This window comes from Galleria mellonella, unplaced genomic scaffold (genome assembly GCF_026898425.1).
Source record: "Galleria mellonella isolate WM207_F2 unplaced genomic scaffold, CSIRO_AGI_GalMel_v1 utg38, whole genome shotgun sequence".
In the NCBI taxonomy this organism is placed as follows: Eukaryota; Metazoa; Arthropoda; class Insecta; order Lepidoptera; family Pyralidae; genus Galleria; species Galleria mellonella.
The window spans coordinates 6,262,809-6,498,348 of record NW_026442090.1 but is presented as its reverse complement, the minus strand read 5'-3'; the positions used below and the strand labels follow the sequence as shown (position 1 = coordinate 6,498,348).

The 235,540-nt window shown below is 31.1% G+C and overlaps 9 protein-coding genes across 16 annotated transcripts; 5 read left to right on the top strand and 4 right to left on the bottom strand.

Moving 5' to 3' along the window:
- The first annotated feature begins 6,636 nt into the window (after nt 1–6,636).
- On the top strand, nt 6,637–84,003 carry LOC113522859 (diuretic hormone 45). Of its 4 annotated transcripts, none has more exons than XM_026908701.3 (6): nt 6,637–6,867; nt 53,551–53,589; nt 70,098–70,229; nt 71,569–71,661; nt 79,625–79,811; nt 81,488–84,003. In XM_026908701.3, exons 2-6 carry the CDS (start codon nt 53,587–53,589, stop codon nt 81,526–81,528), a joined length of 456 nt encoding a protein of 151 aa, XP_026764502.2. In that variant the 5' UTR covers nt 6,637–6,867; nt 53,551–53,586; the 3' UTR covers nt 81,529–84,003. The 4 variants fall into 4 exon arrangements, with proteins under 4 accessions (XP_026764502.2, XP_031769778.2, XP_031769779.1 ...); XM_031913918.2 differs by lacking the exons at nt 79,625–79,811; nt 81,488–84,003 and adding exons at nt 75,263–75,419; nt 76,390–77,196; XM_031913919.2 differs by lacking the exons at nt 79,625–79,811; nt 81,488–84,003 and adding exons at nt 72,536–72,686; nt 73,060–73,984.
- Nucleotides 84,004–93,311: 9,308 nt separating this feature from the next.
- LOC113523009 (dynein regulatory complex protein 9) lies at nt 93,312–97,452 on the top strand. Its single transcript, XM_026908872.3, has 7 exons — nt 93,312–93,717; nt 94,241–94,322; nt 94,848–94,994; nt 95,595–95,700; nt 95,962–96,132; nt 96,538–96,669; nt 97,191–97,452. The coding sequence occupies exons 1-7, from the start codon at nt 93,657–93,659 to the stop codon at nt 97,392–97,394; spliced, it is 903 nt and encodes a 300-aa protein (XP_026764673.2). The 5' UTR covers nt 93,312–93,656; the 3' UTR covers nt 97,395–97,452.
- A 6,208-nt stretch (nt 97,453–103,660) lies between these two features.
- On the top strand, nt 103,661–104,293 carry LOC128201265 (uncharacterized). Its single transcript, XM_052897725.1, has one exon. It carries the CDS (start codon nt 103,661–103,663, stop codon nt 104,291–104,293), a length of 633 nt encoding a protein of 210 aa, XP_052753685.1.
- A 1,688-nt stretch (nt 104,294–105,981) lies between these two features.
- On the top strand, nt 105,982–149,928 carry LOC113522466 (uncharacterized). Of its 2 annotated transcripts, none has more exons than XM_052897885.1 (11): nt 105,982–106,228; nt 114,897–115,107; nt 140,687–140,868; nt 141,569–141,664; nt 142,501–142,609; nt 143,498–143,631; nt 144,512–144,758; nt 145,709–145,849; nt 146,289–146,434; nt 147,284–147,445; nt 148,364–149,928. In XM_052897885.1, coding segments are annotated over exons 2-11 (1,428 nt in total). In that variant the 5' UTR covers nt 105,982–106,228; nt 114,897–114,898; the 3' UTR covers nt 148,366–149,928. The 2 variants fall into 2 exon arrangements, with proteins under 2 accessions (XP_052753845.1, XP_052753846.1); XM_052897886.1 differs by having other exon boundaries at nt 143,498–143,640; nt 144,561–144,758.
- A 514-nt stretch (nt 149,929–150,442) lies between these two features.
- On the bottom strand, nt 150,443–192,565 carry LOC113522465 (ATP-binding cassette sub-family C member 4-like). The gene is made up of 27 exons (XM_052897887.1): nt 192,185–192,565; nt 191,158–191,242; nt 190,566–190,651; nt 186,377–186,533; nt 172,140–172,347; nt 169,805–170,027; nt 167,003–167,188; nt 165,994–166,185; nt 165,066–165,311; nt 164,287–164,458; nt 163,754–163,896; nt 163,142–163,294; nt 161,793–161,986; nt 160,930–161,124; nt 159,693–159,901; nt 158,898–159,064; nt 158,015–158,241; nt 157,238–157,388; nt 156,465–156,591; nt 155,860–155,963; nt 155,513–155,630; nt 155,185–155,424; nt 154,308–154,494; nt 153,584–153,756; nt 153,062–153,161; nt 152,439–152,579; nt 150,443–151,840 (listed from the first exon to the last, which is right to left on the bottom strand). Exons 2-27 carry the CDS (start codon nt 191,232–191,234, stop codon nt 151,796–151,798), a joined length of 4,221 nt encoding a protein of 1,406 aa, XP_052753847.1. The 5' UTR covers nt 191,235–191,242; nt 192,185–192,565; the 3' UTR covers nt 150,443–151,795.
- A 1,236-nt stretch (nt 192,566–193,801) lies between these two features.
- On the top strand, nt 193,802–197,668 carry LOC113522590 (beta-1,3-galactosyltransferase 6). The gene is made up of 3 exons (XM_026908326.3): nt 193,802–194,681; nt 196,685–196,875; nt 197,234–197,668. The coding sequence occupies exons 1-3, from the start codon at nt 193,986–193,988 to the stop codon at nt 197,514–197,516; spliced, it is 1,170 nt and encodes a 389-aa protein (XP_026764127.2). The 5' UTR covers nt 193,802–193,985; the 3' UTR covers nt 197,517–197,668.
- Nucleotides 197,669–198,347: 679 nt separating this feature from the next.
- On the bottom strand, nt 198,348–205,304 carry LOC113522654 (UDP-glucuronic acid decarboxylase 1). Its single transcript, XM_026908415.3, has 9 exons — nt 205,091–205,304; nt 203,527–203,834; nt 203,013–203,192; nt 202,588–202,693; nt 202,135–202,248; nt 201,583–201,770; nt 200,926–201,058; nt 200,114–200,250; nt 198,348–198,565 (listed from the first exon to the last, which is right to left on the bottom strand). Exons 1-9 carry the CDS (start codon nt 205,149–205,151, stop codon nt 198,449–198,451), a joined length of 1,344 nt encoding a protein of 447 aa, XP_026764216.1. The 5' UTR covers nt 205,152–205,304; the 3' UTR covers nt 198,348–198,448.
- A 3,980-nt stretch (nt 205,305–209,284) lies between these two features.
- LOC113522836 (uncharacterized) lies at nt 209,285–211,629 on the bottom strand. 2 transcript variants are annotated; one of them, XM_031913922.2, is made up of 2 exons: nt 211,317–211,629; nt 209,285–210,721 (listed from the first exon to the last, which is right to left on the bottom strand). In XM_031913922.2, exon 2 carries the CDS (start codon nt 210,687–210,689, stop codon nt 209,574–209,576), a length of 1,116 nt encoding a protein of 371 aa, XP_031769782.2. In that variant the 5' UTR covers nt 210,690–210,721; nt 211,317–211,629; the 3' UTR covers nt 209,285–209,573. The 2 variants fall into 2 exon arrangements, with proteins under 2 accessions (XP_031769782.2, XP_026764470.2); XM_026908669.3 differs by lacking the exon at nt 211,317–211,629 and adding an exon at nt 210,965–211,251.
- A 2,488-nt stretch (nt 211,630–214,117) lies between these two features.
- LOC128201295 (uncharacterized) lies at nt 214,118–217,112 on the bottom strand. 3 transcript variants are annotated; one of them, XM_052897845.1, is made up of 2 exons: nt 216,968–217,112; nt 214,118–215,447 (listed from the first exon to the last, which is right to left on the bottom strand). In XM_052897845.1, the coding sequence occupies exon 2, from the start codon at nt 215,437–215,439 to the stop codon at nt 214,225–214,227; it is 1,215 nt and encodes a 404-aa protein (XP_052753805.1). In that variant the 5' UTR covers nt 215,440–215,447; nt 216,968–217,112; the 3' UTR covers nt 214,118–214,224. The 3 variants fall into 3 exon arrangements, with proteins under 3 accessions (XP_052753805.1, XP_052753808.1, XP_052753807.1); XM_052897848.1 differs by having other exon boundaries at nt 216,964–217,044; XM_052897847.1 differs by lacking the exon at nt 216,968–217,112 and adding an exon at nt 216,590–216,936.
- Between the last annotated feature and the right edge of the window lie 18,428 nt (nt 217,113–235,540).

Below are 235,540 nucleotides of genomic sequence, written 5' to 3'. Positions count from 1 at the left end.
TATTACAATAGGATTTATGATGAACGAAATGTCAAGCTCCATTTACTGGGTCCATTTTGATACGAACAAAAACACGAAATTAAGCCCGAAATTTAGGAATTTCATTTCATGGTAGACCACCAGTTTAGGCATAGATAATTGTAATACTATCCGAGAACTAGTAGTATTATAGTAGTAAGAGGTTTTCGTCATTAATTCACTGATCATCAAAATAATAGATATTTGCTATTGTAATAATACATATATATTTCTATCCATATATTCATCCATCCAAATAAAAATACATATATTAATATACGTTTTATTTATGTCAGCTTGTCAACAAATAGAAAGTATAAGTAGTGAGCAGTTTCATCTGAATGTAGCAGCTGTAAGTACTTGTAAGACAATAACGTTGCAAGTGTAATACATTTGTATTCATATGGGAGGTAAGGTCAGCAATACAGTGTCCTTCTGCAATGGAAATATATTTTTCCATTTTATTTATATTTTGTAGAGGTTATCTATTTTGTGGTTGCAATATTAGATACTTGTACATAAGTACATACTCATGTTTTAATATTTCAATATCATCATATCAGTCGTTAATTGTCGACTGCTGAATATAAGTCTCCCTCATAAATCTTTGTCAATAGTTGCTACGTTTGGCAGGCAGGTTGGCATCTACAGTTAGGATTTGGTGATGTCTTAAGGTGATGGCGTAAGGGACGCTGCTGCCCATTCCTCTACCATTATGTTCCCTTAGTCGCCTCTTACGACACTCACGGGAAAGGAAGGGATGGCCTATTATAGAATAGGTCTAAGCACAGGCTTAGACCACAAGGCGAAGATTTGAATATATGTATTAGGTGTTAAATTCAAAACAATTTTTACTTGCAGTTCTTTGGTAAAAGTTTGTTCTATCTTTATTGCCTTATTATATTTTAAAATAATATAGCTAACTAATTTGTACAGTTGCTACTATATGTACACGTAATTTGACATCTCCTCTATGTCACCTATTTAATTGCATGTTGAACTACTGTTAGTTTCACAAATCCTTGAGAGGTCATTGCCAGCAGTAATCATCGATTTTCCTACTTGTAAAACCAATAAAAAGTAGGTGAATAGTACAGTCGTCATGATTGAGGAGTTTTTCAGTAAACGAAGCACGCGTAACCGTTATAAGTAATCGTGCTGTAGGATAAACAAGCGTATTATAAAGCAATGGGCATAGAAAAAAATAATTATTAACAGTTGGCCTTTTTTGATGTTCTTGATATTTTGATATAAATCAAAGTTAACAATAATAACAGTTTATTGTCGAAAATAGAGAAACTATACAATGTATACAAAGAAAAGAAATAGTTATTTATTTGACAATTGGTAATGCAGAGTAGTAAATATCTACTGGTATTTAATTAATACACAGTTTAGTTAATACAAAGTGTCTAGATATTTAGTTATTAAATAACAGCTATATCGCTACATTGAATGAAATGTACACACTCTATACATATGTATATACTTTTGCCCATTCTATATATATAATACAGAATTCAGAAGGAGAAAGTATTTATCTATAGGGTTTATATATAAAGCATAACATATGTGATGCAAAAATCATACCTATGATAAATAATAAATTATAATATTAGCGGCTATAGAATTAATAACAGAATAAAGATAAATAAAATTATAAATAAATACATATAAATATAAGGTAACTATAACACATATAACTAACGCAACTGTCAAGTGTATTGTAAAATCTTTTTGTTTGAGCTTTGAAGGTATGAACAGTTTGCGCTATTCTGGCAACGTTTAGTTCTAAAGTCTAGCAGTTCGTATTGTAAAAGATATGGTGTAAGAGTGGGAGTTGTGGCTGGTTATTTCAATGTAAGATGTTTTAGAAAACGTACATAGGGATCGGGGATTCGGTAATGGGCGACCTCTCTCGGAGTTAATCTGGATAATAATTTGGTATCCAGTAATACCTTAACTGGATATACCATGCAATTACTAATATTCCTATAAAAGTGTTTTAAATTAATATTAGAATTAATGTGTAACATTCTAATATTTCTGTAAATAACTCAGAGGAATATAGTAGGTATAAACTTGTATAATTAAAGTAAATAATATCGACCCATTGCTGTCTTTATGTTTATGAACATTTTCATTTGCACGAGCAGGTTATAAAGCAAAATTAGGGTTTTACGGTGTGCTTGTAGAGCTCTTAATCACCGACTCCGAAGATGCACAGAATAAACGGGAGTCAGGAATACATTTTTTTATGTCTTTAAAAGAAATTAATATTTTCGTACGCTGACTATTTTTATCTCTTTTAGACTTTAGAGTGTAAGTCCGTTTTAAAATAATCCCCCTATGTGATTTATTAGACTTATCTACAGTCAATGTATCCCTTATAGTGGAAGTAGATATAAAACTTATTAAATACAGACATGTTCAAGCTACTAAAGTTTTAAGTGAAGTCCCATAAATCACTTTAATCGCGAATTTCTCGATACCCAAGTGGCTATTACAAGTAATCGTATGGGTGAATAGAGCCCGAGTTCAGTGTAAGTTTTTAACTATAAAATTGGTATGAAGATAGTCAATTGTACACTAACATATTTATGTCCTACGAGATGGAGTACACTGCCGAAACTACAATTTTGCTAGGCGCGGCTTATCCCTTATCCTTTTGCTGTTCCGGTGGTGTTTGTCGCTATGATCCTTACTAAAGGGGGATTTTTCGAGATTTGTTACGAAAATTTTTATCCGGTTACAGTTATAAATTAAAAAATTCTCCATTGCGTAGCAGAGAATAACGCGATCAACGTGGGCGAGGCAACGGAAAAGAGCTAATACGTTCTAATTAGTTGTAAACAGATATGTGTCCAGTAATTAATAATAAGAAATACAAAGCAAAGATAGAATGTTATGTTTAAAGAAAAATATTTTGTTTTGGATTGAAATAGTTGTAATATTGTATATATTTGTATGTACCGATCTAATAAATACAGCCAGTTTAGTATAATCCGTACTATAATTATTGTTTACATAAGTAATTATTATTAAATTTATTTATATAATATTTTCATTTCATTAAATAATAAGGTCAAACAACAAGCTCTATTACTAGGTAAGTAGAATCCTAGTAGTAGAGCTTCTTGCTTGAATTTAATATATATATATATATATATATGAAGTACAAAAGTCAGTATATATATGGTATTATACTTTCAGTGGTGTAATAAATAGCAAATAAATAAATAATTTATAAATAAATATTTTTGATACATCTTGAAATAATGAACAGAAGGTCTACGTAATGAATGAAAGTACTCGTAATAGTCGTCGTCTATATACATAAATACGAGTAGCATAATGGAAATTCCAAAATATCCACGGTGCTCTTCAAGTGTTGCCATTCTTGAGTAGGTTCTTAAAAGTTATGCCGGCGTATTCAACAAACTCAAAATATAACTAGCACAGCTGTTTGGCAATAATATCGGTAGGATAGAAATATCCACGAAAACGACTTTCGTACAAAATCTTTCTCGTAAGTATCATGGAATTATATGAAATAATATCACAATTGAATCGGATAGAAAAATATTATGACTTGTAAGCTTTATCTAGTAATATGGATATTACGTGACTTACTTAAACACAAGAGACAGTTAGCTTTAAAAAGATAGAATAAGTTTCTGTAAAGGACATTATTTTTATTTTGTTCATGTAGTCCCGGCACAGAATAAGGCTATCCCTTTCTTTCCCGTGGGTGTCGTTAGAGGTGAATAAAGGAGAGTAAGGGATGGACAGCAGTGTCCCTCTTAAGACATCTCCAAAGCTTAATTGCGGTTGCGGTTGCCAATCCGTTTGCCAAGCGTAGTAAAACCTGAACTGAACATATGCCTCTCCACTATGAAGAGGCTTATATTCAGTAGTGGACAGTTAAAGCCTGATATGATGATGATGATGACTTTTTGAGTTTATCTATTACATACCAAAAATAAAATCTCACCGATTTATATATTTTTTGCACAATAGAATTTCGTACAAGTTGCTTAAAGCCATATAGCATTCTCTACTAGCTCATTATTAGGTAAGAAGAGAAAGCGTATGAAGGACAGTGATGGTGAAAAAAATGAGGCATAATTATTGTAACGTATTAAAATAATTATACATACACGTATTATACATAAGAAATACACATATAATACATAAACATTACTTTTAATATATATGGATATACTAATATATATGATATAAAATAATTTTATATAATACAGATATAAATAGGAAGAAAAAGTTAAGGAAAATTATAAAATAAATATAGAATCAATACGGAAGTAAACCTTATCGATTACAATTATAATTACTTATGAAAATCGGGTTAGAAAATGTGAAAATAATGGGGCAGATTCTAAGACGCCATTTTTCTAAAATAAAAATTTCAATTTGATATTACAGCGTAATCTTTATACTAAGGATCAATATGAACTAATTTTCTATTAGGTTTAATTATTATTATAATTTTAGTTTATGACGGTTCAAAAAATAATAATTTTGCAAAATTATCAAATGAGAAATGGCCTCTTAAAATACAGGTAGGGGAATTAAAAAAAAACCTTATTGCTTAAAAATTATATTAGTTTTTTTTATTAAGAACGAAGAACTTTTAGATCAATATATTATTTTCTTATATTAACTTATTATACTAGCAATGACATTTCGGAAAGTACTTAAAAAATAAATACAATCAAAAAGAAAGAGTTTTACGATTGAAATATAATTAAATGAAATTTGTAAAAAAAAAAAGATTTCGATTGCATTATCTTACTATACATACATTCAGTGCCTAGATACTAAATAAATATAAAATGTACTTGTAAAAGGTAAGATAAATATAAAAGAAAAAGTTACTTGCAGGTAATTGAAACCAGAGGATTCCTTATAATGAAAAATACTGACCACTTGCTAGTGTCATTTTAGATATTTTTTATTTTTGCTGGAATAAGAGAAAAGCCGAAAGCTTATAAAGTCGTGGGGAATAGCAAATATGAAACAATAATTTAATTCCGCTACTATTAGTATGCGTGTGAGTGCCAACATTTAAAGATTGTTTAGGTACTATGTATTATTAATAGTAGAATGAAATTCATTTCAAGTCTGGGAATCGGGGGGGAAGGGATTGTTAGTAATGGAGACTGAGAATCCCCTTGCTAGCAATATACCCAACCAGGTCGACGTCCTCGCGGTTTTCCCTGGAAACTATCATGGTTAATTCCTGATGAAATCATCATGATGGGCTAACTGGCCTGTTTTCATTCTCATCTATCACCCTTTACTGGTATCCATCAAAAAAAAATAAAAAAAAAAGAACTGACTTGCTCTTTCAGGGGGGAAAGGGATTGTTAGTAATGGGGTCTTTCAGCTCCATTGCTAGCAATGTATCCTATCAGGTCCACTTCCACGCGGATCCTTCTGGAAACTATCGTGATTAATTCTTGTGGAATTTTTCACGATCGGCTAACTGACCTACTTTCATCCTCAGTTATCACCTCTTACTGGTACCCCGCAAGCGTATACCAATAGCGTAGTGGTTACCATTCTATTTTCACCCATTAAAAAAAAAGTCTGGAACTCGAATGGCCAACACTAGGCTCCGAGCAGTGATCTATTTATTTGCTTGAAGGTGCCTCGTTTTGGAGATGAAACACGCAATATGAGCGTGGACTGAATAAAAGTTGGACATTGATGATTATATGGAAGGTCGTAGAACTTCTACTAATAATAAAATAATTATTTATAAAATAACACATTAACATGGAAAGGTTTTGCTGGAAGAAATCTCTTATTAGAGATAAGCTCGCCTTTGTACATTATGTTTATAATGAATTGTAATTACCAGTATGTTTTGTGTACAATAAAGAATAAAGAAAGAAATAAAAGTAGTCGATTTTTCGGTATTGGGAGTTGCGCGTACTAATGGTGGAGAAATTAAACAAAATAATTCTAATTGACTAACAAAATAACACCTAACTCAGTAAAATAATTTGGAATTTTCGTTAGCATGTATCCTAATAAGTCGACTTCTACGTGATCTTTTTTGGAAACCATCTTAGTCATTTCTGGTGAATTCGTTACGATAGGCCGATAACCTAACTTGACTTCATCCTCACTTATTATCGTTTATTCGACCCTATCAGCGTATACCAATAGGGCATGCGAGTTTACCATTCAATTGTCATCATATAAAAAAATTAATGGACTAATTATCTACTAATCTATTTAGTTTATAACATATTTGCAATCCGACCCGGCTTCGCATGGATAGATAGAATGTTCGAAAATAATATATTTATATCACTCGCTGATAATGTAGCTTTTGATAGGTAAAAGAATGAATCGGTTGAGCAGTTTTGAGTTTATCCAGTACAAACAAACAAACAATTAAATCTTTCCTCTTTATTATATTACTATATATAGTATAACAGAGACTAGATGTACATTTTAATTATTGACATATTACTATGGAAAAAATGATAACGTTTGTGGGCTAGTCATTGAGAAGAGATGACATGAATGATCGTGACGCATGCGCGCGAGGCTCTCTCACTGCAAGATATAAGCACGCGAGCCGAACTCGATGCCTCACAACTTCACGCGCCCAAACGTTCCAACAGAGGACTCGGCGACGGATAAAATCCACTAAGTACATCTTTAATATATTTTATTCGACACTCATTTCATATTATCTGCTTCAGTGAGTTGTATTTGAGTCTCCTGGTGTACAAACATTTTGATAAAAATCGCGAACTTTCTTTTCCTAAAGTTTTGAAGTTGTTGGCGCAAGCAAAACTCTGCGTGTCAAAGGTGAGCAACCAATTAATTTCTACTTTTTAACAATAGTTTTATGATAATAGAAATTTGTTCTATTTTATCGGAAATTGATATAAGTTTATACCCATTTAGTTTAATTCACAGTATAGTTTACCAATAGATAAATACTTTAAAAAGCACTACGCATTTTCTATTATGTAAAATAAGACAGAAAATAAAAATCTAATAATAGGATTTACAAATTAGTAACGATATATAAATTGTATAAGTTTTAGAATCTAAATTTCACGTATTTGTATGCTATAATAATTTTAAAACTTATTTTTTCATTTAATATGAAATATTGGTGAATTGTAAGCACAGGCAGATACAGTAGGGTAAGCACGTAAATTTTTTTTTTTTACATTTAACGTTTAGCAATTTTTCTTTATTGTCTATTACTTATTTATCAGCCTTGTCTTCCTCCATTATTTGGGCGACGTAATGTTTTCTAAATTTACTTAAACTTAAAATTTGTGATACGTGTGCACATATTTTTTTTCGCATTTTATTATCATTCATATATTCTATATTTTATTTTCCAATATTATTTGATACAATTTATATAATTTAAATTAATGAAGTATTGAGATAAAAAGAGCTCAGTCTGTTTCATGTTTGTTTGTATCGACTGTCCAGGCATCCAGTTCATTATACAAATAACGGTAGCTTTCAAATATCACTGACAAACTTTTCTCGTTATCTCTGTTTTAAAATTTTTTATTTAATCTGCTTTCTTTTAATCCGTATCTCGTTATGTTCACACAAACAGTATTTGTTCCGACACCTTTTATGTATGTATCTATATTACATACTCCAAAATATATTTAATGTCGATACTATTTTCACCTTTAAATGATAATAGTATAGATAGCTGTAATAAGTTTCTACATTTAATTTTTGAATTGAGACATAGAATTAGTTTTCCGGGAGGTAATGAAAAAGTGATTTCATTTATATTTCTCGAACGTTGGGAGCGAGTAAAATTACATTAAAACGTAATACTTTCAGTTAAATGTACTTGTTAAGATTAAAACTTTACTAACAATAATTATATTTAAATATATTTTTTACAACTTGTGGCTCCATGGTCATCCTGATCAGCATTTGTTAGATAATTATTTGTTAAGTCAATAAACGAGCTAATAAACGAGTTAATAAACGAGCCCTAATTCAGTAGGGTTGTATTGTTTTATTATAAAGTTCCTATAACCACATTCCTGTTCTAGTCTGATAATGACTAGCTCACTGAAATCATAATATAGATTAGCCGTCTCATTTATATGTGCTAAATTGCATGGATATTTTACTTACCGACGGCGAATAACTGATGAGTGATCTATAGAACGACTTATATTGTAAAAATAGTCTTTATTCTTTAACACTCTCAATCATTATGAAATGGTGCAATAAAGAGTAAAATAAATAAACTTGATAAACTCCACTTTTATTTAGAAGAAAGTAATTAAGCACCTATTTGGATGGAAGTAAGACATGGAAATGAATAAGGGTTGCTCATCATTTAAATATTAAAATCTAATTAATAAAATACTGAATTGAGTCACTTTTTAGTATTTATCTACAATAAAATAACTTTTGTATAATGGGACAAAGTAATAAGAATAATATTGTTGGCTAAAGTTTGTACGATGTAGGTAGGTATGCGACGGAACAAACGGCGGCTTCTAAGTGGGATCGAGTGGAACAATGAATGGACTTCAGAAGTGTTTGAATAATTAGTGCAGCGGAGTATTTGCGCATACATATTAGTTTATTCTCTTATTTCACCGAATAAATAATATGAATTAATCTAATAAATAAAATGAAGTAATATTAGTTGAATAAACGATTTTACAATTTTTGTGTATGTATTCAAACTTTTGCTAGAAGGAAATTTGCAAAAATAATATTTTTTGTAACATTTTGAACGTACAATTTTAGTTTTATTTACATTAATTAATTAGAACTACGTTATTATTCCATGAGCAATTCTCTTTATTTCATTTATCTACTTCAATTTTTTTATAATTATTTTCGGTGTTTGAAATCTTTAAATCCGCAAATTTATAAAGAGTTATTATATATAAATCTCAGTGTAGACTTAACCGAATTAAGACTAATTCAATATTTAAAGTATCTATTTTGATATAATACGAAAATCTAGAATGAAACAAGTAGTTGCTTATCGAAGGAGAGAACAGGAATTAAAAGATTTATTATTTAATGCATTTTTATGGAAAAAGGACCATTTAAACATTTGTTAAACGGAATAGTTTATTGAAAAAGCCTTAACCATTGTTTGTGTATCATGTATTCTTGGTTAAAATTATAATGCCTATAGTGTTATGAAGATCACAAAAGTCATTTTGATATTTTGACTTATTATCACTAATTATCAAATATCTAACGGTACGGTAGACGGACTAATTTATTAAACTGTAGAGTTGACGGATAGTCATATAAAAAGCTGGATGTTGTTCGTAAAGTCATTCGAATCACTACGAAACTCAAAGCACATTTGTAGAATAAACTTGTGATTAATTAAAATTTGAATCGATATAACATCATTTATATCAAAGCGTAGCAATGTCTGCATATCTGTAAATTAATAATAAACAATTAACTAAAATGTTAACCATGGGATATACCTATTATGCTCATTAATGGTGGCACAACTCTACTTTTTACTTGCTTTTAAAAATTACAATACTTATTTCGTCCAAGCTATGAGAATAGTCGATGATCCCAGGCTTGCAAGCGGTATCGAACCCTTAAGTCTTAGGAGAGATTTTGCCTCACTCTGCGTGTTCTACCCCTTATACAACGGATTGTGCTCAGAGGAATTATTCAATATGATGCCTACGGCCACTTTCTATCATCGTAGGGCTCGCCATCGACAGGGAGTTCACCCTCATACCTTACAGCCTAAATGGTCGCGTACAACGCGGTTTCAGAGATGTTTTCTCCCACGAACACTCAGGTTATGGAATGAGCTGCCTGCCGAGGTTTTCCCAAGACTTACAGCATGGGGTTCTTCAAAAGGGGGGTAAAGAGGTTTCTTTAGGGTCGGCAACGCGCGCGTAATACCTCTGGTATTGCAGGCGTTCATAGGCTACGGTAACCGCTTACCATCAGTATGTCATGCATACCATGTGTATGTGTACCATCAGTACCATATGCTTGTTTGCCACCTCAGAGGTATAAAAAAAAATCCAAACCAGTTTCGACGATACTCGTATGTTAGTAAGAATGTTATTACGAGATTAATGTTCTATTTCGTTATTAAAAAACTTTTAAAAAAATCATTAATAAATATGATTTTTCTAAAATACTTCGGTCAGTAAACAATTAACGCTCAAGATAAAGCTGTAAGAAATAGGTATATATTTTTATTGAATTAATTGAATTCTTATTAGAAGTAATCTTAAATAATAAATATTATATTTGACCTAAAATTCAAAATTATTTATTAATTTATAATTGAATTCATGAAATTGTTGTACTCACTTAATTTAAACTATCGTCATATAGCAGAAGAACTCGGATAGGGTAATTATTCAATAGTACTGATTTTTCGACGTACAGTCAAAGTTTCAGCAGCTGGAAATTTATAATGTTAGTTCTATATTATAGGAAAGCAATAAAAAAAATGTAAAACTAAATGTATTTATATTAGATATAACATAACTTTCAAGAAAAGAACACATTCCTTTTTAAAAGGCCGGAAGCACACCTGCAATGCCGTTGGTGTTGTGGGTGATAATGGGCGGCGGTAGTCACTTACTATCAGGTTAGCCGCATGCACGTGTGCCGCCTGTGTTGTAAAAATATATATAATTTGTAACGAAATCGCCACATACAGTACACAATGGTTTTTTTTTTGTTATCAAGTAGTAATTCATATGCTCGATTTTAGATGAATGCAATGATCAGTGGCTCAACCGTCATGCTCCTGAATGAAATCTTTTAGTAGAAATTGGCCTGTTCTAGTCACTACGATTGATTTATTTTGTTTTTTAACTCTAATTGTGTGTTATATTGTATTATTCAGATTTTTTTGTATTTGATAGATTATATTTACACTAAAGAGCAAATGTGTACAATTGTATACTTATTTGAAAACAGCAACAGCAGGCTCTTTCACTTTCTTCTCAGATGAAACTGCTTTTCGGATAAGGCAATTAGAATTATAAAAGAAACTATTCAAACGTACTTACAATTAACATTATTTGAATTATGTCTTTTTAGTTAGATAGGATAACATTCTCTGAGGATGGAGGTATGTTTTTCATCAGGAGTGGCAATGTATAGCAATACCGGTATATGGGTATTGCAATATATTTTGTGATGCCCATGATATTTTTTACTAAATAGCGCCTACCTACCTTAAGTATCTATAGGTGAATGATTTCGGGTTGTTATGCGAGCGGACCCGTATAGAGCGGGTGAGCAACCACAGTTAGGCTATGGTGATGTTTTGAAAGGAATGTTGCTGCCCATCCTCTCCTATTAAGTCCGCGCCTCTTATGAAATCCACGAGAAAGGAAGGGGTGGCCTATTTTATGACGGGACCACACAACATAATGTTTTAGGTTGGTACATTTATTGCACAAAAAATCAACAACAATTCTTAATAATGAAATATATAAATACATATAATATAATACTACGACGACTAACGATATGGCAAGTGACAACAATCTCAGAATGTTGAAGTGTGAATCGTATCGTGGGCTTATAAGTCTTAGCACTTCGTTATGTCGGTAACATCCGTGCAACTTTTTACCACAAGTTTGCGGCCATAGTGGCAAGACTCACTGCGGAGTTTATCACTTTGATACTTTTGTTTATATCTAAGTACTTACTGTCGAGCCCGAATTGGTTTGTGTAACGTACGATTAAATTTTCTTTTTTAAGGAATATTATTCATGAAAATATCATTTTTATCTAATTATATTGCTATCAGACATACTCTTAGTTTCAAGGGTGACAGGTATTTCTAATTTTAAAATGGAGGCAGCTGCAAAAGCGATGGGTAATATTCGAGATTTACCCCATTTCAGTATTGAGAGATGCAATATTATTTTAAATTATGAATTCAGTATTGATGCTAGGTTCAGCCAATGTACCTAGTTAAGTGCACATTAAACTTTCTCCTCCATTGACACCCCAAGAGTTGCCATAAGCAATAATGAGAGCATAATTAACTTTTCAAGTAATTAAACTTCAGACACTTTAGGGAGTGGTTACCTTCATTCACGTAGGAATTGTCTTTGTATTGTCTACGATATTAACACATGTTGTTCAAATTTTTATCATAATTCGTATAAAAGTGTTGAGAATTTTCACGCGTATTGAATACTTATTATCATCGTTCGATTTTTTCCGCAGTGCGTATAGCTTCATACACATTTTACATGTAACAGATTTCTGTGGAAAAAACCACAAACTCGTATTTGTGCCAGTACCATAATTTTACATTCAAAAATACTGGGAATACAGAAATGAGTTTTTCAGATTTAAAAGACCTCATTTGTATTTTTTTCATTTTTTTCCTGATCGAAAGAGAATATTGAAATGCTCTTAAAACATAGTTTAAATATGTTTGCTTATGTGATTAAGTACTAATAAATTATTCTTTTATTCGTGCTCATAAATAGGCATTGTCTATATTAGTTACCTATATAGTAATGAAGAAATTATAATAAAATTAAATATGGAATTCTGGTTATTGGAATATCTATACATACTAGGTGAAATATCTTTCTTCATTAATCATAAATCAATTACAGAGAGGAACGGCCTATTTGAATTTGACAAAAGGCCACTTACCAACAAATTAAAGATCTCTTGACGATATTTTTGGTCTCGGCTTTGGATTTTTGTTAAGTGATTTTCAATTATAACAAATAATACTAATAAAAGTTAATTATAAGAATAATAAGTAAAAACGAACTTTAAAAAACTAGATCGGATCAGATCTCAATGTTTTGTTTTGTGAAAGTTTGGGATGCGGCCAGGTTCTCTAAGTTAGGATATCTACAACTATCGTTATCCTTGTCTGATACTAAACAATAGGTAGGTATAAGACGACGTATATGAAATAATATATAAAAAGTTTCTATAAGTTTTATATGATCTTAGAATGGCAAATGAATGATGGATGTGGTAACCATCTCCTGTAGATCAAGAGGCGAAAGCTTCATGCATATCACAAAATATGTGCTTATGGTAACCTTCATGCGTTGCTATTCCTGAGGATTATGGTGTTATATTTCCGTACCCTGTAAGCAGTAACAATTAATCATAATAGTTATATATTTATATATACTTATAAGTATGTATACAATTAATTAATTATATATACAGTTAATTAATAATTGATTTAGAATACATGTTTATTTGCCATTAGTTTAATTATTTTAGTTAGATTCTCATAATTTTAGAGAAGATTTATGGAATAAACTTAATGTTTTGCGTTCCAATATTATTTTTATCTTTATAAAAATAAAATTGGAATTTATATGTACTACTTATTTTTAAATGAATAAGGTATAGATAATTTTTCAGCCATCAGCGGGATAATTGGTTCCAGATTAAATTCAGGCTATAAAGAGCACGATGCATAAACCCAGCTGCAGTGTCTCGATATATTCACATATACTCGTAAATCTGTCTTCACAACATATTGCTTCTCATATATTTTAGTAGGTATTTAAAGTTATATGTAAATAAGATTTTGTTTCACAAAAAAAAAACTGACATCAAAATCTCTATGGGACCGATCTGTAAGATATACTTACAGATAAATAGGATTTTCTAAATAAGTTTACAACTCTCTGTGTTACGAGTTAACGAATAGAAGAAAAATTTAAATTGAATCGTAATCCTCCTTCTTTTTGAAGTAAGTTGAAAATAAATATATTTATTGGAATAAAATAAATATAATATATTTAATTGAATATATTTTTTTATTTAATAATTACATTCACTACTATTACTGATTGAGATAGTCAGAAACATTGGTCTCCTGTGTTTTGCTGTTCTGGTCTATAAACACATCAATAAAAACTAATAATCGACTTGCCCATACTTTGCTGAACATATTAGAATTCACTATGACAATTGGCGAATCTATCATAAGTAATTCGGATTAATTTGGTTTGTTATTAGTGAGTTCCATCACCGAAGAATCAGTTTTCTTTTGTTGACCATATTCAAATTCACTTTATCTGTACGTATACAGAAGACGACGCCTTTAAAAAATTACACAGAATAAATTCGATTTCAAAATAAAAAATCTCCTCTTGTTACAGAATATATTAGGTAAAAAATTTCATGAATGAAAATTTCAAAAATGATTAAATAAGTTGAGTCTTCGATATTAACAGCTGGATGCCTCATGTTAGTATAGTTCTTTTAAGAAAATATTTAGTTTCGCTAGTAGAACAGTCTCTTAATAGGATACTTAACGGTTTGTATTTTATCCTGAAGAGAGACAGGTCATATTATTATTTATATTACTTCAATTGATTATATTTTGATATTGAATATTTTTCAATACTCGACAAGAGAAAAAAACTTTCCCAATTCTTGTCGAATGACAAGACTTGGAAGTTTTTTTTTTCATTCTAAGAACAATACGGATTTACCAAGTTACTTTTATACGTATTCCGTGCGGTAATCATTTAATGAACAAAAAATTAGAACCGATTACGGAGGAAATTCGTACTCAATCCCAGGAAAGTAGAATTTAATGATACCACATTCGGTTACTTCGGTGTTTTATTACCTACACAGGTTCTTTCGATGACTTGTATAAATTCTGCTTATAAATTTTTGAAATCAAAATTTATTATACCTAAAAGAATTTAATTACTAGATGTATTCTATGTAGACCTATGTATTTATTTCATAATTTAGGGATTTTGTTCCTCAATGTCTACTGTAATTTTTATGAAATTTGCATGGACTTAAAATGGGAGCAAAAGTCTTTCAATTAAAATTAATAATCAAAATCCGTTAAGAGATAAAAATGTACAATCGAATCCCTTTCTTCAGTTATGTTATTTACATTTATTTCATAATGAATGAGTATTTATATTATTATGGTCCCTAAAAAATTAATCATTTAAACAATTACTCTTATAAATAATACAAGGATATATTATAATACAACTTAAAAATTCCAAATATGCATAAAAATAGGTATATTATATTATGTGGACATTTCTACTGCGACGAGGATTTACGACCGTGTGAAAACTTCTCAAATGTTTTCAAGAGCTCTATGATAATAATATGGCAAAGAACAGTAGCGTACCATAATAACATGAGTACTTTACAGCGGTACAGAGTAGCTCTGTATTTAATTAAAAAAAAAATCATCCAGTTTTAGTGAAAAATAATAGAAATCTTCAAAAATTGTTTTTAAAATAAATATTTTAATGAAAAAAGGGAGCGAAAATATGAGTAGCTTAAATAAACAAATAAATTATCTCAGTAATTAATTATAATTATTTAGAAATATTTCGATTTGCAGATTACTGATAAAATGGGAAAAACTTTTTGACGTTTGTTTTGTTCGTAGTATGGGTCAAAATTTTGACCGCTTACCACATACTTTGTCTTTAAAATGTCAATATTATAAAAGAAACTTAAAAATATTAAAATATTAATAATATCGTGAATTACATATATAACTTCAATATTAAAGATATCATATTGCCCTGATAAGGTAAATTCTTAAATAAAAAAAATAGAGTTTACTCCCAACTTAACATAAATGAAAATAATAATCTTTAAAAGAGCAGGTGATATTTTATCGTAAACCCAAAATATTGATTAAGATCAAACCCACAATAGTTAGAGTCTATATTTAGTACTGTTCTTTCGTTATAGTTTAACCAAGCTATGGTTAAGAGTAATTACCTGGGCGCTACGTAGAGTCAAGTTTCTCTTGAAACTCTATATTGTTCAATGCTTAACGTTATCATTATCGATTGTCCATTATCAACAGAAAAAATAGAAATATATTTGGTTATTATAAGCAATGATGTCACCATTACGGTGTATAATATGTACGTATATTTTATTTTACGTCACTATGAAGTAAAACCTAAAATTTACTACTTTATACTACGAAGGTGTTAAATAAGCATAAAGCTCGTTTGATGGTAAACGGTCACTGTAGCCTATGGAGGTCTGTAACACTAGGGGTGTTATTTGCGTATTGCCGACCCTGTAGAAACCTTTATACATTACTCTCCGAAGAATCCCTTACTGCAATCTCTAGAGAAAATATCGGCGGCGAGCTCATTCCACAGTCTGAGTGTTCGTGGAAGGAGACTTCTTTGAAACTGCAATGCACGCGACTATTTAGATTTCAGCGTGTAAGGATGAATTTCCTGTCAAAGGCGAGCGATGTGATAGTAAAAGGTGGCTGTGGGCATTATTTCCCATAAATCCTCATTGGAAGTAATTATTACATATCTTTAAGTAAAATCATAAAACTTCAAATGAAAGTTGAAAGAGAAAAGTTTTATCTATAATATAATTTAATGAAATATATAAATCAAGGTAAAATTACAAATTTAACATACAGAATAAGCCTATTTATATATAAATATAAATAGGCTTATTCTGTATAGATTGCAAAAAGGAGTGGGATGTGAAGCAAAATATTGAAGACTAGTTGAACCCGCAACTTGGACCGTGAGATCGGGATGTACAGACATAGTTTATTCAAACAGACTTGTTTATAAGCTTCTTTAAATCGTTACTTTTTATGATTTGATTGCTGGGTTCGGAATATCGTATTCTCAACAGTATAATACGTTTTTGTTTATGTTTCGGTTGTGAAAAACGATAACATTAAAGCTTCTTGTAATCTTTTGGAGAAAACAATAAAGAGTATCTATCTATCTATCTAATTTCTGTCGATAGATACGTTTGCTATTTGTCTAGAGGAGAGATAAACGCTAGCTTAGATGTCTTTCTTGATTCAAATATTACAAAGTTTTAGACATTGCTTGAAGTGGTATGGATTGCTGAACCGTCTACTCGCTAAGAGGTAACAAATAAAATAATTAATTTAGCTTATACTCATATCTATGCTTATGGAATTAATTTAAAACTTTTTTCATTTCCTTCTATATGAGAAGTTCAGAAGGTAGATAGGTAATCTCACATAAATTAACGTGGAAGTAATACTGTAAAACTGTAAACATAGCTATTTGTTACATGTTTTATATGTTGTATTAATTATTGTTTAGCAGGTAGACAAATCAAAAATCAAATAATAATTTTACGACCTACAACTTTTTGTAATATTTTAATTAATATAGTATATTATATTAGCCATTAACTGTCCACTGCTGAACTTAGGCCTCTACCATAAGAGGGATTTTGCTAGTAGTTACCACGCTTAGCAGATGAGTTGGCAATCGCAGTTACGCTTTGGTGATGTTTCAAGAAGAACGCATCCTATTATAAATATAATACACGGCATAATATTAATTGATGTCTCTTAATTATTTGTTTTAATGATTTCCCTTAGACAGATCACTTTAAAACTTTTTTCATTTCCTTCTATGTCAGGAAGTTCAGATAAGATAGGTAATTCAGAATAAGTGCAGTCGTCTCTATTAACGTTTTTAATTAATTTTATTCTTTCTGCCAATCTTACTTGCCGCAGAAATAAAAACAAATTTCCAAGAAACTCGTGATATCTTGTTAAGCGATTTTTAAATGAAGCAGGTTCTCAATCCGTCTGTATTATCGTAGCTTTGTTACGCAATTACGTCGCCAATTCTAAATAGATTTTTATAATTGTTTTTGCAATCAACAAAGTTTAGTCCTCTGTTGATTCCCTATTAATTTTTTGACGATTGATGATTAATTTCATATTTATTGTTTTCATCGTTTTTCTATTCCGAACAAAATACTAATGAAAGTCACAAATTTTTCACGGTTTCTAAAAATCATGTTTATATTATCCTACCGATAGGATAATATAAATATGGCTCTAACTTTATTCTGAGGTTTTACCTGTATGAATTAAGATATAAAATATCTTATGTGATATTTCAGAATATGGTCCATTTGTGTATTAAGTTTTATTGAAATCTGTCAATGTCTTTAGGCGTGAAAGAGTAATAAATGTACAAATAAATTTTTTTTATAAACTCCCATTTATAACGTCAATAAGATTATTCAAGAAAATATAAGTACGCACTTAAACTTGTTTATTATGCTTGGCACATTTAATAAAAAATGTATTTTGTCATTTAAGAATAAAAAGCTTTTTTTTCTTTAATGAAATACGTTAATTTTATTATTCTGAAATATAATGACAATATTGTTTACGAAATATGGTCCATATAAAAAAAGCGATTATCCATAATCGGTTTTTTTACATACATACTAACTCTTTAAAAAAGCATTTCTTTTTTCAAAAGCGTTATCCTTCTGCCTTTATCAATCAGCTAATATTGCTCTTAATATGAAGAAATAAAATTAGACAGTCATAGTAGACCATGTATACAGAAAAAGCTGTACATAAAAGTAATGGCTAAAATATGTAATATAAAAAAATATAGTAAAAAAAAAAATACAAAAATATAAAAGATAAAAAAGTCCGGCTAATCATGTTGCCAGCAACAATGGGCATAATTGATTAAAAGTGGTGCTCTGTGTTAAGATGACATAAGAGTTTTAAAAATAGCCACCGTTAAGCTTGTTTTCATTCTCATGATTTACCTTTACAAGGGGCAGGTAAAAGGAAATGTGGGCTGAAAATATTCAAATCCCTTTGGAATTTAAATTTTGTCCTTATTTGTCACTAAAATATGTGGCAAAGGAGGACCAATTTGGAACTAGCATAACTGTGGTCACGAGGTTTTAGGTTCGGTATTTTTATTATATTTACAGTATTTTTTTATTTCCTTTTTTTTAGTTTAGTAAAGAGGATTTTTATATAATAAAACTGTATTTTTTTTTTTTTGTTTAATTTTTTTGCTTGCAATATAAGATGAGTAAAATATTTATCTTTACAAGTGAGTAGTATTTATTATATTTTTAGTATGGAAGAGAATCTATTTTATATGCTATAATATAGTATAGGCTACGATTATACCGATATTTATAATAATACATAAATGAATATTTTTTAATAGGCTAAATACAATATGTACGTATAGTTTTTTTTTCTTAGATTTATTACAAAATTTTATAAATATTAAAAAAAGCTACTTTAAAATGAAAACAGTGTTAAAAATATCTAAGCTACCATGTGATGTTTATATGTTTTAGAAAATTATTTATGTTCGCTTGCAAAACCAATTTCCCTTTTTGAATAAACAATATAAACAGTATAAAAAATGAGTTTTGTAGGTATATGAAGATCAATGTCATAGGTATATGTTTTCTTTTGTGTAATATTCAATGGGATTCTTATTTCTATTAAATAAAGTCACTTTCAAATACACAGACGGTTGGAATGTTTTATCGCAATATTTCTTTTGAACCCTGCTTCACGGAACCCTTAAAATGGCTTTATAAACTCAAACCGTACACAACAGATATACATGGGCTAAAAGCTCCATGATAAGAACATGCATATTGTAAGGAGGGTTCTTATAGAAAACTAGCCTTTGCCTGCAATTTCGCATGCGTGAATTTTGAAAGTAGATATCCAATTTTGGATGGTGTATCAAGTTAAAAAATACACCAGATCTTTAATTTATTTAAAAATACAACTGTGAAAGTTTCCTTTGACATCTACTATGTCCAGACATCGTCTACTTACAAATTAATTGTTTTAGTAACATGACGTTTATGTCTCCATGCAATCGAAATAGTCACATCATTTACAATTTATTGTGTTCATTTATAATTGGTATTAAAGGAATAAGTACAATGATCTATTGCATGACAAGGAAAACTCGATATAGATATTTATACCGACCCATTTAGCCAGCATTGTAATATAAGGCAATTCTTATCTTATATGGCACGATAGGTGTATAGCATAGGGATATGTCACTATGTTATTTTCTAGTTATAACAACTAATTAAGGCCTTAACAAAAAGTTGTAATATGTTGCTTATAGTATATCTATTAATTGCTTTATTTCTCAATATCTAACAACTTTACACATTAAACTAGTCTAGATCATAATTACTATCCTTAATCAATAGTCTAGATTGAAAGTGTAGTATCGATTAAAAGTTCTAAAAGATGACACAGCCGCTGAGGACCTGTGCTATTGGTGTTCTCCTGTCATTGATTTATAGCTATTTGTTCAGTTATACAATAACAATAAATCAGTTACATTGATTTATCTTTCAGGGGTTACCAACATGTAACAGAATAATAAATATTCTATTACATACAACTAAGTACAAAACCTTTTCTTAAATCTTTGATAAATACTTAAAATATATGCGGTGCGAATTAAAGGCTAAATTGTACAGAAGTTGAAATACCGTAACAAGAATTTACGAAACAATTGATCTAAAACGGGATTACGTAAAAATGTCTTGGATACTTCATTTCTAACAATAATGGACGCTGTCAGAATGGAAAGTGGGTGGTTCTGCAAAAGGCAGTTTCTCTCTTCTGTACAATACAGATACATTTTTTTAAAATGTTTTATTGTTTTACGAATTGGCACTCGTTGGTTTTTGTTCATTGTAATTTATTTGTAAGAACAGGAAAACCATACAAGAGATTTTGCTTTGTATAGGCAGGTAACTTATTGGAAACAAAAACAATTCCGGTGATTCTTAATTTAATACGTAAAACACGGTTCACTAAATTCAAAAGACTATTATTCCTAAATCGAAAAGCAACGTAAATAAGTATACATGAATATATTATACATTTTAAAGAAGAAAAAATGTCATAAAACTATATTAAAAATGTACCTAGTACATAGTTTCTAGTTTTATTTTTGTATTCCATTTTATTTCGTATTTATCCGATTTTTTTTTTTCTATACCACGAAGGTGACAAACAAGCATAAAAAGCCCGTCTAATGGTAAACGGTTACTGTAAGCCTATGGACGCCTACAACGTTAGAGGTGTCGCGTGCGTATTATTTTCAAGCGTAACTCTATGATCATAGAGCGTAACTCTATCTAAATTCTGAAACACAGGAATATTTATATACCTTGAGTATATTAGTACTTACTTAGACTTTCGTATTGTATGATAATAATAATAATGATTATAATTACGTTGATGATCATATAAGTGTGATGAGCAGTCAGAAGGAAATATTTCTGACTAGGGAACGGAAATTTGAGCACTAATATGAGTTACGTTATTAGGTATCACGTCGAGATACGACTAGTAGTAAATAACTATATTTTTACTATTAAAAGATCGCGTTATTCTGTTCTTCGAAACTGTATAATTACTTTCTTAAATATATACTTTGAATGTCATTTTTATCTCCATATAGATATAATATAGCCGTTAACTGTTCACTGCTGTACATAGGCTTTCCCAAATTGGGGAGGTTTGCCAGTAGCCAGTTGCCAGGCGGGTTGGTAATCGCAGTTTCGTTTTGGTGATGTTTCAAAAGAAACGCTTCTGTTCATCTCTCGATCATGAAGTACCTTTGTTGCCTCTTACGACACCCACTGGAAAGGAAGGGGTGACTCATTCTATGCCTGGACCACACGGCGATTCAAGTATAATAAATACAAGTTCTATTTTTCTCTAATGAGACAGCACCAGTATAAAAATTACTAGCTTGGACAGATTTTCAATAAAAAGAATGGAGATAACGAGGCTGTCAAGTTTTATATCAATTAAGGTTCATCAAATTTTCTTAAAGAATACAATATTGTGTAAGTTTTAAACGAGAAGCTGATCTAACTGATATCGAGTTCGGAGTACTTCGGAGACGGTAGAAACTCGAAGTGATATTACAATGTTTATAGTTTTTTTATGTGTATCATATATAGTCTAAATAATGGTAAGTTTTTTTTCATTTTAATGTGAGATATCTTTATATAGTGCAGTAAGAGTCATCGGCACAGAATTGTCAAAGGTGTAGCCAATCATACTTATTGTAATTATTTGTACCTATACATACGTAACTATTGCATAACATGTTTGGAGATGTTGTATCCTGTGTGGGATCCCTGCACTCGTATAGAGTACATAATATATATAACTTATTTGGTTAAAACTCTGGACATGGGAAAGTTTTTTTATATTTAATTGGATTCCATTGAAGGTAGGACTTCATAACGGTGAGCACTCTTTGAATCTGTTACCGTCTGTATTATAGCACATGGTTTCCTATGTAGTTCAGAGGAATGGTAATCCATCAGTAGTTATTTTTGTGTTGAAATTGAGTATGAATGAAGGACAAGAATGACTTTTTATCGTATATCTTTCTAAGAAAGATTTACTACGATCCTTTACTTTTGATAACTATAATAAAAAAGAGACAGCAATATCTATATATTTGGTTTATTAGTACTACTTTAAAAAGGTAAAATATTTAGCTGCCAATTCCAATTAATAATACAAGTGTAGGTCAGAAGTATAAATTTAACTAATATAGAAGAACAATAAATAGTGATTGAAAATTAGAAACCAATTTCCGCAAAGTATGTTTTTAGAAATTAATTTTACAAGAGTGCAATACATTTTGCTCTATGACAACCAATTCCAACAACATTATGCTAGACCTTATAATAGTAATTAATTAGTAACTAATTCTGAATAGTCTGTTTAAGGAAATTAATTTTACTAGAACGAAATTTAAGACCACATTACGTGAAAACTTTAAGTTAAAAGTTAAAAATTATAGCTTCACCACATACATTATTTGATATCACAACAGGCACGTGTATTTATAAATATATTGTATACATATAACTATGTTTATATTTTTCTTATATAGATCACACAGAACGCTTAGGTATTTGTGATAAATATAAGAAATTGAAGATATGTTTACTTTATACAAGGAATCACGAGATTTCCTATTTCTTTGAAATGGTTTTGTAAGCATATCAACTTCTTTGTTGCCTTATTATTTTTATGATCCCTTAAGTCGAGGAAATATTAGATCATTCGAGATAACGTATAAATCTTTTCTGTGTTTGTGGCTTTATCTTTTTATTTTTTAAACAAGTAAAATCTCCATAATTTTTATTTATATAATTTTTATAATATAATACGGGCAGGACGAACATCTTTCAATATATGTATGCCTTTAACTGTGCACTGCTGAACATAAGCTTTCCTCTTGGGGAGTTTTGCCAGTAGTTGCCACGCTTGGTAGGCGTATTGGCAACCGCAGTTAGGCTTTGGAGATGTTTTAAGAAGAACGCTGCAGTCTATCCCTTGCCTTTTCTTAGTCGCCTCTTACGACACTTACGGGAAAAGAAGGGGTGGTTTATTCTACGTCGATACCATACGGAAAAATATTTGAGTACATGAAATAAAAAATAAAAACCAAATCGAAAAAAAAAACACTGGGTTCCTGGATAAGTATTATCTATCAATGCTTAGTACCTAATTGTGACTAATCCTATTTGAAGTAAGTACCTACTGAAATTTGGAAGCGATAACAAATTTTACAGATTTATAACATAAATTTGTTATGTCGAAATAAAATAATGAATATACCTAACAATTGGTTTAAATGATAGAGTTACTTTTAAAATATAATAAAATATAAAACAGTCGGCGCATCCTTATTTACGTAATTAATATAAAAAACTATTTTTCATCTAAACAGCGTCCGAGATTAATTTTTTTCCTTCAACTCTTGAACTCTTTTAATTTACAGTTTTTACGACAGAAACCTTCTTCTTTAACAATCTCATCTCGTGGTTTTAAAACTACACTGAAGTATTATTTTCTTGTGTATAATGAATTACAGTACAAGGAAAATATCTAGGAGGATCTATTATTTTCAAATATTTAGATCGAAATAAAATTCTATGTCTATGTTAATAATCCTTTTTACGTTTCTTGGGTTGTTAATTATACTATTTGTGCTGTATTAAATTAAAAATATATTAAAAAAAATGTTTATAAGTGGTTAAAAATTTCTTTATAACTTAAAAATATTGCATTAAATTTAATAAAGTTCTATAAGAAAACAAAATGCGTCATTATTCTAGGTTTTTTCAGTGAATCTTTACAATTAAATACCAAAAATATTTAATTTTGCTTAACCTAGTATTTTCAATTAGATTATTCTTGACAATTAAATATTTTGGTCTAGTGACTATTGCGGTACGTTCGCCGGTGCCGTTGATGGCTTCGAATATGCTTGACCAAGGAGTATATAATTAAGGGAAAAGAGACCGCACTTCATACAAGCTAAGTAAAACGACTCGGTTTTACTTATTGCTTTTTTTATTATTTACAAATAAAATAAATTAAAAATATATCTATAATTTAAAAATTCTCCTTTTCTCGTTACGTTGGCCAACTTGACGTTCAAAATGGAAACGAAAAGGGTTATAATTCTATTATAGTTTGATAATGGAAACTCGAATCATGTTATAAAAGAAATATATAAATTTTATGTCAAATTGCATGTTCCGATGAAATTTTTTTTTAGAACAAATAAAACAAAAGATTCTTAAATATATTTATTATTTTATATAATATTACCTTGAAATCTCAATTTCGTAATATAATTGATAGTAAACACAAGTTTTTAACACTTCCCGTAATATCTGGTCAATTTCTGAGAATAAAAAATCAATATTAATTATACGAGTGTATAGTCGCAATTCTCACGTTAAAATAAAATGAAATATGAAATACAAAGCTAAAACTGTTGCATAAATAGTTTAGATGGTAGCCATTTGCAATACATTTGACAGTATTTTTTGTTAGTTAAGTTGGCACTATTGTGACTTCCTCATTTAACTAAACGTTGACATGATGTTTCCTGACTAAATCCATATATTAAAAGCTAGTATGGAAGTTACCTAAGACTGTGCTTGACGAAATGCGGGTATATTCAATCAAAGATTTCGAAATAGAATGTTCTTAGGTTCCAACAGACAAGGTCCATAGTCATCGCCAGAGACGTAATATCTACGTAATCACGTTTTCTATATCAGAAAGTGAATTTGAGATTTGGTACTGCAATGCTATATCGGTTCGAAGACATAGTTGTGTATTATTATATCACGTCTCCTTGGAATCTTCCAAGAAAAGTAGTCCATAAATAACTACACCCCAGTAATTTTTTAAATACTTATTGACAGTAGTAATTATTTATCACGATGTTATCAGGTTAGTTGCATACTTGTTTGCGGGAGCATAGGTATATAATAGGTATTGCAAGTATTAATATTAGAATACGTGTAGGTACACCACCCACAAGTATTATTCTGTTACTTACATAGATAATCTAAGTTATAATTGAATAGTATCAGAAGTACTTTTAGTTATATTTTACCAAACTCTTATTACGACTGTGCCAGCCGCTGATACAGTTTCTGGGGCAAATCAGTACAATTACTTTGTTCTTGTTTTTTGATAAATTTTGTTATAAACTCTGTATTATATCCAGTGTATTTAATGAAATTATTAAATTTTCTAATTTGTTTGGCCTTTTATAATTTACAAAAATCTTAAATGTTACCTACAATGACATCTACCTTGTTTCATTAACACTAACTAGAGAGAACAGGAATCTAAAACTAAAAAAAGTAAAATTTTTAATTTTCCAATGTAACTTCTATTAAATGATATTAATAACCATCTGTGCCAGTGTATTCATCTTCGTGGGATGTATTGATAGAGAGGTTTAAAAACTAGGCTATTAGATGTATTCTGTAAAATATTATTACCTATCTTATATAAGCTAAGTTCTATTACAAGCTTTGCTTTTAAAGCGACTAGTAACAATAAAAAAATCTTACTTTCACTTTCACTTTCAGTATAAGGACAAATATTATGTTTAAGAAATATTTAAAAGAATACTGTATATAATATGTAATTATTATTTATTTAAAATAACTAAACGCAATTAAAGATATTCACTTAACAGATGAGAGATTAGATTGTAAAATGTCACTCTTCTTACTTTTGAATCAAAGTACACGTTCATTTGTATACAACAATGCATAAAATTGAATTTCAAGTTTAGATAACAACAAGTTTTATATAAAACGTAAATGTTTGTGTCATAACATGAAAATTCTTAAGACAGATTTAGACTAAAAAGATAAAGAATACAAAACAAATGTAAGAACATATATTCAGGTAGGTTCAGCTTAACAAAATAACAAAACACAAAAAGTAATTCGCGAATGCATTGAATAATATTAAAATTCTTTGCAAATTAGAATTATTTTACAGTATAAAATTTTCAGTAAAAATGGGACAGTATTAGGAAAAAAAAATAGGATGCGCTCGTTAGATCTAAGTTTACCTTTGAACTGTAGGTAAAAAAAATATTAAAACGATTCTTTAATAAGCAAATGTTATGTCTATATTTATATAAACATTGATTATATTGTCTATATATGCAGATTCCTATATAAGTAGTAAGTAGTAAGAGTATTTTAATTTTAGCGTAGACAAAATTTCTTTTTAAATTATGCAAATTGTGTCAAAAATACAAGACTTGTTTGTAGCTAACAATCCTGTCTCTTATAAGTCTTTAGAGATACCTTCTTTGTATTTATTATATGTATATAAAAACTCAGCATATAATAATAATTGTTAGTATCTGTGAATCGGAATTACTCAAATATATTGTGTTAGTATCCAAAGTTGTGAACTGTAACAAAGAAAAAAATATTAATAATAAACATATCTGATCCAGTGGAATTTGTTTAATTTACATAATATAAAATCTATCAATAATTTGTTTGATTAAGGTGAAATGGGGTTTATTTTGAAGTTAAGTCATGCCACACAGCTTTGAGCATTTCCTGTGAAAACTATAATGAATAAATAACGTATAATTTCCGTGACAATTAGATTCGTAAAAGGAGCTTGGAGCAAAGTCAAATAAGTTTTCGGGACCGCTTGAGACTGCATGAGATGGGTTATGAAAATGAATGTAACGAGAGTTTTCTTTCTAATATTTAAGTTACCTGAAGATTCATAAATATCTTTACGTATTTATTATGAATTAAATTCTATATACAGATGGATCGTATTTTGAATTAACATATGAGTACTTTTTATCTTGTAAAATAAACTAATACATGCAGCCAAAACCGTGAAGTATAACTAATATGTGTAGAAAAGGATTAGAGGTTTTTGGCATTAAATGTTTTTATCTATCTCGTAAGAAATCTGATGTAGAGATGCATAATACAACACACTGTTTTTAATACTGAAACTTAAAATAAATTATTAAACAAAATCTCATAAGTGAAAATTGTATATAAACTGAATAATATAAGTTGTTGTTCAGAGAAGGCTCCATTGTATTTTATCCAAGAAATCCTTCTTATATCACCATATTGTATGTTTTTAGACATACAGTAGTATATGTTTATTAAGTATCACAACATATGTCAAATGCAGGTACGTTCGATCCATTGACATAGGGGTGACTAAGGGTCCAGTTAGAGATTTAGTTGTATTTTATACTAGCGAATTGAAATATCATAAATATGGGACACAAAAGGGAAGTTGCAATAAAGAAATCTTATTTAGTGGATTTCTAAGGTTTTAAATGTAACGTAATTTAAATAAATAACAAAATACAACTGCAAGTTTTCCACACTGTACTATTGTGTGTAGTTAGTGTTAATCTACGTGTTAATCTGTGTTAGTATTAAACAGTGTTCAGGCAAGTTAAAAGTTCACATCTAACAATGTCAACATTATCGGTTAATTTTCATAGACATTTAAAGGATATGTACCTTCGTCTAACAACATTAATATTGTATCGAAAATCCCGTGCATGATCGATCAACTATATTTTTTAATGATCTTTTCATAAAGACTTTATATACTAGTGTTTCTTTAATAAAATTTATAATTAATTGAAAAGTGGATTCATTTCTAAGGTATCTTAACATAATATGTAATGTTCATTTCTTATATAAGACCTATTATTTTTTTCTAAGTGATACGTCTAAACAGCATGATTGTATTTAATATATATAGGCAGTAATAATTTAATGTCGAAGGAGGTCACTGTATTGCAGTCTCCTGGAATAATTTGCCTTGATAATAGTGTTTACCATCATCGGAAAGTACTCTAAGCAATTCTAAGTATTTAAATTTTAATTTACGACTTTAATAAAAATTTTGTTACTTAGGGTTCGCAATTTCTTTTCCTACGCGTTTTTTCCATGTATTTATAAATAAAGCAACATATGTAACTAAAAAATTTGTCTGAAATAGGTGATTTAAATAGGTGTCTATTTATATATAAATACATGAAAAATATACACGCTTAAAATTCTCGTGAAAAAATGTTCATTAAACCCATTCTTGAATTTTTAGGTGTCGATTACATTTAAACTAACAAACTTTAGGGTAGCGAGATTTCGATCTCAGCCGACATCGAACAATATGTCTCAATTATAAATTTATGCCCATCTCTACGATATGATAGAAACTCTTCGAATTAATCCGGCGACGGTTAATTGGTTTTCCCTTTGCCAAATTAGATTCGAATATGTTTGTTGAAATATTATTAAGTTGAAGTAAGATCAAGTGAGCGTTCCTCATACTTCCTATGAGTTCGTTTAATTTTTCTTTATCGTAGACGTACTAAGAGCATTTTGCTATTATTATTTCGCTGTTTTACTACATTTGTGAATTATTTTATATATTGTTCATGAATTTTAAGTCTTCATCTATATTTTTCGTTATTTTATAATTCTAGTTCAGCTTCAATGCTTTTTCTACGTTCGTAGTTATTTTGATCTGACTATATTTTTTTCATGCGCACTTTTTATGTGGAAGACTTAAATTCTTTTTATATCATGTTATCTGGGATTCACAATCAAAGAATCTCACTACATCCTTTGATTGTACGAAGATATGTAATTAAAAATTAATTATTCAGTTATCGTTAATGTCAGAGAAGGATAGAAGATACAATATTTACGAGGTATGAAGAGGATAACTAACTAGTCTTAATAAATCTTAATTTTTATCACAATTCCGAGTTATTTAAAATTTAAATTTCGAACTTGACTGTCGTTGCATAGTTCTTCCTTCCTTATAATTTTTATAATTTTTAAGACGCGACCACTCAGACAACTAGTAAAATAATAACATAAATAATACATTAATTTCTTTCTGTTAATTAACAATAGATATAGGAATCTTATATTCTTATTATAGATTAGATTAGATAAAGACTACTTAAATATTATTATTGTAACTTTATCTCTATCACGTACATAATTCCACTATTTTTTAAAAGAATTTCTGTATTACATTATTTTTGGCGTAAGGTCGCTCGTATGTATGTACATATATAATATTTCTTTTCAGTGAACAAATTCCCAGAGTAGAACGCTTTTCTAGTGTTAAATATTGCAAACGACGGGTTAACGTGACAAATATAATGCGACATTATTTCCCTGGTGTGGGGTTTTTAGAATTTATGCAATAAATTAAAATTACGTTGCTTTGTTCCGGAATTGTCAGGGCTGATTGTAACAGATAAAAATAGCATGGAGGTTTTACGCTAACTTTTTTCTATAGTATCTACAATATTTAAAGTTTTATTGGTCGACAGGTGATTAAGTGCTATCTATCCATAAAACAGTCTTGGCGAGAGTTCTAAATATGATTTATAAACGGATGTTTAGATTTTATTCGATTATAAAGAAAATATAAAGACCTTTAAGACGTTGTCCTAGGTACTGCCTTATGTTGTCATGTGTGAAAGAGGTTCCAGGATCAAGTTTTGGTTGGTCAACAGGAAAAGAACTTTTCTACATTAGCTTGTGTCTGAGATTTCCGAACAATGAATATTATAGAGCAGCCGATCCTAAGGACTAGGCAAATTAGTAGTTTTTATATTTAGTAACAATTTAAGTTAGTCTGTGATGCAACATGCACACACTTTATATAAAAATCATCATTTATCATAATAGCAATAATTTATTATCCTCTGCTGAACATAAACCTTCTTCTTGGGGAATTTTGGTAGTAGTAGCCATGCTTGATAGCTGGGTTGGCAACTACAGTTAGGCATTGGTGATGTTTTAATAGGGACGTTGCTGCTCATCCCTAGACCTTTAAATTCGCTTAGCAGGCTCTTACGACACCCACGGGAAAGGAAGAGGGTGGCCCGTTCCATGCCGAGAGCACATGCCAAATATATAAAAATGTACATTTTGTTTAATAATAATTTGTAACCATATAGCTAAATAGCTATTTGAAATTTACATGACAAGGTCGCGCAAAATGATATAATATTTCGTAGACAAGAACGATTCAAGTTTATTATTAATAAAGTACATGTAATAGATCATAACAATTACAAGACTACATAAAGCATTGCTCGTATAACTTAATCACAGGTTGACGTCTTTAACCTGTTTGCGAAAGTACTTCATAGCGTCACCTTGCCCATTAATTTTTCTCAACGACATCCATTTAAAGTCGTGAACTTAACGGCTAAAACATCATTCTTATAAACGCTCCAAACGATCCTTGAGACTTAAGGGATCAGCTTATTCGAATCGTTTGATAAATGTGTTCAACGCCGGTGAATAGATCATTTATGATGTAATCCCGGATTCTCTTCTGATAATAGCTGTATACACTATTGTAACATAAGCCTAACTAGAAAATAAAATATGAATCGTGATTAAGCATCAGTTTTACGTATTAAAGTTCTATTTTTGGGCACGGGACATATGGATCCCGATAATCTGGGGTTGAAAAGGGTTTGATATTATTATTGTAGGAATACTTACTCAGTTTCTTACATCAGTCAAATAATATAAATACAGTCTTTATAGAGAAATAAAAGCGAGGTAGAGCGAAAACAAGTTTAAAGTCACTTTAGACTTATATTTCAAATAAGAATATTTTAAGAGTGTATATCTAACCTTATAACAAAGTATGTAAAATACAGCAATAGTCTATTATGAAAGTTGAATAAAGACTGTTAATATTTTATATCTTTTACTTGTTTTGAAACAATATAGTAGGCGTTGTTATGGGTAATACAGTTTATATGCAGGTATTGATTTCATTAAATTATTGGTTTGAATTTTAGAGTTGATGATATTTTTAGTAAAGCGTGATTGTTATTTCGACGATTTTTTGTGTGTTTATTAACTGACATTTTCACTAATATTAAATCACAACACAGAGTACATAATAGTTCCCGACAGTACACTGAAATTTATATCAACAATCATCTGGCAATCAAGTTCATTGTTACAAAATGGAAAAAATATCGTAAGTATCACGTACATAGATAATCGAATATAACATCGTGAGGATACGTCAAAGACTTAGAAATAGTACGCCGATAGACGCGGGATTGGGACAAATTGTTCATACAAGAAAAAACAAAAGAGATCGGATATAAAACGCCCCAGTCTTTATCGCGGGCTCGAGCAAGCGTGGTTCCGATATACCAAACGTCCCCCCTGATGCCCACCCTCGGCTCGTTGGCACCCAGTTACAAATCTATCAGCAGAGAACTGGGTAATTTGCTCCCGTCTCTATTGCTACGCAGAAATGGAAGACAACATATACAATTCAATGATGTATTCATATACGCAATAGCAAAGAAGATCTTTTCAAGTTTTAGCAAAGTGTTTTTACGTATCATTTAGATAATGAAACTTTATATTCGAAAATTGAAAAACGATTGTAAATATCAATATCATATATATAGTTTCAGAAAATTGAGTATATACAATGACTATACTAATGTAAAACGAATAATATAATTTATTTAACCGTTAATGTTGATATATTTGTGTTTTCATGTAGATACGTTATTTAGTACGTAAGGTGAACCGCCCCTCCATTTAGATACTATTAGCTACAATGTTATTACTGACTAAAATTCACGAAGATTATGATTTGTATATGACACAAAGTAAGTAATTTATTAACAAACCGAAAATACTCCAACTTCCTAATAACTGGCTTGTTATAAATTTATTTTATTTTTAGTAATTGATGAAAGTACAATATTCAATAATTGAAAATATATAAATATATATTTAATATGATAAAATTATGATACTAAAACTACCAAGATATAATAGCAGAAAAATATTTAAAAAAATTAAAAAGGATTTTATGATAAATAAGCTAATTAATAGTATCTGTTTAGTATTTAGTTACGTATTTACTCTATTTGTATTTTGTTTTTTAGATTATTACTATTAAATAATAATATCTGTGTATCAAAATTTATTTAAATTCGTTAAGTAGTTTTTGCATGGAAGAGTAACAAACAAACAATCATCCATCCATCTTTACAAACTTTCGCATTTATAACATTAATATGATAAGGTTCTACACTACACACATTAATCTACTGGATTACATGAAACTCGCGTTACATGCAACAAGTGTCATGGTACTGCCATATACATAATATTCGAGTATTTACAAAGTATTCTACGATTGCAAAAGTGACGTCAAACCATTCGTTGAATCTCGACAAGGTCGTAAAATTATACAAACGAGTGGATTGCGGTTCCAATACTGTTATCATCGCTGCGTCCTCATTTGATAATCCGCACTTTTACCCATCTTTTCGTAGGGGTTACAATAAAATTAGCATATAAATATTATCAGATATCATTAAAGTAAGAACGTACAACATCAAAATGTTTGTAAGAGGTGTAGTTTTGTCATAATGACCGCGAGGGTAAGCAGTAACACTACGATTATAGTTTGGCTCGTGTTAAAAATATCTAATGTCTTCGTGGAAAACAGACTAATAAAAAATAATAACCATCTAATCACAATAAAATAAATATATAAATACTTTTGTATATATAGTTTATACACTCTCAGGATTATTTATTATATATAACTCTAATCCGGATTCCACTTAAATTATCTCGTTTTAATTTATTTATAAATTAATTATATGTCGTAATTTGCATGTCGACGTGCTTTAGTCTGCAAAACGGCTCAAAAAATTTACTAGATTTCGACTAAATTTCAATTTGGGCATTAAAATTTTTTTAAACTGTTTCGAATATGGATATACTGTAGATAAGTATATCTTTTATAACGTCAACTTTATTATTGAAATAATTGGAAAAATACTCATAATTCTGAATATCATAATTAAAACATGAATAATTTTGCCGTTTAAGATACTTTTAAAGGTTTTATTTGATTTCTCCATGCAATCAACCTTAATAATCTAGTAGTGACACGAAGTTTTCATATAAAATTTATCTATATGGAAAGTGCGTTTATTTATCTTTGACTATCAATATGTAATATTTAAATATAACTAAAATTAAAATGTAATCATAAAAATAATGAAATCTACCATAGATTATATACACAGGTTTATTACGAAAAATTGTATCGTAAATTTAGTTTTGAACGCGAATGGTTGCTATTTTTTGTTCTGTGCTCTATTCTGCTGTTGTCGGCCATTAATCTAAATGGTGCATAGTCATCAGAATTTAATCAATCCTAGCGAGTGTCTGATTTATAGAACATCGAGCCGAATGTTTAACACCTGAGGGGCATTTAAATATTTTCACTCCAATTACGAATACCTATAATGATTTATTTCCTTGTTGGGCTCCTTTCATCAAGAAAACAAATTGGAATATTGATAACCAACAGAACGGTTGCTGAAAAAGGAAATTGTTGTCTATATGTACGTCACGGTATATTTTCTTAGAAACCTTACCGTAGCTTAATACCACATCCACGGGAAAGGAAAGGGTGGTCTATTCTATGCTGAAACCACACGGCAATTGAAATACTAATAAGATATTAAATTTATATTAAGTAAATGGTAAAAGATCTGGTACTAAAGTATGGAACTGACTCACGGTAGCAGTATTTTCGAACAGATATAATATTGAAACCTTCAAGAAAAGAGTATATGCCTTCTTAAAATACCAGAAACACACTTGCAATTTCTTTGATGTTGTGGGTGTTTATGGGCGACGGTAATCACTTATCACCAGGCGAGTCGCATGCGCATTTGCTCCCTGTGTTATATAAAAAATGTTTATAGATTTATAAAATAGAAAGTTTGTAACTATAGTAGCCATACAAATTACAAATGTGTACTTCCACAAATCGGGCGCGTGGCCAGAATCTTAAAATCATTAATAACATTAGTGAGAGTAATTTTATTGTTACCTCTTGGAACCGCAATGGTTCAACCAAGTATTTGGTATGTAGAAGAACATGGGTCACTACTTAACACTGCTAATCAATATGTTTATCCCGGTTATGTAGATAAAAAGTCGCAGATAAAAACCAGTTTTGCACGAATGAAGATGCTAAATGTAAATATATTGTTTTAAATATTTGTTTAATTGACCATATTTGAAAATGGTACTCATACAAAAATCGGACTTAATACAATTTGTATTCGTTACTGACCGATTTACGTTTAATATAATCAATTTACGAATACTTATTTATTTAAGTATTAAAAAGGGTTAAAACAACAACCATGCACACTCGAAATCTATTTAGAATAAGAAAAAGAAAATTTCTGATATTATAAATGTGAAAATTTTTTTGTTACTTCTTAGCGTCTTAAAGGTTTAAACAATCACTATAAAATTTTGTATACAAGTGTATCGAACGGAGAAGGACATAGGCAACTTTATATCCTGACCAGTGAAGATACTTCGGTGATGTGGACGAAATCGCGGGTAGAAGCTAGTGTTGAATACTATTTTATTTTTTAAAATAACTTCTACTTACTTACTACCTACTCGTGTGCGGATGACGCCAAGAACATGAATATCTCGGGGCGCTTTTGTTACAGTTTTTATACATGAGAATGGTAACATACGACAGATAAGCCGATCTATATCATCATTTTGATTCAGATGAGATGCTTTCCTTACTGAAACTTATGAAAATGTGTTTCCTTTTAGATAAGAATAATATGTTCAGTTATATTATAATTACGTTTAATCATCGCCAATTTGTTTTAGTCATTTTAATGCTAAAATCATTTAGTCTTATTAAGAAGTATAACTATTTCAATAACTTAGGTACGTAAGCAACGTCTGTAAAAATTGTAGGTTGTGAATAAATTAATTATAAATGAGCAAAGTAATATTTTAATCTTAATAATTGAAGTTGTGACGAGAGAAACGTTGAATAAAATTAATTTAAGTAATTCAATCGAAATAAATAAAAAAAAAAAATTATAGACATTCTGCCAGCGTGGATCGACATATTTTTTTTTAAAATTGCTTCACAATTAACGAAGATATCGCGTAACACAATTATATAACAAATACAGCTGAAGTCCTTTGTGAATAATTGGAGATATAAAATTAAATATTTTAGTGTAGACTACAGAATAATAAGTACATACGGTTTGAATACTACAGAATAATAAGTACATATGGTTTTACTGTGGTAGAGCCACGCTGTAATCCTATATGGTATTGCAGCATGAATGGGCCGGCTCGACCGAAGAACACCCTCACAGAATACCGACGCTTGGTTGCATTTTTAATCACATTCCGTATGGTGAGTGAGGGAGTCCGGTGGCCCATCCCAAACCCATCCCATACCCATCCCTTTCCTATTCCTAAAATCCTTTCCCCAACCCCGTCCCCCTATCTTACAACACGCAACCATGGCAGTGGAATTAAAAAAAAATAACATACCCCAGGGAGGTAAGTAACCATGTTGCTGGAGAATCCTCCCTCGAGCAATCGGGCTGCCCTGCGTAACCAAGGGCAAACGGAGCAATATTTCTACGGCATCCCCTTCGCTCAATGTGAGCTTCTGCAACATCAGGGGATTACATTCTAACCTAAACGCTGTCCTCACTTTCAGGGCACTTCCCTTGATAATAAGTCGAGTCTGGGGATTCTTGGCGTCGATATATCTAGCGACGTCCAGTTTTGCGGTCATCTGGAGGAAAAAGCTAAGATAGCTTCCAAAAAGTTGGGGGTGCTCAATAGGGTGAAATTGTATAAAGCTCAAGTGAGGCCACACATGGAATACTGTTCTCACCTGTGGGCAGGAGCGCCACAGTACCAACTCCTTCCGTTAGACCGCATTCAAAGTCGGGCAGCTCGAATTGTTGACGATCGGCGTCTTACTGTCCGGCTCGACCCACTGAAACTAGAGATGTTGCATCTCTGTGCGTCTTCTACCGAATTTATCATGGGGAGTGCTCTGAAGAATTGTTCGGATTGATACCTGCTGCAGATTTTCACCATCGTACAACCCGCCAACTAAAATTTCATCCCAACCATCTGGACGAGTGGCGGTCCTCCATAAACTTTCTTCCATTTTGGAATCAACTTCCAGCAGCAGTTTTCCGAACCGATGACAACATAACCTTCAAGAAAAGAGCATATTCCTTTTTAAAAGAGCATGCAATGCCGTAGGTGTTGTGGGTGACCATGGGCGGCGGTAGTCACTTACCATCAGGTGAGCCGCATGCTCGTTTGCCCCCTGTGTTGTAAAAAAAAAAAAAAAAAAAAACATAATTTGTTGGATTTTTGTTTCTGAAATAATAATAAATATTAACTCTTTATTGTCAACTCTTCAAAGAGCATGAACGATGTTATCGTTACTAGTGAATAATAAATGTGAAAGGGAGCTTGTTTATTTGTTACTTCTGCTATGAAATTTAGTATATATGTAATTAAGAAGGATATAAGCTACTTTTTATCTCAGTTAATCATGACGTTGATGAATTTAGTGATTTAGAGGCTTAACTTATCGCTCTACTGACAGTCGCAGATTCGATCCCTGAACAAAACAAACATTTGATTCAAACACATGTTTGTTTGTAATGGTTTGGGTTTTTTCAATGTATAAATATATGTAACGTGGACAATGTCGCAGGTAAAAGGTAGTGTAAGTATATTGTGAAAATTAGTACAAAACGTGACCAATTTAGGTAGTTATTTAATCCTTAACATGAGATTGCCATTGTGGTACAGTCGTTTCCTGTCACGTTGCTTGAGGGTAAACCACCACTCATGTAATACGTATCTCGCCTATGTAGGACCAAAGGATGATAAGTACCTTTGTATTATGTTATCTGTGCTCAAGATTTTCTTTTTGATAGATAAAAATTAAATAGTAACGCCGTCTGCGTTACTGGTTTATGCTGGCGGGGTACTAGAAGGGCGAGAAGAATTAAAGAGACCATGTTTTATCTACAATAAAAAAGTCAGGGGTAAAAAAAGATAAAGCTGCAATCTCTTGGAATCATCTCTTATTTATAAATAATTTTTTATAATTTTTTATAGCCTGTATACAGGCTCTAAAAGAAAATGTTTAGAACGAAGATTTTGAGCTAATAATTCATTGGTTTAGACCGATGGCTTCAGTCTTCACAACCTACGATATTATAACGATTTACAGTACACCTACTTGAAATTAGAGTATCTAAGTTCAGCAGGTTTTGGCAGAGAATAAATTAGTTATATTTAATTGAGTTAAATATTATTATGCGGAAGTTCGTATTACTTGCTACGTGATTAGAATAATTTTATTACTATAGCTTTTAATACGGTTAAAATGATTTAAATCAAGTAGCAGTAAATTGGTTTTACCATAATTTTAGATTGTTTCAGCCATAACACAGCTGTAGAAAGGTTGTAATTTTAATATACAGTATGTGTCAAATCGTTAAATGAAAAATTTGTTAACAAAATGAACACCTATTAATGACGTCAATACCGAGTTACTTTTCCACGGTAGGTACGCATCAAGAAAGTAACTCATTACGATATCCAACCAAAACTGACTCTGTGCACACATATTGGAATTTATGTTACTCTGTGACGTAACTTGCGTCTATTATAGGCGCGGGTACTAAGCACTTAAGCAATGTACTTACATGATATACAAGTTAAAAAAAAAACTGTTGTTCTTAATACCCATAGCTGTTATTTATAAAAAAGTAAAAAGAAAGTTTAGTTATTTTTACTCACAATATATTTAGATCAGTATGTCAATTTATTATACCCAGTTAATTTATAAAATAAACAAGTTATATTGATCGGGAGCTCTTTTATTTTAAAAGCACTTCATTAAAGACTGCCGCGGTAGGTAATCGTCAGAAGTTATTGAATAAATTGCCGCGGGTGATTAATTGCGTATTAATTGCCGTATCGTTTAGCACCTGCTTTGTTCATTAACCGCAAAAGTTAGGTACTATGACGTTTCTCTCCAAATTGTTAATTTATCCAAAATCTCAACTAGTCATAAATCAACTTATTTATTATTTCAGTTGATTTACAAGTATAAGCTTACATTCATACAGCAAAATGCCTAAACTGAATGGTTAAGTGACGGATTTCAAAAATTGTTTGCATAACGGAGATGAGTATTGTTAAATAAAGGGATTTCCGTATTTTTCACACTAAGGTCGCTGGTTCAGGGCTTCGAAAAGTGAGTTGTCGAGGCCTATTTTTCTTCATTTATATGTACACGTATAGAGAATAATTAAAATAATAAATTATCCATATATTCATTCCAAATAAACCAATGGTTTGCGAACATTTGTACCAATTTACAAAAATATAGTGCAGGTCGTGTTCGATGTGTTCTCCCGCGCAAAATTACACTAATTTGTGCGGCGTTCGTATCAGAGGATAGGAGTCTACATACATCCTCGTAGTTATGCACTTAAACGGACTATTGTAATATAAGTGTAATGTCTCTGTGTGTGTGTGTATGTGCGTGTGCGTGTGTGTGCGCCTATGGTAATGTAAGAGTGTAGTACTGTGAAAGTATTAAAAATGTTGCAGATAAACTAAATAGGTATACTATATTATATTTATTTAAAGTAAAATACTTAATGACACTGTAAATATAATTTAGTAGTATCCTATATGTTCGATATGGGATATGTAATGAATTTCAAATGTTTGGGAATCTGGAAATAATTAAAAAAAAATTACGAACATTTATATTTGTCTTATGTTACTAATATTTTGAAATAGACGTCATTTGTACATGAGAGATATTTAAGAAAAAAATATAATTGTTAAAAATTTTGTCCGTGCGTCTGTCTATTTGTTTGTTCTAGCATCGAATAAAAAATACTACATTAAATTGGATGTAGTTTTCACAGTTGTATTTCTGAAAGTGTAACTTACTACATACGTTGATACGGAATCTGGAACTAATCTGTTTCATTGGTTTTTTTACTTTTGAAATTCACGTGTATCAGTAGCGAGCTAAAAAGCTAGTAATCAATAAAATTAAATGAAACAGACGGCAATTATAACACATAGAAGCGGGTGGAAAGGAATTGTTAGTAATGAGATCTAACAGCCTCATTGCTAGTAATGTACCTTGACAGGTTGACCTTCACGCGGTTCCCCCCGGAGATCATTGTGGTTAATTTTTGATAAATTTATCACGATGGGCCAAGTGATCTGCTTCATTCTCACTAGTGATATTCACTTAACGTTTATATATCATATTTACTCGATGTTTACCATACGATGTATCGGATTGATTTGCTGTTTTAATAAATATTTTTTTGTATTCGATATATTGATATATTTATAAAAACATTGACAAAAATCGACTAAAAATGCTAACTTTGACTAATCAATTTAACTAATAAATCATCATCGTCTCAAACATTACCTATCCATTGCTGAACACAGGTCTCCTCAATAGACTGCCATAAGGAACGATCCTGAGCCATCTGCATCCACTAATTCCCTGCAATGCAAATTTCACTAATAATTACAATAAAAACAAAAGTAAATTTTAATATTATTTAATGAATTCAATTTTAAATAAATATCATTAACAGGTAGTGAGTGAGCAGCTAACGGAACAAAGGTGGAAATTATCTATTCTTGCGGTTGGCTATTTTGATCTGACTATAGTACCTATATGTACATATTTAAAAGAGTGAATATTAATTTCTTAAGTTCATTCTAGTCTAGATGTAATCTGTGGATTGTGTGGGTACATTAAATGATTCTACATTTACACATACGAAATCAAGGACAGCAAACTTTCTACTCTTGGCTGAAAAGAGATAATATTTAACTTGTGTAGATAGTATTCGATATTGAAAAATATCGATGTTTTTAAGCGATATATCGAATAATATCGTTGCTGGGATCCGATGTTTTATATCAAATAAAAATATCAATATATTTTTAAGTGGACTCTCTTTCCACTTTAATCCTCTCTTATCACTTCTCACTATTGCCTCGCTAGCGTATACCGATTGAACAGGCGGGGCTACCATTCCGTATTTATCCATTAAAGTTATAGAATCTACTATTAGACATAGTTATATACCTACATAGTATTTTCGTGTTTAAATATTAATTGTTATTATAAAATAATTATGTACGGGTACAAATATTAAAAAGGCCATATTAATGAATAAATTATTTTTATATCAGTAGTATTTTATACAACAATAGTGCCGTCATGCTTATTCCCTATATAGTATAATGCAAGTACATTACGAGTAATTTCTTAATAAGTTCACAAAACTAATCTTCCTAATATAACAAAATTGTAACTAAAAGATATCTCTACATAGGAGATATTTGAGAAAAATTAACATGAGGAGTCTTATGGATCACCATAGATGCCAAAACAATAATTTTTAGAAATTTTGTCTAGTTTAATATATGTTCCGGCATCATGCAAAACTACTGTACAAAATTGATTGCGGTTTTCACAGTGGTGTTCTTGAAAGTGTAACTTACTAGTGTATATTTCATTTGTTGTACAATATAGAAGTTGCGTACTTCATTGGTGTTCCTACTTCTGAAATCCATGCGTACGAATCAGCAGGCAAAAAGCTAGTATGTAATAAATAATAATGGGGCCATATTATCTGAAATTAAATTACAGACCATATCTCGGGAAGAAGCGCTTCTAACCATTACCTTGTCAATTAACATCATAAGTATGAGTTGCCGAGGCAACCAATTTGTGATAATCAAGATCTCTCACAAAATACGAACAACAATATTATGTGTCTATACCACTAATGTAAATAATACTCTTCTATATCAAAATATAATGTATTTTGTTTCGTATTTTATCTAAGTTTCATAATAATGCGTAGATATTTATTTCACTCTCTTATAGTGTAATAGTATATGGACTATATCATTAGTAATATTATTAATATTATAAATGCAAAAGTTTGTAAGAATGCGTGGATGGATGGATGTTTGTTATTCTTTCAGGATTTTAATGAAATTTTGTACACAAATAAGTTATATTTTAACTTAATATATAGGATAATTTTTGTACAGATCCACGTAGGCATTGTCGCGATATACAACTGGTGCTGATATATACTTTTTCTATGTGTTTATATATAGTATGTGTAGTTTAATTTTAGTTATAATTATGGTATCACTTTGTTTTGTGCTACGTTTCTGTTAAAGAAAAATATGCTTGCGACTATATTTAAGATTCGTGTAGTTAAAGCTAACCGTCACTATTGCCGTTGATGAACGTAATGAACGTAAAATATTTCAATCCAATGTAGCTTGTAGCACCGTCTCTCGGATTAATTTGGTTAGTTAAAGATGATTCTATTAATTAATTAATATTTATATTAATAATTTATTCTTCTCTCCTCTGCTGTTGATTTAGCTATGCAATAATGAGTCATTGTTAAACAGTGGATACCGAATGTTTAATTGACTTGATGATGAAACGAGTTATTATTGTAATTACATATTTTTATAATAAAAACCTCAATTTAGTTCACTATTAATTTAATATATGTATAAATAAAAAAATGTTTTCGCACAGTTCATTATTATATACGAATACTAATAATAGTGATACTAAATTCAGTAGAAATAAAAGCCATGAGAAACTCGTTAGGCAAGGATGTAGTAGGTGCTGCTTTAAGTAAGTACATAACGGTAAATAGATCGCAAGTAAGAGAGCCTCTTGTTACAAGTGCACATTAGCGTTAATTGGAAAAGAATAGCTGACGTTGAACCTGAAAATACATAGAAATAAGCAAGCATAATAAATACTTGTTAAACTACTGCTGTATGTTCGTGCTACGTGATAGATCTACAAATGTGCTACGGTTTTTCTCATAGCTAGCTCATTTGTAATTGTGTATCTTTCTTCCTCTCTATTTGTATCTCTATACATATTGTTGTAATGGAATGATTAGGTAATTGTTACTCAATTATGGAGAATATGATGAAAAAATTGGGTACACTGTAATTATGACGAAATATAAAAGTTACAATAAGTTTCTCTCGAGAAAAGACAAAGAATTTTGAGTATCGCTGAAAAAAGAGAACTCCACCAAAGATACATATGTATTATTACTATTATTTGTAAGTAGTTGTATGTGAATTACGTAAGTATGTGAGTATCCTATGTGAATACATTATCAGTACCTTTATTATTGTATATTAATATAGGACGACCATATTGTGCATTAGTGACTACATTGTAGTCCATTTGTGTGTCAAATGTAATTAAAATCTATGCAAATATTTAAAGCAACTGTTCGAATATTTATTAATATCTAAATATCATATCCTTTAAATATTATATGTGAAAGTTTGTGACGATATATAAATGTTTATTACTCAATTATGCCTAAACAGTATAAGAACAAATTGCAAACTTGGTACACAGAATAAATCTAGGAAATCCTCTATTTGTTTAATTTTTAACCAAATTTACAAGGATATAAGTTAATTTTAATCCTAAATATATTAAAATATTAAATAAATAATTATAATATTTCATGTGGATTTCATGTGAAATTCAGTTTACAGCTAGCTAATTGCCTTATAGAGATGATAGGATTTGTAATAGTAAATTAATAGTTGAAAATTGCAGCAAATTAAATGTTATCTATAAATTGCATTTGTTCATAATTTACAAGTATCCATACAAAGGTCAATTCATTCGAAGGCTTTGTTATATTAGCCAATATTAAACGCAGCACTTAAACTTAATCACGTCTTATTAAAATTTCAAACGACAAATCAGTCCGAGGGCCTCTTGTAACATACTGAAACAATTTATACGAGGGCTTAAAATTCGAGCTGATATTGAATTTAATTGAAGCTGAGACGAAGAATGGCCAAAGTGCTAAAGTTGACTAGCAAAATCTTTGATGTATACCTAATTAAAATTGTTGTATGACCCTCATCAGTTCATGATGTGATGATGACGTAGTATGAATGTTTTGAACAGCTTTTAATAAGGATATAGTTACAGACAAGTATGTTTTATGAACTGCTATAGACGAAGGTACATTAAGAGACAGGACTAAGGACATTAAGAGTTTTACTTATTATCATAGGTTTATTATATGCATCAAATTTGTCAATCAAGCATCAAGTTTAAACAAATATTATATTTATATGTAGAAAATAGTATTTTACACCATCAAAGTAGTAAATTTCACAATTTTTTAAATGTTTTACATAAAATTAGATAATGAAGAAATAATAATAAATAAAAATTGAACAATTGAATACCTGCGGTATCATAAAATGTAATGTGTTCCTGAAATTTTAAAATATTGTACAATAATACTTTATGTTGTTTATTTATGTATTAAGTATTAATATTTGACACCTTACAATATTTGCTAACGGACTCTCTTGTTTCCAATTGTGCATGTACTCGTATAGGAGCAGAAATGATTTTTGATGAGATAAATAAAGGTCAATATTTATCACTGAATTAATATTAGACTCTATTTATTTATTATTTAATTAAGACGTTGGTATCTTTAATATATTTATTAGAAAAAATTATTGTCCAGAGAATTATTCCGAAAAGTTCAACTTTTATCAAAAACAACTTTTTCAAAAATACAAAGAACTGATTTTTATCTCTAATAACAAGATCGTCGTCATCTTCATCGTTATAACAACACATTCTCATCCTATTTTTAGGCACAACTCATAAAATGAAGGTATTAGTTATTGGTGTGTCGATCACCTGACCAGTTTTAGGTATATAAAACACGTTTCATCAATGTTTTAACCAGGTTACATCGACCATGAACAAGAGTAATATTGTATGTAGAAACCCTTAATATAGTGTGATGTGGGACAATGAGTGGATAAAAGGATCTTCTGCCTCGGAAGTGGGGGCGTGACAGCGCTACATCAGTTTACTCATGACCACGGCCGGTATAACCGGGGGTCTACGATGAAATGAAATGTTTAGAAACTTTTTGGACTCAATTTCGTGTTTTCGTTTACACCGAAATTGGCTTAGTAAGTGGAGCTTAACATTTTGTTCGTCATAAATCCTATCAAAAAAGTCCAAAGGAATTATAATTTAACACTTATAATTAAATTGAAACGGCATGTATTATGTAATTTTTACTTTCAAATTTGTGTTCCTTTCGACCTCTAAATTTCGTAAAACATTTCATGGTCAAAACGTCGAGATAGTTCAAGTAAATTATCATAGTTTACCTGAACGATCGCGTTAACTTCCATTTATTATAAACTATAAAACATGCAGAGCGAAACTCTAAAAGTTAATATTTTTATATTGTTCCCGTTTAACTATTAAAAAATAATACTCATAAACTAGTTTTTATACTCGACTTAGTCCACGTTGAATTATGTTAATTGACCAGGATTAAAAGTCTTCTCTCGTTTTTTCTTTCTTTCGTTATTTCAAATATTATCAGTATACCAAATTTCATTAATATTGTTTAAGCGGGTAAAGCGTTAAGAGATAGGTAATCAACAAACGAAGTTATTTTCACATTTATATTACGAGTAGTAAGGATTATACGTAGGTACGTACCTAAAGATTAAAGGCAACCCTGGCTTCTGTTTGCGGCGATATTTTTATAAAATAGAAGGACAGTATTATATTATGGAGTGTGAAAAATAATTATACTAAGTCATTAGCAAAACATTGCAGACAAAGGATCGGGGATTTCAACTGAGCTGACATTGCCGTCGGATTATACGGAGGCAAATAATCAGGGCTGGGAATTCACGTGAGATACAAAGCCAGTGGCCTGTTAACACCTACAAACAGCCATACTTTTACGTCAATTTAAACTTATGTTCATTAATGTATTACTTATTTAAATCTATCTACTTTTTCTAAACCCCTCAATAGCCTATGTTCAGTAGTGGACAGTTAACGGCTGATATAGTATGGTATGGTATTTAGTTTTTTTTTCAATTTCAAAATTTGTAATATCTAAATTGATTTTTATCACATTTTTATTCAATTTGTGCTAATATTTCAAACAGAATTTTACGTGCTATGTGTAGATGTATGAAATATAAATCAGTTGCTTTGCTCTTAGGTACTATAATTTCCTATCTTAAACACCCACACTTTAGTTAGAAATATATAATATTTTTGTATATTAGTAACATATTAATGTTAGTTACAAATTTTAAATGCTACTTCACAATGGCTATTTGACGACACGAAGGCATACGCCTATCTATGTAGATACACAGTAGACCGCTTGTGTGCTTTAGAATGTGATGGAGTACAGAGCTGGGAAATATAAAAGACTTGTTTACAAAGTGATATGATAAAAAAGTGAAAAGCGACGTATGGCGAGTGGCACGTGGGCGCGTGCCGACTGCAGCATGCACTGCTATATATGTATATAAATAGGGTTATTTCTTAATACTTAATCATTTAAGTTGTTCCCTGCGGCTTTGCCCGCATCAATTATAATAAAAAGTACCCTATGAATTAAGTTAGTATATGGACCATCTTTGTACCAATTTTTAATAAAATCCGTTGAGTCCTTAAAGCATGATTGAGTAATAAATATCAAAAAAAAAAAAAAAATACCAGAGGAAGACTTTGTACAAAAGTCGTTTGCTTGGATATCTCTGTCCCATTCGTGTTTCAACCGTAAAGCAGCTGTGTGTTGCATGGCTGTGTTTCGGTTTGAAGGGTGGGATATGGCGTGAATTTACAGAGTACAGAGGAATAACACCTGAGTCATCAGGAATGGCAACGCATGGGGGGTGTCATGGGCGAAACAGTATACACTGTTATGTCCATGGTACAGTAGTACCATGTAGCAGTAGCTCATGTCTATAGGCGACGGTTACCACTTTCCATCAGGTGGGCCGTCAACTTGTTTGCCATTCTAAGTTGTATAAAAAAAATATCCAAATGTCTTTTTAATTTACATGTTTATAATATTAGTAGAGTGGTAGAATTAACTATAACTCGTGACTGCGCTTGTTAGTCCATGATAAATAACTATTATATCACCTAAAGATAATTTAATAGTTTTTTTTTATATGTCTTTCCTGTTTGTTATTAAAGGAATTTGGTACATAGAATGTTCAAGCGTATCTATATACATACAGCCAATCATTTATTACGATTAAACAATATCTAAATATGTTTATGAATTTTCACATTTATAATGTTTATGGGGTAATTCTAACTCGGTTTCTATCTGATCGTCGTATCGATTGATTAATATTAGTCGGTACATTAAATAATATCTTTAATTATTTTTTATACAAACAGCTATAAAATGAGAAATTGACTAAAATTATTGGTTCATATGTATTAGAATGTTTTTTATTTGTAGATGTTATTGATGCTTTTAGGCATTTTTCTGAATTATGATCAAACATAAAGTACTAAAACATAGTAATGAAAGTTATTTATCTGTGTAGATAATTTCATCGCTTTTTGAATAGACAGAATGAAAACTAAAAAATATATTTATATTATAAATTTCCTTTTGTTTATCTTTACCATAAAAATTTTATTTGCTCCTTCACAAAATTTATTTTTATTTACTTAGTAACAGACCTATGACGTTAATGTATACTCTACCGGATCATAAAACTTTTGTTCCAAACGTAATAGTGCTCGTAAATAGAAAGAAATAGATATTGATCCAACATGTTATATGATCCTTTTCTATATTTCATCAATATCATATATAAAAATTAATTTATTAGTTATTACAAAGATGCAATTGTACACTTCATTGATAATGAGAACTTATTTTAAATTTGCATTTAAGTAAATTACAGTATATTTCACCGACTGTGATTCTAACAAAATTAAAAAAAAAAACTTTATATCAAACGAATTAAAATGAAATAAATTATTGATTCAATTCAAATTAGACAGTATTTTTGTATGTTAGGCATTCATAAAACAGCGGCGAATTTAGAACCTATTCCCTTTAAAAGTCACTTATAAAGGAAATAAGAATATTCCTCTATCTGTATCACAACTATTCAAAGAAATGTAATACCTAAGTAAAAATCTGATTCGTTTGTCGAAACTTTACAATATTAGTAATTTGTCTAGATCTAGAAAATACAAATTTTTGAAAATAGGTATGAAATCTGTACCATTATTTATTGTATTATATATTTGTTTTTATAATATAAATTGTTATGCCCAAGGTGTGCTGTTAGTTTGTTTGCCATTCTAAGTTGTAAGAAAAAAAAAACTTTGTTAGTACTTCGAAAATAGATTTCATTAATGAGACGAAAAAATAATCTAAAGTGAAAGTCTCTTTCTTATCCGTGTAATTATTTGCTTCCAACAATGTACAGTAGCTGTGATGACGATGGACATTATATCTTCCTGAAACACTATGGTAAACTAATTCCTAGCACAAAGGAGGAATTATACACATTTGTCTATGTCCATTTTGTTAAACTAGCACGTACTAGTGTTCCAAACGCAAATGAACCTATTTCTATATTCAAATCACGTATGCCTCGCTAATAATTATCACAATAATATCAAGCAATCTATAATTAAATTACAACTGTCCCTAATTATATTTGCATTGTTGTCCACAGATTTTGTAAAATTATTGTGGAATATATAAATCAAATAAATATTTGATTTATTTGATTTAACAAATGATTTTTTTTTTACAAAGGAATAATTTGTTACTTTTGCAAAAAAAAAATAACAAAAGAATGAGATTCTTTTTCGAATAAGTTAAGACTTTTTTATTTTTCATAGATGCATTTATGGTAATTATGTTTTATAACATTTTATTTTTAATTAACAAATTATTATAGCCATATAAAATTAAGTTACTTAAATTTTTATTAGAGCAACTATGGTTTGTATTTGTAGCAATAAAATTTAATATCAGTATGGTGAAGCTACGTAACTGAATATATTTTGTCTAAAATATTACTTATTCGGTTTTTAGTATGATAAAAAGCCAATTTCCTTTCAATAAAAGTTTGTGCTCCATGAGGTAGATTGTAGTTGTAAAACTGCTTTAATATTTACATATACAATTTAACTTCGATATTTCGCTTAAAATTGAAATTGAAAGCAAATCAAAAAGCATAAACATGAAAGCAAAAATTGAAGTCAAATACCTAAACCAATTGCTAACCACTGCGGGTGCGTCATTATGTATGTTTGATATACGATTGGATATTCGAAGACTACGGTCATTTAAAAAGTTTACTTTATTATTTGATATATTCCATGTCGATAATATTTCCATTAAATATTGTATTAATATCGAAGGCATCCAATTGTGGACAGGAACAGACAGTTTGTAAAAATATATTGATCATTGTTCGATTAAAATATATTAGGTTGATAAATAGATTTGGTCACTGAAATCGTAATTTGCCGGTATGATGATGTCGGACAGGTTAATTAACTGTGAAGTGTTCCATTGGTGCCTCTACAGAGTGTTTGGCTGACGCTGGATCAATCAGCCCTCAGAAATCTAGAGCACGTATTGTTTGCTGTAATCGCTTCCAATGGTCTTTAACCTTGAAAGTTGACCAATGTTATCGTAATTAATTTTCCACAACATCTAACGCAGTAGAGCGGCATATTTTCAAATAGAGAAGGCAACGCAAAAATCAGTTGATATTACATGATGTCTTGTAGAATACATATATATACATATAGTCTATATATTTTATATCTTTGTATGTACTTATTAAACTTAGGTAGGTATACAAGTATAAATTTGATGCAATATTTTTCTGCCTCAAGAAATCGTATCGTTTTACAGACGTATTACTTACCTATACACACCGTTGAAATAAATATTATTAGTAGACGCCATTTGCCGAATTTTCTTTTATCATTCTACCAGGAAGATACTTGCAATGAATTATATTACCTCAAATGAGTTACGTAGAACAGTTTACCTTGCCAGTGAAGAAATAATTCACAAAGGAGTCTAAAGAACATCGAACAATAAGTATATATCTTCAAAACAAAGTTTTCGTTTCCAGTATGTACGTGTTACTTTAAAAATATGGCTGGTAGTGGGTACCTATTTGTATTAAATTCGTATCATATTGTCTATTGTTAGTAAAGCAATCTTCATCAGAGCGAGGGATGGGCAGCAGCGTCCCACTTACAACATCTCTAAAAGCCTAACTGCGGTTTTAAACCCGCCTGCCAAGCGTGGCAACAATTGGCTAAACTCCCCTTATGGAAAAGGCTTATGTCCAGCAGTGGACAGTTAATGGCTAAAATAATAATATTCCTCATCAATCACAGGGTTTTCTGCCTGAAAAAGCCCGTCTCTTGATAAAAAATATATATAATAATACTATTATAAGTGAGAAATATGTTTGTTACTCAATCATACTTAAACAACGACTTCGTTTGTAAAAATTCTAATCATTAAAATAACAAAAATGTCAACTTTTCAAAAAATGAATAATGCCAGCAACCATATTATTTATTATAGTATATAATTCTCAATATTACATTTTTTTTACATTCCTAAGGGTCTTTACCTACTTCTGGTATATCAACTCTATCATATGTATCATGTCATGGAAATATGTTTGCTGTCCGTAGTTAGAAACGTAATTCAGTGATTCGTCTTGTTCACAATTTTTATCAATCAAACAGTTTCGTTAGTGTTATATAAATATGATGATGGCTAATCAATGACTTTTACTACCAACGCCAGACTATATCCAACTCTCTGGCTTTGGATTTTAAGTCTATGCCAGCGATTACGTTAAATCTTAAATAAAAAATCTAAACCATCAGGAACTAAATCGCGGGCACATATAATAGATCTAACGATATGTTCAAGATAGGGAGGCGTACACAAATTGGGTCATGTCCGTCATTTCCTTTGCACGGCCAGTTTGACATGCTCACTAATATTGCATTACCTTACCCTCTTAAATGCTTTTACACGATCAGTTACGGAACTGTTTCTTACGTATTACATATACTAGACAAACCAATAATTGTAACGTTACTAAATTTGATGATTTATATATACTGTTCCTTTAATACGTCATAGATAAAAGTTTATGTAATTACTAGCGGCCCATCCCGGCTTCGCACGGGTGAACATATTTAACATTTCCCTTCACTGCTCTGCTCCTATTGATCGTAGCGTGATGAAAAGTATACTATAATCTGCCCAGGAGTATGAAGAAAATTTGTACCAAGTTTCGTTAAAATTCGTCGAGTAGTTTTTGTTTCTATAACGAACATATAGACAGACAGACAAAAATTTTACTGACTGCATTTTTGGCATTAGTATCGATAACTAATCACCCTGATAGTTATTTTGGAAATATATTTCATGTACAGAATTGACCTCTCTACAAATTTATTATAAGTATAGATAATGCCCGAATAAATAACATTGAACTAAGTATGTTCTAATTATATGTTGACCGAATTTATAATTCATTCAACTTGATTAGTATAATTTGATTCTAAGAACAATAACTAAATTGGCCAATTTATTCATTCTATTCATATTCTCAGAATTTGAATACAAAAATGAAACTGTTGTTATGAAAATCAAGGAATTGATGATCACATTTCTGAAATGAATATTGGACTAATTTCTAGAAGGCAAGACAAAGTTACCAAATTACTTACAGTACTACTCGTATTGACTATTACAGGTATCATTCAAAATAATATTTTTCTATCTATTTATAGTCGTATATAAAATTGGAAAACATATAATCATCGGGTACATTATCATAATTTACCTAAATGACCGCATTAATTCCTGTTTCTTGTAAAACATAATAGACAAAATGATTTCTGAAAATTTTCAGAATAGTAATTTTAGACAGTTAAGTAACGTAATTAAAATACATTGTCTGAAACTTAAAATTATATTAGATATTTTAAATGATAAAAGTTTCATTTATATTGTGTCGATGAGGGTGAAAATAATTTTCATTACAAATGGAATTTTAAAAATGGAGATTTTTTTGACACATGATACATATAAAAAATATAATAATTCTTTCACCCTTTCGTTGTATATTAAGTACATACTTATACATATTTTTTCTATATAATTTATAAAATCATCTTGTATAAAAAAAGATAGACTTATTCTAATTAAATTTAGCTTTAAATATTCTAATTAAAATAAATTTCATTTCCGATGATGATCATATGAAAAGTGGTTAAGTTGAATAATATAATAATAAAAGGATAATAAATGAATTAAATTATAATTAATATTAATTTATTTTATATTAATACTAACAATATTTGGCCATAACATAGCTTGACCTTTGTTTAAAAAAATAATATCTAAAAATTACGTATTTGCATTTGTAGAAGCCGGATTTTGTTTGATTGTTTTTAGAATACTTCTAATAATTATAAATCCCTATATCAAGTATATTGAAATATGAAAATAAAATTAGACATTTTAAAAGTAATTAAGTAGCATTGATGTAAAATATTTCATAATCATACAGATTTTAGAGATATTACAATTATGATATTTTACTTAACAATATGCATCATAGTAAATAGCAATAACATCGATTACATGTATAATTTTCTCGTCATACACCTACTTATGAAATGGTTTGATTACGTCTCTATAGACGCCTACAACACCAGGATTGTCACGTGATTGTTGCAAGGGGAACACACCTGCTTTACTTGGCAGGCTTCTTTCATTTCCCAGATAAAAATTAATGGGTTTGCTCAATTTCTAAGTGGCCAACTCGATAAAAATATTATTTCTCTTTTATTTTACGTCAATTTTTATATGAAAAGGTTAACTTGAAGGGTAAATGTAGATATATTTACCTTTTTTATATGAAAAGGTTAACGTGAAGGGTAAATGTATATTACATTATACCTATACTTATATTAAAAAAAGAAATTATTTTATTGTTTGTTTTTCGTTTACTTCATCTAAACAATAAATTGAGAAAGAGATAATATAGGTAAGTAGTAAGTTAGCTAGTAGATAATTATATAAATATAGAGACTGAATATTTATCGGATTACAGTGAAATGCGGGTAGAACTTGAAAGCACCGCTAACAGTTCGTTTTCTAAATCGTACTGCGATTCTATTCATAATAAGTAGTATTATTATATTATCCACAATATGCTATAGACTTATATATATATATATATATATATATATATATATATATATATATATATATATATATATATATATATATATATATATATATATATATATAAATTTAGGATGTATACGAAATTTTGGATACGATATAAAAGTAGAACATATGTTTAATATAATTTTTTATTTAAATTTGAATGCACAGTGTAATTGTATGTACATTTGGTGAATTTAATATTGATGGTGTTCTTTACCAGTCAACCATTGGGTAAACAAAAAATAGGAAGGCAGTGCATTCAATAAAAAAACTACTTCAATTGTGGCATAACTACTTTTATTTAAAAATTAAACTACTTAAACGATTGTGATAAAATTTCTATGGAACCAATCTGTAAGTATATCCTTTCAAACAAAGAAAGAATTTTCCAAAAGGGTTTACAACTGACGTAATTATGACAATCATAAAAAAGGTTACAACCGAATTGTGAAACTCCTTCGTATGAAAGTCGGTTGAAAATTAAAGAAACATAAAATAATATTTAAATTATTTATAAATAAATATATATCCAACTTTGTATTGAATATGATAAAATGTTTCATTTATTGCTTACATTGAGAGAAAATTTTGAATTATGTAACTCAATATTGGGTTCAACGCAATCACATATGCTTACGTGAGTTGTTCTACTCTCACCTACAGAACTCTTTTACTTTAAAAAACCTTCGAATTTTCTTTAATATGCATTAAAGAAAATTTGATGTCTTCAATGCGTTTATGAATTTAACTAAGACATCACACGTATATTGTGTACAATTTAAGCCGGTATAATTTGTAGGTAAACAAGGCGTGTTATATTTATATTCAAGCTCAAAGTTTGTCAACTATGAACGTTAAATGAATATTATGTTACATTATTATAATAATATAATACTTGGTTGGAAGAGCTCAAAGTAACAAGGACGTGTTTTATCTTATTTCTATTATGTTTTGTATTTATAACCATTTCCTTCTATATTTAGATTTACATTTACATATTTTTTTATGTAAATCTATCTAATAGATATTTCAATGGTTAAGAAATTGTATTCTGTATTGTTCCTATTTTGTTGATATACGAATACACATGTATTGTATAGGTAATTATAATTATTTACATTTTATTATAATGATATATAGTAACGAAATGCTCTTTTTGTTTCAGATATCAGTCTTTCCTTCCTTTCATTAAACATCGAACATGGTAAGTTATTTCTATTTAATATAAATGCGAACAATATTATTTTATCAATATTATATATAGATAAAATATATTTTAATTGTTACTTTTGCAATAAGGGTCGGTCAATATATTTAAAACTATTCAAATTTCGAATCGATAACATCAATCTATAATTTAAGCATCAATCATTGTTGAATTTGTAGAGGTAATAAGTAGCACAATGATATAAGATTGACATGTAAGTAACTGACGGATTAATGAGTTTTGGTATAGTATTGTAACGAAATGTAGAATATGCTTACTGTAATCATAGATGGAGTATTCGCAGAAATTTTATTGATAGTTACGGTGAATGGAACATAATACTTTGCTAAACATTGGAATCCAATATGAAATGAAGAGAACTAACCCTAATTTTGGACTTAATATCATTAGAAATATATCAATCAAACGTATCAATAATGTCAATCAAAACACCCAAAATTTTATTTTCAAAACCAGATTACAACTTATAACCATCTGAAATATTTTTGGTTAGGCGCTATAAACCACCAAACTACGGCGCTCATGTTAATGCCTATGTGTTTTTTCTATTAATACAAGTATTATCTATAGTATAATATTGCATTACCATATTAACTTAGATTATATTTAATAAATATAAAATATAAATATTTAATATAATATTTTATATATACAATCATCTGTAGATATATACATAATACCAAAAATATTGATTATAATTGGTTAATGAAGGTTTTATCTTTTATTGTATTGTTTAAAGTTATTTACAATTCCATTGGCTTTGTACGTGTTAACAATAGGGACTGTTATTTTATCTTTATTCTCATTGTTTCACTGATTACAAACGAAAAAAAGGTACATACATAAATACATTTATTAAACTGTGTTGTACTGTACTATATCTACAAATACCTAATAACAAAAATTTATGAAGGGAAATCATTGTAATAAATTACCTCAAAATATATTAGTACCCAGAGGAGTATATCTAAAACTTCTATATTAACGTTGATTATGAAATGGAATAGACTAGTTGTGTTGTACTTTCTTGACAAATACCTACTACAGTTTGAGATGAAACTGAAATGGAATACAACTAATGTTTCACGTATCCATAGACTATCATATCATAAACATAACTACCTACCGTCAGATAGTATAAAATTTTTAAAATGTTAAAAAACTTTTTTTTTAATTAAATTTCTTGAAAGTATTTTATAGACATACTAAATGAGTAAATGAATAAACTTGCTTATTTATTATTATAAAAAAATATAGTTACTAAAATATTAACGAACAGTTCAGAGATCGAATGTTCAATCGGTAGAAGGATAATTATTGAAGGATCATATTATATTAATGAACGTTTTAAAGTCGAACACTGAAGAACGTTGAATAGATGGTAGGCGATATAGTTCATATTCGTAATAGTATCTACCTTCCGTAAACAAATCACTCGAAACTCTATTACAAAAAGTAATATTATTGTCTGATGATATTATTTAGGAATAAATAAAATATACCTGAAGTACAATCTGTCAATTTATTACCGGGAAGTATGTACGATTATTATGTTTTATATTCGATATTGTTTTCAGTATATTTACCGTCAAGTTCATATAGATATTTGTTTATCTTTGTTGAGGTATTAAAAAGTCACATAATTTAAAAGTTCGTTGTCTTAAGTACTCATTTTCTGAAAAGAACAATATGTACTTCGATATTATGATTTTTGTTGCCATATAAAAGATCTGTATTTAATTTCTTTGTAACTTATTTCATTTGAAGTTCAAAGTCAAAGTTTCAAGAATTCTTATGCTTATTATTATTTTAAGTCAAAAAGGGAGTTTGCAACAAAGCAAGCATATTAGCAAGCTAATTCATTGTTGAAAAAGGTAAAATAAGGTATCTGGTTACTAAGAGTAGTAGGGGAGTGAAGTAAGTGTGGAAAGGAAAAAAAATTAGATACTATGAAAGTATTAGGCAATTTATATGCGCATGGATTCCAACGCGGATAGTTACGACTAGGATTAACTTCTCGTTACCCCTAAACAATTTAAAAAAATATATAGAGTACAATTATAGAAATATAGGTATTTCTATAATTCTAATCTCTATTCCGTGTTAATCAGTACATGAAGTAGGATACTTTGTGTTAAGTTGGGATATAACCTATCCGAGTTTCAAATTTCATTCAGTAGTTTTTGCGTGAAAGAATAACAAATAACCATCAATTTTTACAAACCTTCCCATTTATAAAATTACTAGCTTTTACCTGTGACTGTCCGTGAGACCGGGATATATCTACTGATCAGAATGAAATGTTGCCTATATATAGGGCTGCCATCACCTAAATTGTCGACACCGGATAAACATGGCCAAAATCCCGGACATTTCGGCGAAATATAGTTTTTGCCCCGGACACTTCTGCAAAAATATTTTTTGTAACAAAAATTATTGTTATTGGTTATTGTGGATGAATTTGTAACTAAGATTCATTTCAATTGATCGCTTACCTATAAAAAATTTGATTTCTCCTGACAACAAAAGTGTTCGGGTTATATCCGGACATTTTTCAAAAACCCCTGCCGAACAGTCCCTGGACGCCCTTCAAACTAGGACAAATATGGCTGAAATGTATACGTACAAAACAATGTACAATCTTTCTGTTCGTATATCATAGTTGCAATTCACAAACATAGTTGACTGTAGGAGCAACTTGCATGAGAGATACGTGATGAGGTGCGGAAAAGCCCGGCGGCGCACTTCCGGCAGCTGCGATGTCAATATTTGCCTGTCCTGGAACACTTGTTGCATTCGATATTTCCCGCTCTTTATCTGAAACATGACTATTTAAAAATGGAAATTTTTAATGCTTTTGTTGGATAATAATACAGTAGCTATCGAATGACTATTTTTTATGTCAATAACGTAGTAGTAGTGTTTGAATTTACTATTTTTTTACTTGTGTTCTTTTGAATGTTAAAGAATGTGAAGGATGTTACTGTATATGCCTAATATTTCTTCTCTATATTCTCTGAATATAAAAAGTATGGCTCATAGGCCTCAAGTCAAGAGTGATATATAGATAAGTTTAGCATAGTAAAGTTTAAACATCTGCCTTATTATTTCTTTTTAAATTTCTTTTTTATATTATTCATACTACGACTACTTATAACAAATTATATAAACATAATATATTTCTCTTATACCAAAAATATATAAAATGGAAAGTATTATAAAGATATCTTTGTTTAGTAAACCAAACATAAAATGGTCGGCTGCAAATATATATATATAAATTTTGTACAGCTGCTATGTATAAAGGATACATACGTATGTATGTTTATAAAAATGTAAAAATAAAGAGTTTACATACTAGGAGACAATAAACTACAACCTAATATAAGCTAAAAATAAATAAACGAATAAAAGAAATATACACCAAATATTTATAGATCAGTAGTAAATAATTCTTAATCGATAATGAGTATGAATGATTAATAGCCGTTCGTATATATGAACTATATTTATATCTAAAATGGGTCTCGAATGGTCACAGAGGCTTACTCTAGTGAGTTATCAAAGAAATTTATTACGTCCCTTGGGCTAATCTGACTACATATCCGTACAATGTTTACGATTTATCATTGACAAGGCCTGTTGTATTATATATTCCTTAATCTAAGGCTTAACATTTACGGCCAGGATTAGTAAATATTTTCATAGTATTATATTTATTTGCATTTTTTGTTGTTATTATAAATAGAAGTTGAGCGTTGACTAAATTATTCATTAGGCTTATTTTCAGGTGCCACGTGTAGGGAAAATGTGTTTCTCTATATTTTTTAATAAAACTAATTGACTAAACCAAATGAGGTTTCGTATTTTTTTTTAGATTTCAATTACTGTTATTTGTCTGTAACTTTTTTTTTTTACAATTCAGTTCAGTAATTTAACTGGTATAACAAAAAAAGACGTAGACACTTTTGCCACAGAATATCTGCTATCGTTTTATAGTTTGTTCTTTATTAATGCCAATGTGTTAGAATTATATAGATCTATTTGTTTTTTTTTTTTTTTATATTTGATTGGGAAAATAATATGACAGTATTAGTCATAGTAAATATTGTGCTATAACTTTTGTCCGCGACTACATCCGCGTAGCCGTGATATGTTAAGTAACCAGGACAAACATTTGCTTATGCCCGTCTACATCCCCAATACTCCGCGTACTTACTTATACCAAATTTCATGACCATTAGTTTAGCTGTTAAGGTGTCAAGACCATTAAATAAACTCACTTTATTATTTATTATATTAGTATGAATTTATATGAAGTAATAAATTATACTAATTCCGTTCTGTCATCCTATGGATACGACATACCGGCAGCAGCCTGTTACACTACCGCTTAAACATTAATTATAGCTTAAATCCTGGTTTATATTTGGATAACTATTTCATCGTCTTCCTGCCCTTACCTCTGTTGAATTTCTATATTAATCTACGTCATATGATGTATGGCTTTACATCAATCAAAATCTAGAGAGTAGCTATATAGACAAAAGATTTGCACACAATAATATAGTAGATAATAACGCTAACTCCTGCATGCCACAAGACGTATTCGTAGGTAGAGAATAGAATGATTGATCTAAAATTCTCTATAGATTGCGCTTATTGTGTTTTAAAGATATTCAAGAAATGTTTACTTAGGACAGTATAATTTAGGAACAATGTATTTAAAAATATATCTACTTCGTATGTAATCGAAACACGGAAATTTATTAAATATGAACATATTGTCTTGTTACTTGCTACTATTAATGTCGACATATAAATATATAAATCAAAAGTTGTATTTTATCTCTAACTTTAACTTTTTTTATTTAAAAACACATTGATGCCGAATTATACCTGGATAGCAACAGTCCGAAAAGTCTGATGACTTGTATGCCAGCTTTATGGCTATACAGAAAACAATGGACGTCGGACACCCTAGCTCATCGTCGGTTAGCTTCGAAGCATTCAGTTTAACTAGTGAGCATGTAGATTGCTCTACTGACGTACTTGTAGTCTATTGTTCCGTATAGCTAGATAACGTTGGCGTCTTCTTGGGCTTTGCATCATCTACGATTGTAATATAAATGGAACAATAGCCTCATAATAAAAATATTTTTTGCTTTATTCATTAAGTAGCTGAAGATCACTGTTCACAATAGTGAGCAGAACTCCATTCATAATATGAGCTACACATTATATCATATTATTATATTTAACGAAAATATTAAGATTCTTAATCATACATGTGTATGTATGTCTAAGTATATGCATAGATGTAGGTATATATTTATGTATATGTATATGTGTATCTGTACGATTAAATATAATGTAATTAATTTTATCTGTTTAAAAATTGTCACAATATTGTATACTGCTCTATCCGCTGACATTGGTGCTCCTTTCCACTTTGGGTTTGCTGGAAGAAAACTCTATTAGAGTTAAGCTCGCCTTTGTACATTTGATTACCTCTGTCATATTCTTATAACTGGTGTGTACAATAAAGAATTAAATAAATAAATACATTAAATATAGTACTTTTCTCGTCTTTATCGACTTAAAATCAGTTTGGCAATTTATACTTATGTAAAAAATACAATCATTTTTTCACAGTTCTACGCTTACGTATATAAGTAAGTGTATTCTGCAATTGTCATCACCTCAATCGCATAGAAGTGTTCTATGTAATTTGGTCTATCTGTTTATCAAATTTCAACTAACATTCATCCATTTAAATATATCTTAATAATTAATAAAGTTTTACGTACGTAATATTAATGATGTATCAATCATTATTAAATTTCAAGCTCTATCAGTCTAGAGAACATATAATATTGATAGTTTCTTTAATATGTTTGATTAACAAACATTCAAACATCTTTACAAACTTTCACATTTATAATAGATTTATAAAATTCATTATTGATTCATTTAACAGTATCATCATCAAGTTACATCATCAGTATCTTACAGTCTTCAGAATATACAATGGCGACTATTTCCTAGTTATTTCCTACTATTGTTAGAAAACAGAAGGACTGAGATTTTTATTCATATTTTTTACTTGTCTAGAAAATGGGACTGGATTTAAGATATGGAAGCCTTAAGCAAAAAGATGTTTCAGGAACGATAATATCTTGAGGGATGAGGTTTGCTCCGCTCTCAGTAAAATTACCTGTGTTATTTGTGGCTGTGAAAAACTATGGCTTACATCTACCGAGTACCTAAACGGATTAAGTAGGTACATAAGAGATCATTTTGGTTGATATTTTGTCGTAATAACGACCTTTACATTGGTAATTTATTACAGCTCTACATTGAAATGATGTAAAAATAAAACAATGTAATAATATTTACGGTTATTTCTGATTTCACTAATCAAAAAATCAGAATCATTTATTTATATACGACATTTTTGGTTACTTACGCATTTTTTTATGTAAAAAGTCTACTTTGTTTCTATGTTTTTTCCTTAATATTAATAAACAATGATAATTATACTATTTGACTGTAATATTTTTGAATACATGATATGGTACTTAAAAAAATCAAACAAAACTTCGGATGTGAAGTAAAATAAATATTATCAAATGTAGAATAATTTAGTGTAAAAAGTGAAAAACACGAGCAGACTACCGTTTTACAATTTTCTAATACGGATAGGAATGTTTTGTTTGTTTACGTATTCGCTTTGACCGCAATACAATCTGCAACCACAGTCGGAAACATCTAATCTTGTTATCGTATGCAACGCGTGATACATCGCTGTGTATGTCAACTTTAAAACTTTACAAAAATATGTTTTTCTCATTTTAAAATATAAGTAAAAAATATTTTATACATTTCTAACCCTCTGTGATGATTTATTTTGAGGAAGCTGTTTAGGATTTTTTAATGTAAATCAGATACCAAATGTAACTTATGGTAAGTATATAATATAAAATACAATTTCTGCATTAGTGGACAAAATAAAATAAAAAAACAAACACATTTTTGTATGATAACGTCAAAGCCGACTGTAGTGCGTCATGACATTAATGTTAGAAAAAAGCAAATATAAATCGACCACGAAGAAAAATATACAGGTATACATATGATTATTGATTATTTGAAACCAATTATGGTATTGTATGGTTGAATGGTAGTACAATCTACAAATTAACGTCATCTTATAAATAATACAAGGCAAAATACCTCTCATTTCATTCAAATTAATTCTAGATACCAATTTTGGCGTAATTAATTATAAAGTACCAAATGTTAAAATTATTACACCAATAAGTAATTGAAAAATTTAACACGGCACTCGTCACGAATATTTTGTTGAATTAATTAAATTTATACGTCATTGAATTTATTACCAATTAATATTATTCTGTTTTATATTTGTGAAGTCGGCAATGCTTATGCTTATAAAATTACACAAATTCCTGGGATAATGTGATGTTGTTGTCTGGTAGGATTATTTTAAATGCAGTTAAGAGTAAGATATAAAATATATTAAATGCATAACGAAATGCGTTTGCTCACAAATTCTTAACACGATTCACAATAATTTTCATTATAACATATTTTATGCTGAAAATAGATTTACAACTAGGTTTTAATTAAGCAAAATCGGCACGAAATTGTTTCAAAGACAACAATTTCAAATTGTCATTGTCGTGATTTATTTCTAATTTTAAATCTTCTTTAATTAAATAAACCGTAATATAAATCAAATCTATAAATATATCCAGTTACCTCAATAATTTCTGTGTTATTGATATTGCTTTCCTATTTTTATAATTTTTATGAACCTTAGTAATATATTTTCTGTAATTCCATGTCAACTCATATTTAACACCTGACTTTTTTCCCAATTAGTCTACAATATTTTACTTACATGAAAATGGTGAAAAATAACGAAATTAAATTAAAAATCCTCACTTAATTAGGCATTCTTCACATTGATGAGGGCAAATGGACCAGTGGGCTAAACACAGCAAAAGTTGTTTGAGAATTGGGGTCCTTTGTATACAGAGCACTTCAGTGTGTACTCTTGTTTATTCTGTGGCTTCAGTGTAGGACCTCGTCCAAATCAAGAGGAACACAGTGTAAGGGTCATTTGTGTAAATACGAGTAAATACCATTTGTTACAATTACTCTGACGTTCCGAATAGTACTTATACAAAAATATTCGATAATTGTATTACCTGCAATTGGTCCTCATGGAGCTTTAATTCTCGTTTTTAATCATTAGGTAGCCATGACTTATAAAGTGTCGGTTCTTGAAGGGTACCAGGAGTGACACAGTAACCTCCATTTTTTATTTTATTTTAATGTTCGTTACTCATTTTTTTGTCACTATCTATAGATTGTCAGCTTATTTTCTAACTCTATAGTAGCGCAAAAATCCAATAGAATAAAAATATCGATATTGCAAATTAAAGAAATTCCATGGCACACGCGTTATGAAAATTATTTTAATAAAGTCGTGGGTTACGACAATTAATGGTAACAAAAACCCATGTGTAATATAAATTTAAATTTGGTACATAAGTTAATTGAGTTTTTAAATTGAGGTAAAAAGTGAACATAACTAGATTGATACAGATATAATGATTACAGTGTTAAGCAGTAAATTTAAAATGTAATAAAATTTTCAAATATAATTATTGTATTAAATCTACATTATTTTAAAAATATGTGAAAGTCAGTAAATACATATGTGTCATAATTTTTAAAATTGTTAGATACTTTTAGTTTAAGATGAAACTTTGCTTTCCTTTGCATGTTTTTGGCGTCTGTATAACGTATAATTTTCTGAGTAAATGTTGAACATGATATCTACAGCTACTTTTATGACTTGCCATATATAGTATAAATAAAAGTTGATTTAAATATTTTAAACACAGACACAAATATTCCGGATTAACATATAACATATTTTTTATTCCAACGCACGTTAAAATGGGTATATAAAAGTTAAAACGAAATCAAGAAGATCAAGAAACAAAATAAATTCATAATTTTGACCCACTGTTTTAAGTGCTCATAGTTAATGATAACCACTTTCCACAAGGTGGACTTCGTTTACCAACCCCAAAAAAAAAATGAAATGCCAAACCTACACATTGTTAGTCGATTATTATATTGAACAGGTTTCTTTTTTTTTTTTTTATTTAGAATGGTAAACAAGCTTTATATGGAAAGTTGTATAGACATGAGCAGTACCATGGACATAACAGAGTATACTGTTTCGCCCATGATACCCCCATGCGTTGCCATTCCCGAGGACTCAGGTGTTATTCCTTTGTACCCTGTAAATTCACGCCATGTCGCATCCTCCAAACCGAAACACAGCCATGCAAACACAACTGTTTCACGGTTGAAACACGAATGGGACAGAGGTACCCAAGCAATCGACTTTTGTACAAAGTCTCCCTCTGGTAAATTATTTATAATTGTACTTGTTTATAGAACTTTATTATTTTTTTTTTCCTTTGTTTCAGGAGACTCAATTAGTCTCTTAAAAAAAAGAAAAATGAAAAATTGCAAAGGATTTAAGTTTTGTTATAAGACATTGTGTTATTCTAAACAGACTGAGGTTTTTTTATAAAGGTCAGTGAAATGTGTGTTGAGATGAGTATCGTAATCCCGCAAAAGACAAATATCTGACGTACATCGTAAAATCCGACAAGCCACTTCTCGCGTCTGTAGGATAAATATCTAAACGAAAACTCTCCAGTCTGGAACTTATAATATTTTATACTATTACAAAATGAGCAAATGATTGTTTTTATAATTAACATATACGTATATAGATTATAGAGAAATATATGAATAACATAATAAACAAATATAAACATCTTAATCGCTTTAATTATTATGTACGCTCTGAACAAATATACTAAAAAAACATTTAAATAAGGTGTTGTGCCCGAACTGTCTTAGAATACTAAATGAATTCATATTAAATGAAAATTATAAAAAATATAAAAATTTTACATGCAGAATTTCTCTATATCTATATATATTATAAGAAATAAACATGGCGAAGTGAGACAGTACTTATTAACTCACTGACATGTGAAGATTTGGTATAATTCACTCACCTTGAAATAATCCTCGTTGTTCTTTCGTCATGCCGGCGAAATTTTTTTGTTTTATATCAAGATAATAATAACCTATATTCTGATTATTTTAGAGTATTTATATATTTAACTTCCATAATTTTACTGTATTAAAGTATCACGGTTCATTAAATAGCGTTGTAAACTATTATTTTATATTCCTTTGAATTATCTGGCTGATAACACGAAATCTCAGTATATGTATTGAGATAGCAAATTATATTTGATGAAACTGTGACTGTTTAAGACAGTTCTACTTAATAAATTAACTAAGAATTCAAATCATAAGACACTTTTCTGTGCTATTAATATATTTCCAAATAAAAGAATGTTCTTCATGTTATGCTAAAATCTATTAAGTAACATCATACTCGTGCAACTATATAGGTATATTTTAAAAATAGATATTATATCAAGATATAATTGAAGCAACTTCATAAAATAGATTTAGGTAGCTTGTCTACTCTCTGTATACCTATCTTGAGTTAGTAAATATGTTTGTTAATCATGTTAAAATGGCTAATGGATATGAATGTAAATAGAACATAGAGAAACTATATCTTACAGACATACATATCTGTCACGCCTGTCTCCCATTATGGCAGGCAGAAACAATGGAATGGCAAATGCTTCGATTCAAACAAACCTCTATTTAGTCCACATTCATCAATCTTTTCATACAGGCGACGGTTACCACATTTAATTTGGCCGTATAAACTTGTATATCTTAAATTAATATATAGGATACTTGTTAGCCTAATTCACACAGACAAAATTGCAATATACCACTATTATTAAATAGGTATAAAAATCTGTATAGGTACATCATGTTGAAAATATTCATATGTGCATCCCTCATTCATATCGAACAAGATAATTAAGATAAAATAACAAGTGCCTGTACAATCCGGAAGTATCTTGTTCAGATAGCAGAAAGAATATTCCTGTAATTTATCCATTAGAATAAGAGCGTTATTAATTTTATATTTATCTTTCAATTAACCAAACTCAATAAAAATGTACACCTATATTAAAATTTATATATGTAATATGAAAGAGTTTTCATTTCTTGTATACGACCAACGAATATTGAATCCACGAACTGCTTATAGAAATTTTTCAAACACATATTTGAGAAAAATACTAATCAAACTCTTTCAAGCGAACGTGCTTCTTTGAACACGTATTGCTCCATAACTTCCAAGTAGGTATATTTATGTATGTACTAATTTTTATCAGTGACTTCGTTTGTGTAACCGGGATAATATAGTAATTGACCAAAATAAAAAGTAGCCTGAGTCTTTCTGCACCCAATATCGTTTGGTTGAACTATTAAGACATATTTTTACGTTTCTAAATTATAGTAAGAATTTATATTATACTAGCTATGCTGCGACTTCGGCCGAGATTGTATCGTAATATAAAATTTTCTTCAAGAAAAGAACTATTAAGTGTAAAAAGAATTTTATGTATCAAAATGGTAGTTATAGAGACAAGCACGTTCAAAAAACAAACTCTGTCTCTATATTATATTAGTACACATATATATTGATATAGTATATCAAATCAAAATAAATTTTGAGTAGGCCATCTGCTGTAGTTTCAAAAGTATATTGTTATATGTTGAATAGAAATTATAAGATTCTCCGCTACAGATATACTTTCATGATGTTCACCTATATATTATATATATGTTGAAGCTACAGTGGGGATAAATGCTTCTTTAAATTTATATCTCAATGAGTCACGACTTCCCATAACAGTAAATAGCACGAATGGCACGTTTTTGTAATATAAAAATACTTTAGATATCGGCTACATAACGCCATAATGAAGCTCCGTACCACATTGCTCCGTACCACATTATACATCCATGTTTGTACAGTTGGCAGAATCATTGTTTTAAAAATTGTTGTTCCTTTGTTTGACTTTATTGATTACTTGTTTATTTGTTATGGATAAACTCAAAAATTACTTAACCGATTTAAAAAATTCTTTCACTTATAGAAAGTTACATGATCAGCGTGTAACATAGGATATATATTATTTTCGAAAATTTTATTTACCCATACGAATATTACTATTATAAAATGTTACTCAATTCGATTAAATTTTATTTATATTTTATTGGTTATATAATATTTAAACAATTATCAGACAGGACAAATTTATTTAAAGTTTAGATATTTTATGTATTAACTGAATTGAAATAAACAAAAAAGGTTTAAATTTATTACATAGCTTACATGTATCCAAGCCTAAATTAATATCTAGTGAAATGGAATATAAGGTTTTCTATAACTAGATTAATATATAAATATTCTATTCGGGGAGTAATAATTCATAAAAAAAAAATGTTGCTATAATTCTTTGAAATTTTTGTGCTACCACCCGATCAGTACCGCGTCTATTTCCTCTTAAATTACGTGTAGTTACTTATTTAAGAATTTTAGCTTTTTAGCAATAATAGTACGATATCATTAAAATATATTCATCATTATTCATCATCATTAAAATAGATCATCCCTTATTAAAATACATATACCGATTAAAAAAAATAGTTGTCAAAATTAGTGAGAATTAGAGGGAATACCGCGTAGTGTAAATGTAGAATAAAATACAGACGAAATAAAAACCTTCATCTTTTGGAAGTTGGTTAAAAATGTAATATTGTACAAAAAGTAAAATTATATCGAATTTTGTACATTATGTTATTGCCTTATTTCACTTATTATTAAATGGTAAAAGTATAATAGATGTTAAAAGTCAAACTGTGTACGTGGTAATGTTACGTACGTGAACCGTCGAGCATGATCAGAATGGATAAATCTGTTGAATATTTATGAGATTACTTTCAAAAATGCATACTATATGAGGCTATATCCCTAATAGCAAAAGTCAAAGGCTCAATCAATTGCGATCCGGACCCCGGGAGATATTCTGAATAGGTGGTATAATCTACACCTATTACTTATTATTTATTACTATTATATTATTATTATTATATACTTATTTAGTTTAATTCTGTTGTACAATAAGTCTTACTACTCTACTACAATTGGATCTACTCAATTTTTTATTTTGATTATCGTTTATGTTGAAATTATCACGATCATCTAGAATGGATGTGTAGATATGATATGTAATCATCATCATTATATCAGACTTTAACTGTCCACTGCTGAACATAAGCCGCCCCTTTTGCCAGTAGTTGCCATTGTTGGCAACTGCAGTTAGGCTTTGGAGATATAAAACATCTCTTTGTTGTTGCAAAACGTCCAAAACGTTGCTGCCCATCCCCATTCGCCCTCCTTATGACACGGACAATGATATGTAATACCTTGGTTAAAATATACTACTACGGTTTTAATACCCTTATACCGTACATTTCAGAAAGTTAAGGAGCCACGTTACCCTGTTAGTTTATTGTCCTATCCTTATAATAGAAATAGTCACGATACAACTGCTTTGCGACGACGTTATGTACGAGATAAGGTTTTGTAAAACCTTCCATTTTTAAATTTTGAATTATATCGATTTGAAAGTTACAGTGCTACAAATAGATAATTATAAGTATGTAGTAAGACAAACAAGTGGGAGTTTTGACAACCAGTTTGGATAAATAAAAATTGCGATTTGTTATTGTTATTTATCAATTTTAATTGTATTTGTTTGTTATTTGGTGTTGTAATTGTTCTAACGATCGTCATTAAATTTGATATAATTTTAGCATGAAAACATTGGCTTCTTTTTGTTCAGTTCAATGAACATAACCTAATCTCGTGGACGAAGCTGCAGATAAAAAGTAGTAAAAATAAAAAAAAAAAATATGTATATTTCTATTTCATATTAAATCTCCGTCCCAGTTTCTTTCTACGTCTGCGTCAGAGATTTCCTTAAAACCTTGTGTAAGATTAATACATTCGGCTCGCTACAATAAAACAGGAAGAGAGAATGTCATTAAATCTTCTTTGATTCTTTCAAATGCAATCACGCATTAACAGGGTAGGAACCATGTTCCGTGAATTAAATACAGTTAAAAATATACCTTGTCATTTGCTATTTCAATCCTGGTGTACTTAAATAAGATAATAAGAATTGGCATATCTATCAACGACTTGTAAATACTCCATTGCCTACTGAATCGGAGTTTACTTACTGTCCTATAATAGTATGTACCTCGGATGATAGTATATATAATATTTGAGATGAAAACAAATTGTTGTATTAAATAGGAACAACTGAATGCAAGCTCTTTCTAACGTTTTAGAAATTAGGAACCGTTATATTAATAAATAATACATGATTTCTTTTATTTAATTTGATATGCAATAGCTTCTTTAATACAACGTCATATTAGTGTTAATATGAAGAAGCATTTCAGAAATACTCAATGCCTATGTATATACTAATGTTTAGTATCTATTCGTAGAAAAAAATTGGATGCAAAACTTTACAATTAAAAAACTTTTTTATGATATGACTAATTTAATAGTAAGTTTGCTTTTTTGTTTGTTTCTTTCCTCTCTCGTAAAATTTCCAACAGGCAACTTTTTCTAAAAATCCTAGTTACTCGGACGAAGTCGCAGGTAATAACTAGTAAAATATAAAGAAAACTTACAATGTTGTGTTTAGACTTTTTTTTATATCACGAAGGTAGCAAACAAGCATATAGACCGTCTGATGGTAAACGGTTACTGTAGCCTATGGACGCCTGCAACACTAGACTAATATACATTGTGGCCCTGCTCTAGTTTAATTTGTCAAAGATTGCGAAATTTCGTACACAGTAGTAATCGATATCAATTGCACGCGATTGGTGCGTGCACACGTATTTTATTTTTAACTTAGATACGATCATCTTAGATAAAAACAAATTAATGTCATAAGCATTCCCAAAAAATAAAAGCAAAGATTACAAAAAATTAAACATCCAATGATAATATTCACTTTTATACAAATAAATGTAGTTTTTTTTTTTTTAAGTTGTAATAAGCATGGGAATTATATATACAAAGTTAGATTATTACTATGTGTCCGTGGTATATTTGTAATGACTAGTATTAATTGACCACAATATGAGATTACGCTCTACACAAAAATAAGAAACTTCAGTCGTAACAGTAGAGGTAGAGTTTAGTACTATTCTACCAATTGAAATCAGAATTATAAAAACGGATTGGAATGGAATAGGAGTAGATATTAAGTAATTCATACATATATCATATTAAGTAATTCATACATATGTCATACAGAAAGAAAATTAAAACAATATATATTTAAGACAAGTTATAAAACAAGTTATAATTATATAAGAGGTTTTGAAAAAATAGATAGCACACCGTTTTGTCCATCTATCTCTGGACCTGGAATTAATGTAAATTAATATTTAATCATTTTATTTTTAGAACCTGAATGTCTTTGAAATTTTGCACCAAGATTAAAACGTGGGCATCCGCTTATCTTTTTAAAGTAATCCTTGAAAACACGGGTATAGAACGAGATATAATAAGATTCACAAGTCCCAGTGTTTCCGTTGAAAACCAATATAAATGAATTAAAGTATTTTTTTTTGCATTATTTTGAAGCATAGTTTGAATATTAATATAAAATTAAAAAAAACAGTAAAAACGTTGAAAAAAAATCTTTAGAAACCTTGATAAGCATGAAGGGGCTCGCTTCATGAAGTGACATGCGGTGTCGGGGAAATCAGATCAATTCACGAAAGAAATCTCAAATAGAATTAGTTTGTTTAGATACACGATTATTTCTCCAGAATAGTTAACAACATAATCTAACTTAAAAAAGACAATTAAGATTATATCTATCATCATCATATATGATGATGATGATGATGATAGACTATAGATGATAGATTGATATACCAGCCGTTAACTGTTACACTATTATATATAAATATATGCCTCCGCTATAAGGGGGAGATTTGCCAGTAGTTACATTTTAGTGATGTTTTAAGAGAGACGGTGCTGTCTATCCTTCTAAACTTAAGTTCCCTAAGTCGCCTCTTACGATGTATTCTGTATCGAGACCACACAGCCATATCAAGGTTTATAATCTTGTATAATTCTATAAAGTAATTAGTGTCCTTTTTGTAATTTAGACCGAATTTCAAATAAGAATGTACAATAAAGCTTACGCAGTACAAAATACTCTGTATAATATAGTCTAAACCATTTTATAATAACATTGTAAAAGACATAATGATCAAATTGTTCCATAACAACTGTCGCTTGATCATAATTTTAAGTTCATTTTACCTACTATGCGACCAAATACGGGAATACTTTAACTACTTGATGTTTGCAGATGTGGTGGGCACTATGGTGCGCGGTTGTGGTGGCTGGTGGCGTTAGCGCTGCGGCGGCGCCCGCGCCCGACTCCCTCTCTCCACTCACACCTCTCGACTTGGTACAAATCGACCCTCCTGCTCCTGATGATGTAAGTTTGTATATTTAGTCAATTTAAATTGAATAATTGCGTTCACCTATGAGTCGTAGTGTAGGCGTATTACTTTAGTGGATCGAATTATTTTAGTGGAACCACTTCTATTCAACCCTAGAATCTCGTGGGAGTTAACTAAGGAAACATAGCACGTTGCAGTGAGAAAGACCTCGAAATAACTTTTACTAGTATGGTAAACGTTTAGCTAGTATGGTAACAGTAGACTAGAATACTTCTCTTATTCTCGTACCTATGCTTAGCAGTGAGATCTTAGTACGTTGTTAAGAAAGAAAGGAAATTTTCTTAGACTATTGTTTGTTTACTATTACTAAGATTATTTTTCACAAAATTTTCCAAAAGAGTCAAATTGAATATACCTATTTGTAAAAAAGGTTTTGTAAACATTTTCAAGCTTCTAACTCAATAAAAACTTATGGCCCTTCTTAAACATACTACTCTCGCAATTTCTTTGTTGTGCTGTGCAAGTATATTAGTATTCTAAAAGTGTTGTCATATCGCTATAACATTTGTGACCCTATGAACAGCAGCACCCGGTCGTCTGTAGCAGTTCCCTTTTATAAATGAAACCCAAATATACAATATATATAATGTATTCCTTGTACAAATTAATAATGCCGAATGGCATGAAAATTACTTTTAAACTTTGCTTTTACAGAATAGAGACAAATGTTTTATGTGACATATTATTTGTTTTTATTATGCAAATAAAAATAAAATTGAAGGCAAATAAAAATCAGAATCAAAGTCGAAAGGATAAATTTGATAGTTTCGAGGTATGTGTATATTGTCTTTGATTTACATAGGTAAAACCAGTGTGCGTGAGCCGCAAGGCAAGTGTGTAGTTTGGTGAGGTATTCTTGGTTGAATATGTGTGTTTTGTTCACTAGCTGGAAAATTGTACGAATCCGCTTCAGAGAATGTGCAAAGGAAAATGTTTTTACTTTTTTATAAGATACTATTCAATCGTATGATTGGTCCCGTAACATTTGCACAGTTGTCGCCATGACTGCCTACTTATACTTTAAGACAATTTTAAACGCATTTTCGTTGTCATCAAAATATATTTGTTGTTGATGGTTGTTGACAGTCAAATTTTGAATTTACCCTTACATATACAAATGTTTGTTTCTTCTTACTAATTTTATTTTTATTAAGTATTCGAATATATTTTTTTATAACAAGACAGGTTAGTCTGGTGGAAGACTTGATTAATAAGTGTACAGTTGCAATATATTAATAGTTATCAATGATAAATCATTAAGTATATTTAATAATATGATGAAAATAGTACTTGATATAAAAACGTCTGTTATAGGAAGGTGTCAGCTATGCCATGCCTGCGGTGGGGGGCCGGTACGCTGGTGCACCCTGGCTTTACTTGCTTACTGAGATGCCCCACGAGTCACAGGTATCGATACAATAAGTTTCATTATTTTATATATAATACGCTATGTATTCATTTCGTGTTGAAAATTATTTGTCAAACTGTATTACATATATCCTGTAGATTTATAACTGATTACTCGGTATAAAAAATAGGTATAATATGTGATATTATCAAAATCATGGTTTGTTTGCAACTCTCATCAATGATGAAAAGTTTCAGCATTTCCTACTACAAACTATATTCAATTATACAGCAAAGTTTTTTTGTCATAGATAATATTATTTATATTAATACAAGTATCTTTTGTAGATATAAATCTACAACAAATACGAGAATGTAGATAACTACATTCTCGTACTTGTTTACAATATCATGCAAATTATTAAGTTGTTTGAATATGACTGCTCTATATGAAATGCTCGTTACAAGTAATTGCACTGTGGCCACATTCTCCTTAATCAAAGCAGTGCTAATTAAATTTTTCAATTCTCAATTACCTAAATTATTTCATTTCTAAATATATTCGTCGCTTGGTTATTTTAGCAAATCCAGTAACTGGAATTCGACTTTATAAACTCCTTCTTATTTACTTGTTCAACATTTTCTCAGACCTTTTTATGAAGGTTAGGACTTGGTTTGTAATTAGTTGAACAAATTACAATGTCAACAAGAGACGGGTCGGCTCCCACGAGATTTGAAGATGCCAGATTTTTTTTCAAAGTGTAAAAAATGCAAGGAATTTTAGAAATTATAAAAAAAAAAAAACAACAAAGGTATTTAGATAAAAAAAAAATTGGATAATTACAGTAATAACATTATTAGATTTACATAAATTTGCCCAATTATCTTTTTGAACTGTTTAGTAAGGCTATACATTAAAAAGATTTACATGAAGGTGGCAAGTAACAACGTGAGGTTGACACGTCAACGTCGGGATTTCTCTGTAAACCCGCCAGTTGATGTTCTGCAACGGGGCGTGTACAACAGTCTCGTGGAACGACTCGTTCAAAACAACAGGAATTTTCTCAACCGCGTTGGAAAACGAGGTGAGACACTGGATAAAAATTAACCGTTTTAAATTGTTCAATCATTTACTGATCGATTGTTAAATCAATAATGTTTTGTAATAAGTAAGTCTGATATATAAAAATAGATCTGAATGTTTTGAATTGAATAAGTAGCAGTATAGAGATATTGATGTTGATAACATATGTTCGACATACATATGCATGAATGATTAATCAGGTTTCCGTTAAATATGCTGTACAATGTGTAGCGAATGCTGCCAAGTAGATGAGATGTAAATAAAGTGCGTAATAGAATGTTAAATAGCTAAATCATGCATGAAGCCCTCTATGTTAGTTTTGTACAACTCTTGCTCAATATAACAATTATTAATTCTTTTTTTGTATTTTGTAGCATCGATGGAGTAGTCACAACTGAAGAAAGAAGATAAAACGTAAAGGGCAACTAGTCATATTATTAATACTACGTAATTTACGTAACTGTTAGTATGTAGACACTGAGATTTTTTTAAATATATCTAAATGGCTGCGTATATTGTGCATAGTGTAATTTATATTATATACTGTTTAATGTTTCAATTTAAATATAGCTCTGTTCGAGTGTTGTCTTTAATATTAATTATCAAGTATAGTAACAATTTATCTATAATGGGGGAAAACTTAGGACAAGTACTTTTTAATTTTCTTTGAGGCCTGATATTTGTTAAAATAAAGAAAAGTAAAACCAAGTAAAATTCAAAATTTAATACATGCCTACGTGTATCTTGAATAGTTTAACCAACAATCTACATAGACACTTGGGTAAAACTTGATTTGGCATGAACTACATTGGTATTTATTGCTAATCTATTTGCTTTTTTGTAACATTGTATACAGAAAGAAATGCATCATGTTATATATCTTTATCTTTATCTAGCCTTTATTTTTATTTGACGCTATTAGAAATATTTACGTAGAATTAAAATATATCTTAACTCAATCAGTCTATGTTTGAGTTAAATTTGAAAATAATTAAAGAAAGTAAATATAATTTATTTTATCGTGCATTGTTTTATTGGACTTTGTAAATTTATTAGCAGAAAGAAACAAGTTGTTAGGGCAATTAAAAAAAACAAACCACTACAATCAAGTCAAAAAGCTGAATGAATTTTATTATATAATTAAATATATATATATATATATATATATATATATATATATCTTAACAAAACAAATTATTAAGTATCTCTTAAAAATATTGCCGTCTTAATATTTTCAAAATAAACAACCTCAGATTCAATTCTACACCAGAAGTTTATATGCCAAGTACCGAATTTTTAATGCAAATAATAATCATAAGGTGATTAAAAGTGAAAAACTATTTTTATTCTTATTTATGTAATGTGCTTAAGCATTCTAATAGAGTATGTTTTTAAATAAATGTATTTTTTGTTATAAAATATTGTCTTTTTTTTTATAACCTTGTAATGTACGTTTAAAATATTGATTGTTTGACACCTCCCAAAACTGTCACAGGTGTTGCTGTAGGGTTGAATAATAAATAGGCGTTACGGATGGTGTCTCTTAAAAAGGCATTTTAAATACTTTTTGTTCCAGATACCTTATAAGTATTTGGTGTAATGATGTAACAAACCCTTAGCATCTAAATAGATAAAGTATTTTAAATAAGTATTTAGTTTTATATTAAAGATTTATTTGCTTTTAAGTATTCTAAGTCGAAGTACTAAATTTCCATAATACTGATAATACTGCTGAAATGAAAAAAGTAATAAAGAATTATATGAGTGAAAAAAGCAATAAATTAATGCGAAAAATTTTTTGGAACTGATAGGTAATTTTGTTAATTAGGAACGTTTAATTTAATACACGGCACACGCTTTCCCTTTGCTTTAATTACCAGGTCTCTGTGTATTAATTAATTAGTTTTAATATAATTTTTCTGGAGTAAAATATGACAGATAAATTTTAATTTTATCTGAAGATTTGCAATGATTTACATATTATTTTTTCTTTATGAAGGTTTAGATACCGACTATATACTATATCTATTAATATGTACCAAGTATAGTAACAATTTATTAATGATTATCTATGCCTACGTGTATCAAAACATAAAAAAATACCTATCCAAGTGCATAGTTAATAGATATGGCTCTATTAAATACTTTAAATATCTAAATTCTATCATTCTAGTAACTAATATGAGTAATAAGCTCATAAACTTAAATATATTTTTTTACTTTTAAGTTTTTGATTCACTTGAGTTTAAACAACTAAACGGATTGATATGAAATTATTTACACAATTTAACTAGTTTATAAGATCCTGAATATTATTTCTATTCTGGTATACGTATTTCTCTGAGATAACGTACAATTAAATAATTTTCACAACGCATTGCAGGTGGTGCAAGATATATATAAATCTGTTTTATATACATACAATTGTATAATTTAATAGTGTAGTATATTTATTTATTTATTTATATACATACATCTCTTTCACACCTATTATATTTATTTATATACTTACAATATAACACACTAAAGAGAATAAGAAACAGTTGCTAATCTATGGCGCATGATGGTGAAATGAAGGTTGGCAGCCAGCGAGTGAAGCGCCGTATGCCATCACTGTCCATCGATCTGCCGATGTCGGTGCTCCGGCAAAAGTTGAACCTCGAAAAGGAGAGGAAGGTTCAGGCCCTGAGAGCTGCAGTTAATAGAAATTTCTTGAATGACATTGGCAAGCGAGGTGGGTATTTTTTGATTTAGATAATTATCTTATGTTTGGATAATCTGAATAGAGTTCGCGGCAGTTCTATAAAATTATACATATCCTATTTTCTTTTTCATATATTAAATTTGCGTTTGACCACAATTTTACCTAATATTAAGTGACGATTGTATATTACATGCAAATTCAAATACTTATTTACTCTATCCCTGAAAGACCCCGTATTAAAAGAATTCAAAAACACTACGACGGTGGAAGTCATAGATGATTAATGTCTAATAATAATAATAGGAATCAATGAAAAGACAAATATTGAAAAGACGTGGTTACGAATTAATTTCAGATTTATGTTTTTTCTTTGGTTTTAAATACCATAGAGTTGCTCTTTTATATACGTACCACGGCGTTGGAATATTCTAATTTGTTCTTATTATAGAAAAGGCGATTATTATTATGAAGCAAATTTTGTTTATTTTACATATATAATTGATAATAATAAGTAATTAATTGAAAATAGAATATAGTATTCAGATAATATAGTATTCAGGTTGGGTAAATACATAGAGAAAAGTCATTTTAACTTATTAAAAAAAATATATAGCTTATCCAACCATTATAAATAAAGCATAACCTTTCATAATTTATTTTTATAGTACATCATTTTGTATATTGTAAATATTTTCCTCCTTTAATTCACATTAATGACTACTTTTTTATTCATCAAATTTTAAAAATGTTTAATAACAGACAACGGGATAGCTTAGGTAATTAATTATACTTTCGAAAGTAACCCCTTAAAATTAGAGTATCCTGTAATTTCTACAAATTAATTAGTTTCAAAAAGACATTGTAATTCGATTAGATAATATTCTATTCTTTTTTTCTTTTTATAGTTCCAATTTCATTTAGATACTTCAATTTATTGGAGTGTTCAGACATTGAAATAACATTTAATTATTAGTAATAACATTTTCGTTTCTTATTACAGGCTGGAAGTGGTCTCCTTCGATGGAAGCGGGTAATCTTTAAGCATGTCACCTCAGTAGATTGTTCCAGAATTTCTGTGCTCGCAAGATGATGACGCAATAACAAAAATATATGTTATTACTCTTTGAGTGAAATTCATGTAATTACTTAAATACAATAAACAATACATATAAAGTACTTAAATATTATTAATGAATTGTAGATAGTTATTTATAGTAAATATAGGACTATTTTAATAATGTGATCTATGATACAGATGCACCAAAATTTTCTGTAAAGAATGTTTTATCACGTTTTTGAAAGAAGTTTGTTTACTTAGTTAAATTATTGAATTTTTAGGAAAAAATATTGGTTTTGTAAAATATTGGTCAGGGTTAGATGTAAGTATTCATATTTATTAAAAATATAAATCGTATTTTAAAGAATATTAGAGTTATTTGACATGAAATTAGGTAGATAAGTGATATGCCAAAATATTCCAAAATGTGTAAACCGGATTCAATATCATATCGTTTATTCTTATTGTCGTCACATGTAAACTATTGTAATAATTTTGATTGTAATAAGTTTTTAAGTAAAATTAGAGAACAAAAGTAGGAATAATATTTTCTTCTTTTATTTTATCTGTTTTATTTTATTCGAAGATACGAGCTAGATAATTATAAAGTTTCATCCATAATTATTGTTGAAATATTTATGGTAACAATTGAATATTATGTATAGTATCATAATTGGTGTTCTGTAACTTAGATCATAATTAGAATAAAATAGTACAAAAGAGAAAACGCAATAAAAATGGTCTAAAGTATTTGCAGTTTTATTCATATTATTTATTTAACGTAGTATAAATCCGAAAAATATATTCTATAGTGTATTGAAAAAAGTACATGAGCGATCTAAGTTTGTTCATATTTTTTCCTACCTCGTTAAATATGTCTATACAGTTTTCTAAGATAATACTTACGTAAATCAGGGGGAAATTTACAATGACAATGTGTTCAAAAAGTTTTAAATATGGATGTGAATGGTTGTCAGTAGAAGACTCTTTTTAGATAGGACGGATGAATTGTGTGAAAGATAATTTGACTAGAATGGGAAGGAGTATAGAGAAGACTGTAAATATAGATGAAAGAAAGAAAAAAATATAAAGCCTTAGCCGAAGCCAAGTGACATGGGTTAGATTTCAAATTTCTTTTTTGTATAGGTACACAGATCAAAATTGTTTGAAATTGATAAGAACGCGGTACATTTATTTGCTAATTAACAAAACACTCTTCCATTCTCATTTTAAAATACTTAGGAATAACAGAATGCTATATTTGCTATTGTCTAGATGCACACATTTATTGAAATGCTTGAAATGGGAAGCATGCAATCTCAAGTACGGCTGTTCGTAGATAATACTGGGTGTAATGTAAGACTTGATATACAGCATTATATGGAATTTCATACGAGTATATGAAACACTGAGGAAAGTCAAAGCTTATATTAGCGTAATGTCACGTTATTTCTCGTCTTTTTAATCAACGATATATATTGTGTAATAAATGATTTTATTTTTAAATAAGAATAAACTTCCATATATATTATAAACAAATCTTAACGTCTCAAATTTTACATAGTTTGTACTTTTATGAGAAAATTGTAACTTATTTGTAATTAGTTATATTTTCTATTTAAAAATTGTTCGTACCTAAAAAGACGCACAATATTTAATTGATTATAATAATAAAAAGATTAAGAAATTTACTATGAGACGAACTAAATTGAAGATTCGAAAGTAGAAGTACAATATTATGGTTTGCATACTAACTTGGTATTTTGTTTTTATAACTTTTAAGAGAAAAAGTACCTACTTCACATCGCACAATTAATTAGCTATATCAATTTCAAAAAATTTAATTAGCTAGGTATATTCACAGAATATGAATAAATCAAATAAATCGATTATACGTTTGAATAATGGACGATGTCTATATATTTACAAGTTATATTTTTTTAATTAAACTTACTAATAGTCTCTTACAACTTTGTTCACATGATTGAGACATTTTAATTGACCAAATTAAAAAGTCTTTCTCCGTTCAAAATATAAAAACTATAGGCACGTGTTTACATCATTTCACGATTGTTCGTTGAGTCGGTAAACAAACCAAGTGGTAATAAATAAATTATTATTTATCTATTAACTGAATGAATATAATATATAAATATAATGAATGAATTTTTACATTTGTAGTATTGATTAGGACTAGCTGTATCCCGCGAATTCGCCCTGGTTAATCTTAATTTTAACTTAACGTAATTTTTCTCATTTTTTTTATCATAAGTATATATTATATATAGGATATAAACCATATATACACCAAATTTTATTTAAATCCGTACAGAAAGTTTTACGTACTTTTCGTTCAATATTTTCACAATTATAATAGCAAAAAAATTAAATTGGTTACTATTTAGTGAGTTATTTGAGTGATGCTTCCATTACTTAGCTACTATTATTTTTCAATCATGAACATCCTAGTATGAATAGAACAACACGATTAACAGATAGTTCTTTCTGAGAAGTTAAGACGTACCTATATGATATTTATTCTATTATTATTTATTTGTTAAATTCATTGGCATTTACAATAAGTCATTTTATTTGTTATTTTCCTTTATTAAACTACCACGAACTGTTTTTATTTTGATATGTAGTATGTAAATTTTAACGGTTTTCTGTTACAATATTTAGGACTTCGTGCAAAATTTATTCATAATGAAATTTATGATAAACATATAAATAGATATATTTAACACTTTCGTACGCGAATCGTAACGTAGGTGTAATCGTACAGAATGCACGTAGTGCGAGAGAGACGTCACTGTATATTGTAATACATGCATTCTGTATAATTACGCCTACGTCCACGCCACAATACAATCCGTGTGCGAGGGAGCTACTAATTATTCATTTCTGTCTTACGACCATCCGTCTACCGACTCTACAATTGTATGATTTAATTATTTTAATACAATAATATGTTTTATTATTAACGTTCTACATAAAAGATTTTAATTCCTTCAAAATTATAATCTTATATACCATTTTATGTTAATAATTCTATTAATGTCACTATTAGGGAGATATATTGTAAAATATGTTTATGTTTTGTATTTACGAGTATTAGTCTAATTTAATTGATTTTATAATAATTTGAGATTTAAAGTGTCAGTTGGGGTTGACGCAGAGGCTGAGCGAGCTGAGTGAAGGTCACGCGCGGGCGAAGCGCAAGATGCCGTCGCTTTCAATCAACAATCCAATGGAGGTGCTACGGCAGCGGTTGCTGTTGGAGGTGGCCCGCAAACAAATGCGTGAAGCGAATCAAAGGCAAGCCGTCGCGAACCGACTTTTCCTGCAAAACGTCGGTAAACGAGGTAAACCATATTTCAGTTCTTGTATAAATGTTAGGTTTAGAAAGTGCAATATGGCTGTAAGATTAATGGATATGAAGGCATAAGATCTTAGTCTTCAAGGATGGAATAGAGATCATTTAACAGTGGCATTGGAAAATATGGAATCTTCAAGCAGTGTACTTTGTTATATTCATAGTACAACTTATATTCATATTATTATTACCAAATTCCATCAGGTGAGCCGTCAACACATATATTATTATTAATAGTATTAAAAATAAGTACATAAAATTTAACATAATTATCCCTTATTGCATGTTTACGATTGTAATTCAGTAACGAGTACTATAGACCTAGAAAGTACTTATTTGTATTATTTGTATTCATATGAGAATAATATTTAATATTTATTGTAAAATATATTAAATATTATTTAGTTTTATTGTCAAACTATATAAAAATTTGCCAACTAATTGCACTATGATACGGAGTACTCTTCTCACGAGTTCATTGGAACTGCATGAATGAGATTTACTCAGCTGAAACAGATTACAGAAGGCTAAGATTTTGAACTTTGTTGGAATGTAAAATGTTTAATCTAATCTCAACCTATTTAAGAATTCAAAATGCAAGGTATTTAAAAAAAAAACTAAGATATGAATAGAGTCGTAACCTCAATTTTATTAAAATATTTATAATTTTATTAGAAACTAACTGCCTACCCCGGCTTCGCAAAAGAGAAATAATCAACGATTTTTCATAAATTTTCCTCCATTTCATTGTCCTGATAATTTCTAAATAGAATACAAAAAATGCACCAAATAGCTGTAGTCGTTCTGTAGTGATGCGCTTATACATGTATATGATACATTTGGCAATTTAATTTTCTTAATATAGTATATAACCTAAGTTTTAAATAATTATCTATTTAATAATTAAGTACTTATACCAAAGAAGATATCATCATAAAGTTGCTGTATTATTTCCATATCTTTATATACAAACGTGCAAAAGTCAAAGGTAACTATATAAACTACTAATGTTGAAATGTTGAATTGTTCAAAGACTTCTAAAACAAAGTTCTGTATAGTGGCATTGTTAAATCCTGTTATTGAATTTCAAAGATTGTAGGTACTGTGGCTGCGGTTTGATTGTCCACCTAATAGTTTATCGTTCATTCCATGCGACTGAAAACAGTTCCCGACGGATTTACTCATATTACAACCTGCTTTATTGTAGCACTATGATCATTTGGTAATTGCAAGTCTTCGCAAAATAAATAATATGAAATACTCTGTATGTTTTGCAAAAAGTTAACAAAAATTATAATTAATAAAAATTAATCTTTTGGTCACAACTCTGAGTAAAAAACGATGTCTCTGATACCTTTATTATTACGAGTACATCCGTGCTAGTCTCTCTATATTACAATGGAAGAAAATTTGTCCCTCGATGCAAGCATTTTAAAATGTGTTAAAAAAAGACACTATGCACACGGCAACAGCTACGATTTTTGTGACAGTCGAACAGAAAACTATTTCATTATTTTAAGTATTTGAAATCACAAATAGTCAGATTATTTGTGATTCCAAGTACACAAAAAATATTTAGTGAGTATCATACTTACGAACGACAATTTAGAATTAGTACATTTGAATTGTTAATTATTTTTGTCTTTTTCGTAATGTTTCGCATAGGATTCTGGGCGAAATCCGCATCATCTCGCTACGACAACTAGAGCCATTGGCCACTGACCTTTCCGTCGCCGCAAGCTGTTGACACTACCTGGCTGGAGCAAGATGCTGCGTCAACTGAACACACACTAACTACATCTAAACGCTATCTCGTCGAAACTGCACTATGCAAAACCACGTAGAGTTTTAAAGTAATAGCAATACGTAGTTTAATACAGAATTTTCAATGTGTTTGTCCGTTAAATGTGGCCAGTAATATATAATAATTTATTGGATAACGTATTATACGTTTTTATTAGGTTTCTTTACTCTAAATAAAAAAAAAATATCTAAATTCAAAACTTAAAAAACCTTTGGGATAATATAATATATGAAAACATGATAATTCAATAACTACCTATATATAAATAAGACAATACGTGATATTTTGGTATATTATATCCTAGAATTAAATCAAATAAACGGTCTTTTGATATTTTTATTTTTTATATTTCTCTTAAAACAGAAGTAATATCTATTTTTAACTATAATCTTATTTAATTTTATAATAAAATATGATTACAAGCAGTAATACTTATATACCTGATTTTATTGCCAATCTTTCAGTTACAAAAAAATTTAAATTAACAAAATTAAAAAAAATTCAGGCTTTTAAATCTCCTTAATATTATAAACATGAAAAATGTCTGAATATTTATTGACGAGTTATAAATCGTTTATTCTTATCGAAATCCTTGGCGCTCAATTATTTTTACCTACCTTGTACCGATTGACTCATTTATAATATAAGAAAAATACCTATTAACTTTTAATATTCAATTTATAAATTATTATTATTAATTAAAATCTATAATATAAAAATAGATAGTTACTTTCTTCCCCTAGAATATGAAAAATATATAGGTATATTTACGCAGAAGGCAATTTTGTATGAAAATCCATTAGGTATTGGTCATGTTATATTTTACATATTTGAATTCCTATAAAAGCAATTTCATTCCAGAAAGAAAATACATAGACATCAAAAAGTACGTGTACTTAATATTTCTATATTACGCCAGTTTATTTATAATTTGTTGATATACCTATTTAACGAATTATAAATAAACCTATTCAAAATATTTACAAAAAAAAGTGCAAATAACATAGCAGAAACTTTTCATGATATTTAAATAGTCTACTAACCATTAAATCATAATAAGTAACTCTACAATATTTTTTATATAAATACTTATATATAAAAAGTATTATACTTACCTATTTAAATAGTTGCAACAATTTAATATATACAATGAAGTAAGTAAACGAAATATGTTATAAATTCCATGTAGGTGTAATATAAAGCGCTATACTTATCACTCGTAAAAAATATGATTATGCACTCGTGTGATTTGAAGTTTTCAACCTAATCTTTTCATAAAAATATACATTTTAAATAAATATCGTAATTCTATATACTTAGCCTATCCATTTATTGCCATAAAATCATCTCAATAGAAGAACCTATTCGATTCTTACTAAATACTGATTGAAAGACGCTATATTAATATTAAGTTCAAACGATTGATAAACACAACATATGGTATTTTTTAATGTGGGAGGAGTTTGCTTTTAATAAATAGCTTTTATAACATTACAGCAAATATACACATTTATATCACATTTTTAATATAAATTGTGGTATTTGCGTCCTCTATTTCTCTCCCTGTATGTTTGTACGCATGACTTTACTATGAAACCTGGCAGAATACCAGTGTTGTTACTATAGTATACTGCAACAATTTATGCTGAGGCCACTTTGGCCTTTGTTTTGCAACATTTTTAAACATCTGTATCATTTTTGTTTTTACAGAAATATAGTCAAAAAATTTTATCTTTATTTATTATCAATGTATACAGTATGGTTTATAGAATTTACAACTTACAATTAGTGCTGTCAATCATATTTATATATTATTTTGATAAAGGCTTTGTCAAGTTGATTGTCTTTGCTTAACACGTGTGGTTTATAATATAACAAACTGTAGATAACATTAGTTGATAATATTGTGGCGTATGTTATCCAGCTCAACATCGCCCACAAAAGTTGTCGTGACGCCTTGTTGGTAGTGAAAACAGCCTTGCTCTTCTATGTCACTATCTCTCCTAACATGTTTTCATTAGTATTTTTCTACTCCTGTTATTGTTATTAAGTGTTATTTTAAACTCAAATTTTCATTTGTGAAATTTTCTGTACAATGATTTTTTTGTGCCAAAAATAAAATATTACTATTTGTATATGCGATGTTTAAGTTGACTAGCTGACTGTTTTAATGAACATTTACTTAATAACTTTAGATATAAGCACTGCAGATGTACCTATGCTAATAATAGTTGTTTAGTTTCTACATAAACTTTATGTACAGTGTAGCTGTTATACATTTATAATAATAAATATTTTTATGTTCAAAATTGATCTCTACTAGCGTATAAATCGTAGAAAAGTGTAATAGATGCATACAATATTAAATTACGTTCAATAAAAACGTTAAATTATTCATATGTCTTTCATATGTTGTAGTTACCTCCTACGTAATAGAGCAATCCTCTTACAAATAAATATAATATCTGCAGAGGGCTTTGAAATCTAAATACCTAATATTAATTTAACCGAATAGGTATGAAGTTTTAGCTTATAAACGAGATTCCGCGAGTTACTTAAGTGATAAATAGTTGTACACAACTATGTAATATGTCTTTGATATGGTGAGTTTAAGCGCAGAGGCGGCATAAACAGGAATCCATAATTAAATTTCTAGTCAAGAAGGAATTACTGCATTTTGTTGGAAATTTGGCTAACCAATTACTTGGGCTATTCCAATGGCAAGTACGTTATATTTATTACATTAATGAAAAGGTTCTAAATAAATAGGTCAATCAACTTTAATCTCAGCACGAACTTCTTTGACGTAATTAATGAGTTTTTCAGGATTCCGCGTCAAATTGCAAAACCAAACATAATGGCCATAGTATACGTGATGGAAAATAGGTAGAAAGTACTTGTTTTTTATTTTAGAATTTTTTACTTAAAGGAAACATTACTTTTTTTATTAAATATGTAAATCTCCATCTAATGATTTTAAGATATTTAAAAGATACTTCTCGATATATCAATGGCCTATTGAAGAAGTACTTATATTTATATACGCAAGGTAGATTTAATAGTTTTCCTTTATACGATACGATATTTACCTACCAATAATTGTCCATATTTGATCATTATATTGACTTCCGATATCATCAGTAGGTATTTTATGGCACCAATACGGGAATGGAATGAGTACAAAGGCAAATCATAATATGTTTTCTCTTTGTGTTAGTTCGATTTCCGGTTGAAGGAAAGGACTTTTAAAAATATTTGAATACAACTTTATGAATAAATATTCCATTGCTTCTACCGCGAAGCAATTGTGTTCGCATAGCTGTGTTTCAATTTGACGGGTGGGATATGGCATTGAATTTACAGGGTACAGAGGCATACCACCTTAATTTTCAGGAATGGCAACGCATGGAGGGCATCATGGGCGAAACAGTATACCTTGTTATTCATGTTAATAGGCGACGCTTACCACTTTCCATCAAGGGAGCCGTCGGCTTGTTTGCCATTCTAAGTTGCATAAAAATCACACAATCTATTTTACTTTATAGCATAGATAATTAATTATAGATAATTAAATGTAACTAATTACTGGTACAGGCAGAACTGTAATAATTAAGATAAAAGTACTGACCATTGTCTTTACTAAAGCATAATTAAACATTCAAAAGGAAAACAAAAAAGTAAAAAAAGAACATAGACAAAATAAAAAATAGATCAAAACAGATTTCAATACATACAGTACTCACCTATAAAAGGAAGCATTTTATTTGTTCATATTTTATTATTATTTTATGTTATCTACCTACTACATTTTATATTTTTATAGTGTAGGCGCGGAATAGATAGGTAGGTACAGTAGGTATGACGTACATGTAGTAAAAAAAATATTAGTTGCTCGTGGTATGTTTGGAAATTAAATAAAAAGATACCAGATTTTTTTCCTACTCAAACAAGCTGTGTTTGCGATTTCGTCTCTGTAATTAGCTATATAAAAAATAACGAGATTAAAAAGTATCTACGTGGTACCTATCTATCAAAATGGTCCCGGCATAAAATAGAACACCCTTTCCTTTCGCATGGGTGGCGTAAGAGGCGACTAAGGGAACTCTTGGGAAGTGGTCGAAAGATGGGTCCCTCTTAAAATATCTCAAAAGCCTAAGTGCGGTTGCCGACCTGCTTGCCAAGCATGGCATCTATTGGTAAAACCCCCTTTATGGGGAAGGCTTATATTCAGCAGTGGACAGTTAACGGTTAAAATGAACCATCCAGATATCGACAGTATCGACTATCTTTGTTTTTCTTTTTTTTTATACTATATACATTTTTAATTTCATAACAATTAATTGAGTTTATCAAAGCATCAAGAAGTATCTAACAAACAAACTCGTTTTTACATTTATGTATTTATATGTATTGAATTTAGAGTAAATAGGTAAGTTTATATATTATATGTTAATAAGTAAATACGAATAAATAGAATATAGTATGTGTTAAGTTAGAATTAGAGTTAAGATAGTACAACCTATCTGTGTACCAAATTTCATTCAAAACCATTCAGTAGTTTATGCATGAAAGATTAATAAACATCCATTCATTCATTCATTTATCCTTACAAACTTTCACATTTATAATATTAATATAATATAGCCTTATATCTTTTATATTTTTACGTGGTATCTATACCAAAAAGCTAATTAAAATCATACCATTGTAATAATGGATTAAAATATTTAGAACATAAATATAAAAATTGATTTAGGTATCAATGACTTGGTGTATTTCAAAGTTGCATGGTATGACAAATATTCAGAATATTATAGGGTGACGTGTCTCTACGACACCTCGTGATCGTCGTTGTAGAAGGCTCGAGGGTTCACGGGCGATAATTAGGGGTGATTTAATTTAAACCGTAGCCTCGAGAACCACGTGATTACATTACGAAAGAGCTACACTTTACCTCGAACCAGTTTTTTTTTTACAACGAACAACCAAAATAGACAAAATTTGATTCGGCCTAGAAAATTTTCATCAAATAACTCCGAATATTCGTTTCCTTTGTAAACTTTTTACGTTTTCGTGATACCACGGAATTCTATGCTCAATCTCTATAAGATAAAATGTTTTCTTGGTATTTCCAGACTTAAAGTATTTTTACTTTCATTAAAGTTTTTTACAATTCACCGTTGTACTAATTTACATTAACACTGTTCATCTGATAATTTTTAGCAAGCAAAAGATTAGCTTAGTAAAATTTCTCTTTACAAATTGTTATGCAAAAATCTGTTGCATAAGAAAGAATAATAGATATACCTATTAGGTATGTGTTTTAGTACTTTTCTATGTTCTATGTTAACTCAAGGATTAAATTATCGCTACCAAATTTCATAAAAAAATAGTCCAGTACATTTTTAGTGACCAGTGACAAATAAAATTGTCAAAAATCCCCATTTAATTACTTAATATTAAAAAAAAAACCTATTCCACGTGAATAATATGTCATATATCCACAAAAGTCTTAAGGAAACCACCTAGTAAAAATAAACTGTGCAATGTTCGCTTTTATTATTGTTTACCATTTTACTGAAGTATGAGTCTTCTACCCTTGAAGAAGATCTTAATACATTAAATTTGTCAAGTCAACCAACACAAACCTTTGTAAATGTATGAGCCTTATGTATCTATAGATTCCTGTAACGCGATTGGGATCATAATCCACGTATCGAGAGGTTCTTCTTCTCTTCTACACTGTCTTACATGGTCCATCCATAAGTCTATGGATTCTAAACTTTGCGCATATAATATCACAAAATGGAACTCTCGCTCTTGCTCTTTCTCTATTGCTTCGTGGGTAATATCAAAAGATGTTTTGCAAATTTCCAGACTTGCAGCTGGTTAAGGCTCCGGATAGTGGAGTGTATATATTGGCGTTTAGTATCTCTACACATTCTGTTGCTGATGTTATGTAATTTTTTATACGATTCAAAGTTGGCCTGTGACCTCTCTTTCTTGTAACGAGCTTTCTTAGCTTTATCCCGTTTAGTATCATACATAATCACTAGCAGCATATACTGATAATTTAAGAAGGTATGTATGACTAAATACCACTAATAACTTTTGAAGTCACTAACAGAGAAGCTCTGCAAGAATTCCTAAAGTAAATAAGAAAAACATCTTCAGTTATTGTCATACCTATGAACAGTATTCATCTATTTTTAGATACACGAAAGAAACAGATCCAGACTTATTAGTAGGTAAGGTATGTAAGTAATAAGTTTGGATCCTTGGTGCTTCGTGTAGCATAAACGACTTGGTGAATTTTCACAAATGAAGTGTTGTTACATTCGCTTTAACTGTGGGAGTGATATAGACTATATGATGATTATACAAAAGAAATATAGCGGCCATCAACGATTTTTGCAGTTGGAGTTTCCGCTCACGTTCATTTGATTGATATGATCTTTCATATCTATGCTATAGGCTATTGAATTCTTATTTGGTAGTTTCCACAATGTGCTTTGTTTACTTAAATGAGATCACGGATTCAATTCAATTTCAGAGCGATTAAAAAATAATAAGTAACTTGATGAACGGTCTGTACAGATGAATGTAGATAACATTGTCTGATATAAATTATAGAGGCATATTAGTTTGTAAATCCAAATTCTGAAATTGTTAAACTAATTATATCAATAGTCTACTACTATAATTACAAGATGGAAATGAAATGAAATGCTATAGTGAATAACAATAAGTGAAGACATATTTAGATTGGTTGGCCTATCGCAGCATCGTGACGAATTCATCAGGAATTAATCTCGATGGTTTACAGGAGGAAGAACATGGAGGTGGATTTAATACAGTATTTTACTAATAATAAGACTATTAGTTCCCATTATTAACAATATGTATCTTCTGCCACCATTATGTAGTTTCAAGTTATTTCCAACTAATCAAAATAAATAAACGATTTTTAATACAAAAAGCTGATAATATCAAACATTAAGGATTAATAAAATTTTGCCAAAGAGCATTTAATAGTTACAATGATAACTGTAATTGATGTTAAGTGATCATTACATACGTTATGTACTAAAGCTCGGGGAAATTAATCAAATTTGAATCCATCGAATTCAAAGTAAATACGTACTATGATTTTGATCTTTGAATATAATGTTAGCCACACACGTTACGATTAATCGCTACAATCGTACTAAGTATACAGTTCAAATATTTATTTCTTACAATTTTCAGAAGCCTTATCTTAGCCCAACAATGTAACTTATACAATTTTTATAGCTTTGTAGAAAAAAGAAAAAAAATAATTACTGCTTTACAATTTGTAACAATTAATCTTTTAATGTTACATGGTTGGTTATAATAATATGTCAAATAACATGAAATTTATTCTGTATCGCCTCTTGAAACGATTAATAAATGAATACTTACCTGCCATCAATATAGAAAACAAATAAAAAAACATAGGAATCTAGTACACACACACTCGCTAGATCAGGTGTTACGTAGATGTCATTAAGAAAGACACAAAATATGAGCTTGCACCCAACACTGGTCTGAAGAACCGAAGGAATTTGGGAAAATCCTGTTGAACACAACATGCAAGCTGACTGGATACAGTCTGAAACTGCAAATAACAACTCATCTATACAAGAAATGACATTTGAGTACATTCCAATGACCACATTTAAAAAAGTACTAAGTAACCTACATAACTGCAAATATTTTTTATTTTTGTTAATATTTTTGTTCAGCGTTGATTTATTGAGAATGTCATCAAGCTCTGTAAACGATTTTCTTGATGTCCAAAAGAATAAATAAATGTAAAACAATACAAGACTAATCATAATATGCGTGCCTACTTATTTGTATGTACTTGCTTACTTAGAATAATAAAATTCTAATTATAATTGAAAAATTATATGTAGGTCTATAAAAGACATTAGGCAAGTAGAGACATCGTATTTTAGGTTTACTAAAATAATAACAATCAAAATTGCATTACTAATAATATCTTTTCGAGTCAAAAATGTCACATAAATTGTACTTATTGTATTAATAAATTATACAGGTACAGCTCTTTTCCGACGTAATAATTTATTGTATACAGATTATACAAAAATGTCATAAGTGCAAGCGTTACCTACATATTGATTTTGAAATTTATCCATATATTCATGGCTGGCTATTCATTAGAGACACGAATGTTTAAACAAGATTGTTATACCGCATTATTACTCTCAATTAAGATCGCAATAATAATAATAATACACAACTAAAATTATATAACATAAACAAGTTGTTATATTTAATGTTTATTGTAGGGTTAAAATTCAATAAGGTTCAAAGAGAATATACAAGTGTATCAATACATTTTGACTCTTAATTCTGAAGCAAATTTCTTGTTAATTTCCGGAACAGCGTGCAAGTGAAACAGTAATGGATTCCTTATATATGATTGAAAGGTAATGTCGAGGAAAATTGATTATTATCATCAGGGGTATTAAATAATTCCGGATAAACGCTCATGGACAGATCTAAGGTATAATGTTGTAACCTTGTTGTAACATACTAAAGGGCTGTGATAAAAAAAGTGTAATGAAACTTCATGTTATGATAAATAGATTCGATATGGGTGTTATTCTGGCTCTATTCCTTTGTAATTAGTTACGTGTACTTATGACATTTGTGTATAATCTGTATACATTAAATTATTACGTCGGAAAAGAGCTGTACCTGTATAACTTATTAATGCAATTATGATTGCTATAAGAAAATAAAATGAATAAGAAAAATATATAAATAATTATACCGTGTTCCACAAAAAACCCGACTTGAGTTGTGACAAAATTAGTTATTTTGATTTAAAAACAAAACTACTAAATTGATTTTCATAAAATCTCTGTGGAATTAATCTGTAAGTATATCCTTTCAGATTAAAAAAGAATTTTAAAGTCGGTTTATATGAGATAACACGTAAAAAAGAAATACAACCAACTTGAGAACCTCCTTCTTTTTGAAGTGATAAATAGGTATTAAAATATGACCCATAATTTTTATGAATATTTGTTTATACCACAGAGGTAACAAACAAGCTTACAGCCCGTCCGATGGTAACTTTAGCTTACGGACGTCTGCAATATTAGAAGTGTTACGTGCAGGTTGCTGATCCTGAAGAAACCTGATAATATTCAACTATCAATTTCATATTCATTCTGTATATATAAAGTACTTATTTTGATTGTACTCGTTATTACTTCCAACGTCTGTATTTGTTCTGATATTTTCTCTTATCCTTTGCGAATTCGTCAATATTATGTAAACATTGATCAAACACATTGTGCGTCGCTATGATATCAATCTCACAAGGTTATCACAGTAATTCTATTAGAATTTTATTAAACCAAAATTAAAGTATTTAATTGTGTTAGTAAAACACGTTTGTAGTATAGTGCTACACATTCGAAACTTCTAGAATATTTTATTATAATAGTTATACTAAAAGAGCTCGATGCCAATGTAATAAATGCATGTAAGTTCCTTTAATTTCATTAATTAAACCTTGTCTATTATTAAAAGTTTTATAAATTAAATATTTTGTCTTCTTCTTATATAAAGATAATTTCAGAATTGATCTTAAATAGGTATTAGGATACTAGTAGACACTAGATACCTAAAAACAGACAGCTTGGATACTAATAGAAACTAGATATTTACAAACAGACTTCTAGATATACTACTTATATAGTACATCAATAAATGTATTCCAATAAATTATTTGCCAACTTTTTGTTTCTTTGCATTCCTTAGAATTCGTTAAAGAAAAATGTATTAAATCTATTTATTTCAATTCTGCTATCCATTCGTAATTAAAATCAATGGGTATCTAAAATGATATAAAATATACAGAAGGTAATACCAAAAAGATACGCAATATTAAAATCGCCGTGTATTTTTTAAATATTTTTTTAATTAATTCGCGTAACAGTTGTCCTATTTTGTAGAAATAAATTACCTTTTTATTATAGGTACGTTTTTATATAATATCTAAGGAATTTCCATCGTAAAATATAATGCTTATAGCGTTTATGTTTTGTGAAGCTTATCAGCATTTCGTAATGGAGCTTACTACATTATTGGTCTTTTGTTAAGTTTGAATAATTTTAATATTGACAAATTAGTGGTTGCTTTCTCGGCTAAATGCTTTTTTATATCAAGATTAAAAATAAAAAAAAGAAAAGAAAAAAATAAATATGTTTTTTATACAACATGAACATATTCATATTATTGTGTATCTGAGCATATTAAAGGTACGTTTACGACTGTAAGCAAGTGCCTACGCAGGCAAGAAATAATATTTATAAAACAAATTTATAAATATAACAGACATTCAATTAAGATAATCCGCGAATAAAATAAAATAAAATTGAATATTTATTTTATAAAAACTGTTTCAATAATTTCATTGAGGCCGCTTTTTTTATTATTACTTGCTCTGCCTAACAGACTAATGCTTACTATAATAATAGTATTTGACACCTATTATAATATTACTTATATATAGTATTTTTTTGGTTTTCACCTTCTCGACTTATGTCGGCTTAAAAACATACCCCGTCCTGTAACCCACAGGAAAAAAGGTACGTATGTATACTTATATATAGAATACTATAATAATAAACAATTATAAAAGTTACGCAACAATATAATTGTATGCAATAATTATTTATAATATGTATGTATATTGAACTCAAAAAACGATAAATTTGTCAAGTTAAAAAGTAAAATAGTAGTACTTTAAGTTTGTTGGTTATTAAACAAAATTTCACACGAAATACTAGATGGCGCTAGAATTGAGATTTGTAGTTTTTGTTAATTTTGCAGTTAGATAAGCTTTGGTATTAATACTCTTAAAACAAAGATTGACATATTTTTAGAGTGGCATACTTCACCGTGCTACCTGGGTTAAAATTAACCACCTCTTTTTTCAACGCGCTGAAACTAAATGAAAAATACATACCTTAAACTGAAATTTGTACATTCAGTAGTTTTTTTTAATGGATGATAATGGAATGGTAACCCCACCTGCGCTATCGGTATACACCGGCGGGGCACCAGTGCAGGATGATAGGTGAGGATGAAGAAGGTCAGTTAGCCCATTGTGACGAATTCAAAAAAATGTTCACGATGGTTTCCAGGGGAAACCACGTGGAGGTCGACCTAATAAGGCCTATTGCTAGCAATGGGGCTGTCAAACTCCATTGCTAACAATCATTTTCCCCTCTACATTCAGTAGTTGTTGCTAGGTTCTTAGTCCTCCGGCATAGAATGGGCCAGCTCTTCCTTTCCTGTGGATGCTTGAAGAAGTAACTTAATGGTCGAGGGATGGGCAGCAGCGTCCCTTTTAAAACATCACCAAAAGCCAAACTATGGTTGCTAATCCGCTTGCAAGAAATGTTAACTACTGGCAAAATCCCCGCCAATGGTAAACTGCCATAAGGAATGGTCGTGTTCCTTTTGACAGTTTATGGGGGAGGTCTATGTTCAGCAGTGGACAAATAATGGCTGATATGATGACGACAATGATGATGATGATATATTCCTAAGAAAATAATAGAATAAATGCTTTGTACTAACTTTGTTCTGCAGTTCTGATTTGAATAATAGTTTCGAATACCTGCACTATAAAAACTATAAAATAGCAACTATACATTGAAATTTTATGTTTTTATAGAGTATAGACAATACAATGAGCTGTATTTTAATCTTTACAATTGATTATCAAATTACTATACACATAGACACAGTACATACCTAGTTACTTTAGAAACATCTTTTTTATAAGAAAACGTCAAACCATTATAATTAATATTAAATAGGTAATACCTAAGTAATATAAAAACAATAACTGTTATTTTTTTTTATTTTATTTTAAACAATTTTGGTATCTTATGTGTAAGTATAATGCCCAACTGTTTTTCTGCTTTAAGGATACTTATCTAAGTATAACAATAAAATATGGATGCTCTGCTATTTACATTAACATTAGAAGTGGTCCTTTTGCAAATTCGTATTCTCGGTAAGTAGTATATAGTACTTATATAGTAGGTATCTTATAATAAAACTAAAACTGAACCACGAAGGTGGCAAATAAGTATACATACAACATGCTTTATGTAAAACTATTTAGATGAATTTTGATGAGATTTAGTGTGATAATTAGTTAGTACCTGTATTACATGCATTTTACTGAAATAGATATTCTCGTTAATGAGAAAATAAGAAAAAGCGTATCATGGACGCCGTGGCGAGCACAGCTAGTTAACTTCAGTGAGTTTTGTTAAATTCTAATGGTTTGAACTATATTACTATTTATTAATAATGTTAAAAGTTCATAAATTATATTATTTACAATTTCGTTAAATTTATATTTTACTTTTATAATCAATTTCCAATAATTATTTAAAGAATAGTCCCGCTCAAGTAGCTGTATGATTTTTAAAATTACATTTTATTAGCAGAATTTCATTTTTCATGGCAGTAATTTTTAACCGCTTCCGCCATCTGGTGACAGATTGAGTAAGATGCGTTTATTATTACAGAGGGCACCACAGAATTACAAGCAGACAAGAAATGTAAAAGCAGAAACGAAAAAGCTCAATGTGATAAGTTCACTAGAGACCGGTTAGTATCGTTAAATTGATAAAGATGGCGTACAGTGAAAGAAATTCTAGCAATAACAAAATACGAGGGATAAAAAGTTAATAATTTTAAGAGTGCGTAGAGCGAAGATTTCATTCCATGATTTTCACATCAAGATTTCAGTACCATGGACATAACAGAGTATACTGTTTCGCCCATGATACCCCTTTGCGTTGCCATTCCTGAGAACTCAGGTGTTATTCCTGTATACCCTGTAAATTCACGCCATATCCCATCCTTCAAACCGAAACACAGCCATACAAACACAACTGCTTCACGGTAGAAATACGAATGGGATGGAGGTACCCAAGCAATCGACTTTTGTACAAAGTTTCCCTCTGTTAGATAGCCTACAATCTGCTTCAAGAAATAAGCTATCAAATAATGCAAAAAGTATTTTTCAAATCCAACTGGTATCTGGTTCAAACAAACCTTTCCGCTTTTTATTTGAATATACTTTTAATCGAAGAAAATGTCGCTATAAAGAGGTATTACTTTATAAACTAGACAAATGGTGAAGGATGTAATACGAAGAACCCTGATTGAGATTGTGGAGACAGGACAATGGTACACCCTGGAGCAAGCTACGAAAGTCCTTCAAAGTCGCTTCTCTTCCGCGATTACTATGCGTCTAAAGCACGAGCAGCTGGAAATGTATGTATCTACTATCTACAGATGAAATAGAAAACATTAATGTCCTTTTATTTCATTTTCCTTTAAGTGTTCCTTTGGTTCTACTAAAAAATTTTAAGGTTGAAAAACGGCATGTCTTGAGCACCCGTAGACATACTTGATAGCTGGACGCACCCTATTAGTATGAGAAGCTCATAATTATTGTAGTATTTTCAACCTATGTTACGTTGAATGAATCATTCAGTTCCATTTTAACTCTAACACTAGAAAATTTACTTAAAAGGATACTAATGATTTCAATTTCACTATATTATATATAATATATTAAATTATGGAAAATTTTAATTTGCCATAAATATATTTATCTATGAAAAACTGAACTATAAAAGAATTATAGAAAATTCTTCTTCTGCTGAATTTATATTATATTGTTCGAGTCGTCTGAGGTTATTATCTGAATTTTATAATTAGAATTTAATAAACCTTAAAATTATTAATTTTAGGTTATATTATGATCATTTTCTGTATAATATTTGATAGAAATCTAAAATGGTCATATTCAGTAAATACCTGTCAAGCAATCAATACAATTTTAATTAAGTTTTTGATTATTTATTACAGGACACTTAAAGGCATTGTTAAAGAGCTAATAACCAAACGAAATCAATGGATTCTCGAAACACATAATGCCGATAAAAAGATTGCTCTTCTTCGAGACAAGATGAAAGTAAGTAGATACAAAGATGTATAGTTCCTATTTGCATTGAGGTCCATATTATTTTTGCCTATTACCATAGTAAAAGTAACAGTACTAATGTACTGATTGTATTTTGAACGTTTGGTAACTATGCGAATCAATGATACGAGAATATCGACAACTATAAAAATTTATAAATATATTTTTGAAAAGAATGCTACTACTGAACCATTCGGGATACGTATTCAACAACTTTCCATTATGTAGGATATCTCACAACTTCATTTTCAGGACGATTACCAAAACGCTAAGGCACGTCTTTGTTACGCCGAGAAGTGGGTAATAGCACGCGCGGAATCATTGGAATTGCAGCTTAATGTTCCACGCCCACCTTTACCCAGAGCTGATTATGAGCAGAGAGTACATGACGAATTGGTTCGGGCTTACGAATTACAGATTAAGGTTAATATTAAAAACTATAAATCTATATAATGCAATATTTATAGTATAGGCATATGAAGAATAAGAAGCAAGATTATTTATTATCGTGATATAGGTCTCTTATGAAGATAAAATAAAATTTTAACAGCATCCACCAGTTACTAATTTCTACTTTATTTCTAATATTTGTGCGTTTCCATAAGCGTTTGACGTCGCACCTTATTTTTAGATGCAGTATCTTTTATGCAAATGTAAATTGATTAAATACCTATAAAAAGGATAAATAAAAAATAAATGGGTACGGTACGTAGTACTAAGTCTATAGTATAGTGGTATAAACATTGTATAGAAATAGTATTGGTAGTGATTCTATGAATATAGTAGTGAAGAAACGTAAGTAAAATCTGCATTCTAATATTTCCACAGGAGCGTGAAGACTTATTGGTGTACTGGAAAGAACGTTATACAAGAGATATTGCTGATATATGTGACAGAGTATCGAAAAAATGCGAACAGCTTCGCATAGCTATTGCGCGACACGAAGAGCTACAGAATTTGGTAAAATTGTTAATTTTATGGAGCACATTTAATTTTGCACTTATACCATAAATAAACTATCATTAATACTAAATTTGCAATCAGATGAAAGCATTCTCTGTTGGCGAAAGGAATTACATATATGTAATTAGCATAGCTAATAGAGCTAAGCATTTTGAAATTTGAAATACCTTATTACTCATTTATTGTCTAATCAGTCTTATCGCAGAAGAGAAGATACTACATAGTTTACGTGGGGTATTATTATGTAAGGGCTTCATTTGTGTAATAGTATATAGCGTTGTTTTCTATTTATAATGAAAAATGTAAAACAAATACGAACTTGAGATATTAAGAGACATGACGAAATTATGATGAGGTTATTTTAGTCGTTTGGTAATTATGGAACCTAAAAATAAAATAACTTAGGAATATAATCTTCATTATGTAAAAAACGAAGACAGCTTGTTATAGTAGATGTATATTGTTATGTAGTTAGTAGATGTATGATGGTGATATTTAATCTATTTTGTATTTACCAGTACAATTTGCACGAAGGAGAAATGCGCGGATGGCTAACATTCAAGCGGGAGCGCGCTGCGCGCATTGCTCTCCAAGAACGATTGAACACGGCTGCCAAACGCATTCAGTCTTGGTGGCGTGGGATCATGGTTCGTCGCGCACTTGGCCAGTTCAGATATCTACGCAGCGCGAAAAAATCACCCAGTAAAGGCAAAAAGAAATAATAGTAATATAAAGAGAGATACGATTTTGGATCGGAGCCCTAACATTTTAAATAAAATTTTCATGCCGGTATGTACCCCAAAGGCTGAAAGATATATATATATATATATATATATATATATATATATATGTCTCTCGCCGATTGATAAAAGTTTCTGCGATTAAAAGACTGGATTATACTCGTATTCAGCTTAGTTATACAGTTAGCCTCCTGGACACTTCATTGGTTGATAGTGACCTCAAACTCAAAGAATTATTATTCTTTGAGTTTGATATATTAATAAAAAAAGCAATTTTTTTAAATATTTTTGAGAATTTAAAAAAATCACCTTCAGACCAATCCGATGGAATTCTCTGCTATCCTGGCTGACTAGTACTAACTAGTAGATCTTTTAACTTCTTGACGAAAATGCTTGAAGAAAAAAACCCATCGGATTAAGCAATTAGAGGACAAATTTTTTAACCTATTATTTGCCTACGTTGTCAAGAATTACAAATATACCTAATCATTTTTGCATATGGATCTTTACCAACTGCTTGTCTTTCACTGCCATATTGCAGACGCATTGTATTGTACTTGTCAGTAATATACATATATTAACAAAACTGATAAATGTAAAAATATTTCACTACTATATTTTGAACAATATATTTAAGTAAAAACGCTATGTCTATTTTATTGCTTAACCATTAAACTTAATTTCTTTGGAGTTATTGTACTTAGCTAAAATTATAAATCGTCATAGCCATGATGGATCAAAAAACCTGACTCTGATGAGCCTGATAACATCTTCATCGATATATCATCCACTAGTCCTGTATTAGATACAGCAGATTGTCTGACAGACTGGTCGGGTCGAATATCCGTTTATATACATTGTTATTAAGTTCTATTTAAACAGACCATAATAATGAGGGCTAGGAACTCCAATGGGAGGAAAAGAGATTGTTAGTAATGGGAATTAGCAACCTAATAAGGTTGTTAGTATTAACTACCTGAGGGAGACTTTGTACAAAGTCGATTGCTTGAGTACAGAGGTCCCATTCGTGTTTCAACCGTAAAGCAGCTGTATTTGCATGGCTGTGTTTCGGTTTGAAGGGTGGGATATGGCGTGAATTTACTGGGTACCGAGGAATAACACCTGTTTCCTCAGGAATGGCAACGCATGAGGGGTATCATGGGCGATACAGTATACTCTGTTATGTCCATGGTACTGCTTATGTCTATAGATGACGGTTATCACTTTCCATCAGGTGGGCCGTCAGCTTGTTTGACATTCTAAGTTGTATAAAAAAAAAAAAACTAGCAACATATCCTATCAGATCGCCCTCTCGCGTTTCCTACTGGAAACCATCGTGATTTATTTAGTGGTGAATTTGTCGCGATGGGCTAACTGACCTACTTCATCTTCACTTATCAGCCCTCACTGGTACCCCACCAGTATATACCGATAGCGCAGGTTTCTTCAATTTCGCTATGATGGTTAGTTTTCTTCGGAGGTCAACTTCGCTATCTATTATTAATATTTATTATATTCATTAATATTTTTTTATATAACAATTCTTACAAGAAAAACTATCACTATTCGGAACTATTACAAGACTATTACTATAAACATTATAAAACTGTTACTATTAAACATTTGGAAAACTATTTGCATTAAACTATTCCTATCAGGATATTATAAAATTATTAAAAATATTATAAACTATTTACATTCTATTCAGTAGGAGCGGCGATCCGGAACACTATATAATATGAGTCTACCTCCGTGCGGTGGTGCCCTAGATCTTTTTTTTTTATCCAACTTAGAATGGCAAACAAGCTGACGGCCCACTTCATGGAAACTGGTAACCGTCGCCTATAGACATGAGCAGTACCATGGACATAACAGAGTATACTGTTTCGCCCATGATATCCCCCATGTGTTGCCATTCCTGAGAACTCAGGTGTTATTTCTCTGTACCCACTAAATTCATCACACATCGTGATTAAAATTTACTATTATAATAACATTCTGTTACCCGATTTACAGGGTCGCCAACACGCACGTGAAACCCCTAATATAGTGTTACAGGCGTTTATAGGCTATGATGACCGTTAACCATCAGACGAGCTGTATGATTGTTATCCACCTTTGTGATTAAAAAAAAAATCTGTGCTAAGGATAAGAATGTACAATATCAATTTTAATTGTACAATACTCTGTGAAAAGGTACTATTTTTTAGATAGATGAAAATATAATGGTTCCGTTTGCGCTAACAGTATACGCTGGCGAGAGATCATTAAATAATAATATGATATAAGAAATTAACATATCTTAACAAATTTGATAAGAATTAATCATAGTAGATTCCAGGGCAATCGCGTGGAGGTCAACTTGACTAACAATCCCTTCATACCCGTAAAAGGTACTTGATCATTATCCATCACATACCTTTTTTATTTATTCAATAACTATTATTCGCTGATAAAGTATTTTCCTATCGGTGAGAACTTTTTTAAAATCGGTTAAATAATTTTTGAGTTCATCCATTACAAATAAACATCAATGTTTTGGTATAGATAGGTTAAGGATATTTTTTTATAGAAAAACATGGAATCGCAACCCAGCCTGCGCTATCGGTGGGTATACGTTAGTGGAACTAGTGAGGGATGATAGGTGAGAATTAAGGCAGTTCAGTTGGTTCATTATGACGAATTCAGCAAGAATGAACCACAATTGTTTCTGGGGAACCACGTGGAAGTCAACCTGATAGGGTATATTTAGGGTAATTTTCCATTTTATTAATGCGTAAACACGTTTTTTATTTAATAAATAATACGTCAAAATACATTTTATGAGTAAATATATAGATATTGATAAATAAAAACTAATCAACTAATTTAAAATAGCTGACAAAAAGTTGACCCCTTTTTTGAGGCTTGAGGATCTATCTATATAATCTAAAATTACGAGCAATGGGGCTTTTTTATTGTTTCAGCCGTTAACTGTCCACTGCTGAACATAAGCCTTCATCATAAGAAGAGTTTTGCTAGTAGTTGTCACATTTGGCAGGCGAGTTGGCAAACGCAGTTAGGCTTTTAGAGATGTTTTAAGAGGGATGCTGCTGCCTATCCCTCGCCCTCCTTTAGTCGACTCTCACGACACCCATGGGAAAGAAAGGGGTAGCCTATTCTATGCCGGGATCACACGGCAAAATTTTTCATAAACTTTCACATTTATTATATTAAAAGGGTATTTGATGACAATATAGTTTATTTTACATTTGATTAACAAAATAAAGAAAAGCAGTCAGGAAAACGTAATACCATTATATCGCTATGTTGTTTTCGCAACACAGATTTTTTTAATGGGTGATAATGAAATGGTAACTCCGTCTGCGCTATCGGAATACGCTGGCGGAGCACCAGTGTGATAGATGAGGATGAGAGCAGGTCAGTTAGCTCATGGTGAAAAATCCCACGAGAAGTAATCGCGTGGAGGTCTGTTGAAGTAGGTTTTATGTGTTATGTTAGTCTATGGAGCTCACGCGTTGCTAGGTTACCTTTTACTGTTTACTCTCAATCTAAAGTTAAATAAAATATAATATACTATATAGTTTTTCCCCCTTATTTTAATTTCATCAGGTTATGGGCCAGCAAACCTAAAATAGTAAAATAATGCAGGCTCCAACTATAAGTAAGTTAATCGGCCAATCCAATTATGGATCGTGGGCATTCGCAATGCAAATGTTTTTGATTGACTTAGATTTGTGGGAGTGCGTTAATAATGAAGATTTTATACCGGATAATGCAGAGAAAAGCAAGTTGGATGGTAAAGCAAGGTCAAAAATTTGTTTAATGATAGCTGAATATCTATATCCACTTGTGAATAATGCTAAAACGGCAAGGGAGACCTGGCTTGCTTTGAAGAAGGCATACGCTGATAGTGGTTTATTACGACGCCTCACGCTATTAAAGAAACTTTTCAATATGAAGTTGAATGACTTTTCGGGAATAGAGGCATACGTCAACGAAGTGCAAGCAACCCAACAGGCGCTACAATCTATAAACCAGAAACTTGATGATGAATTCGTCGCTATAATTATGCTAGCAGGGTTACCAGAATCATATAATGGACTGGTGATGGCACTAGAGCATTCTGCTAGTTCTATAACTACGGAAGCGGTTATTTCTGCTCTTTTTATAGAAGGACAGCGGCAGCAGTCGAAGTCATCGGGCGACAATTTGGAGAACTCAGTGCTAGTGTCTAATAATAGTACAAGTTCTAATAATTATAGTAGTAATCAACCTCGTAAAAAACAAATTATCTGTCATTTTTGTAAGAAAAAAGGTCATTTTAAATGGCAATGTAAAAAATTTATCAACAAATGTAACGTAGATAGTAACAAAGTAGGTTTAGTTACTGATATTGTTATGGGTAATAATGAGATATCCTTATTTTCAGCTAACAAATCTAGTAATATGTGGGTTGTCGATTCTGGTGCTACATCTCACATGACCTCAATTAAATCTCTCCTTGACCAACCGAAACATATTTCGAAGGTTATAACAACTGCTGATGATCATAAAATAATTTCCGAAAGTCAAGGAAAGATCAAGGTAAAATTGAATCATGAAAATCGTAACACTAAGGTAGATTTTGAAAACGTTTTATGCGTACCCAACCTCGTTACTAATATATTGTCGGTAAGTAAAATGACAGAGAATAATTATACGGTAGTATTTGACAAAAATTACTGCACGTTTTATGATAATAATAGTGTTTCCATATCAGGAGTTCCTTTGATTCAAGCGAGTTTAAAGAAGGGGTTATATATTCTAGGACCTGAGCAAATAAAGACACGTAAGGATTGTGATATTTCAACATCATTTACGGCTGCAGCTAGCAATTTTGTTAGTTTTGGTGAAGCTGATATAAATGATAATAATTTAGTATTGTGGCATAGGAGGTTAGGCCACCTGTCATATCCTCAAATGAAAATGCAACAAAAGATGGTAACGGGCTTATCTCTAAAGGGAAAACCATCAAAGCATTTTTGTGTAGCTTGTTATCAAGGAAAGGGACAGAGAAAGAAGTTTAATAAAAGGAAACATAAGCGTGCACGTGATATTTTAGAATTAGTACATACTGATTTAATCGGTCCTCTTGATCCATCCTGGGGAGGAGCGAAATATTGTCTAGTTCTAGTAGATGATTTTAGTAGAAAGGTATTCGGGTATCTGTTATCGTCTAAGACTGAAGTATTTTCTAAATTTTGTTCATTTGTTGCTTTTGTCGAGAATCAGACTGGTAAGAAAATAAAGCGACTTCGTAGCGACAATGGTACAGAATATACAAATAAAGAATTTCAAAATTATTTAGAACGTCGCGGTATTAAACACGAGAGAACTGTACCTCACACACCAGAACAGAACGGTGTAGCGGAACGAACCAATAGGACGATAGTTGAAAAGGCTAGGTGCATGTTACATGATAATAATCTTGATCAGAGATTTTGGGGTGAAGCTTTGAATTGTGCTATATACTTAAAGAACAGATCACCTACTATGGCTCTTTCAAATAAAGTTCCTGAAGAAGTTTGGACAGGTAAGAAAGTAGATCTCTCTCATCTTAGAGTATTTGGATCATCTGCACAAGTCCTTATAAAAGATGGTAGTAGAAAGAAGATGGATTCAAAGACAGTAGAGATGACAATGATTGGATACAGTGATATGGGTTATAAATTCGTAAACTTGGCTAACCCAAAGCGATTTATAGTTGCTCGTGATGCGATTTTTAATGAAAAGATAACAGAGAGTTATATAGATCGAGAAAATAATAATCCTTTTAAATTTGGTCCAATAACATCAGATGTAGTGGCGGTTCCATGTGAAAGTAAAAGACTTCGAAATCTTGAGAATATAAATGTGCCTATTGATATTACGAAGGTCACACAACAACTACACACAGAATCTGTACGCCAAGATGTTTCAAGCACAACAGACGTGGATGAAGTATTTCATGATTCTATTTGTACTGAACCAGGTGAAATTATGGTTGACTCTACAGAATCAGCTGAAAGAGGTATAAATGATCGAAATGGTATACAAGAGCTAGTGACTCAAGAAAGAAGGTATCCATTAAGAGATAGACGTTTGATTAGAGATCCAGATATGGTCTATAACTTTTATATGTCTGACGGTGCTGACCCTGTGTCTGTAAGTTGGAAAAAGGGGAAACCAACGAGATTCCCAACTATCAAGAAATTATAGGTTCTTTAATGTATCTGTCATGTGCTACAAGACCAGATATTAGTTTTGCGGTGAGCTACTTAAGTAAATTTTGTTCTTGTGCTGCATCATCACACATGTCTGCCGTAAAGAGACTATTAAAGTATCTTAAGGGTACCATAGATGCGAGGCTCACTTTCAAGAAAAGCAAAAGCGAGTTAGTTGCCTATGCAGATGCTGACTGGGGTGCTAATGCTGATGGACATTCGTTTACTGGCTACACGTTAATTTATGCAGGTGGGACAATTTCATGGCAGGCTTGTAAACAACGGTGTGTAGCACTAAGTACTGCAGAGGCTGAATACATTGCGATCTGTGAAGCAGCTAAAGACGTTATGTTTGTTAAAGGTCTATATGGAGAGTTAACTGGTCATGTAGGATGTGTAACTATTTTTAGTGACAGTCAAAGTGCCAGATCATTGACATATTCCCCGGTAATTGGTAAACGGTCTAAACACATAAATATTAAGTTTCATTATGTTAGAGAGTTAGCCGAAGGTAAGGACATTAAAGTTGAATATTGCGATACAGGCTCTATGCCTGCTGATGTTCTGACTAAATCCCTTGGTGCTATTAAACACAGTTATTGTGTGCAACGCATGGGACTCCAGTGGGGGTGTTGAAGTAGGTTTTATGTGTTATGTTAGTCTATGGAGCTCACGCGTTGCTAGGTTACCTTTTACTGTTTACTCTCAATCTAAAGTTAAATAAAATATAATATACTATATAGATTTCTCCCTTTATTTTAATTTCATCAAGGTCGACCAGATTAGTAACATTGCTAGCAATGGGGCTGTTGGACCCCATCGCTAACAATTCCTTTCCCTCGTACTACAGATTACTGTCTAACCTGAATTTAAAAAATTCCCGCCTAAATTCCTGCCATATAAATAATATTGCCATAATAGAAACAAGGAACTACTAATTAATAAAAAAAAATCTTTCATTTCTAATTTGCTTACAATAATCAGTAAACATGGATGTACATTATATTATAATAAAATTAAGTAAAAAGGTAAGTAAATTTTTTTGCAGAGGCATGATATCATTATGGTCGAAACATCCAATCAGTTAATCGATTTTACATTACTACTATTATATTATATATTAACAGACTATGATAAACTTAATTATTTTGTTAATACTTTAATTAATTTCTTTTGAAATGAACTATAGATATAATTAATAAATATAAATTTCAGATTTAATATCTTACAGTTATTAAAATAGTTTGCTGCATTATATTTAATTTCAAATCAAATATTATCATAGCAAATAATATAAGATTGACAAAACGATAGATTACTCTTCCATGTAAAAGTTTACAATAGTAAACTTACCGCAAGCTTAAAAAGTGTATAAACTTATTGTCAAAATTTTTGTCTCTTATAGTGGATAATAGATGTAATAAAAATTGTTGCGTCCAAGTATCTACCTTTATCATGTCTTTTTCGTTTCATATTAGTAGCACTCTACTGCTAGCAATATACTTAGTCCTTCCTGAAAACTATAGCAGTTAATTTCTGACCTATTATCCCCCTTTGGTATTTCGCTAGCAACAAACATAATCCAATCATGTAGCTAGGGGAAGGGAATATTAGTAACAGGGATTAGTAGCTAATAATATACTCTGTCGACCTTCTCGCGAATTCGATTGTGTTTAATTACTAGCGAAATAACAATGACCTAGCCTGCTTTTTTATTCTAATTTATCGTCGTTCACTGGTACTCTGCTAGTGCATATTGTTAGCTGTGAGCCATATTCTTAATCTGTGATTTATAGCATAGACTAATGTGTATTGGTTATGATAGATTAATTTATTAAATCTCTCTTTGTTTCCTGCTTTGTAACATGATCAGCAGGAGGTGAGAGGTCGTTAGTAATGAGATTTAACAGGTTCATTGCTAACAAGTCGATCTCCACGCGGTTCCCCCTGGAAATCATCGTGACAAATTTTGCCAACTGACCTGCTTCATCCTCACCTATCATCCTTCATTAGTGCCGTGCCAGTGTATACTGATAGCGCAAGTGGGGTTACCGTTCCATTATCATCCTTAAAAAAAATGGTCAGCGCAATAAAACTTATCGCAAATTACCGGGTTTAGTTCAGATTATCCCATAAAATATCTGCTAAACGTTCATATGCCATAACATCCATTGAAAAACATAGTCCATGCAAGGGTGTAACACATTTTCATTCATTAAAATCCTACCGTCCACATGGTAAAAATAAAATAACGATCTGGCAACATTAACCGGGTTGCCCGCTGGTTTCGTCATTCATTTACAGTTCATTCATTCTTACTATCTCTAATCTGACATTTAATGTCAGTTGCACGCGGTGCTTTGCTTTGAGAATATGTGTATTTACGAAGAATTTGTTTTAAAAAAAGTGAGCATCGATATAGTTAATATTTTTAAAACGTTATGTTAAATAAAAAGACTTAGGAATACTTCTATAAGTGCCGTGCAATGATTTAGAACAATACTAATTAACAATAGGAAAATTTGTTGAGTTACACTTCTCAGAACTTAGGATTTATCATTTCTAGATTTGGTGAGTAATAATATTTTCTTTATGTTAGGTACCTAAAAGTTTTTAAATCTGTTTTCATTGTTTTACCTTTATTAAAAATATAAAAATAATAAATATCAGCATTGTTAATTATGTAAAATGAACATCGAATGGTCGCTTTATTGCATGGTACTATTTCATATAATAATCGTTGTGCCGCAATAGTGTTATTGAAACTTTCTCTTAAATTTTTAAAAGATAACCTGACATGCTTAAGATTTCTGTATTTTGTAATTTATTTACGTACTTTTAAGTGAATACAAGAAGATTGTTTTTTCCTGCCGGCTTGTATTTTATGCGATATTTAAATCAATTCTAAAGTGTTTTTAATTTTAATCGATAGTGTGTTATGCTGCTGCTATGTTCTCATACAAATTTTATTAATATTAAAGTAGGTATTGTTGTGTAGAGACAATTTTAAATTAATAATTTAATTCAATATCCTTCAAGTACAAATTACAAATAATTTATATTCAGTACAAATAAATTGAGAAATTTTCCATATCTGCATACATATTTAGTTTTAAAATTGTTACTAACTAATAACTAATAGTAAATTGTGTAGACCAACTAGTCTGCGATATTTTTTATTTTTTGCTTATTATCTTTATCTATAACTAGTATATTATAAATCAATTGGGATAAAAAGTAGTCAATGCTCTTTTCTATCACAATTTTAATCTTGATGTGTGTAAAATTTTTTGAAGATTGATTGAGCTTTAAAAGCACTAAGAGATAACAAACAAACTCATTTGCACATATATATTATTAGTGAAGATATAGAATATAATTTGTACTTTTTGTTGTATTATCCCTACTTACTCTTTTTTAATTAAAATTATTATTTTTGTTAAAATAAGTTTATATATTATCATTCCTGTTTCTAGTAGCAATAAAGTTACTATAAATATTTATATACTTGTTTTAAAGTAATAAATAACATAATTAAATAATATCAAATTTTTAATTAATTACAATGTTAGTAATCATGAGACACTTGAATTGATTCTTCCTTATTATTGACAAAAAACTTAATTAACTCATAATGTTATACCTGTTATTAAATACATTATTTCAGTAGGGAAGTAATATATTATACTAATGAAACACTGAAATGTGTCTAGAGTTTGTCTGTCACAACTGTATAAAATACTAGTAGATTTTAATTGAAACTATCTCCTTTGTTATCTTTATGGTATTTATTTCTTAATGTACTTGTTACACTGTTTTTTTTAAAGAAAAATATTTTATTTAACATTTAGATAGATATTAGTTCAACAATGTGTAAATTCCTATCTGGATACTTATCTTTGTGTGTTAGTATTTGATCATACTACATTATTTATTATATATATATATATATATATATATATATATATATATATATTATCTTTTTATATATAGTATCTTTTTCTAATTCTTCCTCATTTCCCATTTTTGTCTTTATATATTTTTGTACTTTTTATATTTATTTATTTATTTAACACTTTATTACACCAACATAACAGGATTTGTTTAACAATTTTCAATACATATAGTGTAGTACAAAAGGCGGACTTATTGCTAAGCAATCTCTTCCAGACAACCTTTTGGTAGAAGGAATTAAAGCATAAATAGATAGGTGGCGCGTTAAAAAAAATAGATGTGTAAAAAATAATATCTGTGACAGCATAGTCATATACATGTAGTTGTTTGGACGAAAATAAGTAACAACTAGCTTGATTATATTATTGATTTTTATATAATGAGAGAATGACAGCAGAAATGAATGTGTGAAGTAAACGTCGCTGTCATGTCTGTATGTCCAGTGCGAAAGATAGAAAGAGGTGAAATATCTATGTACAATTAAATTAACCTACTTGATGGAAAAGAAAGTAATGATGTTGACAAGTGGCTATGAGATAAATATTAACAATATTTATTTACAGACGCCACATACACATACATCCAAATATATACATACACATACATATATAAATATATATACATACATACACATATACATACATATATATTTATACCTTTTTTAAGTCATCCAAATAAGTTTTAGACTAGATATTGTTTTTGATTATAATAACTCTTTAATTTTCTAATTTTTGTAGAGCCACAGTTTCTTTTTGGTTAAGGCAAAAATGAAAACCCATATTTAATTGTCAATTACTAATAATGGCTAGTTTGAATGATGATTGAATATTTGATATTTATTTAATTGGAGTAATAATGTAGTTTATAAAATGTGTTCTGAGTATCAGAATTCAATGATGTTTGTTCTCAATACTAACAACATAACCAAAATAAATATTTATGTTGTGTACGTGTGTTTTATAATGTGACATTTTATTAATGCATGCACACAAATACTAGGAAATCAACAAAACAGATCTCAAGTATTATATACTTAATCAGGCCGAGGCTGTTTATTCAATAGGAAAAGTCATCGACTTTTCCGTGTAAACACCGCCGTGGTTTACAGCGGTGCCGCACGCAGTAATTAGTGCGTTAATCGCAATAGCTGAGTGCACAGTCGATGTTGATGCAACTGCGGTTCCGAGAAGTCGATCAGAGGCCGAGGAGCGGCAAATTACCACGAGATACGAGTATGCCGTACGGCGGTAATTGCAAAAATCTCTGGTCGATGCGCCGGCCTGTAGTACCTTGTATTACAACTACCATCGCGCACGCTACAACTATATAAAAGCAAATACATTTGTAATAATAGCTTTGTACGGGGTTATATCAAGACAAAGGTTTCTTTGATTGCAGAAGACTCGAATTTAAATGTACAAAAATAATTCAGAAAATGTGTATTACACTCATATTATAAAAGGACACATTTTTGTAATAACCAGGCCTATTATCCTCAGTAGGTAAAGGTAATCAAAATAGTTATTATTATCTGAAGATACTTAGAGTGGAAGTTATGATTTGTATAAGGATTAAGCCGGGCATTACCTGATTCATACATTCCGTGTTTATCTACTCTAAATGTAATTATATTCTTAGTTTTTGTAGTATACCTACCTAATTTTAAATGCTGATTTGGACACGTAATTCCTTAATCTAGATATGTCTTATAGGTGAATGAATGTGAAGAAGTCAACTGTCGTATGATCTCATTGGCGGAAAAATGTTTTAACTACCGATTTATGATATTTGTCTTTTGTTTATTTAATGGCGCTCAAGACAGCACATTAGCTAAATAATTTTCATCGAAATCCATTTGGGCTGTTAGGATAACTAAAAAAAACAGAATGTACCGTAACATAAGGTACCTAAGTACCTATTATATTGATGTTATACAATTAGATTGCACTTCGAGGTTAATAAAAAAAGGTTTCAAGAGCCTTCGTACCTACCTCATAATTCTAAATTCTAATATGATTTGCATGAAATCAATTTAAGTAAAGTATGTCTATTTAACATGGTACGCCCTTTCGGCTTTTGACTGTGTTGTATGACCAGACCAATGAATACAGACGTGGTGGTCTGTTTGTGTTTGTGAGGAAATGTCTTTAGTGTCAGTCCAGCCGAGGAGTATTATATTCCTTGGTTAAAACCTTGTAAATATTTTTACTCACACATTTTTAATTCTTTGGATTTTGGAGGGGCGTGCATTGTTATATTATCGTAGAAAATCTATATCTGTATTATTTGTATACAAAGCCTTAGACCTTATGTTACCGTTATGGACGAGCTGCACTATGCCAACGGTGAAAGAAAACTCGTCGCGCGTCGATCGTTCTTCTATTGGTCATCGTTGATTGCTCAGGATGCGTCGAACATAAAATGATTTCCAGATATTAATAATTCCTGAAAGTTGGTGTCGCTTACCGTTTTTCATTAATACATAGACCAATATAAAGGTTATAACAATTTACGTTTATACTAAATATAGGTACAAACGATAAATCCATACAATTACGTAAAATGTACATGAACTGTGATTGGAAAACCGATGCAAGTCACATGATCGATAGAGAAAATTCAAAACTTTTAGAAGACTATCTTAGGTATAATAGTGCATTAATTATTCATATATTGTATACAATTTACAAATATACATTGACTGTTTGATGGTTTCATTAATTCATTTGTTCAATATCTAATAGATACGAATATAAGTCGATAGTATATCTATCTATGATGTTTTTACTATTTCATAGATAGTTGACTGATGGCTTGCTCCATATCCTCTATTCATATTGAGTATGAATAGAATATATGAGTGTGATGTGAAGATATGTAGTGAGATTTTAAAATAAATGTAATAAAGGCGAAGATTTCGGAATTATACAAACTACACAGTTTGCATAAAAAATATTTACTTTTTGACTTTTCTTATATTAAAAATTCTATTTAATAAGGTTACGTTTAAGCTCAAAATATATCAGATTCAAAATAACAAATGGTGCTCAAAATGTTCATATTTCATAATATCAAAGCGTTATTTATAAATCAATAATAATAAAACTTTCTTGATAGTAAAAATAATTTTAAAATAAATTTCATGATTTCATTAATATTTTTGTGTACTTTATAGCTTTCAAACAGGCTGTATTAATTGGTCAGATAAACAAAATGTGTCAACATTTTAGATGTTTTTTTTGTATACGTACTGATGTGAACCATGTTATTATTCTATTTTGAATTGAAATATACACCAACTGAAATTATTATTTATACACAACGTGTTTGATGAGCGTTTTAGAGTTTATACTATGCCTTAAGTTTCTTTTATCCGTATATTATTATGTATAATTTTTAGGTTTCATCGTTGTAAAATTAGGAATATTGTCCCCCAAAGAAGAGCTTGTATGTGGAAAAAGGGATTGTAAGTAATGTGATATACTAACAGCCCCATTACTAGCAATATATCTTATCAGATCAACCTCAGTGCGGTTCTCTGTGGAAACCATACCATCGTGTTTAATTATTGTTGAACTCGTCACAATGGGCCAATGATCTGCTTCGTCCTCACCTATCATCTTCGTTGCTCTGCCAATGTAAAACCGATAGCGCAGGCGGGGTCACCAATTCATTTTCACCTACCAAAAAAAAAGAACTTTATATATTATATTTATAATATTGTATGCAGGTCCATATTTAAAGTCATAAAATACAAATGATTCCCAGAATTATATATCCATCCCTTTTCTTTATTCATTGACAATTCAAGGACCGATGAGAAATGAGAAAGAGATACATATAATATAGGTGCTATAGTAATTACTTTTCCAAGAACCTAGGGCCCGGTCATTTGCAAACGGCATATTCACGGAATTGGTAATTGGTTTCGTCGTTTTGTTCGATATTTAGGTCAAATCCTTATTACAATATTATGTATTTATACTTGTTCTTATAATAAAAAATTTGGTGCTAACGATGTTGGTATTTTCTTGTGTGTCTATACGTGCGTGTGTGTTTGTATTCATTTTGTAAAAATGTTATCAAAAAATATGTTTCATGTATAATTATATAATATATAAAAAATGCAATTTCAGCCTTTTTTAAACATACTTTGTTATTACGACTATAAATTCATAATTTACAAGAAAAATAATAAATAGTAGTTACAATATGTTTATTGGGCGTTTTTATGAATAAAACCTTGTTATCTAGGCGGGTTAGGTAGCTGCCTAACTATATAATGACAAAATGCTGAAATCGTGTCTCGACTTAACCGCGTGTTGCTGATAGTTCAAACAATGGTGCTGACTACAAAAATACAATACACTAGCAAGTACAGCCACGTGTAAGATTTAAAATTTTAATACTTTCCCAAAATGATACCGCTAAAGCATAATTTACTTTACAAAAATAGCGACATTGAAATTAGTTTTGGCAATATTTCATTAATAGTTTTACGAATAATCCTGTTAGGATTTCATAAACCATGCTTTAATTTCACAAAACCATAATATTTAGGAGGTCGGTCCGTTTACCTAAATATGACATAAAATTAGTGTGCAAAATTGGTTTAATGTTGAAGGGATCCTGATCTTAGTTGTACTGCAGATTTCACGGCATTAATGTTACATTCTGAGGTTTCCTTGAGTTGACGATGCCCAGTGCCAACGTGTTGACGAAAAATAACTGGATTACCAACCTTTAAGGTACTCAAAATGTTCCTAGTCAAATATTGACAACGAAAAAACAACGAAGACTTTTCTTAAATTTTGTGACTCCATTTCGATCTTTACGACCCCCTTGGATCACGGCTCCAGGCGACGGCACCTCCATACCTCCTCCCTCCCTGAATTTAGTCCTGGTTTCCGGATAGATCGCGTAAAGACCATCTATCAAGATATTGAATTGTCATTTATTATTAGACTATTTATTATTCCATTAATAATTACATTGAGAATTACAAATATCTTTACATATTTTTGCGAGCGACTGTACCTACTATGACACGACCATAGACACGACGAGCCTTACTGAGAACTGCAATAGTTGTAGGTACCCATTATCATAATCCTTGGACTTTCTAGACAATTGTTTCTACCTGCTTCACAGCTACTATAATACTTTTATCTATTGTAAAATTAAGTCTCTTTAATAACTTTGACAAGGCATGTCGTGTTTATACAAAAGACTCAAATAATAAAATAGTATGAAGCAATATCCTGAGAAAATGTTAATGAGTAATGCCATAAATGAGAACTAAGAATTTCTTAGAACAAAGAGAGTCACAGTAAAACCTACACTATACTCGTACATACATATACAGACAAATAACTGTATTATGAGTAATGAATGAACCACAACAAAATACTTTCGATTCGTTTTCAAATGGATTAAACCAGTATCATTTATATGATGAATATAATATATTACTGTAAGCACTGATAACATCAAAAATAAGTACTTAGCGTTGTGTATAATCCCGCTTGCACTCTGATTACGCTAGTGCGACATCAGTGAGGGATGAAAGCAGTATAGTTAGGTAATCCTAACGAATTCAACTACTCGTAGAATTAATCGCGGTTGTTTTTAGAGGGAACTGCGTGAAGGTCGTAATGGACCTATTTGACCCCATTATTAACAATACCTTTCCCCCTTGTAAATACTGATTAGGAATAGAAAGTTCTCTAAAGTAATATCTAAAGATTTTTACTCTGTGTATGGGTTGTCCAACTTTGACTCCTATCGACTTTCGTCATCCGTCGCCCAAACCGTCTTGGTCTCAGATATACAAGTATATTAAAAAATATCTCTGTTGTTGGTAGTTAATAGAATCTTCGTTTTATCTACTTTCGCTTAATTTCCGATTCAGTGCTATATTGGTATATAGCTATTTATCTGTTGTAAATATTTCCGTCGGCTATACTCACCTTTTATTATCACGTTTTATAATTCGGGGCTGTCCGACTTGGTAGCGATATTTTATAAATATTATCTATTAGGTATATTAATTGTATAGTACCACGTTTATATAGGTAAACAAATTATTTAAATATATTCAACTTTATTACCACGATCGGTGTTTTGTTTCAGAAGATAAATAACCCTTTAATACATCGCTCTTTGTGCCCAGGGATTTAAAGACATGAAAATACAAAATAATAAACTTTGTCTAGTTCATGATCAAGGAAAATTTGCTAAACTTTAAACGATTGTATCGTCCAATAGATCGTCAAGTTCCAATAAATCATAAAAAAATTATCTACGAGTATTGATACATCTCTATAATTTATTGACGTGATTTTTAACTTACAATAGGAATAAATAGAGTAAATTCCATCTAAGAGTGTTATGTATGTACGAATGTACAGAATAATATAGATAAACTATTCTCAGAAAATTCATAACGCACACCTACCTATTTACCTATATGAGTCAGTATCTATGACAGTAAAGTAGACTACAATAATTTTTGACATTTTTCTATGGTTTTTTATATGGTAAAATAGAGTGGTAATATTCTTCATCTTAAATTATTTTAGTAGAAATGAGTGCTATGTTGATCCCATAATAACCTACTGAAATCAATAGTCACTTTATGTTGCTACTGTTTATTGTATATTGTAATGGAGAAAAATACTACGTGCTGCAAAGCGAAATGTTATAAAAAAATTCCATGTTCTAAATTTATATATTTTTGTACCGATTTTAATGTCTCTTGTCCCAGGTTATCAATTCGGTTGTATATTTTTATGTTTATTCCCGTCATTTATAGACCAATTTGGACTTCTTTAGTTTAGTCTTAAATCAAAATAACTGGGTTTGCTAAAGTCGGCGGGTTTTTTTTTGTGAAACATATCGTCCATCGGTATAATATCACTATTAAACTCCGTGTTTTTTTTTTTTGGCGGAGTAAAATATATTTGTACATTGTAACTAGGCTACCCGTGAATGTTGTAAAAAGCGAGTAAGGGAACTTAACGTCCCTTAGTCGCTAAGGTATGGGCAGCAACATCCCTCTTAAAACATCCCCAAGGCCTAACTGCGGTTGACAACTCGCCTGCCAAGCATGACAACTACTGGCAAAACTCCCCAAGGAGGACGCTTATGTTTAGTAGTGAACAATTAAGGGCTGACATGGTATGGTATCTATATCTTGGCTGCGACTGCCCTTTATAATACAAGTAGGTATATAAAAATATAATTTAGTGAGTATACATATATCTAATAGTAATATTTTTTCCAGATATGAACATGTGGAGGTTCCTGACCCTTACTTTGATGGCAAGCGTCGCAGAAGTCCTGGGGACTGCAGGTCAATACTGTTCGGTGAATACCTTTACAAGTAACACCGCTGGGATGCAGTTTACCAAAGAGCCTGTCCCCACTGAATTTGGTTTCGAAGACAAGTTCAAGAGCATACATTGCTGCGTCAAGGGATACAGAAGTATCGAATGGTGAGTTTTACAATAAGTCCAAGTATATACAACTTATATGTAAAAATAAATTCAAATTAATCAAAATAAATTTTCTAAAAATTTAGATATATTGGATGCCCGTTATGTAACAGCTATGTTTTATATTTTGTATGATATTTTTTTTTATGTAAATTAGAATGGCAAACAAGCTGACGACCTACCTTATAGAAAGTGATAACCTATACGCATGAACAGTACCATGGACATAACAGAGTTACTGTGTGGCGTATGATGAGACCCTTCAGTCATTGCCATTCTTGAGAACTAAGGTATTATCACTCTATATCCTGCAATTTCTTTGCCACATCCAACCCTTGAAACCGAAATACAGCAGCCATGCAAACAAAATTGTTGTAATTTCTAATTCTTCCCCTTTGCCAAAAAATTAAACAAATTTTACATCACTCCTAACCGTTGGTGGGTTTATTTTGCATATCTCTACTAGTTAATTGTATTTTGTAAATAATAGTTATAATAATTTTATTGGCGCCAAAAGACATACAACATATTATGTATGTTACATACATTAGTTACCAAGACTTCACATTAGGATTCCCTGTGTCGTGATGTCAAGGACAAACAGTCATTGTTATAATTGGAAATAATAATATTGTTAAAAAAAATTAACTTCATGTTTATTTAAATGACAAAGAGTCTTATTCTCTTCAAAACACTGCAAATCCCCCTTTAGATTGTCTTCAAAAATGCATAAGTTAGGCAAAACATACCATCTTAATTGCTTTCTTATTTATACTTGATTTGGCATTTGAATTTTCGAAAGCAAATTCAAAATTCAGTAGGAAATGCAGTAGCTTTTTTACTTAGAATAAAATTGTCGATTCTTGTCCCATTAGTAATTATGATGATTTTTTGTAATGATTAATATCTATATCAACGTATGGAATACTTTTATCACAGATAAGTGTCATTCCCATGAGAAAAAAATATTTATAAATGAAAAAGACATATTCTTTAAGAATAAAAAGAACCCTTTTAACTCCGACTTGTGTGAGAATCCATTGAATAAAGTCGTGTATGAAATAAATTACCTTCGTTAAATGATCTCCATTTTAGTAAACGTCAATTAAAGTAGAATAATACCGTAGTGTTTTTATTTTATTATTGCCAAGTCCAATATCGCGACCCAATATAGTACACCGCAATGTCCTAAGCAGAAAAAAGCTCAAAAGAACATCAGACAGGTGGTGTGAATAAGCACTAAGACAAAAATTCTCAGAAACCTCGTCCATTGTGTGCGCAAATACATAATAATGTACTCGTATAAGTACATAATATTCTACGTGACAATGCCCTCCTCTGCTCGTTATATTTACCACTTGGCAGTTAATAATTTAAATGTTTGCGTAGAATAAATTTTTGTTACCCAATCTAATGTACGCGACTCATAATTTTTTTAACGGCTAAGTGTTAGAGGTTCTCATGAGCGACGGTAGTCAGTTACTATCAGGTGAACCGCATGCTCAATTGTTCCCTGTGTTACAAAAAAAACCCCACAGCGAGCTTAAATTACATACCTAAGTTCGCGTGCAGTTTAATCGAATCGGATGTACCCAATTAAAGGACAAGTAATGGTAAAGGATAAAACTACATTGAAAAACAGTGTATACATGTGAACGTGAAAAACGCACAGTACAAACATAACTGGCTACCTATAATGGATAATTAATTAACTCCTAATTAGACGGCTCGTTTGTCTTGCACCAGTGCATTATAAAAGACCACGGATGACCCCAAAAAACTAACCGATAATCGAGTAATACTTTGCTCATTTGTCTTATTTAAAATTCCTGCCCGTGTAATAGCGTAATGAAGATGATTATTTACGTTTTAATAATCATCATAGTTAATGGTTATTATAGCCAGATGCAGTAAATTTCAAACTGTTAACAGAGCGACATATGACCCTTTATATTTTTTATTTATTATTTTAGTTTCTAGCATCCTCGTTACTACTGATGTAAGTAGTGTTGTTTTTTTATTATTTAATTTAGTTTGAATCCTACTTATATGATGAGTAAATTACTGTATTGATATTACTGTCTTTACGGATTTATATAAATTAAGTTTTTTTAGGATAATATACTTGTATATATTATTAAATCGACGTAGGGTGAATGAGGCGTTTTAATATTTATGTAGATTTAATTCTCTATCAAAATAAAATAAAGATTGATAATACTTATCTATCGACCTATTGCATTACTTTTTATAGTTAACTCTACATAAAGTACCAGAGATTAATTGCATAATAATCTTTATATTCGACTCTATGTAGAGAACTAGAGACCTTTAATCTGTAAAGATGTCATTTAGTGTCAAGAATTTTTAGGACAACATTTCTGTACAGGAAAGTCTCTAACGTGAAAGATGGTTTTACGTGCCGTTTGATATTATATATAAAGCTTGTAGTGTGACAATTATTTTAAAAGTCAAACATTAATTCTAAATATTTTTAATGTTTCCTTAGATTCTGGGCTAATTAGCAAACAGATTTGTTTTCAACGATAATGTTACTTACATTGTCCTACAGAACATTGAACATGAGAGGTTCTCCTAGGGGTAGAAATAGGTAGTGATCAAAAGAGAAACTTGAACCGTGAATGAAGGTCACAACTGTTTATCATCTTATTCAAGTATAAAATAAAATATTGCATAAGTACCTACCTATTATTTAATTTTCGTAAACAGGTATTTCATCAACTATGAGCTAAAATGGCTATAAACAGTCTATATTTAACTCAACCTCTGTAGATAGATATAGTTACTTTATTAAATAATTATTGTTTTAATTCAAATACATACGTATCTATCATCTACACTCTACAAGTATTTTAAGAACCTATTTAAATACTTTTTAATTAAATTAATTAAGCAACATTTAGTTAAGTATAAGTTATTGACTTTTGTTTTTATTTCATCTTGTCCTTATGGGCATCGGGTACATCAACTTACAAAGGTTTTGTAAGTATAATGTGCATCAATATACGTGGCATGATTGCACCTGGTGCGAAAACAAGTACGATTCTCAGAATTGGTGATTGCCAGTCGTTACCCCTTCTCCCTCCGCGTCTCCCCACCAGCCTCGCCTCACTCGCCTCACATCTCTCCAATGTAGCCTGACATTCTATCTGTAAAAAATATTATTATCCACAGCAATGCCATGCCACTCGATAATCGAATATTGAGCCAAGTAACTAACTAAATACCTATTTCTTTTATTTGTAAATGTGCAATGCTAGTAGATTTAGTCCAAAAACAATTATGCGTGTTTTATTGTTTTGTTCTAATTTTGCAATAAAAATTGTGATGGAACTACAAATTCGCAATTTTCGGATTTTTCCCTTTAATTCTGTAATACGAGTACAAGATTGTTTCTTACCAAATTTCATGATTTTACGTCAACGGGAAGTACTCTATAAATTTTGATTCCTTTTGATAGCGTTAACTTATAAGATAGATAGATTTCTTATTATAGATTCTTTATTGTTTCCTCCAAAAGATTACACTAGTAAACTTATCATAAATATAAACAATTACAAGAAATAATCACAATGAGAATACAATGGGCGACCTTATCGCTAAAAGTGATCTCTTCCAGGCAACCTTTGGATGGAGAGGAGTATAAGTTTGATTTTTACACAGTATTAAAGAATTGCAGACTTTTTTCCGAGGGGAAATGCTTCATGCAGACCCACATACCTCGGGGGAGATATGTGGGTACTGCCGGACTCTTACCGGCTAAAACCCCCTGGTGTTCCTCGTCCACCTATTGCCGGAGCCGTGGGGAACCCGCTTGAAGTCGTTCGAGACAGAATTCGAGAAAGAATTGTAGACCTGAGTGTTTGATATTAATTTTAACTTAATACTTCCGCGCATTCCTGAAAAAAAGTCTTGACAGAAGGATAACAAACTGATCTTATAAGCATTACGTTTTTCTTTTTGAGACCCTAAAAATACAAAATTACAAATTTGTATTATATTTTATCTAGTTAGTAAATAAATACTTAATTTATATATTTAAGTACCTATTTCTTTAAAAGCTAGCCAACATTTGAATTAAATTATTTTAATTAACACGACCTAATATGAAACAAGTCATGACTTGTCGGCTCGGCTTATCAGCGGTTGCAAAACTTTTAAAGCAACCATAAGTTACTAAAAAGTATATACGTCGATACTTTGTAATGTATAGATAGAATATACATCCACTCGATATTTAATATCAATTTAATTCAATATCAATTAAGTCAATATTAAATTTATCAATTTTTAGAATAAAATTCGTGTAAAAACATGCTCATGCGATTCATTTAATTCACGGAACTCTTGGGTTCCCAATACTTTGGGAATTGTTGATTTTGATAATATAACTTTGTCATATTAATTGCTATACATGTAGTCTATCCATAGATTAAATTAGTGTTGTATTGATGTCGCTGTTGGAAGTGGCTAAATTCACTTGCGTGACTCACAGCGTTTGTGATATATGAAACTGTATACCGGCCCCATGAATTATGTCATTATCCATTTAGTTCTTAATATTATTAATAGAGCAAGAGTACAGAAGATTGAACAAGTGTTATCTATCTACATATCCCGTAAAACAAATAGCTACATAATGTATTGATTATTCATTAGGTATTCAACGTGGACTAAAAAATAATAAACTGCCACACAAACACATAAATTTCTCGATGTCATCAACATCGGTGTTTAAAACTACACACCAATATTTAAGCAAATTATATTGACCCATCCAAGAATGAAGTCACATAACCACATTTATTATATATAAGAAGCAACATGTTTTTACAAAATCCGCGAACCTGTAAGTTATACAAATTTTAGAATATAAATTTTGCTAATATTCCTATGAAACGGTTTTCCGGAAACTCCAATGGGAAAATTTAACGGATGAAATGTTGCCTGTAAAAAATACTTTCGTTTTCGGTTTATATTTACTCTGTTACCCAAATATAGTAGTTTGCATCCGCGTAAATTAGTTTAAAAAATAGCTAATGTTGATGGATCTATTTATATTGAGATATCTCTAATCTACTCTCCTAGTAAATTCATCTTAATTGATTGTATGCAATAAAATAATTATTAATATTATTAATTGTAAATATTTTTTCTCAAAACCTGTACGAACAGACGAAGGAACGACAAAGTATATTCAAACTAAGTGGGTGTGAGCTATAGTTATTAACATTATAATAAATATAATATGTGAAAATTTATAGTTTTCAATCGAAAAATTATATTTATCAAAGCATTCACGCTTGAAATCATCAAGTCATTGTAAATGAGAATTCATGATTAAATTTCATGCAATTGTACTATTACAAACATACATATTGATAACCAATCAAAAGAAAAAAATAATCATACAGTTTGAAGATTCTCGGAATTCCCTGTGTTTTGGAAAAAAATATTACCGCGTTTATTATCAAGATATATTTATTAGTATTTAATCTAAAAATTTCAATGATAATTCTTACACCACCATGTGTTAAATTAATTTTTTTATACCATGAAAGTTGTAAACAATGTATAATAGAATTTTATTCTGAAAAAGTTTCATAACCAGTTCATTTTATGGTTTTAGTTACTATAATTTTAAATTCGAGTAACGTATTATATATATTTGAATCTGAATTATTTTATAATACATCATACACAATCTTCAACGCGAGCTTATAATGCTGTTACTTGGCAGTCGCTAACGTCAATTCACCATAATAATGAAACGACCACGCACATGATTGTTATTTACCGGAGACAATTCTTGGAAACTGGAAAATTGTTTCCTGATTTTCCTACGTTCTAACGACATGATCATAATATAAGTAAACATTTAGATCAGTACTAAATACTGCTACTGTTTGCTACTGCTAATCTTATTGGAAGTCAAGTAATATATTTTTTATAGTAACCGTCATATGGTAATCTAGGTCTACAAAGACTTATTGTAAAAGTGAAAGGTATTTTATCTACGAAGATGAAATATTGATTTTCTCTATACAAATATATTTATTTGCCTGAGTCAAATTTTATTATTAAAAATATTTTAAACATTTATTATTGAATAAACATTAATAAAAGACAACTCATTGATATAATTTTGCATTTGAATTATTGTCTCTTTTTAATTGTCCTTAAATTGTTATAACATTATCATTCATCTATTCAGCGCGGAGCTGCGCTATCTGTCAGTGAAACGATCAGTCAGAGCTAGAGTGGGCAGCACACGGGCCGGCAATAAATTCGCCGCCACCGGCGGTGCACACGCCGGAACGGGTTGTTGCTCCGCCTGGGAATTTTATTTTATTACCCCACTTTTACTTTTACGCTATACCGCTTCCCATGGTTCGACACTAACTTGCATTTATTTCCTTCTATAGCAATCCGCTTTTTTAAAGAACTGTATACACACATATGCGAAAATATCTTCGTTCTGTTTGTCTTTTCAACTGGATGTTTCCAGGTAAATTCGAAATTAGTATTTCTTCTTATTGCTTATAATATAAAGAATGTTTAATTTCATGATATCGTTGTTGTCAATCTTCTGTCAATTCGTACTATCGTTATGACTTGATAAGGATTATTAGAATAGATGCCTTTGCCGATGATTTCCTGGTATCTGATGATTAGGTTCTCGAGAAATTTCGCATATGTAGGTAGGTTACTTTTTTTATTTCAAGTACCGCTGCTTCATATAGTTTTATTTGATTGACAAAAGGACTTGATACCGGTAGTGTTGTGTGTATAGAGGTATACATGGACGATGACGACCGGTATCTGCGCTGCAAAGGTATTGCACGTCAGTGGCCGCGAACCTGTATTGTAGCGTTTCCCGGAAGGTCCTTTGTTACGAGCCGCTGCCTCCCCGCACAGTACGTCGCCTCCGCACAGACCCCTTCGCCCCTCTTCACCGCTTGCTCCAAGTATTTTGCTGTGGGAACGATCTCTCCGGTCGGTTTCTGGGGTGTCCTCGATTGTCGTCGGGTCACTAGCCAAGTAGTCGGTCCAATGCAGTTTTTGCTGCTGCTCTTGTAAATGTAATTTACGGTACCACAATAATTAAACATTTATTAATTATTACTGGATAACAAGTTATATCAATTTAAATATACATTAAACCACAAAGTCATTTAGTTATTAATTTTAATTTACATTTAAGTCTCTGAATCACGAAGGTTCCTTGATTTTAATATGAGTATTAAACATTTTTATATACATTTAATCGGTGTTTATTTTTATATTTACACAACAACTTATATGGTATTATATCTTAACAAAATATATGGTAGAGACCAACATCCGGTTTTAAATCCGCCAAATATATAATCACACTGTGCATTAAACATTAAAATAATAAATAAATAAAATAAACTTGAAGAAATCTCCACTCGCGTCTCAATAGTTCTCGTTCATGGATATTAATATGGATACCTTATCCAAAAATCTTGTATCAGCAAATGCTGAGGTTACATTTGAAAAAGTGTTTATCTGTCTACTTAATATTTGGATAGAAAAATTACCTACTAATACCTAATGTGTAATGATCTGTTGTATCTATTATTTGTTAACATTACGGTTCTTTATATATTAATACAATAACGGTGTCCTTTAGATAACCAATACCTTTAATGAAGTGGTCATTTACAAAACAACCATAGATATCCCACTGAGATATATAAAAAAAACCGACAGCATGTCCTGACACGTTCAAATGATTATATTCGTTGAGTCGGTCATTAGAACCCGGTCTCAAAGCTCCTTTGTCCAGGTATACGATTCACCTTGTTTTACAAATTCGTTTATTGCCTTATCAAGTTACAAGCAGTAAAATTATGCTTTGATATTTCATTTTAAGGTCAGGTATTTTTAAACTGCTAAAGATCATTAGGTAGGTACCAAAAGTTTGTGAATGTCTACTGGTTCTTGAGCACTTAGGAGGTCGCATGCGCGGGCGCACGGCAGCGCAGCATTTCTTTCACAATGGTCCGTTTTATTTATCTACCGTATTGATCTTCACTGTTCACTATTCTTTTTTTCCCCTCAATCCAAGTAGGATACAATTCTTTTGTAAACATTTTTTTGTTCACATATTTCATTGTAGCTGTTATGTGGGACAAGAAGGTGTTCCGCGTGAATAGGACTCTCAATTATAATGTATTGTCCCAACAACAGTCCCTACGGTCGAATGTTGTTTCTATAAATTTTGTCACGCTTTATTACTCGCTACTTGACTATGTTGACACTCTCAATTTTAATATAGTTTTATATTTATTGGGAGTCTTAATATATGGCGTTCGATCAAAAGAGTCTAAAGAGCAAAATTAGTTGTTATGATATATATATATATATATATATATATATATATATATATATATATATATATATATATATATATATATATATATATATATATATATATATATATATATATATATATATATATATATATATATAATATGTTAGATACTAAAGTTAGACGGTATATAAATATTTGTGTTTTTTACTATTTTTTTTTTTACCTTCGAATATTTTTTATGATAAGGGGAAATATAATAATTTCTGAATCATAAAATCAAAAACTGTCGATTGTAGAGTATTTCCTTGCATTCATTAAATCTCCTTTTTTGAGGCTTGTGTAATATGACACCAGGTTCATTCATGGGTTCATCGTGCTTGACAGCACAAAGCGGAGGAAGGTGTGTTCACATTCCGCGACGATGTGTATGCAACCTTGATACCTATCTACCTGACTTTATAAAGCAGATCTGGAACATAAAGATACAATATTAAATCACAAGTCTACATAGGTAAGTAATCAATTATGAAAATGAATGTATAAACTTAAATATTTTTCACATTAGTGAAATTGGCTATTTTTGAAGCTTTATTTTCTCGGAACAAACAGTCGACTGTCGCGCCAGTCTTAGGTTTGCCTTGTGTGAGTGGATGTGACCATGGTATTGGATAACTTTGTGTCGTTGGAAAGTTGGTAAACGGTTATAATTTCAAACGGAAATGTCAGTTTGTCGAGATCGGATGCTTGCCGCTCGTTGACCACCACCCGTTCACACGCCGATACTTCGACATTACGAATACGTACATTTCTCCACAAATAAACAATGTTTACTTGACATGGTTCGCTGAGTGTGCTCGGTTTTCTGTTTTTCTAATCATAGAAGTTAGAACCGCGACTTAATACGTTTCCTGCTCTTGCTTTAATCGGTTTCTAAAGTACTTGTAAATTTTATTGTTATATTATTTTCTTTTAAGGCTAAGTTTCGCATTATTAAAGCAAGTTTACTCATTAAATAAAATGAGTGACGAGCATTTTTAAAATGCTTAGCTTTTTTTGACCATACGAGTAAGATTTAGATAAACGAAATTAGATTTGACAAAAAAATTTAATGATTAATTTTTATAATTACTTATAAATTTTTCAGACAAAATAGTTATATAGCTACTTTTCCTTAACCTTTACCTATAACCTGGAGCGTTTAGTTCAATGTCATTAAGTTTCCCATTAAAGTTGCGGATATTGAACCGGCGTATTTTCAATACGAACGAACGTCGCATATTGATTTGTCTTGTCGTGAATATTAAGATAATGTGTGGAATGTCCTTTTTGCTAGTCACACGCACGCGAAATGTACCTATTGTATGAAAAGTGCGATCGTGCCTGACTGCTCAGGCGTTGTCTGCGTCAAAATACTAATTCAGTAACGTGGCATAATTCATGCAACAATAGAGATATTGCACGGGCGTCGATTCGTATGGGTTTCGAGAAATGCGTCCCGAGAGCTCGTTATGTCGTCGGAGCACGTCCGGCATATGGCTTCATCGTGAAAATTAACATTCGGGCAGCATCACAAACCAACGTGCCGAGCTGCGCGCGCGCCTCTAGCCCTCTGCCCGTCTCCCTCCCGCCCACCTAACGCAAATATTGAATTGTTCCGAGTCTGAGACCTCCGCTGAGGTGTCGCATTCTCAGTATAGTATAGGTAAATATTGATTTTTAGGGGTCACTAGATCCACAAATCACTCTTTTGTAACTCAGTGATGAACGTTATATGATGCAATTTAGTGTAGAATGAAATCGGCAACTAGTGACTGTTATTGAGACCGCAATTTTGTATTGTTTTTGTATTACATTTATTTCTAAATTAACGTGTGACTCTTCGATATTGAATTCTTTATCCAAATTTGTATATGTACATATACATACAGGGTTTTAACTGATATTTATAACACAATTTTAATTAATATAAAATTGCCCAATTGATATTTGATAATCCTTAAAAATAACATAGATTTGCAACGATTTCGAAACTGTTAAATTGTCTTTTTATTACTTAGAATTTGTAAACAGAGTACATATCGTAATCAGCTCGCTTATGCAATTTTGTAAAATCCCTTCTGCAAATTATCTATATTAAGTTGCAAGCATTAGTCAAAAATACAATATGGTGTCCAAAAATTTATTAAGAATTTTATATAAGAATTATATTATTTTTTATCGAACTCAATGGAAATATATTATATATTCCCATTGAGTTTGTTGAGAGTTGAGATTGGATGTTATATTGACATCCAATCGAGTAGAATTTATATTACAGGGGCATGGGAGCAACCATAAGACTATTGAAAAATTATCAAAATCGCTTCACAATTCCCGAAGATATCGCGAATTCTTAAAATAAATAATTTCACATTTTGTGGTACGCAAAAAAAATAACAAAATTTAAATTGCAACAAGGTGAGACTAATACATAAATAAACTATATATTTATATCGATTGGAAGAATAGAATTATAAAGTAAATTCAGAAATGATCAATGATTTATTGATTGACATCAATATAGTAACACGTACAAGTTCGTGACTATTTGTATTTAACCTACACAATGAAATAATGGTGAATTGACATTCTTATCCTCTTGAGTTGTTTAAAAATTTCAATTGAACGCGAATATCTTCTTTTTTGTAACAAAGCGTTATTTTAAACTTTCAGTATCTTGCAACTTAAGAAAACATAATCAAATGTACCTATAGAGGCCATGTGATGACGGTCACTATGCCAAGTTAATATATTCACTCACATAACTGTATTTTGTTGTATTACACAATATTGATCCTTATTCTCAAATTCATAAGGTATTACAATTGTAAGCTATTACCGAGGTGGAGCGAATCATTAATTTTGTAGTTAAAAACATAGCAAGTTAATTTATAGTGACCGTCAGATGCTTTCTGACTCACTGTATCGCTTGACGTCATTCTGAGGTCCGGTTTATTTGGTTTCTAAAGACCTATATTTGATAGATTTGCAATTTTGAAAAAAAAATACCAATCAACCTATATTTAATTAATATTATATCTATAGGTAAAACAGTTTTATCTTGATCTGGATAAGTATTATATCTATCATTAGTCATCACATAAAATTTTAATTATCTAACTACATTATAAAAGTTCGACTATTTTTACTTGAATTACAGATAAACAATATCGTAGATTAATACGTAGGATACTTTTTAATTATTTTCGCTACCGAATTTTTACAAAAAAACCTCAAAATGTGCAGGCAATTCCAATAGAGTAAGAAAATGCAAAGAATAAAAAGTGGTAATATTACTGCAGAAATGTACACAGGTACCATAGTCTTTAGACGAAATGTTTAATTCCTATTTAATGTGTAAGATTTTAGTAATAATATTAAATAAATATAACAGATAAGCTTATACTTGTTCTGTTATACACTTGCAACTGAACTTAATAACTATATTTATAAATAAATATTAATAGGTATTTTAAGCGATAATGCCTATTCATTTCATATGTATCAGCACATAGAAGCCAAATAGTAGCTGTGGTGTAATATGACTAAAACAATTATGACGTAAATGATCAACAGTCATTTTCCCTAAAGATTTATTTCGTGGTTTATTTTTTGGTTTAGTGTCTATTTCTACTTGATATTGACAAAAAAAATGTTAACAAGACATTTCTCAAGATTACAACACTGTACCCGACTCGTAATTGACGTAAACGGGTCGTTAAATTCACTTGTGCTAGTCTCGGCAAGGACTTTAATTGATGCCAAGTTATTTCAATAATTACAGTGTCATGTTGGTAATTTACATAAGCTTTTTGCTGGAGTTATCATTGTTCATTATAATAAGTGTCTGCAGAACGCGAGCCGGTCCTGTCGTACGCGGGAATTAACCTTAGTGCGGTTGCACATTCTAAAACGTTCTTGCTTAAACTAGATGTTACTTGAATATTTTGTCTGAAAAATAAGTTATTATTGTTAAATATCTTATATTTGCAATATTAATTTTAGTGAAAAACAACCGTTTTCACTTACAATATATAAAAAAACATATGATTTTGTGTAGATATACTGCACAAAACTTATAATAAAGCTCTCCAAGTAATAATACATAATGTGTTTGATGAAAACTCGGTGTTAGATTTTCACAGTTTATAAACATGGAATTCAGAAATTCTATATAAAATTTTATCTGCACATTATCTATCAATGAAACACGTTTAAATCTTTTATATCCGGATAACATTCGTACTTTTGTAGTCAATTTAAAAAGAGATAAACACGAAGTGAAATTTGATATATCCGCATTGATATAGTACATACAATAATATTGAATACAATATACTTATATAAATATATAAGAGTCCATAGTATGAGAAATATTCTTATAAGAGATTAGATGTGCAGCCGGCCTAATTCAAGGCTGCCGTTACGTTGCTCAATGAAGCATGCAAACTTACGAAGGATTACTTACCCGTGCCCTTTATATTTAATATGCAAATATACATAATTTGTTCCTCTTTTAATACAAATGCTTAAAATATACTGATATCTAGAACATAACACGGTATATAAATAATCATGAGATGAGAAACCTAGCTGGCGCAGGTAGCGAAATGTTATATTACATTTCAAAACTTCGATTAAACTTTCATTTCGGTGATATTTTTGTATGTGAGGTAGAAAAATATTCATAATAAAATTAATTTTGCTTTAATATAATATATAAAATCTGCGTGAAATTTTATATTTAATTTAATATTTTATTTATTTTGCATTTTTTAATCTTTATTCATTTATTTCACGACGACCGTTTAGGATATTAAACAATTTTTCAGTAATTTTTAGGATGATGCAATAACTAATATTTTATTTAATTGAATATTTTGTTTTTAAATGTAATTTAAAAATATATATTTATATTGTAGGCACCGTTACGTCCTTCGAAAGTAAATTATTTAGAATGTCAGTGAAGCATTTGCACTTTAAGAACCATCAGACACTGAAGCAGTAATTCTGCTTATTTAACTGTAAATAATGCATAAGTAAGGAGCATTCTGGGCGGGAATAGCGCATATGTTATTAGTAGGTACCATTTGCTACCGAGAAACCTAATTGCACGAGTGAGTCTGCCGATACATTGGCCGATTAGCGGGAAGATGATTGCGTGCTGCGCGCCACAGAGATCCGCCGGCTTCGCGGTCCCCCACTGCTCGCTCGTCCGGTGCTTCTAGTCACGCACACTGGTTTTCTATCTACAACATCCAGGCACATCGCGCTAATCATCTCCAGCCATCCCAGTATCAATTACATAATACAAATCGATCACTGTAAAAGAAATTGTAATGAGAGTCGAGTTATCGCACGTGCATCTCGCAACAGCCGAGCGCCGTGAATTATAATGCTGACGTCGTGGACCGACCGTCCGTCCATCTATCTACAGTGGTGGCCAACATGAGTTACACGGAACCCACATTATGTTTAAACAAGTTAAATTGTCGCATTACTACTCGATTTACTTTCTTTAATAGCATATTACCTTGACTTTATATATGTTTTATTCTACTTAACGGATATCCGTGTAATGGATAGGTATGTCGGGATTCCCAGTAAAATGTAGGTTTTATATAAAACTTAATAGATTTTTAATTAGCTTATAATAGTTGGCGATAGATAAGTTAAAATTGGAATAATAATGAACTTTTGTAATGACTTTGTTAATACTACAAGTATTAACAAAAAGTGTAAGAAACTAAACTCGATAATAATGTATGCAACTATTATATTTCTGCATTAAACTTACTTGCTTATAATCTATAAATAACAAAAGGTAAAGTTTCTCCTCTACAATACAAATACAGTGACAGTTACGTAACCCTGATATAAGGACCATACTGCGCATGGTTTTTGGTAAATACTGATTATGAGTAAATTATCACAGCTTTGTGTTGTCAAGTTCATCTACTTAGTCGTTGTTTGTTGTTCCAATGATCTTTATCTGAGTTACGGGAAGAGGAGCGCCATCGCACTTCGCGCTATCCAAATCGATCATTTCACGCACCGGCCGTGCATAATGAAACAGTCATTTCCGGCCGTTTCGCGGAATCGAATATTTAATATTTCGCACAATCGAGTGGTCGATGCCGACACGCACGGCATATACTGCAACTATAGGTGAAGACAACACTTCTTTAATATTCGTCGCGTGACTCCAGACAATAATAAATTCTTGTGCACTTGCAGTTTCACGTAGTGCCAAGAAACCGCGAGCAGCTACCGAATGTTAAATCGACATTGTTCGATCATATACTCGTACATATCTTTGATCTTTAAGGGTGCGGTTTCGTTTAAATGGGGTATCTATATATAAAGAACGTGATACGCAACCATAATTATATAATATTGTAATACTGTAATATATAAATAGAACAGTTTAAAAACAAAACTAACTTTTGTTATACATAACGTATACCAAAAGTTAGTTTTTTATACCAATTTTATTTAGAAAGTATAGTAATGTACCAATATAATTAATTAAATTAGATTGTTTAATGCAGAAATAGAAAAATCTGTTTGTTGAATGCCTAAAGCGTTGTCATTACTACGCATATAAACATATTTTCATATTAATACAGATATTTCAAATTCCTTATAAGTATCAATTTATCTTTATATTTATCATTATTTATAATTATTAAATTAAAATATAACTTTCAAATTTAAACAGTGACTTATACAGAAGCTCTGCAGAAATAAGTAGATAGGAAGTTGTAAATTTTAGATTGGTATCAATAAATTATTTGTAGAGTTCCTGTTTCCGTTTGGTGATAGGAACAATAGCTTCAATTTAAATACAAAGCTTTATGCATATTACGTGTCAATACCGGTGGCAGTGGGGCCAGTGTGTGTTGTTCATCCACGCCAGTCCCGAAATAGCCACAATGTTCAAAATGAGCTCATTATGTAGTCCTGACACATCTTTAATAATTATTCTCGCACACCGCGTATGCATATTTATTATCTTTGCAATCTTTCCTATTTATATAATAAACATTCTAAAACTAGCTGTTTACTTGACTTTGTCTAGCTGATATTGTATCTCCCGTTCTGTTAGAATTTCTAAGTACCTACAGTATATAAGAAATCTATAAAATTTCAAGAATCTAAGCCGAGTTTGGTTGGCTACGGTTTAGTATAGTTATTTTATTAACTGTAACTATATATTGATAAATTAGCGTCATTCAAAGGGGACAAATCCCATATTTCTATATACATACAATAATAATGTCTAGGTGATCTAGAACTATTTATTTAATTATGGTTATGGCTTTACAAGCGACTAATACCTTTGAGCACATCATCTAGAAGTAATCCTGAACTGACTACAAGATTAATCGGCAGATTGTTATCCAGTAAACACATTTTGAATTCTATATTATATTAACTGCAGTTCTAAAATAAATCTGTTTAACCATTAATGGGTATTGAGAATACAATCGCGGTAGAATCGTTTCGTACTTTTGTTATATTCCATATAATTAGTAATCGTCTACCTGAATCAAGTTGTACAAATATTATAGTGACACTAGCTAGCAAGCAACATTTTCCCAGACGGGAGTCGGCAGCGCGCAACATTCCTTGACCATACGCAGCCGCTTAGCTGTTCCGGGACCTAATGCTAGGACCACATTCCCTGGACCCAAGAACGCAAATACAAACTGTCCTCTTCCTCTTCGTTTTTTCTAAGTTGCCATAACGAAAGTCATGCATACTTGTTCCTGGTACGGAACATTACATTAAATCTATGTATCGCGAAATGTTTCATATAATGTCTTATAATTTAATGGTCATTTTATATTTTCATTGATAGATAATATTTAAAAATATATTGAGATCTTTTAATCTTCAATTCTTTTTATATCTGATATGGAAAAAATTTACAGACAGAAAATTCCTTAAAATCTTAAGTTTCTAGGAATTTTCAGTCCCATTCCATTGTTATATATATATATATATATATATATATATATATATATATATATATATATATATATATATATATATATATATATATATATTATATATATATATATATATATATATATATATATATATATATATATATATATATATATATTTTAACTTAGAATGGCAAACAAGCTGACGGCCCACCTGATGGAAAGTGGTAACCGTCGCCTATAGACATGAGCAGCACCATGAACATAACAGAGCACACCGTTTCGCTCATGATACCCCCCTGCGTTGCCATTCCTGAGGACTCAGGTGTTATTCCTCTGTACCCTGTAAATTCACGCTATATCCCACCCTTCAAACCGAAACACAGCTATGCAAACACAACTGCTTCACGGTTGAAACACGAATGGGACAGAGGTACCCATGCAATCGACTTTTGTACAAAGTCTCCCTCTGGTATAATATATTTTATATATTTGTACAGTAATGATTAAATCAATAATTCTTATCATCGCTACTTCAATAATTAAGACAAACGAAATATGTTGATTTAGACCTAAATCTTTATTTAGTTAAGAGACAATTTTTTTTAGGTATATTATACAAAAAAAAAATATTCCGTTTGTTAATTTACATTAAAGAGAACAACAGCTTGTTAATTTTTCTATACGAGCATTTCTTAGAATTATGTAAATAAAATGATTGAAAACGTTCGTTATTAATTTTTATACATTATCCTGTTCGCAAAGCCAGACGGCGGTTAACATTCTGGGAAGACTGTAACTCGGTTACTAATGGCGCAGTCTAAATACAAAGAAGATTGATCGGTCCAAGTCTGAAAATCCGGGACGAGGTAAATGTAATATATTTAACCCTGATGGTGAAGAGGACTCGCAAATTATTATATTATGTCGGTTTAGCCCAGGAATGTATGGACTGACGAGAGCACTATTTTGAATTATGATGTATTTTATCATATAATATATATCACGTTTTTGTTCGTTTGTGGATTTCAAAATTAGTTTGCAATGTCGCGGTAAAAAATAATAAGTATATTTTTATTTCATGAAATATCACGTCTCTGAGTCGTCAATCAGCAGAATACTGAAACCAACGACAACGATGCACTAATAAATCAAGTCTGTTTACCTTATTGGCTTTTAAGAACAGAAAGGACACAGACAGCCAACTAATGTATTATAAAATATGTATAAAAAATTAAATGGTATAAAAAATAGATTTACGTAAGAAATTTAGTCCAATAATAAGATGAATAATACATTTATTTATTATTTTATGCATAATATGTATAATATATAAATACAATCTCAATACAGGTTAACTTCTCAAGACAAGCTGTCGCCAGTTATACCGTTCGGTTGTTCAGTTGCTTAGCGATCTCGTTTTTGCGACACACCCGGTAGTTCGCCGTTTTTCTAAACGCTCCATTGAACATTTCAACGATTCCCATTTCATCCCCAACATAACTGTACGCGATTACTACACTTGTCCAGGAAATGCTATTGACGTATCTCTATTATTAACAAGAATCATTTATACCTACCGGCGGTTACAGCGGTTACACTGCACTACATGTAAATAATTAACCCATGCATGTAACGGTCAATGCACTTGTAACGAACTTCATATATCCTTATACCGACTCTTTTTATCTTAAAAGGGCCAACGATAATAATACGTGGATTGATTATAAATTTTAGCAGAAATAACGATAAATCAAAAATTTATCGAATGGCTTGTTGCACAAAACCAGATAGTGTGCGTGCGCGCGAACGTCCAATCGTTGCAGTATTATTATTGCGCACCGTTAACGGAGATGTGTAAACCTACTTTCAATATAATTATCTTTGTTAAATAAATGCATTTAACTGTATATTACATTCCAGATAAGTAATATGGATTTTTTTAATTTTATCTAATATTGTTAATTAATTGAAGATAAGGTACCTTTTATTTAATATAATGTACAAATAATTTTAACGTGGATTGTGCACTCTACTAGAATAAAAATGCTTTCTATAAAGTTGTTATGTACTTTTGTAACAACGTGCAGCACACCTGCAATGCCGCTGATGTTGTAGGTGATCATGGGCGGCGGTAGTCACTTATCATCAGGTGAGCCGCATGCTCGTTTGCCCCCTGTGTTGTAAAAAAAAAACAACTTTATAGAATTATTTATGTGACGGAAATTTTTACTTCATTCAAATGCAATGACTGTTTATTGGTACTTTATTTATAAACATTATAAAATAGTTAACGGTATTGATATCAATAAATATTTTTATTAAATAAAATTGACTACAAGTCTTAATTTTAAAATCTTTCATTCTCTAACTTCATGGCTGTGTTTCGGTTTGAAGGGTGGGGATATGGCGTGAATTTACAGGGTACAGAGGAATAATACCTGAGTCCTCAGGAATGGCAACGCATGGGGGTATCATGGGCGAAACAGTATACTTTGTTATGCCCATGGCATTGCTCATGTCTATAGGTGACTGTTACCACTTACCATCAGATAGCTGTCAGCTTGTTTGCCATTCTAAGTTGTATAAAAAAAAATATAGCCAATTTTTCTTAGCATCCAGATTAAAACTAACTATTGTTTAATATAACGTTTCCAATGCGGTGAAAAAATATGACGGATGATTTGAACACATCGGACCTAAATACGACTCCATGACATCGTTTAATATAAAATCAATTAAGAAACAATAAAAGCATATGATTAATATCCGTGAACGTAAGTATCTAATATAGAGTAGGTAAGGTACTACTTTCATTATAATATAAGTATATAGAGTTAGTTATAAATAACATATCAACCCAAAATCCAATTATAGTATTAATTAGTAGTATTCAACTTTAGTATTAAATTAACGAATATCCCTAATGAATCCCATGTATGCTAAATCAGTCTGCTGACCGAGCGGATTGTAGGAAAATTCAGATATTAATTGGTAAAATATATCCTTTACAATTAATTAAATAATATTCAGTAATTTTAAACTGATACAAAAATGATTACAATGTAATCCAGTTTTTTGTCTGTATCGTTGTTATTACAGTCAAGCGACCGGTTCTTTTTCAATCCACTGGGTAAAACCACGTATATACATTTTCCTACAGGCGTTATTTGTAAACTGCAATTGTAACAATGTTACTTTTTCAATTCCCACAACTAACGTGTAGTTATTATTATTGTCATCGGTGCGTGACTGGCAAACGTGTGATTACTGAGTATCGTAGGGGCGACGTCGTTATGTCGGTGATTGTGTGCAGTACGCGACAACTATACCACAACTAGATCCCGACTATCCTATCCCATCCGCAGCCAGTGTTGCCAGCAGCTATTATGGGTCTATAGCTATAAAATATGTTTAATTTAAGGAAAAGATTCTGGTTTAGTTTGTCTTGTTATAAAAGAAAATTGCTAAAATATCCTAACCTAACAACATGTATACAGTGGTAAGTGATTTACAAAGGATTATTTTACTTATGCCTGCTTGAGTAGATTAAGATAAAAAGTATGTTATTGTACAAAGTTTCATTGAAATTAATCCAAATGTATTAATATAAATTATAACGTACTAAAGTAAACAAAACAAAGTCAATAATTATTTGACGGCAATGTCCAATTAAACGAGTAAAGACTGTAGACACAAGTCAAATACAAAAAAGAAATATATTTATGAATTTGTAAGTTGTAAAATTAAGATTAAGGCTACTGAAAAAGAGTGAATACTGAAATGACTACAAATAAAAATGAATGGCAGATAGAAAGATAATAAAGGTTGACTGGGAGAAAATGCTTTATAGTATTAAGTCCGCCTTTTGTACCAGACATTTTTTTTATAATATGGTCAATAAAAATAAATAACTATATTCCAAAAGATATAGAATAAGAGCAGGAAGATGATGATTAGGCTACAAAGTGGGCAACACTGCCCGCTTGCGTTTTAAAGATGGTTGTAATGTAATTACTGTAGCTTCACAGAAACTATCAGCAGACGAACGGTTGGTGGTGTCGTGCGGTCGGTTGCTTCTCTACCCTCAATTTGATAGCCAGTCTGCAGCCGCCCTAGGCTATAGGTACTGATTTTTTTGAAGAATGTTAACTATAATTAAATTACATACTCTTTCTCTGTCTACAATTTTTTATCGCAAATTAAATACCTATAGGTAAGGCCCACAGTGACAGATCAAGTAAGCAATCGTCAGATCTGCGTCTTAGGCGAATCCTCTTTCTAAGTTGTACGTGAACCTAAGTGTGTTAGCTATTTTAAAGTTAATTTTTCCTTCTCTCTTATATCGTAGAGTCCTAAACAATACCTTTTTATTAGCACCATCACCAATCGTAGTAGAGAAGTTTGAGTTACATTGACATAGGTAAGTTAACGAAATTAGCTTCGATTGTTTTATGTCAATTCGCCAATTGAAATGTAAGAGGGTCGTTTCTTTACCAGTACAACGTATTATAATATACTGATAATGTTATTTATATAATGTTGATAAGCTTAAATGTGATAAGGTAATAAAAACTTTAAAGCTTTTAAATATTCAGTTTGTCAAACCAAGTGAACTTTACATATTGACGTAATTGTTTACATATTGCAAAAAGTCGGACTAAAGAACAACAATTATAATTACGACTTATCATTCTAGCGTAGCGTACAAGGTTTAAATTAAAACTTGGTGACATCATGACATGACGCTTACGGATTTTCCAAATTTTCTGTACAGAGTACGTAGGTATTTCAATTTACACGCTGTGTCTATCGGTCCATCCTTTTTTTATGTATCATTAAATACATGCATAACAACATTACATTACGATTCATATTTTACAAACTACCATTATTAGCCATTAAATTAATCTATCAATAGACATCGTACATTATAAATTCAAAATATATTAGTTGAAATTGTTCACTTTTATGGCATTTTCTATTTTAGGTATGGTTAAATACTGATTAAAATTAAAGAAAATGTCTCTCATGTAACTATTAAAATGTGAATAATAATATGTGTGTAACTTATTAAAATTGTACTATCGGCCACCGCATCCGTTTCTCTGTTTACCTAAGGCTTAATGAATTTTATTGAGTAAGATTTTCTTCAAGATTCTGATAACTTCGCGAGGATGGTTTTATTTTAGCTGTAAAAGAGATGTTTAATGTATATTAAAACAAACAGTAAAAAATTTACAACTGTTATGAATAAAATGTCGCTAAAATACGAGTATCATGGATAGTAATTATATAGATAATGGTAGTAATTAAACTGAACGCATATTTATGGTTCTGTTTCTATGCAGTGGTATTTTAGTATTTCAAATAAAATATTAGAATAAACATTGACAACCCTTGTTTTAAAATGACAGTCATCAAACACAGGAATTGTACAAACGGCTACCGCGAAATTGATGCTAGCTCTCGTAAATAATTGGTTTTCGCTGAGAACGAACATTCGTCAAAATTGACAGCATAAGTGATGTTTCGTGATCACAGACGAACAAAGAAAGTTCTCTGATCGTTATGTCGTTACAATGAAAAAATACTTGCTCAGTGAAACGCATATATTAAGTGCATGTAGGGCCTTTCTTAAAGCAGAGTTTCGTAACCATTACAACAACGTACAAAAGTAAAAATTGCAATTATTGTAAAAATGTTGCTATTTTTTTTATGATTTTTCTTGAGCAACTGTTCAAGTCGAATTAAATTTTACTCCATCAGCTATATCTTTAGAAATTATTTAACTGTAATGCGTTATGTTGTTTTTAAAATAATTTTGTAGTTTATATTTCTATAATCTACATATCTACAAGCGACCACAAAAGCAATCAGCACGAAGCCTTCATGGTTCATTATTTAAAATTTGAGAAACAGCTATAAAGGAAAAAGAAAAGAAATTTTTTTAATGTATATGTTACTAGATTTTACCTGCGATTTCGTCCGCTTGCCCAGAATATGTTCTTTCACGGGGATTAAAGCAGAGCGAGTAACCTATGCCCCTCTCCATATTATACAATACATCGTTAACAAAATTTGGTAAAGCCGTGAAGTCACTGGTAGCAAACCGACTTTTTTCACATTTATAATATTAGTAAGGAAGTAAGGTTACAATTGTGTTATAATTTTTCCGTAAAAAAATAATAACAATATATGTACTAATAAATAAAATAATAAACTAAATTAATAATAACTATATACATATATACATTGTACATGTATCTTTTTTTTTATCTTTTTTCACTTTGCATTTGTCTTTTACTGTTTGTGTGCTGGAAGTAATGGAAATAAATTATCCATCTATCTATCTATATATGTATATAGTTATCATTAATTAAACAAATTATCTACATATATACGTTTCTGGAAATATTTTTTAATTACGAAAATAGAATTTGTCGTAAGTGTATTTAATTGATTATCTTAGTATAGGAATGCGTTTTTGGAGACTGGAATCGGTTGTAGGGTAACGATTTGTGGTTAACTCCCAGGAGTGCAAATTGTGCGCGGTCAAAGACCGGTTCGTGTTATTTAGGAAATATTCGCAGTCCGCAGGGCTGCAGACCGAACAGGGGAGACGGCGGATGACCTCATCGGGTTTTTTGTTTCAGACCTTCCTTCACTGTTATCTCGTATAGACGAAGGATTTAATTATAAATGTGACAATATTTAATGTCACTTATTATTATTATTACATATTGATTCGAAGTTCTTAATCTTAAAATGAGTATAAATACTAAGATTAAAGGGTTTTTTTTTTATTTAATGTAGATAAATGTGCTTTTATAGCAATTCTGTTTCATATTATTATCCATCGATTTGTTACAATTTTATTATATATCATAACTATGCGAGTACTATTAATACTGTGACGGATTGAAATTTTGACAGTTTTATTTAATTAAAAGGTTCTTTTATAAACACTTCTACCTATATTAGACTATATTAAAAATGCTTATGCATCTTTCTGTATATATTATAGTCACGTCTATTTAATATAAGTATTATTTATACCATTATCCTCTTTTTGATCTTAAGTGCAAATGGTGTTATTTTCATTATAACACCAATTTGGTATTGGTAATGGTAATATCGAAATTATGAACACATGTTCATTCATCGCTGCACTGCTACAACAATCGCGAACGTAATCAAGCACACTGAAAAACCTAGTTATGCTTTGTAAAATTGGTTTTTTGTAGCCCAATAAGGCGGAGGTATCGCGAACTAATAACGGCTATATAAATTCCTGTCGAACAGTTCGACGGCTCGCTTGTTATAGACAAACAGGATAATTAAGCGGTCCCTAGGGGCGGTTGTTTTGTTACGAATACCTGTGTATCATCATGACAATAATTGCCCACAGTTGCATACGTGTCATGTTCCGACGGCATTCTTCAACTGCGTTTGTATGATGTATGTACTTTTGTTCTCTTTAAAACTTGGCTACACAACGGTGCTCTTGTTTCTGATAGTTATCTGTAGGTAATCATTAAAATAATTAAGTACATTTGCCACAATTAATTTAATTATACGAATAAGAAATGGCATGAATTTACTGCAATTATTTTTTTAATTTAAGTTATTATAGGTGAGTCTGAAGAGAATCGTATTGTCTTTATCTTCATGCTTCTAAGTATCAGTAAACAGCCATAGTTTTATTAATAACATAATCGCGATATAGTATCATTATAAACGTGTATTTTTGAACCATCTCTTTACCTATATAGCACGATAAAAGCCAACCATATCTTTGTGCTAGAGTATAAACATGTTATTTGTATGACATAGCAAATTAATTTGAAATCCAACGTACAGATATTTATGAAACTGGGTCACTTTCTTCAAGGACTGTGAGTCTAAATATGAGAATAATTTCTTACACATAAACGAACTTCGACCTCTTTTAGGCAGATTAACAATTATTCGATATCATAAATTAAGATTTCAAATAGATAGGTTTATATACATAAAGTGTAACCCACTTTGTGTACACAAACAACCGAAGATGATAATTTCATAATTAAATCACAATTACTGTACGCTGCGTGAGTCAGTTGTAAAAATGTTAAAATTAGACGTTCTCCCAGGGGCATTGAGCACGAATAGGGTTATAAAATGCTCTAACTTTATTGGGTGCATTCTGTGCTTTATATGAATCTCAATTTATAGAAACAATTCATCATTTTAGTATTGTTATAATGTGGTGAAAGATATATCTAAATTAATTAGTCCTTTGTGGTTTACCGTCTCATAAATGACAATGTTCCACATTGTAATGAATTTATTGATGAGAATGTAAACGTGATCTACATCATTACTTAATATTGTTTTGTTTAATAAATACTTATGTCTTTAGCACTATTTAGTATGTGTATACACAGTTGTAGATACTTTTTAGAAGTAAGACCACGTAATCGCAGGCGTGAGCAACTGAGCACCACCTCCCATACACTCATATTACCTACGCCCAAGCGGGCACGGCCAATGGATGTTGCAAGACGTCACTTCTAGGAAGCATACCCATCGTGGCCTTGCGATGAAACATCGCTCAAATGTTTGTTTTCCTTTCAAACGATTCAAAAACGGCTCCCGCAAATTTTTACTGTTCACTGGAATCGTTAGGATCGCGACGTTTTGTTTGCGCAGAGCTGATTCGCTAACGATTCACAGCTGGCACGCTTAAATCGAATCGAGGATTTACGTTGAGATTAGCTACGAGTATAGTACGCAGGCGTATTAAATGATTGGCAAACGGTGATCGAGTTGTGGAATCATGATTTGACCGTTCAATAATAGCGAATGTAATCTGGTATTTCGTGGAAACGTAATTGTCATCGGCAGCTGCATTACGCCACCCCGTCACCGCCGCTGTGACACTCCATTAGCTGTTACTGCGAATTATTCCCTACACATAGACACGGATCTTGACAGTTGTTTTTGTCAGAATCACAATATTGTATGTTCTTGTATATGATGGGAATATGAAAACGGTGGTTTTTATAGCGACGAGAAAATAATACCCTTAATTAAAAAAGACACCTATTAACGTGACTACTGATACAAATACTTAAATATTATATTTGTTTGTATAAACAAAAATATATGTAATATTGCAAATATTGCAATACGGTGTATATTACCTACCAGTTATATAAAGGTTTTTGAATCTCTTTCACAGGTTCAAAAACGGCGTGCCGTATCCCTGGTCTGCCGGAGTGTCAAACCTGATCCTGTACCCAGAAGCAGCCAACCAGACACTGTACACGGGAAGCGCTACCCGTTCAGATTCCGGGAACTATACTTGTCGGATCAGCAATGAAACCCACAGCGATGTTCATACAATCACTCTTGATATCCTCGGTAAGTGACTATGTAAAATTGCATTTACGTGCTTAAGACGCAAGACACAATAAAGGGCGCGAATTTCACAATCTATTTTTTTTTTCTTATATTATCAAAAGTATATTTGGCTGATAATAAATTTCTTTGTTGACATTTATCATTTTGTGTTAAACAGTACTATAATAGTAAGTAATAAGTAGAGTGGGGCCAATTTTATCGGTAAAAACCATACTTAAACATAGTGTTGTTTTTTTTTTAATTAAATTTACAAATAAGATTGTGTTTTAAAAAAAAAAGCCGACTTCAATTGCGGCAAAACTAGTCATTTTAATTTAATAACTATTAAACCGATTTTGTTAAAATTTCTATGTAACCAATTTGTAAGTTTATCTATTCAAATAAAAAAATGTCCTTATCGGTATAGTTATGAATTAACAAACATAAAAAAAAATCGAATTGAGAACCTCCTTCTTTTTGAAGTCGGCTGAAGATTTAATAATAATATTATTTATTTGCCATATATTTGTTGGCAGTATTCGTTCAATCATTATAACGCAATTAGTTCGTAATAAACAAAAGATCCGTAATATAATGACAAAGACTGTTTCTAGTCATTGAATCTTTTAATTTAACAATCTATTAGCTAACCAGTGCTAAGTTATATATTGTTTAAAGTATTGATATCCAATTAATTTGATAAAGTATAAATTTTTTATAGATAAACCTATCGACCGCCCTCGAAGGATGTTCATCTCCAAAGATCAGTGGGTAGACGAGGGTGACGAGCTACGGTTGTTCTGCGAGGCGCTCGTAGGTGAGCAAACTGAATGTTTATTTATTTTTACATTATTTATGAAATACAAAAACAGCGATATTAATGTCGGCTTTATTCATGTTTCGTTTCTAGTGTAGTTACTATATCCCCGAATTAAAGTCGGGGATGCCAGACAAGTTCTTAACTCAAAGTTATTCAACAATAGTGTTATTACATGTTACAAAATACTTTGCAATAATGTTGCATTCTAAAAAATAGATCGCCTCTATTATGTTTAATGAATAACTCTTCGGGACAGGACTGTCATCTATTTTGTATAATGCATGCGATAATTAAGAAGCCTAAGCGAATTTTTGACACAAGAAGTGAAATATTTCTATCTTCATTAGTCGCAATGTATGAGAAATGTAGCACATGTAAAATGTAATATGATTTATCTACTATACTGATTAAATGATTATCAATAAATCAAAGTAGGTATCTTTGGTGATCATTCGGAAATATGTAAAATCGTATATTTTAATTTGAACGCATATTTTTTATTTAACTTATAATGGTATTTAAGCTTACGGTCTACCTGATGTTGAATATAACCGTCGCTTGTAGACATGAACACTTACAATGCATTGTGACAACCATGGTACTCCTTGTACATTGCCATTTATAAGTACTATTGCGTTATAAGTTCGTACCCTATAATTTTAAACCGAAACACAACCAATATAAATATAGACGTTGCCACTCCTTACGGAATAAGAAACTTGACTATGTAATATTATGATGTTCGACATAAGGCTACTTCTTAGAAGCTAATATACGTATATACATAGAATAATATATTTCTAATACATGAATACTTGGCGTCATATTTCTAGGAAAATCGTATTTAGCCGACGCCCTTAGCGACCTCCGATGGCGAAAAATATGGCCGAACGGCACGGAGGGTGATTTGTTGCCTACGCAAAACGAAACCAGGACGCACCGGTGAGGATAAATATCTTAATAATGTATTTCTTGCTATTTAAATATGTTTTAGAACCAATAGCATCTAAACAGTCGCATCCGGCTAAAATTCCGGTAACTCTTTATAGAATTCAATAACATGTTTGCATTTAACACGTTAATTGTTGTTTGACTAATGTGAGAATAAATTAAAAATAAGATAAGGCAGTCAAAGGTTCAAAGCTGCTTAATTTAAGATTTATTTTAAAAAAAATAGTGTACATTATTAAGTAATGCAAAAAATACCTAAATCTTAAACGAAAGTTAGTCTTTGTAATCGGAAAATTTTCATTGAAAACATTTAGTTATTGTATAAGCTGAACCTATATTATTTATGGCTAACTATGAACTAAAAATATATTTCTATTTGTAACTGTTGTTGACTTCATTAAAATAATTACGTACCTACCCCGTCTATATATGTCTATACGTATAGTATATATGTAAATTAATAATGCTATTATTTTAATTATACTACATCGGTTCATAATCATTTGCATAATAATTATCGGTTGATACAGATTTCCATAAAGCGATAATAATAAACAATTATACAATAAGTAATCATTTGTTGTATTTACGTAATATATTGATCAGAAAACACCAAGTGTTTCAGTTATACGTGTAAAGTGTTTCGCTAAGATTCAATTGAATGTAATGTAAATATAAACAAACAAATTGATATGACCATAAGGCAATCTGCTAATGTCCAATGTTCATAATAATGAAAAATCTATTAATTTATTGGAACATTTATACGTGGTAATTCAACTTAATGAGTTCATAGTTTATTAAGTGTTTCTGTGATAATTTCAATCAAATTTGGTTACCTTTTCATTATGTTTTTTTGAACAACTATGTATGTTGCAGCGACGACGTGACCGACATTCGCGGCTCGTTCATGCACGTGGCGCGCGTCACCCCGCTCGACTTCGGCGCGTATGCGTGCGTAGTGCACAGCAACGGCGCCGTCGTCACCAGCAACGTCACCGTCCACCGCAGAGGTAATATTAGTATATTTTGAAATTTATATTTTTTAATATATAAAGAGAGAACTCATCATATGATTTCTCCGTGTAATTTTACACAAATTTTCAACAACTGAACTGTAAGAGTACGTACTAAATGCTTATTTCTTATCTTCTTATAATCGAGTCTATTTGAACTTTATAAATTATAAACTTTTATACTAAGCGTATACTTTTATTTGTAGTAGAATGTATATATTCATAAATATATTTTCTTGTTCACTTTCTTGCGAGGGATGGGCAGCAACATTCTTTTTAAACATCTCTTAAGTCTGACTGCGGTTGCCAATCCGTCTGCCAAGCGTGGCAATTACGGGCAGAACTCTCGAGAGGGATTCTTATGTTCAGCAGTGGACGATTAAAGGCTGATATGATAATGATGATGATATTTCCTTGTATCGCTTTGTCAAACGACTTGCATTTGATGAACATATCATAATATTGGTATCACACTCTTATATTATTTTATATTATCACCAGAGGGAGACTTTGTACAAAAGTCGATTGATTGGTTACCTCTGTCCCATTCGTGTTTCAACCGTGAAGCAGCTGTGTTTACATGGCTGTGTTTCGTTTTGAAGGGTGGGATATGGTGTGAATTTACAGGGTACAGAGGAATAACACCCGAGTTCTCAGGAATGGCAACGCATGGGGGGTATCATGGGCGAAACAGTATACTCTGTTATGTCCATGGCACTGCTCATATCTATAGGCGACGGTTACCACTTTCCATCAGGTGGGCCGTCAGCGTGTTTGCCATTCTAAGTTGTATAAAAAAATAAATAGACGAGTGTGCACAAGGTTTTAACGATTCTAATTAATAGTACGCGCCAGTAATAGTGGATGTTATTCGCAGGCGAAGAGGAGCCGGGCGTGCAGGTGCAGGCGACGCCGGGCTCGGAGAGCTCGAGTCCCGTGGGCGGGCGGCGGCGGCGGCGGCGGCGGCGGCGCGGTGCCGTGGCGCGCGCTGGTGCTGTGCGCGGCGTGCGGCGCGCTGGCGCTGCTGTCGGTGGCGGCGCTGCACCGCCGCTGCACGCCGCGCCTGCTGCTCGCGCTGCAGCAGCTGCGCGCGCGCACCGCCGGGCCCGCGCGCCGCGCCAGAGGTCACCACCTACCCATAACTTTTCTGTTATAGTAAATGGAGACTAGAAGCCTCATTGTTAGTAGGGAGGGGATTACTAGTAATGCAGACTGCCAGTTTTTTTTTATATACAACTTAGAATGGCAAACAAGCTGACGGCCCACCTGATGGAAAATGGTAACCGTCGCCTATAGACATGAGTAGTGCCATGAACATAATAGATATACCGTTTCGCCCATGATACCGCCCATGCGTTGCCATTCCTGAGGACTCGGGTGTTATTCCTCTGTACCCAGTAAATTCACGCCATATCCCACCCTTCAAACCGAAACACAGTCATGCAAACACAACTGCTTCACGGTAGAAACACGAATGGGACAGAAGTACCCAAGCAATCGACTTTTGTACAAAGTCTCCCTCTGGAAAAGTTCTATTGTTAGTTCCAATGTAATACCCTGTCAGCTCGACCTCCAGGTGCTCCCCCTTGGAAACCATCGTGTTGAATTCTAGGTGTATTTATTTATCACGATGGCCTAACTGACCTGCCTTTTCATTCGCACTTATCGTCCCTAACTGGTGTCTCGTCAGTGTATACAGTTAGCGCAAGCGGGATAATATTTCCATTATCATCTATTTGTCCATTAAAAAAAACGAGTAGCCTCATTGCTAGCATTATGCCCTCTCAATTCGACCTTCGCGTGATTCTCCCTCGAAACTATTGTGGTTATTCTTGATAAATTCTTGTCTATGAATAAATTGACCTACTTTTATTTCCACAAAGTAAGAGCCAGTAACCCGACACCGTATCTGAATATTACATGACAATTCGGGACGCACTGCTCTGTTAGACGTGTACATTGAATGACTAGTGACTCTTTCACTTGTAATTTAGTCTTATAATTAAAATTGATTATATTTTAATACGATATTTGTGAACAATAAATAAATTTGCCCCCTTGTTTTGTCCTATAGTGCTCGAGAAGGATTTCGACGTGGTGGTGTGCTGGACGCCTGTGGACGAGGAGGTGGTGCGCGGCGCGCTGCTGCCCACGCTCACTCTCAAGTACAAGTACCGCGTCCACGAGTTGCAATTGTCTACCATGCCCGACAACTGTGAGTAAAGCACTTATCGAATCTATATCGTTTACGTTCGATGTAACATTAACAAATGTAAAGAGAATAAATCGGAAACAATAAGAAAAGATTTTAACATGCATCTGCAACAAACACACACACACACACACACACACACCTAATAGTTATAATCGAACGATTACCAAAACAAAAACCATGATGTGAAATCAGTGTTGCCAAACTAAAAATTGCGAAACATTTTAAATATTGTTAAAAGCTGAGTTATATATGTGATATATGTGATTCATCATTGTATTTTAAAATTGGAACGACTTGGATATATACCTAAAACAACAAAACCGCCTCTAGCGCCACTGTAAAAAAGTGACAGAGCTAGAATGATTGACCACGAGTTTACTTCATTACTCATTTTCAATAACAAATGTGGAGTAAGTATAAACGTGATTTGTATGAATAGGGTACAACGAGATGTCGCCGGAGCTGGCGCGGTGCCGGTCGCTGCTTGCGGTAGTGTCCCCGTCGCAGTATACCGCGCAGCAATTGCTGGAAGCGCTGAGACAGCTGCGTGCGCTACCGCTCTCGCCCGTCGTCGTACTACTGCAGGTGAACATACAACTACATTTTCTACAATTATCTTACAAATATAATAAAATTGCAACAGGACGATATTTGAAAAGAAATTTATGGAAGAAGTTTTTATAGGAGAAATAGAAGCTAAAACAATATTTTTTAGAATTTTTGTCTGTTTTGATCCGGCATTATGCAAAAACCACTTCACCAGGATGTAGTTTTCAAAATAATGTTCCTACATGTCTTCTAAGTTAAATTCTAGAATATGTTTTATTTTGATATGCCATCTAGAATTGGTCTGTTTCATTGGTTTTTATAGGTCAATCAGCTAGTTAATAATATTTTTCCTATTGAATTTAGACAGAGAATTATTCTTTACTGTTTATTTTTTTAGGTAAACTTAAAAAAAAAATTCTTTCATTGCTCGATCATATTTTTTAATATAGTTAAGTAATTCAAGTAGTTATTTTTTAAACAGGATAGGATAGGATTATTATTATTAATACTTCATTCTTGGCTAATTTGCCGGTTTTCTCATACAACCCGTCCCAAAAACCTTTGGAAAAAAGAAAGCTGAGATCCCAACCCCTTATTAATATATTATTATGTAACTGTATTCATACTATTTTATTATTTTCAATTATGCTGTCTTTTTATATGTTCATTCAGGTTACCTTCACCAATTTTGCACAAATTATTTTTGCAATCAACAAATTTCACTTCCTTGTTGATCTTATACTATATTTATCATGATTATTATCGATTTTTTATACAGATTCTTTCACCGCTATGTTATTATTTTGGTTACGATTATCGATAATTATAACGGTATACGTCATAGTTTTTTTGTACCGAAATGTTAATGCATTGTTTCGGCGGCAGGACCTGCCGAAGCTGAAGCGCGAGGCGAAGGAGAGCGGCGCGCGGCTGGTGGAGGTGGTGCGCGGGCTGCGGCTGCTGGCCTGGCGCCACGTGCACGACCGCGCCTTCTGGCGGGAGCTACGCCCGCTGCTGCCGCTCCCGCCCTCGCACTACCAACACGATGTAACTACCATCCTCACATATAAATATGTCACGCCACATTATTTCGACAACATTACAATATCACGTTTACTTTTTATAAAATTTTGGGTAAACAAACTGACGATCAATGGTATGAGTAGCGCTGTGTATATTTCGAAATGCACTGTCATGCCAATAGTTCTCAGTGTTTCACTTTGTATAATCTGTTAGTCATATTTAAATTCAAATATTTTTTATTCAAATAGACTTATTGTAAATATTTTTTTTTTTTTTATAATTCTACTGCTGGGTTCGAAATATTATCTGCTGAGAACTCACAAGAAACTCAACAGTCACTCTCTTAAATCTATTAGCATTACGTGTTTATTTATAATAGCATGGTCATATATATTTTCTATTTCTATTCATATACTCACTCTTCTTGTGTAGGTTTATACTATGAGAAATGAAAATTGGGTGCCGTTTTTCGGAGGGATTGTGGATAACTAACTATCCCAAACCATGTTTGATCTTTTCTTCTGCCCTTTTATCCTACTTATTCCACGCCAAGGAAGACCTTAATGAAGCTGTCTATATAAATATATTGTATTTATATATAATTTTGTTTTACGAAAATCAAGGGTGAAAATGGATTGTTAGCAATGGAGTTTGACAGCCCCATTGCTAGCAATATACCAGTAAGGGTTAGATGAAAATCACGTGGTTCCCCATCATGATGAATTCATCGTGAACAATTCTTGTTGAATTCGTTACGATGGGCTAACTGACCTGTTTCATCCTCACCTATCATCCTTCACTGGTGCCCCGCCGGTGTATACCGATAGCGCGGGTGGGGTTACCATTCTATTATCATCCATTTAAAAAAAAATACGAAAATAATTTACTATTGTCTCGACAGAAAGGGAGAGAAATATATATATTTTTTATTATTGTTTACAGAATAAAACGAATACAACTCAAAACTCAGCAGATAGCGTCCAAAACACAGGTAGTCTAACAGCGCTCGTTTGAGAGTTAGACTATCTACTCAAACGGTTTGGGACTCTGGGACTAGCACAGCTAAGACTTAAGTGTAGGCAGCTGAGCCTGTGTAACTTTTGTATAAATAGTTAACGAGTGTTTGACACCGTGGCAACTTCGAGGGCGAGGCGCGACACGACCACTGTGCTGCTAACTTGCATCAAGACTGTGAATTAGTGCTTATATATAAAACTATCATCTTATATAAGTTAATTATAGGAAAAAACGAATTTCGAATTACAGAGTTTAAGATCTCACGTGTCTTCTGTATTACTTTCCATTGCACATTTCTCATTTCTCCATTTATATTTCATGTGCCAAAGGAAAGTAAGAATTATATCATGACATTGTATTTCTAAGATACGTCTGATGGTTGTTCAGTATTTATTATTATTATTTATCTTCTTGATATTTTGCACGACGTTTCAGCTTCGATTAGTAGTATCAACATCTTTTTTTAGTATTATTTTCATATGATTCTCGTAGTAATGTTCATTTATTTTACATCTATGGAACGTTGTGTACTAAGTTTAAGTTATTTACAATGCGTATATGTATTGTGTATAAACGCTTAAAAAGTTCGAATAAAATTAGAAACTTAAGCAAAATTCCTTTTGTAAAAGGAACTATTTATTCTTACTTTGAACAGCTGTTTCATGTATTACGCAATTGTATTTATTACTTAATCTATTTATCTTAGTATTTCGTTATATTTAATGCTATTCTAGATATTGGTCTGTTAAGGATTAGGAATGAAACATATTATGTTTCAAGGGTCTGTGATAATTATGGATGGAAATAAATAGTAGTGTATTGAAAGAGGTCCTTCCTCATTAGTCTATAAAAGGGATTATTGGAAAATTCAATAATTGTAAAATTTCTTTTTATACGTTAATATTAATATTTTTCATTATGTTCTACGACTGAAATAATTTTACGCTAGTTTACTACTCGTCAAGTTATATTAATGCTGTCACCACAACTTTTTGTGTCAGCATATAATAGGAGTCTAATATCTATAAATGAGTAAATCAAAATTACAGTATTTTAAGGTCAATTCACACCGACAGAATGGTAGCGAAGAGCTATTGTACTCGAGATACTGAGCTACTAACTGACGCGAGGGTCATCATTTATTTTATACCAATTTTTAACTGTATGTTGAAACAACTAAAGTCTATTTCCGTATGACAATGGTGACTTAATTCGTCCCTTCATCGCGCTACTCTATCGGTGTGCGCTGACTCTTGTTTAGTCTACTTACTACATTTATCAATTTATACAGTATTGGATGTAAATATTAAGAATAAAGAAAAGTATTTTGATTAAATGGTGATTAGATAATACTAAGAACCTAAGATGGTTAATATAATGTTTTGTAGTGTTATCACTTTTTACATTCCGTTATGTGTTTTTTTTTTTTTTATAAAATTAAGTTTATTGTAAAAATAATTATGAACCAAATTGAATAAAAATGGAAATTACGTCTGTTTCTTTTTAAAACCTTGTTTACACACGGGTATCATCTAAGAATATTTTTTGCCAAATTACAATTTGTATACAATAAAATTATTATTACAAATTTGTGAGAGTTTGTAAAGATGTTTGTTACTCAGTCATGCTTTTATAGCTGAACAGATTTAATTGCAATTTTACAAACTATTAGCATAATTATCGCCGTGTGGTCCCAGCATAGAATAGGCCACCTCTTCCTTTCCCGTGAGTGTCGTAAGAGGCAACTAAGGGAGAGCGAGGGATGGACAGCAGCTTCTCTCTAAAAACAGGTCTAAAAACCTAACTGCGGTTGCCTACCTGCCTGTCAAGCGTGGCAACTACTGACAAAACTCCCCTTATGGGGAAGGCTTTTGTTTAGCAGTGGACAGTTAAGGGCTGAAATAATAATAGTAAATTTGAAGAAATAAGCATGAGGGGCCCTAGATAGTGTTCCTTAGTTTCACCAGATAAAAGGTTAAAAGAATATTAAATAAAACGAAAGAGTATGTTTGACATATTTCACTGCATTTTGTTGTAATAATAATAACAAGTTTCTTAGTGATACATTATAAACAGGCACTGTATGTTCAAAACATCATTATCACATTAAAATTATTAAATTAATTATAATCACTGAATAAAATGTATTTATCAACAATTAAATCATAATTACGTACAATGGATTTAAGTAACGTATAATTCACATATACGATTTAGAATAATAAGTACACAATGATTTTACAGGCAATCATGATTTGTAAAACTATATAACTACGTAAGTACAACTAAACGCGTATAATAAAGTACAGAAATAAAATATTAAGCACCGGTATCATTTCATTGGATCATATACACACATTTGCATTCATAATGCGCAAAGAGATTTTATTTGGTATTCGAGTTCCGATGTAATCTATTCATAAAATTTGAAGTACGATTAAAAAATATATAAAAATCTCACTTGTCATTTGTCCCATCTCTATTAAGTTACAATTAAAACCTATTCTTAAAAGTAATTCGTTTTATAGTAACTAGTACAAGCTCAAAATTGTGACGTAATTAAATTTATTGAATACAGTCCGACCAGGAGTGATGAAGTTTGTCAGTGGCTGTAATGGCACCAAATGGCATGAATCATTTATGATTTTAAAAAATATATACCTGTAAGGCTAGATCCACACTAATGTGAATTATATGCTCAAGCACAATAATTCAAAATATGAAGATAATCTCTGAGACTTTCATTTATTAAATTGAACATGTGACCATTTGGAAAAAATTATAAAGAGAAATACATAATGAGAAATGTAGTGATATTGCGACTTATATTTCTAAGTGAAATTTTTCGAAAACTATATCTCCGATTATTTGTTATGTTAGATACAGTATAGTATATTTTACAGAGGTACACTAAAATAAACGTTGTGACTGTATGTACTTTGTGTTAATTTTTGACCCTAAAATAAGCTCAATGGAGCTTGAATTTAACCAATTATACAGATTTGAGCAAGAGTACAGATAGTATTTTCTTAGTGCGAGAGAAGGTTCGCTATCAATAAATAACTTTTATATTACGTAAATTAGTAGTGATATAGTTCGCGTATAAATTGAAGTATTTGCCTTGTCTATTTCTATCTTTTTTGTGCATTACCATGCAGTAAAATATAAGTAAACAAGCTAATTCCTAAAGGTGTCCACCCTGGACAGACTGTGGGTAACTTATATATGTGTAATTAATAAGCTTTGCTTATTGAGCGGCGTGTAAGTTACCACCGCCAGTTCAGAATATAAATTCATTCAATTATACTATTATCAAACATAGGAACGTGTATATTTTGATAACCTACATCTATAAGATCATTTAGAACTCTCTGCTGCTGGTGTTTGTTTCTGCTCATAAGTCTGTAATAAAAAAAAAATGTATTAGTATTAAAATAAACTATGTGATGGCTGAAGGACGGTGTTAACAGTATATTTCATCGCTTTAGAAGGTGTAAAAGGCAACTATAGGAACAAAATACAATACCACCACTACAGTAAACGATGAGCAGTACAAAAGATGATTTTTTTGTGAAGGAAAACCAATAGGCAACAGTTTCACTATAGAAACAATGATAAAGACCGAGAGCCAAATAAAAAGTTTTTACAAATGAAAACAAGATGTAACAAAATGCATAATGACGTCGCAGCTACATAAAATGAACAATAAATTTTAAAGTAATAGGTACATACAGCGCAGGTGGTCAATTAATGCAGAATAAAAATCCAATATCTACTGTCAACTAACACCACTTCAGCAATCAGTGAGACAATATTAGGCTAATATCTGTTGTGTGATTACTGATATTCGCCTAATATTACTATTAATTGAGTTATCGATTTATATATTTTTACTTCACAATAAATCAATATCTGTAAAAACAATGTTCTGGCAAATATATTCAATCTATCAATATATCGATTTATTACTATGTACAACAATAGATTCGAGTTATGTTACCTGTTGCGCTATCCTTGCGAGCGTATCGGCCATAGAACGGCCTGTCTGGTCGACCATCCCGCGTAGCACGCCGCCGGGGCGTTGCAGCAGTATGTGAGGATGGTCGAACTCCACCATTTGACCGGCGTCCATCACCAGCACCTAAAGATCATATATTTAATTATGAATAAATAAATCAATATACATAAATATAAATTAGAATATATTTTTCTATAGTGTCGCGTTGTTGTTCAATTTGTGCGTACACTGACGCGTTTTCTTTTTGTATATATTAAAGTTCTTGATGTCATCAGATTATTTCTTTCTTGGTTGCAATTTGATTCTTTTTGCGTCTTCGCTCGCGATTGTCAATCTGCCAATTTTTTATTCAAAAACACTTATATTCTATATCTACAAACCATAAATAAGTAAATTTCCATTTGTACCTATTTTTTGTTTGTCAACTACACAGCATGTAATGAAAGAGTGATGATATTCATAAAAATGAATAAAATTTCGCACTAAAATCAATACAATTGTGTGTATAAGACTCATATTTAATTGCTACTAAACTATTAGCGAGTGTGTTAGTAAACTAAAGAATTTCCTATATATTATTGAAACAAAATTAACGTAAGATTTACCTTATCAGAGTCCATAACAGTATGTAAACGATGAGCAATTGTAAGTACTGTGCATTCTGCGAATTTGTTCCTTATTGTCTTTTGTATTAATGCATCCGTTCTGTAAAAATAATATATGATGGTTAAATAACCACTGTAACGTTAATATAATCTAAATCATTATCTAGGTAGAATTGAAATTGGTGATCAGATAAAATACTGCAAAATTTAAATTTGTGCTCCGAGCAAACTTAAAGTGTTAGTTGTGACTCAAGAATAAAATGTCAAGTCTAAAATTGAAGTCATAGGATTGGAAATGTGCGCGGAAATACGAGTGCTCGTAGGCACGAGACAGAGAGCGCTTGTAGAAGGAGAAAATGTATAAATAGGAGGGTGTGGCCACAGTATTAATTGAGCGCGTTCTGTAATATTACCCAATATTAGATATATTAGAGTGATTATAGGTAAGAAATAAATTTACGTTATAGTTTTTTTTTAATGTAATAAATATCAGATAAATCATAAAGAGGACGTAATACGTACTGCGGGTCAACGTTGGCGGTGGCCTCGTCGAGCACGAGCAGCTTGTTGCGGCGCACGATGGCGCGCGCGAGGCAGACGAGCTGCCGCTGGCCGACGGAGAAGTTGCCGCCGCCCTCCGACATGCGCGAGTTCAGCCCCGCCGGCAGCTCGCGCACCGCCTCCTTCAGCTCCACCTGCCACACACCGCACACTTAGGGACTACGGAGAAGAAAGCCCGCGAAGAATTCACAATTTTCATTGTTTCCCGACGATATTTTTGTAGGCAGTATAATATATATATTCACTCGTGTCCTCCCGTTTCCGTATTATGAAATTCAGATATATATGTTCTACTAGTGTCCGCGACTTCGTCCACGTGATTAAATAAAAATATACTAAATTTCAGAATGATTTGTTACACCATGAAGACATCAAGAGGTAATAATAAATAAACTTAAATTTCTAAACTGATGAGGATTTAGTCAGAGACGATAGCACGCACGAGTGTACTTTATGTAATATATAAGTACTAAGATTTAAAGGATTAAATATAGCAAATATACTTTGAGCTAAATGCTAACGATGTCTTTGCTATTACAAATAATAGAACTGCAGATCATGCTTTAATGACAATTACTAATAACGTTGTAAATAATCACTATCTTTTAATTTTTTATTTAATTATTGTTTTTATATACAAACTCTATAATAATATATTAGACTATAATAAATATTATTTATTTACCTCTTCAAGTGCCCTCCAAAGCACCTGATCGGGGTATTCGTCGAACGGGTCGAGGTTGTGTCGCATGGTGCCCGAGAACAACACCGGCTCCTGCGGGATGATCGACACCTGGCTGCGCAGCTCGTGCAGGCCCATCGTTGACGTCTCCCGCCCGTCAATCAGGATCTCGCCCTCGATTGTTGCTAATCTGAATATAAACGGAACAAGTTTAGATATATTTAAAGGCTAAACAATACAATAATATCTGACACAATACGTATACATAGGGGGAAAGGGATAGTTGGCAATGGAATTTGACAGCCCCATTGCCAGCAATATACCCTATTAGATCGACCTCCATGTGGTTCCCCCTGGAAACCATCGTGAACAATTTTTGTTGATTTCGTCACGATGGGCTAACTGACCTGCTTCATCCGCATCTATCATTTCTCACTGGTGCCCCGCCAGCGTATACCGATAGCGTGGACGGGGTTTCCATTCCATTATCACCCATTAAAAAAATACGTATACTATCTATCTTATAGAAATATTTCTATTTTAAGTTTGGCATTTAATAAAAAATAAATAATATATTACATATAGAAAACAACTAAATCGTATTGTGCAGGGATCAAATTGCAACCAGTGAAAAGTGAAGCAGTTTGTTAAATCCCTACACCAAGCCCTTAATAATAAAAGAGAACACAAAAAGAGACAATGTACCATCATATGCCATATACTAATCTGTTATGTCCATGTATGTTTATGGTAATGCTCATGTATATAGGCGGTAATTATTTTTATCCATCAGCTAGACAGTCACCTTGTTACCCATTCCCAGGTGCATGAAAAGTATTTAAAGTAAAGAAATAATGATAATAAGTCCATAGCGAGTCACCTGAAGAGTGCATTGATGAGGGAGGATTTGCCGGCGCCGGTGCGTCCGACGATGCCCACCTTCTCCTTGGGCAGTATTTGGAGGGAGAGGTCGCGCAGGACAGGCGGCTCGCCGGGCGCGTAGTACAGGAACATGTGCCGGAACTCCAGCCGGCCCTCCTCCGGCCACGACGGCGGCGGCTTGTTCTCGCCCTGCGACTGCAGCGGCGGCTCCGACTCAATGTTCGAATACTCCTGTATTCTGTCACAGAAGAATACTCATATACAAAAAAGACTATTTCCGTTTTTTTGGAATTTGCTATTCTGGAAATAACGTACACGAATCTTACCTTTCCACACTAGTCATCTGGTTCTCGAGCTCAGTGGACTGACGCATGCCCCACTGGAACATTCCAGTGAGACCCATCGCTTGAGTTATAGCAAGCCCCACATTACCGCCATATTCATCTGATAATTAACAATGCATTACACATATATAGTAACGATTAGTTTTTGTATAAACCCAAACATTGAATAACTAATTCATTAATTTTGATATCATAAAAAAACATTTATCAGAGTCATTCAAAGATTTATAACTCTTGATGCATCCAGACATATCTCGTAGAACAATTTCATAAAGATAATGAACAAAAATATGTAGCAAATATTTCTTAATAATGAAATGAATACTTACTTTGTCCAAATACAAGAAAACTGAGTGTAACCATAGCTATATACGCTACGCACACTAAGTCCAGCCAGAAGCCAAACGCACGGGAACTTGCAATAAATAAATACCTGAAATAAAAAAAATTGTGACAGAATTCAAAATTATTCTCACTGAATTATTATTATGAAATAAATAAAATATATTTCAGGATACTGTATCTGTTTTCAACCAGCTTCTTAAATAAGGAGGTTTTTAATTTGGTTGTATTTTTTATGTTTAATAACTCCATCAGTTATAAATTGATTTGGAAAACTCTTATTTATCAGAAATTGCTCTTAAACAATTTTCATCAATACTATTTCAATAGTATAGTTTTCAAATCAAATAATTGGTTTTACCAGAATTGATTTTTTTTTGTGGAACACAATATTATTACACAAAGAATTTGAATTCATTGTGTCGATTTCTAATAATCTACTAACCTCTTTCTTATAAAAAACAGCGACTTAAAGTGACCCTAACTAGGTGGGATAATTCATTCTATCTATTCATATGTAAGTGGCTGAAGTCATTAATTGAAAAACCGAATTAAATTGCTAAAAACATGTTAACAAATAGGAATTACTCACCAAGCAGAACTGTGTAAATCTTGGTGGTTGTCAAACTCTCTGATAAGTGCTTCTTGAGCACCAAATGCACGGATAGTCGTGATCCCTTGCAGAGAAGCGTTAAGATGCGAGAACACAGGGCTGCGAGCTGTCGGTGTAAATATACGAATTAATATATATATTTTTGGTTGAAACAGTACATTTTAAAATTGTAACACCTATAAAAAATTTTCAATACCACATAATAGGTAAGTAACATACAATCTGTATCGTTAAGAACAGACTTATGAATGGCTATAAATTATCTTGGTCGTGTTATAGACATATGTATATTGAGACAAAATACTAAAGCATGCAAAGGATATCATTCTGTGACGTTTGCCATTGCCTAATATGAAGCAATTCTAGAAATATTTGCATGAAAATACAAAAGCAATATAGAGGGTGTAAATGACCCGCAAAAAAGTCTTAAATAATATTTTAATATTTGGATAAATAATTCATTCAATAAATAAATGTAGAAACAGATTAAAATATGAAAATCATATTCCAATACTTTTTATTTAATATTAATACTTAATAATTGAGTGATTGAAAAAATTTAAAACCAAAATATCCCATTTTGGTCATTCAATAACTATTAAATATCATTTTCATATTTTTATATCAATTTGCAATTAGTAAATTGCCAAATAGTAAATAAGTGTTCCCATGCTGCAAAATCATCCCAAAATGTTTTAATAGGGCAGTGTTTGCTAAAAAAAAAGCGGCATATCGCCTCAGAGATGACTCACTCACACCCTCGAGGCGCTTGATGCTGCGTGAGGAGGCCAGATAGATAATGCGCAGCCCATAGAATACGACCCCGATGGCGACGGTCGGTATCAACAAGTAGTAGTTCACCACGGCCACTACCACCACGATACCGATCAATGAGAGACCGATCTGTGAGGAGAAAAGAATTCTTTGTTGTAAAGAAGAAACGAAAAGTGGATTTTAATTGAAAGCTAGTTTTATGTAGTTTTTGATAAGAAATTTAATTTATATTTTACAGAATCAAATTTTATCACCACTATATACTTTATTATTACATAATTTACTACATACTTGTACGATTAATGGGTATATATGTAATTTACAACATCCTAACAGGATTCATGTAGAGGACAAATAATTAGTGTATTAAAATCTTTTTAAAATCATGATGCATTAATGAACAATTTTAAAAAATATATAAAAAGATTTAGTTGACTTTTTTAGAAATGTAAGCTTGCTAAGTCTTAAAATTCAAATTAGCTAAATTTCAAGTTCATAAGTTTCATAGTTTTATAGATTAGTTAGATACCAATAATAAGTAGGGATTGTAGTCAGTCCCTATTTTTTATTAGTATTTCGATCAAATGCAGTATATTATAGAGTAACTGTGACACCCATGGCACCCCTTATATGTTTCTGGTGATCTAAGGTATCATGACTCCATACCCTGTAATTTCACTACCATATTTCACCTCTCAAACTGAAATACAGCCACGCGAACCAGCAGAAATACGAGAATCAATTCTGATTCGAACCTGTAACACATCGAGGAGCGCAGACGGAAGCACCTCATCCACAGCCCCCATGTCCTTGGAGAACCTGTTCAAGATGCGGCCGGAGGGGTTCACGTGGAAGAAACGCATCGGTGCGCGCGTGATGGCCCCGAACATGTTGTTGTGGAGCCGCGTGGACGCGCGCATCGCCATCGAGAAGAACATGAATGAGCGCAGTAGTGATACCACCACTAGAGCAACCACCATGCCTGCCAGGTAATTTTACTCATATTATTAATTTAAAGCTAATCAAATATTGAAATCAACATTTATATGTTTCGCTGCAAATCTGGATTATTCTTGAAACAAGTGATCATTAAAATTTAAAGAAAAACTTATACCTATGATATCAGATATATTTCTTTTTTGAATGCCCTTTTAATGATTAATATATAAATACTGTTAAGGTAGGTACATCTACCTATTTTTTATATCGACAATATATATATATATATATATATATATATATATATATATATATATATATATATATATATATATATATATATATATATATATATATATATATAGGCCTCCCTTTTGGGACTTACAACTAGTTACTATGCTTGGCAGGCAGATTAGTAACCGCAGTTTGGCTTTGGTGACGTTTCAAGAGAGACGCCGCTGCCAATCCCTCAACCACTAAGTTCCTTTAGAGACTCTTATGACACCCTCGGGAAAGGAAAGGGTGGCCTATTCTATGCTGGAACCTATACGACTTTCTTTTACAGATTTTTCAAATACACAATATTATTTACAACTATAAGATCAAATGGTACTTTCAAAATTGTTATTATGAACAAATTCATTGTGTAAAAACCCTTATATTTAAATATAAAAAAAAATATACTGTCCGCTTACTTACCGGTATAAATATAAATGCATTCGTATCTCGTTATACCAACGGTGTCGTACACAACGTCTGATATGAGCGCATTTTCGTAGCTGTTCGCGACGTCTTCAGGCTGCGATGAGTTACTACTATTTAAGGATCGCATTGTCTCGTATGGATGAATCTCTTCCAAGTTTACCCTGCAAAGATATATCCAAATTAACTTTACCATCATCACGCATTAAAATCACTTTTCATAATGACATCATGACATAGTGCGATAACATTTTGTTACCCTGTCGCTCCATAGATAAACATTTAATTTATTTATTTAAAATTTTATTGCACTCATATTACAGAATTTGTTGAAGTATACATGTATACGATTAAACATGATATAATTAGCTATGTGTGAACACAACAAACAAAAGAACTAGCATTAAGTCTAATTCTTTTTTTGTTTGAAAATGATTACATTATTGTACACCGTTTTACCAAATGACATTGATGCTCCTTCCACTTTGGGTTTGCTGGAAGAGAACTCTTTTAGAGTTAAGCTCGCCTTTGTACATTTACTTACCTCTGCCATATTTTTATGTATAATCAGTGTGTACGATAAAGTATAAATAAATACATTATTTTATTTATATAATACTTTATTATACACACTGATTATATTATTATATAGTATTTTATTTAATACATGTTTTGATATCGTGCCAGTCCGATATCTATATTAGATTCTATCGGGTTTTTCATATTGATATTATATATCAGGCTAATACATAGATACTGTAAGTATTTATCGAGCAGAAGCTGACTACTCACCAGAAGCTGGTCCACCAGTCGGAGGCGGAGCCGAGCAGCTGCGCGAGCGTGGCCACGCAGGCCATGAGCACGACGAGCAGCGGGTGTCCGCTGGCACGCAGGTAGGCCGCGTACACGGCGCCCGACACCGCGCCCGCCGACCGCGCCTCCGCCTCCTCGCGTCCGCCTTCAGGTGGCGCCGTGCTCGTCAGGTTGTCCACGGAGCTCACCTACGCACGCCCGCCCATACATTATAGATAGATGGATAGATAGATTTTTATTACCAGCAACAATTATAACCACAATTACAAGTATAATATAAACAACAATCATCATCTTCCTACCCTTATCACAATTATTTGGGGTCGGCGTAATATGATTTTATCCATATTACAAAAAGATTTGGTTTTTAGTTTTACAACCGCCCACCTGCCTGACGTCAACCCTCTTTGGGAATGCATTTGTTGGTGGTTTCAGCCCTCTACGGTATGGTGGAAAGGATTGAGGAAAAAAGGACGTTGGAAATGTGTAAAGGAAATTGGTGAATGAGAGAAATAGGGGACTTATGTGGGAAAGGAAAGGGGGGGGGGAGGACACTGCAGTTGCGGAAAGGACTGGGACACTGCAGCGGCTCGAGAGGCCAGGGTCGCATACCCGTATGCTTTATTCTAGAATCGGACAGATTTCTAAACAAGAACACCCCAATAAAAAGAAAAAAATAAATTATTTTTGCTAGTTATAAGAGTCACCTTAGCTGTTGCTATATATGCACACCTTCAGCGAGATAAACCTATATAGTGATCATTTTCAGGCGGCCCCTCACCTGGTTACTTTTTATATTATAGATCCCTATTCCCTTTAGTGACATTGTACTATACTTATTACTGTTGTGATACATATCTACGAGATTGTAAATAATTAAATTTATTTAAAATATTTATGTATAATTATATTTATTTTAGTGAAATAAAGGGTAATGAGAAGTAGCCGTGAGACTTTGCTTCACATGATATTAACTTATGACTGAAACAAGGTTTTTTAAAAATCGAACAAGTTAGAGTCCAAGCGAGAACAATTTTATTAAAGTTTCAAAAATGTTTGGCTTTTACTGTTTTTCGCTACTTATTATAATTTCAAATTTTGTCCTATACGGATACTTGAAAAAAATTTAAACTCAGATAATTGCCAAAGTAGTCAGAGGGCCCACTATCACAACATAAAGATGATAATAATAAAAATATTAATTATGACTATGTACCGAGTGTATGCTCATCTGCCTCTTGCGGAAGCTGCCGTGTAAGGCCGCGTCGTCGGTGTCGGAGGGCGCCTGTTCAGGCGGCTTCTCCTCCTCCTCCTCGGGCCGCGCCAGCAACGACGCGAAGTCCAGCCCGGATGCGCTCAGTGTGTCGAAGTCGCCCGCCGCAGCTATTGCGCCATTTTTCAATATTATTATCTGTCATGGATGATGGGAAAGTATTTTCCGATTCATAAGTATGTATAAATATTTGGTTAGTTTCATTAACAGTTCTACAAAAACAAGTAAAAAATTTATAACTATGTATTTACCATGCATAACTTCATATAATATGAAAGAATTTTACAAAACAATTGAACTTTCAATATTGTTAGAGGATATTTTGATACGGCGTTAGACAGATATTTCCAACTAATAAGTGATAACTAACTAACAAATTAAAATTATATAAAAAAAATCGACAATATTTAAGATTGCGTACCACAAAAATTAAATCATTTGTGACAACCAGTTATTGCGATTTAAAAATTACTAAACTAATTTCGATAAATTTTCTATGGAACACAGAAAACATTTACAGATTGCTGTGAATATGCCAGTTCAGATAAAAAACAATTACATTTCGATTTACAACTGACGAAGTTATGAGGTAACAAACATAAAAAAAATACAAACGAATTGAGAATCTCCTTCTCTTTGAAGTCGGTTGAAAATTTGCAATGAATGAACTTATATGGTACGTATAATATACCATTATTATTAGATAATATGTACGCAATAATATAAATATTCAAAGTAGATTCTGAGATACTGAGTTTGGTGCACGTAGCCAATGTCCCTGATGACATGTGACGTAAAATTCACACCTGGTCCACGTCGCGGAGGAACTGCAGCTGATGCGTGACGAGGACACGCGTTGTGTTCCGCAGGTAGCCTACGACGCATGACTCGAACAGATGACGGCCCACGTGCGCGTCCACCGCCGACAGCGGGTCGTCCAGCAGGTACACGTCCGCACGCTTGTACACGGCACGCGCCAGCGAAATGCGCGCGCGCTGCCCTGTATTCAACCAGTATTCATTCTTTGACGGTTGATAATGGAATGATAGTTCGACTGCGATATCGATATACACTGGTGAGGCTAATAGATGACAGTGGAGTGAAAGTAGGCCAGTTCGCCCACCATGACCAGTTCACCAAGAATGAACCATCATAATTTTTAGAGGGGACGGCGTGGAAGTCGACTTGACTGAATATACCTTATATCGTTAGCAGTATGGCTACTAGTTCCCATTCACTGATAGTCCCTTTCTACCAACATCCTTATGAATGCTTGGAGGCATTAGGCATCTGGGAATGGCACTGGTTGAGGGGAAGGGATTGTTAGTAATGCGGATTACCAATCCTAGTTTTTTTTTTTTTTTGAGGGATGAAAATGGTAACCCCGCCTGCGCTAACGGGATATGCTGGCGGAGCACCAGTGAAGGGTGATTGATGAGAATGAAAACAGGCCAGTTAGCCCATCATGATGAATTCATCAGGAATTAACCATGATAGTTTCCAGGGAGAACCGCGAGGAGGTCGACCTGGTTGGGTATATTGCTAGCAATGGGATTCTCAGTCTCCATTACTAACAATCCCTTTCCCTCTACCAATCCTATTAGTAGCAATATACCCTGTAAGGTCAACCTTCATGTGGTGGTTCCTGAAAACCATGCAGCATTCCAGGTATATTTATCACGATGAGCTTACTAACTTGCCTTGTCATCTTCTCTTGTCGCTCTTCACTGGTGCCCCGTCAGCGTATATCGTTAACGCAGGCAGAGTTACCATTCCATTATCATCAACAAAAAAACAGCCACTAATTATTTGAGTAAAAATAAATCATTCAATTACGAGTAGGTACATATATACAGTCTGTTAGTCACATAATGACTAAAAGTTTAGTAAAAACATTGTCATTTTTTATAAACATATTTCCACAGATACCTATTTATAGACTACAGATAATATCAGGCGTATGTGGTCACCTACTCTCATTAAAAAAAAGGTTTCAGTTATTGTAAAATCGATGCGTTAATTTCCAAAATACTAGACAAAATGTGATCTATATAGCGGTATGTTCGTGAAAACGGGAAATATCGCCATAAGACCTTTGATTATTCCACTTTGGATTATAGCCGTGAACGTAATCTGTATATGAATATTAGCGAACCTCCACTGAGACTGACGCCGCGCTCGCCGACGACGGTCTTATCTCCGTGCGGCAGCAGTGAGAAGTCGCGGTCGAGCGCGCACCGCCGCACCACCATGTTGTAGCGCGGCCGGTCCATCGCTTGCCCGAACAGGATGTTCTGTCGCACGCTGCCTGCCCAAACGCAATATATGCGTAACAATATACTAATTCACCACTATATATTTTCACAAAGTCGTTATATTCAAAATTACATTCATCATCATTCATCATTTCAGACATTATCCGTCCACTGCTGGACATAAGCCTCCACCATAGACTGCCATAAAGAACAGTCCTGAGCCACCTGCATCCACTGATTCCCTGCAACTCATTTCAGGTCGTCACTCCATCTAGTGGGGGGTTGTCCAACACTACGTGTTACCCATATATGGTCGCCACTCGAGAACCTTTCTTCCCCATTGGTTGTCAGTTCTTCGAGCTATGTAACCAGCCCATTGCCACTTCAGCTTAAAATGACATTAATTGTCTCAAAATAACATTTTTAAGAGGTTATACATAGGTATCTGCGAATCCAGAATTGTTCTCATTTAGAACAAATATAAAGAAAATTAATAATAACATTTCAATTACCTGCAAAAAGCCACGGTTCTTGGCTTGCATAAGATACAGTACCACCGATGTGTAAACTGCCCGATATTAAAGGCAATTCGCGTAGTAGAACGTGGAGCAGAGACGATTTTCCTGCGCCCACTGGTCCTATTACTGCTATTAGTCTGTTTGACAATAAATTAAAATTGAGAAATACAAATAAATATACATACATAATCACAATTTTTTACAAATTTTGAATACTATCTGTGGTTTACTCCTTGATTTGAGTACAATAATGTGTAAATAAATTATTAATTTTAGGGTTTCCTGCGAGAGTAGTTGTCTCACTTGTGTTACTATGGAAATTCATCATTCTATCTCTGTCGTTCCGTAGCGTACAACATGGAATCTGTGTAAATGCATTTATGTAACTAGCCTTATTTTGAGTTTACCATATCTAAGTAAGTAATACAACTAAATATAATAATTTAACTGACAAGAAAAAACAATGTTTTATCTAATACAAACATTATCTAATAAAAAAATAAACTAAATTAGGTATATAGACTCACTTGCCAGGTTTGATGGTGAGTGAGAGGTCGGTGAGTGTGTTCTCTGGATGCGAGGCGATCCACTTGGCGGTCGCATGTTTCAGTCTGACACCCCGCGCGTCTTGGTCCACGCGCGCTGACAACTCCTGGTCGTCCTCCTCGCCGGACTCGAGGGGCGCCAAATTTACATTGCCTAATAAGAAAAAATATTAGTTTTTAAATAACCGTAAGAATGTAATTTCTTTCGTGAAAACTAAACTTGCGGACCGCTCATTCTGATTCTAAAAAGTTTAGTTTCGAAAGTTGTGATTTATCTCTGCATAAATAATTACTAATTGCAGACATGTTTGCTGCTATGGTAACCATTTACCATTAGACAAATTGTACACTTCCTTGTCACTATCTGTGTATTTTTTTTATTATTTAAAACAATATGTTGATTCTATGTTTACATTATGGTAGACACGTTAGCAGTTTGATAATTTTTAATATTTAGCAATAACATATTTGGCAAATTAAAAACAACTTCATTAATTGAATAATAATATTAAATATTTAATGAATAATTGAATTATTAAATAAATTGAAACAGTTTTTTATACCACTGAAGTGGCAAACAAGCATACGGCCCACCTGATGGCAGGCGGTTACCGTAGCCTATAAACGCCTGCAATACCAGGGGTATTACGGGCACGATGCCGACCCTGAAGAAACCTCTTTACCCTCCTTTTGAAAAACCCCATGCTGTAGTCTCTTGGGAAAACCTCGGTATAAAACACAGTATAAAATAAGATCCTTACCATTTCCTTTAGCTTCGTTAAGGTTATTTGTTTCAACGGAATCTGCGATTTCAGGTTGTTTAGATTCATCTTTTGTGATATTTAGAGGCTTCCTATCCGTCACAAGTTCGACGTTTGGCTCTTGTATTTTTTTAATGGAGGTTTGTATCTCGGCCAGCCCCGGTACTGGTTTACTAGTATCTTCGTACAACATGAAGTTCTGAAGACGTTTTATTGATATCGTAGCTTCTGCTACTTGAGCAATACCTGGATGAACAAAAAATTTTGTTATGAAATTATAGAAAATGTTTTAAAAAAAGAATGAAATTGAAAACATTTGCATCCTTTTGAGAAAGTGCTCTATTAAAAAACTAAATATTTTTTTTTAAATGAAGCAAGTGTTTAGAAATAATAATTTTGACCATTTTAATCATCACTGTTCGCCCAGCTCTCAAGTTACTATAAGCTATTCAAAATTTTATATCGCTTTCGACCCATTCCACAGAATATTCAATGTCGTCCATTCGTGAATGAATCACTTCTTAGATAAACACAGGGCCTTTTATCGTAATTTACGCAAAATATATAGCTTATTACAGTTCAATGTAATGAATGACAAGACTCATCCTCGGCAATTAGGTCGATAGCATTTCTAAGATTACAATGTTATTAAAACAAACTCGACTTCTGTCTTATTAACAAAGTGACCTAATAAATTAGCAATTAAGTTATTGACGTTTGAATTGGGACTATTCCTATCTCTAAAAACTTTCAAGCCCCATTTTATCCGCTCAGGATTGTTTAGCTACGAACTATTAAAGAACTTAAAAGCAAAATTGCAAGATTCTAAACTAAGCGGTTTCGGCTGTGCGTTGATATATGGGATTGAGTATATACTTTTAATGATTATTATTATTAGTAACTTATAATTAAAAATACACAGGCTCACCTTGAGGGAAGAAGACGGTCATAGTTTGCCGCAGAATATTGTAAAAGCTGGTGACGACGAACACCTGTTTGGCGGTGATCACGTTGTTCACCAACACATACGCTAGGATGGAACAAAACAGGCAAATCCGGGTCGTGAACATTATAAACGAGGTGAGCACACCGCGGATGTACGACGTTGAGCGAATCATGTCTGCAAGAAAAAAATGATCAAGTATTTCATGTGAAACAGAAGGTACGAGGTTTGTCAAAGTGTATAAAGTTTTTAAAAAAATTCAGGTAAATCAATTTTATCCCCTTCAAAGTACTCCCCCTGTGACATAATGCACTTGGTCAAGTCTGAGGCATGGTATCCGTGTAGTGATAAAGAATACTATGTATCACCACTCCGTTTGATTCCCAAGTGTCAAGTATTATGCTTTGTTCCTTAATCGAAAGTGATGAAAGACACAATACATCGATGAAACAGAAGGTATACTCGAAATAGACGTCTCTGCTGATATGTTCAGCAGAGACTTCTAGATCTTCCTCTTAGGGGGTTTTTCCAGTAGTTGCCACGTTGTTTTAAGAGAGACGCTACTGCGCATTGCTTACATATATGTAACAGTAGCAGTACTTAATATTTATTTGTATCGCTGATATTCCGTAAAAACAATTGCATTTAATTACACAATAACATAATAAATAATGAAGTTCCTCGTTATAATTCTCATTGTACAGCAATAATAGAAGTTAAGGTGATAAGTTTGTGTGATTCACCCTAATAAGTAACTCTATTTTACCTCTTTCTGCTATGAATCATTATTTTGTGCATGGCACAACAATTTATCCTATAAGATATTCCGTGCAATCGTGCAGTCCTGAAGGGGGAGAACGCTTCAAAAGTTCTACATAGTACATTCATATAAGTGATGCCGTTCATGTCTATATGCGATGGTTACTGTTTTATCGGGTAGATCAACATCTATGCATAAAAAAAATTAACATATATTTAAAAATATATATATAACTTAAATATCTTAAGATGACGTTTACAAACTTTCTGGCCTTAGCGACGAGGTCAGCAAAGGGCTTTTCCCATGTGTACATCTTAATAACTTGGATCCCGGAGAGGATCTCGTTCATGAGCCGCACGCGTTCATCAGTCCTCAAGGCTGTCTTCAGTCGCAGTACTGATGTACGTTTACCCAAGTAAGCTGTTCAAAAATAAATGATGATGTTTAATCAAAATGCGACATTGATAATATATTGCGATAAATGCGACACTGAAAATCAATATACCATAGGAAGAATACACATCGATCAAAAAAAAAAAAAAACAATTGTGAAAACGGTTCAAAGACTTCTCTTATTCTGCGTATTGTATACATACCCGCTTAAAAATATAGGCGAATTGATAACCTCCTTTTAATAGTCTTAAGCTACTTCCACATACCTAAAGCGCGTTCAAGCAAATAATGAACTAATTTCTAACAAGACAGTAACGTTTATTATTCTATGAAGGGCTATGAATTATTTAATAAATAAGTATTGTTAAGTATGGCAATGTTAATCCTATTTTTTTTTTATTGATGCAGATACCAAACAAGTACCTACATATTCAAGGGAGAGACTATATAGAAAATCGGCTGGAGTACACCTACCTACCTATTTCTCTTACATATATTTACAATGCTAACATGCCTTCATGCTGTACTGTGGTTTATAGGACAAAATATAAAAGTGAAATTATTGAGTACTGTGCATAAAGATCTTTAAACCATAAGGATCAGACATGCGTGAGTGTTCTTTTTGTTTGTAGAAGTCCACTGTAGTGACAGACGATTGCTACCAGATGGACTATATAATTGCCACGTCATTATGTTATATTTAAAAAAAAAAAGTATGTTGAATTCGCATTCGTTGTTCAACGATCGGTGAGGTCAAGCAGTTATGGTACACGTGGTCCTTACTTAGATGTGTGATCATATAGAATGGCACGTATACTAAGTACTTCTGTAACGTTAAGATCACATAATAGTTGTTGAGATTATCGAGTGTCCAAGTCAACATCTACTGTCAGCTTAAAACTCTGACAATTCAATGGAAAAGTACGTTATTTAACAATAGATATCTTACGGAACTCCTTATGTTACCATACTTATTCTTCTAGGAGGAACAATACCACCTCTGTTACTATTACACACGAAGTCCAAGTCAATATTTGCTTTTGAATTAGTAAGCAATTGTGAAATCTAGTTTAGCTATCAGAACATTTGTTTTTCTAGTCATTTTATCAACGAGATACTTTGTACATTTTATAATATATATCTAATCAGTTTGAAACATCTGTGTAATAGTTACTTACGAAATAAGGTTATTATAATTAGTGGCCTGTAAGTATTTTATATATTATCCAGTGCTACCATTTACATAAAAACTAAACTGTCCTACAAATCTACATTAGCTATTATTTGTGCACGTGTGTTTAGTCGCTATCTTTTAAATTAAGAATTATGACTGTTATGAATATAACGTTGTGTTACAGTCAAATGTTTTGATCTTGTGAAATCATTAATACAAGAAGCATTAATGCATCAACAACTTATGGTAACAGATAAGGATTATTAGCATAAAAAGTAGATTATTTTACAAGTACAATATACGCAGTTTAATGCACTAGATGCTATCGCGTAGTTTATTAAACAAGTTAGTTATTATATTTATATACAAGACATGAATAAAAAATATGTCAATTGTAGGTCAACTTGTTATTATGTACGTATATTTTTCAATTTGTTGGGACATTGAATACACAAGTGCATTCACATATTTTATCAGCTCTAGGTATTGCATCACATAGTCAATACACAACAATAATATTGTTCATTTTATTAACATAAAGGTGGATAAAGAGGTTTCTTCAGAGTCGGCAACACGCGCGTAATACCTCTGGTATTGCAGGCGATCATAGGCTACGGTAACCGCTTACCATCAAATGGGCCGTATGCTTGATTGCCACCTCAGTGGTATAAAAAAAAATTACACATTATTATTACACAACATATCCTTTCCTATTCTTTTATATTTTATTGCTATTCTTACGCTGTGCTAATAACATAAATATGAAAATTTGGAAGACTGTTACTTAATTAGTATTAAATTTTAAATAATGAATGCTTTTTGTGTTCAATTAAGACGACGTTAGTAGTTGTGATTCGGTTTGAGTGTAGACAACAAGTGAATGTTTCGGTCCCGATCGAAGAGCATTTATGATTTAATTTTATAAATCTACTAGCTGACCCCGTAAACGTTGTTTTACCACTTATTGCGAAATATAAAAATCGCGATTAAAATACAGGGGTTGATCGTAAAACGATGAAAATTTTAAGTTGTATGTATTTTTCAATGCTAAATCATATTTAAATAAAAATGTCAAAAAATAAAAAAAAAAAATTTTTAGAGGTGGGTCACCCTTATCATTGAGGGGTATAAAAAATAGATGTTGGCCGATTCTCAGACCTACCGAATATGCACACAAAATTTTATGAAAATCGGTAAAGCCGTTTCGGAGGAGTTTGGTAACAAACACCGTGACACGAGAATTTTATATATTAGATATATCTTAATATTTATTATAAATATCATCGATAAACGTTTTGTAGCAGGTGTACTAAGTATATTAAAAGTTTTTAGACATAGATTTTCCTTGTCTGAAAATAGAATCATGATTACTGCTACTGCTCTTGTAACAATGTTTATTTCTACAATCAACGTTTCCACTTTCCGACACGCCGCTAACTTTTAATAGTATTAAAAAACAAACCCCATACCTTGTAAGGGTATAAACGCCAACATGAACGCGACCCCGACGACCGCTGCCCAACTGATCTCTTGCCACATAAAGTAAGTTATGATGACAGTGGCGAGCGGTCCAATCCATAGGTAATGGAGGAAAATTATCGCCACGTCAAATCTGTTCACGTCGTTAGACAAAAGGTTCACCACTTGACCCACTGTCGTCTCCCCGAGTGCCGTTTTTGATAATCTGAGTGACTGAAACAAATATAGCTTTAAGAATATATGGAAAAACATCTTTTGTTAATCATAACTTAAATTTATTAAGTATAATGAGCTAAATAATATTTAATAGACAGGTATTAATCTAATCTCATATAGGTAACTATAATCGTAATAAATAAATAGTTTATTTTTTTCTTCACAAAATGAAAAAAAAGTACATTTAAATAAATGAGACCAGTTTTGTGTGAGACTGGCGCCTGCAGTAGGTCTTAAAAAGTTTGGTTACAAGTCACTACTAATAAAGAGACTTTGAGGACTAACAGCCTTATTGCTAGCAATATACCTAGTCAAATCGAGCTCCACGCGGTTCCATCTGGAAACCATCGAGATTAAATTTTTATGTATTCGTCAAGATGTGCCGACTAACCTGCTTTCATCTTTACTTTCATTACTCACTAGTGCCTTGCCAGCTTATATCAATAGCCCAAGTAAAGTTACCGCCTCATTATGATTTATTAAAAAATTAAATAAATAAAGAGAATTTTCTAAAGTTAACTGTTTTCAGACGGAAAAATATATACTATTATTATGATTACTTTTTTTTTATTAGATTCCTGATATTTGACTGTTTAATACTTCTTTTTGTGTGGGTGATATGAGAGAATAGAGGGATTCACATACATATATAATACACATACATATATGGAACAGCATTAATCTCGGATTCAGGGGGAAAAGGATTGTTAGCAATGGAGTTTGACAGCCCCATTGCTAGCAATATACCTTATTAGGTCGACCTCCACGTGGTTCTCCCTGGAAACCATCGTGAACAATTCTTGTTGAATTCGTCACGATGGGCTAACTGACCTACTTCATCCTCATCTATCATTCTTCCCCGCCGGTGTATACCGATAGCGCGGGTGGGGTTACTATTCTATTATCATCCATTAAAAAAAAAATCTCGGATTCATTAAGTTTACAAGTTCACAAGTACATACATTACTGTTATCGATCAAATAATTGACACGTTGATATAAATTTTCTTTTAATAAAAAAAACTGACTGATAAAAATACAACATGCAATATAGATTTTGCACAAAGCCCGCCATTCATCAGCAGTTATTGGGCTTATGATGACCTTCCTTTACGATTCATATATAGAATTCCGGATGTCAGTAAAAAACTTTATTACACAGAAATATATCTGAGAGATTTGCGTATAGGATAGATATATTATTATTTATGTTTTAGAACTGTATTTGTATGGTTAATATCTCTAGTTATAAATATGAAATCTCCGAATAGATGTTACTTTATTATAGTTTGCTGAAATCTATTTGTAAAATAGAGATACAGAAAATGTGTCAATTGTAAACAAATTTAGATATGAACATAAATTTAATTATTATATAATTCTTATACAAAAAATATAAAAAAAAGCAATTGAATGATATAAATACGGTAATTGTCATTATAATAAGAGACTATTATCTTAACATTAATAGTGTGCAGATTGAATTTGATATCAAATGTCACGATAAAATAGCTACGGAACATCTGCAACTTATCTCGTGTACAGCCAGACACATTTCGACAGTCATTTTTGTTATTAGATAAAGCAATTTCAATGAAACCTGATAAGATACTTGAGCGTAGGTATCACAAGTAGCGTCTACAATCTCTAAAGGGGTGCGTGAATTTATCTTTGCTGTGATTGCTCGTGTTCGATATGATATCTTATCTCTATGATATAACATACTTATGTCAATTATATAATAACTTCTTATAGATACGAAACATATTTAAATGTGTTTCATTCTCGTATAAATATATTGAGTTTTAACTGCAAAAAATGTTGAGGAAGCTAAAACTAATTGTAACTACTATCTAATGCATCAATCACATTCTTATCGACATCATCGTCATCATACTTCTGGTCATTTTCCATTATTTGACATAAGATAAAAATATTATTGATGAATTATTGATGAGTTCGTATATCTAACCAGAAGAGACAGGCTTTACAAAGTCTGCAATATAACCGATTCTAAATCCGTGTGCTTCTATTTTTCAATCACAAAAAAAAACCGAATTTCATTTCAGTGGTATTGTGATAAATTCTATATTTATAAAGTTGAACTCACCTTCCTGTAAATAAGTGAACAGCAAGCCACTCTGAACTTCATGCCCATGTGTAGTATGGCCATCATGTATGGGTGCACGACGAACACGTTGAGAGCAGAACACAGTACCACCCCGCCAGCGTAGAAGTATGCTTCATTCCGCTTAATGGTTTGCCCTCCTGGACTGTAGTATTCAACTAATTTACCCAGGAACACCGGCTGGGCTATCCTACAATTTGAAAGAAATGTGATAATAAGTTGCTGTGTGGTCCCAGCATAGAATGGGCCACCCATTTCTTTCCCGTGGTTATCGTAAAAGGTAACTAAGCGAACTTAATAATTGAGATATGGGCACCAACATCCATCTTAAAACATCACTAAAAGCCTAACTGCGGTTGTCAATCCGCCTGATAATCGTGGCAATTACTTTATTTTTTATTTTTATTTTATTTCAATAGGCACATTACAGAGAATTAACATCCAGTACAATAATGTTTTGTTCAAGGCAGCATATGTAAACAAGTCAAAACACAATATAATTTATACAACAAAAAAATTATTTAACTTATACACTGTTTATTATTTCTTTTATATACTGTTTATTATTTATTATTATTTAACTTATTACTGGCAAAACTCTCCAATAGGGGAGGCCTATGTTCAGCAGTGGGCAGGAAATACCTGATACGATATGATGTAAAAAGAAGAATGGATAACAAGAATCAAAATCTCTAACAAAACGCAGAAAATGACATCAATTTTACATTTTTAGTCCTTGCTACTTTCTCACCAAATTCCTCTCTTTATCACATAATAATGAATGAGTGAATGAATGAGTATACTCATCTTATAAACAAGACTATTTACAAACATAACGATTTTAATTAATTACAAGTGTCTTTTCAAGACAACCTGTTCTAATTGTTGTACAAGTAAAATAGATGATGAAAAAAATATATATTATATACATATATACACACATATATACATAATATATATACATACACATACACACACACATCATGACTTCATATATATGGAACAATCGCTCATAAGTTCACAAACAAAATTATATAATCCCATGTATATATGTCTTTTACGGAGATTTATGACAGATTAAAAATTAACAAAAAAAAAATATTTTTTATGACAATTGTTTAGTCATAAACATTAGTACAGTGAAGGAATTGTAATAATAGAAGGTGTCAATATTTAAGTATTCGTTCTTTAAGATAGTATTATGTAACAAAGAGAGGGTATGCCATGACACAATTTGTAAAGAATAATATATAATTTTTATGTATTCCTATATGTTAGACTATATGATTTTGCTGGGTAGAAGCAGAGGAATAACAATCTGACAGATTCACTAAAAGGGACACAAACACCATTACACTCCACTGGAATTTAGATATATCTAACTTGGATATGTAAGCATAATAATCGTTTGCGTTTTATCTGGATTAATCATGGGCGAAACAGTCATGATTAGTCTGTTATGTCCAAATCATCTGAATACATGTACTGAAGATATTTCTAGAGGTATCGAGCTGATGAAGATGGCAAATAAAAGAGGTGACAGCACACCACCCTGCGGTACGCCGGCCATAGTGTCACCCCACGTTAAAACATAATTTTAATTAATTACAAGTGCCGAGTGTTCGAAGTAAAAGATGATGAAAAAAATATATATTAATTTAATAAAATATTTTTAAGACTACATAGTCATAAAAAATTTTACTTCTAACTTCATATAGAGGAATCGCTCAAAGTTCACAAGAATTTTTTTACGGAGATTGATGACTAATTAAATTAACAAAAATAATATTTCATACAAATGTTTAGTCATAAACATTAGTACGAAGTAATAATAGCAATATTTAAGTATTCGTATTCGCTGACACAATTTGTAAAGAATAATATATAATTTTTATGTATTCCTATATGTTAGACTATAAAGTAACTAAAAAAAACTTGTTGCCTGAAATAATTAAATAAAAATAAAGAATTACTCATACTCTCTACAGATATATCTTAAACTGAGTAAGTACCTAATTGATATTATTTTTAAAAGCGATGAATTACGATCAAAACAATTGAACGAAGAATAATAAAACTAAAATATTTGACTCATTTCTAAAACTAATTAACTACGATGGATATAAATGAAATACATCTTGGTTTGAATATAGTCATATTTAACTGTACAGTCGTTAAACCGTAGTGTTGCCCAATAAAAATGTATGAGCGCAAACACACGTCATATGCATAATGTTTTCACCAGCGAACAATTCCAACGGTCATGTGCTGTCTGTTAGAATTAATTTTAGAAACGAATAGTTTTTAAAAGTAGGCTTTAAATGTAGCTAATAAATATTAGCTAAATATATAGGTATTCATGTACATTCAAATACAGGTACATAACTACTTATGCATTATACATGAAATGAGATTAACGTGAATAATTATTTGTTAATAATAATCAATTCTTGAATAAAAGCCGAGCTATATTTCTCACTTCTGAGTAGAATTAAGAGTGCGGACTCGCGCCTGCAAAACTTGGTCTCGGAGCTGCACCAACCGCTCGTGCAAAAGCAGATGTTGGGACTGGCTGAAGTATCCGATGAATAAACCAAGCATGCGAGGCTGCTGGATCCTGGAGAGAAGGGATTAGGGAAGGATTAGGAATCTAAGGATGGAGAGTTTAGGGCCCCTTATTGTACTTATATTAAATACGATTTTTGAACTAGCAACTGTTTTATATGCGTAAACTTGTACCTATGTACTTCAATGTTATAGTTTTGATCATAGTAAAACTTTTAGTGTGTTTCAGAATTATCAACATTCAACAACAACTATATCGTTCACTCTGCGGACTTCGTATTACACTTAAGAAGTGAAACTGCCAGACTAACCGGAGCCTGTATGTTATAAGTATATATAAATGCATACCAGGCCTCGATTTACTAGGCCATACAAATAAATGAGTAATAAACGAGTCTCTAATAGGAATGTATTAGTCGTGCCAAAGTTCAGACATTGTACTTACGTTTATGTATATATAAATCTAGTAGTACCTATAGCACTTAACTGGGGGGAAGGAATTATTAGTAATGCGGACTCCCAGTCCCATTGCTAGCAGTATATATGTCTAGTCGACCTCCATGTGGTCCCCCCTGAAAACCATCGTGCTGTATTCGAGGTGTATTCATCACGATAGGCTAACTGACCTGCCTTTTCATTCTCACCTATCATCTCATTAGTGCCCCATCAGCATTTATCGTTAGCGTAGGTGGAGTTGCCATTCTATTATCATACATTAAATAAAAAAATAAAAAAAAACTAGCACTTAACAAGTGTAATGATTGTTGTATGGTAAATAGGAGTAGATATCCTCGTATTATTGGACATTGTTTATGTACAGCTTCATTTTACTTTCGTGAGTGATAGACATAATATGTCACGATACTTACGCAGCAGAGGGGAAGAGATTGTTAGTAATGGGGAGTTTAGAGCCCATTGCTATTAACTTACCCTATCAGGTCGACTTCCACGCGATTCCCCCTGGAAACTATTGTGACTAATTTATTTTTGAATTCGTCACAATGGGCTAACTGATCTGCCTTTTCATTCTCACCTATCACCTTTCACTGGTACCCCGCCAGTGTATACTGATAGCGCAAGCTGGGTTACTATGGCATTTTCACCCATAAAAAAAATCTACAATGCATGTGTATTGGACATAGGTACGTACAATATATTTATAGAACAGTGTAGTACGCGCTAAAAACCCATAAATTTATGTTCAGCGGTTCCAATAATATATACAGTATTCAGTTACCGACAGCATCTCTTGTGAAACATTTATACTTGATTTAGACGGATAATTCACTTAATGCAAATATGTTCAAAACTCGCAATGTATATTATAGTTAGCAACTCGCGCCCACCATCTTTGGTAAGGAATGTAAGTATTCGAAGTTTTATATTTACGATATTATTATTCAATAATATTTTATGAAAACCCTTCAAGAAATTAAATAACTTTGTTAAATAATATCACAATATGTAGATTGTATGTAAGTATGTCTTATATTTAAATTGTCTAGCCTAAGTCGTATACCTACCTATTAATTAGGAACGCTATAATTAGTAATAGATGAAAACAACAATCAATGGATTCTTCATTGATATTAAATAGAAAAACCACCATAAAAGTAAGTTGAAATATGTAACCTGCCATTTATCAATTCTTGCATAATATGTCACAAATGTACGCAAACAACATACATACACATTTTAGTAGATTCTAAGAAACGTTCGATTCAAACAATAGTCGTCCGACACTGTTAACGTGAAAACTAATTTGTATCTTAAAACAACTCTTTTTGTTTATATATATATCTATATTGTATTAGTGGTCACCCAGCTTCACACAGCTGTACTACTTAGTCCAGCCATAAGTTCTATTATAAATAGTAATGTAATGGTACTAAAATTGATACCTACATATTTATTAAAGTCTCAATAAAAAATATTCTATTCGAAATAGCCACCTTTGGCTTTTATACAGGTCATAATCTGTCTGGCCACGAATTTATGGATTTACGCACTATTTACAAGGAAAATTTCATCACTACTTGCTCCAAAGATTTTTTAAGAGACTTGATGTCGCCGTGTGGATTAGAGCAGGCTATAAAACTGACAATAATTTGAAGTCTAAAGGATTGTGGTCTGGGCTAGATGAGGGCTATTCTTCAACTCTTATAAAGTCCGAAACGTTGGTTTCAAGTCAGGTTTGGGTGGTTCGTGCCTTGTGACCAGGTGCAGTGCTGCTGGAAAGTCCACGGTATATTTCAAAGAGTATATTGCTGAGAAATAACACGATCCAAGACTTGATGCACTTTAGCTAAAGTTTTCACAAAAAGGTAATTTTGTGACTCCTTGATAAGACACGCCCTACCAAACCATCACTGACGCAAGATATTAGCCACATTGTACCACGTTATATACTTGAGCAGTTTCTTTACAACTGTGAGCGTACACTTTATCATTTTGTTTATTGTAGTGTTCTTCAATCGTGAAAATTTTTTCATCGGTAAAGAGGTACCTTCACCTGTGTACATTCACCTGCGTATCGCGACAGAAGGTGTTTTGATCGATCCACTCTCTTTAATTGTAAAGATTTATTTAGGGCATGTCCTGTATATCGACGATAAGCACCGAGCTTCAGATCTTGTTTTATAATACGCGACAAAGTCCTAGCGGGAATCTTCATTTCTCGCGAGAAGATTTTTAGCTTTCTAATGGGGTTTCGACGAATTATGGCTTTAACAGCCTTTGTAGTTCTAACATCACGCGACCGCCCTGATCTCTTCTTGTCTTCGACAGAGGCAGTTTTGTTGTATCTGTTGATAGTACGATATACGAACATACGGCTGATACCAAGCTTTTGAAGTGTCTGAAATATGACTGACGGCTCCATATCTACTTTGTGCAAGGCGATCACTGCAATCCTATTTTGTTTAACACCCCATTCCATATTGTAATTTGATAATGAACACGAAAAAATATGTGAAATGGCGCGAAATCGAAAAAAGTTTTTAAAATAATAAACGTGTTCCAAATTCAAAATAATTAATATGTTGAGAAAAAGTTAAATATTTATTTAATTTTTTCTCAACATATTAATTATAAGTTTTTATGTAATAGTATTTATGGTCAGACTATAGTTAGTGTAACTAGTTTCATACTAACTTGAAATAAATAAATATGTCCTGACAATTACAAAAAAACAATTTGCCAAATAGGCGATGCCGTTCTGAAACGATGTACTTACATACCATAAATTCGACAATTTATTTTATGGAATAAATGAATGATATCCATACCTACAAATATTAGTCGTATATCCATCCGTACTTGAAAATTAAAACAAAATTGATTTTAATAAATAATTCAATTGTTGCGATATACTGCTATTATTGCATTAATAATATTGCATTAATTATATTTTAATGTTTGTCAAACACAAGGTATGCTGTGGTTGCCTATAAATGTAAGAACGGTGAGATCTGAGCTGCTAGTGTATTGTATTAAAACTTAGCTTTATTGTAGCTGTATCTTATGTTGGTAATCCTATAAATAAATAAATATTGTAATTACTGAATTATTTAATGAAATCAATTGAGATCTGTAAATATATTTTCTATGCAGATCCAGACACGTCTAATTATGTAAATGTCTTCAACGTTACCATTCTTCTCCCTTGCTAATCTATCACGACTAAAGGAGACAGACAAACTAGTCGGCTCAAGTTTACTCTATATTTGCAACGACATTAACCCAGTGTTCTTCAAAATGCTATGAAGGCCATCTTACAGAAAACCTTGACCTCACTAGCAGTCGTGCCAACTACCGGTACGCAAAGCTAATTTCGTCACAGACGAAAAATCTTTTAACATTTTTGACTAATCTTCTCCTGTATTTTTAAAGATCCTTAAATACTAACTGTACACTATAATCTTCTTCAGTTAGCAATCAAAGAATGGATCAGTGGGTACTATTTGCTAATTCATATTAGAATGTAAATGTATAAAATAAAATATCTGACTCAATAAAATAAATCATTTTTAAATTAATAAAGACGACAAAGTTGGATAACTAACCACTTGTAGTTACAAATTTATTCGAGTGAATCGTAAACCTAAATATTACCAAGTACGAGTGACTAATATATTAATTTTCGATTTAGCTAATATCATAGATAAATATTTTATTATTTTGGCATTACTATGACTCCTTTACATCATGTGAACTTCGTACGAAACGACACTACGAATAGCATTTACTGCTTTTTATACGTATATAATAAAAATATTTAACGTTGTTTGTACTAGATTTTAGAAAATATTATTTAAGAGAACTTAAGAAGAGCAATAGCAGCAAAACAAAATTTTTGGTCTAGTTTTCTGTATGATTCCTCCAATATCTCACAAAATCTAAAGCACAAAATTTGATGCTATATAAGGATAAATCTGAAGCATGTTTTTGTTAGGTTTCCTACTTTGAAACCACTCATAAGGAGTCGCAAACAAAGTTAGCTATTAATTATAACGTTTTACGATGGCATGAATTATTTTTCCACAATTGTTTTCTTTTTATTCGTAAAACTTATCGTGAACCCATCATTTCTGTCACGCCCGGGACGAGACATTCTATTATGATGTGACGTAATCGATATCGCTTTATGAATAAGTAATAGGTACTACACTAAGATCACAGTTTAGGTAGGTAACAATTTTTGGCGCATCGCCAGTATAGTAAACTAAACAGACATGCTATGTCTGTGGTACACTAAGATTTCATAAGAAATCAGCAATGCTATTCAAAGAACTGTACACGACTAAACCTATTCAATGAAGAGTTTCACAATGACATTTATAAACATGATGTTACGCCGGTAATAAAAGATCGGACATTGAAGCCTATATGAAATGAATGTACGCACAACAAATTGGTGTACATTTGAAGAGAAATGAAATATTTTATATTTGTTTATTATGGCAAACAAAAATGTATCGAGCAAAGCTCGCTTTACTGTAATTCAAGGAGTATTAAACACTCATGTATGTAATAGCAAATCGTTAGTATGGCAGAAGTATGAGAGCAGGATAGATACTATACAGATGAGAGTTTTGAGAAGTATGTGTGGTATTATATTAAAAGACAAGAGTGAAAAATAGCGTAGTCGTAATTAGAGAGAAAAGTGTGAAATGAAAGATGATGTAGTGACAAAGATCGAAAAAAGAATATTACGTTGGCTTGGCCATTTGAAGAGGATGGATGAAAGAATTACGAAAGAGCACGAATGATGTCAATAAGGGACCGTAACCGGCGAACGTGTATGAAAATATTGATGAATGTGGAAGCGAAAAGGTCTGTTTGAATCAAAGCATTTGACGTTCCATTGGCACTGCCTACCACAGTGGAAGACAGGCGTGACAGATATGTAATATTATCAATATACATACTTGCATTGCTTAGGTACTACCAATTACAATTTCGATCTGTAAAATATCGTTTTTAGCATTTTTCATGGGGATAATAATTTTTCTCGTAAAAATATAACTGTACTAAATTTCATCAAAATCTGTCTAGTAGCGTTTATATGAAGCGTGTACTGCATCATAACTAGATAAAAAAATTAATAATTGTAATGATAAACTATTTAATATGTTTACTTTAAAGCAAATCCTTATACATACATAACAGACAGACTAACATTCTTACCATGATCGATGATAAACGACCTTTGCCATGAAAGTGTATATCGACAAGCGATTGCATCGTTTTGCGACAGACTTCGTGTTAGGTAACGAAAACGTACGTCATAGGCTAGCAATTTTGTCATTGCCATGGCCATTGTATTGAACCAAACCTTCTAGGTATATCGTACTCTTTATATAACCAGTTATCATAAACATAAAGATATTCATGTCGTTCATTATTACAGATGAAAGACAATTTTTTTTTTTGCATGTATTGAAACCGTTTCTATAGATAAAATGTTTTTTCAAAAGTATACATATATACAGTATGTTAATTAACGTAACCCATTCCTTGGAACTAGTGTTAGTATTCATTAATAGGGTTTCAAAAAAATTATATTTTTTTTCCTAAAAATAAAATTTTATCGCCAAAAAAAAACAAAATAAACCTCAAAAAATGAACATGTTAAAAAAATTGGGTATTGTATACGGAAGTGTATTTGTTGTCAATTAGATACAACTTGTCAAAGAATGAAGACCAAAAAATAACGACCTTGTAAATATTTTTCACCATTTACAGCACATATATTATTGACTTTTTAAAATATTTAATATTAATAATACATGATATGACTTTATTTCATCATCATCATCTTCCTATCCTTATGCCAATTATTATTTGGGGTCGGCGTAATATGTTTTTATCCATATTACAAAAAGATTGGGCTTTTAGTTTTACGACAGCCGCATGCCTGACGTCAACCCTCTTTGGGAATTTATTTTTCATTAATTATTTATTATTAATGTTAAAACAATAAAAGTTTATCAGGTAAATCGCTTAAAATTTTTTTCTGTATTGGGAAAAGCTTAATAAATCTCATAATGACTAAACTTTAATAATTACATAATATATTTAATAATTATATATTACTTTTAATATGCTGACTGATTATGACAATCAAATTAATTAGTACTGTTTGGAAACTAATAAAGTCATGAAAGAATAAATAACTGAATGAACGAATAAAATTTATTGCTAAAATGTGGTACAATAAAGTGATATGGTAATATTACAAAAGTTAGTTTCACACATTTTGCCATTACTGACATGCAACAGTCATTACAAAGTTATGACAAAAGAAATCTTTATAATAAAATTAATTTTATATTTAGCCATATTTATTTACATTGGGAATTTATATTTATACCTAATAATATTATTAGTACAATAATTGCTATTAATAAATTAAAAATATAACAACAAAAATTAAAATAAGTCAATGCTGTAAACACGTATGATGATGAGAATCAGCTATAGATTATTTGTATACGGAAGACAAAACATACTAAGCTATTTTTTTTAATTCGTGTTATAAAAGAGTAGAAGTTAGTTTACAACTAAGAGGGAAGGAATTTTTTATTTACTAAAAAATACAACATAGGCGCTGCTTTTCAAGAGATGAATTTATACCTTTTTAAAAGCCTGGCAATACATTGGCGACTTCCTTGGTGTCATTAGTGTCTATGGGCTGCGGTAATCACTTACCATTAGATGAGCATGCTCGTTTGTCGCCCTTTTATATAAAAAAGGACAATAGGAAAGTTTATATTTTAACGTTACAAAATTATTCGTTGACTGTGTAAAGAAGAATGATGTAAGATTTTAGGATCTAAAGGGTTTATTTGCACCACACTAAACCAGAAGTTGAATTGTGTAAAATACTATACTGTTCAACAAAGGAAGTCCTTTTTACAGATTCAGAAATTAAAAAAGAATAGATTCACTAATGAATTTTCGTACAACACATAAACGAACAAAATTATATTTTAGGGGAAGGACTGAACGACCCAAAGGAAGATATTTTATACTTATTTGGTTTTGGTGCTTGCTACATTTTTTTACTTTTTATATTTCATAATATAAGTAAAGTTACTTCTTTAGTCTATATCAATCCAAATTAAAAATAGTTATCGTGTGTATTATAAAATGAAGACATCGCAAATCGCATAGACACAGTATAGTATGTTATAATTTTATTTGCAGGTCAATACTGTATGAATAAATTTATAACAATGTCAAGTGGAACCACAATACGACTAAGGGCCTCCACAGATGAAAAACTATCATATACGTAACGTCACGTATCCATCAAAATAGAACACACCGAATTGGTATTATGACGTAATTTTGTTTTAAATATATTACTACTTGTCTTCATTTTAAGACAGTGAGTGATTAAATTTTACAAATTTTTTTTTTAATAAAACGGATTGTAAAAAAATAGGGCCATCATACTTAGGTACTTAAGTAAATCAGAGTGAATAGCGTCACTTTTATGTACAAATTGTATTTCTAAACAAATCTTTTATTTAGAAATACAATTTGTACATTAAAGAGTTTTGCACATTTGTTATCCTGGAGTACACGCAAAGCACACAGGAAGTGACAAAGTCCAGTGACTAATTTATTAGATGAACGCGCCGTTATGTGAACAGAAACAATTTAGTAAAACGTTGATTACATTGACATATGTATACTGCTACTTTGTAAAAATTTTCATAATGCACTGCAAATTTATTTATTTAAATTTATTAAAATTTACAATTGGGATGTATTAAAGCGTAGAGTTATCTCTAGTGGCAATAGATTTCTCATGATACTTAATACCATATAAGTAGACATAATAATATGCTATGTCACGTAACAGCGTACCTAACGGTACGGCGCGGACCTTTGGGCCAATGTTAGATTTTAATACTGTATAAAATATAATACACACTTTTAAAACGGCCAACATATAGAGATTGGTAGGTACTCTTATCAATGCTATCATACATTTGAAGGTGTACGTGGTGAAATCGCAATCATTGAAATATTCTTGAGGTAATGTTCTATCAAGAAAATGTACCCTTTCTTACATATATATATATATATATATATATGGAAAGTTTTAGACATGAGCAGTACCATGGACATAGAATGACAAACAATGCGTTGCCATTCCTGAGCCCACCTGATGGAAAGTGGTTGAAACACGAATGGGACAGAGGTCGCCAAAGTCTCCCTCTGGTGATATATATATATATATATATATATATATATATATATATATATTATACGACTGTCCGGAAAGTGAGTGTTCTGGAATGTACCATGGACATAGTCAACAATGCTATGGTCTGACCGCCGTGTTTGTCACCCATCTGTGATACCCCGAAACCCCGTCGGCATGGAGCGCTTGCCATCGTCCTCTCGAGGCAAGAATGGCTCCGATCTCAGAACAGTTTATGGGGATGATGCTGTGAAGGAACCAACCGTCCACAAGTGTAAAAAGATTCAGAGAGGGCCGAGAAAGAGTTCGATGTTCGGGGGATTGTCCATCAAGAATCGTCCCTCCAGGCCAGACAGTTGATGGAAAATTCTACGTCGATGTGCTCAACACAGTCATTGGCAAACACAACAATGCTTCACCTCTCTTGTTGTCCGTGAAACACGACCGAACACCCCCCTGCCGGATTTGGCCCCGTGTGACTTCTTCTTGTTCCCAAAAACCAAATTGGTACTTCGGGGGCGGCATTTGGGGGACATAAATGAGATAAAAAAAGCTACGACTTTTTCAAGTAAAAGTTGGCACAAGTCATTATGTCACAGGGGGAGTACTTTGAAGGGGTAAAATTGATATATATATATATATTATATATAAAATGTAGATCCTACATGCGTGCTACAATTATAATATCTAAGTACGTAGTAAGTAATAGTAGTAGTAATAACAGAAATATTCAAATTTATAATTCAATCTAAAGCATGATCAGAGTTGCCTTGAGAGGAGTGCGTTTTTTTATGATAACGTAATGCTAACCAATAGGATTAGGCATCTACTATCGGTATACGTAGGTTTTTTAAATGGGTGATAATGGAATGGTAATCCCATCCGCGCTATCGGTATACGCTGGCCGGGCACCAGTGAAGGATAATAGGTGACGATGAAAGCAGATCAGTTAGCACATCGTGACGAATTCCACAAGAATTAACCACGATGGTTTCCAGGGGGAACCGCGTGGAGTTCAACCTGATAGGGTGTATAGGTAGCAATGGGTCAATTAGACTCCATTACTAGCAATCCCTTTCCCCCCGGAAAAGGGTGATAAATAGGCGAAGAAGAATGCAGGTCAATTAACCATCATGACCAATTTAACTAGAGCGGTCGGTGGTCCATCTTGAAGAGGAGCGTGTACGACTATGTTTGATTGATACTGTAGGACATATTCACGCCCCCAAATAAAAGAATTTTCAATAACTGGTATATCTTCTTTCTTGTGGCTGTCGTAAGAGAAGACTAAGGGAGGACGAGGGATGGGCAGCAGCGTTTTTCTTAAAATATTTCCCAAGCCAAACTGTAGTTGCCAATCCGCATGCCAAGCGAGGCGACTACTGGAAAAACCCCCCAAGAGGAGGCCTCAGTTCAGCAGTGAACAATTAAAGGCTGATATGATGATAGTAGGACTAGAAATATTTAGGTACAATATGTGTAAATTTTTAATACTAAAAATAAGTCTTAAAAGAGTCTATATTAGACTCCGATTGAATACATAAAATATATATTTACGTCTAGCGACTTAACACACCCGAGTTTATCTTTCGACGATCGCAGGTTCGTTCACCGAACAATTCACACGTTTGTATTTATGAGAATATGTGTTTGTATTGGTCTAGTTATTTTCAATAGTATTTTTTTTTTTTTTTTGTAAAACATATTTTAATGAAACGACAATCATAGTAAGTTCATAGAATTCTAGTTATACAAATATAGATTTAAGTATGTTTTTATCAGATGTTATGTACCCATAGTACAAGCTCTGCGTAGCTTGGAACTAGACAGCGCTGTGTAATATTGCATTAGGCTTTAATTACTTAATATTAACGTCTTCGTTAAAAAGATTATAATTTTAAAAACACTAGCAATGTTTCAGACATATTCATATCAATGGTTAGAAAAAACCAAGTGGCAAAGGCCTTTACTAACAGTTTTTCTGTTGTAATTACTTGCATAACAGATCTTAAATAGATATGTCAGACTCCAGAGACTTGTTATTGACGTGACGGCGGCTTTCAGAATTCCTTTTAGGTACTCGCTCATTCTTTATTCTATCATTTCGTTTTACGTCACACATCTTTTAACATTCGCATCTCAGCCGTATGTATTCATTTATGTTTATCGTCTTTACAGTTCAATATTCAAATCTATACAAACCATATACCAGCAATATTATTATTGTAAATTTTGTAGACATTTCTTATCAATTTATCGCAAACTTATAACACCCAGTTATATTCGTGATTACTAATAATATAAACTAGCTCTATTCGTTGAAAATTTCATGTATTTGATATATTTTATTGTGAGACATTTTACAATAAAAAAACTAATGTTAACACTTCACTAAATATTAAAATTAGCAGTTCTACAGTGTATGCTAAAAAATATAGAATTTTTATACCTAAATCAAAATAGAATCAGAAATAGCATAATATACACACAAATATAGATGTATTGAGAATGTCCTCCTTTTCGAAGTTTGCTTAAAAATGAATTATGTATCAGTAGTATATTATCACTACGCAGTATCTAGACTAACACGTAACTATTGGCTGCTGATTGTCACAGTAATGTCGCGGCATAATATTGTAATAACATGCTCATCCGACCGTAATAATTGTAATACAATAAAAAGAACTAGTCTATCTAATCAGTCGTCTTACAGCACAGTAGGTAGTGTGTTATAAAACGGTAAATCTGTGAATATAGATAAGGCACATTCAAATAATACATAACACTATACGATGTATATATTCCTAAATATACGATTCTTAGTAACATGTTTCAAATCTACATTATTACCAATCCCTTGTCTGTATTAAGTCTTATATCCATTTTATTTTTTTAATAAATAAGGTTATTAATCATAGAAGTAATATTCACTCACCGTATCCCACACTCCATGACCAGTAGTATGATTCCATAGACCATACATCGTGCAGCATACGCCCTCAGGATTACCCGTAACAGGCTCGGTGTCCGCTTGCTGCCAGCGCGGGCTACTTCCTCCTCCCATAGACGTGCAAACTTATCTCCTAAAGGTCCTGTTAACGAAATTATATGTGAAAATTTCTATTATTCAAAGTGCGCGTAACATATTTGGTGTTATAGGCGTTCATAGGCTACGGAAACTGTTTACCATCAGATAGGCCGTATGATTGTTTGCTACCATAGTAATATAAAAAAAAATAATCTATGTATATGAAAATAATTTACATAAAAAATAAAATAATAATATACATACAATTTCAATGGCATGATTCCATCATCACAATTACATAATGGTATATGTTATCAGCGAGTAACATGGGCAATATTTCAGTAAAAAAAAAAAAACATAGCTATCTAACGTACTTAGCACGTACAGCAGATAGCTACGTCTTTATTTTTTTAAGGGCTAGAGTGGAATACTATTAAAATATATATTGGCCGTTTCATTAAATTTATTAAACAAGACCCCCCGCGTTATATTGTAGCCTGTTGGCTATCGCATATATTTGTAAAATTCGACAGAAACAAATGGTATGGTTTCATATATCAAATTATTTATGCACTAGACTGTTATTGTGTTATAATCGTTCAATCACATTACACCTCCTCCTCTTATTAAAACATCAAAGGTTTTTCGCCCCTACTAATTCTATGTCTCTTTTATCATAATCCTAATAAAATAATTGCCTTTAAATGTCTTTTATAATAGTGACTAATATCTATCTCAATGCCAGCGATCACGTCTGCGTATTTTATGCATAATATATTAATAAATAAACCGTTTGTACAGGTCTCATTAGTACAAATATATCCTATTAATCTCCACGTTTTTCTTTCTGGAAACCATTGCGGTTCATTCCTGATAAATTAATCACGATATGACTTATCTTTTTTTATATAATACAGGAGGCAAATGAGCATGCGGCCTGATGGTAAGTGACCATCGCCGCCCAAGATCATCTGCAACACCAAAGGCGTCATAAGCGCGCTGTCTGCCTTTTAAAAACGAATATGCTCTTTTCTTGAAGGTTATGATCTAATTTCATTCTCACTTATCAACCCTCACTGGTGCTTATGCCTCGCGTCACTGCTACCCCTCTCAATAAAATCAATGCAATTGGATTACCATTCGATTTTTATCCATTAAAAAAATAGTAATAACAACGGTATCTTGAATAAAATGTGGCAGTGTCCCGAAAGCCTTCGAACTGAGTAACCATTCATCGAATGTCTCTCGGTGGACTTTGCATTTATTTACTTCATGTAAAATTCTCTCACGCAACATATCGATAACTTTAAGTATGAGTATCTAAATAGTTCAATGTGACAAAGACCAACAGTGACAAAGGTAGTGAACAAAATATAATAAGTCAACAAATCCATTATACTTTTCCGTGGGAACTCAACCATAAATACATGATAGCTTGATTGTTATATAGTAGCTATGCCACACACTTAATTGCAATGTCGCTAAACTATGTGAAACGTGATGTTACATAGTAGAGCAATATGTTTGATCTACTATGTAACATCAAGGGCGCGATATAGGAAAATCCCGTATTCATTAAAAAACCCATATCTCTCGATCGATCTTACTCATAAGGAAATTCGTAAGTGTGAGCAGAACCCTATCCCCGGGTGAAGAAATACAATATAGTGTTATTTACACTTATGTTCTGGGGATTCATAATTAATAAGAACATATTACGTAATTTACATAATTAACTATGTAAATTTCAAGATTCATTTCATTTAGAATCCACAGAAACTCGTCACAAACTGTTAGACGTCGTTAGGTAAACAATGACCGGAAAAAGAATTATTTATTTTGTCATTATCCCATCTGTATTTTTTATTGTAATTCCCTCTATATCAGTTTTTATTACGTATTTCATTATCTGAGATTTTAGTTAACCTCCGTTTCATACTGATCGAATATGTCGTTATGAAATCTTATCTGATTGCATGTCATCGATAGCGTCATAAGTTCAAAAAGTAAAGCAGTTCAAAATTCGAATACAATGATTTTCTGACAGGTTTTCATTTCTTACTATATTTATAGAATACTAGCTGCCCCGCAAACGTTGTTCTGCCGTATAAATTATTTTTTCTACAAGAAAACCACAAACACCGTGACACGAAATTTTTATATATAAGATTAATAATTACATTATTTTATTTGCGTAACGATCCAGTATCAATCAACAAACTCTCTCTACTACCAATAATTTTAGATACTTATATATGTGAACGATGATTTTTCAACATTGAAAATATTTGCATTTACAAATATATAAATTAAAATACCTAGATATATACCTATTTTTTTTTTTTGTACTGGAGTAAAATGTAATTTAAAAAATAAGCGAGTAAGACCGTACCGTCCTTTATTTGGTAGTCGGCTAGAAACAATATTTTTAAAGATGGAAACTCGTGCATGAAGGGCCACGTAACTACTTTCGTACTAATTATTGTTTGCTTTGAACTTGAAGGTTAGACATGTACCAAAATATATGATGAATGAAGGAAAAATATTTGAAGTGTAATAAGATAGCACTAGAATTAGTGTAAAGTGCTATACTAACAATATTGCTACTACTAATGTACACCACACACCTATCTGTGCTATTATCTTTATATCTTAATCTTTTTAATCATAATAATAAAATTGTAACCAGACGATATCTGTATATGAGAGAAAAATTAATATGAAGGGTCTTAATAATATCAATAAATATCAGAAAATAATTTCTAGAAATTTTGTTCGTATGTCTATCTGGCAATCTGTATGTTCCGATATGACGCTGCACCAAAGGGGATACAGTTTTCACAGATGTATACACAGACATGTTTCTGAAGAGTTAACTTAAAATCTAGTGTACTTAACGTGTACTCTTTATACGCCATCTAAAAGTTGTCCATTTAATTGTTTTTTCCTACTATTAAAATCCACGCACAGTGTCCCAGAAGTCGACGTCAAATCGGAATCGGGTAACGGGTTAAATCATAATGGTCATCAGAAAAATAAAATAAAAATACAAGTTACATATTTTAAAAATTATCGACATTTAAAAAAAAAATAGACAAAATCTGTGACGATATTTTCACCTCAGTTCGGAAGTAAATATCACTTTTTTCTCAAACAAAGATTCAAAATTAATACTTAGCCCAGTTTTGTCTGCAAGCTGGAGCAGTTAAATTTAAATTTTAGGCCAGAATTTAAAGTATTAGAAAAGACAAATGGAAAAAAAGAACATATCTGTAGTAACAGAAGCGAAAACACCGTCACAAGGTGTAGATTTTTTCGATTTATCATGTCTATAATTTTTTAAATATGTAACTTGTATTTTTATTTTATTTTTCTGTTAAATATTACGACTTAGCCCGTTATCCGATTCCGGCTTGACGTCGACTTCTGGTACACCCTGTATAAATAGGGTAGCACAATGTCAGTTCACGCTAACTTCCGAAATCATTCAATCGATTACCTATAAGAAAAAAAAAATCCTATAGGTAATCGGTTTTATCTCGATAAGTGATAAAAAATAAACCCGATTGGTTGCGGATTGAGACAAAACAACGTTATTCCCAAATTGTATGTGTGTTAAATTGGCCTTGTCAAATCTGTAATGTATGATTTCGTTAGTTGCGTTTGCCTATCATTGTGAAATATTAACCATAGAAGCATAACAAGTTATATGATCGTTTGTAAAATATTTTTAAAAATTTACTACTATGGAAACATTGTATTCTAAGATTTACAAGGCAATAATCATGACAGCAATATTATCATTCGTAACAATATTGGTGGTTGCTGGTAATAATTTTAAAACAGGTCATTAACATTTCTTAATTTTAATTTGTTATTCTAAGACCACAAACCACAAGTATATTTTATAAATAAATTTAAAATCAAAGCAACAACTACTCCTGTAAATATTTAACTTGAAGTTTTGTTAGGTATGTTTAATAAAATATACAGTATTCAACAAGTACATATGTATAGTTTTACAATCTCAATGATAACTGTCTAGTCAGTGGTAGGTAAGGTTACTATCTATTATATATTTAAAAAATAAACTCACCTGAAGAGTGTTCCTCTAGAGGCTCGTAAAGATCATGTTCTTCCATTTCTTTTTTCAGACCACTCCAAAATATTGGCAGGGTCCATCTACAAAAAAAAATGAACTCTAATTGGTCAAAATGATCTTTATACAAGGGTTTGTAAATCCAGTGCCCAGGAACATGCCTAGAACACTGTTCTCAGGACCCAATTCACATGTATTTTTTGCAATTGGTATACAATATCCATGCCAATTATGAAGCGATTTTGATAATTATTTGGAAAATCAATAGAATCTACTCCAATGTTAGTTAATTTTATTACATTTTCTAAGATGTTGCTATATTATTGCACAACAATGCAATAATATAGAAATAATATAAAAAATTAAATTTGGTTAAGTAAAAATTATTTCAATTAATATAGATTTAATTATAAATTAATATGGACTTTTCTTATTGAGAAAAACCTATTAATTGCAAAAAGATGATAAGGAGTAATTTAGAACTGGCAAAGATATACTCTCCTAATATACACATAAAAAATACATGTAATAGTCTCCTACTTTTGACAGTCACAGTGATATTTTAGAAAAGATAACCATTAAAACATACCCAAATGTCAGTGCTGATAATGGATTTGCTCTTGCTCTGGGGTGTGAGGGACGCTGCTTCTTCTTTGAAGACTCCATGTTGTAATCTAATATAAAATTATATATCAATGTTTCATATATACTAATATTATAAAAAAGAAAGATTTGATTGTTTGTAATAGATAAAGTTAAAAAATACTTAAACAAATTTTAAAAATTCTTTCAATTACAGAAAGCCACATTATTAGGAAGTTATATAGGCTATATTTTATATTTGCCAAATCTACCTTTGCAAATCTGGGTTCAATCGCTAATAATAAATATGCTCATGACTTTCATTCTTAATGGGGTTGAAGCTTAATACCCCATTAAGAATTAAAATATTAATTGACTATTCATTACAATAGGGGCAATGGAATACTTAATATGTCTACATTTGACCACATTTGAGAATATATTTAAATTAAGTAAGTAAATTAATATTATAATTATTTTGCAATCTTATTAAATCTTTAGCATGTATTAAAGTATCTATGTTGAAAACATGATTGAAAAAGAGTAAATAGTCAATTGGTTTAATTAATTAATTAATTATTGTTTGGATAATGGCATTTGATGGTTCTTCTCATATATAGTTGTCTATATTTCTAAGGATAATGATCAATTTTATAGTATAAATATAAAAATACAAATCTTGCACTGTTGATGATTATTTATGATTTGGGACTGAAAAATATAAATTAGAAGTATTATTTGAATAAAATATAATAATAAGAGGTAAATGACAACTATAATAATTTCTATCCTAATATTATGTTTCTATCCTAAAATAATGTAGATATGTAATTAATTGATACTAGTGGTAAGGTACACTTTGCCAGATCATTTAGGTATAATATATACTCGTTTACCAAGTATTACATTTTCCGAAAATGTGTATTTTTTATTTAAAAATGAATTATTGAATTAGTGGGAATGGAAAATTCGGTGAAAGGGTAACTCCATTAAAAAAAATTGATATTATTCGATTAAGTCTATTTCATACTTACAGTTTGTATCTCTTCACGTGACGGACAAAAATCTGATTTGGAATATTAACAGTATTTATACAAATGTCACAGCATTGGACGGAGTGGTCATCAAACACTACCGTAGCACTTTTGAATTACCTATCTTCGAAATTTGTATCACAGTAAAATAGACTACCTACCTATTAATAATAAAATTTTCTTTTACAACATTATTTATTGACCGCACACAACACTTGACAATTTACAGGTTCATAAAATTAGAAATAGTTCAAAAGCTTTCGGATTCCGAGATAAATGTTTTTACAAAATAACTAAAACTAAAAAAAGTTAAAAACCCGGCACGGCGACCAATAGACGGTAATTCCAAGAACCATCACCGACCACTACGATTGACTCTAAAAATTCGCGATTTTCCTGAAAATTACAGAGCTGCTAGTCACAAATTTTTATTTTTCCTCAAATATGAACTTATTTTTCTTAACAAGATATTTTTTAATAACACTGTAATTTTGTACTACTAAATAAATAACGACTAGTACGGTTGACAAAAGAAAATATTACTAATCTTAATGTAACTTCCAATATGCATATACATATTACAAAACCAAAAACTGAAATTTATATTAATTCCATTTCTCTACATGAGAATTTTTACCCACAAATGCGAAGAAAGTATTTTATCTGGCAATATTACTCGAAACATGAATCACAAATGACATTGACATTATTGAAATTGTCAGCTTGGGTTTGACCATAGATTAAGGAGAGAAAATACCTACGCCTTAATACACAATGATAGAGGAAAAGGGATTGTTAGTAATGGAGTCTAACTGAGCTATTACTAGCAATACACTCTATCAGGTCGACCTCCACGTTCCCCCTGGAAACCATCCATAGTAATTAAAAGACTAACTATAGTTATTAAATGCGAATGAATGTTTGATTAAAATCAATTTATATTGATTGAAAATGATTTGTACTTTATATTATAGTATTGAGAATGTAGTAAATTTTTCAATGTATATTTCAAAAATAAAGTACATTGATATATTTTTGTTTATTGCTGTTTAGTTTACCGCTTTAAGTTGATATTCACATACGATAATACATGAGTACCTAGTTTGTCTATGTCTATTGTGTTGTATTCACTTAAGTACAAATTCCAAAATTTTTGGTACTCACAGACATATTGTACTGTATTTATCGATTAAGGATAGTAACTACGATTCTCTCTTTTAACGACTCAATCTCTCTCTCTCTCTCTATCAAAATGATAGATTTGTTGTATTTGTAGATTGTATTTTCATAATTCTGTTTAAAATTTTCTGATCGGAAATTATGAAGAAATTAATTACTTGAAGAAATCCTGATATTTATTTGACAGTTTCGATATTTATAAAACGTATAGCGGTATATAAATACAATAAAATGCATTAATAGAAGTAACAAAACGGAGGATGGGATAAGAAAAGGAGAGGATAAAAGAAGCTAATGTTTATAAATAGGGAAGGTGGTTATTTTTTATATCGTTTGCTGTATTAAGCAAAATGTAGTGAAAATCTATTTGGAGAAAAAAATTTACATTTGGCTAAAAATCGCATATGGCAACCCTCGTTCTTGCGTTCTGTCATCTGTCATGCGCTCTTTGAATATGTGCATGTACGATATCTGTCAAATTTTTATCTTTAATAAATTAATTATCTCTATCCAAAATTCAAATTAAAAAAGTTACAATTCCAAATGCTAAAACATTTGTATTTCTCCCAAAGGGTATCCACTTATATGACTAGATAAAATTCAATAGGTATTTGTAAAGTAAATGTTAGTCCTAAACATTTGTTTACAATCTTTTAAATTGAAATGGGTAGTATCTGAAAACTTAATTAACTACAAAATGCTGATGATTTTGATGAGGAGATATAAAAGTATGATATTAGCTAGTATCTTCTTCTTCTATATCGGATGTGGTTTAACGTTAAGTTTCCTTCGTCTTGAATGTGTTGATGCCGTATCATCAGTAAACAAGGTGACCAAACCATACAGTAAATCAGAGTATGTTGTGCTTATTGTCAGCGGTCCTGACAATGAAGAAAAACGTGATGTAATCAGAGCTACCTGGGCAAAATTAGCAACAAACATATTCATTGAAAATGGGGAAAAGTTGTTTAAATGGAACCATACTTGGATTGGTCAAACTGTACAGCAAGATCTTATCAAGTTTTATTTTGCTATAGGAACAAAAGGGTTGAGTCGAAACAAATTGGATAAATTAAGAAATGAGAATAGTAGAACTCATGATTTACTTATTTTGGATCAGCTTGAAGATAGCTATAGAAATTTAGCTTTAAAAATGCTTCATGCATTGAGTTGGATTGACAAAAATGTGGAAGGGTTAAAATATTTGTTAAAATGTGATGATGATTCATTTGTAAGGATTGACCTCATTGTTAAAGATTTAGAGGCTTTTGCACCAGATATGAGTGATAGAAAATTAAGTAATTATGTTAGTTATAAAGTAAGTTTGATCACTGTTATTCAAGTTCATGATAAACATTTAAAAAATAAGGTTTATATTTATAACATTGCTTTTTTATTTTTTATTGAAGGCCCTGGTCTCATAGTTTTTGCTCATTTTATTCTTTTGTACCTATATTACCTTTTATAGGTTTTTTTTTTTAAATAATGGAATGATAACCCCACCTGTGCTAATGGTATATACTGACAGGGCACTAATGAGGGACGATAGGTGAGAATGAAGTGAGAACTGACTTGAGTTAGTTAGCTTATCATGGTGCCTTGAATTCAGCACAATGGTTTCAAAGGAGAATAATGTGGAGGTTAACCAGACAGAGCATAATGCTAGCAATGGCGCTGGTAGTCTGCATTATTAATAATCCCTTCCCCCAGATTTTTTTTTTATTAGTCATATATTGGATTTTAAATAATGGCACATGTTTTATTTTATTTTTTATACTTACTTATCATTAGATAATCATGTCAGAGGGATGGGGTTTGTTAAGAAAATGGTATCCTACCATATTGTGGTATCACTCATATTCAATGAGATTTAATTTTATATATTTATTGTATTGTTTTCAAAACCAAAGGTATTTGCAAACTTTTAGTATGACAATATTTCAGAAAGCATTTGAAAATTCAGTGGCCAGATTTATCCTCCTCAGTCAGACAGGTAAATAAGTAATGAAAACTTGTAAGATGTCATGTTATTTAGTATGTAGATATTATTTATCTGAAATCATGTTATTCACCAAAAATAAATTGAAATGTGTCTAAAAAAACATATGAGTTAATAATATTAATTGCAATAAAATCGCTGTAGACATACGCAGAGCACATAATACACATACCAGAGGGAGACTTTGTACAAAAGTAAATTGCTTGGGTACCTCTGTCCCATTCGTGTTTCAACCGTATATATACACACACATATATGTATATATGCATGGCTGTATTTCGGTATATATTAAAGTAGTATATGGCGTAATTCTCAGGGATGGCAACGCATGGGGGGTATCATGGGCGAAACAGTATACTCTGTTATGTCCATGGTACTGCTCATGTCTGTAGGCGATGGTTACCACTTTCCATCAGGTGGGCCGTCAGCTTGTTTGCCATTCTAAGTTGTAAAAAAAATATATATACACACAGTTTTATGTATATATATATATATATATATATATATATATATATATATATATATATATATATATATATATATATATATATATATATATATCAGTATGTATGTATATTATTTTAACTATATATATATTATAAGTAGTATTTGTGTTATATGTATATTTCTTATGTATTATTATGTATAATTATTTCAGTATGTTGCTATAATTATGTCATACTTTTCACTACATCTGCCCTTTATATGCTTTCTGTTTTTATCTAATAGTTAGCTGGTGGAGAATGCAATATGGTATTAAGCTCACCACTTGTACAATGTGTTATTGTGCAATAAATAATAATTAAATAAATAATTAGAACTTTTATATTGGAGTTATGATAATTGATATTGAACTCATAATTGGTGCTGTAGCAATACTTTATATACTTAATACCTACTTGAATGGGGGAGGGGATTGTTAGTAATGGAGACTAGTAGCCCTTTTACTATATATACCTTGTTAGTTTGACCATTGTAGGATCCCACATGGAAACCATCATGGTTAATTCCTGGTCAATTATGATATGAATGAATATAAATATAATATGAATGAAATAAATAGGCAATGGTGACACTATTGTTGACTGAACTGAACTCATCCTTGCTTATTATCCCTCATTGGTATTCATTCAGTTTGAATATTCATATAATTTAAAAAATAGCCACTTGACCATTATTTATAGCTTAGTTAACCAACTTAAGTGTAAACATGCTATTAGTCAAATCAGTATATGTAATACTTGTAATAGAGAATGTAAGATTTATGAAAATTTACTATAATCTAAAATAATAGTATGTACTTATTTTGTTAACTATTTTAGGATAAGCTTCCTTCATATAAAGGACTGTATTGGGGATATTTTGATGGCAGAGCAAAAGTTTATTTGAATGGCAAATGGCAGGAACGTGATTGGTTTCTTTGTGATCACTATTTACCATATGCCCTTGGTGGAGGATATGTAATATCACAGAGTATTGTAAATTATATAGCAAGGAATGTTGATGACTTGAGGTGAGATATTGATTTAATAAAGAGTATATGCAATATATATAATAGTGTATAATTTTGGCCATTTATTTGGAATTTGCATATAGTTATTTATTTATTTATTTTTAGTTAGTTACCAATTACTTCAATAGTACCTCATCTAAAACAGAAGTTTTATTAGAAATAGATAAATAGACTTGTTTATGTCCATCATAAAAAGCTAGTCATAGTTTAAAAAATTCTTTCCTACTAATTATCTAATTAATAGGTTTAAGATCAATAAAATGTTTTAAATTGTTATGTAATTATTCAAAATATGCCAAAAGCACTGTACTGCTATTATGAAATACTGTAATATTAATACATACATTAATTTTTTCAGCCATTATATATCTGAAGATGTATCAATGGGAGTTTGGACAGCGGCTCTGAAGGGTATTAACAGAGTACACGACATTAGATTTGATACTCAGTGGCAGTCACGTGGTTGTGACGAGCACATGTTAGTTAGACATAATCAGACACTGAGCGATATGTTTCTCATGTACAAATCGTTAGTACATTCCCATGGTGAAAAACTTTGTAATAATGAGTTACCACAAAGAATGTTGTATCGGTATAAATGGAATGTGCTGCCTAGTATGTGTTGTAAACAATATACATAAAAAAATTCTACAGAAATTTTATGATGAGACTCATGAACTGAAATTTAATCCAACCTATTTAATAAACTAGTCAATAGTTATATTGTGAAAATTATTATTAGGCCTATAATGTGTGCAGGTGTGAATTTGAATAGATGGCGCAAATATATATATATTTTTAATTTGTCTAATTTATTTTGGATAATTTTCAATTCCTGAGTTTCATACAATTTGTGTAGAATAATTTTAATTTAGTTTTCATATTAAATGAAGGTACTTGCGTCATCTATCTCAATGTCTGGAGTGTTTAGTACATACTGTGATTTAAATGTGTTCTAATAAAATTATTTTAATTTAAATTTTTTTTTTTACTCTTATTAAATACCAAGAATAATTATTCAAATAAGATCATTTGCTCTGTGAGTCTGAACTGCTACTTGAGCTGATTTTTGACATTTGATTTGAAAAATTATTTATAAAAGTCCAATATTGTACAGACCATACACATTTTTGTTATTTATGAAGACTTTGACTGGAAAGTCAAAGTCTAGTAGTAGTTAATAAATAACGTAGTTACAAAGAACAAACAACTATACCATAGACTTTAAATTTAGATCCAGCAAGGAAATTAATTGGTAAGTATTAAACTAACCATGATTTGGGGAACATTTATGTATAGTTGCATATATACAAATTCAAATATGCAAAGATCAATATTGGTTTAAAAGGGAACAGTGTCTGTTAACAAACTGTAATACAGTTTCATAGGTATTATAACAATGACTGCAAAAAAACAAAACTTGCATATTATGCAATAACATAAAAATAATTGTCTACATAAAACATTATGAATAACAATTATAATTTATTATTATATACAACATCACACTTCATTACAAACAGTCAATATAATATTATCACAATTATAGAGGATTCATAAAAAAAAAATATATCTATTGAGGACTTTTCACATTAACATCCATGTAAGTTTGATTGTTATAAAATGTTGTCCTGGACAACTCTTCCTTGAAATAATCTATTGTTCGTTGTAAACCGTCTTGTAGGGATACCTGCAGAATGAAAATATATGTTTTATTAATTCAGAAAAAAATATTAAAGAGTTTGAGACATATCAAATTTACAATGTATACCATTTTTATTTTCTTTATTTGATCATATTTAAGATATTAATGCGTATTTTATTGTAAATATATTATTACACTACATTTTTATTTTTTTTTTTTTATACCACTGATGGCAAACAAGCATATGGTAAGCGGTTACCGTAGCCTATTTTATTACGCGCTTTGTCGACCCTGAAGAAACCTATTTTGAAGAACCCCATGCTGTAGTCTCTCGGGAAAACCTCGGCAGGGAGCTCATTCCATAACCTGAGTGTTCGTGGGAGAAAGCATCTCTGAAACCGCGTTGTACGCGACCATTTAGGCTGTGAGGGTGAACTCCCTGCCGATGGCGAGCCGTACGATGATAGAAAGTGGCCGTAGGCATCATATTGAATAATTCCTCTGAGCACAATCCGTTGTATAAGCGGTAGAACACGCAGAGTGAGGCAAAATCTCTCCTAAGACTTAAGGGTTCGATACCGCTTGCAAGCATGGGATCATCGACAATTCTCATAGCTCGTCGTTGCACTGAGTCGAAGGGTTCAAGCTGGTATCTAGGTGCTCCCGCCCATAAGTGACAGCAATACTCCATATGGGGCCGGATTTGCGATTTGTAAAGCATTAGTCGCTGATCCGGCGTGAAGTAATGCTTCGCTCTATTGAGCACACCGAGTTTTTTGGATGCCAGCTTCACCTTATCTTCGAGGTGGCCACGGAACTGTACGTCACTAGAGATGTCGACACCAAGGATCCCAATGCTTTTAGAGATGTTAAGAGACGTGCCTTGGAACTGTGGGGCCACAGCAAATGGGGTTTTTTTAGCGGTGAACGCGCAAGCTTGTGTCTTAGAGGGGTTAAATTGGACCAAGTTTTGTCGTCCCCAATCAGAGACTCCAGTTAGTGTTCTCTCGATTTCAGACACAAGCTGTTCACGATTGTTCTCCACGATGGAACGGGAACATTGGTACGACTCGTATAAAGGGCATCCCCGGTGCTGTCATCCGCATAACAATGAATGCTACCGAAGGTTAACATATCATTACTAATGCGAAACAAGATAAACTACTTATTTATGTACATAAAATTTAAATAAATAAATAAAAATACAATCTGTTTTTCTACGTAAATTCCTTTAAATGGTTAGATTAATTGGTTAGATTGGATGAAATAGAAGTTGTTAGTCATACATAAAATTAACGATTTAACCATGTTATAAAATATATTAGGACAAATTTCAACAATTAGATGAGATCAAAGAGAAAGAGAAATGACAAAATATTTTAATTTAACAGCTAGACGCACCGTGTTAGTATGGGAGGTACAAAATATTTTTTTGTTTATTGACGCTTTGGGAAAATCATTTAGATTCACTGTTAACACTTCCTTAAAAGGCTAATATAATTTCGATTTCACCTGTATATTATTGCATATCATTTTTTAAGTTTAAGAAATGGTAAGATTGATTATTAATTGTGGTATTAAAAAACAACTTACCTTGGGAGACCAATTTAATTGAGCCTCTGCAATAGCGATATCCGGGCGTCGACGTTGCGGGTCGTCTTCTACTGCAGCGCCGGTGGATACCGTGCTACGACATCCGGGGACTAGATTCTTAATGATCATTGCAAATTCTGCAAAATATTGATGATATATTGACGTTATTGATAAGTGTAATTTGTACAATTCAAAATACGTAAACAATTAGAATGTGTTTTGTTCCTAATATTAATAGCCTACTATTGCCTATCCTGCATGTGAACAACTTTCTTATCTATTTTGCTCTAAAATACACGTTACAATATTCTTTTCTATTACTTATTAAATACTTTCAATCTAAGATTAAAATAATTTAAAACCTAGGTCATAGAAAACTTTTTCATCTTTAAAGGCATGTCTTATGTAGGATGTGAGGATGATAATTTATGGTGGTTTTTTTTTTTTAATATTTACCTCGAATACAGTTACGAGTACATACAATATTCTGTCAATTCATTAAGAGCCACAATTTTCGATCGATAATCTTTATATTGTATAATATTACTAGTTTTTTCCACCTTACTTTGTTCGCGTGGATTTCAATAATAGGAAAACCAATCAAATAGACCACATTTAAATGGCGTATCAAGAAAATATATACCATATTTTAAGCAGGTGCAGTAGTTTTTGCATGATGCTGTATGTTTAATACAGACAAAACTTCTAAAAACTTACTTTTGAATAATATCAATACTATTTTACTCAAATATCTCCCATGTATAGACATCGTCTATTTACAATTTTATTATATTAGTAAGAAAATAACTTGCCTTCTATAGTATGTTCAACAGGATTTCCAATGTTAACAGGTAAAGTGTAACTGGATGCCATTAAGGACAACAATCCGTCTACCAGATCTGACACGTAGCAGAATGATCGGGTCTGCTTCCCATTTCCATATACCTGAAATATAAAAATGTTACGATCAGTATACTTACACGTAGGAGGTTTTCCCAAGAAACTACAGCATGGGGTTCTTCAAGGGGGGGGGGGGGGGGGGGGGGGGGGGGGGGGGTAAATAGGTTTATTCATTTCACAATTTACGCGTAAAACGATATTGCAGGTGTTCATATATTTTTACCATCAGGTAAGCCGTATGTTGTTTAGTTTAGTGGTATAAAAAAAAACGTAGGGACTGAAATATGTCTTCTAATAAATAATTTATAGTTCCACAATTTACCATATAATAAGACTCCATATTTTTTTAAGTGTCACGTCATCTTGTTAATTTGTACACATTTGAATAAACATATTCTCAATTTAGACTATTTAAAATATAATATAAAAATCACAATCAGTACACGTTATAATACTTAAATGGATAATTTGCATTGTTTGTTTTGTTTGTAATGTAGTAATAAAAAACTTTAAATCTTTTTAGGAAAAAAGTACATTGGAGTTCAATAAATTTTAAAATATAATCTTACAGTTATAGTTAAATTTTGTAAAGCTTGCATAATAAAGTTGGACACTACACGACCATCGGAGACGTGCATTCTAGGCCCATATGTATTGAAGATTCTTGCTACTCTCACAGACACATTCTCTTGTTTGGCATATGAGTAAGCCAAAGTTTCAGCCACTCTTTTGCCTTCGTCATAACAAGCCCGCGGACCTGAAATAAAAGTTACTGTGAATATTTTTTTTTTAAAATATTCAAATTATTGTTCAATAGGCTTGAATTGTTATTGAAGAATTGATCTGATAGAAAACTAAATTGTGAATCTTTGAATATAACATGCATAAATATATATCATATATTAATAATAAGAATCTTAATTTATAGTAGTATTGTTGTTTCATTGGCTGTTAGAATATAATTGAGAAATATTGAAAGCATTTTAATTTATTTTACAAAAATTACAAACAATCTGAACATTGTCATACTTTGGTATAAACACACTTAATGGCTGTCTAAATTTAAATCTTAGAACACCTAAATGTTGAGTTGTGGAACCCAACTATATTATAAAACTAACCTATTGGATTAACGTGACCCCAGTAAGTCTCAGGCTGGGGGTGCACCATGGGATCCCCATATACTTCGGATGTGCTGGCAATTAAGATCTTGGCTCCAACACGCCGTGCTAGTCCTGTAATTTTTATTCAGTTTTAAGGAATTATATTGTAATTGTATTACATTTTCTTACCAAAATTAATTAAATTAGACTAAATCCTTGAATTATATTTGGCGAATTAGTTATTTAAAGTATGTTTAGTTATGCACATTAAAAGAATCAAATGGATATCTAAATAGTTTAAACTGAAATTGCTTTAATAAAACAAGAACTGTGAAATAATCTTTATTTAGTGGTAGTAATGTTTTTATCATCTAGATCTGGAAATATATTTATTGATTGCTTTTAAGCAGGTTAGCTATTACATTTCTAATCATTAATAATCATATAGAATTAATTATATAACATACATACCTAACATGTTAATGGTGCCCAGCGTGTTGGTTTTGATAGTCTTTACTGGATTTTGCATATAGTGCGGTGGACTAGCAGGACTAGCTAAGTGATATATTTCATCAGCCTGAAATGTGGAAAAAGAAATGGTAAATAAATTATTATTGACACTGTAATATATGTATATATGTATTAATGATGAGTACATATAATGAAAAATATAGTGTATCAACAGTTATATTAATATCTTTATAATTAAACTATTATCTTTACGCTATATCGCTTATGGGGATAAGCATATGGTATGGAGTATGTTTTGCTTAATTCTTTTTCATTTAACACCCAACCACAACAAATACAAAAAAAACCTTTTAGTTATAAATAAATGTCAATTTGTTTTTATTTCAATATATAAATATTTTTTTTATAATAACTAAAACATATACCTCAACATACAGTGGATTGACAATGTCATGATGAATCAACTCAAAGTTTCTGTGACCAAACCAGTGTTCAACATTGCGTTTGCGGCCAGTAAAGAAGTTGTCAACTACAATTACTTCATGACCTTGCATCATAAGAACGTCTACAAGATGAGACCCCACAAATCCAGCACCTCCTGTCACCTGAAAATGTATAAATAAATAGGAGAAAAAAATAAAAACATATTTTGCCAGTGTACATATATAGTAAAATATGAAAAGAAAATTGAAGCTAGTATACAGAAAATTTTCATATGATGATAAGTACAAACAAAGTTATAAGAATTTCTCAGTCAATAGTTGTACATATCTTATTTAATACCCTGCATTCTTTTGTTAGTTTTTCATTTGTTATAAGTACAGTATTAGCTAATTTTGTATTTCAGTCAGGTCTCCAATAAAATAAAATTCTAAATTGTCTTTGGACTTCTAACCAGTTGTGAATTATTATAATTATACATTACATAAAAAAACTAACCAATATTCTCTTTCTCTCTTTGTATCCTAAATACTTTACATCAGGATATTTCTGTGGTATTCTTCCTTCTAAAAATGCAATTTTTTTCTTCAGTTGCTCTATTTGAGCTCTGGTTTCCTGCAGTTCCTGTTTTATATTATCATCAATTGCACTGTTAGATGCCATTTTTCTTTTGTCTACATAAACATGTTCCCTCTTTGGTATTGAACTGAAATCTCGGTACACTACAGCTGGGATATCTTCAGATATTTTTTTACTGCTGTTAATAATATCAGTATCTTTTCTGCTTATAAGAAATAATAAAATTACTGTAAACAAGAAAAAATATCAAAATTACATATGTTGTTTTTTCTGGTTTACTCAACATAAAATTGCCAAATATGATTTTTATCATCTTCAAACAACAATGAATTATTAAGATATGTTCATGTAGTAATTTTAAGTCCACATAATGAAAGAGATAATATGTACTGATCATTATGCACTATTTTATTTCTTTATTTCATTTGGAGTTTAATATTATTTATATATTATTTAAATTGGTCAAGAGATTATGGAGCAGGGCCGCTACCCAACAAAGAGTAAAAATTGTAATAAAGATTGTATGCTACAAAAAAAACTGAATTCAACTGTGACAAAACTGTGTAAAAATTTATTATACAATACCCATTATAATTTACACCTATAAAAAATATTAAGATTATAGATAGATAAATAGATACTCCTTATTATTTTCTTCAAAAGATTACAATAGTAAATTTATTATAAATACAAACATTTACAAAAAATATTCACAGTGAGACAACAATGGGCAACCTTATCGCTAAATGCTATTTTTTTCCAGGAATTAAAACATGAGTATATAATTATATTTTTTTTTATACAACTTAGAATGACAAACAAGCTAACAGCCCACCTGATGGAAAGTGGTAACCATCACCTATAGATATAAATCTGATACATAGCCCTTTATCATATTGGATTCTATGATGCTTGGTAAAACGTAGATATTGTGTGATCATTTATCAGAACAGTAACAATTTAAGGATATATTTTTTACTGATGTGCTCAAAACAAAATATAATAATTGTAATAAAAATTTATGAATTATATCTATTAAGTGTACTTGACAAACACTTCTTACTACCATGTCAGGGGTTATAGTACTGTGTTTATTTATTTATTACAAGCTTTTGTCCATGACTTCGTTTGGATAATAAATAGTTTGACTATTGACTCAGACTTGAGGAGCATTATTCCTCAACATCAATAAAATAACCTTTATAAGAATACTTACTGGTCTATTTATTGATATTTAAAATCGAAGATATTTCTTACCTTTTTTTCTCATTCGTACGATTTCGTCTAAGTTATACTCATACTCATTAGTTGTTTTTTTACTTATTTTTATTAGCAATGTAGTTTTGGCATTTATTTTAATTAAAATTACTGTATAATTTTATTATATATTTCGAAAGTAATAATTATACTAAGACTATATTTTCACGCAGATTGTTACTGACAGAGAAACAAAAATTATGATAACCAAAAATAGTATACTTACTTAAAAATAAAACACATATGACAAAAATTGTCTTTCTAAATTTAAGAGGTTGCCTTATCATTTCTGAAAAATGCTTACAAGCTACAGCTCCTCACATTTCTATTATTGTGTAAATTTTCAGAAATTTCATGTTGAAATAGAATAAGTATTATAAGTTATAGGTACAATACAGAGTAAACTGCGATAAATTTATCTGTACTTGTAAGAAGTGATTTTTTAGTTATGTATGTTAATTAACAGTTGGCACTACTTTTATATTAACGAAGTAAGAAAATGAATCTATGCTATCATCTAGAAGTATCAATATAATAAAATAAATTGCATTGCATAACTGTTATTATATGCCTTTGTATGTGTTTATTAGCTTTTCCCACTTTAATTATTTCGTTGTGTTCAATATAATTAATGAAATACAAAGTCCATTTTCAAAATGGTCTATTTGGAATATTTAATGTCGTATTTTATAGTTCAGTTTCCGTGTAGAGCATAAATTTGTACAAAGCACTGAAAATTTGAAGACGAAGGTCTTTAACCGGTACGTTTCTTTATGTAATATCTGTTTAAGATTGCTATAGTCTGCCACGGTGGTACATAGCTGAGAACGGTAACATAGTATTATACAAAAACGTTAGTATTATAACTCACAGATCTGACATGAACTTTTCTATAAACATGACAACATTGCGGTTTTGTTTTGACGTTTGACATTATGTCAATTTATCACCGATTAATGTCTAAGAACAAGGATTTGCAATTGATTAATGTCATCCAACCATAGAAAAGACCGCGATATATGTATATATATCGCGGTCTTTTATATATATATATATATATATACATATATATATATATATATATATATATATATATATATATATATATATATATATGTTACGTTTATGACATCTAGTGCGGGGTCGTCCTACACTGCGTTTGCCCATACGGAGTAGTACCTGAAGAACCTGTTCTCCACCTGTTGTCGGTTCTTTAAGCTATGTGTTTTTTTTTATACAACTGAGAATGGTAAACAAGCTGATGGCTCACCTTATGGAAAGTGGTAACCGTCGTCTATAGACATGAGCAGTACCATGTTTCGCCTATGATATCCTCCATGCGTTGCCATTCCTGAGGACTCAGATGTTATTCCTCTGTGCTCTGTAAATTCACGCCATATCCCACCCTTCAAACCGAAACACAGCCATTCAAACACAACTGCTTTACGATTGAAACATGAATGGGACAGAGGACCACCCAATTGTCACTCAGTTTGCTTATTTTTCGGGCTATGTCGGTTATTTTCGTTATTTTACGGATTTCCTCGTTTTGGATTCTATTACGCAAAAAATTCCGAGCATAGCTCTCTTAAAAGCTCGTTGAGTAATTTGAAGCTTTTGTATATGGGAAGTCGAGTAGGACCATGTTTCTGTTTCATAACTTATTACTGGTAATACGCACTGATTAAAGACCTTCGTCTTAAAACTTTGAAGTATTTTGGATGAAAAGATGTGGCGTAGTTTTCCGAACGCTGCCCAGTTGAGTTAGATTCGTTGGTTGAACTCTCGGTCGAAGTTGGACTTACCTATTCGGAAGTTGTTCTAGGTATACATACTCGTTCACAACTTCCAAGCGTAGTGTTTTCAATCGTAACCGGTAAAGGAGTGACATGGACGTTAGTCATGATTTTAGTCTTGTCCATGTTCACCTTAAGACCTACCTGTTGAGAAGCACCATTGAGGCCATTAAGCATAGTATCCAAATCTTCCAGGGATTCAGCTATGATTACTATGTCATCGGCAAATCGAAGATCAGTGATGTATTCGCCATTGATGTTTATACCATATCCTTTCCAGTCCAAGAGTTTGAAACATCTTTCAATGTAGCTGTGAACAGTTTCGGGAATATGACGTCACACTGTCTTAAACCTTTCTGCACTAAGATGGGTTACGTATTCTGGGTCTGTACTCGGATATACATCGTAGTCTCGGAGCATCGTTCGGGAAATTTTTAATCTAATTACTTGGATCTTTGAAAAATTAGCACGTTTTCTTTTTATTTAAAAAAAGAATGTGTCAAATTAATTCAGCCAAACGTGAAATTAAGTGATTGAATGTTGACCTGTTTATGATATTCTATCTATAATATAATTCAATTAGGCATATGGTTGTCTGGTGCGTCATTTTTCTAAACTTATCTCTAAAATCTAAATATTAATCTGATACTACAGCGAAATCTTTATTCTGTGGACTAATATGAACTCGGTTTCTAACAGATTCACGTCAACATTTTTATAAATAAAAAAAAAAATTATAGTTCATATAACAGTAATTCGCTAAAACATTAAAGTTTAGGTTAAGAGATAAGTTTAGAGAAATGGCGCCTCAAAACCGTGGCTGTTTTTTTTTTCTATATTTAAGACTGATGTTTTTAGTGACTGATAGTAAATAATAATATAGTATCCTATATTTTTTATAAGTATACCAATTTTGTATAATTATATTGTATGTGGATCTTTTCATAACACAGTGATTTTATGATATCCAATTCTATTCAGTTCTATAATATCCAAAAATGTAATTAATTGTAAGAACAATTAATATTTAGTATTTAAAAAATATTTTCTCATAAATTAAAGTAGGTAGATTCTATACAAGTTCCGAGTATCTGCTGAAATAGCAATTAACTGTCTGGATTAGACGAAAAGAAATTTAAAATTATTTCGGTAAGAAGATGAGAATACTACTTGACTGTACTGTTAACTTATCATGCATTTTTAACTTATAAAATTATATTACTTATTTACATGTAAGTACCTACTTATGAGTAGGACATATTGGTGAAAATGGAATCTGCGCTAACGGGATACGCTAGCGGAGCACCAGTGAAGGGTAATTGATGAAAATGAAAACAGGCCAGTTAGCCCATCATGATGCATTCATCAGGAATTAACCATGACAGTTTCCAGGGGGAACCGCGAGGAGGTGGTCTGGTTGGGTATATTGCTAGCAATAGGATTCTTAGTCTCCATTACTAACAATCCCTGTCCCCCCAGTAGAACATATTGGACGTCTCGAACTACATTGTACACTGTACAAAGTCAACGAAAGAAACAAGTAAAGTGGATCATATTAAGATAGATGTTAACATTCGATTCAGGATGAGCTATGAAACCGATAAAATTGCTATTATTAGGACTCTAATAAATATTAGTACAGCTTTCAAGTTCTGCAGTGTTGCTAGATTGGACATTTTTTCCGCAATTTTGTGTAAACGCGTTTATGTGTGCGAAATTTTAGTGTAATCAAATTCTTGTAGAATTTTTCGGAGAAAAGTGAAATGGGCTTGGAGAAATTTAGATAATTTATTTGACAGTTTTGGTATTTGTATTATACTGTATATAAATACAATAAAATATATCAATGAAGGTAACAAACAGAGGATTGCAATAAGAGAGGGAGGGAAGAATCGTTCGCTTTGTGGTACATGACAAAATATAAAAATTGATACAAATTTTTTATTTGGAGAAAAAATATTAGACATTTGGGTAAAAATAAAAAATCACATCTGGCAATCTCGTAGTCATACCCAGTATCCGTCTGATTATTGTATATATTAGATTAGTAAATACCTGATGGCATTTTATTTTATAGCGAATCGAAAGCTAGATTGATTCCAGAGATGTCTTTTTTTTATTAATTTAAATTTTATTTTTTTTATTTATATTAAAATAGATAACTAGACTACTAAATATATCACATGAATTGGTATATGTTCAATAGATACAATAAATAAAAATTGACTATGTGTGCAGAAATATTAAAGTACGTAGTCGTATATGATTTAGATATCTACTTTATATTATAAGCACTTTATTCTCAATTTTGTGTATAATATAGTATATGTATAGTACTTTACACATTCCCAACGTTCCCTTCCTTTTTTCTTCAATCCTTTACTTTATACCGTAGGTGGCGGAAACCACCAACAAATGCATTCCCAAAGAGGGTTGACGTCAGGCAGGTGGCCAGTTGTAAAACTAAAAAACCAAATCTTTTTGTAATATGGATAAAATCATATAACGCCGACCCCAAATGGTTGGGATAAGGGTAGGAAGATGATGATGATGATAGTATATGTCATATATGTAAGTATATTTGTCATTTATATATATATATATATATATATATATATTTATTCGTTTATATATGTAATTTTAGTATGTATGTATATCAATAATTACTAGTACCGCATTCGAGTATTCTGACAATTCCCTATGGTTGACTGGGAGAGAATGCTTTTAGCATTAAGTCCACCATGTAAACATATTTCTACTAATGAATAAATAAATAAAAATATCTAAGTATGTAATTTATAGGAGCTTATTACATATTTAAGTATAACTTTTGACATAAGCGCTTAATTTTTTAAACTTTCAGGTACCTCCAAGTAATTAATTATCTATCTATTTACTTGTTTTAGACCTAGACTATTTTACACAAGTGCTTCGAATACGAACAGGTATATCTGGATGATCAGAGAAGAGTCCATCGATTCCGGTTGCAAGATATGTTTCTATTTCACTTTTTAAGTCTCCAATAGCATTTTCGTCACTGTTAACACTTTGAAAATTAGCAGGAAGAAAAAAATTTTCTGCCCGAAAAGTATGGGGGTGCACTTTTAATCCAACGCTATGAGCGTCCTTCACAAAAGCGGTCGCTTTACCTAGTCTATTATTAGAATCTCTTGGAATAATATAACTTTTGTCCGGACCTACTGCATATGCATATTTAGCAACTTCTTTTAATCCTTCCAATGTTGCCATATCACCATAGGTTAGACCAGTTCCAAGCTCTCGTTGATCAAATGGTTGAGTAGATTTGTTATCGAACAATTGCAGCAGTCGTAAATCTGTGATATTTTTAAGCTCTTTAAGATTATTTACTTCAAAGGATTGTATGTAAATTGGTGCATTAGATCCAATATATCCATTTTGATGAAGCGTGTCTACTACTAATTGCTCCATGGGCAAACCCAGGCGTCGGAAGTGCGTGCTATGTTTAATTTCTGGGTAAATGCCAATAACACGTTTTTGCACATGTTGAAAGTTCTTGGCTAGGTCTATAATCTCTTGGAAGGTCATCACAGAAAATGAGTTATTCATTCTGGCATTGCCTGGTCTTATAGTCGGTATGCGTTCGATTGCGCGTAAAATTTTTATTTCCGATAAATTGAAATCTTCAGTGAACCAACCGGTTAATTCAATTCCGTCAACAGTTTTCTTTCGGCGACGGTCAGCAAACTCTGGATGTTGTGAGATATCTGTGGTTAATCCCAATTCGTTGTCGTGCCGAATTATTAAATATCCGTCCTTAGTCATCACGAGATCTGGTTCGATGTAGTCTGCACCCATTGTAAGTGCAAGGGTGTATGCGCCGAGAGTGTGTTCGGGAATATAACCGCTTGCCCCACGATGTGCTATTACGAGTGGGCTGCACTCGGAAGTTCCTTTCTCAATGTCATTATCGGATAAGGTTACAGGCGTTGATGAGGAATTTACTCCAAATCCTAACAACAGTATCCCTAAGGATACCCGAAAATCCATTTTTATTGCCTGTTACCTAACAGGGATTTCACCTGTAAACCAGATAATTAGGTTGGTTGATAAGATTGAAACCTTATTGCACAAGTTATAAATTTAAATATATTAATTTAAAAATAAATTAATACTTAAAATGGTAAAATCGAAAATTAATAAGAGTTTTTGATACGTCTGCGTCTGTTTATTATATAATTATTAAAAAATGTGATCAGTCACGAAAATCACACATGTTTAATTATTTTTATAATTTGAGTAAAGCTATATAAATATAGACTCACAGTTGTTAATCTGATGATCTGAAACGTCTGTATACAACAATAGTAAATATAAGAATAATTGAGTTTTGAAGTAGTCTTAGCGACGACTCGCTTTTAACGAAACATATATGAAGACAAAATTGTTAAGACTGTATGTAGTTTTATTTGTAATTTGATGTTTACGACATACCTATCTAGTTTGAAATAATATATATTTTTATAATATAGGCAGCAAACGAGAATGCGGGTTACCTGATGGTACTTAAGTGATTACCATCACTCATAGGAACCCGCAACATTAGAGAAATTGCAGGTATGTTGCCGATTTTTTGGGAAGGAATATGTTCTTTTCTTAAAGGTTTCAGTGTCGTACCTGTTCGGAAAGACTGCTGCTGGGAGTTGGCTCCATACTTTGCTTGTGTGTGGACGACCGCCATTCATCCATATGGTTGGGTTAATAAACTTTAGTTTGTGGCGGGTTGTACATGTTGAAAACTCCCCATGATACATGTGATAAAATACGCAAAGAGATGAGAAAGAGAGAATTAATAAAGAAAAAAGAAGTGTATGACAATTTCGCCTCCTCTGCTATAGTACCTACCTAGGTGGTAATACAATATACAACCTAGGTGTAGAGCAAACTGTAAGTTTAAAAAATCTCCAAGACAGGACTTCTTTGATTAGAAGGTAATATTGCTAGATGAAATCTTTTATTTCTACCGAAATTTATATTTTTTCTTCAAATTGATACAATTTTCATCACTTTTACAGTAACAAGTCACAAATATGTGTTGGTTTTCAAAATGTTTTCTAATTGCCACGCCAACTAAACGAAAACTGTTGTCTATGCAAATTTCTTCAGGTTCCTGTTCAATTCCTATTGGTATAAACCAATAATTTTCTTTATTTAAATATGCTATTTACAAGTATTAAAATTATCAAAATAATTACCCTAATTATTCTACATCCATTTTACTTTTCTCATAATATTTTTGACATATATGGCTAAATAATAGCGGTTTCTTTTATTTATGTATAAATAGATATTAAGTACCTACATGTGTCGTAATATTGTTAATCATAAATTCAAGGACATTTTACACTAGATACTAGTAAAATCTACTACATAATACATTTATTTGTTCATTATAGATATATTTAAAAAACACTGCTTGAGTTTAGTACTATGTATGTTAAATACATTTTTCATTGCCTTGAATTGAACTCAATAAGAGATTGAAAGCGACGATTATTCGATTGACCGATCGTATTTCTAAAAATAATATATCCATCAGCATAACGAATATTAGGCTGAATATGTACACAAACATTTTTAAAATTATTACACCATATAAAAAAAATGTGTCTGCTATATTATACGAGTATCATGCATAGAAACTATTTAGTCTATTCTAAAGTTAGATATTTAAAAATTTGTAATAATGTCTTATTTCTATGAGGAAAAAGCATAAAAACACTTCGAACTAACATTTCGGGAGCACAGATAGTTCCTATAATATAATTCACAATATTATTTTGTTCGTGAGTATACTAATACAATTAGATAACACTATATCTATAGTGTACCGACGTACACTTTGTTGTGTGATGGCGGATGCTGAAAATAAATCGGCGAAGTGGCGCGAGTGGAGTGATCTATATGGCCTGATCAATGATAACGTTGCCTAACGAAACAAATGATAAGTAGCCACATTAAAGGTGACATATGTTATAAAATCGTCACATTATCTAGATATCTATCTATAAAGGATAACAATATAGATTAAGAATAGGATCTTCGGATAAAAATATCGATGAAGGGATTTTATAAAGAAAACTACAACGGCGACTCCATTCATTTACAATGTTTGTTTACGTCACTACTCTGTATTTGCCAATTTTCATGAGCATTAATTTAGATCATTTCAGTGTAAACAATGAAAACGTGAGGTATTTACAGAATCGAACTTAATTAAGGCAGTAAAAAAGAAAAGAAAATTCATCAAGTAAACACTGATGGCTGTAGACTTGTTAAATTTCCACATCGAATTTTAATATCGAGTGTCACGTTTATCACAACGGTAATAGTTGACAAATATCTCCGATTTCCCTAATCCACTAGGGATTTAATTTTTTTTAAATGACGTATTCGTTCTATTTTATTGGGATTTCAAATATTCTAAATTACGAAAAAGTTATGTACCTTACGCTACGACCTGTATGTGTACTCAATTTTAATTTAAGTAGTAAATAGAGTACTTACTCCTGCATAATTTATGACTTTAAAAATTGGAAAAAGATGTAATATAAAGATCTAATATCTAAGAAAAATAGGAAGAGTAATTATAAGGTTTCTATTTTGGCGCTTTACGTACCAAATCTTAAAATACACCTTAAACCGTGCTTGAGCCGTACAGATTTACCTATCTAAATATTTTTAACTCAAGAAATGATGAGTTAGTCTGTCACTCATTTGGAACTTCATTAGATTTCTGAGATTAGGTAATTGCGGATATCCTTTTTAAATTTTATCACGTAGCGAAACTCGGAGTATAGCCTTCTTCGTAATTTGCATATAGATACTTCAAGATTCCTCATGTAATTAGTAGTAAGTCTATATTTCAGTTTCGTAAATCATCATTATTAACCGATTTTTCTTTTGAAAATTAAAGATATATTTGAATGCAATAGTTTGGCAGATTATAGAAAAATCTAGGAAGTATTGATTTGCCCATTATATTTTCTGATGTAATAACAAACGTTATGTAATAATCTACATCACACATATAGGTACTAATTAATATTGGAAATATATCTGGCGTAGTGCCAGCCAGAATTCGATTGTTTAGACACTTACAAAGACGAAAATTCTATAACAGTAGCAGTAATTAACATTTCGAATGTAGAATATGAAATATTAGATAATACTCATAATAATAATTCATTTATATAACAGAAACATATCCTTTTATATGATTGTTGTTTGTTCACATGTATTTAATATAAGTAAGAAACTAATAGATCGAAACATAATTGAACTAAAAATATTTTCTTCATATTATCGTAAGTTGCAGATTATATAATGTAAATAAACACTAAGAAGTAATTTTTAAAATTTTCATACAAACTGGAAATCATGAATTTCTTAAGGGCGAAATTGAAGGAAATAATTAGTATAATAATAATAAATACGTATATTATGTTTGTTGTTTATAGATTAAACAAAATAGAAATAAATGCTTATACAAGAATAGAAGAGACAATTACCATTACTACTAAAACTAAAAAATGTAGCTACAAAATATAAAGAAAACAGAAATCGATAATACTGAATTCAAAGCTACTAATTTACTGACCGAGTTCGGCTTGAATTGACATACCGGTTCCTCAATTACACATTTTGTTCGTATATTAGCAGGTACATCAGGCTGATCAGCAAAGAAACCATCTATTCCAGTATTTAAAAATGCCTCTAATTCACTCCTAAAGTTACCGATAGCATGTGGAGATGTGTCATTACTTTGAAACTCAGCAGGAAGATAGTAGTTTTCGGATCGAAAAGTATATGGATGTACTTTAAGTCCAGCTGCATGTGCATTTGTTACAAAATCAGTGGGAATACCTAGATTATTAAGAGAAGTACGCGGTATTATATAATTTTTCTCAGGACCTACAGCGTGTGCATACGTTGCTACATCTTTTAATCCCTGGATTGTTGCCATTTGCCCATAGGTGAGGTTAGTACCGAGTTCCCTTTGATCCACAGGCTGAGATAGATGCGATCCATATAACTGTATTAAACGTAGCTCAGTTATATTCTTCAATTCTTTTAAGTTGCTTATTTCAAATGATTGTATGTATATAGGAGCATTGGGTCCTGTATAGCCATTATTATGTAACAGATCAACCAATGGTCTTTCCATAGCTAATCCAAGGCGACGAAAGTGAGTACTGTGTTTAATTTCCGGATATATACCTACTTCACGACAGTAAATACCTTGCATGCTTTTAGCAAGATCTATAATTTCTTGGAAAGTAGGAACATCAAAAGATTTGTCCATTCTAACATTACCAGGTCTTATATTAGGTATGCGTTCTATTGCACGCAATGTCTTTAATTCTGCCAATGTGAAGTCTTCAGTGAACCAGCCGGTTATTTGTACACCGTCAACAACTTGACTGCGATGACGCGATTCGAACTCGGGATGTTCCGATACGTCTGTGGTAAGGCCTAATTCGTTGTCATGTCGAGCGATCAGATGTCCATCTTTTGTCATAACGATATCAGGTTCTATGTAGTCGGCGCCCATAGTAACTGCGAGAGCATAGGCACCGAGAGTATGTTCAGGGACATAACCACTGGCACCACGATGGGCTATTATTAATGGCTTACAAATATCCGCCGTCGATATTTTAGGTTCTTTATTTGTTTGTACTGCGGATAGTGAAACAAAGATAATAGCGAGATATTGCCATGTATATGCACGTTTCAGCATTTTGTTTCCTGTAAGAAAAAAATAAATAAATAAAAATCTCTTTTAATAATAGAATATGGTATTCTATTATTACTAATTGCTAGGTATACCTCATTGGTCTGGTGGCTTATTAAGTTTTAATTTCAAGTTCTCTTATATCGGTGTACCTATTAGTACTTTGTCTTGCCCCTGGTACATGGTTTGGGGATAAAAAGGATAGTTAAACATTGTATTTACACTCTACATCACATAAAATTATAATATTTACAGTTATTAAAAAAATGACTAATATGCAACTTTCAGTTTTAAAGTATAACTTGCAAAACGATTATAGCTTCCTACGAAGGTTTCCCCAATGATTATATTATGGGATTCTTCAAAAAGGGTGTATTAAGGTTTCTTCAGGGTCGGCAACGCGCAAGTGACTCCCCTAGTATTGTAGGCGTTTATAGGTTACAATGGTCGTTTACTATCAAACGGGCTGTAAGTTTGTTAGCTACCTTCGTGGTATAAAAAGAAATTAAAAACTTTCGTAACACAGGATTAAGATAGATAGATTGATACTACCACAATAGATGTAACTAATTCTCTCGGATAGGTAGAAACCCTATAAAAATTATAAATAACTTAAAATATCCATTATGAGTTAGTTTTACGTATACCCAGACATTTGTTAACTGGTTTTTATACCAAAAAATCTATGCTGCAAGAAATATAGACAAATTTATATATACATTATAAAAACTATTGTGTTTAGAAATTTAACATTTTCACATGAGTTAAAAACGACAAGACAGTATATTCAAGGAATTTTAAAGCCAAGAGATCTAATAATTTCCATGGGTAAGAAGACGCGAACGCGTTATTTCGAGTTATAATTAACTACCTTATTGTAATCACGAAATTATACGTGTAAATTATACAATATAAAATATAATAATAATGACATATGTAGATGTAAATATAAAAGTAGACGAGTAAAATACATAAATGAATCGTATACAAATAAGTAGTGTTTATATAAACAGAAAGTTTTCTTGATAAATCAAAGCTTGAGTTTCAAATTAGCGATTGCCATCTATTTGTTTTTCAATCATTAAAAGTAATCAACACAGATAATATTATCTAACACATGTAATATTTAAATTAGAGTCGTAAATCGGATACTTACCATAAAAAAATATTATTTCATGAAAGTGAATAAGGCGTTTTTTAATTTTAATTATTATTAATTAATACTATGTATCTTTTTATAATCACGATAAGTCCTATACACTTCGGTTGTGGAGATTCTACACCAAACATTTATGATCACTAAAATCAGTGTAGCCCTTTTTAAATTATTTTTTTTTCTATGTGATGCAGATTATTTAATGACATATTATTTTTTAAGGTAAAAAAAAATATAATATTGTAATGATGAAAAAAAGAATAACAATAATATTCAATATTAAAGAAACAAATTAATCGTTCTTATTAGGTATTTGTTCAGCTGATATTCGAGAGCTCTACAGTTAAGAGTTTTATACAATATGAATTACACACTTACGTAAATGTACAGTAAAATGCTCCTGATGTGAACACTGAGTGTATCACGTAAACACTTATTTCTTTTTAAAAATTATTGCTTATTTCACTATCTACCTATTATTAAAACAGTCTGTTTCTTTCAATGTTTATTGTAGTATTATAAGTGACAAAATACGTACAGTTGTGAAAAAAAAGGCTACACTTTAAAGAATATAAGTAAAGAATTATCCTTATCTCTTTCCAATTTTGCACTAATTACCTAATTTTATATCTGACTACATATATCGCCGTGTCATTGATCTGAATCGGTAGCATAGGTTGGTATACTAATTTCATCATATGTGAAAAATCCTGTAATTTCGTGGATATACTTACCTTTATCTATTTATACATTTTAATATCATCACTTGTCTATTTATCTGTACTGTATTAAGATATATAATATAGTTCGAAATAATATTTCTGGGTTAATGAACTAGGTATATCATAATGACTTAGTTCATTGCTTGATATAGGTAAACTATTATCATATTGATTTTATAAATACGAGTATATCTATGTATCATTTGTGTCTAATACTCACATTTAATGTATAATTAATGTCCTATAATTTATTTGACAGTTTTTAAAAGAATTGAAAAAGAACAAAAGAAGAATGAATCTGTACAAGAAATATTATTGTTTCCATATTAGGTAGGTAACAATAATTTATAGCACTTGATTTAATACTCAACCAGCGACTCGTATTTGTTTGATATGAGTAGTCAATTACATAGCCTTTGTTGTTATTGTAGTAATTAGATAACGTATAATTACAAAAACAAGAAGTTAAACAAAAAGTGAACATGTTTCCTCATACCTATTATTTTTATACCAAAATTCTAAATACACAATCTTGTATTTCCACCTTAAAAATAATAGTTGCTTTATACAAAATTCATCTCCTGATGATTTTTCAAAAATTGATTAAATATCTCTTAGTTTTCTACCAAAAATTTTATTAAAAATATGGACTTTTAAAGAAAGAGTTTCTCAGTCTGCCTATAGTTTTTACTAATATACTAATTGTGAATTGGTTTTAGGGATGTATTTCTAAATTAAAAAAAAAAAATTGTAATTATATACTTATTTGTTCAAAAATTAAGACAAAACAAATTTATCGATTTTAAATTACTTATCCGATACATTTTAATTGACTTTAATTGTTATCACTTTTTTACATAATGATACCTAGATATATATTATCACCTGTCATAAAACATTAACATATAAGTCTTTTAGGGTTTCGTAATAAATACGTCTCTAAACAAAACCGTATTGTTTGGTCATTATAATGATAACAGTTTAATTTAAGATAAGGGCCTGGATATTAGAATGAAATAGAAAATATTTATTGCCAGAAAAACACATAATTATAACGGAACATACAGTAATATTACAACTGGCTCAGCTGATACTGTAAGTGTCCCAATGTAATATGTACAGCTGCGATGCGTTGGTTTTCAGTCAGTACTCTCTCAGTCTCTTAACAAAATACAACAAAAATACAAACGGGTATAACTGCAATTGCATGTTACAATTAAGCTCTTTATGTTGATACAATATTTAATTCCATACAATCAGAATGTAATATTATGTAATATTATGTAACATCAAAAAAGTCTAAGCAACACATACTATTTTAAATTATTATATCATTTCTTACCAAGTAGGTAATACCTATGTAAACTTTTTTGATATAGAGGACATACTGGCTGGTTGTAAAAAAAAAATTGAGTATCATTTGCTTTTTTTCACAAATTTAAAAGCAAATGCATTTGTACGAATTTTATAACGTTTTCTTTGCTTATTAAAATTTAGTATTCTGTATCAATTTTATAATTTAAACAATAATTTGAAAAAAAATTTAAACAAATTTGGATTTTGAGACATTTTGTGAATATTTTAATATTTATAATAAATAATAATCGAAACTCTTATTGTAGATTTCAGTTTGCACTTGGCTGACGTTATCATGTTAGTGCTTTATTGTTTCTATTTAATTATTATTATCATTGTTTTCACTCATATTCAACTTGCGACATCATCACAGTCGCACGTGTTTTGTACATGGTTTAGTCACGGCGTACTTGTCTATCAATATGCTAATTGTCGTAAATCGCATATACGTGATGTATAAAAAAGTTATACATATCACTTAGCATTCTGTTAGTATTAACGCAGCTACATTTTAATTATTTTCAAATCATAAGTTATGTTTGCAATTACAAGATCCTAAGATCTCAGTCCAAATCTGCGTCACTTCTAACAAAAAAGTTAGAATAAAATGTATGCAACCAGTTCACTGAAATTCTGATTTCGTACAATAAGAAGTTTTTTGTAATATCTATCGATATTTTGGACAGAGCCATGTTATATGTATAAATAATTGTACAACTACGTTAAAAATATTAATTTATTATTGTGTTAATACACATTTTCCAGAGTAAAGCTCGTCAGATTTGTTTAACAACAACTTTTCATGCCCTCTGAGCAAAGAAGCAAATGTTAATATTTTTTAAATGTACCAATTACCGTCTTGAGATCCTCGGAGTCGAGCGTAGTCTGTATGTACTGTCATAACTGTGCCATCATGAAAATTTTTTTTAGGCAATTTAGAACGGCAAACAAGCTGACGACCCACCTGATGAAAAGTGGTAACAGTCGACTATAGAAATGGACAGTAGCATGGACATAACAGAGTATATTGTGTCGCCCATTATACCCTTCATGCATTGCTATTCCTGAGCACTAATACATATAACTATATATAAGTTATACCTCTGTACCCTTTAATTTAATTATCATATCTCCCATTCTCCTAACTGAAACAGCCATGCAAATACAACTGATTCAAGACAGAAAAATGAATGGGACATAGGTTTAGGGACGTACTTTTTGTACACATGTTTAAATTTATCAATATGTTATGTATATTCTTACTAATACTATAATGTATGTGAAAATGAGTTTGGTTGTTTGATACTCCTTATTGTCATAATGACTTAACCAATTATTATGAAATTTGGTATAAAAACAAATACGAGATGGACATAGGACACTTTTGAATCCGATTATTGGACATATTTCAGTCACACGAACGATGTCGCGGGTAAAGCTAATAATTTAAATGTTTTTTTTTTCTTTAATAAAATTTTCTTATAAATGCCCTGCACAGCTTTTTTTCCAAAGACTTCATAGTTGCCATGGTTTACGTATCATTTTATTCTATATAGTACCTAAATACTATAAATATAGGTATTTCTGTTATTGGCTATGAAAATATTAGATATCAATGATTAGTATCAAATAATTTGCAATGTATGATACTGTTATCTTAATATAATCTTTATAGTGTATGTAAAAAAATTAAACGAGCATTCTCATAACAATTACAAAGGTAAATACTTAAGTGCTTACGTAATATGATATTTAGTTTCCCCACTCAAACATTTTATAAGTAGGTATGACATATTCAATAATTATATGGCAGTGAATTTATAGGGTACAGAGGAATAACACCTTAGTCCTTAGGAACGGTAGCGCATAGGAGGTATCATGGACGAAACAGTATACTCCGTTATGTCTATAGTACTGCTTATGTACTATAGGCGACGGTTACCACTTTCTCTCAGGTAGGCCGTCAGCTTGTTTGCCATTTTAAGTTGCATAAAAAATATTTTAGCTTTATAGTAGTTATCGTGTTGTCCACGCTTGAATCAAATAGGCAAAATTTATATCGTACTTAGTTATACTGCTACTTCTATTTTTTTTTAATATTTAGTCTCTATTTTGTTACTATTTTAATAAGGCACGTCATTTAAATAAAAAGGGGAAAATGAAAAAAAAAACAAACTCAAATTCTTTTTCGGATATAATTAATAGAGGCGGTAAGAGTATAAAAAAATTTTATGAATAAATAAAAAAAAATTGTGGTATATTTGTTCTTAAAATGTATCTACATTGTTCATATACCTATCTACTTATAAACATATTACATATTTTATTACACGGAAATCCTGAATAGACAACTGAACGAATACAAATAAAAATTAATTACATATATACTATATTGTTTAACATTTATAATGTTATATAGTTATATCTACAAGGAAATTCAACTGACACCGTAGGGTAATAAAAACTATATTACAACAGATAAGCGAGCGAATCTGCGGGCACTTGCTAGTTGCAAAATAAAAGCTTTTATTAAAAACAAACGCCTCCCTCGAGACTCTACACAACCCCTTGTGTTGACATAAGGATTTCGGCTGTAGGGTTGTCACGTACACTGCACCTAATTTATATTAACGGTTACCATATTATTATATTTCAACATTATACAAAAATACTTTAAATGGCTAATTGAACATTCTAATCTTTATCATAAACTACATTTATACCTACTTACAGCTTTTCTATTATTAATGTTATATGCAAGTTTGACAGATAAATGGATATTTATTATTAAATCACGATTCTAAGACACATTTAAAAAAGCTAAGTACAGACATAGTTTGGCCATTTTCTACTACTTACTTTTTAAAAAAATGGAAACACTATATTTTATTTCTACAACTAACTAGATTGCTTTACTTTGACTTACATGTTTTTTTAGGTTCAAGTTCATCGACGTTACGATAATCAATAATTAACTAAACGGGTTTTATATTGCAACAGTTGTTTATACAGGGAACATCATAAATACTGTTCATCTCTGTAACGTAACAATTGGTTACAAAATTGAGTGTTTTTAACGAATTGAATGAGTGATGACTCATTCTATACTGGTCTTTTCAAAAATACACTTGTAAGGCATTGTTTTCCAGGCTCGAAGGCTATTATAAAAAATTACGGCCTAAACTTTTTCTATTATTGACTGCTTTTAATTTATTACCTATTTATTGGCACTACTTGTGCTCTCATTCAATGTTTGTTATTTCGGTTTTATTTTTAGAACTGTAACTTATGTATAATGAATACAAAAAAGATAATATTTTACAAAAAAGATTATGAAAATAACATATTTTCTGAATGTAATGTAGGCATCATATTACAATAAAATATTTAACAAAGTATATATAAGTATGAGTTTTTTGAACCCACCTATATCTCATACCCAATGAGATAACTATTTTTATTAATTCCAAATCATGTTATATCAAAATTTATACTTACTTTTTAGAATTAAATACCTTATTTATCATATACGTAAAGTAATAAAAATATGACGACAAAGAAAGTAGGCAATAATCACTAAGTTTAGCGGGAAGCGAACGAATCAGCCATCTTTGTTATAAGTAGATGTGATTCTATAGTGATTGGTTGAACGAAATTTGAACATAGTCGCGGAGCTCGGTTAGGATAACAGTCCAATTAACAGTTGGAATTGATGTTTAGGTGGTGCTGAGAATAAAATTTGTTGTATCGGCCGTTTGGAGAAGTAAACAGTTCAAAAGTGAACTCGGGCCTTAATGTATTAAATATGCTGTCTAATATTAAATAACCTATCTACCTAAATAAATATGCTATCAGAGATAAAAACAATCGAGAATGTCTTATATTACGTTTACTACAATCAGAATCTATATATTTTACTACAGTAATAAAATATATTTAGTTTGTTTTTACTTATAATTGCTATTAGTCCCTGATTACCTCATATAAATATAAGTCATCAGCGTTAACATTTAATCAATGTTAATATAAGAAATTTATAGATAAGTGCATATGAAAAACTAATATGTATATAAATTAGACAGTACCATCCCTATAAGAGACCGATTACGTGTCCCTTGCGGGATGCGTTTGTTTTTTCCACTATAACCTAGGGCAGCATGGCGGCGGCACGGTGCTAACGCTCTAATCCCACTAGATCGAATTAATAAACTTCCTCGTTAATCATTATCGTAAGCTACGAATACAGAATTAGACACTGATTACAGAGGGTGAATGGATAAGTCGACTTTATTACGTGTAAAGATTTACAGCCGAATAAACAAGTTTATTATTTTTTAAACGGATTTCAGGATTAAGGAATGTTTAATATCAATGCGAACCTTTTTTATTAGTTTTTGGATGAAAACAAACATACTTTTATGAAGCTTGAATTTAATAAAACATATGATAACTATTTTATTGATCTGCATCTAAATAGACTTCATTATGATTTAGCATTACATTAAAGTTAAGTTGTTTTAAAATCCTACTATGAGTAATATTAAAAATGCGAGAGTTTATAGAAACATGTTTAGATGTTTATGTTTGTTATTTATTTATACTTAAACGACTGAATAGATTAGAATGAAATTTAATACATGGGTATATACTGATGCATGCGGGGGAAACCGCGAAAACGGATAATATTTATTATTTAGTACTAGATAACTGCTTAACTACTATTTTTGTAAAGGTAGTGTCTTCTACTGTCATTAATTTCTAAGTCACTTTTAATTTTCACTTAATGGTTTTATAAAAGTACATATTTTTCATATAATAATATAAAGATTTTTATTTTTATCTTATATTTATTTTTATTTATCTGATAATGCAGACGTTGTTAGACTTCGGAATGCGACAGCGTAAGCTTTTAACTAATATTTTTTTAAGATTTCATAAAATTTCTCACATTTAATTTCTTTCATTTGTGTAATAATGTTTTATTTAGAACCTAACACTCCCCAGAGAGTAACTTGCTCCCTCTTCACCCTACACACGTTGCGGTCGGATTGTAACATTGTTCCCATAAGTACGTTAGATGATAACATCCTCTTAACGAACCCTTTTCGGAAATGGCATAATGTAATTAAGTATTAAATTATTAAATAAGGTAGATATTGTAGTGGGTAATGAAATATACGACGAATGTAATTAAATTTAAAAAACGATTGCTGGCTAAATTAAGAGTCAACAGAATCGAGAGTCATGAAAGGGTCATTGTCATTCGGGCTTCTTAGTTTACCTCATAAAGGTCCTGTTAGTGTGTGTGAGTGTTGACAGTAAGATAAAATAATATAACACGAACCATTTTATTATTATTAGGTATAACATATTTTAGAGTATATACGAAGCATAGGATCTGTAATCTGAACTTTTTTTGGATGCAATTTAATGATAGATACCTACTAAGTTAGAGATGTGACTTTTCTTATTAAGGTTTTTATTATGAGTTCTACGATTATGAGTTATATATATTTAAATGAGTTTATAGTCTATTTTTAATTATTATCATCATGTAAGTATTTAAAAATCAGAGTAATGCTACGGAAATGGTAAACGCTATATAAATCAGCTCAGAGTTGGAAAGTTCGTTGCCTATGAAAACGTTGAGGTTGAGGTATAATATACATATAATTGTGGTATCAATAAGTAAAATATGTAAATGCAAAACCACAAAATAAACATAATACAAGGATCGCGGTAATTAGGTACCTTAGATTATATTTATTACAAAGAAATAAATGTTATAAACCTACGAAATAGCAATTTTAAATTTTAAATATTTCCTGAAATGGTTAAATAATGTAAGTACTATACTTATTTATCTAAGAGATTGCCTAAGTAAATATAATTTTTAAATAATTCGTAACAATCAGGAAGATATGTATATCAGATAAGGCGAGTTATATTTATCTTGATTTCAAATCATGCTGCTTATGGAGGAAAACATGAGTATGTTGTAAGTACTAACGTCTATGGAAAACAGAGAGAATTGAACAACATCATAAATTTTATCTACTCCAAATTAAAAAGACTGTATAAAGCTTAGATTAAAGCATATCGTTTGGATAATTAAAAGAAAAAAAAAAATATAGTCAAAGCGAGATAGAAAAGCGTCCTGCTTTTATAACAAACATTTATAAAATGATGTATGAACAAAGTAAATTTTTTATTATTTTTAAATTTTGAAATAAATGTAGTAGATGTGTTAAGTGTGTTGTTTCTGAACATAACATAATTTAGGAAAAATGCCATAAAATGGTACATTTGGGAATGATTATAAATTAAGTCCACTTTCTTTTAAACCAAACTTAGCTAGTATAGTTTTAATCTCTTCATACAAATATTGGTTAATAATAAATGTCGCAATACTTGATAAAGTTTACCAAAACTTACATAAAATTGCCCAATCATCTTTCTTGTCATAACCCAAAACTACCATATTTTCTTAAAAAACTCAATTTAATCAAAAATGATACCCAAAATAAAATGTAAATAATTCACATAATGCAATAAAACAAAAACTAGATTTGATGACTAAAAATGTTCAAGATACGAGAAATAAAAAACAAAGAAGTTAATTAATAAAATGTCACCTCATTGAATGAATTTTATTAATTTAATAAAATTTACATTTAAAAAAATAATACATTACATTGCTACATTACAAATGCATGCGTTATTTAACAAGTACCGAACGAATGTATAGCAGTTTGGTACGTCCCCCCTCGCCTCCGCCACACCTCAAAAGTTACCCTGTTTAGACTCGTTCGTGAAACTACTCTATGAAAAGTAAGTAGTTTTTTTATAGTTTTTTAATCTTTATACTGTGGTAGTTATAGTTTATGTTATAGATATACGTAACCGGACGTATGTTATCGTTATCTGTTATTATGGTTAAAATTTAAAACAAAAATTGAGCTATGTACTTATCTACATATTTATATTATTTCATATATGTTTTAATTATAATAAATAAAAATGAATAAATTATTCAGATTAAAAATAAAATAATATTTTCCATTTACCAACAGCGAAAAATGGTAGATATAATTTTACACAGAAGTGATCTGGTTAAGTGGATAATGAGTGGGTTAGTAATCCCGGGCGGGTCCGCCACGCCCTATGGAACATTCGTTTTCATTTTATATGGAATAAGAAAAAACTGGCCACAATATTTACTGTCAAAAATAGAGATTATAATATTTAGTTATCACATAATATTGGGTTCTTTATTTTATATTTGAAAATTCCAGTTATAATTGAAGTAAAAGTAGATATGGACTCATTCTACTAATGAATTAATTAATTATGTCAACCTATAAAGTTGTTAGATATTTGTTATTTAATTGTGCTTAATTAGCTGATGTGATTTGAATGAATTTTGGTCCATAGATACTTAGACTTTATCTAAAATTACGTGGGCAAAGCCCTAGGACAGAATATTAACATTCGTATATGTTATAATTACTATAGATAATATCGTAGTCTTATATTTATCTGCTTGGCGAATTATGATGACATTTCTCATGTCTTTAGGAGACAAGGTGAGGTCAACCACGAGATAAATAAAAAAAAAATTAAAAACTTTAGATTTATAAAAACTTAGACAATACCGGACGTAAATGCAGTTCTAATCAGATAAATCAGTCTATTAGAAATACTTATATTTCAATAAATGGCACCAATTCCTGCTCTACTTATATTCATATTAGCAATTTCACAATAAATCAACGACATCGCGGGCCAAGGGTCATGACCTTATTAAATTCAACTGAGATAAAATCGGTCATCACTCTTGACGTAAGCGAGTCTGCCGTCTGAGAAATGTTAAATCGGAATTGAACAATCTCCGGTTTTGTGTCGGTCTATCCGACAATCGGTCGATCAACACGAGCCACAACAACAATAACAGCTATTGACGAAATCCTATAAACAGAAAAAGAAATGATTATTTGAATGTACGGTTTCATTAAAGCGAACAAACGGCTAGCCGATTTACAGTCGTAGCGATTAATTATTAAATTTTATTATTGGGATACAAAACTAAATACATTATTAGTGATTGATAATAAAGATATTAGGGCTTTAAATTATGAAATGTGCATCCAACACACGGGAACTCTATATTGATTAGACTAGATTTAGAGATTAGATTATTGTTTGAAAAAATATATCATGAATTAATTTAAAAAAGAACACCGAAAACTTGTAAGCATGTCAAAGTCCAAAAAAAAACTCGAATGTGAAATAAGTTTTAATTTCCGGGCCATATTAAGACATATAGTAGCACTATGCAGTAAAGATACACATATATAACTATATATTACGAATCTCAGATAAAAATAGAGCGATTATTAAAGTGACAAATAATTATAAAATTATTTGTCACTTTACGACAATGTTCATGAAACCGCGACTTAAATCGAAGGAGCGAGAGCGTATCGAACATAGCAATGGACCAAATTAAAATTACATCTAATAGCATTATAGGCGTGAATTATTAATTTGTGTTGTATTGTCCTGCTGGAGTGCGGCGGGCTCGATAAAAGACCGATTGTATCTGCCCGGACACTTCTATTAGCAGATACAACTAATGAGTTGTATGTATACATTGTACACATTTAGCGGTTAATTCACTATTGTTCCTAATTGAATTTAGCTTTTATGTCGTGGATTTATCTATACGCTTCGCATAGATATAACTGAACGAATGTTTCTGAAGTAAAAAATGTATTAGATATTAGAGAATCGTAGTTTTAAGTTATCTTTATTCTTATTAATCATAAACGAAATTAAAAACTAAGATTAAAAAATGGCAATGAATACAAAGTGCATTCAATCAAATTTTTTTATTTTATAAATAGACAGTGACAATGTTCATGTAAACAAACGTTATTCTTATAAATTTTGTAAACAAATAACACTTAGATGTGGAATAATTTAAGTTGTAAAGTTTGTATAGAATATGACTTGTGATGTTTTTGTAAATCAATGTTAACCGTAGGTCATGTTCATTTTTATATTATAGATTGATTAGTCAAGGGTGATAAATGTACCCACCTATATAGGTTATAAAAACCAATGCTCATCCGAAACACTTAATTATCCGTGACAATCGACTATCAATCATCGAAAAGCTCGCAAAACAATAATCACATTATCATTCTCCCATAATATTAAATGTAGCCCCAAAATGCATAAAGAACCTGCTTTGTGGCATTTTTTTATGAAATAAATAACATTTGAAAAATATCGTCGCAAGGCTTCCTTTCGCTCGAAGTCGAACAATGTAAACTTATGAGCCGACGTATTATTTATTGAAAACAAAAAAGTGTATGCGAAGCGGTTTGACATATTGTTAAGGGCCCTTATAAAATTATTTGCTATCACGCCATCCTGTCTTGTTACACAGCAATCTTTAAACGAAACAAGAGTACCTACGGCCACGGCCTCGACCCGGGAACATTTCATGAAAGGTTTTAACATAACGTGTCCAACAGAAACACGGCACGGCTTAATGGATATTATAGTGGACTTTGTCTAAGGATAAGTAATTGCTGTCTTCTCATTTTAATAATATGGAACCTGCTTCAAGCGCGCTATTAATAATGCTTTGAATGAATATTTCGAATTCCCAAATGTCATCCAGCTTATTAACCGTCTTCATTTTTTGTTCAACTTTTATTTGTTTTGGACTGGGCGTTTTGGCGCGGTCATTCCGACCTTTTGTTTTTTGTTTCGCGTCATGCAATCTCGGCAGATGAAATATTGTTTAGAGTTAATTAGTTATACACTAATAAAGTCTTTTTCTATGAAACTTTTCAATTATAATGTTTTGTGTTATGTTTATTGGTTATTGTATGATGTTTTTAGTAATTGTCTTAAGATGGAGTTAAAAAGTGTAAGTATTTATATCTTAATAAACGTATAAATGATACTGGTTATAAACTTAAAGGTTGTAAACACTGCAATTTTTAAAAAAAATTAAAAGGCTTTTCTATTTATTCTGCAAGAAAATTCGTATTGAAGATGGATAAGGTTTCAAATTTTGTTTTTGTCATCAAATTTTGATTTTGTTATTTTGTCTGTTTCCAAGCAAAAAGTAATGTAATGTTATACATTACATTACTTTTTGAATTAAATAACTTAAAGGCCTAAAGGCTTTGAAGTTATTTAAAAATCTTTGATTTAAAAATCAAATCCGTGATTAGATCGCGACTCTAAAATATTTTTAACTTATTGATTCTAATCGGTGAAATGTGGATATGTGGAGTATTACGTTCATTTTAATGGCAACAGTCGACAAATGTTTTACATTTTCTTAAATACATAAAGTATCTTTATCATTTATATAGATTTCTTTGTTGATTGTGTAATACCTATTACTTACAGTCTTTTATAATTTATTAAATTGGTACAAGCACTTCATTTCATTAGGTGATCGAACTACAATGGTCACTATTATTTTTTCTAATCGTAGAATTAATTTTTCTTATGTATGCTTCAAAGTACTTAAAGTATAGACTATTAATCTATGATAGATCTACATTAAACTCCATTATGTTTATCATCCCTAGAGAGTTTTACCAGAGGGAGACTTTGTACAAAAGTCGTTTGCTTGGGTCACTCTGTCCCATTCGTGTTTCTATAGTGAAGCAGTGTCTTTGTATGGCTATGTTTCGGTTTAAAGAGTGGGATATGTCAATGAATTTACAAGATACAGAGGAATAACACCCGAGTCCTCGGAAATATATGATATAGGGGGTATTATGGGCGAAACAGTATACTCTGTTATGTCCACGGTACTGCTCACGTCTATAGGCGACGGTTACCACTTTCCATCAGGTGGACCGTTAGCTTGTTTGCCATTCTAAGTTGCATAAAAAGAGTTATTCAGAAATTTCACTACACAATTCTCAATCCACTTAATTTTTTTTATAACGGTTAGTAGCGAACCCACAACTTCAGTCCATAAGTGCAAATAGAGAACCACTGCACCACAATATTCAATAATTCTATAAGAAGGATACCTACATATTATATATAACAATGTGTATTAATTACCCAGCCTCAAAATGTTAGGTATATAGGGTTAATAAATATTCATATCTAATGTATTGTCATTCTAATACACTGTAATATTTTGGTCATTATTTTAAAATGTATATTTAAGTATATATACCTACAATCATGTGTATTTAATGCTTGTATGCTGATAGAAACTATAATTTTAAATACTTTAAATATAATAGACAATTCATCAAATGATCTGTATGTAAATATCACCTGCAAAAGGATGCCACTAAATGAATAAATTTAGATTCCAATGCGCGTGATCGATAGACCCATAGATCGAATCTATAGATCATATCGACTTCGAAAATGGAATGCGTGAGTAAGACAAAATATAATTAATGATCGTCCTTCTAAATTCGAATCGGTTTGGTGCAGACAAGTTGGCGTCGTCGCAATAAACAAAAGGCGAAATGTTTTGTTTCCTTTTTTTTGTATTTTTTTTATTTCGTATGTAAAATGTTGTTAGATTCGTACGATTAATCATTGTTGGATGCATTGTTGCATCTGTCGCTTCGGCTTGTAGTTTTATAGTACAGCTATTGTTGTTGCTGGCTGGACTCTTAGCTTTTTAGCTAAGCAAAAAATCTCAATGCGCCACCTGTGCCTCCAATAACGGTCCAATTCTATTCGATTCGACTAAATATAAAATAGATTATGGACTATTTTATTTCTGAATCAGTGACTTCACATAAAACGATTTGTAACAGAAATAAATGACATGGACAGGTTTATTTCTTACAATAGTCATCATGGTTGTATTGTACCCTATAAATTAGGTATCTTTAGGCATATGAACTGAAGTTAAAAAGCAATTAAATTTTAATATATAAAATAATATTATATCATTGGATATAATATTTATATTTTATTATATATATATATATATATATATATATATATATATATATATATATATATTATATATATATTTTATTTATCAATATAAATTATATTTATAATTTATATTGATAAATTTCTTATATGTAATGAGATATAGTACTAATGTAGTAGTACAAATGATTTGTAAACCGCCTTCGGAAGAAAGAGGTCTGAATAATTGCCTTATTTCAAACAAATATTGTAGGATTGTGGTTAATATACCTATGTATAGTATGAATTACTAAAAATATATTATTTTGTTTTTGTTTGAGTTTTACAATAATTCACTTTTTTTGACATTAGTAACATTATAAATTATAATGTTGCCGAGTGTAAGTTATTTTAAATATTACAAAAAATATGAAACTTGTAATGACCAATTATTTCAGGAACCAAAGTATGTAGTAACTTTTTTTTCACTTATCATCAAGTGAGCCGCTTGCTTGTTTGTTCTCTGTGTAAAAAAAATTACCATGAAAAATATATATTGTATCTCATGAGTTGCAATTTTTGTGGATTATTGTGTATTGTTTTTATTCCATAACAGTTTATTTATATAATCTTACTATTATATTCACTCTTTCAAACCGGCACAAAGCTTTGCAAGTACACAAAATGTCTTTCTGGTAAATGTAAGTAAACTTGTAAGTAAGCAATAGAATTTCAAGATTATTTAATCTGTGATTACAATACACATGGGTAATCAAGGTAAGGCTAAATACAACGAGCAATTAAATATATATAAACCTTGCAAATTCGATACACAGTTAAGATACGACATGGATGGGTATTGGCAAAATCACTTTATTATGGTGAGTAATCATCACTGATGTTACCTGAGAGTACAATCAATCCGTCGGATGGACGAACGGTTGACTGATGGTTCGAAGTGTCGTACAGAGCATCCGTCATGACTCCACAGACGGGCTCTGAGTTCAGACGAGGACGAGGCGCCCGGCTTTTGTTGCTCGTGGGAAAATTAAGCGATGGGTGCCTATATGATTAGATTGTAGCAAAAACTATAAGGCAAGTATCTTTATACTTTTTTTTACTATGGTTATATCAATATGTGCTGTATTTTAATAAGTAGAAATAAACATTTTAACTTCTATTTTTAGATAGTGGTTACTATTTGTCTAGACGCGTTTTTATTATAAGAAATGAATGTAAATATTTTTTGAAAAATTAATTTCATTATTAACCAATTGTCGTAGAGACTTAGTCGAAATGAGTATATATACTAAGGAAGATTTTACTTAGGTATCAATTTAATTTAAGTAAGTAGCTTTTATGCACCTTAATAACTGAACAATATAATTTGTAAACGCTAAAATGCTACATAATAATTGCTAATTATTTAATACATACCTATAAAAGAATAAAAGAAAAAAAAGCATTAAAAGAAATTCAGAGATAGCTACTATTTATAGCAAATAAACAACTTTTGTTAAACGATACACTCTTCTAAGAATAGACCTCATTTTTCTATTCGAGATCAGTAAATTATAATTCGGGTTAACACGTGAAAAAAAAAGAAACAAACGAGTGGGCGACCGGATTTTTTCACCTGACAACACCCGACGTAGTTTTTATGCGCCATTTTGAAAATTAAATTATAGGTTATAATTTTAATATGATAGGTGTATAAAATATTTTATAAAGAATGTTTTACTAGATCCATATCTATTTGGATATTTATTTTTTCATTTTATATACTTATCTGTAATTAATTCCTACATTAGTACGTTTCTTTTACATATTAAAATAATTTATGAATATTAGGGTTAAGTAGGTATAAAGAAAAATAAAATATATTTTTCATATATGTAATTCAAGTGTATTGAAATGTGGATGTAATATAGAGTTACTTACATATTTCATATTTGTTACGGTAATATCACAAATTTTGCATCAGATGGGTAATTAAATTTACCAATACTAATTATTTAAATCTAATCAGACGATTTAGTCTTGATGAAGTAGTCTAATATAAATTGTATAGGTATAAATATACGTAGAATTTTATTTTTAACTCAAACACTGTAAGATTGGTATATCACTGGTCTATGGGGGAGTGTAGTCAGAGACACCCAGGGGCACTGAGGTCCAAGGGACGCCAGGGGCAGCTAGAAGGGAATTTAGCAACTTCTCTAATAGTTAGGTAGGATTAGTCTACCAGTGCACTGGTAGCACAATCAACTTACTTGACATTCTCGGGATCTTAATTTTATGGTGCCATCAAAAATTTTACCCAGGGGCGCCAGACAGGCTAAGGCTGTCTCTAGTCTACACCGAACTAAGATAGAAAATCTTTAAAATTGGCTTCAAAGACAAATTTTAATGGTTTCCATTAATTACACGGAATATGCGGCATTAATGAAAAACACTTTTTAACTAGTACCTACTGTGGGGCGGACAAGCAATAAAGATCAAATCTACAAAGAAATCCGCAGAGATTGCGGGCTAAACGGCTACAATCGGGACGATCCTATTTTTACGACATTGTTTTTTAGGACGAAAAAAACTACCGCTACGACAAAAGACAAGACAGAGATCATTCGAGCTGATAAAGGAACATTAAATGACACATAGTTTTTGGTTCGGCATATTAAAGCCGAAACGGAATTTTTTAGATTCGGTCATTAATCAATACATAGTGTAGGTGACTTCTGAAAATGTATTAATCGCAATGAATTATCCACTTTTAAGTAACTACGTATTTTTTAATTAAAAACTTGTAAAACTATACTAAGTTTTTTTAATGGCTCAAGTCAAGCAATATATGTAGATAGTATATTTAGAAAGCTAATTTTTTTACGTTATTCTAAACGTTATACTTACGTGTAGTGAAACACAACTTGCTAGCTCAATACTGTTTATTGTATATCGAAGGTACTGTTCAAGATTAGACATTATAGTTGTTTTAATAAAAGTTAAATTTTTCGCACTTGCAATATTAGAACCATAGATATAGACCGTTTAACCGCTAGAAGGACAAACATTCAAATTTTGTTAACGGATAGAACTACACGCACTTTTGTATTTATTTTAATTTATTATAAAACTTGAGGCACGGACAAGCATTTCATTTCAACCAAAAGCTTCTCACCTTCAAGCGCAAACATACGTGTTTTGGACCTTCGTTGCCGAATAATAATACGAAAAGTACGAGTCAGCGACCATTGGACTCATCGTATGCCAATTCATCGCACAAGTTTTGGACTACGAGAAGTGAGAAGACATCTAGTAAGGATCGAGGTTAAGGCGTCGGAGGAGCAGCAGCAGACAGCAATCGTCCATAAGCGCATTCCGGAACGGTCTGCCATCCTCCCTAACCCCATCTCCTTCGCTTCAATTGTGTCACACCGTGCCTTTAGTCACGTTACAGTTCTTGTGTTTAGCAATAAGAAGCAGCTTTGTGTCGCAGCTAGCACAGGCTGATCTTACAGACCAAGAATCAAACGTAAGTACCTTCATAATTTGCCAAAATGAGTATAAATGAGGCTAGTGTTAAAATAAATCGTGAAAGATCCCCTAATAGGCTAGTCGCTAATAATGAAAACGATAATGAATTGCTAAAGGATCTAGTCAAGACGCGTGGCATATTAAAAAGCAGGCTTACTAAATTTTCTAATGCCGTTAGTGATATTACCCTCGAACAATTAACTAATCAAAAATGCGCCGATGTAAAATTACGCATGCAAGGTGTTACGAGCTTATTTACAGAGTTTAGCGATGTTCAAACAAAAATCGAAAAAATTGTACGAGATTCAGATTTAGATTCGCAGCTGACGCAACGAGAATTGTTTGAAGATTGCTATTATCATGCACTAGCTCAAGCTGAATGTTTGCTCAAATCGGTAGAGGTCACTAGCGCGTCCAGTAAGGGCAGTAAAAGGACGTCACAGTCTATAAAACTTCCGACCATCTCCCTACCTGTATATGATGGAACGTATGAGCATTGGATCGAATACAGAGACATTTTTCTATCTCTAGTACACAATTCCGATGAAATTAGTGATATTCAGAAATTCCACTACCTAAAATCGTCACTAAAGGGAAGCGCGGAGTTAGTTATCGATTCCTTAGAATTCTCTGCTAGTAACTATGTGGTAGCATGGGAACTACTTCTCAACAGATACAACAATAGCAGTCTGTTGGTGCATAACCACGTTAAGGCCTTATTCACTATTCAAAAACTTTCTAAGGAATCACCACATGCACTCAGAAAACTGACAGATATTATTCTTAGAAATTTACGCGCATTAAAAATATTAGGTGAGCCTACTGAGTACTGGGATACGTTAATTATATTTATTATAACGTCTAAGTTAGATGAAACCACCGAACGTGAATGGGAACAATTTAAATGCACCACACGAAAATATATTAATGATATTTCTTCACTGAAGGTAGATGATTTACTCATGTTCCTCAGAGACAAGGCTGACATGTTGGAAACATTGCTAGTTTCACACAGAGTTAACAGTGACGTTAAAACTCAAAACGCGACTTTACAACAATCGTCACATTATCCGTCACATAAAACATCACATCATAAAGTGCACTGCAATATTTCCACCAATAAGTCACAGCAAGGTCGAATCACGTCTACTAAGAAATCGTGTTTAATGTGTAACGCCGATCATCCACTTTATTCATGTCAAACATTTTTGGACACTAACTTAGACGCTAAACTGCAATTTATAACCGCAAATAAATTATGTGAGAACTGTTTACGTCCAGGGCATTCAGTTAATATGTGCAAATTTGGACCTTGCAGACTGTGTTTTAAAAAACACAACACGCTTATTCATAATAACGTGACTGATCGAGTAGCGGTCGTATCAATGCATCTATCCGACACTGGAACCCC

Bases quoted from the DNA above. Each gene is read 5' to 3' on its own strand.
- LOC113522466 (XM_052897886.1), top strand. From the start codon at position 114,899: ATGAACATGTGGAGGTTCCTGACCCTTACTTTGATGGCAAGCGTCGCA. The intron at 145,850-146,288 runs GTGAGTAAAGCA...TTGTATGAATAG, and splicing joins GTCTACCATGCCCGACAACT to GGTACAACGAGATGTCGCCG. The intron at 146,435-147,283 runs GTGAACATACAA...TTTCGGCGGCAG, and splicing joins CCGTCGTCGTACTACTGCAG to GACCTGCCGAAGCTGAAGCG.
- LOC113522654 (XM_026908415.3), bottom strand. From the start codon at position 205,151: ATGATAAGGCAACCTCTTAAATTTAGAAAGACAATTTTTGTCATATGT. The intron at 202,694-203,012 runs GTATATGTTTTA...TCCACATTTCAG, and splicing joins TCAATCCACTGTATGTTGAG to GCTGATGAAATATATCACTT. The intron at 201,771-202,134 runs GTTAGTTTTATA...CTTTTATTTCAG, and splicing joins GGGTCACGTTAATCCAATAG to GTCCGCGGGCTTGTTATGAC.
- LOC113522859 (XM_026908701.3), top strand. The intron at 71,662-79,624 runs GTATCGATACAA...GGGTTGACGCAG, and splicing joins AGATGCCCCACGAGTCACAG to AGGCTGAGCGAGCTGAGTGA. The intron at 79,812-81,487 runs GTAAACCATATT...TGTTTCGCATAG, and splicing joins GCAAAACGTCGGTAAACGAG to GATTCTGGGCGAAATCCGCA.
- LOC113522590 (XM_026908326.3), top strand. From the start codon at position 193,986: ATGTTAGTCCTAAACATTTGTTTACAATCTTTTAAATTGAAATGGGTA. The intron at 194,682-196,684 runs GTAAGTTTGATC...TAACTATTTTAG, and splicing joins GTAATTATGTTAGTTATAAA to GATAAGCTTCCTTCATATAA. The intron at 196,876-197,233 runs GTGAGATATTGA...TAATTTTTTCAG, and splicing joins AGGAATGTTGATGACTTGAG to CCATTATATATCTGAAGATG.
- LOC113522836 (XM_031913922.2), bottom strand. From the start codon at position 210,689: ATGGATTTTCGGGTATCCTTAGGGATACTGTTGTTAGGATTTGGAGTA.
- LOC113522465 (XM_052897887.1), bottom strand. From the start codon at position 191,234: ATGGAGTCTTCAAAGAAGAAGCAGCGTCCCTCACACCCCAGAGCAAGA. The intron at 161,987-163,141 runs GTTCGCTAATAT...GGTTGAATACAG, and splicing joins CGGCGTCAGTCTCAGTGGAG to GGCAGCGCGCGCGCATTTCG. The intron at 159,065-159,692 runs GTGAGTAGTCAG...ATATCTTTGCAG, and splicing joins GACTGGTGGACCAGCTTCTG to GGTAAACTTGGAAGAGATTC.
- LOC113523009 (XM_026908872.3), top strand. From the start codon at position 93,657: ATGGATGCTCTGCTATTTACATTAACATTAGAAGTGGTCCTTTTGCAA. The intron at 93,718-94,240 runs GTAAGTAGTATA...TTATTATTACAG, and splicing joins TTTGCAAATTCGTATTCTCG to AGGGCACCACAGAATTACAA. The intron at 96,670-97,190 runs GTAAAATTGTTA...TGTATTTACCAG, and splicing joins ACGAAGAGCTACAGAATTTG to TACAATTTGCACGAAGGAGA.
- LOC128201295 (XM_052897845.1), bottom strand. From the start codon at position 215,439: ATGCTGAAACGTGCATATACATGGCAATATCTCGCTATTATCTTTGTT.
- LOC128201265 (XM_052897725.1), top strand. From the start codon at position 103,661: ATGTATCTGTCATGTGCTACAAGACCAGATATTAGTTTTGCGGTGAGC.